At 26.5% G+C, this 237,770-nt stretch overlaps 5 protein-coding genes, 1 long non-coding RNA gene and 1 other non-coding gene across 43 annotated transcripts; 4 read left to right on the top strand and 3 right to left on the bottom strand.

Annotated features, from left to right (window-relative positions):
• Positions 1–5,417: 5,417 nt before the first annotated feature.
• LOC136080473 (N-lysine methyltransferase KMT5A-like) lies at positions 5,418–25,315 on the bottom strand. Of its 20 annotated transcripts, XM_065797165.1 has the most exons (16): positions 25,212–25,301; positions 19,115–19,177; positions 14,147–14,311; positions 12,806–13,144; positions 12,606–12,662; positions 12,401–12,436; positions 10,200–10,240; positions 10,020–10,073; positions 9,876–9,926; positions 9,535–9,592; positions 9,347–9,416; positions 9,192–9,261; positions 8,932–8,982; positions 8,635–8,680; positions 8,477–8,527; positions 5,418–5,713 (listed from the first exon to the last, which is right to left on the bottom strand). In XM_065797165.1, the coding sequence occupies exons 4-7, from the start codon at positions 12,974–12,976 to the stop codon at positions 10,223–10,225; spliced, it is 282 nt and encodes a 93-aa protein (XP_065653237.1). In that variant the 5' UTR covers positions 12,977–13,144; positions 14,147–14,311; positions 19,115–19,177; positions 25,212–25,301; the 3' UTR covers positions 5,418–5,713; positions 8,477–8,527; positions 8,635–8,680; positions 8,932–8,982; positions 9,192–9,261; positions 9,347–9,416; positions 9,535–9,592; positions 9,876–9,926; positions 10,020–10,073; positions 10,200–10,222. The 20 variants fall into 20 exon arrangements, with proteins under 20 accessions (XP_065653237.1, XP_065653241.1, XP_065653240.1 ...); XM_065797169.1 differs by adding an exon at positions 7,496–7,642 and having other exon boundaries at positions 9,347–9,926; XM_065797168.1 differs by having other exon boundaries at positions 9,347–10,073; positions 12,806–13,001; positions 13,083–13,144; positions 25,212–25,315.
• Positions 17,475–19,099, bottom strand: LOC136080121 (uncharacterized). Its single transcript, XM_065796731.1, has 2 exons — positions 19,075–19,099; positions 17,475–18,052 (listed from the first exon to the last, which is right to left on the bottom strand). The coding sequence occupies exons 1-2, from the start codon at positions 19,097–19,099 to the stop codon at positions 17,475–17,477; spliced, it is 603 nt and encodes a 200-aa protein (XP_065652803.1).
• An 18,134-nt stretch (positions 25,316–43,449) lies between the features above and the next one.
• Positions 43,450–43,531, bottom strand: trnas-gcu (transfer RNA serine (anticodon GCU)). The gene has a single exon. It is a non-coding gene; the product is annotated as a tRNA-Ser (tRNA).
• A 14,062-nt stretch (positions 43,532–57,593) lies between these two features.
• Positions 57,594–120,874, top strand: LOC136080471 (RUN and FYVE domain-containing protein 2-like). 13 transcript variants are annotated; one of them, XR_010638476.1, is made up of 21 exons: positions 57,635–57,884; positions 69,855–69,907; positions 72,732–72,793; positions 75,075–75,144; positions 80,450–80,540; positions 81,326–81,406; positions 82,365–82,421; positions 82,794–82,864; positions 85,679–85,711; positions 86,316–86,347; positions 93,491–93,539; positions 93,620–93,728; positions 96,659–96,706; positions 97,436–97,549; positions 98,238–98,347; positions 100,644–100,739; positions 101,550–101,627; positions 101,720–101,773; positions 111,342–111,475; positions 112,767–112,837; positions 120,334–120,494. XR_010638476.1 is itself a non-coding variant. In XM_065797144.1 (21 exons), the coding sequence occupies exons 1-21, from the start codon at positions 57,869–57,871 to the stop codon at positions 120,446–120,448; spliced, it is 1,509 nt and encodes a 502-aa protein (XP_065653216.1). In that variant the 5' UTR covers positions 57,635–57,868; the 3' UTR covers positions 120,449–120,622. The 13 variants fall into 13 exon arrangements, 9 of the variants coding, with proteins under 9 accessions (XP_065653217.1, XP_065653220.1, XP_065653216.1 ...); XM_065797144.1 differs by having other exon boundaries at positions 98,238–98,308; positions 111,338–111,475; positions 120,334–120,622; XM_065797143.1 differs by having other exon boundaries at positions 111,338–111,475; positions 120,334–120,622.
• A 2,658-nt stretch (positions 120,875–123,532) lies between these two features.
• On the top strand, positions 123,533–131,121 carry LOC136071804 (splicing factor 3B subunit 4-like). The gene is made up of 9 exons (XM_065797142.1): positions 123,533–123,611; positions 125,096–125,179; positions 126,883–127,028; positions 127,180–127,308; positions 127,599–127,779; positions 128,380–128,562; positions 128,655–128,836; positions 130,683–130,854; positions 130,993–131,121. The coding sequence occupies exons 1-9, from the start codon at positions 123,584–123,586 to the stop codon at positions 131,055–131,057; spliced, it is 1,170 nt and encodes a 389-aa protein (XP_065653214.1). The 5' UTR covers positions 123,533–123,583; the 3' UTR covers positions 131,058–131,121.
• A 15,113-nt stretch (positions 131,122–146,234) lies between these two features.
• Positions 146,235–225,006, top strand: LOC136071803 (utrophin-like). 6 transcript variants are annotated; one of them, XM_065797136.1, is made up of 65 exons: positions 146,235–146,366; positions 146,525–146,586; positions 146,672–146,767; positions 148,399–148,473; positions 148,630–148,722; positions 150,761–150,843; positions 151,434–151,514; positions 154,325–154,437; positions 155,220–155,329; positions 165,227–165,406; positions 169,529–169,710; positions 172,029–172,340; positions 172,434–172,596; positions 174,807–174,989; positions 175,062–175,184; positions 175,945–176,268; positions 177,066–177,386; positions 177,625–177,957; positions 178,337–178,663; positions 181,225–181,388; positions 181,944–182,103; positions 182,357–182,518; positions 182,887–183,033; positions 186,030–186,353; positions 186,511–186,672; positions 187,293–187,442; positions 187,537–187,860; positions 188,084–188,347; positions 188,661–188,823; positions 191,759–191,871; positions 192,010–192,282; positions 192,389–192,566; positions 193,427–193,813; positions 195,700–195,914; positions 196,963–197,259; positions 197,357–197,532; positions 198,249–198,399; positions 198,628–198,936; positions 199,152–199,419; positions 199,555–199,682; positions 199,775–199,970; positions 200,066–200,199; positions 200,577–200,731; positions 201,663–201,849; positions 201,950–202,128; positions 202,208–202,358; positions 202,491–202,709; positions 210,923–211,057; positions 211,147–211,369; positions 211,494–211,554; positions 211,678–211,739; positions 216,930–217,004; positions 217,214–217,421; positions 219,835–219,920; positions 220,004–220,083; positions 220,750–220,827; positions 221,004–221,210; positions 221,455–221,526; positions 221,678–221,817; positions 221,892–221,936; positions 222,621–222,674; positions 222,754–222,823; positions 224,254–224,357; positions 224,462–224,666; positions 224,743–225,006. In XM_065797136.1, exons 1-65 carry the CDS (start codon positions 146,348–146,350, stop codon positions 224,929–224,931), a joined length of 11,010 nt encoding a protein of 3,669 aa, XP_065653208.1. In that variant the 5' UTR covers positions 146,235–146,347; the 3' UTR covers positions 224,932–225,006. The 6 variants fall into 6 exon arrangements, with proteins under 6 accessions (XP_065653208.1, XP_065653209.1, XP_065653211.1 ...); XM_065797137.1 differs by having other exon boundaries at positions 146,288–146,366; positions 148,643–148,722; XM_065797139.1 differs by lacking the exons at positions 146,235–146,366; positions 146,525–146,586; positions 146,672–146,767; ... (4 more) ...; positions 154,325–154,437; positions 155,220–155,329 and adding an exon at positions 159,167–159,330.
• A 6,535-nt stretch (positions 225,007–231,541) lies between these two features.
• LOC136080470 (uncharacterized) lies at positions 231,542–234,680 on the top strand. Its single transcript, XR_010638475.1, has 2 exons — positions 231,542–231,698; positions 234,111–234,680. It is a non-coding gene; the product is annotated as an uncharacterized LOC136080470 (long non-coding RNA).
• The last annotated feature ends 3,090 nt before the right edge of the window (positions 234,681–237,770 follow it).

Raw genomic sequence — 237,770 nt, 5'->3', positions numbered from 1 at the left:
AAAACATTAAATACATTTAATTCGTATACATTGGGTATTCTCGTTTCCATAAAAAATATTTTAGTATGTGAGAATCGATCCACAAAATTGATTAAACGAATAGCGTGTTTCTCGCAGTGGTAAAGACATTTAACTTACTTTTGCCTGTACTACCCCAGACAATAATTGCATAAATTATATAACTGTGAACAAATTAGTAACAAAGTTGTGTTAAACTTTTTTTATTTAAGTATATTCTAGCCTTCTATAAGATTCCAATACTTTTAGACACTTTAGCGCAAATGAAATTAATACGTCGTTTCCATGTGAAGTTCTCGTCAAGAAAAACACCTAAAACTCTCTTTTTATTTCATACTGATCAATAAAAGGTTGCGGCATATTTGTGGTTAAGGAACGTTTTTTGGAGAGGGGGTGAAAGAGAATCCATTTTGTTTTGTTTATGTTTAGAGTTAATTTGTTACATTTGAACCAATTTGAAACCTTTTCCAATTTATCATTCATAGTCGAAAAGAGTTGAAAAGTTGAAAAAAAGTCGAAAAGAGTTGGTAAATATTATTATTAGAGAGAAAAAATTGGTATCATCTACAAACATGATTCTAGAAAGATTTGAGGTTTTATAAAAGTCATTTATGTAAATTAAAACCACTTGGCGAACTAGGCGGCCGCCTTGGGCGGCATTAAAACTTGCTGCATAAAAAATAAATCTATTGAAAACATTGCCAAAATCTTTTTCAAATCTCTTTTATCTGAATTAAATCTGAATTAAATTTAGGAGATTTAAAAAAGTATTCTTTTAAATCATGTCAAATAAAACTAAAGTCAAATCGCGTCAAATAAAACAAAAGAATCAACTTTGATACTTTTGCTTTATTGCGATTTTATTTTCTTCTTATACTTTTTATGTAGAATGAAATTTTGTAGTAATTAGTACAATGGAAACTTTTCATTACTCATTTATAAATTATATAATTATTTATTATTATCATTTATTATTATATTATTATAACTATTATAAATTTAAAAATTTTAGCACGTTTGCATGGTGTACATTGCCACTAGATTTACTAAATTTTATATTAAAAAATAATCTAACAGATTGTGTCCCTAACACTGTTATAGCTTTAAGAATCCTCTTGACGCTTCCAGTTTCTGTGAGCGAAGCTTCTCAAAACCCTAACTGATAAAACATTTTTGAGAACGTCTATGCAGCAAGAAAGGCTTGCTGGATTAGCTACTCTTACAAGTGAACATGATATTGCTAGAAACATTGAACTGACGGAACTCGTTTCTACATTTGCAACAAAAACAAAAAGCGCGAAAAGTGAAGTTTTGGAATTATTTATTAACATATTATAAAGTTACACAAATATACGTTTATTAAGATTATGCATGTAGATATTCTTTCGAAATGATAAATACAAAATGTAATAACATAACTTAAGCATTCCTTTGTGAAAGTAAGTTGGGGAAGGGGGGTCCAGTGTATCAGATTCGCCTAAGGTGCCAAATACCGTGGCGCCGGCCCTTGGATAAATAGCTTCTAAACCATTGTAAAACTCTGCTATTTATTCCGTAATGTTTAAGTTTACGGAGCAAAATATCGTGATCTACAGTATCAACGCTTTTAGATCAATAAAAATAGATTATTATTATTATTGAAATAAATCAACTATTGTACATATTTTTTTCTACAATTTTTGAAAAGGTAGAAAGGACGAAGATTGGCGGTAATAACTAGTATTAGTTCTGTCACCATCTTTAAAAATTGGAATAATTTTGGGCAAATTTTAATCGATCAGGAAAAACTCATTGATTAATAGATGCTTTAAAAACTTTAAACAACTTTTAACTGTTCATAACACTCTATAATTATGACCAAAAGTTATGACAGTTATGAAAGTTATGATTTTGTTAATTTTAGTTTAATTTCTTTTATAGTATATATATTAATCTTATTAATTAATTAATCTTATATAGCTGAAACTTATAAAAAAAATTTACGCTGAAACCACATACAGCACACAACTGATAGTCTAAGCACAAAATTCATATTTGAATGTACACATTAGTGCTACGTCACTAGTAAAACCGTTATATCAAATGAGCTTTTGCTTAAGCTGCTTAAATGCTTTTTTAAATTCTTGAAAGGATATAATTCCATAGGAGATAAACCATTTAGTTTCCCTTCCTTATATGTGTAAAATAGTTTATATCTTTTTAAACTTTTAAAGGTAATACTTGGAAATACAAGCAGATAACGCATTTTCAACTAAATAATCTTTTTTGTGGGTTCTACAACTCCAAAGACCGCAAATTTGACGATCAATAATTAAAAGCTATATGAAAATGTGCTTCATTGAATAGGAATGACTTTCCGCGAAAAATCTGCACTGAACTCTCTTTGCTGCGCAATATCGTTGGACTTAATGGTGTTAATTGAATTTTGAAAGTATGGAGATACATATCTATGCAATAATATAGGGTTGTCAGCAATTTACAGCACAAATGGCGGCAAGTTCATTTTTTGCCTTTGCTTTCGACAGCCTTTATAAGAATTGTATAGAATTATAAACTGTATTAAATAAGAAAATTATTTTCTAAAATATACTAACTTTAGTGCAATAACACCACCACATAAAACAATATGTAGGCTCTAAAGACCTCTGTTGCTATGAATTACTTATCATTTAATGATTTTATATTTAATTATTTTATTATTTAATGATTTAATCAAATTTTTTAACTGTTTATAATTCCCTCCTATTTTGCAGTTATTTCTATTTTTCTGTGACCCTCTAGAGGGTCACAGAAAAATGGAAATAATTGCAAAATAGGAGGAAATTATAAAGATCGAAGATCTAGTTATACTATATCACCAATACTATATCACATATTATACTATATCACATGTTATACTATATCACATAATACTAGATCTACCTCAAAACCGAATATGATCTAAAAAACTTGTTTGTTTCAAAAGATTGTAGTAGTTCGATTGTCACTACAATGGATTATTCGAAAATATTCTCCGACACTGCCTAACTCTGCCTTTATTTATTCTTTGGTAATGAGCTTTTTAACAGCAACTATGGGTAAAAAGCATAACAGAATCAAAAAGTATTTAAATTACTTACTAACCCAGGCGCCTATTGTTATCAAATATTTTGGTAATAGCAGTTTCACAGTTCCTCGCAGTCTTTAGTTTAAGTGTCCTAAATATATAAATAACAATAAAATCATTTTGAATACTTTGCATCTATGTATATATATATTAGAAAAATGGATAACATCCTATTAAATTGGATAGGCGAGTAAACTGAGCGCCACGTATAGTGCGTACAACATGACATGATGCTCATAACAGTTTAATAGTTCCTCGAAATCTTAAAGTTAATCTTAAAAGCTTAAAGTCTAGCCTAAATATATAAATAGCGATATGTAAATAGTTTGTGTGTGCTTGTGTGTATACATATATGCGGAGCCGGATGTAATATTTATTATCAGCCCTTGGTCCACAATTCCTATCATATATTTATTATCAGCCCTAGGTCCAAAACCTCAAAAAAATCGTAAATGATTTTTTTTATCTGTAGAATACCACATCTTTGTATTTATATCACGTATTGCTCTTTAAGTGTAACCGTAAAACAAAAATGAAAGACAAATTGTAATTTTATAATTGTAATTTTGTAATAAATAATTTAACTTTGAAAGAGTTTGATACTTTGACCTATTATAACTATTATATTACTATTATAAATTTATTATTATTATATTATTATAACTATTATAAATTTAATTTGGTCAAAATTAATTAATTTTATCAAGTAAGCAAAATATTATAAGAAAGAACACAATCAATACAAAAAAAGTTACAAACCTATATCTTTTTAGCAGCAACTGTTGGTACCACTCACTGCCATTAAATTCTGACCGGACCAAACCAATTGAACTTTCACTATTTTTTGTTGTTGTTGTTGTTGTTGTTGTTGTTGTTATTCGCCTCCTCAAGGCCGAGAAGGGCCACTACAGGTGAGGAGGCTACTAAATAGTGGTTATAACCCTCTCTCAACTCTACAACTCCGAAACACGAACCTTGACGAGCAACGCCGCTGCGCGGAGAAACAAGTTGAGCGTGGTACTACCAGGGACTTGGTGGGGATTGAACTCGGAACCTCTCGTTTATGAATTGAGCGCTTTACCACCACACCACTACCACATTGTTTCAACTGCAACAAAAAAAGGTACATCATTTAAGTTTAATTATTGTTGTAATAGCATTGCAACAATATTACAATATTCACTAGCACTATTACCAACTGGTGGCATCTATAGCTTATACTACATAATATGAATAAATACATATATATAACACACTAATTAGATTGAGTTGGCATTTTGAACGCTGTTTTTAATTGACAGAAAAAATGTTACTCTATTGGTTGTCATTAACTGTAAAACTGTAAGACATCGTCTGCAACTGTAACTGTATTGTCATATGTAAATATTGTCATATGTAAATGTGTGTTTAAAAGATGACCAAAATGTAGTTTGAGAGCTCTCCTTCGCATCAAATTTGAGGGCTCTCCTTCGATTTTTAATTTTTTTTATAAAATCTTAAACAATATTAAATTAACAATTATAATCAGTCATAATAAAAAAGGTAAAAATAACAGTGCTATTATATTATAGGTTTAATTTTACAAATACAATTACGAAGGATGAGGTTTATATTGGTTGCATTATGTGGTGTCAAGGCATCATAAAAAAGTCCTTATTCATATTCATAATAATCATTCTTATTCACTTTTATCATGTGTTCTTTTTTTGAGAAAATTTTCTTTTTCGATTGGAATAATTTACGAGAATTTGTCATTAGTTTCAAATTAACAGAGTAATTAACCTTAATCTAAGTTTAAATTGTCTCTATTTATTAATGATGATTTAAAAATACTAAACCCTGCCCATTTTTGTAAAAACTGCCTTTTCAAATTTTATCAAATTGTTAGTGATTGAATGTAAGCAAGATAATACTTAATATATATGAACCAACCCTTGTCTTGGTTATGAAGTTAAACTGTACTTGATTATGGCAGGTAAAGCTCTTTAACTGTGGTAAAGACAACTAGGAGAAAGAAAGCAATGATATAAAACCCCTCGATTTAGTTGTGGGAAAGAGTTGGAGGAACTCGCAAACCTTGGATGGTAATATACTTAGTGGTATTACAATAAAAATACTTAGTCCTGATCTTCATAACAGGTTAATGCCAGGAAAGACATCTGGTTTTAAAAACCGATTCAACTCTTTTCTTCATAGTGGCATATTTAAATAAGGAAATGGCCTTAAACTTGTTCAAGCCACATATGTGTGGAATCAAAAGGGTTATGCTTAATATTGAAAAAAAAACCTAATATAAGAGACAACAAAGCTGGAATGTTTATTTATATACTTAAAAATTAAAAAAATAATAATAATTGTTTATTTATAAGTTGTAGTCAAGAAATGCCAAGTTTAATTTCGCTCATGATTAATTCGTGTTCTCAACTGTGTGATGGTGAAATCTTTTAATAATTTAGAGTTTTTTAGGACACCTCAAATTCGGCTTCGTGATAGAGGTCCTCCCAAAGACAATTCTTTTCCGTAAACTTTTAATTCATTTATTTGTTCAGAAGACCAATTTTTGCGTTCAAACTGCAATCTCTTCTTAACCTAGTATGAAAAAAATTAAATTTAAACAATATATAAGATTATAATTATTTTTTAAAAGTTACGAAGCAATTTTAAGAAGAAAAAAAAAGAAAAAAAGACATAAAACCGAACCAATAAAAATTTAAAAAAACTTTTGATTCTTCTGGTATATCTTCCAGATATTTTCTTTTCATTCTTTTCAGCTTGTCATAAATTTGTCTAGGTGAACTGTTAATTGAAGGAGATTTGGCAAGCATAGATTTCACTTAGTTATATGATATGTTTTGAGAAATATTATCAAGAATAGATAAATTTAAAGAACTTGTTTCTTCCTTACTCCAGATTTTTTTAGGAGTATTCAACAAAGAAAAACTATAATCATTTTTACTTGAGAGGTTCTCTGACCTAAGAAAACCTCTCAAGTAAAAATGATTATAGTTGAAAGTAAGACATTTCTTTCCTAGACCATGATAAATATACTTTATCTGAATGAATGACAGGTAATTTTATTCTAACAAAATTTACAAAAACTTCAATCCATTCAAATTCAATAGAATTTAGAGTAACTCTAGCTGGACCATAAGTTGAAACAGTTTTATGATCCCATACATTATCTCAATTTTAAAAATTCTTCCATAGTCATATTTGCTGTTACACCAGATCTATGGGCACTAGCAAAACGTATAATAAAAAAGACATGGTCCTTATAACAACAATACTCAAACATTGTTAATTCTTTATTTGGATTGTTTTTCAAATCCTCAAGTAATTTTTTTGCAGTTGATGCATTTTTGCTCTGCTCATAATTCTTTACCTGTTCAGTGGTAACAAGCATCAAAAGGACATCTTCAGCTCTTTTATGTTTTCTTATATTGTCTTTAGAACGGTAATTTTTTCTCCAATTTTCTATGTTTAAAATAGTTTGAAATATAGTTTCAAAAGAAAGGTCAAATTCATGATACTTTGATTTTATAAGATATGAACAAAAATCTTTTAGAGAGTTCAAGTATGTTTTAATTGAACCAGCTACTAGCTTTCTGTTTACACAATATACTTAAGGATAGTTTTTTCTTATCACATCTGTGTCATTTTCAAACAATAATTTTATTGAATCTGTTAAACCAACAGCCAAAAAAATTCATTTAATATCATTTTTAACCCTTTCAATAGATCTACTTTTTCTAGCTCTATCAGGTCCTGTAAGATGAAGATAGAAATCATTTAACAAACCTTCAATAGGCGAAGAAAGTTTTTTTAATGTTTCTTCATCACTTTCTTCCTCAGAGGGTATATAATCACCATCATCATGATCATCAAAAGCATCACTTTGAACATCACCAATTTCATTTTTATTATTAAAATTAACAAAATCAACAATTGATGGTTCAGTAGATTCAGCAGATAAATGGCTGCTTAAAACAGACTTTCTTAATTCTTCTTCTTTTTTTGAATCAGACTTTTTTTGATTCAGATCTCTTTCAAATGGATCTCTAGCTATTTGAGTTTGAATATTAAAGTCCGCTTGTAGCTGATCATTTGTAACATTTGATATAAGTTGCAGGAGAAAATGATTTGTATTTTTCTTTAATTTTACTTGGTGACTCAGAAGTTATTTACTATTTATTATTTATTAATATCTTGTAATTTATAACTCTTAGCACTTTTTAGAAATAATATTCTGGACCAGGTTATAAATTATGCATTTTACCTTTTAAGTGTTCTCCAACATTTTTTGTTATTTTGAAACAATTTGATATAAAGCACATTTTTTTTGTATGGTAATATTACATTTTAATTTAGTACCTTTTTTTTTCACACACCTTCCTCAAGTTATATAAACCAACAACACTTTTGCTAATTTCAATCGGACGTTTATGTACACGGTTTACGTGGTCTGTTAATTTTACCTTTGACTCATGACAAAAACGACAAACTTTCTTATTTTCAAATCTAATATAAAATTAAGTCAAATTATTGAAAATTCTGACTCAGAACTGAAAATAGTTTAAAAACTTTTTAATTTCTGTTTAATAACCAATAACATTGAATAAAAATAAAATTAAGCAGTAAACTACACACTACCTATCAACCTACTTTAAAAACAAACTTTCAGCACTATTTTCACAAGTATTTTCTACGAAACCACTACAAAGCTAACAACTTTTAACTAATATGCATAAACATAAAGTTTATCTCAAAGCAAATCCAAATTAACAGAGATAGTAAAAAATAAACAACTTATTATATTTATGATAAACTTTTGGTAAGTGTTTCTCTATTAAATTGTATTTTATTGTTTTGGTCGCTGAAATTTAAAAAAATAATAATGTAAACAGAAAAATTTAATACATATATATACAACGTTTTTTGTTGAAGTCATATTTATGATTAATTATTATTATATTAGAATATTATTATATCAATAAGAAATTTTGTGAATACTTTCACATACTTTAATACTTGATTATTTTGTCCATCGAACTCAGTGCACTGCTCTAAAGCACTACAAATCAAGTAAAAACAAAATTTGATCAGTACACACAACATTTAATCAGTTTAGATAAGTTATTTTTTTTCTTTTGCTTTGTTGCGTTTAATATTTTTTAAACTTACTTTATGTGAAATATATCTGTTAAAATTTCCATTAATTATTTTTGTTGAGTCTTCAAAGCTAAATATCTTACAGAAATTAGTGCATTTCTCATATTAACAATTAAAATTTAACAAAGAAAAACATAATTTTTAATTGTTATGTTCTTTAAAAGAGAAAATCAGCATTCTTACTTTAAATATTGGCTACATGCTCAATCAAACACAGTGCTCTCTTCTAAGTTACTATAAACAAAATATGAAAAAATGTTAAACCACTATCAATTAGGTATAAACTTCTGAAGAATTTTTAAATTGAAAAAACTTGAATTTAAAAGAGCAAAGTTACTTACTTTAACAATATTTGAATTACCAAAATCAGCGCTCTGTTCCAAGCACCTACAAACCAAATATTATTTTATAAACATTAAAATTTTTCAAATATGAATATAGAAAACTTTACAAAAAATTTATTTAAAAAACCAGCATTTTCCATGTTTTATTGCTCATAAAATAAAAATCAGTTTGTCAACAATTATTTTTCAAACTATTTGTCAACAAAATAAAAAGCAAAACATAAAAAATATCATATTTCTGTTGTTTTTGTTTTCTTTATCAAAGAATATTATATAACTAAGCAATAAACTTACGTTATAAGTGGAGTTTCATTAGCAATTGTCAAATTATTGCTTTCAGAATCGCTATAAAGCAACATAAAAAGAATTATCTCAATTTTAAAAAAGATTTATTTATAACACCTAAACAACATCAATCTACTTTTAAATTTGTCACTTTTTTTTTAATGGTATTTGTTTTAAATAATAAAAAGCATCAACTTACAATGAAACAAAAACTGGAAAATGAAACTGTAAACTGGAAAAGTTTTACTAGAATAGAAACATTAACTTACTTTCTTCTTGATATATCTGTCAAAAATTTGGCAGCAGCTACCATTCGGGGTGAAACTTTTTTACTGAAAACTTATGTTTAAAGTTTAAATTTAATAATTTGGAAAAAACAATGAAAAAAATTTAACTTTGCTTTTGTGATCAAAGCAACTCTAACCTGTTAAGTGAATTTGAAAATAAATTTTCAAAGTCATCTTCACGAGCACTTTCTTCTAAACTACTTCAAACTAAAATTTAAAAACATTTAATTAATATGCACAAATCTGGACATAAAGTTTAAGGATGAATCATTTTTTAATTTCAAATCCAAATTAATTGTGTAATAGCAAAAACTAAATAACTTACTATATCTGAGATGAGGTTTTCGAAAATGTTTCATCTGGTATTAAAATAACTGCTGAAACTTAATTAGGACTTAATATAAACAAATATATTAAATAAATACACAAATAATTGTTTTTGTTAAAAAGTTTACAAAAATAATAATAATATGGTACTTTACATACTTTAATGACATAATTATAATATGGTACTTTACATACTTTAATGACATAATTATAATATGGTACTTTACATACTTTAATGACATAATTATAATATGGTACTTTACATACTTTAATGACATAATTATAATATGGTACTTTACATACTTTAATGACATAATTATAATATGGTACTTTACATACTTTAATGCTTCATTATATTGTTCTTCTAACTCAGTGCATTTCTCAAAACAACTACAAACCAAAATTAAAAACACTCAATTGATATGCACTAATCAAGGTAAAAAGTTTAAAAAAACCATAAAACCAAAATATCTGTTAGCTTACAATACTTGTGATAAGCCTCCTGAAATTATACTTTTTTCAGGTAAATCTTCATTGCTAGAATTTATATGGGAATTTTAAATAATTTTGAATATTATTATTCATAAAATAACCTGTCAACTCGACATTTAGATTCATTAAACAGAACATTAGATTTGATATTCATTAGAAATGTTTTCTTACCATTCTTTGAAATTATTGCTTCCTTAAATGCAACTTAAATCCTAAAAACCAAAAAAACTTAATAAAAATTAACAAAATGTAAATTTAACAAAATACTTAGCCAGGCTACTTAAAACAAATTAAATCATACCCAAGTAAATAACTTTTTTATTGAAATACTGGATAAAATAAAAAATAATAAAGTTCAACTAGAAAAATAAAAGCTTTAAAAGATACAAAATGTAAAAATAAACAAAACATGTCAATAATCCATATTGAGTTTGAGTAACTGCTTTTAAGCAACTTTATAGTTATAGATATAACTTTCTTAATAAAACATAAAACTTTAAATAACAAACAAAACTGCATCAGGAATTTTTTCAAGGATAAGAATTAAAATATTTAATTAAACAAATTTTTTTTTACCGAATCGATACAAGACGCCTTCTTTTACTGTATCTGTCCTGATTCATACAGTCTACAACTTTTCAAGTTTTCTGTCAATTATTTCCTTGCTCTTTAACTCTATTCTTTGTTTTTAGTAAAATTAGGAAGTAATGTTAAGTAGATTGTATTGTAACTTTTGAAAGCTTTGTAAAATACATACAAATTTGTTTTATACCTATATAATAAGTGTATCAATTTTAAAAAAACCTTTAAAAATGATATTTGCGCTGCAAAAACCTTGTTGAAGTTCTTGTACCAGCTGAAACTGCTGTTTTTGAAATGAGTAAAAATGATACACATACCATAATAGCTGGAAGAGTTTACAAATTTTTGTTTGAAAAACTGCAACCAATACAAATTGGTATAGCCAAAAAACAATAAATGTTATCAAAAAAAAAGGATGGACAAGAAAATAGAGGCAGGGTATATAAAAAAAAGCAAATGCTTTTAATCAGTGTTTTTGAAGTTACTGTTTATCTTCCCCAGAAAAAAAAAATTTAGCAAATTTGCTCAAATTTTATTCATGTAAAGCTAAGCAATGTACTCCAAAAACGCTCAGTAATTGTTCTGCTTTGCGTGAATAAAAGTGAGAGCAAAATTGCTGAAATTTTTATTCACGTAAAGCTGACCAATTACTAAGTAAAAGCATTTGCTTTTTTTTATTTACCTGGCCTTAGATCTAGTTTGAATGGTTCTGATAATTCATCTACAGAGTGGAAATATACCAAGTTCTAACAATCATTTTAAATATTTCTGAAAAAAACCTAACAAAAAACATAAATAGTAAATAAAATTTCCATAAATTTTTAACCAATAAAGAATAAAAAATAATTTCTTTAAATTTAAATAAACAAAAACCTTTTTTAACTCAGACTTTTCATTATTAAATGATGAAAACAATTAAAAATAAAAAAGTATTTAAAAAACGCATATTTATTTGAAAATCAAATATAATTCTTACTTGTTAATTTAACCATTTTCTATTAACTACAGTAAATTATTTTATAATTTGTATAAATTATCTGATAAACCATTATAGAATAAACTTACCACAAAAATTGAAATAAACAGTGCATCAATAATTTTTTCATAATTTTATCACACTGACTTTTATTTATTCTGATTTGTTTTATATGAAACAAATATATAGAACTTTGATTTAACATTTTTGATAAAGTATTTGCTGGATGAACACTGGATGATTAAATTTACATTAATTTATGATATGAAGATTAAAGCACTATTTTTTCCATTTATGATTTTTGTTAGATGTATTTAATTCATTTTGCAAAATTTGATTAATTTAGGGATAAGCAAGACTAAGTCTAAACAAGTCAATCAAAGTTAAAATAAGCAAAATTAAATTAAAATTAACTGAAGTGTTTTGGGCTTTATCGAAAATTTTTAGGTAAAGATAAACAATGTGATCAAGCTTGATCAAAACTTTTAACTTTGAACAATTATATCACTTAAATAAAATAAAATTATTATATATGAAAAATCTATTTTATTGATGAAAAAAATCTTTAGCTTTATTTATTTTAAAAACAGCTATTAGATCATCTTATAACATATTAAATAGAAAATTTATCATTTTTACTTCATTTTTTAGTTTATCTTTGGCAATTTTTGTTCAAAGGATTTTCAGTATAAGTTTTGTGATAAAAAAACTAGACAATAGGATTAGATCACTGTTAATAGCAAATTTTGTGTTAACTCTCAGTGTAATTTTATAAAACTTGAATCAAAAATTGTATATAAAGAAAAAAACTTGCCATTGATTCTGTTAGGATTTGATTTTTCTGCAAAGGCTTTAATACAAAAATTTAAAAAGAAATATAATGCATATTTTCTAAAAAGTAAACACATAGATCCTTCTATGTAGGATTTTAAAACCTTCTATATCAGGAACAAACTTAAATTTAAAAAGAAAATTTAAATTTAAAAAGATTACAATATTTCTAATTGAATAAAAGTTACCTGTCCTCGTAGATATGCATTGACTTCACTTATGGTAAATGGTTGCTGATACTTTGCCTAGAATTTTTTTTTAATTTAAAATTGCAATAATACTTTACAAAATTATCAATTTTTAAAACATTTAATTTATCATTTTATAAACAAAATTATTTTATATAATAATTTTGAAAAGAAAAAAAAATGCAAGTAAATAAATTTACCGATTTTCTCCATTGTTGATTAGAACTGTCCCCATAGTCATATCTAAGTTCCGAGTCTTTAGCAATATACTTTTTTGCATATAACAAAAGATGGGGTATTCCATTTACAACACATGTATTGGGTTGACAATTGGCAGATTTATCTGGAGAATTGTTAATAAATTTAGCCATACACGTTGAGTGTGTAGCATCAATGCTAAAGAAGGATAGCTCTTAGAATTAGATAATTCTGCAATGCCGACCTAGAAATGTTTGAGATCAGCAAAAAATCACCAACCGTGTTTCTATGTTTTATGGTATAATCTTTGTATCAAACTTATTTGCTGACCTGATGCTGACCTGTAAAAGATCGGCAAATTATTGCAGACCTCATTTTTTCCAATTCCGAGGACAGAAAAGACTATTACAAATTATAAATCTTAACAAAAACAAAACATCAAAATTTCTCTATTTTAAAAATTCTGTTTTATGATCCATGTTGTATAAATCTTGTATGGATAGTGAATATTGAACATATACATTTAAGGCCATAAAAATGAACCTTGAATTTATTGTAAAAATATATAAAATTGTTGTATACTCTAAGAAGTTTTTTTTATAGGAATAACCATATTCTATAGTATTAAACAAGAAGTTATTTAAATATCTAAAGATTTAAAAAAATAGATTTTAAAGAATAGAATAATGATTCTAATTAATAGAGATCCACATGTCTAGTACAGGACAAGAATAATGAAGGCACATTTGGCACAACTCTTGTTGAAAAAAATTCTCAAAAAAGAAAGTGTTTTAATACACTGCAACCATTTACCTAGTTGCCATTTTTTATTTTACCATATTGGCATATTTTACCTAGTCTTGAAACTTTTATAATGATACTTAATAAGTTATACCTTTTAAAAAATTGCTGAAACATTTGATAGAAGTAAAATATTAACTGAATTAGGAAACAAAACAAGTAGTTAAATTATTGAATTGTAAGAAATGAACTGAAATTAATTTTAGATTAAAATTAGAAATTAAATCAATGCTACAAAAACCGAAAGAAAAATTGAAATAGAAATTTCATTTAAAACCTAAAAATAATTAAAAAAAAACGACAAACTCTTAAGTGAATTTTAAAAGAAAATTACAATATTATGGCTATGTGTTCAAGAACGTTGCTTACAACAGAACCAATAAAATAAAATAAATACAATTATTTAAATTGCTCTTAATGTTGAAGTTTGTCTTAAATATATATTTATCATTAAGACTATAAACTATAAAAACTTAAACAGTTTAAATAGTAGCATGTTTTTTTTTCATGTACATTATTAATCATTAAACTATAAAAAATACCTCATGTTTTTATTGTTCCAGTAAACATCAAAAATAAAGCATCCTTTATTTTTAGCAAAATAACTTTTCTTAATTCTTTAGCTTCTTTTATTGTTATAAAGTTTCCTTTATACTCTAACAATTGATCGCCACCCTTAAACTCTCATTTAGTGAAAACTCCACATCCTATATATATATATATATATATATATATATATATATATATATATATATATATATATATATATATATATATATATATATATATATATATATATATATATATATATATATATATATATATATATATATATATATATATATATATATATATATATATATATATATATATATATATATATATATATATATATATATATATATATATATGTATATATATATATATATATATATATATATATATATATATATATATATATATATATATATATATATATATATAATAGGTGTATGCATATGAAACCGCTGTTTTTTCTTTGAATTAGAACGTTTGTTTTGGAGATGTTTTATTTATATTTCTTTGAATGTAATTTCCATTATTTTCTACTACTTTTTGCCAATTTTTTGGTAACTTATGAATTCCATCCCAATAGAATTTCTCAGGTTTAGAAGCTATCCAATCATCGAGCCATTTTTTGACCTCTTCATAATTCGAGAAGTGCTGATCTGCCAAGCCATGTGACATTGATCGGAATAAATAGTAATCTGATGGAGCAAGGTCTGGTGAATACGGCGGGTGGCATAAGACTTCCCATCCGATAGTTTTCAACGCTGTTTGAACAACTTTACAAACATGAGGACAAGCATTGTCATGTTGAAGAATTATTTTATCGTGTCTCTCAGCATATTCGGGTCGTTTTTCTTCTAATGCTTTTCTTAAACGGAATAATTGGAGTCTGTAAAGTGGCCCATCAATTGTTTCTTTAGGTTTTAGCAACTCATAGTATACCACACCAATCTGATCCCACCAAATAGACAGCAAAGCCTTATTTCCATGAATATTCCTCTTTGGTGTTGATTTTACAGGTGCGCCTGGGTCAACATAATGTGTTGTGCGGACTGGATTGTCAAAATAAATCCATTTTTCATCTCCAGTCACTATTCGATGCAAAAAAGACTTTCTTTCAAAACGATTCAATAACATTTCGCATGTCACTAAACGCCTTTCAATATCACGTTCTTTCAATTCATGTGGAACCCATTTTCCTTCCTTTCTTATTTTACCGAGAGCTTGTAAACGTCTTGAAATTGTTGCCTGATCAACATTCAACTCTTCTGCTAATTGTTCTTGGGATTGAGCATCGTCTTCGTCCAATAAACTTTGCAATTCTGAATCTTCAAATTTTTTTGGAGGTTTACCACGTTCCTTGTTGTCAAGATCGAAATCGCCACTTTTAAATCTTCTAAACCAATCTCTGCAAGTTGTTTCAGATAAAGCATGGTCAGAATAAGCTTCTACAAGCAAACGATGACTTTCTGCAGCAGTTTTCTTTAAAATAAAATAGTGAAGTAATACTTCCCGCAAATGCATATTTGAAGGCACAAAGTTGTTCATTTTGAATGATGTATAAAATTATCTAGATATGAATAAAATCAAATTAAAAACTATGATATTTAAAGCAAATTGAACGTAGTTTCACACACATAATCATCCATACATTAATTTTGTCTTAAAAAGAAAATTAACTTGTCTTATTTTAAACAGCGGTTTCATATGCATACACCTATTATATATATGTATATATATATGTGTGTGTATACAGTGCCGGATTAAGGCTTCGTTGGCCTATAGCACATTTTATTAAGTGGCCTGAAAACACAGATAAGAAAGTAAAATTTAAAAAAGAATATTTATTAAAAAAAAAAACTACATAATTTAAAATTCTCGCGCTTTTATAACTGCAAATTTGTCAATTAGTTCTTTGAAGTTGACCTTGTTGAGCAAATCACTTTCAATGCACAGAAGTGAAAGTACAGAAAGATGCCGTTAAGCCATTGTTGATCGTTTTGCATCTTTAATTCTTTTCAATTGAGAAAACGAACGTTCTCCTGAACAATTGGTTGACATCAGACATAAGTAGATCCGGAGTGCTATTTCAGTATTTGGAAATGCTTGATATACACCAGAATTGTGCAGCATTTTAAACATCTTCTGAGCACTTGAATCAACTTGATTCTGTGCACTTGATCCTTCTTCATAGTTTCTCTGTTCTTTATACCAGCACATAAATTGTCGAAATTCTGTTGGAAAATCAGAACAATGCATTTTTCAGCTGATCGATGATGACATAGAAGGTATTGACCTTGAAGTTTTGCTGGCTTGACATCCCTTCCATAGCATCTGCGGCATCATTGATTTGTCTCTTACGCTTTGGTTGTCTTTGACTTTCAGATTTATATGTGCTGTTGCCACACCGATCACCTGCCTTCTGATTATAATCATCAAACTTCTCTCATCCAAAAACATATGCAATCTCTTCAGCAGTCCAATAGCTGGAGTTTTTTAGCTTGTAGAACTTTGCAATTCCAAAGTTCACACAATAGGGCAAATTCAATAGTATCCATGTGTTTGGCCAATGAACCCGCTTCGCTCCTTGTGCTATCATTCTGATTACAATCCTCTGACATCTCCTGAAGAGCACTTTGTAATTGGTGGTACCCCTTGAACACTGCTTTTGCAACATCAGCTCGAGCAGATGACCGGGTATCTGATGGGTATTTTGGAACAAGGCATTCTGGTTGGTTTTTAACATGGGTCATCATGACATCCCAACGATGTGTTGATGCTACAAAGAAAGTATACAGGCGATTCAATATGTTATTAGGATTTGTTGCATGCCAATATATTTACCAGACATATCGCTGGCATTATCATATGTCTGACCACGGCAATTTTTGTAGTCGATGTCTTGATCTGACAAGTACTGAAGCAGTGTGTCAGCAAGATTCTGCCCTGTGTGACTGGATATATTGATAAATATCAAAAAACGCTCCACAGGCTGGTAATCCACCATATTAGTATAACGAAGAATGATGGTCAGCTAGTCACAATGGGTAATATCAGGAGTGGAATCAACTGAAACTGAAAAATACCATGACTTTGAAATCTCATCCTTTATGAAACTCATAACTTGTTCACCCATCATTGCAATTAATTCTTCACAGATTGTTTTTGATAAATATGTGACCGCGTCCGCGATTGCCATGAGTACAGATGTGCTGGGACAAAAATGGATCAAATTGACCAATCAGCTCCAAGATGCCCAAATAATTCCCATTTTCTCTGGAGCCAACAGCTTCATTGCTACCTCGAAGAGGGAGATCTCTCTCACAAAGAAAAGTAATAGTTGCAACACAGCGTGACATTTCTCCAGTAATTGCGCTGCTCCAACATATTGTTGTGCAATTGCTCGTCAACTCTCCCAGCAGCAACACTTCTTTGACATAATGTGAGAACTGATTGTATGTGCTTTGCACTGATTTCAAGGGATTTTAAGTATTGTGTCATATTCATCCAATTCTTAAATCCTGAGCCAGCCAACTGTGACTGGTCAGATGAAAACAGAATGCAGGGAAAGCAGAAGACACATGTCTTGGCTGGAGAATAAACAAGCCAGTCACGATCAACGATATCACCATTTGGCAAAACCCATTTGAAGACACTAGAATTTAGGAAGCAATTCACTCCACTGTATTCCCGCTTTGTTTCTGGATAACTGTCTGCCAAGTTTCGAAAATGGATTGTTCCAAGGCTGATGCACATGTTACGCACATGATCTGTTATGTCACCAAAACTCCCAACATCATTGGGAATGGTTCCTGAACCAGTATCAGCTCTGTCTTCAAATTTTTCAGTATGTCCAAGTTCAAATGCAATTTTTGCAGCCTCTTCCTTGTGATCAATACCTACTTGAGATGTTGATCAGGATGGTGGGGAATTGAGAGTAATATTATCAGTAGCATCAACCTTGTTCATGGCAGTGAAAAATGAATTGATTTTGGGTATATATATATATATATATATATATATATATATATATATATATATATATATATATATATATATATATATATATATATATATATATATATATATATATATATATATATATATATATATATATATATATATAGAACCCTTAGATGTTGTCCGAAAGTTTTTTCGATATTTTGTTGACAAAAAGTAAAAATTAAAATGCAAGACCGGAATTTTTTTTTTTTAATAATGATAGACTGCCTGCCCCAACCAAACCCTCAGTCGATGTAGCAGCACTCCCTTGCGGGTCAGGCTATTTGTCAGTCGATGTAGCAGCACTCCCTTGCGAGTCAGGCTATTTGTCAGTCGATGTAGCAGCACTCCCTTGCGAGTCAGGCTATTTGTCAGTCGATGTAGCAGCACTCCCTTGCGAGTCAGGCTATAAGATAGTCGATGTAGCAACACTCCGCGCATGATTTACAGTAAAAAAAATAAAAATAAAAACATTTTATTAAAAAAAATAAAAATAAAAACATTTTATTAAAAAAAATAAAAATAAAAACATTGTTTATATTGTTAAAAACATTCAAAATGTTATAAAAACATTCAGAATGTTTTTAAAAACATTCTGGTCAATTAAATTTGCGTTTTTGTGGTTTTTTTAAAAAACGATTAATTTGTAATTAAATTAATGGTTTTTACTTTCGTCCAACACGGAAATGTTGGACGAAAGTCAAAAGTAATTAAAAGTGACGTATGTGTTGGCGTAAGAATCACTTTTTTCCTTCCGCTCTTCCTAAAGCCAACAAACTATAGAAATATATATATATATATATATATATATATATATATATATATATATATAAATATAATGTTTAATCATAAAACTATTATCAAAGTTAAAAAAAATGAATAAAAAATATCAAAAAATAAAATAATAGATCTAACTAACCTATTACATTATCAATAAAAACCATTTTAATTTCGTTTACCTGACTACAAGCACGAAAATATTTAAATTCCTCTGTTACTGTGTTGACTTAATGCTTTCTTCTCTAAAAAAGTAACGTTTTTGTTTATAAAATCAATGATTTTGTTTATAGAATAAACAATTTCATTGTACAGTAGAAAAACAGAGTTTATATTTTTAGAAACTTTTGTACCCACTTTCTTCCCTATATCTATAACAACAACAGCATCTGTCAAAATTTTAGTGATTTTTTATAGTCATGTCAAAAATTCAACCCTTTTACTCAATATATATTACTACTATATAACTTCTAAATATATTTCAATGCTAATTTTAAAAACAGATTTTGGAATTAAAATTTCAAAATGTACTTTTCAAAAAAAATTGTTGTCAATTTATTTTACCCCAAAAATGGTTGTTTATGTACTTTGAACTTGAAATTAAAAAAATAGCAAATAAATACCTGTTTGATTGATAAGAACATATACTGACAACAACAATGTTATTATTTAGTTTATATGCTATTATTAGGTATGCATAATTTCAACTTTTACGGACACATTTTTTTTTCTGCCATGCTTTTTAAGTCTGTTTTGCATTAGTGCTATGCTAATGTGTTTAGTGGTCTAAGTTTTTAGAGTTTGATATCAACTTAGATATTATTTAAAAAGAAGAACAGTTGAACTCTTTTTTGGGGTTTTGTTTTTTTATAGTTGCTAAAGTTTTCATCAACTTTAGTGTTGTTAAAAAACTTTGTTGATGATTTAGCCTCAAGGTTTTAGCCAAGATATGTTGGTTCATTTTTTAAAACTGTTTATAACTGTTAAAAAACCTTTTTTCTTGCCACCTACCAAAAATAAAGTGTTTTTTTTTTATAGTTGCTAAAGTTTTTATCAACTTTTTAAAAATGTTGTTGTTGATTAAACCTCAAGGTTTTAGCCAAGGTATGTTGGTTCATTTTTTTTAAATGTGTAGAACTGTTAAAAAACCTTTTTTCTTGTCACCATTTCATTCAAAAATTCGGATGCTCAAGTACACTTCTAGGATGCTCTAGATGGGTATATATGTTGGACAAAACCAACCCTAGTTAACTTGGGGGTGGGGGCACATTTGTTTATGTTGTTACCACAAAAGTTTTTTTATGTTGTTATCACATATAATAAATATGAACATAACATATATCATAAGAAAAATTAAATATTATTCACCAATTAAATTATATCTAGTATGCTATCTAGTAGTAAATAAATTTTTTTTTATTATTATTATTATTTATTTTATTGTCAATAAATCTTTAATAATTGAAAACATAAGAAATATCATTTGAAATATAGTGAAAGTTAAGTATTTATTAAGGCTATCCTTATCTTTCCAAGTGTAATACTTACACATTATTTAAATAAGGTAAATATTAACTAAACTTGTCCATAATCTAATAACTTAAATTAATGATTAATCTAAGTTGATAACTTTGATAATTAATATACTTTTCAATAACTTAGTGACTGATTTATTGACATGTAACTTATTGCTTGAACTTTTAGTAAAACTTATTCTATTGACAGGGCCGGATTTACACCCTTTGGGGCCCGAGGCTAAATTGCTTTTAGGGCCCTATTTCAAAAAGGTGTAGAATTTTCTTATGTCATTTTGTCATTTTACTAGATTTTATACCATGCATCTAAAAAAGCCATGACCAAGTTGTAGCAACTAAATAATATTATTTAGTTGCTACAACTTGGTCATGGCTTTTTTAGATGTTTGAGAACATTTAAGTTTATGTATGTTTCCACTTAACATGTGTCTGCATAATAATTGGTTTTTAAAACACAAGCTAAAATAATTAACATCATAATTTTATTCTTTACTTAGCAAATTTATTTATTTTTAGGCCTAGTCCACCTATAGGCAAATATAGGACTGTCTATTGTTATAGTTGAAACAATTAGTTATTTTTGTTTATATATCTATACTTCCTGTATAGTATAAATATCTGTATTTGTTATAAGTCATATAAATTACTTGTTATTCATTGTCTTAAAAAAGTCAATAATAGACTAATATCTATGATTAAGTTTTTCAATTTTTTTTTGTTTTGTTTTTTATTTTAGTTCCAAGTTGTCATTTTTTGTTGTTGTTGTTGTGTTTTGTGATCTAAGAAGAAATTGTTTTTTTTAATGGTAAAGCTAAAAAATATTTAACTTTTACTTTTGCATTACCTCCACAAATAAATATTGATTGAACAGCGAACAGCACTACAAGTGTTAGGAATAGGTATACACTTTTATATTCACAAACAATGTTGAGTCATTTTGAAAAAATACTTAACATTGAACCTTTGACCTCTGCAGTTTATGGCACAAATGCATTAAATTATCAAAGCTTTTAAGGACAAAAAAAAGAGACCTGAAAAAAAAATCAAATAAGATAATACAATAAGCGTATTTGTAAAAGGCAGTCAAGATAAATGGTAAGCAAATGTCACAGTTTCTTCAACAAATTCATGTCAAAATTTTAGTAAAAAATTTTAAAAACTTTATCTCTCATACCTATATTATGTTTTTTTTTATCCATGATAGCACAACCTTTTTTTTATTAATAATAGCACACAACCTATGATACTATTTAAAATTTTGCTTTAACTTAGCTGAGCTATTTCTTTAGTTTAAAAAATACATCATAATTTAGATCCTTCTCCTAGTGCTTTTGTGTAAATGAGGTATAGAAATAATTAAGGTGTAGAAAAAAGTAAAAAAAACTTTGTTGGAAGTTGTCAAAAAAATGTTGTGTTATGCTTCTTTTTAAGTTATCTAAGTATATATTTATATTTTTAAATTTGTTCTTAAATGGTTTCATCTTTTTTATTACTTTAGATAAAAATATACTGAATGATGTTGCCAAAAAATATGGATAAGCCCTAAATTAAATTGTTATAGGTTTTTATTTTAAAAATTGTTATTTAAATAACAATATTAAATTATTTTAATTTGTTTTTTCAATTTTTGACCTCGATGGTAAACTGTAGAGGTTTATATATCATATATTCTAAAGTAATTGCATTAGATTTTTTTTTAATATATTGCTTTACATTACATAAGGCATTTTGATTTTTTTTTTTAAATAGTTAAATAAATTTGTTTTATAAATAAGAAACCGAGTAAGATTCAACATTATGTTTTTTTTTATAATTAAATAATATCTTTGTTATTAGGATTGCATGCTTTTGTTGATTTTTACTTGAACATTACTATTTATCTCTTGATAGATATGTTTACTGCTTTATAGATATGTTTACAAATTTAGACTATTAATATTTTGATATTTTAATTTCTTTTTTTTTTAAATAATAGTGATTTATCAAAGTTGTTTACTTTATTCTTATGTTCACTTAAAATAGTAGTAAATAATTTTATAGAAAAGATTATAACTCTTGAAATTCTTTTGTGATTATTTGTTACTATAGTAGTAATACCACTGTTAATATGTTTATTGATAATAGTGAAATTTAAATGGATGATATTAGGCTTAAATAAGTTATTAGAAGAAATACTATCAACTTAAAAATAATTGATAATTTAGTGAAATGATTAGGCAAGTTGAAATTGTCATCAAACTGTAAGTAATGCTGTTCGGTAAGACGAAATTAGTTTATACCTAAATTAGAACATCATGGTTAGATGAGTTGAAAGTAACAATCATAAAAATGAAAGAGATTGGCCAAGACGAGATAAATCATTCTCAAAATTTACAAAATGCTGCTAGACAAAAAGAATGTATTATATAGCAAGAAGTGATACTATTCTTGATTATAACTATTTAGGAGAAATGAACCAGATCTGTAAGCATTGCTGTTCTAAAAAATTTCTTGATGAAGCACATTTTTTATGTTGCTATAATAGAAAGGTAGTTTTGCTTCCATTTTCACTATTTCCACAATCTTTACAAGACTTACAAATACTTACATGCAGTATGATGCCTTACATGAAGATGTAAGCAACCTTTGTAACAATCATGTTAGACCAGGGTGCGTTATAGTTTTCTATTTAATTAGGAAATCTTAAAAAAAACTATGAAAATGCTATGGTTACGATTAAAAAGTTAAAGTAATAAAAAGATCTGGTAAATCAAATCTTTTTATTACTTTTGCCTGCAACCGCTATAATGGTGTGTGTGGTAAAAAAAGTACACAAATTTATTTTCAAATTTTAATTAATAGTTTATGATAGGTATATTTTCATGTGTAATAGAGTAAATGTTAATAGTTTATAAAATATAATATGTTCAAAGCTTATATATGTTTATATTCTGTTTTTATTTTATTTTAAAGTTTAAAAAGTCATGTTACTTATCAATGCGTAAAGTAAGATTGTTATCCTTGCCAGTCAAGAGATGTTACTAAGTTGTGTATTACTTGGCACTATATAGTGCTGGGTGGTCTTAATTTCTGCTAATTATTGTTTACTTAAGACACTTTAGAACTAAAACTAAGTATAAATCTTACTACAACCAGTATCAAAATATAAATACACGAATTTGTTAAGCTACATATCGCAACTGATAATTTAAAAATTATTTTGATAACTTTTTTTATGACTGTAAAAAATTAAACTATTATCAGATTTGTTATATACATTTTAGTTCTAATATTAGTCACTGCATTTTTTTATGAATCAAATTTTATTATATTTTCAAATAACTGATTATAATTATTCTAAAATAAAATGATTTTTTTTTTTTTTTTTTGAAGTCTAAACATAATTTTATTTGTTTTTTAGGTGTCATTGCTTTATTAGTTTACTTACTGTTGAAACGTGGTTTTAATTTAGTAAATTCATATGATATGAAATTTACTGTTGATCATTATTCACAGTTAAGAAGAAATTGGAATTCTAAACTATAAAGGTAAAAATAATTTTGTTTAGTGATAACATTTAAAAAGCCTTTTTTTTAATGGGTAATTGTGCTATAGCTTTTTTTTTTTTTTTTTTTTTCTGTTTAATATAGTATAAAAATTTTTACAATGCTCGTTTAAATATATATAAAATAAGTTCAGCTATAAGAGTATACACTAGTATTACAATAAAATAAGGTTACAGCAGATAGGAACTCAAAGAAGATAAGGATAGCATTGTGTTATACTATAACGTAATGCTATCCTTATCTTCTTTGATTTATTATTCTTTTAAAAAGGGACTGTATGAAAAGATTGCTATAACTTATAGCAATCTTTTCACTGTATGAAAAGATTGCTATAACTTATAGCAATCTTTTCATACAGTCCCTTTTTAAAAAAATAATAAATCGTAGATTTATTTAATAAATAAGGAGAGTAATAAATCGTTTTAATAAATCGTAAATATACAGCATTAATACCGAGTATAATATAAATATAAAACTCATAATAAATATACTAAAGAGATCGTATTAAGAAGTATATAAACACGTATAATATAAAGCTCGTATTAAGAAGCAAATAAGTAGCAAAGTTACCGGTAAAATTGTCAAACAAAAAATTAATTCGTTAAAATAAAAATAATTTTTTTCCATGCTTTATATAAGGTGACTTTCTATATATATATGTTTGTGTGCCACAAAATTTGAAATCAATTTTTGAAAGCTTTTTTCTCAACCAATTTTGCTCAAATTTTGCACACTTAATCATTTTCGATGACAATACAAGGAAATGGAAAAATTTGACCAAAAAAAGTTAATTAAGTTAACAAAAATTTAATTTGTATTTCCCCATAAGAACACTGAATTAATAAAAAAAAAATTTAAAAACGTAACAGTAATTTTTCCTTCTACAAAAGATAACAAAAAAAGAATTTCTAGGCCCAATAGAATTCTGCTTGCATAAAGCATGGATTTGAAAAAAGAATTTTTTTTTTGATTTACTAGTTATTCTTGAGATCATTACATTTTAAAACTTTCTTTTTTTGCTTGAAACTTAAATGAACTTAACAGGGGCGGATCTAGGGGGTATCCTGTGTTGCCCAGGATTCACCCATAATATTATAAGAAGTTATAAAAAATTCCGATTCATAATATAAAAAATACTAAACTTAAATTTATAGTATACTAATATGTATATATGAGTTCTTTAAAAAAATAAGTATTGCCTTTATAGAAAAACATACACGGCTTTAACAATGTTTCAAAGACTCTCTCTCTCCTCCGTGATGTTTCAAAACGCCGCTATTAATCAGGATTCTTTTTTTAAAGTAAACGGAACCGAAAGAACCCTTTTAATCAATCGTTATTGCAATGTATTTATTTTGGTTGCCGTAATTAAGGCCAAAAAAATCCCTATTGTTTCAGGATTCATTTGACCCGAATTTCCGGTAGACAACAAAAAAAAGTTGCAGGAACGTTTGATCAAAAGGGTTCTCTCGGTTCCGTTTATATGTAGAAATGAATCCTTAATTATTCCAATAACGCCTTAATTATTCGCATAAACTTTATTCGAATAATTAAAGCTTTAAAATAAAGCTATAAGTATTCGAATAAATTGAAGTTTTATCAAAAATTAGTTTAAAGTAATTTTTAATACAAATTTTATTTTTGTTTGCAATTATGGATTTGTTGCTATCCAATGCCATTAAAGCCAAGCATTTGCCTAATATTACGACTTCCAAAGTAAAGCTTCGTAATAATCTCAAAGATTTAAATTCAAAGTTTCCTGTTGTAAACAAAGATCTTCTTTCTTTAAGAAATTCTGAACTGGAAGCTTTTATTCCCATGCAAAAAGAAAATGAAGACTATATTGTTTTAAAGTATGAGTTTAAACGCGTTTTTTTATGTTTTATTTTGTTTATAAAACAATAATTCTTAACAAATAACCTTTAGTTAAATATGTTTTTTTTAATTATATTTAGTTTATATATGATATGACTTTACAGGTCAATGGAAAATGGTAACTGTCTTTACAACTCTGCTGCTTTATTAATAAATTCATCAGATAAAACACATGAAATTCTTCGACTATTAACTTCTGTTGAGTTGTTTGAGAAAGCAACCTTTTATTCAAGATACCCAATAATCTTAAACCAAGTGGAATCTAAAAGTTTTTCTTCACTCTCTAGTGTTTTCATGGCATGTATTTCATTTGAGTCTTCTGATTCTTTTACAGAATTAAATGATATAAATATTTCTGAACTTATAAAAAAAGAAGCCTATAACAATTGCAGAAACAATAAATTTGCTTCTTTTCTTTGTTTAATTGCATTATCTACAGTGTTAAATAAGCAAATTCGTTCTGTTTATCCTGAATTTGGACTTGAAAAATATAAAAAGTTATTTAATGTGAGTATATACCCACGTGGTGATCATAAAACAAATAAAGAAATTCTGAGTATTTTATGGTGTAACACTGATTGTCGCTCTATTTCCAAGGATAAAGATATGTGGTCACCAAATTATTTTGTCCCTATTGTGAAAAGAGAAGTTTTATGCTTAAAGAAATTTGTCAAAAGTGATTTAAAAAGAGGATCGTGTTCAGTTTTGCCAAGTGTTCTATCGCATTCTTCTGTTACCACTAAGGTTCTTAATTTATCTTGTCAACCTCCTAAAAATCCATTTTCTAATAAAAAATCATTAGTTCAATCTCACATAAAGTTTTGCATAGATAATGAAACTAAAATTGTAGATGTAAATATTGATATTACTCCTAATCCAATCTTAGTTAATTGTATTCCTTGTACATCAGATCAGCCTTCAAGCCTTCCTTTTTATGATGTTTCTACTTACTATGAGCGCGGTAGACATCTATCTGCTGGCAAAGATGATTCAATGTTATTAGATCTAGTTAATAAAATATTTATTCCTAACTTGTCTTTTGTTTTTCCTGTTTCTGGTGAAAAAAAAAAACGATCATTTTTACATAAATGGCTACTTGAATATTCCTGGTTAGCTTACTCACAGATTGAAGATGGAGCATACTGCCTTCCATGTACACTGTTGGGTAGCAGAATTCCAAGCAATACCACAATAATCAACTTTATTCAAAAACCTTTTAAAATATGGGGTAATGCAACTCGTGCTTATATGGATCACAATAATAATTGTCGACTTCATCAAATGTCAATGCATTGTCTGAACATGCTGCAATCTAGATCTAATTCAAAAAAAAATCTGATTGAAGTTGATATTGATAATCTAAGAAAAAAACTTATTATAAGTAATCGAAATAAATTAATTCCAATTATAAAGACAATTATTTTTCTTGGCCGCAACGATATTGCTTTTCGAGGTCATCGTGATGACAGTAAGTATCATCCACAGATTGGAGAAACATGTAAAGACAACATTGGTATAGGTAACTTTGTAGAGCTTTTAAATTTTCGTATTGAAGCAGGTGATAAAGTTCTTGAGCTCCATATTCGTTCTGCTCCTAAAAATGCAACTTATATATCTAAAACCGCACAAAACGAACTTATTGAATGCTGTGGAAAAACAATCGAAGAAGTTCTAATTAAAAAAATTAAAAAGTCAGATTATTTTTCTATCTTGTATGATGGAGCCTCTGATTGTTCTAATGTTGAACAGCTATCTCTAGTTATAAGATACATTGACTGTGATAATGTTATTTGTGAAGACTTTCTACGGTTTATTAAATGTAAATCTGGTACAACTGGTCTTAGTCTTTCGCAAAACATAATTTCTGCAATTGATGATCTTGGTCTTGATATCCAAAAATGTAGAGGTCAAGGATATGATGGTGCTGGGGCAATGTCTGGTAAATTAAAAGGTATTTCATCTAGAATTAAACTTATCAATTCAAAGGCTATTTTTGTTCACTGTGCATGCCATAAACTTAATTTAGTTATTAGTAAATCATGCAATGTTCAGAGTGTTAGAAATGCTCTTGATCAAATCAAAGATATATCATATTTTTTTAACTTATCACCTAAACGTGCTAGCTGTCTCAATAAATTCATTTTTCCTGGTCAAGCAAAATTAATTGATACATGTCGAACTAGATGGTTTCAGAAACTTAAAGGTCTGGATGTTTTTTTTGATAACTACATATCCGTTTTTCATTCAATGGAAGAAATGGCATACAATGAAGGTAAAAGTTATAATATTGATACTTCTTCAAAAGCTTCATGTTTTTTAAATCTTATGACAAATTTTTCTTTTATTGTGAGCTTAGTTTTAACAAAACAAATAATGGACTATTTCTACGCCATCACTGTTGTTCTCCAAACTAAAGCATTTGATATATCACAACAGTGTAATGAAATAAATTGTTTAAAAACTCAAATTTTAGATTTAAAAAAAAATATTGATGTCTATCATAACGAATGGTACTTAATTGCTCTTGACCTAGCTAAGACTCTTGATGTTTCAGAAGTTAAACCAAGGCTCTGTGGCAGACAAGTTTATAGAGATAATTATCCCTCTGACACAGTTTCAGATTATTTCAAATATTCCATCACATCTCCTCTTCTAGATCATTTAATTAATGAATTAGAAGATAGATTTGATGAAGATGAGATGATTGTTTACAAAGGTTTATCTGGTATTCCTGCAACTGTTGTAAAAAAAAATAAAGAAAAATGTTTTTGGAAATCAGATTTTATGGAATTTTTGCATTTTTATATATCGGATATGCCTCATCCTACATCAATTCATGCTGAATTAGATTTGTGGGAAACATTTTGGAACAATCAATCTGTGATCCCATCCACTATTTCAGAGACTTTAAAGTCTATTGATATGAGGGGTTTCCCAAACATTAGGGAAGGTTTTTTAATAATGGGAACAATTCCAATTACTACATGTGAATGCGAGAGGAGCATTTCTGTTATACGCAGACTGAAAACTTATATGCGAAGCCGCATGACAGAGTCAAGATTTAATTCTTTAGCTCTGATGTCTATTCATCAAGAAATAATTCCTGATGTAGAAAGAGTTTTAAATATTTTTTCTGTTTTAGGGGAACGACGCTTAGAGTTGGTTTTTACCTAATATTAATTTATTAATTTCTTTTTTGTTTATTGACTATATTCGTGTATTTTATTTTATATTTAAGTTTACCTTATATTTAGTGAAAATTAGAAAAGCAACATAAAAAATTAAAAATAAAACCCTATTAAAAAAATTTGGCCTAATTGCCTATCAAGAAAAGGAAAGAATCCAGAAATGGAGGACTAACCTAAGGCAACAATATTAATACTTTACATAAACTGCCTATCAAGAAAAGGAAAGAATCCAGAAATGGATGGCTAACCTAAGGCAACTATATTAATACTTTACATTAACTGCCTATCAAGAAAAGGAAAGAATCCAGAAATGGATGGCTAACCTAAGGCAACTATATTAATACTTTACATTAACTGCCTATCAAGAAAAGGTAAGAATCCAGAAATGGAGGGCTAACCTAAGGCAACAATACAAATACTTTACACTAACTGCCTATCAAGAAAAGGAAAGAATCCAGAAATGGAGGGCTAACCTTAGGCCACATGACAGTTTACAGATGGAGTGCAAAGTCCTATGGCTTACCTTCTCGTTGGTGTACTTCGTTAAATAGGTTAGACAAGTAAAAAATGTCTAATTTATGAACAGAATAGCCAAGGCAATATTTTTATTAGTTTTGTTTTATATGGGTAATTGAGAACAATGCCAAGTAAGTAATAATAAAGTACTGATGACGCTTTGATGACGAATTATAGTCGGCGATATTTTTTTGCAACCTTACCCCCCCCCCCTTACAAGCCCGGGGGAGGGGTTTACAAAAAAAAATCGCCTACTATATTTTGGCAATTCGAAAAAAAACAGGCAACACCCACAAAAAATCCTGCATCCGCCCCTGACTTAAGGACTTCACCGTAAACTTAAAAATCTTTTGACATTCATTCCATAATTTAGGTCCTCAATAAAATATACAATATTTTAAGTGTTTGTTACATTTCCGAGGGAATTTATAGTTAATGTTTCTATTTGATCTTAGATTATACTTATCATTTAGCTTTATTTATAACTTATCATTATAATTTACTGGTAAAAGATTGTTGTAGTATCTATACATAAAAATTAGATGCTGGTAGGTATTTATTTCAAATATATCTATCATTTTCATATCTTTTTAAAGAGGTTTTGCATATTCACGTTTATGTTTAGACATGATTCGGCAAGCGTGTTTTTGTGACTTATAAATTTTTTCAAGTTTTGTTTTATGCGTACTTGCCCATGATATATTAGCATAGTTAATGAAACAGTAAATTAGCCCAAAATATATCAATTTGAGACTTAAAATATTCACGTATGGGCGGACTCGATACATTTCGCCAATAGTTCTGGTGATTTTTGATTGAATATAGTTTATCTGGGGGAAGCCGGGATAAACTTTCATCGACAAGAATTTCTTAAAATTTTATACTTGTTTGCTTTTTAATTAATTTATCATTTAAATAAAGTTCAGGTGACTTAAGTGCAATGTTAAATTCTTGTTTTTTTTTTAATGAAATAGAGTATAATTTGTTTTCTCAACATTAAATTACAGTTTGTTTGCCCTAAACCAAATACTAACTTTATTTAATTCCATATTCATATCTGAATAGAGATGTTTAATATTATTATTGGTAAGAAATAGATTTGTATCATCTGAAAACATTATTGAATTTAGTTCTAATGATGTATTACAAAAGTCATTAATATAAATAAGGAATAGGAGCGGACCAAGGATTGATCCCTGCGGAACTCCGCATACGACATTTAATGTTCCGGATTGTTCATTATGAACATATTGCTTTCTATCTGTAAGATAACTTTTTATCCAGGAATATGTTGTATTATTTATACCGTAATGCTTATTTTTTTCTAAAAGAATACAATGGTCAACTGTATCGAATGCTTTAGATAGATCTATAGATACTCCTAAAGTATATTTGTTATTGTTAAAACTATTAGTTATATGGTTGACTATTACAGTAATTGCATGTTCAGTTGAGTGGTTTTTCTGGAACCCTAATTGTTTTGGGTAAAATAAATTGTTTAAAGTGAAACACTCGAATATTCTATTATAAATTACGCGTTAAAACAATTTTGAAAATATAGAAAGTAATAATATAGGTCTATAGTTTGTAATGTCCGAATGATCGTTGCATTTGTAAATTGGGATTATTTTAGCTATTTTAAGAGCATCACGGAAAACACCAAACTTTAACGAAAGTTTCAGTATATGAAACAAAGGTTTGCCTAAGCTAGTTTTGTTAAAAATCACTATATTACTAGAGATTTCATCATTTCCTGGGGATTTTTTTTTTAAAGTAGAGTTCGCTGTTTTAAATTCTTTATAACTTAATTTATTGTCATATAACATTTTGTTATTTGAGGGTTTTTAAATGATTCTGATGTTGCCAATATTTTGTTGGCAAGTTTAGGTCTAACATTTGTGAAATACTTGTTGAACTCTTTGAGATTAGGTTTTGACAAAATATATCGGTGTTGTCAATATTAATTCTCTTAGTCAGTGAAGGAGCAATATTTTTGTCTTTTCCGATGATGTTATTAATTATGGACCATGTTTTTTTACTATTGAATTGGCAATTCGAAATTAGCCTACTGTACTTTTTGCATTTTTGATAAGTGATTGGTAAAAGTATTTATATTTTTTGTAATTTAGTTCATTTTTTGTGTTTTTATTTTTTAGAAACTTGTTATATAGGTTTTGCTTTTTTTTTGAGCATTTTAATAGCGATTTGGTCATCCATGGATTAGAAATAGCTTTTGCCTTAACTTTAATATCCTCATATGGACAGGTTTCATTGTAGTGTTTTAATAATGTACTTAAAAAGTTATTAAAAGCTTCGTTAGTATCATTGCATTTATATAGATTACTCCATGATTCTTGTTTTAACCTACACGTTAGTTTGTTAATATTACAAAATTTAATTTTACGTTTTTTACAAATTAATAACACTTAGTTGACTATCAGACGCAGTTTTTAAATAATTTACTTTTAAAAAGATAGGAAAATGATTACTAATATCTGTTAGAAAAATTCCAGTTTCCAATGTTGATTTTAGGTGATTATTAATGAAGATATAGTCAATCGCAGTTGCTGAGTTTTTTGTAACACGTGTTGGTTTATTAATTATTGATAAGACGTTAAGTTTAAATAGCATTTCAAAAAAGGATTTTATTTTAGGAAACTTTTGATAAGTCAGAGCATCAAGGTTTATGTCCCCAATAATATATAGGTTTTTATTTTCATTAATAACTTTTATGATAGAATTTTTCATAAAATTTTCAAATGGTTTAACTTTACCGTTTGGCAGACGATAAATACATCCTACTAATATATTACTATATTTATTGTTTATAATTTTGATGAAAAGACTTTCGTAGTTAGAATTAGAGAAACATTGTACTTTTTTAATTTTATACATATATTTATCGGAGACATAAACTTCTAATCCTCCGCCTTTTTACCCTCTGGCTCTTGGTTGACTAACTAATTTATAAGATTGCAAACTATAGATAGAATTCAATTCAATAGAACTTTCTGTATCATGCCAAGTCTCTGTAAGAGCTTTGCAAAGATCTGGGTCTATGTTTTATTACTACAAAAGTACACTTTATAGTTTTAATGGTAGTATGTAATGCGAATGATCAATTTACAAATGGTAGACATAGGAGATTCTGAATGAAATAGCGATGGAGAGGTTTATTCAAGCATGCATTATTGGTTTTGCATTCTACGAGAACAAATTAGGCTTTTCCAAATCCTGAGAGATAATGCGGAATAGTAATATTATTATGTATTTGTTGAAGATCTACCTTTTCCTTTAAAAACTAACTTAATGAAGCCCTATTCCAAAGAATAATTGGGGGTGAAAGAACGCATTTTCAACTATAAATTAACTACATGCAGACGAGTTATCAAAAATACGTTCGAAGTTTTAGTCCCAAGGTTTAGAATTCTCCACAGACCATTTATAGCTGCAAAAAAAATAGTAAATATCGCTAAAGTTTCTGATGTTTTACGCAACTACATATTGAATAGCAATTCGACAGCTCTTATCAGTATTGTCCTTCAGAAATAATTGAGTTAAAAAATTTTAGTTCGGATGGGGACCAAATTCTCTTGAAATAGTATCTTTAGAAACACGTTCGTGTTCCAATAACTATTCTGAAGATGCAAATTGAATGATAGAATGCTTCGAAGACTTTTTTTCAGTTAGTCTTGGACAAGTTGCTTGAAAAATAAATCATGTAAAATATATATCTAGATTAAAAATTAAAAATTTATTGATTTGTTTTTTGAACAAACTTTTTTTAAAAGTTAATGGCTAAACTTTATTTATTTTTTTTAAAAACACTTTAATTATTTACTAATTAAAGTGTTTTTAAAATCTGGAAGAATTAAAAAAGTGGTAAAAGCAATAAATAATAAATCTTTTTGAAACCGAAAAATTTTAATTATTTATAACATTTACTTATTTACCAAATAACTCACATGTTTTAAATTTTGCTAATCTTTTTTCATTTGGTCGGAAATCTTTTTATAAAATTTACATGCCATTAATGCTTTATTTCAAACTTATGTTATTCCATGCCTATATGGACTCCTTTTCCTATATGTATATATATATATATATATATATATATATATATATATATATATATATATATATATATATATATATATATATATATCCAAGCTGCCCCCCCCTCCCAAAAAAAATCTAAATTTGGTCATAGACAGCTGTTCAAGTTTTTTGAAGCAGGTTTTGGCTTTAAAACAACGGCTATTAATTTTTTTCTGCAATCTGATCGATTACATATAAGTTAGCACAAGCAATATGAAATTTAATGCTGTGAAATAATAAAGTCTTATGAATGTTTATTTTATCTTTGTTTAGTATTGTTTTAAACTAAATTTGATTATTTTTTATATTATTGATAATTAATATATAATCGAAGTTATTATAATGGAAACTAAACATAATGATTGATATTTACAAATGATATTAGGAACCACTTTTGGTATTAACTATAAGAAAATCAAGGAACACAAACTACCAACAAAAAATCAAGCAATTCTTTGCCTGCTTACAAACCTTAAGGATTTAACCTTTAATGATGCATTATTTCTTACAATTGATAATGTCTTGAAGCATATTATGAAGACAAATATTGATCCAATAAGTAAAAGAAATAACATTGGCAAAATAATCAAGGAAACACATGATGAATTTATGAAGTTAATGAAATACAATAAAAATCGAAGACATTTGGATAACCCATGAATCAAGAAATTTATGTCAGCATTAAATGCTTTTATAAGAAATCTGTTCTCCAAGATATGTAAGCTCAGAAACGACATAATAAAACAAAAGGAAAAGAATCAATCATTCCAGACACAGCTTTTATGCAAACTATGATAACTGACAGAAACGTACCATTATTCAGGAACTGACAAAATATATTCAAAAGTTGTTGAGAAAAGCAGAAAAGAACCTATGATAAAACTTGGAATAAACTGGTTAGGTAGACTGCTGACCCCAGCTCAGCCTTCTCTAAAAGTGAAAGGCGACACAAAAAGCAAATTAAATCTGGTGAACACATTTTGTTCCCCTTGATATTTTCAAGAATCAAATGTTATTGCCTTGAGTGTGAGGAATAAAATTAGTAATATTAAGATGAATTCATTCGTAAATTTGATCATTTTTATCTGCGGAGGAGATGTTTCAAAAATAAATATAAGTTCCAGTTCAGTCTATCAATATTGAGCATCCGTACTACCCCATACCAGTAAACAAATAAAATAATAATGAAATCCGTTTTTTATGGTAAATAATGAAATCCGTTTCAATGGTGGTACATTGGGGCGGAAAACTGATGGCTACCCTGAATTTCAAAGTCACCGATGATTGTCTACGTTTTTTTTAGTATTCGGAGTCAATGGAACTAAACTTCTTGGCGCACCAACTCCAAAAGCTGGTCTTAAACACGGTAGCATTGTCTCTGTTGCAACAAAAAATATACTCATAGATTAGAAATGCGACATAAACATTATAGACATGGTCTGTGACACAACATTCTGAAATGCAGGTAAGACTTGAACAAAGCAATCGTTTATTACACTTTGTGATATATTAATAGTTTATTAAATTTCAAATCAATAAATAACTTTTGCACAAACTCTAGGACTACAAATAATGGAAAAGTTTTAAGTAATCGTAATCGTAAGTAATCGTAATCGTAAGTAATCGAATCGTGAAAGTCAGACTATTATGTATAGTTTTATTAAATTCATTCACTCTTTACATCACAGTATAGCATACTAAAACACTTGTCTGCCCACAGGGAGAGCTACACCGTCCCTTGTTGTCGTTTGAAGAATTATAAAAGATCACAATAATGCTAATTTGCTAAACAAAAAAGAAATCCTAAATGAAAAAGCTAAAGAAATTTGTAATTGTAAACAAAAAAACAATTATCCAATGAGTGGAAGTCGTTTATCAAAAAATGTGATATATAAATGTGTTGTTTTCTTTAAGAATGTACCTGATGAACAGTAAATAGGCATAACAGAGTGATTGGAAAAAACGTTTTGCCTATCTTAAGCAATCTTTCAGTACTCAAAAAACGCCATGCTGTCAAAATATATATGAGAATTAAAAGGTAAAAATATTGATGGTTTTAAACTGAATTGGTCCATTTTTAAAACAGCGCCTGCATATAACAATATTTCCAAAAAATGCATACTATGCCTACAAGAAAAATTTGAAATAATTACTCATGCAAACCAAGAATGCTTGTTAAACAAAAAATCGGAATTAATTTCTAAATGTAAGCACGAAAATAACTTTCTCCTAAAAAAACTATAAAAATACATGAGCTCAAATAACAGTTTCATTAAATCCTCTTTTTAAAAAATATTTTTTTAAAAAAGCATAAGTAATCATTTCTAAAGAATTTTTTTTATAATAGTGTCAGCAAATTCCACAAATGTGTGAAAACTTACAGTAGTTATGACATTTGCGACTTCCTGTAATTTAATTTTTGTATAAATTGAAGTTTTATTAATTTGATCATTCATTTTTGATGAATCTTTATTGATGAAAAACAGTGTTATGTTTATATATATATATATATATATATATATATATATATATATATATATATATATATATATATATATATATATATATATATATATATATATATCCTCCAAATGCATAAATAAAGAAAACTGCCCAATAATAGGAAAATGTAGAGCCTCTAATGTTATTTATATATACTTATAAAAGTATTCCCCCTTGACACTCCAAAAAAGGTATATATTGGCCTAGCAGAAGGTGAATGGAAGAAATAATGGGCTAACCACAAACACTAATTCACAAATAAAAAGCTGAAAAGTTCAACCATCCTTTCAAAGTATATATGGCAGATAAAAGAAAACTTAAAAATAGCACCCATATTACCCTGGTCAATAATTAAACAAGTCCCCGCCTACAGCATACAAAAAAATGCTTGCTTTGCCTTCATGTAAAACTTTGCATAATATCATACAAAGTACGCAAGAATTATTAAGTAAAAAAACGGAAATTATATCTAAGTGCCGTCACGAAAACAGTTCTTGCTTGAATATATCTTTTATATAACATAATATACACTATATATTACACTATGTATTATACTAAAGGGTGTTCTTTTAAGAACTTCAAATTGGATCAACACAAAAAATAAAACTGTTATTAAACTTTTTTATTTATTTGAATAACATGACATTAACACTTAAAAATAATTTTGGGCATATTGGCACCGCGGCTGTTTTTGACAAAACCCATTCTGGATGTTCAATTTTAGCCACTTTCTCAAGAACTTCTGGTCTTATGTCACAAATAACACAAACAATGTTGGCCTCCAAGGCATCAATTGTTGCTGGTTTATCAGCATAAACATGGCCCTACAGGAAATAATCCAGAGGTGTCAAGTCGCACGACCTTGGAGGCCAATTGACTGGTCCATTGTTTTAAATTAACTCAAAATTTTGATAATTTCAATAAATCAATGGTTGCGGTTACTGTATGGCGAGTAGCGCCATCCTTTTGTATCTATGTTATCTATAATATCAAACAAAAAATAATTGATCATGGTGCGGTATCAATCTCCATTGACCGTAACGCGAGCTCCGGCCTCATTTTTGAAGAAATAAGGTCCGATGATGCCACCATCGTGTTAACTGCACAAAACGGTGCGTTTTTCTGGATGTAGTGGAGTCTGTAGGGTCTCTTGTGGATTAGTCTCACTTTATATGCAGCAATTTTGCTTATTAACAGAACCGTTAAGCCAAGAATGAGTTTCATCGCTGAACACAACTTGGAGATAAAACAACGGGTCAGTTACTAACTGCTCTAGAGCCCAATCGGCAAAGGAACAACGTATATTATGGTCTTGCGACTTTAATTTTTGCACCAACTGGATCTTATACGAGTGGAGACCAAAATCTTTGCTTCAAATTTTCCTTGTCATGCACGGGCAGAGTCCCAATTCTTGCGACCGACAATTAATCGATAAATTTGGATCCACTTCCACACTTTTGTTTACAGCAGTGATATTCTCTCAGTAAGCACATTCCTTCAACGAGTTGATGTTATTGAATCCTCTAGGGAAAATGTAGCACGATGTTTCATTCTAAACGTTATGCCTGGATGTTGGTTGAGAAGCATGCCTCAGCTGTGATTTAAAAGCAATGTTAAAAGCTGAGAGGTCTAAGTCTAAGTGTGAATCAGATTAGAAGGTGATTTGAAAGATACTGACATAATGGCAAGTCTTGGAAAAGGTCTATAAATTTAAAAACAGTAGTTAACTGTATTGTATTCTCAGTATATTATTTAAGCACTGTCGTTACTGCAATGCGATTATGTGGTAAATTTTGATAGTGATTTTTAGATCAGGAATCGAGGTTAATTAGTTACAATTGCAAGATTTTATTAGGTGATTGCGATGCTGTTTTTTATATTTTCATTAATCTACTGACAATTTATTGTTAGCCGATTTTTATTGAAAAAATTGCGTGTAATTTATGGAATTTTTTATCGCTTTTTATCAGAAAAAAATTGCCATCGCTTTTATCACTGGTGTTATTATTTATAATATGTAGACTCTTAGATTATTTAGTATTTTGCCAAATTTAGTATAAGTGCTACAACTATGATACTTATTGAGCTTATATCACAAGATGGTATAGGGGACACGGGTAAAATTAGGAAACGCGGAAACTTTTAACCTGTAAAATACGAGATTAATTTGCGTAACATTTCTCCTAACCCTAAACCTATCGCTGTCTGAACCCAAATCTCAGTCGATGTAGCATTACTTCTTTGTATTCTTCCCCCCTAACTTAGTCAAAATAGGTACTAAACCCCCTATTTCTGCAGTTTGTTTTCCCACAATTAACCCATTGAAGATTGGAAGAGAAAAAAAGAAAAAAGGAAAAGAAACAATTATTTAATAAAACGAAAAAAAAAATCAACAAAAAAGAAATAAATATATTTTAATAATAAAGAAGAACAAAAAGCAAAATATCGATGTGGCAGAATAGTGTCGCAAAATTTTTATTGTCGCAATTTTTTATTGTCGCAAATTTAATTGTCGTAAATGTAAAAAAGAAATAGTGTCGCAAATCGTTGCATTATTGATTGTCGAATAACAGAATAAGGAATAATATCGTGAGAGAATCTAATGAATAGTGTCGAAAATAACAAGAAGAATAATTTCGCAAAGGAATTTAATGGATAGTGTCGAAAACAAAAAAAAAGGAATAATGTCGCAAATGAATTTAATGAATAAGTGTCGAAAATAGAAAAAATAGAAAATAAGAAAAAAAATAGAAAATAAAAAAAAATAGAAAATAAAAAAATAAAAAAATAGAAGAAATAGAAAATAGAAAAGTGTCGAAAATAGAAAAAAGAAATAATGTCATAAAGGAGTTTAATGAATAGTAACAAAAATAAAAAAGTAATAACTATAAATGTGTAATTTTAATAACATGTCTGATATCATACTGAAATAGCCTGCTGCCAGGGGCTTCAGTACATACACAAACTATCTTATAGTCTGCTGCCGCAAAGGAGTGCCGCTACATCGACTGAGGGTTTGGGGTTTGGTTGCAATCTTTTCTTTTATTAATCTTTCTTTTTTTCTTTTTTTGTTTTTCTGTAAAAGCCGTATGATATAAAGATAAGCAAAACGAGTGAACAATTGCTGAAATTAACTATTTGCGATACTATTCTGTTTTTATTATTTGCGACACTATTCCTTTTTTTGTTTACGACACTATTCATTAAATTCATTTGCGACACTATTCCTTTTTTGTGTGTCCGATACTATTTATTAAATTCATTTACGACACTTTCCCTTTTTTGTTTTGTTTTCGACACTATTCATTAAATTCCTTTGCGACACTATTCCTTTATTTTGCGACATTATGCCTTTTTAATATAATCGACACTATTCTGAAGTTCATTTTTTGACACTATTCCAGTAACCCACAATATCTGAAAGAAAATAAATAAAAAAGTAATGAAAATAGATGTAAAAAAAAAAGTTAATGAGTGAAATAAATAAGAATGAAAAAGAAAGAAAAAGAAAACTTTTAATATCGGCAAAAGGCATCGGAGATCGGCAAACGAAGATTTTTTTTTTTTTTTCTTAGCATTATTTATTTATGATCTATTTTTAGTTTTCTTTATGTAGTTATGCTGTAATGCGGTCATGTAGTTATATTTTTTTTTACCGTGTTAGTTTTAAAAAGTTTTAACGTAATTTTTTGTTTTGTTTGTAATACTTGTTGTAACTTTCGTTTTGTTTTAAATAAATCAATGTTTTTCTGTTCATATTTTATTTATTTATTTGTTAATAATACTTGCAATATATTTTGGTTATTGTATTATAAAAACTATGATTAATATATTTACTAAATCTTTATAATTTTTCAACAATAACAACGATGACATAAAAATCGTTTTTATGTCATCGTTGCTACGTTTTGTCATCGTTGCTCACGTTTTGTCAGTTTATTACTGTTTGTAACTGTAACTTTATATGTAAAAACGTTTGTTGTATGAAAAGTTATACCAATTTATTTAAATTATTATAATTACTTTATTTTTATTGATACTTTTTTTAAAATAACATGATATTATTATTATTATTATTATTATTATTATTATTATTATTATTATTATTATTATTATTATTGTCAATACCATTATGAGGTCGTCCATAAATTACGTCACGTTATAGGGGAGGGGTTTGTTGTTTTTTGTGACGACTCATGCAAGACTTGCTTGTTATAATTTTGTGACGAAGGGAGGAGAGGGGGCAAGGGAGGTCAAAACGGTTAAAAATTGCTTGACTTAATTTATGGACGACCTCATAATGTAATTAATGATAGTGACAATAATAAAGGTAATATCATGTTATTTTGTGAAAAACAACATGATATTACCAAAATGTAATATTACCAAAATATCATTATTATCTTATGCTTTCAATTTCAAGTCACAGACAAAAAATTTCAATCAATACTAAAGACAAGTTATCAAAAATTCTTTGAAATGTGTTATTTCAAAGTATATGAGAATCAAGAGATTGATATTGGGGGTACCGATCAGCTAATATTATCTACAGTATAATCAGATTATATTGTAAATATAATAATAAATATAATAATAGTATAAGTAAACCATTATTTTATTTAATAACATTTTCATTTGATAATAGTATATTTCCTGATAAATTAAAATTAGCTAAAATTCACCCAGTTTTTAAAAATGGTGATTGTTCTTCTGTTTCCAATTACCGCCCTATATCACTACTCCCTGTCTTTTCAAAAATATTTGAAAGGGTAATTTTTAATAGAATTTATGATTACTTGACATTAAATACGCTTTTATACAAAAATCAATTTGGATTTCAGAGATACTGCTCTACTGAACACGCTATTATTGAACTTTCTAATAAAATATCTATGTGCTTTGATAAAGGGGAACAAGTACTTGGAGTATTTATCGATCTCTCTAAGGCATTCGATACCGTTGATCACGGAATTTTGCTTTCAAAGTTAAAGCATTACGGCATTAAAGGCCTAACATATACGTGGGTTAAAAGTTATCTTTTTAATAGAAAACAGTTTGTTGTCCTGGAGGAGTCAGGAGCTCTTGATATTGATTGCGGTGTCCCACAGGGATCGATCTTGAGACCTTTATTATTTTTAATATATGTTAATGATATGAATAAAGCTTCTCATAAAATATCGTCAATTATGTATGCAGACGATACAAATTTATTCTACAGCAATTCTGATGTAAAAATATTGTTCAAAACAATGAACGCTGAACTGGAAAGCTTTAACCAATGGTTTATAGCTAATAAGGTATCATTAAATTGTAAAAAAACAAGTTTTACTCTCTTCCATAAAATAAGACAATCAACTAATCTTCCGTTAAAATTGCCAAAACTGTCAATTAATAAAAATGAAATAAATCGAGTAAATTATACAAGGTTTTTGGGAGTAATATTTGATGAGAACCTATCATGGAAAAAACATATTAGTCTTATTGAAGCAAAAATATCTTCTGCTATAAGTGTATTATATAAATCTAGGGCCTTTTTTGATTATAAATCACGCAAAATGCTTTACTTCAGTCTTGTTCATTGTCATCTCTCTTACGCTAATATTGTTTGGGCTAACACACACAAAACTAAATTAATAAGATTACAGAGGCTACAAAACCACGCATGTAAAGCGGTTAACTATTTAAAAAGATTAGAAAACCCTTCCCCTGTAATGAAATACATGAATGTGTTAAATATATCAAAACTTAATACGCTTCAAATATTAATATTTATGTATAAATATAAGAATAACTTGCTGCTAAAAGTATTTTCTGATATTTTTACATTGGCGTTTTCACAAAAATACAATCATCGATCAAATAGCAACCATAACTATCAATTGAGCAGAGTAAAATCGCAAGTGTCAAAATTCTCAATTATTAACCAAGGTCCGTCATTATGGAATCAGTTAAAAAATAACAATTCAAAAGATTTGAAAAGCACTTCCTCTTTTAAACGACAAATGAAATTGCATCTCCTTAACTTCTGATATTTATGCGTGTATGTTTATATATGTGTGTGTAAGTATGTTTGCATATGTGTTTGTGTATGTGTATGTGTATATATGAGGATGTATATATGAGTTTTTATTCTTCACCTAGTATTTTTCAGAAAAAATATTTTATTGTAAATTTACTAAAGGCTTGTGGGCTTTAAATGTTATTTAATGTTATTGTAAATTATGTTATTGAGTTTTATTCTTCACGTAGTATTTTTCAGAAAAAATGTTTTATTGTAAATTTACTAAAGCCATGTGGGCTTTAAATGTTATTGTAAAGGGGCTCTATGAAAAGATTGTGGTGACACCAGTCATCCGTATCTTCTTTGAGCTCCTGTCTGTCTTATATATATTCTTTGTGTAACGTAAAAGTTTCATTGTAATTTTATTATTTTATTTTATATAAACAGCGAAAGAAAAAAAAAAAAAAAAAAATATCAACAGGCTTTTCTTTTTCTGTAAAAAAATAAGCTTTATACAAAAAAAAAAAAAAAAAAAAAGAGTTACTTAGTTTGTTAAAAAAAGTGCGTAGATACCCTCGATCAAAAAAAGCTAACATTTTGCATTACATCACTTTTATTCTTACTTTTTGATATTGACCCGATGCCGGGTACCCGGGCTCGGACCCGGTATTTTTTGTCGGATACCGGAGAATCGGCATAAACTGGCTCCGCCACATCTCTAGTAAAAACACTATGTATTCAATCATAATCAACTAGTTTTTGGCATTAACGACGTCAGACGGCAAGCTATTCCAAATATTAACAAACTTGAGGGAGAAAGAACATTTACGAATATCGAGTTTACACATTTGTTGGAGTAGTTTTAATTTGTGACCTCTAGTGTAAATATAGTTGTTTTATTAAAAAGAAACTTGATACGTTTAGGCAAAATTTATTAGCACAAATTAACGAGCGTTACTTAGTAAAAGCAATTCAGCGCTAGGGAGATTTCACAAGCTTTTATTCTGACTTTATTCTTTTGATATGGACCCGGACTCGGTATTTTCTGTGGGGTACCGAAGACTTGGCATAAACTGGTTTCGTCACATCTCTAGTAAAAACAAAAAAATTAACTCTTCGTCTAGTTGGATTTTTTTTTTTTAATTTATTTAATTTTAAATAATAATTTAATTTTAATTAATACTTAAAATGGTACTTTTTTTTTTAATATGCCAAATATTTTTGATAGAGTAAAGTTTTTAAGGATAAAAAGAACTTCGACGAAGATGGGATTCGAACCCACGGGGGCAGAGCCCAATGGATTAGCAGTCCATCGCCTTAACCACTCGGCCACCTCGTCTTGACCTCTCCGGAATGTTATAGTTTAATAATTATACACTATAAAATAAAATTTAGTTTTAAAAGTTTTTGACACGTTTAATTACATAGTACCATTGAATAAATAAGCTTTTCTTTCTGCAAGTGAATAAAATAGATTTGACCTTGCCGTATTTTTATATTCATTTTCTTGTCATAATTATTTTATAACATAAATAAAACTAACAGTAAATTACTGTTATCTCCAAGTAAGAGAATGGAGAATATAAATATTAGAAAACAAATTATTAGAAATAATATTAGAAAATACTACAAAATAAAATATTAGAAAACAAAATATTTAAAAACATTGTTAGATTTTAACAATATTTTTTATTATTTTGTTTGACATTACTGTTAAATAAAAGTCTTAAAATTTCTATTTTTTATAACCAATTACTATCGCTTAGAACAGCTTGTAAAAACGTTTTTGGTCATCCCGCAAGATAGTGGCCCAACCCTGTATACAAACTTTAAATACTAGAAACTCCAAGGTTGATCAATTGATCTAAACACGACTTTAACATCTCGCTGAAGCCAAAAGTTTTATATTTTTTACAAAAAAACGAATAAAACTTATTGTTACTAAACTTATTGCTATTAAAAAACAAAGATGCGATATATTTATTTAGACCTAAAAATAATGAAGTAAAAATATGCATACACAGAGTAACAAGTACACATAGTAACTTTATTTTAGCTTTATGTAGTTATTTGCATTGCTTACATTTATTTGAAAAATATTTTTCACAAACAGGTTTCTTAAAGCATCTCCGCACAGTTGATGTGAGGTTACGTTTGCAGTCTGTTTTGATCTGGCATCTCAAGTGTGTCGATAAATTTAATCTTACTCATTAGGACTAAATTTATCGACAAATTTACCAAAGTTTGACAAACTTACCAGAAATCCACACATGCCGTCAACATTAGGCTAATGTCGGCGGCAAATGTGGATTTCCGTTTCGTTGTATTTTCTTTGCTATTTAAAACACTAGATGTAAAAGGGGGTTTGAAGTCACCCTGGTTTTAAGGTCTGATGAATATTATTCATTATTTAGAATAAATTTCTCAACCTGGATGCATATTTTGAAACCCTATACAGGCTCAGAATAGGCAGAAATATGAGCAATCTGATTCGCTGATTTTGAAAAAGAGGCAAGAGAAAGTGCATTTGTTGAAAACCATAATCGTAATCAAAACACGCAGATTTTTAAAATAAATTTCTAAGTAATGATAAATTTTATCAAAGCAAGTCTTGTGTTACTGTTAACACAGGAAATTTATTTTATTTTATTACTCTTCAGAACATTTAAAAGGTTAAATGCTTTGAAAAATGCTATGAAAAATACTAAAATAAAGGTTTAAAGTTTAAACCTTTATTTAATTTTATTGAGGGGAGTTTAAACTTTATATAATAATAATTTTTGAACGCTGAGAGATAATACCATGAAACCTAAAATTTATCGATGAATATAAATCTAGTTGAGAATAGTTCAAAAACATTTTTATCAACTTGTTACCCCTCACGTTTGGGGTGGAGTGTTGTGGGGGTTGATGAAGTCAAAGGGCTTTTTTGTTCCCAGCCTCCAATCATCGCAAGTTTTTGAAAAATCCTTATTATTTGATATAATTACAAACATACAAATGTTTGGAGTTTGCTCCAGGTCTTGAAGTTAGCTATCTCGTACACCAAAAAATCCTAGATCCATCACTGTATAAAATAAGTTGATAGCATAATAAATATAAAACTAATTATAGTTTGTTGCTTTATTTAATATTTTTTACAGTTTCTATTAGAGGGTAAACATTTTTGACCAATTATAGAATACAATAACCAATATTTTGTTCAGGCTAATAGCTATATATCAACAAGTATGTGTTTTATATTTATTAAATTTTGAAATAGAAATAAACAATAACATGTTGTTTGCAAGCAAACATTTGCTTGCAAACATCATGTTATTTGCAACATAAAAGCAAGAAAAATTGTAAGCATTTGTATGTATGCATTTTGTATGTATCAGTATATTTACAATTTTTCTTGTTGTTATCTTTTTACACGTAGTTTCTTCATAAGGTATGGTAAGTTAAGAGTTATTCCTTTTGGTAATCAATTTACTATACCAAAACACACTGTGGTTATAGATTTTTTCTTAAAGCTTATTATGCTACAATGCTTTGTAATCTTACTATACAATACCAAAGGCAATCCAAATGCTTACAACTGCTTTTAATTTGAGAGTGTTGCAAATTACCTGGTATAGCTATAACAACCAATAAGCAAAATTCTCAAACTGAAATGTCTTAGTAAGTGCAAAGTTCTGAAAAGAAATTTGGTCATTTTTTTAAAAATATTTTTATAGTTAAATTATAGGATTAATGGGAACTTAAATGTGAAAAAAGTCATACCAAGTTATTTATATTCTGTTGATATTACTAAATAAATGATAATACTCTTTTGCAAAACCAATCGTGTCAGAATCACAACGTAGTCAAGTTTCACCATCTGATAATACTCTTTTGCAAAACCAATTGTATGAGAATCACAACGTAGTCAAGTTTCACCATCTGATTTATAGTTTGTAAAGTATAAGCACTATGTTGTACAAAATTTGATAAAAAAAATCAAATTTGTTATTATTATTTGATTTTTTTAAGCAATTACTCAATTTCACTTTAATTATTAAAAACAAAATTCGACTAATTCAGATGCTGGAAATAGAAAAAGATTTGATGAAAATATTCTTAAAAATCTTTTTTCTGAAATAAAAATTAACCCTGACAAAATAAAGAGAATCCATCGCTTCAAAAATACAAATGGAAATAACATAAAAATGGAAACAAGTAATTCGACCTTTGTTGGTCGAATTACCTGATAGTTCAGATAAATTTTCAATATTAAAAGCTGCCAAGCAACTTAAAGATTCTGAAAGTTCTAAAAAAGTGTCTATACATCCAGATCAGAATGAATTAGAAAGAAAATTTACAAAGAGTTTGATCTTAAAAAGAATTAAACTAAATGAAAAGCTAAATTCGAAAAGTTAGTTAAATAATCTCTTTCGATTTGGAATCAGAAATAATGAAGTTAAGAAGATCAGATCAAATTTAGTCAAAAAATAAACCAAAAGGATAAGAAAATAATATTAATAAAAATATTTCTGTTTGCAAACCACATGATTCACTGAACATTAAAACAGTGCTTGTTGATTCAAATATTATTAGTAAAGAAGTGTATCTGAGTAGTAAATTTTTAAGCTATTTTTATACAAACACCACATCACTAAATAACAAATTTGATTAGTTAATTTACGAAACAGCTTGTAATCAGATGTAAATTATTATGCTTTGTGAAACCTGGTAGACTGATAAATCAGATCGTGGACATATTAGAGGTGGAGGAGTTTGTATATACATAAAAAATTAAATCTTAATCCTGCAACTGAAAACTGTTCAGTTGATAATGCCATCGAACAAGTATGGTGTTCAGTTGAGATTAGTCTGGAAAATTTTTTGTATGGATATGTATATAGGGTCCTGGTGATATATCAAGTTGCCAGAAAATAACTATATCTATTCGACATGCTTATAAATCTTAGAAAAATGGTAAATACACGGGAATTCTAATCTGTGGAGGTTTCAATTTTTCAAATATAAAATTGTTCAATGATGGTTCATGTTATTACAACTATTACTACTTTATTATCATTATTAATTTTATTATTATTAATTTACTATTAAGTTTATATACTTTTACAAATTTACGGTTAATATTTGTCGTTCGTCACGTTTTTGTCAGTTACATAACTGTTTGTGACTGATCCTAGCTTTGTATTCATTTTATTTTATAAAGTGAAATAAATGATTGATTGATTGATCAACTTAAAAAATAATTCAGATTTGATTGCTTTAGCATTTATAGAATTTTTAAGATTTTACTTTGAATCACTTACCTCCCCTAGGTGGAACTGAACATGGACACCATATATTGAATTTCAAATATTTTTATAAAAACAACAATATTGATCAAAAACCAAAAATAAAAACAAAATTATTATATATTAAAGGAAATTATGAAGAACTTTCAAAATATTTTACAAGTTTTGATTGGGAAAATGAGTTTAAAGATTTAAATGCTAGTCAAGCTTATAAAAAATGGCTAAATATATATCATACTGGATGTGGTAAATTTATTCCAATTATTAGTTACGATACAAGTAAAAAATATGCTCCATAGATGACTAAAGAACTTTGAAAAATGGTTAAGGAAAAGGTTATGATACAAATGCAGGCATTCAAGATTTAAACAAACTGACATGGTAAATAACTATAAAACATTGAACAAAAATGTAAAAAAAAGAGTCAATAAAGATATAAGAGCTTTTGAATTAAATCTGGCTAAAAACTCAAAGAACGACCCTAAAAGTGTTTATGCATATTTAAATAGTAAAATAATTATAAAAGATTCAATTAAAGCACTCAAATCTTTGATGGTTCAATTACAACAAATGAATTAGATATTGCAAATTGTTCAAATGAGTATTTTGTGTCAGTATTTTTATAAGATGGGGTATTAGACCATGTAACTTTTCCTTCAAAATGTAATTTTTATTGTAGCGATCCAAGTTTTAATGACACTGATGTTGAATACCAGTTAGTAAACCTTAATGTTATTAATACAATCGGTGTTGACAAAGTTCATCCTCGTGTCCTCAAAGAATGTTCAAAATCACTTTCTCATCCTATATCACTGATCTTAAAATGACATTTTATGGTGGTGTTATACCAAACGAATGGTTAACTGCAAACATAACTCCACTATTCAAGAAAAGAGATAAGTTAGATCCTTCAAATTATCGACCAATATTAATAACATCAATAGTATGCAAGGTTATGGAGAAAATTATTCACAATGTTATGATGAACTATTTGGCTTTAAATAAGTTAATAGCAAGTAAACAGCATGGATTTGTTAATGGTAAAAATTGTTGCTCCAATTTATTAGAGACTTTGAATTTTATAACAAGCAAAATTGAAACTGGTAATAATATTGATATAATATTTTTGGACTTTGCAAAAGCCTTTGATTCAGTTTCTTTATCAAAATTATGTAGCAAGCTTTATGGTTATGGTTTTCAATCCTATATCCTACAATGGTGTAAATCATTTCTTATTGATAGAAAACAACGAGTAGTTCTGGGTGAGTTTATTTCAGATTGGCAGGAAGTCACAAGTGGAGTTCCCCAAGGTTCTGTCCTCGATCCACTCCTGTTTATCACATTTACAAATGACTTAAAAGTAAACATACAAAACAAATTAGAATTATTTGCAGATGATACAAAAATAATGTCAGTAGTTAATAATGAAAGTAACAACAATGCTCATCAAGAAGACTTAAAAAAGTTATTAGACTGGTCGAATAAGTGGTCTATTAAATTCAACAGAGAAAAGTCTAAAGCAATGCACATTGGTAATTCGAATCCTCAATTTAATTACAAATTAGGAGATCATATTTTGAAAAAAACAGAAGTTGAAAGTGATTTAGGTGTGATAATATCAAATGACCTCAAATGGGAAAATCATGTTATCAGTGTAGCAAATAAGGCAAATCGAACACTGGGTTTTCTAAAACACGGATTTAAATATCTTGATGTTTCCATATTAAAGTTGTTATACAAGTCAACTATTAGCTTGAATATGCAGCATTTGTATGGAGCCCATTTTGTACTAAAGATATTAGGAGACTCAAAATTGTACAACTTAGATCGACAAGGATTGAATCACTGAAAGGTATCTGTTACGAAGAAAGAAGAAAAATATTAGGTTTACCAACCTTACAAGAAAGGAGAAGAAGAGGCAACTTAATAGAAATGTTTAAAATATTAAATTCAACCGAATATATTAGATTTGAAGTGCCTTTGAGTTTTTATAACAGCATGTCCAGATATCGTCATAATAAAAGACTTCATCGACAATATACTAAGAAATTATGCAGGTATTAACAAACAGAGTGGTCGACGATTGGAATTTACTGTCACAGGATGCTATCGATTCTGCAAACAAAAACACGTTCAAAAATAGAATAGACAAAATTTTGAACTTTTGATACCAAACTCTATTTACGAACTTTTTTTTATTTTATTTACGAAATTTTACATTTAACGGCTGTAACATTCAAAACTTTACGTAGTTTTGACTCACCAAACTTAATATAATGTAATATAAAAATTGCTGTACAAACTATGTACAACAATTTTTATATTACATTATATTACATTATTCAATACGCTTGTTGACATTTGTTTTGATTTTAATATACAAGCAAAAGCCTCTCTTTCAAAATCAGACAATCAGATTGATACCTATTCTGAGCCTGTATAGGGTTTCAAAATTTGCAACCTGGATATAGCCTTTTTTAACGCTTTTTACAGCTAGGGTTAATTTTTCCTAGTTTTTGTTTAAATTGTTCTTTGTTTATGTGTCACCGAGAGTAGTCAAAAAATATTTTTACTACTAATATTGCGCGGGTGCCTGTAAGATAGGGCGTCTATTAAAATAAATTTCACATTTTCCCAAAATAAAACTCTCACCGATAACTTTTCTTGACTGCAAACTAGTAGCGGTAAGCTGAAAAATTATTCAATTGTTTTTATAGAGGAAAAAGTATTACGTGATATATATATATATATATATATATATATATTTCATAACTCACACACATCCTGTTAGAGAGTATACTCTTAGACCTTTTACCATAGACCCTTTGAAAAATCAAGGTTTTGTAAAGTTCAAATATCTCCTTCGAACAAATCTGCTTCTCTAATTAACGAGTAAGTATTGTGATTACCGAGTAAGTGATGCCCAGAAAGTTTCAATTATTCTTTTCGCTTAAAATAGAAAAGACAGCTTTTGGTCTTAGACCAAAAGCTGTCTTGTACATTGTACTTTTTGTTTATTGCGAGAACCAAACAAAAAGTACAATGACATCAAAAAGATGTTTGAACAGACGGCAGCAAAAACTATAAAGCAAACAAAAAAGTTCTTGGCGGTATTTAGTTAACCCAGTTGTGACGCTCTATTCATTGAATTTTTTCAACATGGGGAATTATGCGGGAAGACCTATATTGAAAAGTCCTAACGCCAAAACTGATTGATACAAGTCAATGTTTTTGGATTGAATAAAGGGTTATACTCTATTATATCTCCATAAATATGCAAGAAGGCTTTGCGGTTGACCTCTTGCTTCTAGAAGATGATTCAGAAAAGTCATAATATGTATGAATCAAGGTCCTGGCAAGAATGTGTTATTTAAACCGCAAGAAAAAAACATTAACACACCCTTAGCATCGATTCCTTAATGTCTTTATAAGAACTGATCTCCAAAATGCCCATTTCAAGAATTGCCTCAATATATGAGAAAAACCACTAAGGAAGATGGTGCCTGAATTTGGTAAAAGCATAATAAACTTTACATACCATAACAAGCAAATACGATATACAAAACCTACGCAGACTTTGAATTGTTGAACGTTTTCTGTGGAAGACGAAGGCACCCCAAAGAAAAGCTTCACATACCAAATTTTAAAGCTGCTACCCTACATCTATTTCTTTATGAGGTTTTGAAGCGATAGGCTAGCTGAAGATCCGATCTTCTATTGAGGTGAAAATGCAGTAGAGCACTTTCTAACAAACATTCAAGCAGAATTGATAAGAATAAAAGAGGTTTTTGCTAAGCCAGAAAAAGTTTTATTAGTAAAGATTATCAGGTTTCATTTGAAAATTCAACAGTCTGCGGTTCACCATTAGGTGAGGACAAGGTGCGCGACCACTTAAACATCACGGGTAGATAGGTGCTGCTTACAATCAATACAAACTTAAGCTACGGACAAAACTAAGTTAAAATTTTTCGCAACCTCAGAGATTGTGGAAAACCAAAATTCTGCCACTCTCAAGGAATCAAAAGAACTGCAATTCTTTTCTTTTTTAACAAACTCTAACGGTTCCGATTATTTAAAAAATTTTATTTCTACGTTTTAACTACTTCATTTCTTTATAGCTTCTTTGAACATATTTTAATGATAAAGATACACACTTTTTGCCGCAGTAACTAACAGAAGATATTGTTGTTTCAACGCCTTATCTTACGTTATTATCTTATATTATTATTATATACGTCATATTTACGTTATTGTATATTTTGTATAATTTTTTTTTTCAACATTTTATCAAAGAGCTATAATATAACTGGAGTGTGAATGAAGTCAATAATACGTCCGATAAATGTCTAGATAAGAATTTGTAGTACTTTTCCGCATTTACAAAAAGGTATTCTCTATACTTAAAATATAGCAATCTGTTTCAATGTAGCTAAATTACTACAAGTCAAAATCCTGGAACCGTTCTTTAAGAACGTAATATACCTGGAAGCAAAAGATAATCTTTAATCAAGAATAGAGACTGTCTAAAATTTTGATACTGATACCTAATACCGAGGTATTTAAAAAAAAAAAATTAGGATATACGTGTAGTATATCCTAATTTTTTTTTTTTTTTTTGTGATTTTTGTTAATTACTTCGTGATAGTTCGAACAGATGTTACTTATCCAGTTAACTTTTAAGAGAACAAAACACTTCGATTACAGCTTTCAGAGGTTACAAACTACATTTCAAAGTTTTCCTTTTTTAACGCAAAGCCGCGATTTTGACTTGCCGCTGGAATAATTTATACTACTTAGACAATATCACGATTTTAAACGATTTATGGCTTTGCTCTCCCTCCAGCTAGTCAATTGTACCTCCTTGATTTAATGTTATGACTAAGATCTGAAACCTTGCTTCATTTTGATCAAGCTCTAATTTTATTGTAATAAATGACGCGTAATTCAATAATTTTCTCTTACTTAAATAACTTATTCTAATTAAAGTTATATGAATGCATAAAAATTATTCAATAGTAATAAAAAAATAATTATGTACGTCTGTTATGTTGATATAAATATCTTAGCGTTTAATCCAGTATAACAATAATAATAAAAATAATAGACAAACTATTTTAACAGATGCTTTGGTTTGAAGTCTAGTCTATATGTCCTGACAATAGTTTATTCATACAGTCTTTGCACCGGCCCAACTTATTTATTTCATCAAAAAATTTTGTTATTTTGAAATAACGTTCATTCGAAATTGAAAGATGATCTTTTGTTTTGTTTGATGTTAAGCTCTTAATTCAGACGATTTTTTTCCTTGAATCTCGCAAGAGTCTGAATTTGTTTTATTATCTTCTGACGCCATTATTTCTAAATATAATCAACTTTGCTTCACTAATAAATTATCAGAAATAATAAAACATTTTTTAAAATGAAAAGTGAGGGAGACCGGGGCCAATGCCCCAAGGTTCAATCTTAGGACCATTATTATTTTTATTGTATATAAATGATTTGTACTTAGCATCAAATATTTTAAATGTTATATTGCTTGCAGACGACTGCAATCTTTTTTATTCCGACAAAAACATAAAAGTTCTCTTTAATATATTTAATGAAGAACTATTAAAAATAAACGAGTGGTTTACAAGTTATAGGCTTTCGTTAAATGTAGAAAAAACTAAATTTATCTTATTCTCCAAACCTAGTAAAGGTGATGATGTTCCTCTAAAATTACCTAATCTTATAATCAATAAAACATTTATTAAAAGGGAACCAATCGTTAATTTTTTAGGAGTAATACTAGATGAAAATTTGTCATGGAAACCACATATAAAATACATAGAAAATAAAATCTCAATAAATATTTCCATATTATATAAAACTAAACCATATCTTAACACTGCTTCCTTAAAAAAAATATACTTTTCATTTATTCATAGTTTTATCTCGTACTGTAATATTGTATGGGGTAGTACTAATTATAGTAAATTAAAAAGACTTTATAGTAAGCAAAAACACGCATGGAGGATTGTATTTGGTGCACACAGAACTTTTCATTGCGAACCTCTTTTAAGGAAGCTTGGTGCCCTAAGTATCTATAAACTTAATATACACCAGGTTCTACAATTCATGTTTAAAATAAAACGTGGGCTTTCTCCTATTGTGTTTCAGTCTTACTTTAGTGAAATCTCGCACAAGTATCCTACTAAATATTCAATTAACAACTTCATTGTACCAAAAACTAATTTAAAACTAGGTTCTTACCAAATTCAATATCGTGGACCGTTTCTGTGGAAACATTTTTTAAAATTTATTACAAAAAAAAAAAATATTCAAAACATCTCTTTGGAACAATTCAGGAAAGAATCTAAGAGTCTCTTATTGCAAAATGACCTTGATTTAAAATATCTCTTTTAAAATAAATAATATAAATTATCTAAAAAATAGTTATTGACACTACTTCTCTTTTGTTGCTGTTTTATTTATATTTAACTTTTGTTAATTTTTGATATATTGCATTATATTTCAACACTTATATTTATATTGTAACTAACGTGTAAAATGCTTATTATGTACTTTGCTACTTTTCTTTTTTTATATATAAGCTGACGATTTTTTTTCAATGTAAATGGGGCTCGATGATAAGACAGTTTATGTCTTCTGCTTGCTCCAGCTCTCTTATTTATTAACACGACTTATTTCATTGTAAATTTTAATATACGGCAAATATATATTAAAAAAAAAAAAAAAAAAAAATTCCGTCTGTTTTTATTCTCTGAGCTCTAACCGCAAAACTTTTTGTAAATATTAAAGCGCAGTCTTAAAGAGTATGAACTTAGGTAACATTTTTAACTTGCATTCATTATTAAATATAAATTTTCTTGAGACCTTACTATGGCTTCAAAAAAATAAACAAGTTCGCTAACTTACCCAACCCTATGGTAAGTTGGCACACACTATAAAAATGATTATTAATGTACTATTAAGTGCAAAATCTATTGAAATTTTTTTACTTTTTATTTTAGCAATAATTTTAGGCTTTAGCTTTTAGCTAGTACAAAATGGTCCGTAAAAGCAGTAATAACAAGTAAAAGCAGTAGCCCACTTTCTGTCTGTTAAAAAAACCCTAAAAAGGTTTGTTTTTTTTAATGGATCTTGCCGCTCTGTAGCTGTTTAATGGCAAACTTAAAAAATCTTACGTATTTTACACAAATGAACTACAGTAAAAAACTACTGCTTTCTGCTATCGACCGAAATTCTGTTTCGTTATCAGTTTCGCCAAAATATCAATTTGAACCGATCGCAAAATTTTGCTTTTGGTACATTTTATAAATGCGGTAAAAAGCAAAATTTCGGTTAAGAAACATACCAAAAACCGAAAAATTTGTACAATTTTAATTTCTTATCTAATTTAGAAAAATAGTTTTTTTTTGACATTTTTGACAAAAAAATGTCAAAAAAATTGGCGTTACTAGGTTAGTTCGTACCGCATGTAAAGCATTTCATTCAAGGGGAAGTGAGGAAGCTGGTGTTGCTTCATATTTTAACTTCTATCTTTCCTATCGTAATGAAAAGTTTTTTTTTGTTCCATTTATTGAAAATTGTTTTAGTATTTTCCATTATAATGCTGCTGACAAGGCCGGTGCAAAGGGGGATACCTCCTCCTCTTCATCAATGATTTTTTCGTTCATTAATGCGGCAAATATGACCCTTTTTGACAAGTCAGTCGGCAAATGTAGGCCCTTTAGACAAGTTACTCGGTAAATTTAGACAGCTAGTCAGTAAATGTTGATAAGGCAGTCGTCAAATTTTGAAAAACAAAGCCCCCTTTTTTTTTTAGTCGCCAAAAGTTGTAATAGCGCCTATCCCCCCACCCCCCCCCCCCCCCCCCCACTACGTGACACCTTCTCACGTGGGGGGGGGGGGGGAATACTCTACTAATTTATTTTTAACAACAGGTTACTCTTATTTTAACAGTACCCTACTCTGAAACTTGTCTTAAGGATGAAGACTTTCTTTTTAGTAATTTTTTTGATACAAAAATGAACTATAAAATATTTTTTATTTGTGTAAAAATAAATTTTTTTTTTTTTTTTTTTATACATGTTTTATTTTACAACTACAAAGTAATTACAAGTTACCAATCACTGATTGGCAGTAAAGATATACAAATTTAAATCATAAATAAGAAGTTCAAAATATACGTGGTAAATAAAAATATAGTTGCTTACAACTTCAAGACATGAATAAAATAAATACCAATTACAACAGGATAATAACGTGTAAGTAAAAATAATCCGAGAAATATATCTCTATTTTACTCCAAATAAAATAAAAAATACAATAAATAAAAATAATCTGCTGATTTTTTGATTGTAGATTTTTTGATCGTAGATTGGATGGAATCTGTCACCAAATTTCTTTCCTACAGGTAAAGTTTAATTATATTTATATTTTATAATTATCTTTATAACCTGTTATAACCTATTGGTCTATTAATATACACATATTTATGTGTTTAAACTTCAAGGTCGCTTTAAAAGAACTGAACAACTAACTAACTCAACAGCCGAACAGGATAATAGAAGCAAGTAGCCTTCTCAGGAAAATGGATTAGCTGGGACGGCTGTCATTATTGTCATCTAAAACACAACTATGGAAAAGTTCAACCTAATAAGCAAAATGCTATGAGCCTTTGAAATCTATTTAACAATAATGAATGAACTGTATAACTCTCTGTCTATTTTTGTTCAAGTTTGTTTCGACAATTTTGAAACTAAAGCTATGGTGTTGGAGGGCACCAACAAGTACACAACTCTGCTGACCAGAAACAAAAAAGAGCGCACAAATTCCAACATGACTGATTGACGTTTATTGCGGTATCATATATTTCTTTAAAGAGGAAAAATGATATCATCATGAATTGAATTTTATCTGAGCTTGAAAAGCGAAAGCAAGTTTATGTTATAGTTATCTCTGGTTTTGGATTTCTTTCCGTCTTCCAGATATGGATTCTGTTGCAACTACATCGCACGCCCAAGAAATTTTAAAAATCAACCCAGACGATGCGGATTTTTTTTTTCCAAATTAATGTCTGCAATTCAAGATTTTTGTTACCACTTTGATTGAAATTGGTACCGGTGAAACTAGAAAACCAAATCATTTAGATTTACTTTTGATTATTCGATCAAAGAAACTTGTATCTACATTTCCTAATGTCAATGTTGTTCTAAAGATGTTTCTTTCTACTGCTGTTACAAATTGATACAAAAAACAAACCGGAGAAAGATTTTTTCCGACTTTAAAAAGGGTGAAAAATTGCTATAGGTCTAATTGTGGAAAAAAATGCTTGTCAACTCTAGCCGTTCTTTAAATTGAAAATATTCTTCTAAAAGATATTAACGTGGAAACCGTGATAGATAGTTTCGTTGATTTCAAAAGCTGCCAGGAGATAATAAAATAATTTATCAATTTATGAATGTAAAAATATGACTGAGATAAAAACTATGTAAAGTTTAAAAATGTATTTTTTTTTTTATCCTGCTAAAGTGTTTTAATGTACGTAGGAAACAAAGATCTGATTGTCCGATGCTTCTTTAGATTACCTTATTATAATTACCACATTTACTTGTTGGTTTTTGATCTTATGCAGTCGTATTTATTATGTAAAGAATATAAAAAAAGCGTATCTAAGTATAGATTTTTGTGTGTGAATGGGGGTGGAGGTTAGGTTGGAGAGGCCACAACTGTTATTTTGCTGGGGGGCCAGGGTAACCTAAAGATTGGCCAGCGCCATTGCGTTGAAAAAGAAAAATTTTGAAACTTAATTTTTAACCTTTGAAAGCTATAATCGAAGTGGTCTACTCTCTTAAAAGTTGGCTGGATAAGTTTATAACAACTGTTCGAACTACCGAGAATTAATCACAACAAAAATCACAATCTACGTAAAGTAATGAATTTTGGAATACCTCTATACTAGGTATAAATGGCAAAGATTTAAACAATCTCTACTACTTGTTTGAAACTTATCTTTTGCTTCCCATATTATTACTCTTTGGTTCAGTTAATTTAGTAACTAATTTTAGTTTCGGTCACAAAACAACAAATGTTACGGCCGAAATCCGGCAAAATTGATTTGATTTCATGCCAAAATTTCTGCAAACAGTTCTGCCAAAACAAATTGACGTCTAATAAGACAAAGAACGTCGTTTTGTCAAACAACAAACAACAATTACAGTTTCAACATTTTCGAAATAAGAATGTAATGAAAAATAAACAAACCAACAAACTAACAAAAACAAACGACTCCAAAGCCTGCAAAACTGTGTCCTTATCCGGGCATCCTTTTTCAATGGTTCACGTTTCGTTAAGTATTTAAACTGTGACTGTTTCTGATTATGGAGCTTAAAAATGGTAAAATCATTATTTTTTTAAATATCATTATATTTTTATTTTAAAATTTTTATTTTTTCACATAGTTTAGATAAAGTACAACAAAGAGTTGCATAAGTTGCATCTTTTTGTGTTTTCTATATGACATATAAGTCTTTTATTTAACCATATATGTAGCTGTTTTATCTATATGCATCATGTTTTGTTTCATTGTACTGAAATAATTTTTATGTTTCATTTTACTTTTGCTACTTTCGAATTGTGTATTTTTCTACCAATCCAACCACATGTTCTTGCACTTAAATTTGCTAAATCAAATAATAAGTTAGCTTCTATTTGAGCACACAAAGTATATGTCTCTTTACCTTATAAAATGTTTTTCAAAGTTTCATTTTCAATCAAAATAAAGCAAATCATTTAACATTACCTTTTCCATCTATATATCAGAGTTTGTTTAGTTATAAAACAACCATTTGGTTATACTGCCATAAGGTAGAATTATCAAATGATTAGTAACTGTCATTTTTTAAGTTTAAAATCATGAATCATATATAACAGTTTAACGATAAGAACTTGGTATGTAAAAAAAAGATCTTAAAGATCTCATTTTTGAAAATTTCAATAGCTATGATTTCTTTATCATCATTTGATATTTTCAAAACATTGAACATTCAGAAAACATATTTAGAAAGAAAAAGAAAAAGTTATTTGAGTTTCTGATTCAGAAATTGACTTATTTTTCTTCTCATTATGTACAAGGTTTTCCTTTACGTAAATCAGAACTCCTCCAACTGATTTTTTTGCTCGTCTCTAGGACAAAACTTTTCCAAAATCTGAAAGATGAAGATATAATTAGTTTAAAGCCTATTTAAAGAAATCTAAGTTTGAGTTAAGAAAATTATGCCTAAAATGTTTTCTGTTTATTCTTAATAAGGTAAATACGTAATACATTTTGCTCGTAAAATGATTTAAAAAAGGATTTTTTATGGAGAGTAAAAAGTTTATTAAAAATAACTAAAATATTATAAGAAAACAGCGTTTATCAATTTGTAACAAATTGTTAAACAAATTTGTAACAAATAAATGTTTTGAAAAGATATCTTTGCACCTAAAACAGTGGACATGCCAGTATTTCTAAACTGTAATTGGGACCTGTGTAACTGGACAGTTAAATGTGTGTGTGTGTGTGTGTCAATATGAACAACTAAATAAATAACATTATTAAATGAAATATTTTATTGGCTGTTTACAACTACAACTTTAAAAAATATTGTTTTAAAATGGGTACCCAAGTCCCTAACTGTTTGTTTGGCGGGTACCAGGCAGGCACTTTCATGATTTTTGACAGTTCTACTCCAGAATAGAAAATATACCATGTGAGTTCTAACTAGCATTATTAGGCGAAGTTTTTTTAATGAGTCATTAAAAATTTTTATAATTTTTGTAAAATTGCATTGTTGACAGAATTTAAATAGGATTTTGAACCCATCTCTACACTCAGAATTTTTTTTATAGTTAGCCCTCTGCTTCAAGTTCTATTTTGAGATTACTACAGTTGAAAACCAATAGAAAAACTGCTTTGCTAGCAAAAAGATTTGTTCTCTTTTTTAGAACTTACAAATGTAAAACCTAATTTTTTCTTACTTTTAGCTACCATTCAAGAATATTTCTTTGTATTTAGAATTAATTTTGGTTAGACCATTTATAATCAACAGAAATGATCTCTTTAGACCAAACGAGTCTCTCTGGTTTTTGAAATACAATCTGCCTTCTACAGGAATCTAATTATTAATTGATAACATTTAACACATGAAGTTTACTAAACTTAAATTAAAAAAGTTTTTTTATTTTATTCATGAAAAGATATATATTTAAAAAAATTCATAGAGTTTTACTAATTAACTCAATTTATTATATTTCATACCAATCCAAACTCGAGTTTCTATTTTATAAATTACCAACAATGGTTTAGACATTACTTTTAAAGGTTGTTCCATGAATTCACCTAGTTTTTTGAAGTGCCCCAGGGTACCACCACAGATTTGCTTTAAATTTTGACCACCCACAGTTTTTATGGAGAAGAAAAAAACACAATCCTGAAAATATCAGCTTGATTGACTGTTTCAAAAGTTATGATTGATTCAATATTGAACAAAATCCAAGTAAATTGGAAATTTGAGTATCTGGAACATAGAGATTTTACAGTAGATTTTTTTGATTTTTGACAGACCGTAACTTGGTAAATAAAAATAGTAATAGTATTTCACCCAAATAATTTATTTTTGATGTTGTTTTTGAATGACTTTAAAAATAAACAATTTTTGAGTTATTGTTCTTCAAAAATGCTCCATATGCACCATATCAAGCTTATTTGAGAGTCCATGATTTAATCATAACATTTTAACCGTGAGCACGCAATTAGCTGAGCTGATTACAAGTAACAAAAAATCATACTAAAAAATAATACTTCTTGCAATGAAAAAGTTCATTTATTTTTTAGCAAGTTAGTGCTTTAAAGGGCACTAATAACAATTTATATCAATTTAAACTAAATCTATTTAAAAAGTGCAGCTTTTACCACATAAAAATTATACACATTTCTTGTTTAAAATAGCACAATTTACAATACTTCATCAAAAAAAAAAGTTCTTTTTTTTTAATAAAAATATAATTTTTTTAATAAAAAAAAAACAAAAACATAAGTCAATATGAGGAAAAATTTTTGGAAACTTTATTTTGCTACAGTTTAATACTTCCTGGCAGGCAGTACCAATTTTTTGTTACTTTTGTATACTTAGAATAACAATTTGTGATAAATATCAAGTTATATGTTAAAAGTTAGTTTAACACTTGCTGCAGCTTGTTAAAATATTACTTTTTTTTGAAAAAGGTAATAAATTACATTCACTTTGCATGCATAGATAAAACTTTGTCAAATGAACAAAAACTGACTTAATTAAAATACCAATTTAAAATTTGATCTTTTTATTTAAAAATTTGTGCCTGGCTATTTTAAGGAGTGAAGAATCCAATAAAATGATCAGAAATATAAATATTTATTATTAAGTACTTGTATTTATCACTTTAAACAAGTTAAGGCAATTTTTCATATACCTGTTTTAAATGCCCAAGAAACCCATGTGGCCATGATGATATCAAAGAAGAATTTTACACATTCTCTATTCATTGATCTTTCAGAAAGCACAAGGATTTTGATCTGCAAATATATGGATTTCTATATATGGGGATTATAGCACGGTTCCCACTTTTTTTAGTGGAATATTGCAATTAATTTTTCACTATTTTCCAGACTAGCTCTGAAACTTTTGGCATTTTTTTTAGTGCTGATTAACATGCATAATAATATTGATTCCATGTTAGAACTGCGTATCATATTTTACATTCAAGAAAATCTTTTTTTGAGTGTAAAATATATATTTTTTTGTCTGTTTAACAAGTTGTAATTAATTTTTTAATGTTAAAATGTTAATGCTGAATTTAATAGGTAATAAACTTTTTCTATACTAGTGTGATGACAAGATGTTTTTTTGTAACTGTTAATAGTTCTTATTTTATAAGACAATTTGATGTTAACATTTTAGAAATATCATATATCAATTAAAATAATGATTTTAAAAGGCAATAATTTTCTTTTTTATTGATGTAATGTTATAGCAGGATGTTTTTTTTTTTTTTTTTTTTTTTTAAATGTTAGACTTTAGTTAATTAAACAACTTGCTGTTAACATTATAGCATTAAAAAATATCAACTTTTTTCAACGCAAAAAGTTTAAAATTATACAATGTTAAGTTCTGTTAAAATCATTATTCAGCCCAAGAAATAACTTAAACATGTTCATAACGACTACGCAAATGCTGAAATTTTCTGAACTCCAGTTTGTCTGGAAAGTAGTTAAAAATCTACCGCAAGTTTCCACTACAAAAAAAGTGGGGCACATAAACCAGCCTCTCTTAGTGTCTTGAGCCCTTAACATGCACATTCATTGGCACTACAAAAATGCCAAAAGTTTTCAGAGCTCCAGCTAATCTAGAAGATAATGAATAATCAATTGCAATATTTGGCAACAAAAAAGTGGGGATGATGCCCCGTTATTCATATATGGAAATATATATATATGCAGATCAAAATTCTTATGTTTTCTGAAAAATCAATAAATATAGAATGATGTGTAAAAAAAATTTTTTTTTATATATTATCAGGGCCGTATGGGTTTCTTGAACATCAAAATCAGTGATGTAAAAAATTGCCTAAATTTATTAAAATTGATAAATACAGGTACTTTAAAATATTTTTTTTATTTCTGATCATATCTTCACCCCTGAAATATAGCCAGGTATATATTTTTAAGTAAAAAAATCAAATATTTTAAAAGTTATGTAACTTAAAATCTTCTTGGAACTAGAGGCTAAAATTTTCTAGGAATTCTTATTTTACTAATTATTCTCAACTGTATAAAAATCAGCAAAATCTGAGATATAAGGAGACATTTTTATAAATTTCTGGGTCATTTGCCACGGAATTACCCATTATTTACTGTTATTATTAAATGAGGGGGGAATTGTTTAATGAATTTCTAAACGGTCGAAAAAAAAAATTTTTTAACAATATTTGTTAACATTTTGACTTTCTTCGCCAACGACTCATAAACTAGTTAATCATTTCTAATTGACGTTCATTCCGTGGTCAATTTAAAGAATTAATGATAATTAAAAAAATTTTTGTAAAAAGAAATTTCAGATCTAAAAAATATAATCTTTTCATAAATTTGTTATATAAAGTTTAATAAAAAAGTTCTCTAAAATAATTTTGCCTAGAGGCTCAATTATGGTTTATTTGGCAATGCATTTATATATAGTTATAAATGCATGAAGCACTTTTGTATATTAGCATTTTTGTGATAAAAAATTTATTCAATTGAAACTATAAGTAAATGAATGAAATAGTTGAATGTAAAACGAACATTTAAAAGTAACTTAAACTAAATTTGATAAAAAGGAATTTTTTTTCTTTAACATAAATTTGGAGATTTTAAAAGTAAAAAAAAATTGTAAAACAGAACATTTTAAATTTAAAAAAAAATTTAAATTAAATATAATAAAATCAAATTAAATTTATTATTATTAATATTTCTGCTTAATGTTTTCTGCATTAACTGTTTCAAAAGACTGTTTAAATATTCCAATTGAAAAATAGTTTGGTGTAACCATGGCCTACTGTTATTATACAGTCTGATTTGTTGCATTTTCCGTAAAAAATTAAGAGACCAGTTTTTTACGGCTTATTTTTAAATTTTAAATTATGTATGAATGGTTTTATTAACAACAATAACAATATTTACCAGTGAATATTATACAAAGTTGTTGAATAAAGTATTGAATTATAATATTGTAACAATTACTATATAAATATTTGCTTGCATGCATTGGTTTATGCTTTTATAGTCATTTAGTATGTAATATATTCTGAACTGATTAATATGTGAATGTATTCTGACTGATTGCCTGTTTCATTATATTCCATTAGAGAGTGGAATAATGAAATAGACACACAGACAGTCTATTATTATTACTGTATTTAATCAAACTGTTTTTTTATGCGATGTTATTTAAGTGAAGATAGTTCCAATAATAAATGTAAGTGAACTTTATATTTAAAAATAACTGTGTTACATTTTTTTGATTCGTTTTAGTAATAAAATTGTTAATAAATGTGTTGTTACAAACTGTAAAACTGGTTACTTTAATGGTCTAAAAAAGTCAACATTTCGTTTTCCTAAACAATTTGATTTGCGAGAACGATGGATATACTTTGTTAATAGAAAAGATTAGGCTCCATCAAAATATGCAGCTATTTGTGTGAATCATTTTGATGACAAATTTATTAATTACAGAAAAAGATCTTTGAAATGGAATCTTCTTCCAGTTCCAACTATTCAAACTAATGAAATAAGTGGATTGTCGACTCTAAGGATTCAAAAGTTGCCTTGAAAAGAACCAACTTTGAGATATTTAGGAAAAAATGAGTTTGAAGATTTTCAAAGTGTTGATAAAATAATTAATCTTGATTCTTTGACAGAACAACATTCTCCGCCAGGCTTTACATTTAAAAAAATTCATGATAGTGTTGTTTATTATAAACTATGTTTTGATGAAAAATCAGACATACCAACTGTTTTTGAGTCAATAACTGTAAATAAAGATCTTTATGTTTCATTGCCATATAAAGGCTATCATATTTCTTTACCTGAATGGTTTCGTAGTGGTCGTAATTGAAAATTAACAAACTGTAGTATGTTAGAAAGTTTTCCTGTCTATATTAGAAATAAAGCCAATGATATGAATTCGATTTTGACAGAGTTAAATGAAATTAGATACTATTCCCCTCAAGGCAGACCTCCATATTCTGCATCTATTATACGTTATGCACTAATTTTACGTCACACCTCAGCACAGTCTTCTAAGTTATTGTTAGAACAACTACCTTTACCATCTTTTAGTTTACTTAGAAAAATCCAAAATGGTGATATAAATGCGTATAAAGCTATAACAGTTTTGTTACAAAAACATTGTGTATCAAGTGATTGTGTGCTTCTTGTGGATGAAATGTATCTGCAGAAAGCAGCCCAATATCAAAGTGGGAAATATATTGGTGAAGATTCAGAAAGTAATCTTTATAAATGTGTTGTTGTTTTTAAGATTGCATGCTTCAAAAAGCTATTCCTTATGTTGTGAGATCATCACCTGAAGTTTGCACAACAGGATCATGGTTGAAAAAAGAAATTAATGAGTGCATTATCTCATTGCACCAATCAGGTTTTAAACTAAGTGCTATTGTTACAGATAATCATTCTACCAATATTAATGCATTTTCAGAGTTACATAAATCCTATACTGGAGATGGAAAACTATTTATTTATCATCCAGCTTATAATGGAGTTTTAAAAACGTATCTATTATATGATATAACCCATTTAATAAAAAATGTTAGAAATAACTTGTTGAATGGAAAAAAATTTGTTTTTCCTTTTTTTTTCATTTGATTTCTTCAGAGACAAAGTTGAAGTTCCAGCTGGCTTTATTACTTGGGATTTATTTCATAAAGTTTATGAAAAAGACCAATTATTAAATGAAAACTTGAAAAAAGCGAAGAAAATTAATTATCAGGTCACTCATCCTGGAAATAATAAACAAGATGTTAACCTTGCATTAGCGATTCTTGATGAAACAACTACAGCTGCAATACTAAGTTATTTTCCTGAATGAAATGATGCAGCACAATTTTTATCATTGTTTCATAAGTTATTTATCACACTTAATTCAAAGCAAATGTTTAATACATCCAATCAGCTCGGCAATGCTGCTGTAAAAGGAGATAAAAAACCCACATTTTATAGAGAAACTGCAAATTGGATTGAAATTTGATCAACATGTGAATATTTTACTTTAACCAAACTTCTCATGCTCTTATCACAACATTACGTGCAACTGCATCTCTTATTGATGATTTGCTTGAAGAAAGCTATACATATGTTCTTACTTCCAGGTTACAAAGTGATCCTTTGGAGCTACGCTTTAATAAGTATAGACAAATGAGCGGTGGTCGATTTCTTGTAAGTCTTTTAGAAGTTTGCAACAGTGAAAACATTTTGGCAGTAAGAAGTCTCCTAAAGGAAGATATTAATTCTGGGATGAAAATATTTATAAAACATTTGAATACTCTACTTTAGAAAACATTATGTAAGATATTGTCAGCTTTCTGAAGATAGCATGGAAGTTGCTGTTACTATAGCAGGCTACATTGCTAAAAAATTGAAAAAAAGATTTAAATGTCTATCTTGCGGTCAAAAAGTGGTTTCTTAATTCGTTATTAAGACCAAGATGTTCTTAATAACGAATGTCTGAAAATATTATCCAGAGGTGGACTTATATGTCCAAGTCAATCCTTGTCTGATTTTATTTGCCATCTTTTTAGTATTCTAGATATTATTCCTCCTATTCTAATCAAACATTGCGGTTATTCTTTATGAATTAAAAGTTTTGCAGATCCAATTTTTAAGATTTATTATAGCAGTGTTGATTTTACATGCGAGAACCACCAAGAAGGGGGAATTAAATATGGATCTCAAATTGTCATTAATATTTTTTATAATAATTTACAAAAAGAAACTGTAGATTCTGTAGGAAAAGATCAGGTAAAATTAAAAAAAAAAGATATAAAACTGACAGCTAGTGCTAATAAAAGATTTTTTCTCAAATCCTTAATACATATAAAATTACAAACCTTTGTTTTTATTTCCTCCTAAAATGTTGTAAATAGTCTTTGCAATATGTAAGTTTGTTTTAGTAGCATTTTGATGCATAGCTATTTGAGAGTCTATTTCAGTATTTCATATGTTATTGGAATATACTGAAACAGGGAATCAGTTCGTGAAAAGTATTGTATAGCATAATGTAATTACATGATGATAATCTTAAGTATTCCTCAACCATTTTAATAAAATAAACAATTAATGTAAAAAAACTGGCCTCTTAATTTTTTACGGAAAATGCAACAAATCAGGCCGTATAATAACAGTAGGCCATGGTGTAATGTAAATGGCTTAACATGTTGTTTCGTCGGTAAAATGAACAGCATAATGCTTCTTATCAAGGCCTGTTTTAGGAGTCCATCTTTTTTTATTAAGATAAGAAATCTATGAGATGTAATCTACTCGGCAACCCATGATAACAGAACAGAAAATTTGAAAAATAATTACAAAGTATAACAACAAAAATCCATAATGGCAGACTTGTTCATAAAAAGGGTGTTTTACGCTGAATTTTAAAATGTCATAGTTTTTAAACCATTAAAATTTGAGAGCTTAAACTTTACATTTTTCCATGTTACGCCATTAAATACCACTGGTTAAAATTTAAAAAATAATATGAAGGGTGACTGGAGTGACAATCCTTCTTTCACATAGAATTTTCTTTACGCAAATAGAAAAATTTTGATTGAGTTCACTTCTAGTGGTTCACTTCTCGTGGATCACTTCTAGTGGTTCACTTCTCGTGGATCACTTCTAGTGGTTCACTTCTAGTGGATCACTCCTAGTGGTTCACTTCTAGCGGATCACTTCTAGTGGATCGCTTCTAGTGGGCTTTTTTACTTATTATTTTACTAATGTTTAGCATCTACAAACTAAGTATCTTCAATTTTATTTATGCTTTATCAGCATTTGTTTTCAAATTCTGATAAAATGAGAATTTCATTTGAGAGTTCCATTCAAGTTCCAACAAATATACATATATTAAAAGTTATTTAAAAAAAGATTTAATGAGAGTTTCAAACTCTAAATATTCAAAACATAACAAAAATAAACTTAAACTACGTTAGACAAGTTTCGAATGTAACAAGTCAAAAGGAAATTGACACCAATTTTATTACCATCTTGCATCTAACTCAACAAATTTTTTATTCTACTGAGTTTTTGCATCCATCTAAAATTTTTAAACATTGTTTGTGGCTGAAACATTAATTAATTGAAAGCGCGGTAGGTAACATTTGTATTTTCTTTTTCTTTTGTTGAATTGACAGAGTAAATAGTAGAACTGCTTTTTTTGCGCAAAAACCTCTTTAGCTCCTGGATTTAGCACTAGCCTATTAAGATGCTGTAAATTTTGACTTTCCATAAAAACATCATTAATTTTCTCAAAAAAATCCTAAATTTGGTCTGTAGAAACATTGATTGCGGTTCTACTCAATGATTCTAGTTATCTTAATGGTATGTTTGTTTTTTGATTTGAAATGTATTAGGATTTGTTTTTGAATATAGGCAATAAATTTTCACTTCTTGGCATCATATTTCATGCACAGTTTTCATTAACTTTTTCTGTCTTATTTAATGATCAAGTTTTGTGCAACTTATAAGCCAATCAACTTTTGATTTCTCTATGTCCTTAGTCATTATCTAATTCCTCATTTTTTCTTACTTTTAAATGCCTGTTTTTTAAATAGTTTTTATCACAATTACTTTTATCGTTTTTTTCAAAGTTACTTTTATCAAAATATTGATTCTAATAACTTTTTTGAACTTTATTAGTTTGCATGATTTCCATTATTACAACACTTTTTTTTTACCATCTTCACTTCCGACAAGTAACTTCACTGCAAACAACCGCTATTATAGTTGGAAGTTACTGGAAGAGAGAAGTTTATAGAGCAAGATAACAATTGACAGACAACTTAAAAAATTGCAATTAATTATATGAATCAGGAAAACAAAATAAAGGAAGCGAATTCCAAAAAACTGATATTTGAGGAAAAAAACTAGACAAATAAGAATTTTTAGACCATATAGGAACAGTTACAGTAAAAGGATGAGACTTAATTGAATTACAAGTAACATGAAAATGAATTTTAGTAGATGGCATTAGAAACGCTAGCTCTTTAGAGCAGTGCCCATTATAGTATTTGTAGAAAAGAGAAAGAGAAGCAACATTACAACGATGTGATAATGGTTGGATGTTACCTGCAAGAGTAGGTCCAACTATGTTTACAATGCATTTTTGCACCTTGTCTGAAAGAGAAAGGGCATCATTGGAAGATCCACCCCAGATATGGCAACAGTATTTGAGATTTATAGAGTTAAAGAATAGAATCCTGTGTAAGAAAGTGGCGAGCACGATAAAGAGTTGCAACCTTAGCAGATGCTAATTTTGCAATGGATTTGATATATAGTTTCTAATAAAGATCGGAAATAAGAGTTAACCCTTGAAGATGAAGGGTAGATGACTTATTGAGTACATTACCGTTCATAAATAAGGAAGATCTAGATTATTGCGATAACAATTACCTGAAAAAAATTGAGTTTTATCTGAGTTCACTAGCCACTGTGAGCCCTATGCTGTAGCAGAAGTGAGATCCTTTTGAACCTCAAATGCTCCCTCCAAGCAACAGGGATTATCTTTTTCTGGATATATCCGAAATTTTAGATATTTTTTCAATTTTTAATTTTTCTGGATTTCCAACAAGTCTTCCATAAATGCAAGTTTAAATGAATATTTTTGCAATAAATATGTTTTTAGACTTTTTTAGTCATTACCTATAAAAAAAAGCAAAAAAGTTTCAAAAAAATTGGGATAGCCATCATTTTAAAGTTAAATTAAGACAAATGATAGGGAAATAAACTTCAGATTTTTCCTTTTTTTTTTTTTTGAAAAATGTTTTCCAGAATTTCAAATATGACCTAGATGATCTCTATAGCAATCCTCTGAGTGTTGTTGTCTTGTTGCCATTGTAAATGTGAGAATATCTGGTAGATTGTTAATGTAAATTAAAAAGATTATAGGGCCAAAGATAGAACCTTGAGGAACCCCTAAAGTTTCAGGATATAAAGAAGAGTGCTCTCCCTTGAGATAACTTTTATACTACAATTGGTAAAGAAGGGTTTAATAATCTTAAAGGCATTACCTGATACATCATAAGAAGAAAGCTTATGGAGAAGACCAGCATGCCAAACTCTATCAAAAGCTTTAGAAATAATGAGAGTGATAGCCTTAACCTCTCCATATCTTGGTTACCAAACTTCAAAAGGGTAAAGTATTTAATATATAGAAAATAAATTTCATTTTTTCTTTTATCTAAAGAAATTAAAAATTATGTGCAACCTTAAAAAATATAAACACATTTTAAAATGGACTTAGATCCATTTGAAAATGTGTTTATGTAAAAAAAGTTATATAAATGAAAAAGGGGAGAATAAATTAACTTGGTCTTTTAAGTTTTATCTGAAAAGAATACATTAAATTTTATTTAAAATTTTCAAATTTAGTATAACACCACATTTATTTCTTTTCTCAGTTGCTTTTACTTTAGCTCAGCACATCACAGATTAAATTAATGGATTTAAACGCCCAAACCCACAACCCTATGAACAACCTTGTCATTATTTTATTTCCATTTTATTTTTGTTGGTATTTTTTATTTTAGCTGTGAAAAACTGTAATGAATGCAGGCATTCATTCAAGGCATGTGAGTGTAAGGTAAAATTTCATATTTTTTTGTTTCCTCATCATTACTGACTTTATTAACATGATAATTGTAAAAATAACTTCAATAACTTCAATAGTTCTCAGCATATAAAGTTGTTAATATAATCGAGTCTAGTTTTTCTAAAGTGAAGACTAGACTTTCTTACTTTTATACTTTTCTCAAAATATTTAAATTATTAATATTTTATTTGACAATCAAATAGAATGTTAGAGATTGTTCTAAAAGTTAAATATTAGTATTCCATATTCTTGCTATAATCTTATAAGGGTTTTTTTATAATCTTATAAGGGTAAGAGAGATTTATATATCAGATATAATATCTCCTAATGAGGGAAGATTTATATATCAGATATAATATCTCCTAATGAGGGAAGATTTATATATCAGATATAATATCTCCTATTGAGGGAAGATTTATATATCAGATATAATATCTCCTAATGAGGGAAGATTTATATATCAGATATAATATCTCCTAATGAGGGAAGATTTATATATCAGATATAATATCTCCTAATGAGGGAGATATAATATCTCCTAATGAGGGAGATATAATATCTCATAATGAGGGGGCAGCTCTAAAAGTCCGTTTTATTATTCTGAGGTTGGCTAATAGGAAATCCCACTACTCTGAACTCTGTGGTAGCTCTTGATGGAATCAGAGAGACTAATTCCATCAACAGCTGTAAAATATCATAGTATTAACAGTGCCATGTTACACCCAAACAAGGCTTCCCTTTTAGTGCTTCTGATGTGTATAATATATATTGCTTATTTTGTATAATATTATGCATAGTAGTTTGTGTATAGCTTATTTTGTATAATATTTATTGCTTATTTTGTATAATATATATTGCTTATTTTGTATAATATTATCTATAATAGTTTGTGTATAGCTTATTTTGTATAATATTTTGTGCTTATTTTGTATAATAGTTTGTGTATAGCTTAATCCTTAGTTTGTCATACACTATCTACAATTGATTCAGTTTACCAGGCCTTCTTGATCTTTGTGAGACTAATTTTAGTTTGACTGTTACATCTTTGGATTTAAGTGTAAACGATTTAAGTGTAAATTATCTTTTGATTCGCAACAACTCATATAGTTACCTGCTTGACCTTTGCATATACTTATGCATCAATTTATTTACTTGTTGTAAAATCAGCTTTGAATCCTCCAAAATTTCTATTAATTGCTTTCTCTCATATTTACTCAATCTTCCTAATTTTTGTTCTTTACTTCTTTTTTTTCTGCAAAACTGTCTTCGGTTTCTTATCAGTTTAGATGAGCTCTTTCTATTTTACCTGTCAGTCAAAATTATTGTAATTCCTGACTTCAATACTCATCAAACTGAATGACTCAGCTCTAGTACAACTGACCTTGCTAGCTCTTTTTCTAGACAACCTTAATCTTTTTCCATAACATCCTAATCACTTATCTTCACTCCTTCATTTGTCAAATTCACATGTCTTTAATTTTTCTGCTGAAAATTACACTAAGTAACTTTTTGTATTTAGACTAGCATGCTAATATTCATAAGAGTTATTATTATTCATAAGAATAATTATGCATAAGAATTTTTAATATCTTTAATATTTTCATTAATAAAAACAAGTCTTGTCTCTTTTATATTTTTTTCTTTCTAACTACTTTTCATTCACTTCTATAAATCGCTTTTTCTACTTCAGTATAGAATGTTGCATAGTTATCATATTTGGGCTGGTTTTTTTAATAAGACCCTTTTTTTGAAAGCAAGGTCTATAAAATACATTGCAAATGTTAATGGACCTCACTTTACGTCATGATTTTCTTCTTCTTACACACAAACTTCTAGTATTGTAATGGTAGATTTTAGAGATCTATGGAAAATAAACTTTGTCATAAATTATTATTATGATCTTTGTTTTTTTAATCGACCTAGAATATTTTATCTTTTTTTACTTATGGGTTTATAAAAACTTAAAAAAGAAAAAACACGAATAAGTAAAATTTAGTTATGTTTTTTCCAATAAAAATCTAGATAAAATGCAACACAAGATTATATATATCTTCATGATTCTTTTTGTTATTAATTCATTCAAACCTTGGGAATTCTATAAAACCATTTCTTGCAGTTTCCAGAATGATTACTGCAGCAAAAATAAATATTGATAAATAATTAACAAAAAATCTTAAGATAATATATTTCCTTAACAATTTTAGCTATGCATGCACACAATTGTATGAAAATGTCAATATTAACAAGCTAATGTGCCAATATTGGCATTCTAATATTGAACAAACAATATTGGAGCAATATCGCCAATACTTGCCAATATTGACATGTCAATATTGGCACAATTTATTGACATGTCATTATTGGCACAATACCGCATATTTTTACTGATATTGGCCAAGATACCCAATGTAGCATCATTATTACGCCAATAATTCTTGCTACTGCGGTTCTTTTTCAATATAGTTTACATTTTTAAAAGTTTATTTTACTAAGAACTGTCATCTCCATTCATTTCTTTAATAATTGTCAAAAGTAGTATTTCTATGAAATAAATGAACAACCACTATTAGTTTTCAGTTAACATCAGTTTTCATAAGTTTCATCATAGTTTAGTAAGTATTTTGCTATTAAAAATGGTTTTATCATCTTTACCACTTAAATATTGTTTTCATTATTACATTCATTCTCATTTATTTTATTATTAATTCTTTATATGAAGGTTGCTTGCAGCCTTGTAGAGTGTAAATTTTTTTAAAGTTATTGCTTGTTTTAAGTTTTAGAAAACTAAAAAAACTTTGTTTATTAAAATTACTAGTTCTGTTCAAAATGTGGTACACCTTTTATGAAGTATTTTGGTACTAGCATTGTCAAGGGAAGGTACTCTTTATTCAATTTAAAATTTTTAAACAAAAATTGTTAGTTATTTATATTTTTCTAAAATTTGATTATGTATATTAATTTTTTACTTGATTAATTTAAGTTTAAAAATAAGACATAAAAAGTTTGTTCAATTGAATAATTAACTTGTTTACTCAAACTAATTCTTAAATATTTGTTAAGAATTAGTTTGAGTAAACAAGATTTTGAGCAAACTAATGGAATTTATTTAAGTAATATTAAATAAATATATTTAAACAATTAATTTAGATTATTTGTTTGTATCAAACAAGTAACCTAATAATAAAAATCCCTTTTTTTTAATATTTTTTTTTTAGATAAGTTGTAAAAACTAATTGTTTCATATTAGGTGTTTTACCAGCTACATGTAACAAATCGTTGTATTTAGAGATCATTCATAAGTTACACAATGCTAATATTATATAATAAACAAAACAGAAAAGATCACAAGTTTAGCTTGCAGAGTCTTTAATTACCAAAAATTAAAAGTTTAAGTTCAGTAAAAACTGCAGCAAAAAAAAAAAAAAATGAATAAATTGATTTAAATACTAGAAGTAGGAGATCATATGATCTCCTACTTCTATTATTTAAATAAATTTAACATTGTGTAATTTATGAGCAATCTTGTTTAAAAAAATTAATTAATTTGTCACTTAAATTTTAAAAAATGCATATCAAAGAATCTTATTGGTTAAAATACATGCTAAAATGTGATACAATCGTGAATAAAAAGTCAAATGAGTTGATGTAATGAATAAAATATCGAAAATGGAATGTAAGAATATGTTAAACCTTATCATAATGTTAGTAAATTTGTGCATAGCTTTTTCAGAGTTTATATGTTCAGGGAAAATCAGGGACAAAAGTGTCTTTTTCAACTGTGAAAAGAAAATCATGAGAAAGTCAGGGAATGCCAGGGTAAGTCAGGGAGTTATTTTAGTGGTCAAGGGAAACAGTTGTTTTTTTCTTGGTGAGTCACTGAATAATAAAACATTTCAACTTCTAAATTTCTTTTATACATAGGATTGTATTAAATTGTAAATTTTTCTTGGATTTTGAATTTCGAATGTTAAATTAAATCATTTTAAATATAAATTATTTTATTAACTGTTTATTATTTTTATTTTTGAAGTTTTCAAATTTAATAATCTACTATCTAATGTTCATCAAAATTTTAAATATAAAAATTATGTTTTTTTTAATAGTTTAAATGAATTTTAAACCTTTTTCCTAAATAATTTTAAATCTTTTTTTAAATTTTAAGGAATTAAATTCTTAATAATTACCTTATATTATATTTATGATATTTTTAATATTTTATATTTTACACCTTATATTTTTAATAATTATCTCAATTTTTAAAGTTTTCTGTTTTAAAATTTTTGTGTATTTTTCAAAATTTAATTTTAACATATTTTTTTTAATGTTACTTTCTTGTAGCTATTTTTTTTTCTTTACAAAATAATTGATTTTCAAAAAGTCATAAATATTTTCTCACATTTTGTTTATTTGATCTTTACAATATAGGAAAAGTATGTTCATATATGAAACTTTAATAATATACATAGTCATAAAAAGGACCTTTTTTTTTTAATTAGTTGTTGTGTTGTGTAAGTAATAAAAGCCTTAAATTAAAAAGCATATTTGATCAGTCATATATGCTCTTTTATTATATATATGAGTGTCAATGCATTTTATTGTGAGAATTTTTTCTATGTGTGACTGCCAATGTAAGGCAAAGTGAGTTTTTTCTGCAAACTATAATTATTGCTATATAAAGTTAGCGAGTCAGGCATAAAAGGGGTTGTTTTTTTTTTGAAAAAGTCAGGGGGAAAAGATTGGCTGGAAATCTTTCATTTAGAACTCTTTCATTTATTGTATAAACCTGTTAATAAAGCTACGCAAGAAAGAAAGCAATGATGTTTAAACAGCAATAATACTATTTCATGTAGAATATTAAAAATACTATATGAAAAAATTGGTTTTCTAATTTTGAGAGAATTTAAACAATTAAAAAAAAAATCTCTTCTTGTAAAAAATTTTTTAATCAAAAAATAGTTATGTTAATACAAATAAAAATCTGGCATAAATATCAATTATAAGTTATAAATTGCTATTCAAACTGTGCATGTATATTGTTGCAGCATATGTATTATATCTCAACTGTGCACATAGTATATTGAAATATATTGAAGATATAATACATAGCAACCTACGTATTATTCACCATTAGTTAATACATAATATAATATCTTTTTAGGTCACACTGCAGGTCATGTTTATCAGCAGCATGTATAGCATGCATAATGATTCTTGATGACCATGAAAAGGTAAACAAAAGAATATTTTCCTTTTTTTCAAGGTACACTAATTATTTGCTGCTTGGACAACATATGTTTTTTTATGGCAATATGTTTTTTGTAGTTAAAAAGTTAATACTTTTTTAGATTAAAACAATAAGCTAAAATTTATTCACTTAGTTAATAGCTGAAATTATTAGTGCAAAACTCTCAACAGCAATTTAAACAAGTTAAATTAAATATATTTCAAAATAATATTAACAATGATGAAGATAGTACTAATTATTGCTGTCAATAATAGTAATTAAAATATTATTCATACAATAATTATAATAATTATTATCATTTGATAATAATTATGATCATAATTATTATAATGATAGTAGTAAAAGTAAAAATAAAGTAATTATATAATTGAATATCAAAGCTATGTATACACATCTCTTGCTATGTATACATATATCTCTTGCTATGTATACATATATCTCTTGCTATGTATACATATATCTCTTGCTATGTATACATATATCTCTTCCACTATAATGTAGGGATCAGTCTAATGTTAGGGGGAGTAGCCACAACAGTAAAAATTTGTTTTTAGAGATTAGGGTTTTGTAATTGTTGGGGTCTTAAATCTTAAAAGTTTTGACGGAGAATTTTTGAATTAGGAGTTGTTGTTTTTTTTTTGTTATTTTTTTTTAAATTTTTGAAAATTGAATGAGGAGATAGAGGTTGTGATTTTTTGTTTTGGAATTATTAAAAGGTAATTGCTAAAGGTAATTTTGTATTTTTTGAAAACAATAATTTACGCTTTTGCAAAGTGCATGAAAATTAAAGATAATTAACATGCAATGACCTATTAATTGTTATTCTTTATTCGTTGATGCAAAATAGAAAGAATTTTTCACAATTTCGTTTGTTAAATTTTATTTACTAATAAAAAAACGTATAAACTTAAAGAAATTAAAAGAAAAAGAAAATATTTTGACATTTCTTTTTTGAAACTTTTAAAAATAATAATATTATTAATTAATGAACAATAAGTTAATAAAATTTAAATAATTAAATAAGAAAATAAAAATATCATATTGGTTTTGTTAAACACATAAAAAATGAAAACTATAATAAATATAATAATTCTTTATATTCTATTTGATTATATATATTTGAGCAAAACAAAAAAAATTCTTTTCAAAACTTTTAAAAGTGTTTTTAGTATGCAAAAAAACATTACTTCACTTTAATGAAAATAAGAAAGTTTTAAAAAAAAGCACAGTATAGAAAAAAAAACAATCATGTTTAAGCATGATTTTTTTTTAAATAATTGCAAATGCATTTATTTTAAGTAACATTTGGCATGTTTTTATCCTATGAAAAACCATGCTAAAACATAATTACTTTCTTCAATAGCATACTTAGTTTACTTAAACATAATATTATTGAAGAAAATAATCATGTTTTAGCATGGTTTCTTTTAAAGTCTTTAAAATACGTTTTAAATTTTAGTAACTAATTGGTTTTTATTATAAATAGTTAATATTATATTATTATTGTGTTTTTTATAATAAGTAAAAAGTCAATCGCATAATTATTTTGGAAAAAATATTGCTGAAGTAATGTGTTTGTTTTGAAAAATTTTAAGCAAACGTTTTAAGACAATATTCTTTACTTTGAAAATGAGTTAAAAATAATATAATGTGGTTTTAAATTAAATTTAATTACAATGCGGTACTTTAAAAGATACAAATGATGTAATTTAACTGACATAATTTAAAATACACAACTGACATAATTTAACTGACGTAATTTTTAATGAAAATGAATTAAAAATAATTTTAATTTTTTAAATTAAATTTAATTAATAAAAAGTCAATCGTCAATATTTTTTATTGAGTAAATTTACATTAACTTTACTCAATAAAAATATATATGTATATATATATATATATATATATATATATATATATATATATATATATATATATATATATATATATATATATATATATATATATATATATTAACCTGCTACTGGTAACATGTAACCCAGTACAACCTGCTTCATGTCCTGCTGCCTTGCAGGATACGCTTTTTAAAGCAAAGGCTAGAAGAAGCCAACTTAAAACACCCCCTGCCTTGGTGCTCTTGGTTGTGTAATAGCTAGAGATAATGTCTCGATAAAAATACTCATCTTGGGCAGATGTTAAATGCATCTCGCTACTGTCTTGTAGAAGGCCTCCTAAGCAAAGACTTAAGGGGTAAACAAATTATATCTGTTGACCAGCCTCGCACCCTTTCTTCATCTATTAGGCTGGCACAGATGTGTTTTTAATACATTGTTTCCAGTTTAGGATGTTAAACTGATATTCATGGTCTTCGAAGTAACTTTTTTCTTCTGTTAAGTCTTATCTCTTGCAAAGTTCACCAGACCTACTTGCTTTTTGTTAGACTAATTTCAGTTCAGCTGTCTCATCTTGTGATCTTAGTGTTGATGGTTATCTTCCTTTAATTCGGAAAGACTCCAATAATCACATGCTTGGCCTGGGCATTTAAATTCGTAAGAATTCACCCATTTGTTGCAAAACTAGGTTTGAACCCACAGACTATTTTTTTATGTGCTTTTGTTTAGCACCACTTCACTCTATCACCTTTCTCTTTGTTCTATATCGCTCTCCTTCATCTCAAGACTGCACTCTTTTTGATGTTTTTTTTGATCAACCTGACCAAGCCTTCTCTTTTTATCCATCAGCCAATATTGTTGTTGTTGGTGACTTTAATGCCCATCACATGGCTTGGCTCTTGCGTCAGTGACTCTGCTGGCGATAAAGCTCTCAACTTTTGCCTTTCTCAAGCTCTTACTCAAATAGTCAACTTTCCAACTCACTTTCTAGACAACCTGAATCACTTACCTTCTCTACTCCACTTATGTCTTGTTTCTGATCCTAGTCAGTGCTCAGTTTCTCCACATTCACCCTTAGGTGCTTCTGATCATGGTTTGATCGCTCTAAAACTATTCTCTCATTCTTCTTCATCATCAGAATCCCCCTATCATCGAACCTTTTACAACTACCTTAATGCTGGCTGGGACTCTTTCCGTGATTTTCTTCATGATGGCCTTAGTGTAGAAATCTTTCGTCTTCCTGCTGAAAAATATGCTTCTTACATAACTTTGTGGATTCAGGCTGGCATGGAATCTTTTATTCCCTCTTGAAGATTCCAGGTCAAGCCTCACTCTTCTCTAAGGTTTTCCTCACATTGTGCTGCTGCAATTTCCAATCGAAACCGTTACTTCCATATCTATCAGCAAAACAATTCTCCCAAAAACAGACGCCTGTTTATTACTGCTAGAAACCATTGTATGAAAACTCGTATTTCATCATAAAAATTAGGCTCTCGTGACTTCTGGAGAATCTTTAACAGTATCAATAATAAGGGCAAATCTGTTATTCCACCTCTCTTGTATGGTTCAAACTTTGTCACCTTTGTCACCAAGACAAAGCTGGATTATTTGCTAAGAACCTTTCATCAATATCATCTCTTGATTCCACTAGTTGTGTTCTACCTGATTTAGCTGTCAAACAGGTTGATCCATTGCTTGACATTTGTATCACTCCAGCTTCTGTATCAAAAGTGGTTTCCTGCTTAGATTCTTCTACAGCCTTACAAACCTTTTTTACAGACAACATACCTTTTGTAGTCTTGCAGAAGTGTTCTCTGGAGCTGTCGTCTATATTTTCAAAACTATTTAACACTGCTTAACTGAGTCTTGTTTTTCAGCCTGCTGGACAGCCTGTTGTTATCCCTATTTTCAAAAATTCTGGAGAGTGATCTGATTTGTCTAACTAACATTCTATTAGTCTTCTTCCTATCATAAGCAATGTTTTTTGAATTTTTAATTTACAAACACATAATCTCTCATCTTGAATCTAATAGCTTACTTTCTGATCACCAATATGGATTTCAATCTACTTGTTCTACAACTGATTTGCTAGCAGTAATAACCGATAGGTTTTGTTATGCATTAGATGGAGGTGGAGAGGTTAAGGCTATCGCTCTTGACTTTTAACAAAGCTTTTGATAAAGTTTGGCATGCTGGTCTTCTCCATAAGCTTTCTTCTTACGGTGTATCTGGTAATATCTTTAAGATTGTTGAATCCTTTCTTTCCAATCGTAGTACAAAAGTTGTCCTCAATGGACAGCACTCTTTTTCATATCCTGTAACTTCAGGAGTTCCTCAAGTTTCAATCCATGGTCCTATACTCTTTTTAATTTACATTAACGACCTTCCAGATATTCTCACATCTTAGGTGGCATTGTTCGCTGATGACACTACCATTTATTCTTGTCATTATAAGAAGCCAACATTCTCTGATTGCTTGGAGGGGGCATCTGAGCTTGAAAAGGATTTCACTTCTGCTACAGCATGGGGCTCACAGTGGTTGGTAAACTTTAATTCAGATAAAACTCAATTTTTTTCAGCCAATTGTTATTGCAATAATTTAGACCTTCCTATATTTATGAATGGTAATGTACTAGTTGAGTCATCTATCCTTAATCTTCTAGGATTAATTCTTACTTCTGATCTTTCTTGGAAACCATATATCAAATCCATTGCAAAATTAGCATCTGCTAAGGTTGCATCTCTTTATCGAGCTCAACACTTTCTTACTCCGGATCCTATTCTATATCTTTATCTAAATCTCAAATCCGTCCTTGTATGGAATACTGTTGCCATATCTAGGGCGGATCTTCTAAAGATGCCCTTTCTCTCTTAGACAAGATGCAAAAATGCATTTTAAACATAGTTGGACCTGCTCTTGCAGCCAACCTCCAACTATTATCATATGTTGCTTCTCTTTCTCTTTTCTACAAATACTATAATGGGCACTGCTCTAAAGAGCAAGCTTTCCTTGTGCTATCTAACAAAATTCATTCTTGTGTTACTTGCCATTTAATTAAGTGTCATCCTTTTTCTGTGACTGTTCCTAAGTGCTCCAAAAACTCTTATTTCTCTAATTTTTTTCCTTGAACATCAGTTCTTTGGAATTCACTTCCTTCATCTTGCTTTCCTGATTTATGTAATTTGCAATTTTTAAAGTCGTCTGTCAATCTACAATCTTGCTCTACAATCTTTATCTTTTCTCTTTCAGTAAGTAGTAGTTGTTGCTTGCAGCCTTGTTGGAAGCGAAGATGTTTAAAAAAATTTATATATATAAATGCAAGTTTTTATTAATATGAAGTTAATTAATTTACATATTAAGTTTAACTATATTGAGATTTAGATTTGATATTTATTTACTATTACTACGTTGTTTTTTTTCTAAACATTTTAAAGGTTTGTACAAGATGCCACATAAAACAATGTGAGACAGAAATTAAAACTGAAAAAGCTTTGTTAGCTATATGTGAAGAAAAGTTTGGTGAAGGTAATTCTTAAAAATTTTCTTTATACAAAATTTTAATAATACATTAATTATTTGTTATAAAAATTGTAAATACATTAAGTATTAGTTCAAAAAAAAAATTTTCAAAATCTTAAATCGCTACATGATGTTAAATGATTAAAAGACTAACTCTTAAAAGTTTTTATATCCTATTTTCTCTTTTAAAGTATCATTTTAGATGGTGACTGATGAAAACTTCAAAAAAATGAAAACAGAAAAATTTTTCAAAAGTAATCTTGTTTATATTAACTCAAAAGATTGTGAAACTTAATATGAATCCTCCATGATCGCTGAGGGCAACTTTACTATAAGCTTCACATCCAATCACAATTTAAATTTGTAAACAAGCCTATTTGAGTTCTTTCCACTTTTTTGCTTTTTCTTAGAAATTGGAAAAGTTTTATTTTAGTTTTCATTAATGTAAGTTATAATGCTGTTTTTCTCTATAAATAAAGTTAAAATTAGTAAATAAGCTAAAAAAAATTTAAATTAAAGTGTACATACTCATGCAACCTCACAGTTCATTTTTTATCCAAACTTGAAATATAATAGTCTATAATCAAATAATATAACATTTATTGAATATTCAATATTTAGTGACTTTTAAATTAACTTTTCTGCCTTTGACAACTAAAATTGAGAAAACAACTTATTTGCTGCAGAGTGTTTGTTTTACTTGTGTTTACAATTGTTTGATTTAATATAAGAATTCAGAACTTGAAGAGTATTTACAAAAACAAGTTATATTTTCATGTACATGATTTTAGTTCAAAGTAACTTATCAGTTATTAATGGCTTGAAAACATATAAGCAGAAAGTCGATGCTATATTTGATGCTGTAAAAAGAGGTAATTTAAATTTTATATATTTTTAGAATTGAAAAATTTCTTCGTAATTTCTGAAATTTAATTTTGTAAATTGTCTTTTAAAACTCCTTATTTTATGTTTCGAATTTTTATTTAAAAACAAAAAAAATACTTTAAAGTAAAAAAAATAATAAAAACTAAGAAATTAGTAAACTGAAAAAAAAAAAATTTGTTTAAATAAAACTCACTTAGTGCCAACGATACTGCCAGGTTTTATGTTGTGTCACTTAAATGACTGCCAGGTTTTATGTTGTATCACTTGGATGACTGCCAAGTTTTATGTTGTGTCACTTAAATGACTGCCAGGTTTTATGTTGTGTCACTTAAATGACTGCCAGGTTTTATGGTGTGTCACTTAAATAACTGCCAGGTTTTATGTTGTGTCACTTGAATGAAATCTTTTTTATTCAAGAGTAAGACTAAATAAGACTTGTAAACAATAAAAAATTTTAAAATTCAAACAAAGTGCTATGAATAGTAATAAGGAAAAAGGCTAAAATTAAGTGAGTCTCAGGTGTCAAAAAAAAACTAAGTGGGTCTCAGGTCTCAAAAAAATAATCTAAATTAAATTTCAAATAATTTATATAAAGTTTAAAACAAAAATATTTAAAATATTATTGGTACACAATTCAAAAAAAATCAAATAATTTTTATTGTTGCTCTAGAGCAGTATGTAAAAGTTAATACTTATTTAGTATTTAAAAATGCAAAAGTTAAAGTATTTAGTATTTAAACCTACATGAAGTAGGTTTAAATACTAAATACTTAACAACTATATACGCTGCAGTCTCTTTGGCACACAGTGAACTATTATTATTAATTTATACACAAACATCAAATTTTATAAATGTCTATCTTTATTATTTATTTTATCTTTATTATTATTTTTTTATTTTATTTATGTTTATGTGTGTAAAATAAGAATAAATTATTATTTAAGGACAAGATTGTTTGGTAATAACATTGATCAACCTGGGTTGTGATGTTAATACTGTTGGTAATTTTTTGTTTGTTTGTTTTGAAGATGATGATGATGATGATGATGATGATGATGATTATGATGATGATTAGTGGTGATAATGATGACAATGATGATGATGATGATGATGATGATGATGATGATGATGATGATGATGATGATGATGATGATGATGATGATGATGATGATGATGATGATGATGATGATGATGATGAGGATTAGTGGTGATAATGATGACAATGATGATGATGATGATGATGATGATGATGATGATGATGATGATGATGATGATGATGATGATGATGATGATGATGATGATGATGATGATGATGATGATGATGATGATGATGATGATGATGATGATGAATATTGTTTTAATAATTTATTCAGATTCCAATAAAAATACTTTATTGCATTATGCTTGTGAAGGTGGATACTTGGCTTGCGCAGCTTTGTTACTAGTAAGGTTGCCATTTTTGTGATCAGCAAAAAAAATTATTTATATACTATTTTATTCTGCTGCTGTTACAACTCTATTCATTTTAAACATTAATTTATAAATTTCTAATATAAAGAAACAAAGTTGCTGAAACTTTTTTTGCAAATAAACTTTTTTGAATTAAAACTTTTAAAAATAATTAAGGTAATAGTATAACAATAATATAATAAAAAACTGAGTTTAATTATTAAAATGAGTTTAAATATTAAAATTAATTTCAAAATAGCCATAAATAAAAAAAATTAAACTAAAAAAAAAAACACAAGATAAAAATTAAATGGGTCTAGTCTTTAGTCTATTAAAAATTGAGTTGGTCTAGTCATTAGTCTACAACTTAATTTTTTTTGCACCTTACAACATCAAGATTTTTATTATCTTTCTGCCCTCTTTTAGTTTGTATATGTGTATATATTTGTGTTGTGAATAATCTTTTATTTGTATATTTATTTATGGGTATATATATATATATATATATATATATATATATATATATATATATATATATATATATATATATGTATATATATATATATATATTTATATATATATATATATATATATATATATATATATATATATATATATATATATATATATATATATATATATATATATATATATATATATATATATATAAAACGGGTGATGCGGAAGTTATCGGACAAATCCTAATTTCATTATTTGAGCATAATAATTAGTTTTTGTGGTTTTATGCGTAGGCATAAACGTTCTATAAAATATAAACTTTATTATTTGAAACACAATTATTTAAAATGAGGTTAAATGCAGTTGAACGAGAATCTTTTCGAAAGCGACTAAAAGTGTTTTTTGTATATAAACCTAACATTAAAAAAAAAAAATCGTAAATCATTTTGAAAAGGAAAGATTTGCTCGAATTACAATATATGATAACCTAAAAAGACTTGAAACTGTTCAATCATTTTCTGATAGAAAGCACCCTGGTTGTCCGACATCCTGGACTAGAGAAAAGAAAGCCGAATTAACGAGACTTGTCAACAATCGAAAAGGGGTCAGTCAGAGAAAAATAGGTATTAAATTCGGTGTAAATCAATTAACAATTGGTCGTCAGTTAAAAAAAAATGAATATTAAATATAGAAAACGTGAAAAGACTCCAAAATACACTATAGAACAACAAATAAAGGCAAAGAAAAGAAGCAGGAAACTAGTTAATCAACTCTATAACACAAAATCGCTTCAAGTCATCGATGATGAAAAATACTTTTGTTTTGCAGGAGACAACATGCCTGAAAATTCTGGATACTACACAAACAACAAAATGACATGCCCAGAAAGTGTTCGTTTTATAGGAAAAAAGAAATTTCCAAAAAAATTATGAATGTGGATAGCCATATCTGACCGTGGTATGTCCGAGCCATTATTTCGCACTTCCAAGGCTGTAGCAATTAATTCATCAATCTATATTAATGAATGTTTAGAAAAACGATTTCTTCCATTTATTCACAAGTATCATGGAGACTTTAACTATTTATTTTGGCCAGATTTAGCAAGTTCTCATTACTCTAAAGATTCTCTAAATTGTATGGACCAATATGTCTATTACGTTGATAAAGAATCCAATCCCCCAAATGTGCCTCAAGCACGACCAATTGAAATTTTTTGGAGACATTTGGCACAGAAGGTTTACGAGGGAGATTGGCAAGCTTCAACAGAGCAAGTTTTGATTGATCGCATTAAACTAAAACTACGAGAAATTGATTTAAACTTTTTACAGTCGCATATGAAAGGCGTCAGAGCAAAATTGAGATCATTTGCAGATGGTGGTGTTTTTTCATATAAAAAATAATATATTTTAATTAAAAGATAAATGTTTTATTTAAAAAAAATATAGTAGTTTGTTTTTTTATTTATAAATAAGTTATTGACGTTTTTATTTTGTCCGATAACTTCCGCATCACCCGTTATATATATATATATATATATATATATATATATATATATATATATATATATATATATATATATATATATATATATATATATATATATATATATATATATATATATATACTTTGCATGTGTGGTGGGTGTCCCCATGTCCCTATTAGTACCACCCTCAACTTGGAGAACCATGCAGCGGCCTTTTTCTGCAATTTTTATGTTTGGCAGTGAGCCTCTAGGTTATGGGATGGTGTGTAATGACATTACTTTTGTAAGGTTCTCTGGGCCTTGGAAAGATGAATAACATAAAAAATATATATTTATATACAATTGTGTGCGTTATATTTTCCTTTAATGTACCTGGGTTTTTTTTGTGTGTAACAAATTTGTCTGGTGGATTAATGCTACAATCTTTATTACATTATATTAACATTATATTAAACATGTGTTATATTAACATTATATTAAACATTATATTACACACCATTATAAAATATATCTATCCAGTCAAGGATAGATATATTTAGGATCATAAATACCTATGCTTTAAAAGATTTTTAATATTTCAATATAATATTTAAAATATTTAAAAATCAAGAATAATAAATAAAATAATAATAAATGGAAAAAACTGTAATAAATTTAGTAATTTAAATTTTTTTTATCATTAAAAAAAAAAGATGTTCAAGATCACATCAAAAGATGCTATTAAAGAAGTCTGGATTTACATTTTAAAATAAACAATTTTCAATAAACATTTTTTAACAAACAAATGTTCAAATGTTTAATAAATAATAACTAATTAAAGTTTAATATAACAGAATAATAATTAGAAAATTAATAATTTTTTTTAAGGAAAAAGGTGTTGATGTAAATGCAGTTAATGATGTAAGTTTTTTTGTTTGTTTTTTTGTTGTTATAGTTGTTTTTTTTTACTCTGTCAAAAAAATAATGGAATATCAATTTGAAATAGTTTTATTACATTTTTATATTTTTTAAATCTACTAATTCAATAAAATATTTTAATGTTTGGTTGATTGTTAATTTTTATATTGTTTATGTTTTTTGTTTTTAATTTTCATTTCAGAGTTCATGTCTTGATCTAGTACTCTTTGAACTAGTATGCATCACTAATATGCATTCTTTGCACTTGAATAGTTTTTTTGCAGCATTAAGTAATAAAAATTCAATAAAAAACTTTAACAAAAATTAATTAACTTATTTTTTCTCTACTATCAATTATCAAAAATAAAAGCATAAAGATAACAAAACAAAAAGACTGTAAACAGCTTGTTTGAAATGTTTAATTTAGTTAGTTTAGCTTCTTTTAGTTATTTTTTTTTTTAAGAGTTAAAAAGAAAATTGTAATAACAAAATAATGGATGAATAAATAATAATGCTATAACAATTAAATTACATATGTTTTTTTTAATGTCCTGGTAACTAATTGGGCATACAGAGTAAAGTTGATTTTTTTATATTTTTCTTTTAGAAGGGTTGGTCTGCTCTTCATTCAGCTGTTTCGTATGATTGATATTATTTATTTTTTTTACTTTGTTTTGTTTAATTTACAAGTTTTTTTTATGTTTTTTAGGATTAGTTTTTTTTAACATGGCTACGTTTCCATATATATATATATATATATATATATATATATATATATATATATATATATATATATATGTATATATATATATATATATATATATACAACCCTCGAAATTAGGGTTGGCATTCCGACCTGAAAGTGTTTGAGGTCGGTAAAAAATTGCCGACCTCCTTTCTATGTTTTATGGTCACACCTTTGTATCAAATAATTATTGCCGACCTCAAAAAGATTGAGGTCGGCAAATTATTGCCGACCTCATTTTTCCTAATTCCGGGGGTTGTATATATATATACATATATATATATATATATATACATATATATATATATATATATATATATATATATATATATATATATATATATATATATATATATATATATATATATATATATATATATATAAATGTTTAGCCAAAAAAATTTTAACAAATATGAGTAAATGTTCCAGGTAACAAAAGAAAAACTATTCAATCTAAGATGAGTAAAATATATTTATTATTTAAATTTTGACAAATATTTAAAAAAAATTTTCTCTAACACAGAAGGCCTTTCATGTAAAATCTTCTGCTGTGTATGAGATTTACAAAACTATAAAAAACTCTTTATATTGAACTTCCTATAAAAAGTTTAAAAAGCAAGTAATTAAGGTTTATATAAAAAACTATAATTAACAAAAACATAGCATAACTTGATACTTGTTGGTAAGGAAATTTTAAAAGTTATGTGATAATAATTACTTCCTGTTTATATGTTCATTGTATCATGTTCCTGTTTATGTAGGTGAGCTTCATAAATAAGAAGTAAATTCTCATTTGAGAGTTTTAACATTGGAAATAATTTAAAAAAAGGTTCGTTTTTATGGCAATTGAAAACATGCTGATCAAATTTATCTGAACCAATACCTGTTCTGCATGTGTAGATGTGTAGATTAGTTCTTAACCTTAGGTTATTAGTTTTACCAATGTATGTTGTTTTTCCATCACATCCATTACATGATAGAAAATAAATAATATTTTTTTGAATTACATGATGTTACATGTTTTAATGTACCATACTTTACCAGATGATGTGGTAAAATGGTTAACAAACTGAAGATACATAGTACATAACTTACAACGTTTGATACGCATTTTAAAATTTGCATTCATCGTTAATAAAAACTGATTTCTTATTAAAACCTAATGTACTTATGAGTCTTAAAATATTTTTTGGTTGGCGTTGTAAAAATCATTAATAATGGAATATTTAAAGCTCGTCTACAGGGACCAGCACTTCAAAAAAGAGAAAAGAACAAAATTATACCTTTTGTAACTACAAATTTTGAAAATATTATTTTGAAAATTCGTTAACTACTCTACATCGTATTTTGAAACTATCTGTTTTAGACAATAAATTAAAATCAGTTTTTGAAAATAATTCTACTGTACTATCATAACGCAAATAAAATATTATTTATTTTCTATCATGTAATGGATGTGATGGAAAAACAACATACATTAGTAAAACTAATAACCTTAGGTTAAGAACTAATCTACACATCAATGTGTACATTGAGAACAGGTATTGGTTCAGATAAATTTGATCAGTATGTTTTCAATTGCCATAAAAATGAACCTTTTTTTAAATTATTTTTAATGTTAAAATTCTCAAATGAGAATTTACTTCTTATTTATGAAGCTCACCTACATAAACAGGGACATTATACAATGAACATATAAACAGGAAGTAATTATTATCACATTACTTTTAAAATTTTCTTACCAACAAGTATCGAGTTATGCTATATTTTTGTTAATTATAGTTTTTTATATAAACCTTAATTACTTGCTTTTAAAATTTTTATAGGAAGTTCAATATAAAGAGTTTTTTATAGTTTTGTAAATCTCATACACAGCTGAAGATTTTATATGAACCAAGTAACTTCTAATTGTATTTTCTAATTGCATAAAATACTTGTAGTCATTTCTTGGAAACATTATTGAGGCAATTTTGAAAAAATCTTTATGATTTACAAGTCTAAATTTTTATAAAGAACTTTATTATTAAAACTTAGAGTCAAACACATTAATCTTAATTTATTAGGACAATCAACCAAAGATCATTAAACATTTAAACCAAGCTGCTTTTTTAAAAAGTAGTCAGGAATGAGTCAAATCTATTCAGATTATCATAATTTATCTTCTTTTCAAGAATCGATATCCAGTTACATTTCAGCCTTTCGAATAACTCAGTTTTTGATCCACTTGTGTTACCTCAAGTAAAAACACTTGAAAAGTGCTGAAAGATTTATTTCAAATTACATATTGAAATTTTAATAATAAGGTGAATTATTCAACTCATTGAGAATTATTTACAATTAAATATATAAATAAATACAAAAATATTTTATGATACTTTGTTCATGTATAGCTTTTTTCAATATTTACCTTTATTTGTAATTCATAGACTTGACAACAAGCCATCCAAATCAAAGCTTTTCCTCTCCACTGCTCCATTAGAGTACAGAATCCTTTTAGCCAACCAGTATTTGTAACTGGTATCAAAAGACAGTACCCAAAATTTTAGCCAACCAGTATTTGTAACTGGTATCAAAAGACAATACCCAAAATTTTAGATTCTTAAAGATCTGGTGAAAAGAGAAGCACATCTACTCTTTCAACTTTTTCTCTACCAAGTTCTTTCATTTTTACTATGGTTATTAAGTCAAAATGCACTGAAAGACCTTTACCCTTAGCGAATACAATAAAGTTGTCTTTAATATTACATGCTGTTATATTTATACTTGACTTTTTCTGCCTCTTAAATACTTTCAAAAATACTCTGTTTAGTAATGAAATAATCATGTCTTTCCAGAGCTGTTATTTATAAGTAATTCAAGTGTTGTCTCTTTTTAAACTAAATTTTTACTTAAACAATTTCTGTGTTTGTTTAAATCTTTTCTCTTCTTTTCTATGTCAACAATCTTGTCTCTAATAATAAAAACAAAAGTAGAAGAGTTCATTAAAGGTATCATTTATAATATATACGAATTAAAATATAAAATATATGAATTCATTATAAATATAAAAATTTCTATGACCTAATAATTGTTGTCTTAATTGTTATCTGCAAGTTACTGGAAGAGAAAAGATGAAGTTTTGTAAAGCAAGATTGTAGATTGACAGGCGCCTTTGAAAATTGCAAGCTACATAAATCAGGAAAGCAAGATGAAGGAAGCGAATTCCAAAGAACTGATGTTTGAGGGGAAAAAATTGGAGAAATAAGAGTTTTTGGAGCACTTAGGGATAGTCACAGAAAAAGGATGAGACTTTGAATGACAAGTAACACGAGAATGATTTTAGTAGGTGGCACAAGGAACGCTTGCTCTTTAGAGCAGTGCCCATTATAGTATTTGTAGAAAAGAGAAAGAGAAGCAACATTATGATAATATGATAATAGTTGGAGGTTGGCTGCAAGAGCAGGTCCAACTATGAACCCCTGAAGTTACAGGATATGAAGAAGAGTGCTGTCCATTGAGGACAACTTTTGTACTACAATTGGATACAGAAGCTGGAGTGATACAAATGTCAAGCAATGGATCAACCTGTTTGACGGCTAAATCAGGTAGAACACAACTAGTGGAATCAAAAGATGATATTGATGAAAGGTTCTTAGCAAACAATCTAGCTTTGTCTTGGTGACAAAGGTGACAAAGTTTGAACCATACAAGAGAGGTGGAATAACAGATTTGCCCTTATTATTGATACTGTTAAAGATTCTCCAGAAGTCACGAGAGCCTAATTTTTATGATGAAATACGAGTTTTCATGACCTGAGAATAGCAGGCTTTGGCGTTAGACAAAACCTTTTTACAATGGTTTCTAGCAGTAATAAACAGATGTCTGTTTTTGGGAGAATTGTTTTGATGATAGATATGGAAGTAACGGTTTCGATTGGAAATTGCAGCAGCACAATGTGAGGAAAACCATAGAGAAGAGTGAGGCTTGACCTGGAATCTTCGAGAGGGAATAAAAGATTCCATGCCAGCCTGAATCCACGAAGTTATGTAAGAAGCACATTTTTCAGCAGGAAGACAAAAGATTTCTACTCAAAGACCATCACGAAGAAAATCAGGAAAGAGTCCCAGTCAGCTTTAAGGTAGTTGTAAAAGGTACGATGATAGGGGGATTCTGATGAAGAAGAAGAATGAGATAATAGTTTTAGAGCGATCAAACCATGATCATTATTTTTTTCCCATTATTCCCATTATTTTTAAAAGTTCAAATTATTTATTTACATAAAGTTACAAGTTCATACTATGCTACAATTTCAAAGAGTGTTTTTTTTATTAAAAATTAAAAACAACTACTGTAGAAGAGAAGTAAATTCTTATTTCTGTACAGGTTAGAGCAACCGGATGTAAACTGTAAACTCATTTTTTTAAACCGTTAACAAAATCTTCGTCTTCAGCAAAATGACAAAATGACAATTTTCTATAATCCAATAAAAAATTATGAATTAAATATAAAAATGTAATAAACAAACTAAAACTAAAAAATTAATTAATTTTAATTAACTAATTGATTAATTTTACTTACATAAATTTTAATTGCAACATTCATTAAAATATAAAGCATAAAGCATGAGCTATAAAGCTTTTGTTTAATCATTATCCATTTTGTAACAGAAAACAAAAAATCCATATAAGTTTTTTGCCAACCTGATATTGGCTCAGTATGGCACTCTTATGCCGACCTGAAATCCTTTGAATTTTGCAGGCTGTGCATATATATATATATATATATATATATATATATATATATATATATATATATATATATATATATATATATATATATTATATATATATATATATAGATATATATATATATATATATATTATATATATATATATTATATATATATATATTATATATATATGTGTATATATATATATATATATATATATATATATATTATATATATATATATAGTAGGCTATAAGATAGTTAATGTATGTGTACTAATATATATTATATATATATTAGTACACATACATTAACTATCTTATAGCCTACTGCCACGAAGCAGTGCCACTACATTGGGGGTTTGGTATGGGGCAGCAATCTTTTCTTATATTTATATTATATATATATATATATATATATATATATATATATATATATATATATATATATATATATATATAAATATCAGTGTGAAATTGTGTAGTAATATAAAATGAAAAATTTTATATGAAATGGAGTGATACAAACAGTGTCCATTTGTGGAAGAAATTTGTTTCAGATCTATTAAGATATTAGTTTTTAGTGTTTTGTTACTAAGATTTCTAATTTTAAAAGTAAAAATTTAAAACTTCAAATAAAGTAATTGAACAAGCATTTATAGTTAATAAATCAGTAAAGCAAGATAAGGGAAGCGAATTTCAAAGCACGGATGTTTGAGGAAAAAAATTAGATGAATAAGAATTTTTGAAACATTTAGGAACAATTACAGTAAAAGGATGAAATTTAATTGAATGACAAGTAACACAAGAACGAATTTTAGTAGATGGCACAAAAGACGCTAGCTCTTTAGAGCAGTGCCCATTATAGTATTTGTAGAAAAGAAAAAGAGAAGCAACATTACGACAATTTGATAATGGTTGGAAGTTGGCTGCAAGTGCAGGTCCAACTATGTTTACAATGCGTTTTTGCACCTTGTCTAAACGAGAAAGGTCATCATTGGAAGATTAGCCCTATATATGGTAACAGTACTCCATACTAGGGCAGATTTGAGATTTATAGAGATAAAGAATAGAATCCCGAGTAAGAAGATGGCGAACTGGATAAAGAAATGCTAATTTTGTAATGGATTTGATATATGGTTTCCAAGAAAGATCAGAAGTAAGAGTTAGTTCTAAAAGATGAAGGGTAGATGACTCCTCAAGTACATTACCATTTATAAATATAGGAAGATCTAGATTATTGCGATAATGATTAGCTGAAAAAAATTGAGTTTTGTTTGAGTTAAAGTTCACCTGCCACTGATATATATATATATATATATATATATATATATATATATATATATATATATATATATATATATATATATATATATATATATATATATATATATATATATATATATATATATGTATATATATATATATATATATATATATATATATATTGCAAAAACATTTTATTATATATATATATATATATATATATATATATATATATATATATATATATATATAATAGTTTGTTTTTGCAAGTTTAAAGTACTACAAGAATAAAAGCCCTGAATAGTATTTTATGAAAGGTTTTTATTTTAATTTTTTTTATGTATACATTAAACAACAAAAGTTTTTTAAAATCTAAAGTTTTGAAAAATTTAAAAATAAAACATTTTCCCTTAAAAGTGATAATTAAACTTATAACTTTATAAATTTTATAAGTTTATTTAACTTTATATAAGTTATATAACTTTATAACTTTGTATAAGTTTATATAAGTTATAAAACTTATTAAGTTACATAACTTTTATAAGTTATGTTAGGTTATATAGGTTTTTTCATTTTGTTTCTAAATTTAAATTTTATGTTAATGTAGCAAATGTATGGAGAATATTATACATAACAAATACTTTTATCAAAACATCTTATTTTAGCATTTCTTTTTTATTTAAATTTAAAAAGTTAAAGAAAATCTTAATGAAATTTAAACTTCATTTTTTTTAATTTTATCTGAATTTATTTCATTTGTATATTTTATGTAATAGTTATTCAAACTTTTATAACAAATAGTGTGGGATTTTTGAAACATTGATTACTTTATTCACGAAACCACTTTAAAATATCATTTGAATAATTTAAATATTACCAATCATAAATGTTTTTAGCATAATGTAAACAGCATAGCTTTATCACAACTCCTTATATAATTTTGTGATATTTATTTTTATTTGATTATTGCTAATTTACAATTTTATTTTTAAAATATTTTTTATATTTAAATATTTGTCTAAAATAAAATTCTGTGACTTAAAATATAACTTTTTTTTACTTTAGCAAAGCTGAAACAGATAAACATGTTGAATCTATTGAATTTTTATTAGAAGTTTGTTTTTATTTCATTTTTATTTTTGTTCTTTATTTTTTTCAGTGATTTTTCAGTGTTTTGTTAATTACTTTTTTTAGATGGGCGCTGATGTGTTGTTGGAAAACCATGAAAATGAAACAGCATCTGACCTAGCTAAACGTTGTGCTGTAAATAAGAAGGTCATTCAAATTTTGGTAGCTGCAGAAAGTAATATTTTTTAGCATTTATATAAATATATATATATATATATATATATATATATTAGTTTTTTTTTTTTCTTTTTTTCTTTCATCAGAAATGGATGATCAAATTAATAAAACTTCAATTTATACCAAAATTAAATTACAGGAAGTTGCAAATGTCTTAACTACTGTAAATTTTCACACATTTGTGGAATTTGCTGACACTATTATAAAAAGAATTCTTTAGAAATGATTACTTATGCTATTTTTTTAAAAAGGTTTTTTTAAAAAGGGTAGTTAATGTAAATATTATTTGAACTCATTTATTTTTATAGTTTTTTAGGAGAAACTTATTTTCGTGCCTACATTTAGAAATTAATTCCGATCTTTTGTTTAATAAGCATTCTTGATTTGCATGTGTAATTATTTCAAATTTTTCTTGTAGGCATAGTATGCATTTTTTGGAAATATTGTTATATGCAGGCGCTGTTTTAAGGATAGACCAATTCAGTATAAAATCATCAATATTTTTTTCTTTTAATTCCCATATATATTTTGACAGCATGGTGTCTTTTGAATACTTTTTATTCTTGAAAGATTGCTTATGATTGGCAAAACGTTTTTTCCATTCACCCTCTGTTATGCCAATATATTGTTTATCAGGTACATTCTTAGAGGAAACAACACATTTATATACCACATTTTTTGATAAACAACTTCCACTCATTGGACAATTGATTTTTTGTTTACAATTACAATTTTCTGTAGTTTTTTCATTTAGGATTTCTTTTTTGTTTAACAAAGCCTTATTGTGACCTTTTATAATTCTTTCCATATTTTTTGTGCAACTGTAGCTAACTTTAATTGTATTTCGATTAAAAATTTTATGTAGTTTATTAGATCACGGGAAATGCTTATCAACCAATTTTAAAAACACTTTTCCTATGTTAGTAGAAACATTTTTGCTATATGGGGGGTTGAACCAAATTACATTTCTAGTTCTATTTCGTTTTTTTGTATTCTTTTTTTCAGGGTCAAATTTTAATTCAAAATTTTCAAAACCACTTTTTTTTAGGGCATCTTCAAATATTCGTTTAGAGGAATTGAATACATTTTCATTTGAGGAATTTTGGTTTAGTCTGTTATTAATTGAAATCGGGATTTGTTTTAGAACTTGGGGTGGATGGTTAGAGTTAATGTTAATATATAATAGTTCATCGTTTGGTTTTTTGAAAGGCTTATATGAATTTTCAGAGAGGTTAAATGTGACATCAAGAAAATTCACAATTTTTAAATTTATGTTTATTTCGATTTGAAAGCCAATATTTTTAAAAATTTTTATAATATCTTTTCTAATTTTGTCGAGCTGTGGACCAGATTTTCTACGCATTACTATTAAACCATCGTCGCGATAAAGGCCTAAATCTTTTATATTGATTATTTTACTTAACAAATCTAAAATATATAGTCCAACAAATTCACAAATTTCTGCTCCATCATAACTGCCCATTGTTACATCAAAGCAGTCATGTATGTTTTTCTTTTTCCAAGTTTCCTTATTAAAATAAAGTAAGGTTTTTCTACAATGTTTTATTATACGGATTGTGTCATCAGGAATAGCTGTGTGGCTTTTTGCAAATTCAATAGTCTTATCTAAAATATCTGCGGTTATTGAGGGGTAAAAATCATTAATGTCAAATTGAATAAATGTGCAGTCATTTTTATTTTCGATTATGGAGAACCAATTTATAACATCAGTGGTATTTTTCCACTGTTGCAAATTTAATTTATTTCTAAGAATATTATTAATTTTGTCCAATTTAATTTTGCTTATATGTCCAATCTCACTTTTTGAGGGAACCAATAACCTACAAGGAAGTTTGTTTTGAAAATTTGGTTTATGGTCTTTTAGTGTTACGAAGGCTTGGGCAGGGGCAGTTGATTCGATTCTATTATCAAGGTTTATTTTTTTAGCAATACTTTGCGCTTCTAAATTAATTGCCTTTTCCAAATTTTTAGGGGCTTTTTCATAAGAACTAGTAATACTGTCGCGTAAAATTTTTTCATAGTTTTCTGTTGTGAGTTGGTAAATATTATTTGTTTTATCAGCAAAAACCAAAATATTAGGGTTTGATTTAATTTTTTTAACATCTAACTTTAATTCTGTTTGAAATTCGTTTTTTATAGGGCGAAACTTGATTGTTTTAATTAAATGTAATAGGTCATTTTCAAAATTTTCCAAATCAGATATAAAAGGTGGGGAATTTTTTGTTTTAAATCCATAATTATCATTATTATTAAATGTATCATCTGTTTTTGTATTTGGTTTTAAGAAAAAATGGGCTTTCCAACGAATTCTTTTAATAAAATGCTCAACTTTATCAATCAAAGAAATAGTATAACTTTTTTCATCTAGTATAGGTATATTTTTCAACGAGTAAGTGAAGTTATTAGTTTCCATAATTACACGGAATATTAAAATACAATTAAGAGTGCTCAACAAATGTTAATAAGGAGCCTAATATATATTTAAACAACTTTAAAAAGTATTCTACACAATAGAGTGCTCAATGTTCTTAACAGAACAGAGCAATTATATTAGAACAGAGCAATTATATTATTATTACTAATATAATTGCTCTGTTCTGTTAAGAACATTGAGCACTCTATTGTGTAGAATACTTTTTAAAGTTGTTTAAATATATATATATATATATATATATATATATATATATATATATATATATATATATATATATATATATATATATATATATATATATATATATTATATATATATATATATATATATATAGATAGATATATATATGTATATATATATATATATATATATATATATACATATATATATATATATATATGTATATATATAGGTTTATATATTAATTAAATAATAATATATTAAATAATAGTATAAATATATTTTATTTTTAGTTGAAGCTGCTGCTCTGGAATTGGACTCGAAGATCAAATTTATTGAACGTATTAAAATTAAAATATAGCATTACTAATAACTTAAATATTGCTTTATACACTAAAGTACTTTATAGATATAATATATATATATATATATATATATATATATATATATATATATATATATATATATATATATATATATATATATATATATATATATATATATATATATATATAGATAGATAGATAGATAGATAAATTAGCCAATTAAAAAACAGCAAAATAAAATAAGTAACATTAAATAATAAAAACAGCACAAAGCAAAAGAATAAAAACAAAAATATTTTTAGATTAAAAAAAAACAAATGATTCAATAAAGTTCCAATTTTGTGTTTTTTTATATATGTGTTTATATTCCTATAGTAAAGGTCTTCATTTAAATGACCGTAATTAAAAAACTTAAAATTACCGTTTGTGGTAAAATTGACTCTTAACTACTCTATGGTATAAATTTTGACATGTCAAAACTATTAAATTATAGGAAACTAGTTACATTTTTTTTAAAACCACAAAAACGCAAGAATGATTTTTTAGACTGTTTTTATTTTTATTTTTTTTACTTTTGACATGCATCAACTAAAAAATAGGTAGAACATGCGAGGAGTGCTCCTATATCAATCTAGGGTTTGGTTTGGGCAGACAGTGTATCAAATAATAAAAAAAAGTTTATAAAGCTTTTGTGTGTGTGTAAATGAATTGTTGAATTGTTTTAAGTATTATTTTTTTTTAAAGGCAATAACCCATCTCCAAAGGAAAAGCGTTTGTTTCGTCTCATAACAACAATAGTTAACTACTTGAAAGATCAACATAGCAATAAAATTGAAGTCAAACATAAGATGAGTCGCTGTATGTTATATTCAAGTTTATTTTAATGGTTTTTCTAAAATTGTTTCTATCATATATTTCTCTTATTTCTTCAAAAATATTGTTGCTTTACAAACTTGAGTTGGTATTTGGCTACAAGTAGCCATGTCTGGTTTACTGGTATTTGGCTACAAGTAGCTATTTACTGGTTCAGAACAGGTGAAAACACAAGGTTAAGCATAAATGTTACTAAATTATTTATATTTAAAAGTTTTCTTTTCTTTTCTTACACTTTATGCTGTTTTAAGTTTGTTTTATTTATTATGTATTTTTTATAAATTTTTTGCTGACAAATAGTGCTTGTTTTATATTTTTTGTTTATTTGTTGAAAATTTTAGTGCATTATTTTATGTTGTTTGTCTACTTTGTACACACACATAACATAGAATAATGCACTTAAATCTCCAATCTTTAAATTAATGTACTTAAATCATCAAGTTTTTTGTGTTTTTCTTTTTCTTTGGGCATACACAGCTTGTGTGTGATCATTTTTATTGCTTGTGTGTAAACATTTAGAAATTTGAGTACGAAAGGGTTATAAATAAGTTATATTATTTTAATATATTACACTAATTATATAATTTATTGACACAAGTAATAGAATTATGTCTTAATTTTATTACCTTTTTTTTTTAACTTATTTCATTCTTTATTTTATCTTGTCTTTTAGGTGAAGTAAGAAAAAGTGTTTCTGAAACTAATCTCCAGTCATGTGTTAGTCCTGAAGCAACAAATGAACTAGTTAGAAATAATACATTTTCAAGTTCTAAACTTATTACGGTTATTTTAATTATTTAATGAATTATATAAGTTTGTCATTGCAATAAGTAATTATATTTTATTATTATTGTTTAAAAAAAGTAGCTCTAAGGATACTAGTCTCCAATGATACTAGTCTACAGGGCACCATGGATTCTGGTAATATTTAAATATTTTTATTTATACATTATTATTAAACTGAATAAACTTAAAAGTTAAAACTAAATAAACAACTTGACAGTTAAATTATCCAAAGTTATGAATGAATTTAATTTTAATAAACTGGTTATTTAAAAGGTTGAAATAATGATGAGAAAAAACTTCTATTTTTAAATAACATCTTAAGTTAATGAGTTATATATAATATTGTAATTTCTAATTAACAAACGTCTTCAAATGTAATGATCATGATTTTATAATGATTGAATTTGATTATGATACATACATACATACATACATACATACATACATACATACATACATACATACATACATACATACATACATACATACATATGTGTGTGTGTGTGTGTGTGTGTGTGTGTGTGTGTGTGTGTGTGTGTGTGTGTGTGTGTATTAGTAAGAAAACATCAATTAATACAAATTATCTTAATACAATTAATAATTTGTTATTAGAAATTTTTTCTGGATTTTGGTTACCAGCATCATCAGCTCATAAAAATTTATGCAAAAAAAATTTTTTTGTAACGTTAGAAACAGTTTAAAATTAACTGATGTCAGCAGTTGAATGGCTTCTTTCTTGCCTACGTAAAAATATAAAAAACAGACTCCAAAATTTGGTTTTCACAAACTGCCCGTTATCTAAATTAATTCTGCCATGTAAAGGTGAATATTGGAATTTTATTTAAAATTGTTTATTTGAAAATTTATTGGAGGGGGGGTCATATGCCCCTGCTACCCACCCCCTCCAGCCCCTGCTACAGGCCTGATATATACATACATATATTTATATACATATATATTCGTATGTATATATATATATATATATATATATATATATATATATATATATAATATATATATATATATATATATATATATGTATAAATTTATACATACACACACTTACTTAGTAAAAAACTTTAATTTTTTCACAATCTTTTACCTAAATTAAAAAATGATAATATGGAAATCCATGATTCATAGTATATTATGTCCAGTAGAAAAGTATTGAACCGTGGTTGTTAAACCACCAAATCATGGATGTTAAATCTTAATAAATATAAAAGAAGGTCTAAATCTTAATGAGATCAGAAAAACAAAATCTGAAAATTTTTTTTAAAGGCTACATATTTTTAATATTTTAAATATAGGGTTTAAATTATTTTATGGGTCTTTTAAAACCTTGTTTAAGAACATTTTTATTCAAACCAGAAATTTCTATGAAGTAGAAATTTCTAGTTAGAATGAAAATGTTCTTAATAATTACTCTTGACAACTAGTCTATTTATAAATAAAGTTCTTGATAACTAGTCTGTTTATAAATGTGCAACTAGGTGTACTTGCTTTAGAATTAAAAGATTTATTTTATGAAAACTTTATTAATAACTGGACATTACACTACAAAATATATTTATACTTAACAAAGACATGTCACATAGATAACCTTTTACATGTCACATAGATAACCTTTTGCATGTCACATAGATAACCTTTTGCATGTCACATAGATAACCTTTTGCATGTCACATAGATAACTTTTTGCATGTCACATAGATAACCTTTTGCATGTCACATAGATAACCTTTTATTAACAAAGACATGTCACATAGATAACCTTTTATTAATAAAGATATGTCACATAGATAACCTTTTATATGCGGAAAATAGTGAAAGTCTCATAATCCATATGAAGACCACATTGGTCTAGAAACAATAGTAAAACAGGAAATCCAAAGATGAGTTCTTGATTATGTTAAATTGAAAAACTAGAAAGTATAATATAATATAAGAAATACTTTAATATAAACACTAAACTTATTTAAAATGTTTAAATTTTGCAATGTTAAATTTAATGTATAATAATGTAAAATTTCATGCATAATCAAGAACCCATCTTTGGATTTCCTATGATGAAAAAAAATAATTTGCTTTTAAACTTTCATAAATATTATGATGTGTATTCTGTATCAATGTTTGAATAAAACGTTTTTATTAAAAATTATAGAAAAGTAATATATTAAAGAATAAAAGATTTAAATTTATTTCATTATTATTTTAATAATTCCTTATTTTTCGTTTTTTTGTTTTTTTTTTGTTTTGTTTACTTGAATATATATTTTTATTTTTTTCTTAGCAAAGATCAAAATCATTCCTGCAGATATTAAATGAAAAAAGTGAGTGGGAGACACGAACACGAAATCTAATGCAAACAATAGCTTTTTCAAATACTGTAAGTCAAATTTTTTTCTTTATAAAATAGGTTTTTTTGGCTGTTCAGTATGGCGTTTTCAGAAAAAAAAAGAAAAAAATAAATAATAATGAAAGAAAAAGATTGCTATCCCATGCCAAACCCTCAGTTGATGTAGGGGCACTCCCTTGCGCAAGCAGACTATAAGGTAGTCGATGTATGTACTGAAGCCCCTGGCAGTGGGCTACTTCAGTGTGACGTCAAAGGGCTTATTTAAACACACATTCATATAATATATATATATATATATATATATATATATATATATATATATATATATATATATATATATATATCAGTCTTCTCTGTTTAAAATTTAATGCCAGCATAGGAAAAAGTGCTGACCAAATGGCCACTTTTAGTTTTTGATGAACGCAATTTTAACGTAAAAAGATGAAATTTTTTTAAAAAAGTTCATCTTTTTATGTTAAAATTGCGTTCATCAAAAACTAAAAATGAAGAGAAATGAAAAGAGCAATAAAAAAAACTATTTTATGCTCTTGCTAAATTTTTTGCGGCCGTGTGAGTGAGCGCGAAAATGCTTGAGTGCTAAAGCGCTGGCTAAACAAAGAAGATTAATATATATTTTTTTTTTTATTTGCATGCATTTCTCACATATGGGGGATCATAAATGAGTCATCATAAATGGGTCATCATAGGCGCTGATAAAATAATAATGATTGAATCATTACTTAAATAAAAATATATTATTTAACTTGTTTTCGATATTTAAAAATATAAATTTTAGTGAAAAATTTTTTTTTTTTTCTGAACATACAACCATTTTTTTAGGAACATCAAAAAGAAATTGCTTTATTAAAAAATGAAATTCACATCATTAATGAAGAAAATGCAAAGAATTCAGCTAAAGTATTTATAGTGTTTATACTTTAATGTATAAAATAAAATTGAATTGTGGGTTAAAAATATTTACATTATAAAGTTTAAAAAAAACATTATAGGTTGAATTACTTTTTGCAGAAAAAATGTCCAAACTTAAACAAGACAAATTGATGGTTAAAAATTAGATTTTTTTCTTTATTGCTTTTTATTATCTTTTTTTTCTGATTGTTTTTAGTTCTTCGTTTTCTTCTGATTTCATGTATTCATTGATTGCTTTATATGTTTCAAATATATATTGCAAAGCTTATGAAAATCATTTGGATTACCCATTAAAAATTTTTTTTTTCTTTTAAATTAAGATTGTGTATCAAATAGATTTAAAGAAAAAGATAAAAAAAAAAAATCCCAAAATGTTCATCAAAGGACCGAGCTCAAGTGAAATAAGGTAAAAATAGGAAGATAAGAAAAAAAATTTAGAATATTGAACAGATGCTGAACATCTGTTCAATATAACTTTTTAAATATATATTTAAAAATAACAGAATAAGACACAGTAAAACAAATTTAAAAAAATTAATAATAGAATATAAGCACCGCACATGCAATAGAAATAATAAACACTTTTAAGGAAAAACCATGACCCGTGCATAAATTCTAAAAGAAACTGAATAAAAAATACAAAAAAGTGTTATATGCTTATACAGGCAATTCAGATATCTCAAAACAAATTAGGGAAATAGGGTTAAATTTAAAAAAAAATTAGTAAGAAATCAGAGAAAGTGACTCTTCATCAAACTTACATAACTTGACATAAGTAAGTTGTATATGGTATAATAATAATTTTTTTTTTTAACATCTTTGCTTCCAACAAGGCTACAATCAACCATTATTAGAGTTGGAAGTTACTGAAAGAGAAAAGATGAAACCAAATAGTTTTATGAAATTATCCTGTTATGTTTAATTTGGGTTGTATTATTGTTTATATTTTTGCAATTGAATAGTATTTTTTTGAAAGATGTCTAATTTTTATGAAGTTGAGTTTGGACAACTTTAAATCAAATCAGGGAAATTCACCATAAAATATTGGCAGACACCCTGTTATTGAGGGAGTTGAATAATTAACTAACAGTTCACCAAGTCAACGTTCTACGCAAATTTATGAAAAACATTTTTGGATTACCCATTAAAATATAATTTCTTTTTTTTTCTTTCGAGTTAAGATTGTGTGTCAAATATAATGTATATTTTGTATTAATCATTTATAAAAATAGTTGATAAAAAATAACAACTGTATAATTTCACAATAGACTTTATTTATTAATAAATGTTTGCAAAATCTAAAATGAATTCTTAATAATGTTAGGCTCGTTCTAACTGCTAAGGAACTTTTTCATCGTAGGGTTGTATCTCTTTTCTAACATGATTGTTACTCAAGCAAACTATCATTATGTTCCATTAAATAAAACTCAATCTTGTATTCAGTTAAGTTGTCAATGAAAAAGAAGTTTAAAAATGTTAAATAAATTGTGTACTGTTACTTGTAACTTGTACTGTTACTTGTAACTGTTCTTTGTAACTTGTTTTAAAAAAAGTTTTTTTTCCTGCGAACATTAATGCATTGACATCCTATGTTTTCCTGACACAAAAAGTTACACTTTTTTAAGTCTTCTGAACAGTGTTGATAAACGGTGTAAATCTTTTTGCCTCCACTTTTCTTCAGCAGCAGTTGGTCGCTGCCTTCTAATAATTTTTTAAGGGCAAAATAATCTTTCTTCCGCCTCCAGTGGCTTCCATCTTTTTATTGGCAGCCACAGCCATAGTTTTTTTTGGAGGCAAAATGTTTTGGAGGCTGACATTAATAGGGAGGCCATTGGTGGCTGTCTCCAAATGAAAGTTTTGGAGGCAAAATGATTTGGAGGCTACTTCTAGTAGCCTCTGCCTCCCACTTATTTGTTGAAAATTTTTGAATAAATAAGTAGTTTCATATTTAAAACAAAATATCAAAAGTTGAAAAACTCATTTCTATGCCTTAGGCAAAAAAGTCATTTTGAAAAAAAAGTTTATAATAACATATTACAACTAAAAATCCAGACAAATTTTGAAAATTAGTATCTCTTTAAATTTTTTAAATTTAAAAAGCATATTAACAAAAAATTTATATTTTACAAAGTAAAAAAAAATTCTTCGTTTATCAGTCCATTCTACTGAACACAGTCAACTCTTGCAAAGATACTCGCCCCAAGCCTATGCACACGATTTTGCTCGATTTTTTTCATACAATGAACTATTCGATTTCTTAGTTGATGGAGATTTTTCGCTTGCAAATTGTCTACATACACCAATCTTTTGATTTTAGTCCAAAAATTCTCAATCGGACGCAATTCGGGCACATTAGCAGGGTTTATGTCTCTCGACACATATTCGAGATAAAAAATATTTTATAGATAAGATAAGAAATATTTTTGCTTTTTAAGTAATCTTTTACTTTGTTTAAGTAGTGTGCAGAGGCTAGATCAGGCCAGAACACAATTTTGTCGTTTTTATGAACCTCATTGATGAACTTCTTTATTTTAATCAGGCATTGGAAATGTACACATCTTTGTTAACTGCTGGGCCTGAAGGAGCCTTGTAATGCTTTGAGACCTCTTTCTATAACAAGGCTATCCAAACTAATAATTTTGGCTCGTATTTGCTTTTTATTTTGAGCTTGACCTCGTTAGAAGTTGCGTCGGGATCTGAAGTGTAAAATCCTGTGTTGCCAGAAAGCTCTGTTTTGCACAAAGGAAAATACCATTTGTTGTCAATTATCACAAATTTTTTACAGAAAGTGCAACAAATTTTTTGTACTTAGGATGCCCAACAGTTTTATATCGTGAAAAAAACAATTTTAGTTTTTTTCACGATATCAAGTGCTCGTCTTTTCGTTGATAATTTTGGATATATACTGCTGGGAAATGTTGAATCTTTTCACAACTATGGTGTGAAACTCCATCCTCCTTATCAATTGACTTTTTTAGGCGTTATATCTGTTTCTTTTTTTTTTTCTGCAGTCCGATAACTTGTTGCAGTATATCGAACATGGTAGATTTTAGGACATTTTCCATGCGAAAATGATTAATAATAAACATTTTGTTCTCTATTGGATGCAAATCCAAAAAAGCGTACACTTGTTTACGGAGTGCCTCTTGATTATTTGATCTTTTAGACATGTTTACATAGGTTCTGAAAAAAAACGATTATGGTATATTGTAGAGAATTTACAATATAATAGGTAGAATTATAAAACATTGTTAGACATAAATTGTTTTTGCAAAAAAGTGAAAATAATAAGTTTTTGTGTAACATTTGAAATAAAAAATCTTAATAACCCATCAATAATTGATTTATTAAATTTGTGTGCTATATCAAACGATAAAGATTTTAAAATACTAAATAGTGGTATAAATAACTCCATACTGCTAAAAATGGACTTGGTACATTTCTCTTGTATACTGGCGATATATAAGTTTTATTAATTACTTGCTTCCATCTTTGTAACCCACTCAATTCTCCTTATTCTTGTCAATCACTGCTGTCAGCATGAATTTTCTAACAGATACACACCTTCTTAATCTTGTGAGTCAATCACTGCTTTCAACGTGTAGTTTTTTTTAATTTAAAAAAACCAATGTTTTTCTTAAGTAAATGTCTCTAACTGTTTGAAGAAAGACATTTCTGGTTTTTGTTGAAAATGTTGGTAGGTTCATGATAACTTAATTTTTGGCAAAATGACAAAATATAAGTTTTGGTCTGTATTTTTTTAACTTTTCAGATCCTGCATGATGTCTGATGCTGCCTATTGTTTGAAATGTTTTATGATGCAATTCTCTGTTGTTTTTTAAGTTTCTTGTTCTTACTTCATTACTGATCATGAAGTCATCATGCACTAGTCAAATGTAGTAGGTTTAGGTTAGGAAAAATTTGAAGCAAATCAGACAATATTTAGGGGTCAATAAAAATTTTGACTTTTTATGTATACGGTCTATATGGTCAAAAGAGTAAAAATTTCATTTGATATTTTAATTTCTAAAATTTTAAATGAAAAATTGTTATAATACTGATTTCAAAAGTATGTATAAGTAATGCCCCATCAAATGTTATCTACCGCGATCATGGCTGCCTTAGAGGAGAATGGGTTAATCTAGCGTCGCTGGACAAAACGAAGCAGAAACTATTTTTGGTCCTCGTCTTTGGTGAGGGTTTCATTATATTTCTGGATAAGAGCAATGCCACGCTCTGCGCTATCATTGACAACCTTCATCTTGTCGACTCGATCCTTCAAATTTTGGTAGCAAGCATTCGATTCCCATGCTTCTGGATCTTTCAACGGGAAACTCTTGGCCTCCTTCTTTCCGGTGATACTAAGTATTTTGAAAAGACAAAATGTTCTTTGAGTCACAAACTTTTCAAGATGATTGAAGTCTGCGCCACACATGTTTATTCTCTTCAGAGCTGACTGAGTCTTTAGAAGCTGGAGGTTGGCTATCATGGCTTTTTTAACATCTAGAGGGACTCAGTTGTCAAAAAAAAATTAAACCCACGAGGTGTTCTGAGAAGAACCACATATGTCGAGTAAATGCACTGTAAGCCGCATCAGCAATAATACGGTTTGGATATTTCTTGAGAAGCCCTATCATCATTGCATCATTCAGGGGAGTGTATGAAGCCAGCGGAGCCTTGTCCCAGAAACATCCATAAATGAGAGAAATGAAGAGTGCCAGCTCCTTCAAACTGCACTTTTCTTTAGCATTTTCTCTATGTTTATAAGGCATGTCACTTATATTAATTCCAACTGGCCTTCAAGTAGCACCATTTTTAGAGAATAGATGGCCTTCGACATCCATTTAGCATGATGAATTGCTCCTGGAGCTTGGAACTGGAACTCCATCTTAAAACTGCTTCCACCGAGGACGATAAGACATAGCCGAAGGAGCTCGAGGTAATTCTCCCGAGGCTGCTGATGTCCTGTGGCTTTGGTGTAGTAGACCATCTCCGTTCAAAGAGTTTTGGTATCCTCATTGAAGATTTTGTTGCTAGCTGGCAAATACTCTGTTTGCTTGATGTATGGCCATTTCTTCTGAAACCTCTTAAAAAGACCAACTTCTGGTCCACCCATCCCACTAAAAACAGCTGTGAAGACACTGCTCAGAACAACTTCCAGGATATGATGGCGGCATCTGATGTTTACAAGTTCATGGCCAAATGCTTCTTCAATAAGAATGCATGCCCTCGATGGAGGCCTGTGTTGGAGGAAGTTATATCAAATACCAGACCTTGAACTTTTTCTTGTAGATTCCAGTCATCTAGTACTTCTAAGCATGCAGCAGCCTGTTTTTCCCCAGTTCCTCCTACAATTTTTGGGACTGCCAATAACTTCTTGATACCATTCCCAGTGACAATCACAGTAATTCGATCAACCGTTTTTTTTGCACCAGCTATGTCCGGAAGCAGTTTCCCATCCCAATGGAGAAGAGAAATTTCAGTTGAAAAAGAACTCTTCTCTGCTTCAGCTACTTTTTTTCAGTTAACCATCCATGACCTTCTGATGGTGCTCCTAGACAATGTCAGGTCGTCAAGGGGATGGCCTAAAGCCAATGATGATGGAACTCTGAAGTCTTCATCATCGACGTCGTCCTCGTCTTCAGACTTAGAAGAAGAACTGATATCCAAAGCAGAACAGAGTGTTTCTATTTGCTGCAACTTTTCTGTCTCGATTTTCATTAGCTTCTATACGAGCTCTCTTCTTTGTCTCTTTCTTTGCATGATTGTGATCCACTCCAGCCATGCTTGAACTGTTGACATTCTCTCTGTTCATGTTCATTTTATTTTAAAAACAACAACATTTGTTTTAAGGCCTTAATATGTGACTGATAAATTGATAATATTACACTAATCCATTTAATAAACAATAGATTATTAACTATTCATGGTAACTAATTAATTGTAATTATGTATAATAAGTTATGTATAAATATATGCATAAAGCAGCTGATGCAAATTACTAACCTTTTAAGCTTTTCTTCTATAGTCAGAAAAAAATTTCAAAAATATTATTTATTTGAAAAAATTTCAATTTTTAAAAATTATTTGCTGATGGCAAGATGTCTGCTAATTACAAATTGCACAAAGAACTAGAACAATTACTTTGTATGGTGTCCCAGAAGTGCTGTTCAGAAAAACAAAACTAAAAATTAGGTATAAACACTAAGCAATGTGATTTCTGCTACAAACATGCTGTAAAATTAAGTGCTTGCCTAAAATGTTGAAATCCTATTGACCCCTAAAATTGCTCAAATTGGTCCTATTTTTTGCATGGTTATTCCTTATATATAGTAGAACAATGTTAGCCTTGTGGAGAGTGGTTAGGAACACTTTTAATTTTTACTATGTAATTCTGGACCACCCTAGTGTGTGTGTGTGTGTGTGTATAAATTACCTATAGAAAATGATTTTAACAGTTCAACAACTGGATGATAAAAAGGATAATGGTCAAAAATATCTTGTTCCAAATCAGGCAGAAACATCTGAATTTCGTTAGCATTTCTACCATCCAACCCACCTCCATTATATCCAGGCCAAATTATCCCATGCTTACTTAGCCATACAGCAATTTCAGGTTCTTTACATAAAACATTAGAAATCTCTATAACAATTTTCATCAGCAAATGAAGTTCTGGTGGAGGAACTACATCAAGTACATTTGTATCTCCAGCTACATTAAGCAGACATGGATCTATAACATTTTTGTAGATCTGCATAGAACATTTCTTAGATCCATTTTCAGCAAAGCTTCCATACAGCAACTTTAACTTATTGATAGTTCTCCCAGATTTGACATCATTACAATATGAACAAGAGTATTTTCCTCCATGTCCTGATAAGCCTAAAGTTATATTTAGCAGTTTAAGATCTGCTGCTAAGTAGAACTTAAGTCTGAGCATTATTTTCTCCATAATTATCTGAAGGTTCGTATGATTTTAGTAACATTTTTGACAAATGCCAATACCAGAACTTTATTAACACCAGTATTTTTGTTTTCTCGACAGTCAATGTCTGTTTCTATAATAAAAATATTCATAACAAATTTTAAGGATCCTTGACCACGAATAATAACTTTATCTATTTTTAGTCCCTTAACAGTGCAAATATATTCAACAAGTGATTTGGAATCTTTCACATACACTAAATCTTTAATTACAGTATGTAGGATTTTTTTATTTTCAACTTTTTTCTTAGCTGTAAACTACACTTTTTCTACTGCGGTAATAAATCTTTGATAACGATTGAAGCAAATTTTTATAATAACTTCATTTGATATCTCAGGTTCATTTAAATAAACACTTAAAACATCCTAAGAAATAATATTTTATACATAAGTTATTGTTAATGGTAGTTCAATCAATTTTCAAATCGATTAAGTAAATTACAACTTATAAATATTTTATACAAATTGATTTTCAAATGTTTACGTTACTAAGTTTACATTAAAAGTTATACATTACCTTAAGGTTTACCTCTTAGAATTTATCTCTGGACATAACACATAGTGGACAATCACAGGTTGACTCTGCATCACCTATCAATATATATAAATATATATATATATATATATATATATATATATATATATATATATATATATATATATATATATATATATATATATATATATATCAGAGAAATATGGAATACATATTTACCTTTAAATCTTGGAAGTAATCTAATTCTCTCAGATGGGAGCAACCGATTTTCTATAGTTACAATAGATAATTACTCTCCTTTTTTGGCAGAGTATAGTTTAACCTTGCAGCTTGAGCATAAACCTGTTGGGCTAGAAAGTAGATCTGAATTGTAGTTGCTGTTTGCATACATTTGAACCAGATTTAGGAACTGAGTTCCAGGTTCCAGCATAGAACATTTAAATTTTTTTTTGCCACAACAAGCACAAATAATCTTGCGAGACAATAAATGATCTCTATGTTTATGATGCATGTCACTTATATTAATTATGCTAGTGATATGCATAATTAATATAAATTAATATAAAATTTTTAGATCTTATCAAAATATGCAAGTGAATATATATATATATATATATATATATATATATATATATATATATATATATATATATATATATATATATATATATATACAGTATTGGACAAAACATTTGCAACCAACATCGAACAATGCTAAAAAGTGTTCCTAATTTTACATGTCTTAAAAACGAAACGAACTTCCACAGCAAACAGTTCAGGAGTCTGGAATCATAGCATGCCATGACATGAGCAATCAGCTGACAGGTGACAGCACACAGGCAGAATTTCGTTGACAAGTGCCATTTTGCAGCGAACAAAACAAGTGCAACTTTTTTGGTTTGTTTCATTTTCTTAAGTCTGGTCCGTGTCAACATCACGGAAGTTTTTTAATAATTAAAGGAAGTATCCAGAAGTTTCCAGAAGCATGCAGAAGCTTCCAGAAGTTTCCAGAAGAAGCATCTGGAAGCATCCAGTAGAATCCAGAAATATCCAGAAACATTCAGAAGCATCCAGACGCATCCAGGAATATACATATATATATACATATGTTTATGTATATATATATGAATATATATATATATATATATATATATATATATATATATATATATATATATATATATATATATATATATATATATATTTATATATATATATATATATATATACATATATATATATATATATATATATATATATATATATATATATATATATATATATATATATATATATATATAATATTAATACAAAATATTTTGAAGTTAGAAATAAAAATATTATAAATTATCAATAATTATTTAAACTTTATCAAAAACAATTTCATGTCACAATTTTTCTTTGGGAGGGGGAAATTTGCCCCAATTCCCTAAAAGTTGATTTTCTAATCAGGATGTACACCAAACAATTTGTTTTCTTCATAGATCAGTTAGTTTACTATCATGGAGCCATTATAGATCATGAAGCCATTATAGATCATGAAGCTATCTTTCATACCTATTATTTTGTTACTTTACTTTCTGCTTTTTAATCTAATTTTTAGATCTTATCAAAATATTGAAAAAGGTTTTAAAATAAAACTAAATCATGAGGAGTTTTATACAACCTATTATAGAAAATTGTCAAACTAATAAACTAATAAATTAATTTAAAAATTATGAATAAAAATAAGTTTGAAAAAAGAGTAAAGTATATGATATGTTATCATTAATTATATAAATATGTTTTTTTTGGTGCGAAGCTTTTTAGGTTCAAAGTATAATATTAAAAAAATTGATATTTATATCTTTATTTTAGTTTATCTTTCAGGTTAAATGTTTTGATTTCTGTCTATACAAATTTTGTTTGCCAAAAAACCATTTCTTTATTATTACTATTTTAAAAATTTTTTCTTTGGTTTTTAGATAAATAATTAACAACAAGGTGTTATTATATTATTATTAATCTATTTTTATTTTTTATATTTGATTAATCTATTATGTAATATTTTATTAATTTATGATTGTTATCATTATTATTTATTAATCTAGCTATTATTGTTATTATTATTATCATTATTACTATTGTTATTGTTGGTATTATTAACAAAATTTGTTATACTTGGCTTTGTCTCTTTCTTTTTTTGTTTGTTTGATTTTGAGAAAGCTTTTATTTCAGCTAGAAAGCCAATTGGCCAACAGTTATGAAGCTTATAAAGATCTTTGTCACTTGCAAAAAAGTTTGAAATTAACCTGGATTCCAGATAATATTGTCAAATTTTGTCAGAATGCTAAATGCAAGTTGCCATTCTCTAAGGTTGTTTTTTTTTTATGTAATGATCTTATTTATTCTCACATATATGTTTTGTAATTAATATTATTTTTAAATTTTATTTTACTTTAAATTTTAGTAATTATTAATGGTGATACTTGTGTTATAATGCAATCTGTTAAATACAACTTAAGTATTTTTATGTTCTGTGATAAATTTTAGAATTTAATATAAGTATTAGTAACTTTGTCAATGTGGCCAATTTACAAATGTGACCAAAGTTGCAATTTCTCTTTTAGAGGTTTTTCCAAAAAAAAACTGATAGTTTTGGTAAAAACTAGGTACATATTCATGATCAGCATATCAAAGCACTCAAATCAGTCAATAAGGCTGTCTAATGTTTTTATTTGTTTGTGGTTATAATAGTTATGTATCCCATTTAAAATTTTAAAAATATTCACACATTCAAAAATTATTTTTTATGATTTCTATGTTTAAATGCCTTTTTTATGAAATTTGTTGTAATTTACATTTATTTAAATGTAGTATTATAATTATTAAATATAATTTAATTTTAGTTTTATATAGTTAGTGACATAAACTTAAATCAACATTTAATTGTTATATAAACATATAAAAAAGTTGACAAAGCAAAATCCAAAGGTTGACAGTTAAACCCTTTGTAACTTATTAACTTATTAATAAAAGAAAATTAAACATGACAAAAATTGTAATCTTTGTGCAATTTTTTATGCAGAGTTCCCTTTGGATATCTTGATCCTTTGAATATCTTGATCCTTTGAATATCTTGATCCTTTGAATATTTTGTTCCTTCGAATATCTTGATCTTTTGAATATCTTGATCCCTGATTGTGAAGATCTGAAATATAAAATATAGAAGCAATGGCAGAAATTTTTTCTTAATATTGTCTTAAAAAGGTTTCCGTAAACATATCTGAAAAAAAAGTTGTTATAATTAGATATTATTGGCACAATCAGTTTATAGTTACTAATTTTGTTAAAATAAATTGAAAAAATGACTAAAAAGGATTAACTTTATAAAAAATGAATTGTATAAAAGACTACTTTAAAATAAAAATAACTGTTCTCACAAAGACATAAAAAAGTTTTCAAAGTTTGCTCAAATGAAGTGTCAGACTTAAATGAAAATTAATTTCTGTTAATTAGAAATTAAAAATATTTATTTTTAACCATTTACCTTGAATCAAAACTAAAGTGATTGTGACAATTAAAAAGTCATAAGTACAGTTTGACATAAGAACAGTTTAAAATTTTTTTTTAAGTTTTACAGTTAACAAGTTGAAAATCTCTTTAGGCACTTCGCAAGCACCATTGTAGATGTTGTGGACGTGTTTTTTGTGCAGAATGTACTAAAAACAAAATGAGGTATTGTTATTTTAAAAATCAATCTCCCTTATGCCCAGGGGAGAACCCATTAATTGAGGAAACTACTCATTATGTTTGTATATTATGTAATATAGCTGGTTTTTTATGGTTTTTTAAAGTTGTTTATTCTTTGTTTGCTGAGTTTGTGAAATATTAACTTATGTGGAATTTGTGGAATGTTAACTTATGTGGAATTGTCATAGTGTTGCCATTTATCAATATAGAAAAATCAACAATGCTGCAATAATTATTAGCAGTAAACAGCTGGATTTTTTTTTTTTTTTTTTGGAGAGGGGGAAGGGGTTGCCAGTCATAGTGAGCCTAAGCTGTCACAAAAGGAAGTTCAAGCTTTTTGTCACTTTTTGATCAGCAGATAGTTACTTTAGAGATTATCAGGAATAAGAAGCAATCGAACCAGAATCTTGTGGTGCCCTAGAATTTGCTGGAAATGAAGGAGAAAGTTGTCCATTAAAGACAACTTTAATACTGCTGTTCGAAAGGTATATATCATATCAGAGCTTATGAAGAAAACCAGCTTTTTTTAAAGCCAGACTTTATGGAAAGTCATTGAAAAGTCAAAAGCAATAGTTTTTGCCTCACTGCTTTTATCTGATACATGATATATCCTTTCTGTTACAGCTGTTAAAAAGTCTGCAATAGATTAAGAAGATTAAAATGCTTGAAAAGATTTTCAAAGTAAAAGTTCTTTATAAAATGAAGTATTAGAGATTTGTTAACTAAAGTGTTAATTAATAATAGTAAGAAGACTGGGCAATAGAGGGGTTAAAAGCAGTCTTGGTAGTTTTCTAAAAATCATAAAAAAAGGTGCTGTTTTTAAGCAGGAAATTAATGTTTAGTCCAGCACTTGTTTAGAAAGTTTAATGAAAAGAGTTTTTAGCATTTTTAAAACCATAAAAGGAATGTTATCTGAGATGAAAGGAAGAACACGGTCATTAGAATCAAGTGATAAGAGGAGTTGTACTCTTCAAATAGTTCTGTCTTAACCTTAAAAATAGTTATAAAATCAAAGCCATGTATGAGAGACTTGCCTTTTCTAATGATAAAGATTACCTCTAGAATGAAATGGAATAAAAATTTTCATGCTTGTCTGAATCTAGAAGATTACTTCAATGAATTTTACATTGAATTTGTTAAAACTTCCATTACTTAAATAATGCAATTTTTAACAGAGAAACATTGAGTTAATTAGGACTAATTAGGGTTAAGCAGAAAATAAGGTAAGTAATTAGGGTTGTTCAGAAATTAAGAAATTCAAAAAAATTGAGTTTTAGTGCCAGCAGGATCATTGATACTAGAGCCAAGTCATTCAGTATAATGAGCATTTAAGTTACCAATAACAACCAATAGTGTTAGGAGTAAGAAGAAAGGGCTTGGTTAACTTGATCAGACATAACATCAAAAAGAGTAAGGAAGTTTTTTGTTGTTCTCTTTCTCAAGAGTATTGAGAAGGTGAACAATGAAAAACAAAGAAAAGTATTGAAGATGTGCTAAAGGAAAGCACTTAAAAGAATGGTTAGAGGATTTAAACCTGATTTTACAATTAATAGGTAGTTTGGTATGTAAGTATTTTTTTTTTTTTTTGTTAATTCACCTCCCCAAGGCCCAGAAGGCCACTACAGACAAGGAGGCTACTTAATTGTGGTTATAACCCTCTCTTAACTCTATAACTCTGAAACATGAAACTTGACGAACAAGGCCGCTGCGCAGAGAAACAAGTTGAGCGCAGTACTACCAGGGACGTGATGGGGATCAAATCGAAGTATATGCCAAGGTCGAACATTTGACTATCGGAGTTTTCAAAATCAAAAGATTTTGAAAACTCCTATTAACCCTTGGCTAGAAGATTTTACTGAGAGAAATTTTGCTAACAAAATACTGCAACATTTTAATGGAACAATTGTGACGTTACTGAGACAAAGTCCTTAAAAACTATTAATTAGGAATCGCCAAACTTAAATTCTGTTTTTTACAGAAGTTTATTAAGGCAATAGACAACCAAGAGGAAACTGTGATTTTTTATTTTAAAAAACAAGACATAACAACTTTAAACAACTTCAATTTTGACCATTATAGATACCATTATATACTTAAAGGTAAATGTAATTTTTATATATATATATATATATATATATATATATATATATATATATATATATATATATATATATATATATATATATATATACATATACATATACATATATATATATACAGTATCGGACAAAACGAGTGCAACCAAATAATGCTAATTTAGTTTCTTTATATAAAAGTGCTGCATTTTTTCAATTTAGAGAATTAACTATGTAACTGTTTAGAGACAAAGTTCTTCAAGTTTTATTCATCACAAAGTTCATTATTTGTACACGAAAATTAATAAATTAATCAAAAGTATTAAAAAAAGTTGATTTCCTTCTGGACAAAACAAGTGCAACTCGACAAAATGTTGACCAAGCTGTATTTCGCTATCAATATTTTGTGGCGAATCCTTTGTTGTCGATCACAGCCTTGCATCTTCGAGGCATAGATTCGATCAGGTGATCAATGAAACTTTGTGGAATCGCTGCCCAGGCCTTTTGGATTTGTTCAAACAGTTGATCCTTATTACGAACACCTTCAAGATTAATTCTGCGGTTGACGATCTCCCACAGGTTCTCGATAGGGTTGAGATCCAGAGATTGAGGCGGCCTATCCATCACCGATAGGTGGTTGTCTTGAAACCACTGCTTGACTACTTTTGCAGTGTGTTTCGGATCGTTGTCTTGCTGAAAAACCCATTTTATTGGCATATTCCATTCAGCATGAGGTAACATAACATCTTTCAGGATATTTTTATACATGAAACGGTCCATTATTCCATCGTTTCGATGTATTGGACCTAGACCGTTAGCAGAAAAACACCCCCAGACCATTACATTGCCTCCACCATGCTCTAATTGCTTTTGTATCTCGACTGATGATATCCAGGGATCCTTCTTGACGGATCTGACGATCATAGAATCCTCTCTAGAAGTGGTGGAACGCGGTCTTCCACCTTTGTTATCTGCTGCCAACTTCCCCATAGAATGATATTTGGAACATAGACTTGATGCGGTCCATTTTTTCACGCGATATTTATCACAAATACTTTTTTGTGACATTCCACTTATGTAATCGCCAATAATTTTCTTTTTTAGTTCCAATCCAAGACTGTCAGGAGCCATTTTTGCACTTGAAGTCATGAAAATAATAAAAATAAATAATCACGCTTCTCAAGGCTTACCGTGTTACATTTACCTTGTGATGATACAATAATGCTCTGTGGAACACAACCTCTTGGTTGGATGTGGACTGTATTGATGTAATGAAACACTTGTTGTATTTCACTTCTTGTATTGATGTTCTTCGATAAAACACTTTGATAAAACTCACTTCAATAAACTGTCTTGATAATACTGACTGATTGACTTCCATATACTGACTGAATTACATGTCGGTTTACATGTCTTTTAAATAGTAAAATGAACCTGTGTGAACCTGTTCTGGAAGATTCTAGATGCTTCTTTTCGATGCTTCTGGAAGCTTCTGGATGCGTCTGGATGCTTCTGAATGTTTCTGGATATTTCTGGATTCTACTGGATGCTTCCAGATGCTTCTTCTGGAAACTTCTGGAAGCTTCTGCATGCTTCTGGAAACTTCTGGATACTTCCTTTAATTATTAAAAAACTTCCGTGATGTTGACACGGACCAGACTTAAGAAAATGAAACAAACCAAAAAAGTTGCACTTGTTTTGTCCGCTGCAAAATGGCACTTGTCAACGAAATTCTGCCTGTGTGCTGTCACCTGTCAGCTGATTGCTCATGTCATGGCATGCTATGATTCCAGACTCCTGAACTGTTTGCTGTGGAAGTTCGTTTCGTTTTTAAGACATGTAAAATGAGGAACACTTTTTAGCATTGTTCGATGTTGGTTGCAAATGTTTTGTCCAATACTGTATATATATATATTGGGTGTTTCATAAGTTGTATGCATGCTTTTCATTTAAAATTGCTACCAAATATTATAATTTATTTATTTAAAATTTATGCATATAAGGGATTATTAGTTTAAATTTTATGGCTCAAGAACTATTGTTATTTAACATAAAAATAAAAAAATTATTTATTTTGAAATTTTTATGTAATTTTGGTTTTTTTGAGACCCCAAAATGACATTTTTGATAAGACTAGTCGTTTTTTTAAAATATTATTAGGAACCTGTCTGTTGTTTCAGGGTTTTTTGCTACCTTAAAATTATTTCTTATTCAAAAAATTTTTCAATCCAATGTTATTTTATTATATAGAACACATATAGGAATTTTAAATTATAGCATTTTTTTAAATTGTTATTTTTTGAACTACCCAAAGGTTTAATTAATAACTTAGATATTAAAAAAGCCTGACTTCACAACTTTTCATCAAAGGGGGAATTCAATTTTATTTTATTTTTATTTGCTTAGATACAGCACAATTATACAAATGCAAAATCATTTTACGGCTCCACCTCCTCATGAGAAAATTATTTGAAATTTGTTTTACAAGTTTAAAAAGAGAGACAATATTCGCAATTAAGAAAGACCTGGCCTTTCTTGTTCTATTGTTAAAATTGTTAGAGAAAAAGTAAAAAAGCCTACAGTTTCTTAATTCGAATGTGCGCTATCAAAATGAGGAATAATGATGACAAGTTATTTTGGTATTCTTCGAAACACAGGCTTTCGATCATTGAGACCAAGTACAGTACAAGAACTAAGTAAAGATGATTTCGACAAAAGAATTCAGCTCTGAACTTGGTCAGATGAGAATCAATTCAACCATAACCGTATTATAAATCGTCATAATTGTTGTTATGGGACCAACTCTAATTTGGTCTCATACCAACAATGGCCTGCTTGTACTTCTGTTTTTTTCTCATTCAGACTTTTCCCTTTAGGGCTACTTAAAGAATATTATATACCCTCTTTAATTAATGAACTTCGTAAGTAGGTTGAACAAACAAATGCAGAGATAGACATATGTAGAAGAGCCTGTAAAAATGTTCATTTGAAATGCTACCGAGAGTTAGATGGTAAACAAGTTGAATAGCCAGATATTTCAATTTTTATTTTGATAAATATATTATAGCAAATTTATAACAAGCATTCTTTTATTATTTTTTGTATAATTATTTTAAATCAAAAACATTTACACAACTTATGAAACATTCTGTATGTAACATAAAATATCTATTTTTAAGGTTTAAAAATCTACTTTTAAAGTTGGAAAATCTATTTATAGAGTTTGAATATATTTTCAGTATTGAAATTGACAAGAATAAAATGGGTTTTTTCTATTATAGTTATAAAAAAATATAAATAGAATAAAAATTTTTTTTTCACTGACAGTAAAAAATAATGCAGGGCTTTTAAAGATCTTTTTACATCGGCGGATGTGTAGAAGTTAAACACATACTTGTGTATTGTATAAATCTGATAAATCTATATCTTCAATGATATAAAAATCAGCATATTTTTACAATTTAAGTATGTAAAAAATGCGTACAAAACTATTGTTTTTAGAATTACTCATAACTGCAACCCATAATATTGTATGACTGAACAACCCATAATATTGTATGATTGAACAACCCATAATATTGTATGATTGAACAACCCATAATATTGTATGATTGAACAACCCATAATATTGTATGATTGAACAACCCATAATATTGCATGATTGAACAACCCATAATATTGTATGATTGAACAACCCATAATATTGCATGATTGAACAACCCATAATATTGTATGATTGAACAACCCATAATATTGTATGATTGAACAACCCATAATATTGCATGATTGAACAACCCATAATATTGTATGATTGAACAACCCATAATACTGTATGATTGAACAACCCATAATATTGTATGATTGAACAACCCATAATATTGTATGATTGAACAACCCATAATACTGTATGATTGAACAACCCATAATACTGTATGATTGAACAACCCATAATATTGTATGATTGAACAACCCATAATACTGTATGATTGAACAACCCATAATACTGTATGGTTGAACAACCCATAATACTGTATGATTGAACAACCCATAATACTGTATGATTGAACAACCCATAATACTGTATGATTGAACAACCCATAATATTGTATGATTGAACAACCCATAATATTGTATGATTGAACAAGCTAGTTGACTAGCTGAGCTAGCGAACCAGCTAAATATAGTGAGCTAAATATAGTGAGGAAATATAGTGAGAAAATATAGTGAGGAAATATAGTGAGCTAAGCTCACTATATTTCCTTAAAAGTTTTTTAAAAGATCCAGATTATAGGCACTAAAGTATTTCAAGAATGCTAATTCTGCATTATTTATGGTAGCTTTATAGTCATTAGTAAACTTCTTGCAATTAAATTCTTTAGTGACAGTCAAGGAAAAATCTTTTAAATGATCACCATATAATTGGTACACCTAACAATAATCTTAGACCAGAACGGTTGAACTAACTAGATAAGATACTGGAACACTTGATGCAGCAACTATGATTCATGTGGCATTTTTACAGTCAAAATAAAATGGGACGATATTTTAACACGTTGTGTAATACTTCTACGATTTTTATTTTAAATTAATTCACCGCAAATGTAGCAAAAAGAGTCTATTCATGCGGCATATTTTATATACTATGAGTTTTTAATTTAACTTTTTTAATTAAAGAATAAATTAAACTCTTTAACTAGTTCCTTTAATTTAATTGAAACATTTAATTATAATTAATTAAAACAATTATATTGAAGCTTTGCTTTAAAACGTCTGTAAAATGACCAAAAAAAAAAATGACAAAAAAAAAAGTTGAATAGTTAGTTACAATTGCTTTTGGAATTTTTATGCATTATCAACATATATTATGACTGGTACCATTATAATGTCAACAACATGTTCTAAAACCAAATATTTAGCTTATAAGACAAAATTTTCTGGCTTGGCCATTGAGAAAAAATCAGTTGAAATTGAAGTTCTATTATCACTGAATTATAAATATGTCCTAATTTGTGATCACCTGTATATAAAATCCGCGCGTGACTGAAACTAACCACTAAAAAATATGTATTAGAAAAAATGTGTATTAGATATGCATACAAATAATACTTATCTCACAGTGTATTTTGTGTTGTTATTTTAAAGTCAAAAACCTAAAAACTTTGCCTTTTTTTTAAAAAAATTTATTTTATTATCACGATTTTTTATATATTTTTTAATTGTACTATTTTTAGTATTTCTATTATAAAAGTATAATTTATTTTTTTAGTATATTCATTATATAAGTTATAACAGTTTTTTAGTTTGATAATATTATTAAAACTTGTTTAAAAACGTTATTAAATATATATATATATATATATATATATATATATATATATATATATATATATATATATTTCTTTTTAGTCTTAAATCTTTGGGGTACCCGAATTTAGTACGAGTTTGCATTTCATGTTTTGAATTAGTGGATGGTATTACTGGTCAGGTGGATGAAATATTTGGACGTATTGATCTAAATTAGATTGAAAACTTTTTTGACAATTTAAATTCAAGAAATTAAGTTAAAATAATTTATTATAGTCATATTTTTTGTTAAATAAATGACGTCACTTAAAAGTTACGTTTATTAGCGATTGTTTCGTTTTGGTTATTAAACATGTAAATAACATTTTATATAAAATAGTTCAAAACATGGCATGTTGCGTCGTCATTAACGGAATTGTTTTTTAACTTTTAGTATTTTTAAACATCATTATTATTAATATTATTTAAAATAATTCGCTGTGATATTACGATCCATGTTATGTAAAGAATAGCATAACGAATAATTAAACGATGTGATGTTAGGTTTTTTTTTGTGAAAACGAAACTTTAAAATGTGAATTTGTATTGATTTTTGTAGTTCTTTTAAAAACTTTTGAGACAACACGAGTTAATTGAATTTGAATATATATTTTTTTTATTCGGCGTCTTTCAATTTTAAAATGAATGTTAAATAAAAAAAGTAGAAGGGGAAAACGGGGCAACATGGCGAATAAGGCAACATGGCTTTTCATATAACAACTCAAAAAACTTAAAAATGGGTAAAAACGAAATTGTATTTACATCTTGTGTTTTAAAACGCCAATTGGTTTTTTTAAAAATTATTAACGCAATTTTATACGCATAAATTTACTTTTTCTGCTTAAAAAAAATACCTTAATTTCGGTTACGCATAATGAATGGTGTTCTTTGGGTGTAATTTTTTGAGGAATATTTTTTTGCGACGTTTATTTTGTGTTTCTTTTTAGTTAGAGTAGTTGGTAGTTATTAAATTTTAACAAAATTGGAATCAGAAATCGGTAATTCATCTTGCCCCGATCACGTTACTTGATGGCATTTATGAATTTTTTAATTTTTATTTCAAATTCTTCTACTTGCAAACTGAAAATTCATGCAAGCAATGAGTTATTATGATAACATAAATATACTGACAAGGTATTACTGCTTTATAACTGATAGTTTTGCAATAACTCAGGGCTTTCAAAACATTCTTGTCCCGCTTTCCCCTATACTTTACAACTAACATAAGAAATTTGAGGAATTTTTTTGGAAAAAGTTATTAATAATGAATGATATAATTTAATGTTTAAAAATCAATCGTGAACTATCAGTGGCAGATTGAGGTTTAGCGTCGGGGGAGCACATTAACCTCTAAAAAATTTTAGTGGTTAATGTGCTCCCCCGGTCCCCGGCAGGGGATTGAGTAGGAGGCAACAAGGGTTGGGGGTGGCACATTAACGCCTAAAAAATTTTCTTTTTTTGGGAGTCCCACTTGTGATAAAAATATTTTATCGATGCTTTTAAGTGCCTTTCATCATAACTATTAAGTTTAAAACACTAAACAATCTAAAGTTTGAGTTTACTAAGTTTACTTTGGTTAAAAATTATCGTTAAAAAAAAGGAAATATTTAATATTATTGCAACGGTTTGATTATTTATAATTATATTTACATTATACCTGTTACTGAAAGCAACCATTAAGAAAGAAATTTACTTTCCTGCAAGTTAATACAAATTTTTTCCTGCGAGATTTAATTTCCAGAGGGTACAAATCGTTCGTTGGATGTCTTATGAATATCATATGGACTTGTGATGTCTGTAAAATGTTGTATAGACGTCGATACCTGCTGGGTTGAAGCAAAATGATTTAATAGTTTAAAGTCAAAGCTCTTAGCAAGCTCACATTCGATTAAAATTAATATCAATCCAAAAAGACACTGTCTTGTTATTGTTGATCACAGATAATTTTTGATAATCTTTAGTCTACTGAAACTTCTTCATCTTAACAGATGTAAAAAAAAGAGTCAAGTCGATTTCGTAGAATATAGATATTTTAGGAAAGCATGATGTCATCTATTTCTCTATTAAGAATAGTTGTTTATCTTTAAACGTATGGCCGGCGCGAGTAGGTTCCAAATGGGGAGGGGTGCAAAACGGCTTTTCGTTGAAAACATTTTTAACACATAAAAACAAATCTAAATTGCTCGACAATGTTGAAATCAGTCAATTTATAATTTTATGTTTTTCTCCTTTAAATAAAATAATCGTTTACCATTTGCAAAGTTATTGTGGTTTTATGAACACCTGTCACTGTGCAATCACAGTAAGTTTTGATACGCTGAACTATGTTAAAAATATAGTGGCTGTATACATTATGATTATAAAAGATATTTTCTTGAAACAAAATGTCTCTGTTTTGTTTTCTGTCATGAATGCGGGCAAATTTGTGAAGCAGCTATGTAAACAATGATTTGTTGTTATCTAGTTTTCTATTTCCGTTTAAAATAAACGTAGAACTTTGTAATAAGAAATTTACGTTTTAGGGGGCGCCAGTTTATTAACTTAGGTTGCGCGAGGGGCAGCCTCCCTTCCTCCACGCTGTATGCTGAATCCGCAGCTTTGCACCATCCATTTCTGAATGAGAAGTAAAATGCACTTTTTTTTAAAAAATGTAATGTTGTTTTTCCTAATTATTAACAAAAAAAGTTTAAAAAGTTTAAAGATCTTTTTGTTTGTATTGGCACAAAACTATTGATGTTGATAAAAAAATTTTGCAACTTGGTTATATTTATTTAACAATTTATTTATAAAACGATTAGGCTTAGTCTTACCTCGGATGTAAAGTTATCACGCATGCGTAAAAAAAATCACTTGTAATTAAAGTATCCTCTAATAAGCGTCTGGTGTAGAGAAAAAAGAAGAGTTGAAAGAAAAAAATGTATTAACCTTGATGAAGGCAAGTACGTCAATACCTAGTTTTCGAAATCAGTGCGTTTTTTACCTTACCTACTTACCGACACCGTTTATTATTAGGTGTTTTCTTTGCAGGGTATGATATGCAGTGGCAATTTAAGGTCTCGCAAAAACCCAAACAAACACTAATAAACACTAGAAACAAAAAGTTTATTATAACAGTTTTTAATTTCAAAGCAATAAATTTTTTTCTCTTGCAAAACAAGTATAAATTACTAAATAAAGAAATCTGATGAATAAGACCTAAGTTTCTTTTTTTTTTTCTATTTTTACGTCTCGTAAATATAATTGTCTTTCAAATGACTGTCTAAAAAATAAATGGATAGTCCTACTCAGTCCGGCGCTGTATGCAAAGTCTGGAATGGCGGTAGTTTTAGAGCGAAATCAGGGTAAATCATACATATTAATTTAATCATATTACATGAATAAGATATTTAATATAAATGTATAAGCTATTTTTTTTTAAATAAAAGGAAATTATTTACTAAATTTCATTTTTTTCTTAAAAAATGTTTGGTTTCAAAGATAACCACGTGCTTAAAGTCAAACCTATTAACGTAAATTTATGGTCAAAGCAGTTGTGCTTATTTTCGGCTCAGATTTTTAGTACTTCTTTTCTTAACAATCTGCTTTTTAAAATTTCAGTAGCAAGGAAAATGAATTCTAATCTCCTTTAACATATTTACCTCATTGTTTTATGTCGAGTTAACATGCGTTATTCTTAACTTAACATGAACTAGTTTTTGAAAAGATTATGTTTGAATTTGAAAATTGAGAAATTTTATATTTATGGTAAGCAATAAATAAATAAATAAATAAAAAAAGAGCGAAATTACAACTAAAGTTTAAAAATAAATTAAAAATAAAAAAGAAATTGATCGATCATCAATGATAGTGACTAAATTTAGAAAATTAAAATAATTATATTAGTAACAAAAACAAAATTGATCAGATTTATGTGAGAAAAATAGAATTGATCAGATTGCTGTGACTGAAAAGCATTTTTAAATAAAATTGGTTTGTGTTTAATCAGACACATTTTTTTGGATAGGATTAGTAGTTAGGTGTTTTTAATCAAACTATTAATAGCTTTACCATTATTAGAATTTTATTTTAAAAGCATTGCGGTTTGATCTTGATTCTTTTCATTTTTTGGGATTTTTTTCTTCATCGTTAAATAGTTTTAATAAATAAACTTGCCAAGTGGTCACAAAAGAAGAACACAATTAAATAATGTTTAGAGAGTTCAATGAGGTTTTTATTATGGTTTGTATCATTGTTAGTAAGGTACTATCTAAACATTTTAGTTATTTTTTTATTATATAACTGACTTTATAAAAGATATACTTTATAAAAATACTTTATATAATCATTTTCAAAAACAAGACATTTCAATCTGTCTTTTCTAGTAAAGTAGCCTGAAAAGTTAATTTCAGGAAAATTTGCTATTTATTGTGTAAGTTGGTTTTAAAATAAGGTATTTGCTGAAAAAGTCACATGGTTCTTAGATATAGTATTTAATCATCTGGTTATATATATATATATATATATATATATATATATATATATATATATATATATATATATATATATATATATATATATGAGCTCTTAAAACTAGGGTCGGCATTCAGCAATGCCAACATAAAAGTGTTTGAGGTCAGCAAAAAATCGCCAACTTTATTTCTATGTTTTATGGTAACCCTTTTTTTTTGCTGACCTGGTGTCGATCTCTAACAGATTGAGGTCAGAAATTTATTGCCAACCTCATTTTTTCTAAATCTGAGGGTTGATATATACACACACAGAGAAACACACATGCTTATGTTTTTATGAATTTTAATGTAAAAAATTTTTTTTATTGTTATTTTAGATGCAACTGTATACTGTGGTAATGTAGATGACAAGGTTTTGGAACCTCTCCTTTGGGAACTTTTTCTTCAGGCAGGACCAGTAGGTAAGTTGCAAAAAGAAGTTTATATGCAGGATAAATTAATTCTTTAAAATGATCATTTTGTAGTTTGAGTTAAACAAGTTGAAAAATGATTTTTGAATGTTAGTATCAAAAAAAAGTTATCTTTTTATTATTAAATTATAAATATATTTTTTTACTTTTAAATATACTTTTGTTACATAGTTCTATACTTTAGTTAAATACTTCTAAATATACTTTTAAAGCAGAACAAATTTTTATTTCAAGGTTCCCACCATATTTAAGCATAATAATATTAAGCATATTTTTTTTATAACTCTAATAGTTCTATCTAATAATGATATCTAATAATATAATATGATAGTTCTGAAACATAAAGGATAAAGACTTGGCTGCTTTAAAGAGAAATAAGTTAGTCAGGGTACTGTGTGTATGGAAATTGTGATGGAAATTAAACTTGGTACTTCCTTCTGAACGGGGGCTCTACCACTAAAACCCTATTACATTGCCGACAAAAAAATGTTTTTATAATAGTGTCAAGGTTGGCCAATAGTTTCTGCTGGTTGGCCAATAGTTTCTGCTGGTTGGCCAATGAGATTCTGCAGAGCAACAAATAAACTATTAATGTCAAGTTGGATAGTAAAAAAAAGTTTTGCTTTTTTAGATGCATTTTATTTTCAACATAGCTACAGGCTTATATATTATTTATATGGTACTAAAAGTTATTTGAGTTAGTTAAAATACAAATTGCAGAAAAAACTACAAACCACAGATGTTCATAAAAATAATTTAACAGATTATGTCTTGTTGTTTTGATTTTTGAAAATTTTTTTTTTTTCCTTTTTTTATAACTTAATTAACTTTTCTGAATATTGAAGGAGTTTCATATTTGATAAGTTTTCAATGGTTTAATCACAGTTGTTGTCTGAGAATTTAGTGTTGCTTTTGAAAAGGTCTCATTACCAACTTTACATAATTATTTCATGTCATGTTTTTGAAGTATCATTTTGATCTTTTTTCCTATAAATGTATCAAAAGTGCATGTTTGTTAAACATTTTTAACAAGTGCATGCTTGTTAATTATTTTTAACAAGTGCATGCTTGTTAAACATTTTTAACAAGTGCATGCTTGTTAAAAACTGTTAGTTTAACTAAAATTTCAATTACGCTAGATAATACCTTTTTACTTGAATTTCTTGTAATGATAAAAGGGTGTTTGTTCTTAAGAGAGTTGTTTTGGTGAAAATCATGAAAAAGTTATACAATTTGAAAATAGAAGCTCAAGAAACAGTACATAAGAACTAGAAAGAGAAAACTATGGAGTTTAGTAAGGTAAAAGCTATTGCTTCAAACTTGATAAACTCAGTTAATTCTATTCTTTTACTTGATACTTTTAACGCTCTTGTGTTTTTTGGATTTTCTTGCAGCTTTATTCGGTATGTCTTTCACAATATGTTAATGTCGTCTCTTTATATTTATGTCATCAACTTTTCAATTATTTTTAAGTTTAATAACTTTAAATATATATATATATATATATATATATATATAATTTTTATAATTTATAAAATATATAATTTAGAAAAATATAAAATATTTTTGTAATTTATAAAACATATTTGTTTTTTAATTTTCACAGCTCGTTATATATTTTCACAGTTTTTTTATATATTCTTATTTTCGATTCTATTTTATCTATATTACAGAGGCGTGTTAATTTTTTTAAGTTAATGTTCATATGCCAAAAGATCGAATTACTCAAAATCATCAAGGGTATGGTTTTATTGAGTTTATGTCAGAAGAAGATGCAGATTATGCAATCAAAATATTGAACATGATAAAGGTTTATGGTAAGCCTATCAGAGTGAACAAGGTAATCAAAGTCTTTGTTAAATGCTTATGCATATAGTATAAATGTTTGAGTAAAGTTTAAATTTTATATTTTATTATTTTTTTAGTCTTTTTATTAGCTTTTTATTTTTTAAAGACTAATTTTTTTTTTTATATATGCTTTTTTTTTATAGGCATCTGCACACAATAAAAATCTTGATGTTGGTGCAAATATATTTATTGGAAATTTAGATCCGGATATTGATGAAAAACTTCTATATGATACTTTCAGTGCTTTTGGTGTTATTCTTACTACACCTAAGGTAAGTTCTGTTTTTAATTCTCATTACATATAAAGTTTACATATAAGGCTTTTGTTTTAAATAATTAAAGTGCTAAAACTGCTAATTTAAATTAGAGCAAACAGATGAGTAAACAACACTATATGTAACCAATAGTAACACTGTTATATGTAACCAGTGATAAAAAAAATATATATATAATAAAATTTACAGTTTCTATTCTTACTATGCTAGTTTTGATTAATACTATGCTAGTTTTGCTGCATTTTTAAAAATTTATGGTAAAAATTGCATTAAAACTTGATTTGTAGATCATGCGAGACCCTGAGACTGGTAATTCAAAAGGCTTTGCTTTCATTAATTTTGCAAGTTTTGAAGCTTCTGATGCTGCTATTGATGCTATGAATGGTCAATATTTGTCTAATAGACCTATCAGTGTTTCTTACTCATTTAAAAAAGATACGAAAGGTGAACGTCATGGATCTGCTGCTGGTAAGAATTTCAATAGTATAAGTTTTTATGTTAACATTGTATATATAAATATAGATATGTAGTAATTATATATATATCCCTGTTTATATTGTAAATATGTTTCACTTTATCATTTCTAATAAAAGATATTTAGTTGCTTTAAATAATAAATAGTTTTTTTTTTTTTTTTTTCATTACTATTTATTTTTCTTTGTTTTTGTTTCTATCGTTTTTATCTTTTTTATTTTATAAAATCATTTAAATTAGTTTTCTTACTAATTAGGCAAAACTTTAAAAAAAATACCTTTAGTTAAAATTACCTAATAGTTTTTTTATAAAAGAACTTTATTTTTTGAATATCTTTCTCTTCTAATAACGCCTTATTAATATTTTACATATATATATATATATATATATATATATATATATATATATATATATATATATATATATATATATATATATATATACATATATATATATATATATATATATATATATATATATATATATATATATATATATATATATATATATGTATATATATATATATACACACATATGGTTACTAATGTAATTTAAATATTTTTCTGTTAGATTGATTTGATTATTTCTTTCTAGAGCGACTTCTGGCTGCAAGTAATCCTTTGACACAGAGTGATCGCCCTCATCAGTTGTTTGCTGATGCCCCACCAATGCTTCCACCTATTCTTCCTGATATGATGAGTTCTCGCTCTATTATGCCTCCCACTATCATACCCCCTCCAATGGGTGGTCCAATGGGAATGCCACCATCTATGATGGGTATATATTTTACACAATTAATAATTTTATAATTAAAATTAGTTTTGTATTATAAATTTAACCTCATATGAACATATATTTTCTTTCTAAAGGCGGAGACAGTATGGGAATGTCGTTTTTACCTGCATTTATGCAAGGTCCACCTCCTATGCAAGGTATGCCTCCAAATATGGCTGCAATGGGTTTTCCAAATATGCCTCCACCAGGTTTTATGCATATGGCACCTCCAAATGCTCAGACTCTTTCTACTTCTTCAGCAAATTCTACAAGTCAGGTAAAATTTTATTTATATATATATATATATATATATATATATATGTATATATACATATACATATTTTTTTTTGTTATTCACCTCCTCAAGGCCGAGAAGGCCACTACAGATGAGGAGACTACTTATTAGTGGTTATAACCCTCTCTCAACTCTATAGCTCCGAAACACGAACCTTGACGAACAAGGCCACTGCGCGGAGAAACAAATTGAGCGCGGTACTACCAGGGATGTGATGGGAATCAAACTCGGAACCTCTCGCTTATGAAGCGAGCTCTTTACCACTACACCACTACCGCATATACATATATATATATATATATATATATATATATATATATATATATATATATATATATATATATATATATATATATATATATATATATATATATATATAATAAGCACTCACAAAAAAAAAACACCAAATCTAACGTTGTTTCAACCCAGAACAGTTAGTTTTTTATGTTTTTTTTCTTAAAACCATTTCTATTATCAGTTGATGCATGGACTTTTAATAAAGTTTCAATGCAAGGGGTTTAGTATGTAGCATTATTTAAACACTATTAGATTAACTTATAAGCAAACTGTGTTGTGTTTTTTTTTTCTAGGTTTTATAAATAATACTTTTATTGTTTCCAAAGATTTTTTTTTTTATCATATAGTATCACAAGATAATTTGCATCTTGGGTAATTAATAAGTTTTACTAGATGTTTTTAAATTATTAGGATTTTTTAAGTATGCTGTTTAAATGATTCAACTTGATGATTTTACTCTGCACTCATATTGCATATTATTAGACAACAAAGAACACATTTCTTTAAGCATTTAGAGATTACCTCAAAATAGTTTTTATAATCATAAAAATCATATTTTTAAAATTTTAATTATTTATTTTTTCTGATACCACATACCATTCATAGTTTCAGATACCACATACCACTCATAGTTATTATAAAAATTCTAATAACATATTTTATTTCTTTTTTTTATCATTGTTTTAATATCAATTAACTAATATTTAGTTTTAATAATTAAAATTTTTAAATAAATAATTCTGCAATTAGTTTCCTCCTAACCAAAATTGGATTTTAAATTTTCGTACAATGCAAATAGCTTTAGTATAATTTTTAATTGATTTTAAGACTTTTCACCTGAAAATAAAATTTAAATTTTTATGGTAATAAAGTTTTAATTTTATGGAAATTAAAAAAACCATTATTAGAACTTTTTTACATTTCACTTTTACATTACTATTGCAACACTTCTAAATTGTATAATTGAATTAACTTCTTTTTAATCCGAGCCTACTCAGTTTATTCATTAGCAACTATCGATTAGATACAGACTCAAACATAAAATGAAAGTGAAATTTTTTGGACGAAATTTTAAATTTGTCTTAAAAATTTTGTTCTAGTTTAAGTACAAAAAAAATTTTTATGTGGAAGGTTTCACTTTGTTTTCAGGCTATTTTTACATCTACTTAGTTTCATGTTTTTTGGTAATTTTTTGGAAATATGAGGTGTAATAAAGTAATTTCTAATCATTTAATTGTAGAAATCTTTGCAGAACTTCTAGTGCAAGTTTGTAGTAAATGAAAGTATGAACACTTTAACTCTTGTAATTTGAATTTCTATAACTTGAAAGATCATTTAAATTGAACAAGTTCTTCAGTCTCTTCAGGGTTTAATATCAGTGTTGAACTCCTATTATTCAAATTCAATCTTTTACCTTAACAGATAATTAATGGTTTTTAATTATATTGTGCTTAACAATTTATCTTTGCGCAAGTTTTCTGTCAAGTTTTTTTATAACTGTACTATAGTGTTGTTTATTTTATAAGTTTAGGTTTTCCCTCCTATGCCACAATCTATGAATACGGTTAGTAGTATGTCCACCAGTATGAGAATGCCACCTAGACCTCCAGTAATGTTCGGTTTACCAAATGAACGGCCACCTTGGATGATGGGTCCACCTCGAAATATGATAGGGATGCCTGGTGTTAGACCTCAAGTTATGGGTTAGTATAAATCATTTTTTCATTGGTAATTTACCGTAATTCCTTACCGTTTATGAATGGATACTTTAACTTTTATCTCGATTGTTTCTGATATTTATAAATTAATAATATATTTGATTTGAACTTTTTGTTGTTTAGGGTTTGATCCTCGTATTTTGACACCTCGTCCACCTATGCCTCCACGTGTTCCGACTCCAAGATAAAACTTACTTTATGTATTTTTTAAAATAGTTGAATTTTTATGAAAAATGAAATTTTTATTTATAAGTTACGGGCTATTTATGTTAACGGGATATCGCCAGTGATTTGTTATTTATGTATATTTAAAATTGTCACTAATTTCTTTTTTCAGTTTTAAATTCAACAAAAACCTTTTAAATACCATTGCCTTTTTAACATCATTCTTCGGGGTAGACAAGTCTTAAGGTTTTATGTAGATTTTATAACGCGAGGCGAGCGAGTTAAATATATAAACTGTTGAGTAATGTAAACATTTCAGGGAAAATTTATATTTAAATAAAAATTACAGAATATTTACATTTCATCAGAAATTATAGTTTTTGAAGAATCATGTTTTCTCTCAGTATCATGTTTTTTCTTCTGTATTGAAACTTAGGTTATAAGTAGTAAAATAGCCGAGTCAACAAATTGAAAATTAAATTTGTTTCTAGTAATTTTATACTTGTTAAGTTGTAAGCTACTTAATTGCAAAAATAATTTTTTTAAATTTAGAAAATAATTTATTGAAAAATCATTTTGCTCTGCTAAATTATTATGCTGCATAATTATTTTGAAAATAAAATAATTATTAAAAGTAAACTGTAAAAAATTGTTTTAAAAAAAAATTAATTTTTATTCCTTCAAAAAAAAAGTTTAAACATTTATAGTTAATGTATTATGATTATTGACTGAGTTATAATCTCATTAATACTTTTTAGTAATAATTTGCACTTTTAACTTTTATGTTTGTCTTTAAGAATACACACTAAAAAAAAAAGGTAGAAATTTCTACCTTAGGGTAGGATATGTGATATACCCTTAGTAAGGTATTTCTACCTTTTAGGGTAGAAAATTATATTAAAAACAATTATTTCTCATACAATTTTCTAACTTAAAGGTATAATTTTCTACCTTATAAGGTAGAAAATTATACCTTACTAAGGGTATATCACATATCCTACCTTAACTAAAAATTTCTACCTTTAATTTTTAGTGTGTATCTGAAGTACCGTTATCGGGGGTGAAAATGAACACCAGTACTGGTTTTACTAAATGGTAAAGCAGCACATAAAATATAGCCAAAAATTGAGATTTTTTTACTCGCTTGCCTTAAATATGTGTTAAAGATAATTTTCGGCTGCCCTCAAAATTATCTTTTCCCGCCTTTTCTCCATCTCATATAAACATTGCAAATTACGTAGTTAGGGCAATTTACTTACTTATCAAGGAATATGTTAAGAACCCCGCATCTAAACGTCATTAAAGTTGGCTCGCATCACGATCAGGTACATAATGTTTTAATAAAATAATAATTTAAGGTATTGCTTGCCTGTATCCGATTAAAAGCTCATTTTAAAATTATATTTTTTTAATACGAAATTAGGCTTTTCTTTGTTAATTTTAGGAACTATGCTTCGAAATTACAAAAAAAAAGACATTGAAACAGCTGTAATTAAAGTAAAAAACCATAGATTTACCATTAGAAAGGCTTCAAAAATGTACAATATTCCATTAGGAACATTACATAAAAAAGTAAAGCTTGGGGATCAAGTTCCGAAAAAGCATGGCGGATAGACCAGACTTGATAGTAAAATCGAAAATTTATTTGTCCAAATAATTATTCATATGACTGACTGGAGAGTACCATTTAATTCGCTGGACATAAGGCTTTAGTTAAATCTTATTGTGATAAAGTAAAGATAAATGACGTTCGATTCAAAAATAATATGCTTGGGGTAGATTGGGTTCAGTCTTTCATAAAGAGACATTGTTTAACAAAGGGTTGCAGACAATGTGAAACATAATAGAGCCGTGGTAAATGAAGAAACCCTTAACAAATATTTTGATGACTTGTACCTGGAGTTAAAGGATATACCTCCAGAAAATATTTACAACTATGATGAGACCAATATAACAAACAACCCAGGGTCCAAATCCGTTATTGTTCGTCGTGGCCATGGGAACCGTGTTGAAAAAAAACAAGAATATTCAAAGCAGTCGACCAGTTTAATGTTTTCTAGCAATGCTGTCGAGTTTTTGCCGCCCATGGTTGTTTATAAAGCAAAGAATCTTTACCAGGGTTGAACTAAAGGTGGACCACCTGGGACTGTTTATGACATCACTCCTAATGGGTGGTTTGATAGTAGAACATTTACTAGAGGGTTTATGGAAATATACTTACCTGTTGCTATTTCAAAAGCCGGAACAACATTGTTAATTGGGGATAATCTTGGTTCATTTTTTTCCTAAAGTTATTGAAGCCACGATTCAACATAACATCAAGTTTATAACAATGGCCTAAATGCAACTCATCTCTGTCAACCACTAGATTTTGCTGTATTTAGAGGATTAAAGCTGTCGTGGAGAAGTATTCTTTTGAAGTGGAGAGTAAAAAGTCGTATCAAAGGAGCAATCCCAAAGGAACACCTACCTGCGCTTTTAAATAAATTGAATAACACTTTGCAGCCAGAAGCTTTGATTAGCGGATTTCGAGCAACGGGGATCTACCCTATGGACAAGACAGAGGTTATAAAACGCTTTCCAGGAAAATATAAAGATCCTGGTGGTAAAGACACCGTAATGATTCTTAACGAATCCGTTTTAGATATTTTTAAAAATAATCTAGAATTAAGCGCAAATCCACTTGCAAAACGCAAACCACGTAGTCCAAAAGTGGAACGAGGTAAAAGAATTCATTGTTTAGAAAAGTCAATACCATCAAGTTCAACAGAGTTTAACAACAACACAGATAGTAATTGGTACTGTGCTTTATGTAACAAAAAGTGGGTAGAGTTAGGCAATGATGTATGGACTCAATGCGACAATTGCAGTAAACCATATCACCTACAGTGTTGTGGCCTCATTTATGATAAAGATTATTATTATGAGCTCAATATTGAAAATATCAACTTTGTATGCAGCATGTGTGAATCATGTGAAAAATTGAAGGGTAGTGACAGTTGATGTCCTATTTTATGTAGGATAGCTTTGTAAATATTGTGATACATGTAGATAAAAAAACTAGGTTTTAAAAGTAGTATGTTAATTTTTTAACATGAACTGAATTTAAAAAAAAAATAGTTCTATATAAAACAAACTTTCTGTTATCTGTTTGATCTTTAACAGTATTTTCCCCTTTTCATTATTGTAAAATAACTTTAATTTAGGATATGAAAACGATATGTAGTGATCTAAGTCACCCCAAATCGGCTGTTCATTTTCACCTTGTTTCGGAAATACATATATACTCGTGTAAAACTAAGGTATTTACATCATTTAGAAAACTAAGGTATTTACATCATAGTGTTGATCAGGCTTACAACTTTTACAGAAAGCTGAAAAGTATGATGTTCTGTTGCAAAAAAAAAAAGGTAGTAATTAGGCAAACAGTTTTCTTCCATGATACAAAAATGTTCAAAAAGTGTTCATAGCCACCCCCATTCACGGTATAATCTATATTTCGGCAAAAAAAAAAATATCAGTAAGAAAATTTTATTAAGATATTTCATAACATAGAAAAAATCAATAAGAAACTAAAAGAATCAAAAGTTTTGAATAAATAAAAAACCTACAATCACTATTAAATGCATTTGGTCATTAGAATAGTTCTTTTTAGAGTAAACCTATATAAACTATATTATATATAACCGACTTTATAAACATTTAATTGAAAACATAATCTTTTCAGTTAAATGTTTATAAAGTCGGTTATACATAATGCATTCAATTAGTCTTGAGTAGAAAGTCTATAGTTTGAAATATTATCTCATTGCCAAATTTGAAAAATGGTGTAGTTTTAGCGATTTTTAATTTATCCAAAATACAACCTGATTTAAGAAATATTAAAAATATAAAATAATAGATATGATAATATTAAAGACAGATTTAATTACATCAATACTAATTTAGTCTATACCTGATTATATTTTCAGACTATCAAAAGCATTATATAGTTCACGTTGGCTTAAGTTAGGTTTGCCTATATCAGTCGTTGTAAGATGAGTCGAAATTTTTTTTACTCAAAGGAAACTTTGCTGCAATTTTTTTTTATTTTCACGTACAATAACTTGTTAAGTTTGGACCAACATCAAGAAAAAAGTTTCTCAATAATAATATCTATATTATAAATGAGCTTTCCATTTATAAAATTTTGGGGGGCAAGTTGTTTTCAATAGTTTTTCCAAATTAGTTCCCAGTTAGTGGTATTTCATGTTTTTTGAGCGTTTCCGCTTTTTTTTTCTTTTTTTTTTTTTGCAAGTTGGTAAGGGTTGCTTTTTTTATCAATTTTTATTTTTTTCAAATAAATATTTTATAGTTTTGTAATTAATTTCGTTCTAATAGTTTCTGTTTTTAAATATTTTTAACAAAATTTTTGTTTTTTCTTGATGATTTAATTAGGCCTCCTGTTAACCATATGTCATAGACATAGAGGTGACTATAATTTATACTTCTTTTTTCAATATGAAATGCTTTACTATGCATTTTATTAAATTGGTTTTAAAAAAAAAAGCACTTCCTCTTTTAAACGACAAATGAAATTGCATCTTCTAAACTTCTGATATATATGCGAGTATGTTTATATATGTGTGTGTAAGTATGTTTGTATATGTGTATATGTGTGTAAGTATGTTTGTGTATGTGTATGTGTACATATGAGGATGTATATATGAGTTTTTATTCTTCACCTTGTATTTTTCAGAAAAAATATTTTATTGCAAATTTACTAAAGTCATGTCGGCTTTAAATGTTATTAAATGTTATTGTAAATTATGTTATTGAGTTTTATTCTTCACGTAGTATTTTTCAGAATAAATATTTTATTGTAAATTTACTAAAGCCATGTGGGCTTTAAATGTTATTGTAAAGGGGCTCTATGAAAAGATTGTGGTGACACCAGTCATCCGCATCTTCTTTGAGCCCCTGTCTGTTTTATATATATTCTTTGTGTAACGTAAAAGTTTCATTGTAATTTTATTATTTTATTTTTATATAAACAGCAAAAAAAAAAAAAAATCATAAGCATTAATCACCTCGCGGTTGTACTATAAGATTCAAATCAACGTAATGATTTTAAAAAATTTAAAATTGGAGTTTTCAATTGTCTTATGAGGGAACAACTATTTTGAGTTACGCTATCAGTACTTAGAAATATCAGAAAGTGATCTGTTAAATTGCAAAAAAATTAAAAAAGATTTTTTGTTGATATCTCAATAAACAATATGATTCGGTGAGTTTAATTTTTCTCTTATTTTCTAAAGTTTATTTAAGATATGAACACAACTTGCCTCGGCTCTTTGGGATCCCTTGAAGGATTGAAAGTGCCGACGTTTGCTCCTGCCCATTTGTTGAACGTGAATTTTAAAATCTATATTTCAATTTTAAATTTAGTTAAATGATTACGTTGATTGGATATATATAAGATATTACAATCACACAAAGTAAATAATACTTATGATTTAATCTTTAGGTTTTGATTACACCTGATTTAAAACAGCTATTATAAAAATGTTTAGTTTTATATAACCAAATAATGTTGATCAGTTTTGCGTTTACTTGTTGCTTTGTTAATCGTTGGGATAAGGTTATATTTGAGAAAATATGGTTGTATTTGAGTCTCAGTAAAAAGAGTATCAAAATTCAGCTGAAAAAAGAAGTTTTATTTTAGCTATAGTACAAATAATTGCGCATATTGTCTGAAAAAACGCGTTAGTAGGAAACGATGATCGATTTGAAAACTGAAAAGCCAAGAGTTCTTATCACTCGTTAAATTTACTTTTACTTTCTGTTTTCACAAGAATTCTATTTCTTAGTTAGATTCTTATGAAAAAAAAGTTAAGCTTTAAGTAAAAGATTTTTGATTCTTTTACAATAACAATCTAATTTTACAATTATTAAACAAGCTAGCTAATAGAAAGTTATGTTTGAATAATGTCTTGATTAGACATTTGAAGTGTGGATGATAATTGTTAAGTGATCCTATTGTTGATTACAGTGTTCTTGTTGTCACAGGCAATAATATAATAAAAACATCTACAGTATTATTGTTTTCAACAAATTATCTCGCATTTAAGCTTTTTAAACTTTTATCCATCTATCTCATAGATCGATATTTAAAAATATTGTTTTGGCGCTTTGTTAAAAAGTTAAGTTTTTGTTCAAACAGCATCCAAGTAATTTCCTAGAATTTGAAACTTGCCAGTTTGTTTTTCTTTTAGGTGTGTGCAAGTAACGAACTCGTTCGGCAGGCCTATTTAATGTGTTTCGTAAATAAACGGCAGTCAATACTAATTAATCGTTGCTAAACCAACACTCGCGTTTAAATTAAAATAATTATCAATCAAATTTAGTCTGAGCATACTCCTAATTCTCAGACAGAATACGTCAGTAAATAGCTTATTTTTGAATAAAAAGATTTTTAAACACTACAAATACGGTTCTTTCGACAAAACTTTTTAGTCCTTTGATTGATTGTCTATCACGGTGTCTAATCTCCCCGATTTTTAATTCGTTTTTACAAATTCAATTATAAGAAAATAATCAATAAAAACGTACCGATATTTCTTTATTCAATTAATTATCAGTTATTGAACTATGTTATTGGTCAATAACATGGGTCAATAACTGATCCTTTATAGCACCATTTTTTTATAAACGGTATGCGGATGACATAATTGCTATTTTTAATTCTGAATACTAAGCTCAAGAATTTTTAAACACCTCAATAAACAACATAAAAATCTGAAATTTACTAAGGAAAAAGAACACGATAACCAGATTCCTTTTTTAGGTGTACTTATTAAAAAATCCATTTCGTTTTTGACTTCAGTTTATCACAAAAAAACGTATACAGGTCTTTTACAAAAAATTTTTAGTTTTATTCCCTCTTGCTACAAATTTGGACTTGTTTGATTGATCGTACATTTAAAATTAATAATTCTTGGGTTGGTTTTGATGAAGATATTAAGAATCTATCATTAGTTTTACATTATAATAAATTTCCACAAAAAATTATTGACTATGAAATTAAATCCTATATTGATAAGAAAATGAACGCGTGTGTGTCTAACATTGTCAATAGCTTAAATATAAGATACTTTAAGCTTCCTAAACTGCTTAAGGTGGTACACCACCAAATATTCTAAATTCTTTAGAACTTGAAAAAAAATAATCAATTTGATATAAATACAAAAGATATAAATTGAGAATGCTTTTTTATACTTAACTTTATTTTGTCTCGCTTATTTTGCCTTGTTTATATTAAAAAAACCGTCAAACCGTTCAAAACACAATATCTTGAAATATATTAATGATGAAGTTTTTTGGACATGTTCTAGACATGTAAACTGACAATAATGTCAATGTCAATAAATTAAATTTTTTAGGCCTAAAAACTAATAAATAAAGAGATGGGAGAATAATTTTTGAATTTTGAAATGTCATTCCTTACAACATAGTATAATAAACATTTCCTAAAAATTTGAAGTAATTTGCTTTACTACTTCACAAGATATCATGTTTTCAATAACACCATGTTTCACAAAAATCAAAAACAGAGAAAAACGCAAAAAAAGATTTGATGACAAATAAAGTAAACTATAAAGTATGAAAAACTAATAAAATCCAGCAGAATAAGCTTGGCATGGTTCTAATTGAGCTTCCTTATCATTAAACCCTTTTTTTTGGTGGCGCAACTTCTGTCGTTGGGATTTTGCAGTAAGTGAAGACTTGATTGTACATTTTTTAATTCTGCATTTATCACGGTTAATCAATCCGATATGAGTAAAACGTCCAATACGTATTCCCAAAATTTTTAAAACATCAATAATTCCATGGGTACCTTCATTAAAATTAATAATTGCTGAATTTACTGACATTTCAATAATATTTCTATTTACAAAAATATGTTTGGGGCATCGTTTCCAGATTATAGCATTTAATGCTTCATTATTATTTTGTGTACAACCGAGTATGCACTTTTTAAGTAGTTCTTCATTGCTTAAGTCTTTGAATACAAGGACAAGAATACTTTTTATTGCTAATGGCAAGCTTAGCTTGGGTTTATATGTTTTATGTCCACTTATATGGTCACGTTGCTATTGACACCAGCTGGCAATAGTTTGTGGGCAAAATTGATGACATATACTCATGTCTTTAATATCAGAGTTGTGAAAAAGTACTGCCCATACAGCCTTTTTCATTTGACATAAATTACCTAAATTTTGTCTAATAGCCATTCCAAAATAATTTTGTAAAAGGTTAAGTGCTTTATCGGTTAACCTCCCTTTTCCTGCTACTGGTTTTCCATCACACAACTTTTTTCCACGTAGACGTTGACGCAGTGCGCGACCACAACTTCCTATCTTTTTTTGGATGTGCCCAATACATTTTGCTTTTTTGATCTCTATATCTTTGTATGGACATGAAGCTAATACTGCAGAATACGATAAGATATCACTATCACCCAAATAACTAGTATATTGTAACTTATATTTTTCGACAGACCGATGGAAAGTAGTATTTGCACCTGCACCTTCCATAGCACCAGATGATCTTTGATGATTTGCAAGACATTTATGGTATGCTTTCCAATCCTCATATTCTGGAGTTCCTTTTTTGCTTTTCCAAAAAATACATCCTTTGCAATGTTTTGACAACACAACAGCATCTATACATTTGCCTATTAAAGTAGATATGGCTGTGACAACACCATTAAATGATGAGTGACCTCTTTTTTGTCACGTTCCATCAACTGAAACCTGACATTAAATTGTATCATCATGTGAAGCATTATTATTAATCAAGTTTCTAGTTTCTAATGCTGCTTTGTTAGTAACCTGTTGAGCAACAGTTTCATAAGCATTGTATAATCCAATCACAGGAAGTACAGCAAAGTTCCAAAGTCAAACAAAGTCCCAATCTTTTATTAGGACGATTTTGTATAAAAATTGAAGAAAAGCAACTCGGACATTTCATAACTTCGAGAATCATTAAATGAAGTAACTCAAAGTTCATTATAAAGTTGAAATCATTATAAACAAGTTCTGGATTTTTCCTTGCAATAATTTTTTTTGCACTGGCTATTGTTGTAAAAGAATTTGGCTCTTGTGGTATAACTGTGCTCTGGCATTGAATTTTTTGTGCTTTGTCGTAACGATTTATGCCTTGGTAATGTCTTTTTTTCCTTCTAGCATAGGATCTGACCATTTTAAGGCTAATAAGTTAACAGAACCTAAGTCTTTTATTCAGAACAAATATTTTTTTAATCAGTCAGAATATTAACTATTCAACAAATTAAGCAGCATTTAGCGATTTTATTTACAATTTATTTTGAGAAAGAAATAATGTAAAACCACTATAAAAACTTATTTAAGCTTATGACTTATTAATTACAGAACAAACTAGAAATTATCCAGTTGTGTTTATGGATGTTTTGCGTTGCTAAGGCCGTTGCTATGGAACTTTTTTTTAAAGTTACTTTTTCTCAATATCAAAAAAAAAATTTGCCAACTAACTTTATATATTATTAATCTACAATTAATTGTCTATCAAATGAGCTAAATATAAAAAATTTCATTTTTTTAAAGATTTTGAGAAAATATTTGGTGTTGTACCATCTTAAATCTCATGTTGTCTATAAATTTTCTTGCACTGGCTGTAATGCCAGTTATATTGGAGAAACCTCCAGACACTTACCGACTAGAATAAATGAGCACCTTAAAAGTGATAAACAATCTCATTTATTTAAACACTTAAATTTATCTCTTAATTGCAAAAATTTGGCTAACTGTGATTCTTTTGAAATTTTGGATAATGCCCCAACCAAACACAAATTAAAGATAAAAGAAGCCCTCCACATTAAATGGGAAAGTCCCTCACTTAATAAACAAACTTTACATTATACTATAAACTTTTTAAATCTATTTAATTTTACTGTCAGTTTATTTATATACATATATATATATACATATATATATATATATATATATATATATATATATATATATATATATATATATATATATATATATATATATATATATATATATATATATATATATATGTATATATATATATATATATTTTGACAGTTGGTTATTTTGATTGATTATTTACCGAGTTATTTTGTAATAAATATATTGGTTTATTATGTATAATTTTTTGTCCGTTAATATTTCTCTGTAAAGATTTCTATTTTTTAATATTTATTTCAGAGTTTTTTATAATTGTAAACTAATCTTTTGAAAATGTAAATAAATTTTACGAAACATGTCAAGAATAAAAAACATCGTGTTATTTTTATATATATATTTATATATATATATATATTTATATATATATATATATATATATATATATATATATATATATATATATATGTATATATATATATATATATATATATATATATATATATATATATATATATATATACATATATATGTATATATATATATATATATATGTATCTATACACACACACACACAAACACATACACGTGTATAGATACATATATATATGATACACACACACACAATTACACACACCCATACACACACATAGAAACAATGTGTGTATGTGTGACTAACTGCTTATACACATGATATTTTAATCACAATAACATTTTATAAAATACATTTATGCGCTACTGCAGTTTCTCCCCCCCCCCCCTTTTTTTTTTTTGAAACATTATTCGAAGTTAACCCCGCGTGCAAAAAAATGTATACAATAAAGTATGTTACGCTATAGCAATAGAACATAACTTTAGTAGGCTAACAAACTTCTTTAGATTTTATATGCTTAATAAATTTATAAACAAAAATTATGCAACTTAGACAACAAGCTGCTACACTAGCTGAGGCAGTGTACAAAGTATTCTGACTAATATTTTTTGAAAAAATATCCGAAATACTTCATTCATTTTTTAAGAAATAATAACAACCAATAAATAAAGTAAAATTTTAAATAGTCAAAATATAAACTATTTTTAATAAATGTTTGAGGTTTTAAATGTTTGAGGTTTGAACAGTTTCATATAAATTCTTGTCATAACAACAACTTGAAAAAAAAAAAGATTTGTATTCAGTTACCTCGCTATTCAAAGTAAAATCGCTTTGTTTTTGTATTTAAAAAATCTATCTATTTGTCTTTAATATTATACTACAAATTTCAAATTATCGATATAAATAAAAGATCATCTGTAATAAACTTAATGTTTGTTTTAAACATTGTTTATAGATTTTAACAAAGTTCGCATACAATTAAAAAAAAAAAAAAATAGCCGAACTAGTGAGCCTTTTTTGATTAATTAGTAACTACTTTGATTTTGCCACAGTTAACGAAAGTGTAAAAAAAGATTTAAGGCAATGGGAGAAATGAAAATATTTAAAATATCGATGATATACACTTTTTATTCTAAAAAATAACTTAGAGATTTGCGCTAAATGCGTTCTCATGAAAAAATAAATATAAAAACATTTTAAATGTTAAAATGTACATTTTAAAAGTTGTTTTGTGTTGTTGTTGTACGGTTTTAAATTAAAAATCAAAAAAATGTATCCAATAATAAATTTATGGTAAAAATAACCATTAATCTCTATGTTATCACGTCTTCACGTACTTTTTACTACTATTTTTAGGGAACATTTTTATTCATTTAAGCTGTTTATTTTGTAATTACAATAATCGTTTGGGAGTAATAATTTTTAATATTCATTTAAATACGAGTTCAAGGAATCCCCAATTTATGCAAAATAGTTCAAGTTAATTATCGTAAATCGAAAAAAATTTAAGCATGCGTATATATATATATATATATATATATATATATATATATATATATATATATATATATATATATATATTAGTAGAAAATCACTTAACAAAATTTTTTTTCATATTACACTGTGTTTCATCAACAAAGTTTCATCAACAAAGATTTCTGATGAATCATTGTTGATGAAACACAGTGTAAAATGAAAAAGTGATTTTCTACTAATATATAATTGCTCTGTTCTTTTAAGAACAATGAGCACTATTGTGTAGAATACATTTTAAAGTTGTTTAAATATATATATATATATATATATATATATATATATATATATATATATATATATATATATATATATATATATATACATTTGGGGAAGGGGTGTGTGACCCACACCTATCTTATTCTATATTTTATTTTCAACTTACAGTCAGTTTTTTAAGGATATAGTCAACTAATTGACATTTGACACATTTCAGTCGATAGATTTTTAGTTTTGAAGAACTTTTTTTTAGTATTAGAAAGCAGTCGGCAGTTTTTCAAGAATTTAAAAATCAAATTCTATTAAAACTAAAAAGTTAACACTTACATAATGACTTCAAAAAGTTGTTCACTTCTGCATTTAACTGATACATATTTGCAAATTGCTTTATTATAGAAAATGTATCTTGATATGATATTAAATTGACAGAATTGAGAGGTTATTTAACCTTTCATCCGTCATTATTGATCTATAACTATTTTTAAATAAAGTCATTTTTGAAAAAGATTGTTCTGCCTCGCAGTTCGTTATAGGTATTTTTAGGTAAGTTTTAAGAATTGTATAAAGATTTGGAAATATATCAGGTTTTTTTCAAAAATTAATGTCAACATTTTGAAAGCAGTGATATAACCATTTTGTTTAAAGCATACCACATCTAAATAATGCTGAAATTGACTACATTCACTAAATAGTTATCATTTATCAATGATAAATTATAAAAATGTTTCACTCCGATATCATTTTCATACAATGACGTAACGGAATCCATTGATTTAATTTCAACAACAGAACCTCTTTTGCCCAGGTTCATCAAAAATTTGAATTTATTTTCAATATTCTTATATACAGCACTTCTTTTTTCAATTTCAGCCTTCGATTTATCTAACAAAACATTAAGTACCTCTATACAAAACTTATCCCTTCCAGTAAAAATATCTCTTCTTTTTTCTCCATCCGAATATATTTTTGGTTCTTACTCTTTAAGGCGTATCATTATAATTTTCTTCGACTTATGGACTCATTTTGGCTGCTTTGTTCTCAAAGTTATTTAATTTCGGCTCGGAATCTTCACAGAGTTAAGATTTCATATAAAACTCCAGTGAATGGAGTTAAGTGTATTCTTCATATATATCTAAACCAGGAATTTGTCGTATTTTGTTAACTTTATTAAATCGCTCTGCCTCTACATCAACCAAATTTAAAGAATGCGCAGCACAAGGGGCAAAATCCGCTAATGATTTTTTTCTTTTTATTCGTGCTTATAAGCCTGAATATTTTCTACACATATTTAAAAACTGAAATACTTTTGTAAGTACTGTCTCGTTGGTGCAATTTTTGATCTGTAGAAAGGTTGTAAATCGTTCAAATATTTTTCCGTTATAACAGTATCTTGATATTATTGCCAGCTGATCTGTATAAGCAATGTCTGGCGTGAATCTTCAATAAGGGTATAATGTTTTGTATTGACATCGTTTATCTGCTCAATAATTTGTTTTAAAATATTTTTTCCCATGAGCTGGGCTATCTCTTCATATACAGTTTTGGATAAGTAAGTAATAGATTTCATTGCCCCAGTCCGACACTTTGTTAGATGTTCTTTTAAGAAAGGATCGAATTCTGAAATTAATTTTATGAGGCCCATAAAAATTTTATTGCTGCTACTACCCGTTTTAAAATATGGTAGTAATATTTTGCAGTTTTTGTAGTCTGTTCTTTTAACTCCATATCTATTGTTAATAACAAAGTAATATTTTAACCTTTTGTTCTTTTATTTTTTGTCTTTGACTACCACTAAATATTTCCTTCCGGACATTTTTTACTATAGTTATAAACCCCAAACCTTTAAAATAATTTTCAAAGAAATACAAGAAAAAATTTGTTTACAAAATTATGGGTATACTTAAATCGCTTGAAAGTGAATTTAAGCGTTAAAAAGTATTTTGCATTGCATAATATATATTTCCGAATAATAATACAAAATCAACTAAACTCTTACTGTCTTATTAATTTTTCCGCCTCGTTTTTTTTTCGCTACTCTTTATTGAGTGTTGGGGCTCTTTCTCATAGGGGGCCCTTTTTCTCTCAAGGGCCCTAGGCTTCAGCCTACTCAGCCTAATGGGAGATCCTCTACAGGGATCGTGCCGTGGCTAGTGGGTCGGAGACCCCCTTCCAAAACGTCTTATTAGTGCCGCAATTTCTTAAAAAATTTTCCACGGGACATTTTAAAAACAAAAATAAAAGCTTCTTAAATTTCCAAAAGAGCCCCTAAATTTGCAACAACCTCAATAAATTTGCATGCCCTCCCCCTCCTCCTAATTGAGGAGTTTGGGGATTTTTCTTCTCCCCACTCCCTTTATAACTTACGTCCCTGATACCAACGACAAAAACCCTTTGTTTATTAAATCAGGGCCGTAGGAACAAAAATTATATGGGGGAGGCCAGTACTACGCCGAAATAGATTTAAGGACCTTTTTTTTTTTAGTGATTTTTTCAGTCAATTTCTTCAAAAAAATTATTTATTTAAAAATTATTGGGGGAAGGGGGAGGACAAATGCCCCTGCTGCTCACCCAGTTGCTACGGGCCAGTAAATAAACAAATGAGTTTTGTCAAAGGACACGAGGACGTAAATTAAATAAACCTTATTTAATTTAAAAACTAACTAGTTGTTTATTGTTTATTGAATTTTTTTAATGCAGTATAAAAAAATGTTTAACGCTCTCAAATTTAACACATAAAATTCGTATCAATTGGTTTTTGCTCACAAATGTTGTGAAATGAACAATTTAATAATAACCTTTCACAAAAATTAGCAAATTTTAGAAAATAAACAAAAAGAAAACAAATCAAAATTGAAGATAAAAGTTTTTTTTGTTAAAGTACTTTCTTTTTTTCTTTTGATCTTTTTAAACAAAACTTTTCAAAACTTTGTTGTTAAATGTAAGAAGTATTTTTTGGCGAAATTTTATAATTAAATTTTAAAAACATTTTTAGTAAAGTTTCAAACATAATTTTGATTGAATGCTTAAAGTTTTAATTAAATAATTTCTTCCACAAAAATAATTAAAACAAAACAATATTTTATAAATCTTATATTACTGCTAAAACAAGTTTAATTTTTTAAAAGGTCATTCCCTTTTGAAAAAAATTTAAATTTTAGCACCTTTTAATTCACCTCGTTTTTTAATAAACTTTTGCATTGTAAATGTAACTAGGATAAAAAAGATATTTTGATGCCCCTTAATGGATATAAGAATGACTGGTGTGTGTTATAAAATTATAATATAAAATTATTTTACCAGTTTGCAATATTTTCTTACCCTCGTAGATAGATAAACACAGTTAATATTTATATTTCCATAAAAGTTATATTAGTGTATTTTATTTATGTTTATGTTTGTATATTTTATTGTGCATTAGGTGAAAATGTTGCAACTCAAAGAAAAGTCCTCGTAAAATGGGTTAACTATATCATCAGCAATGTAGGGTTTCATGTTTATATTTTGTTTCATAGTTTTAAATTTGTCTAGTAAGAGTAGGTAATTTTTAATTGTTTCTTTCTATCAGAATAATAAAAGTATGCAAATACATGATGCATTAGTAGATTTTCAAGATGGTCTAGTTTTTTTAAAATTGGTGGGAACAGTAACAGAAGAATTACTTGTAAGTTTTAAAACATTTAGTATTACTATTATATAAAATAACAAAGATGTATAAAGATCTGTAAAGTATGTGACTATTTGTTGTAGAATAAAAATTGTAATAATTTGTCTGTAAAAGCTTTTGCTGATTATAAGACACAAACTTGTAATTACACAAATGAGCAAGTTTAAATAATTTTTTTCCATAATTGAAACACAAGTTTTAATTACAAAATCAAAGTTTAAAGATTCTTATTTGCAAAAATTAAACTTAGTTAATTTTCACAAGATTGACAAAATTAATAAAAAGTATAACATAAAAAGTAACTAGAAATGCTATAAATAAATCTAATAAAGAAGATTAAAAAACATAAGTAAAAAATAATTGCAGAAATTTAATAAAAAAAAAAAAATGTCAGCAATGCTAAAAAAAAACAAATAAATTTTTTTCAAAACATTATTTTATCACAATCCTTTCATCCAATCACAATCAAGTTTTGTGTTGCCAATTTATCATTGGTCTGCATAATGATTTGCACTATTTCTTTAATAATTACAATCAATTTTCTTTTCTAATATCATCCGTTCAGACACTTTCCGAGTTTTCTTAATGTTATGTCTCCCTTTAGTTTTTCTCAAACTAGTGTCTTGACATGCTAATAGCCAATATTTGTTTCATCACTTTTGCCAGTTTACATACTGCAAATTAGCTTACACTACTAGAAACAGTTTCATTGTTTTAATGAACTTTGCTGAAAATTTATTTTAAAAATAAAGATTTATCACAAGCAAACACATTTGATCTTTGAACTTTTTAAACTAGGTGATATTTAGTTGTCTCTAAAGAATAAGAAGTAAATTTTAGACTAAGTATAAATACAAAATACTAACAAAAATTGTGCATCTTTTATTTTAATCTTAAATCTGCATATAAAACTATATTTATATATATATATATATATATATATATATATATATATATATATATATATATATATATATATATATATATATATATATATATATATACTCACACATATATAAATACATATATGTATATATATATATATATATATATATATATATATATATATATATATATATGTATATATATATATATATATATATATATATATATATATATATATATATATGTGTGTGTGTGTGTGTGTGTGTGTGTGTGTGTGTGTGTGTGTGTGTGTGTGTGTGTGTGTGTGTGTGTGTGTGTGTGTGTGTACACAGGGGCAGATGTAGTATTTTATGATGTTGACTTAACTTCCAGACGCAACTCCAAACATTTATATGTTTATACTTATGTCAAATAAGGCTTAGATAAAAAAAAAAGCTTTAAAATTTTTGCAACAAACATGCAAGCAATAAGCTCCCAATCAAAAATTGCTGAATATGCTTCTGTATATACACATACAGTATTTCAATGTTATTGATAATGTAATATGTAAAATTTTAATAAATGAAATAGCTATCTGCAGGGGCTTTACATACATAACGTAGGTTCTAGATATAAAGAACTTCCTTTCTAGATATGAAGAATTTTTTTTTTTAGTTTTATTTGTTCTTATTCCTATCATTTTTTTTAATTAAATATTATATTTTGAATTAACTATGTTAGTTATAAATGTTATTAAATTTCAGACTCAAGAAAAAGGATCAACAAGAATTCACAAGATTTTTAATGTAAATAAAGCCATAGAAGGTTTAAGAAGACATGTATGTTTTATTTAATTTTAATTTATGTAGTTTTTTAATTATAATTTATGCAGTTTTTTTTAAATAAGTTGTTTTTGAATTTGTAATAATTTTTTAAAGTATTTTATTTAGCGCCCTTTGTAATTACAAGTATATTTACAATTATGGTTTAATTAGGTAAAACATTTAGATATTACACCAACAGATATTGTTAATGGAAAAATTGAATCAACTATTGGATTTCTATGGATGATAGTGGAATACTACAGAGTGAGTAAAACTCATTAAAAAAATGTTGTTGTTTTTTTATCAAAAATGATTAAAGTGTTACATTAATAAATTATTTTTCATTTAACAATCAAGACTTTTTTAGATTTTAAATAATTAACAATTTAGGAATCTCTCCAAGCAACAGTATCTAGTAGGTATTAGAAGTCAATATTTGGTTTTAAGTCAATATCTGGTAATAATTAATAATATCTACATTTAACAGTAAACAAAAAATTAATGCTATTAAAATTTACAAGAACAAAAAAAAAGCTACAATCAACTTTTATAAGAAACATAATAAAAACAATGAGCTATTGCAATAACACAAAAATCAACTTTCATTAGGACAAAAAAAAAGTATTCAAGTGAGAGTTTTTATTAAGACTAAAAATTGTGGGTTTGCCATTCTTTTAAAAATTGAGAATAAATTTTTAAAAGAGTAGAATAAAAAAATTCAGCTAACAATGAAATAATTATATATTAACTAATAATGAAATAATTATATATTTAAATTAATAAATTAACTAACAATGAAATACTATAAAAAAAAGAACAACAACAAAAAAAAAAAATCAGTGAGCTTTGATATAAATAAAAGTTCTTACACAATCTGTGTTATGTATATGCTAGCAAATGTAATATGATAATATGTGTTTTTTAAATACTGTCATTACTTATAATAAACATGACATAAATATATAAAATAATTATAAAATTCCTCACAATAATTTTTTATCTGTTATTTTAGAGTTTTAAAAATATATTTTTTTAAATAAATTTCCAACATACACAGGTTTTGATGAAATATTAACCTACGTAAATAATAACACTTCATATCTTGCCACAATGTTTATTTATAAGTGGGATGATTAGATAATAATTATATAAAGCTTGTGTACTTTACAGAACAATACAATTTCTGAGTTTCTATTGGTGAGTGTAGACATTAGAATGTTGTTTGATTTTATTTTTAAATATCAATTTATTGTGTGTTTTCTTGTAATACTTTTTATTAATGAATTGTTCTTACAATAAACATTAAAAAAAATCATCAAACGTAATCTTTATTGTGTTTGAAATTTTGGGTTTTGAAGGGTTTATTTCATTCTAAAATGTTTTGGATTTTTTTTTGCCTTGTGTTTTTTAATTGGGTTTTTAAAAAAAAGTTGAAATAATGTAAAGACAGTGGTAAACTAAATCTTCTTTATTAGTATTATCGAGGAAACATTATTTATTTTGTGTTAGTTACTTAATAAGCAGATACTTATATATAATTTTTTTTTTTGCTAGAGGTTTTATGGCGCTTAATCTTGTAATTGTTATTGTTTGATTCTATTCATTGTTTATACCTCTGAATGTCATTTTAAGGAAATCTATGCAATGCCTTCAAACATGAGCAGATTAAAATGTTGCAAATGTGATAAAAAAGATTAAAAACTAAATGCTGGCAATAATAAAGTTTTTTAAGTATGTCAAGTGCCCAATTAACTTTTTCTTCATGATATCTTAATTTTTTTTAAACTGAGCTTTTTTTATATAGTTTTATTTTTAAGTCAAATGAATTTTATTTAGAAAATCATTTTAGTGTTTTATTAGATTGATAAAAGTTGTGTTTTTTTAAGCAATATTTAGCTTATGATAAGTCTAATGGAATTTTATTGATACAATGGACAAAAAATTAATTGTAACATGATCTTGATGTATTAAGTAAAATCATTTATAAAAAGTTTCTTTAAGTTTTATGCACTTTTTTCCTTTAAAAATAAATTTCCTATTAAACTAAAATATTTTTTTTTGGTTACAGTTTTTTTATGTTAAGATTTTTGTTTGATAAACATATTGATAGTCTAATTTTATTCATTTATATTTACAATAATATATTTTTTATAAAAACTCTCTCTGAGCTGCAGTTGATGTGGTTTTTTTTTTTTTTTTTAATTTTTATTTCATAAGAATTAAAAGTAAGCACAGCATTACCACATATTTAATTAAGATATTAATTTATAATATTTAATATTCTGTTTTTATTTTAACTTAGAGGAAAAAATATATGCATCAAGGGAAAGAATCTAATGAAAATGAAAGAGTACTTCTTTTATGGTGTCGACAATGTACACAAAGGTAATGTTGTATTATTAAAGTAAGGTGAAAATAATATTACTGTTTTTCACATGTTACCTGTTACCTGGTGACCTTTCACCTGTTAATATTAACAGTTGTTGCCTAATGACATTTCACATGTTACCTGTTGCCTGGTGACCTTTCACCTGTTAATATTAACAGTTGTTGCCTAATGACATTTACATGTTGATTGTTACCTGGTGACCTTTCACCTGTTAATTGTCACCTAGTTACCTTTCATCTATTAATAGTATTGTCACCTAGTGAGTTTTAAAACTATAGTTGTCACCTGGTGACCTTTCACCTGTCAACTGTCACCATGATGAACAATGATAATTTGAAAAAAGTCTTATAGCTAAGCTCTCATAAAGTAAATTTGTTATTTTTAAAAGGTTCTAAATTTAATTGATGATATTAAATATTCATTTTATGCCATTTTATTTTATGTTATGTTAATACTTTTTTGTTTGTTTGTTAATTTGTTAATATTTGTTGTTGTTAATATGTGTTTTTTTTTTGCTTTAGTTTAAAATTTAATTTAATTGTGAGGATGATACTTTGGTTAAAATTTATTTTCTCTATTTTAATAGGTACAAGGAAGTAAATATCCAAAATTTTACGACTTCATGGAAAGATGGCTTGGCATTTAATGCATTGTTGAACTTTCACAGGTAACTCTTTTTTATGTTTTCAAAAAAAAACTAAAAAGCTAACGAAAAAATATCATTTACTGATATATAAATAACTAGGAGGAAGTGTACATAGATTATTTGATGGGCAGACAGTACAGTACAGTATCTACAAAGGAAAGATATTTATTATGATAAAGGAAAATATTTTTTTATTACCTTACATTCTTTTGAATTTAAAATTTATTTGAATTTTGTTTTATTTAAGTTTATTACTATGGTTTCTAACCATATATCATATTATACTGAAAACATCTGTTTTCCTGTTTTTCATCTGTGTAATTTTTATCTTTTAATCCTAAATTTACCTTAATATTTACTTTTAATATGATTATATTGACTCCTGTATATATATATATATATATATATTTTTTTTTTTTATATATGAAAATGACTTTATAAAAAGCTGTGTACAATTCATTCACCAAATTGTAAATATTTTTGTTCGTTTTTTATTTTATTTTTTTTACTTTTATTCATTCATAAAACTTTATTTTTTTTTTCAATCATACCTCAAATCTTTTTTAATGTTAAATTTTTTTTGATTAAAAACTTACTTAACTACCTACTACTACTATTACCACCTTTGGAAGGTTTTTACTTGACTATCTGACTGCCACTGATCTCAACATTTTGGATTAGAAACACATTTTAGCCCAAGATTAAGTTATTTTTTGTTGTAGTGTTAATTCTGTATTTTGCTAAATCAAGTGTTTTAATTTTAGTTTGTTTTTGTCTTTATTTAATTTTTTGTTCTTTAAATCAGTCCTTCTATTTTTTTTTTCAGAATTTAAAAATAATTGTTCGTATAATTTATGAATTTTGTGAAGTAAAAGTAGTTTGTTCTTTTTTCACAAAAAATGTGTTATCTCTGTGTTATCTCTGTGTTATCTAGGTTCTCCTATCTAATCAGATTTATAATAGCAAAATCTATTGCATATTTTGCATTGCACCTAATTATACCTAATGTTTAAAATCTTTTGACTACACTATGTCTAAATAAACATTAACATGTCTAAATACTCAATACTTTACTCAAAAGTATTTTTGCCTTTTATTGTATAACTAAATTTTTTCTTTAAGAATCTGATTTTTATTTTTGGAATAACTTTTAAACTATTCTTAAAATTTATATAATGAAATTGAATAATTTCAATTTTCTTATATAAAAAATTAATGACATTCTTTTCATATTATATGGATTGATCGAAGGTCTTAATGAATTAAATTTGTTTTATTTTTTATTTTTTCTGAAAAAATAGTATTTTACCTAGTTTCATAAAAGTAATAAAATTTCCATACTATTGGTTTTGCAATCAAGTATAAATAATTTGTTTATTTGAAATGTTTTAAAAATTTATCTTATAATTTCTTTATGAGTTTTTTTTATATAGTAGTTATTACATTAATAGTTTTATTGCTCAAACGTTAAATAGTTTAATTAGAAGTTAATTAGAAGTTTTTTTTTATTTTTTATTGTTTTTAATTATTATTATTTATAGTAAGATGACCAATATTCTTTATTATAGTAAGATGTTACTACATTAATAGTTTTATTGCTCAAACGTTAAATAGTTTAATTAGAAGTTAATTAGAAGTTTTTTTTTATTTTTTATTGTTTTTAATTATTATTATTTATAGTAAGATGACCAATGTTCTTTTTTTAAATAGAAGAATACAGTAACATTACAGTTTAAATATTACTACTCCCTCCTTCATAATACAAATAATATTTATCAAAATACTCTTTTAATTTATAATTTAACTTTATAATTTAAAACAGTTAATAAAGTTTAAACAGAGCTGTATTTACATATTTTTATAAATAAAACTACATATTTTTTACAACTATAAGTGTTATGCTAAATGCAATCATCAGGTAAAAAATATGATTTTTTCTTGTTGAATAATAGACGTTAGAAAAACCTAATCTTTTGGTTTGTGGTAATAAGCATAATGTGGTTGTGTTTGGTTGGTATTCAGTATAAGTTTAGATTGCACAGAATCATTTTTCAATAAGAAAAAATATTTTGCCTGATGATTGCATTTAGCATGAAATTATAGTTGTAAAAAATATGTAGTTTTATTTATAAAATTTATATGTACTTTAATATTCATTCACCTCCCCAAGGCCATGAAGGCCACTACAGTCAAGGAGGCTACTTTAATTGTGGTTAAAACACTTTCTCAACTTTATAACTCTGAAACACAAACCTTAAGAAACACGGCCACTGCACAGAGAAACAAGTTGAACACAGTACTACCAGGGATGTTGTAGAAAATGCAAAAAAGCATGCAAATTTCGGCCTTGTTTGTAGAGGTTCTTGTCTCAGAATTATAGAGTTGAAAGAGGGTTGTAACCATAAAATTAGCCTCCTTGACTGTAGCGACCTTCTCTGCCTTAGGGAGGTTAATAATTAATATATATATATATATATATATATATATATATATATATATATATATATATATATATATATATATATATATATATATATATATATATATATATATGTATGTATATATATATATATATATATGTATATATATATATATATATGTATATATATATATATATATATATATATATATATGTATATATATATATATATATATATATATATATATATATATATATATATATATATATATATATATATATATATATATATATATATATATATATATATATATATATATATATATATATATATAGCTTTTTAGTATTTAAAAAGATAATCTTTAATGTTACAGTTTAAAAAAGTAATTTATTTTTCTTTTTTTTTTTGCAGACCAGATTTATTTGATTATCAAAAATTAGTGGGGCAATCTCCTAAAGAAAATCTTCAGCATGCTTTTCAAAAAGCACAAGAACTTGGTGTTCCTCAACTTCTAGATGTTGACGGTTAATATCTATTGTATTTATATGTAAGAATGTAATATCAACCATATTAACAAAAAACAAAATAAATCTCGCTTAAATGTTCTCCCTAAATCAGTCAATGTATGTGCTGAAGCCGCTGCAGTTTACTATTTCAGTATGATGTCACCAGTGTGTCTTCAATGCTACATTCATATATGTAGATATGTATATATATATATATATATATATATATATATATATATATATATATGTGTGTGTGTGTATATATTTATACACACATATCCAGCCCTCTGAATTAGAAAAAAATGATGTCAGGAATAAATTGTCAACCTTAAACTGTTAGAGGTTGGCATTAGGTTGGCAAAAAATTCTGACATAAAGGGGTTATCATAAAACATAGAATTGAGGTTAATTATAATTTGCAGACCTCTTTATAAACACTTTATGGTGAGCAGTTAGGCAGGCATTGCTGAATCCTAACCCTAATTCCGAGGACTACATATGTATATATATTATATATAAATATCCAATACACAAATATATATATATGTTCTATCTATATGTTACTGTGTGCATAAATAATCATAGTATTTTTTACATTTTTAGTTTTTAGAACCAAAATTTAAGAATAGACTTTTTTCTTCAATGATGTTCTTTTTCTTTTGTATTTGCAATGTGTTTTTTTAGATTTTCTTTAAAAGAGAAAGAGCATCATTAAAAAATCTTGCCTAGTATGACAACATTATTCTATACAAGAAAGGATATAATATTTACAAATAAAAAATGATATTTTTATTTTTCAGATGTACTTTCCGAAATAGTAGACAAAAAATGTGTACTGATGTATATAACAAGTTTGTATGAGGTTTTGATTAAACAAAAATATGAAAATGATGAAGCAGATGGTCAACATGTAAGTCACCTTTTTTATTTTATATATATATATATATATATATATATATATATATATATATATATATATATATATATATATATATATATATATATATATATATATATATATATATATACACATACACACACAATTTCAACTTGCTTTGAGCAGAATCCAAAATAGCAAAACAATCAGGCTTTTCTTTGATACTCAATGTTGTTTATTAAATGATAAAAAATGGAAGATTTTTTTTCTTCCCTGAAATGTTCATCAATGCATTGTGAAAAGTTTCAGAGGATGCACTGTCAGGAAAATAATAATTGTATTTATTAAAAACATCTCAAAAAAAGTTATTTTAAAAAATCATGTAAAAGTTAATCTGGAACTATAAACTGTATAACAATAATTATTTTTATACAATTTTACTTTTTTTAAGACCCAACATGACATACTTTTGAAGAGTTTCTTTGATAATATTAGGTACCTTGGTCTTGAGTATTATTTTATTTTATATCGAACTAAACACAGTATTTTTTTATTATATGTTATATATTATTTTTGGAACACCTTATATATATATATATATATATATATATATATATATATATATATATATATATATATATATATATATATATATATATATATATATATATATATATATATATATATATATATATATATATATATATATACACATATATACATACATACATATATATATACTATATATATATATATATATATATATATATATATATATATATATATATATATATATATATATATATATATATATATACATATATATACACACATGCATGTATATAAAGTTTCTAAAAATAATTAAATGAAAGGAAAAAAATTTTGAAGTTGTCTTATTTATTACAGCATTAACATACTTTGTGCTAAAAAGTAAAGTATGTATGTATGTATGTATGTATGTATGTATGTATGTATGTATGTATGTATGTATGTATGTATGTATGTATGTATGTATGTATGTATGTATGTACGTATGTATGTATGTATGTATGTATGTATGTATGTATGTATGTATGTATGTATGTATGTATGTATGTATGTATGTATGTATGTATGTATGTATGTATGTATGTATGTATGTATGTATGTATGTATGTATGTATGTATGTATGTATGTATGTGTGTATGTATGTATGTATATATGTATGTATGTATGTATAAAATATCACTGCGTAGTTAGCCTTGTGTATGTTTAAATACGTATGACAGTAGTAATGTCATACTTATTATATAAATATGATAGTAGTAATGTCATACTTATTATATAAATTTCTTTTGATATTTATATACTTAATGTTATTAATTAACATTATTTATATACTAGTTTTGCAAATTTTTTAATTTTATAGATTTTGTCATGATTTTGTAATTCAAATGTTTTCTAAATGAATCTTAAACTAGTCAACAAATTTAAACCCATAATCTAATGGTGTTATAAATCAGCCATATTTTTCTATGGTTATTTATTGGGCATGTGCAAATTTAATTAGAAACTTTTAAAAATTCTTTCCTACTTAACATATTACACCTAAGTGCATATATATTTATATATTTCAAGTTTTTATTTAATTCTTTTGAATATTTTAATTTTTTAACCTTTTAAAAGAATAAGAGAAGTTTGAGAAGCCAGTCAAAACATTAGTGCAATAGTTTAGTGATGCAATAGCTTAGGTTTTTGTGTTGCATGCTACAGGTAAAAATTAATTAAAATATTTTTATAATAGCTACAAAGAAGATGAATGGAAAATGAACCCAGATCTGGACATCCTCTCGTGTAGTATCTTGGCAAATTAAGAGAGCTAGTTCAGAGCAATTTATGGTAAACATGCTTGGTGAGCACTCTCGGTTGTTACAGTACCACTATTTCATGTCATCTGAATCACCTTGGTTCTTGCTTAAAACTATGTTTTGAGCTCCTCATGATTTGACTCTGAATCAGTAATTAATCTTTTTATATGTGAACTTTTTTGCTATCCAAAGAGTGTACTTGACAATATTATTACAGGTGATGAGAAGTGGATACTCTTTTTTAATCACACTAAAAAGCACAAATTAGGCTGAGACCTGACTCACTGTATTCACTAGAATTAGCCTTAACTAATTACTAGTTTAATTTACTGAACAATCTATGAGAGTTTTCTAAAACAAGACCTCAAAGATTATATCAGCAACACTTTTCGTTCCAAAGCTAAAGAGTTCTATTTATAAGGCATCCGTTCTTTGTGTGTACATTGTCAAATAGTAATAGTAATACAAACTGCTTTAACAGCTATTGTTGCGGAGCATAAAGAAATTTATAAACATAAAAAAATTTAAAAGTTTAAAATTTATACTTTAACAGCTGTTAATAAATGTTTATCTAGTCTAGATTTAAAAGAATTTATTGTCTTTGCAGATAAATTTTAGGTATTTTGTCTTAGGTACCACTTTTTCAGGTAAATCATTCCAATGAGGTATCACCCTGTTTGTAAAAAAATTATGTCTAAGGGTCGTTTTTGCAAACTCCTTTTCAAATTTCATTGAATGACCTCTTAGACTTTGGGAAGAACTTTTATGAAGCTCTTTACACCACAACATCTTATCGATCCCAGTTGTTATTTTAAAAAGCTCTATTTTGTCCATCTTTCGGTATAAATTATATGTTTTAGTTCACGTGCTGATTTTGTTGCTTGTCTTTCTGATTAAGCATAAGATTCTTTCTGATTAAGCATAAGATTCTTTCATTGTGTAGTTCTAGTTGATATTTTTTCTTCTGATATGCATAACACTGCACCTTCTTAAGTTATATTCCGTTAACCATACATTTGACCATTCAGTTAACAAATCAATGTCATTTTGCATGTTAATTAACAGATATTATTTTAGTATCATCTGTATATAGTTTTGCAATTGAAGAGATATAACAGAAAGAGAAGAGAACCTAATACAGAACTCTGTGGTACACCACTACAAATCTCACACTCATCTAATATAACTTAACGCATAACCACTCTTTTTCTGTTTTTAAAAAAAGTCTTAATCCAATTTAAAGCATTGTCTTTTATTTAATAGTTTGAAATCTTATATATAAATCGATGGTGGGGCACCTTATCAAATGTCTTAGCAAAATCTAGGAACAATATATCAATTGGATAACCATTTTCAATTTCAGTTGTAATAATATTGAAAGCTTCTAATAAGTTTGTTAGGCAACCTTTATTTTGTACAAATCCATGTTGTTGGTTTGTTAATATGCAATTATAAATATACACAGTTTTAATTATGTTTTTTAATAAAAATAATTTAATATAAAGATTTTTTTGTGTTTTGTTGTTTGCTTTTGATGCTACTTGTAAGTCAGTAAAACAAAAATTTTTTTCAACTCAATTAGTGTGATTTATAGCATGAAAGAAATTTTATATAAATAATAGTGGTCATACAACTCATGTTGTAAATTAATAAAAATGACAATTTTAATATCTTTCCAGCAGAACACCATTTTTAATGCTCAAGCCTTTAAGGAGCAAAAGAGTTTTAAGTATTAGTTTCCAGTAAAATTAGTAATTAGTAATTTATAACCAATAAAGTTCTATTGCTTTTGTTTAATAAATAAATTTTAGTTTATTTTTTAATTTAATAATAGTAATTATGTTGTAATCATTTTACATATTTTGTTGTGTATTACTATTGTGGTTTAGAAAAATTCTGAATTTCAATGAGTTGAATCAAATATGCGTCAAATTTATAACTGTTGAAATATGATCCACAAAATTAATTTAAGTTGAAGAAGGGTTCATATTACAAAGTTAAAATTTTATTTTCTTTTCCCTTAAGAGAAATGAATAAGTAAATAAATATTGTAAACAAAATTTTTATCTGCAACTTAATAAGTGTTTTTAAATCATAAGAAACAGGAGTTAAATGCGATGCAAACATGAGTTTTTTTTATTGAATGATGCGATGCAAACATGAGTTTGGTTTTTTTTTATTGAATGGTTAGTTTGGTGTTTGTTGATGTTTTTTATTGTGATATTATTAATGTTCTTTTTCATTATAGTGAATCATTTATCATATATTTCATGTTTTTTGTAATTATCCATATTTTTTAAATGAATAATAATTTAAATTGAATTCAATTCTTGATATATATATATATATATATATATATATATATATATATATATATATATATATATATATATACATATATATATCTACATATATATATATATACATATATATATATGTATGTGTATATATATAAATATATATATATATATATATAAATATATATATATATATATAAATATATATATATATATATATATATATATATATATATATATATATATATATATATATATATATATATATATATATATATATATATATATATATATATATATATATATATATATATATATATATATATATATATATATATATATATATATATATATTATAGTGGTCCTTAAAACGGTTTTTTTCTTATCCACTAAAAGTGTTCTATATAATAAAATAACACTAGATTTAAAAATTTTTTGACTAAAAAAGTATTTTTAGAGGTACCACAAGGCTTCTAAATATCAAACAGATTCCTTATATTATTTGAAAAAAAGTTTTTCAAAAGTACATCATGTTGGGTCTCAAATGAAGCAAAGTTAAGTAAAAATTTATTAATCATTTTACAAAATATATATATAATATTATTAATTATTGATTTTATAAATAAATTATTATTCTAGATTTTTTATTATAAAATATGAAACTTTTCAACTAAAATTAATAAAAGATCCAACATGACATACTTTTGAAAAATTTTTTTTTCATTATATTAATGACCTGTTTGATGTTTATGGGTCTTGTGGCACGCCTAAAAATATTTTTTTAGTTTTTTTTATGTATGTAGGGACAGATGCATCATTTTTTGGTGTTTGAGATTGCTATCTTTCAGACATGAAGCAAACTCCAAACATTTATATGTTTATAATTATATCAAATAAGGATGCTTTGCTAAAAATTGTGATGATTGGAGCCTGGGAACAAAAAAAGCCCTAAAATTTTGTCACAGCTGCCTCAAACATAAAATATTTTGAAATATTTTATGTTTATGTTTTTATATAAAATATTTTTTTTATTACTCTTAACTAAATTTGTATTCATCAATAAAGTAATCTCTTAGCACCCAAAAATTATAGCTATATAAAATTTGTAACCTTCTCAAATTGAGGGGTTCAAATATTATATTATATTATAATTTTTAAATGCTAAGAGATTATTGCATGAATTTTAAAATTTATTGATAAATATAAATTTAGTTGAGAATAGTAAAAAAATTTTTTTATTAACTTGTTGCTCTCACATTTGCGGCAAGTATTTTTTTCCAGGCTCCAATCATTGCAATTTTTTACAAAGCATTATTTGACATTAGTATAAGCATATGTTTTTGATTTTGATGCATGTCTGGAAGTTAGTTTCTCATGTATGCTCTCAACCCCTAAACATATTCTATATAAAAAAATTTAAAAATTTTTTATTTAAAAAATATTTTTTAGGGGTTGCTCAAGATCATTAAACATCAAACAGATACCTAAAGTTATCAAAAAAATAAATATGATCTATTAATAAACTATGAAAACTGAAATAAAAATTTTGTTTTCAAATAAACAGCTGAATTTGTAAAATGATTTTGTTTTTAAAAAAATATTCTTTTAGAATGTAGTGTAAAACCTAACTAAAAGTTAACATGAGCTATTTTTTTTTTAAAAGTTAACATGAGCTTTTTTTTTTTTTAAAAGTTAACATGAGCTATTTTACTTGAAATTAAAGAAAATTGCACTCTGCTCTTAATACCTCTTTTCTCTCTCTTTTTTAAATTTAAAAATTGAACTTATCCAAATGAAATTCAAATGACTTATCATTTCACATGATAAGTCACATCAATTTAAGCAAACTCTGCATTTTGGCAGTGTTTTTTTTGACAAAATTTTTTATTTATTTTTTTAACAGGGATGATAAAGACAATTGTAAAGACTTTGTTTTTAAGTTTTCTGTTTTTAAGTTTTTCGAAAAGTAAAATGTGACAGCTTGTTGAAAATTTGCTTTTTGTTTTGTTTTTATTGGTGGTTTTAAAAATCTCTCCTTTTTTAATTGCAAGTTTTGTTATTATTTATACAAGTTTGTTCCAGATTTTTTTCATGTAGAAGCATTTGGGTTAATGTTTAGGAAGTTTAGTAACAAATATGAACATAAATGCTCTAAAGAATATGTTTCTGTAGATTAAATAATATATATTTTCCTATATTTAAAGAATATGTTAGTAAAACTCTTGCATTGAACATTTTAGTCTTGTCTGGTAAATTCTGGAAAATTTTAGATTTGCAGTTTTTTTATATTATAATTTATACTATCAGTTTTACCAAAATAAGAACTTAATTAACCAAATTTAATTATAAGCAGGATAATTTTCCAATGTAGGGAAGTTTGACATTTTTTATTAATAGTTGATCTTTTCATTTAGCTTGATTAGTATTAGAGATTTTTTCCATATAAAAGTTGTGAACTTTACTTATTCGCCAAAATGGATACATATTTCTATTAACATATTTCTCTTTAGAATTTTGAAAAATTTGTTTATATCAGATTGAAGGCTTAGTGTTATTAATTTTAGATGTTCTGTCAATTAAGCATCTAATAAGACTTTCTATACTAGAGTAATAAAACTATAAAATGAAGTGTGAAGTTCAGAACCATCTCTCTGTTTAACTATATTTAGTATTGTATATATATACATACATATATATATATATATATATATATATATATATATATATATATATATATATATATATATATATATATATATATATATATATATATATATGTATGTATATATATATATATATATATATATATATATATATATATATATATATATATATATATTTATATTTGTATGTATGTATGTATGTATAGTCTTTTATTGCTTTCTTTTTATTATATCTGCTTTGCCGGATCTTGTTAAATTTGTTAATGGTTTTATAATTGTATTTTACATTCTTTTTATTGTCTTTTATTACACTTTATTTTGTACCTATATAACTTTTTCTATAATAAATTTTAAATAAAATTTCAAATGATGACTTAAAGTCAAATCATGTATTGATTTTATTAAATATGGTTTTAAAGAAAAATTTAAAAAATTTGTCTTATTTATAAAGATTTTATTTATATATATATATATATATATATATATATATATATATATATATATATATATATATATATATATATATATATATATATATATATATATATATATATATATACACACACACTCACACACATGCACTAAAATGCTTTTTTTTTAATCTTTAATTTATTGAATATTTTTGTTCATAGTTTTTCATTAATGTGATAATTAGTATTTGTACATTGACTTTTTTTTAATTCCATCTCATCAATAGTTTTAAATAGAGTTTTTAATCTTATTTGCAAATAAAAGATTATTTATCAATGATCAACATCAAAGGATAATATTCCATTACCATGGTTAATATTTTCAGCATGTTTTATTTGAAGTTTTACTGATTATTCCTTTTGTTTAAACAATACAAAAATATTTTTGGTATTGCTAATATGTTCTAATACGAATATTTTTTATTGTTCTTGCTCTCTTGTGTTTGCATAGAGCTTTAGTATGATATTAAATGACAATATATTAGGATTATATTCTATAAAATTACTTGAACGATGAAGTCATTTTATTAGATTTATATGTTAATTAATGTTTTAAAGAACTGAAGATAGAATAAGGTAAAATTGGGAAAATATAAGTTGAATTATAATATGTAGCAGGTTATTATTTGTGGAGTTTTGAAGAATTAATCAAAAGTTATGGTGGGTAACTGTTTTATATAAGTTTTTATAAAAGCTTTTTAAAATAAAAATTGGGAGAAGCATTTTTTTTTTTTCCTTGAAATTCTGTTTAAAGCAGATGAATATAAACAGAAAAGTTTAAAGCAGATGAATATGTTCGGTATTGAAATAATAATCTCTATATTAATTATACATGATGTATGCATATATATGCATGTGTGTATATATATATATATATATATATATAAATATATATATATATATATATATATATATATATATATATATATATATATATATATATATATATTCATATGCATATCATAATAAATTATATTATATTTATTATAATTATTATAATCTGTAAATCAGGCTAAAATTCAACGCAATATTTAAAATAATTATTATTACTATTTATAGATATTCATGTTTATAATTATTGTTGTTATTACTATTAATGTTGTTTGTTTTTATTTTTATTATTATTATCTTTTTGTAGTTTAACTAACTGTCCACTTCTACAACAAAATTTCAAGTGGTGAATAAGAAAATAGAAATAAACAAAATGTGAAAGAGGCTTATCACAGTTATTATAACTTTGTCATAACATTTAAACATTTAAAAATAATTGATACTTATTAGTATTATTACCACCCCTCTAATATCATCTTTTATTGTTATCAACACCTCATTATTAAAACTTATTTTTCCTTATATATACTTTATATATTTTATGTCTATAATACCTATTTTTACATTCTATTAATGTTTGCCTGTCAATATTGTCAATTGTATTTAAATATAAACTATTACCTTTTTAATTTATTTATCCATTGTTACTATAAATATATTTCTTTTAATAATCTGTTTACCAGACATTCAAAGTTAAGTTAACAAATAAAGTATTTGCATGCATTATTTCAATATATTTACAAATGGTTTGCAAAAAAGTTTGAGATATTTTTAAAGTTTTTTGTTGTTTTTTAACATAAATAAATCTAATGTTTTTTTACATGATGTAAATCTTTACTAATATTTAAACTTTAATATTAACTTCCTTTTATGGTTATTAATAATGTTAATGAGCGCATATATATGTGTATATATATGTGTGTGTGTGTATATATTATACATGTGTGTGTATATATATTATATATGTGTGTGTATATATATTATATATGTGTGTATATATATTATATGTGTGTGTATATGTATATATATATATATGTATATATATATATATATATATATATATATATATATATATATATATATATATATATATATATATATATATATATATATATATATATATACATATACACTGATGAATCTGATGAATCTTTGTTGATGAAACACAGTGTCAAATGGAAAAAATTTTTGTTAAGTGATTTTCTACTAATATATATATATATATATATATATATATATATATATATATATATATATATATATATATATATATATATATATATATATATATATATATATATATATATAGATATATGTATATTTATATATATATTTATATATATATATATATATATATATATATACTTTTTGTAAATACATGACAAAAAGTTGCTTTTTCTTGGTTTAAAAAAAATGGCTTGATCTACAGAAGTATTAGTATCATTTACTTAAATCTGCAAAAGTAAATACCTATAATTATCATAATTTAGTGGTTAGCTAATAAATTTTTGATTGTGCAATGTGCAATTATTCAAAGTTTGATATTGTTTTTAAACATTTGAACATGTTACAAATTTCTTTAAAAGATTTTCTTTTTGTTATAATAATTATTAAGTGTTTATATTATTATTATTTATACAGTATTTATTATGGTTTATAATCAAACGATTGTAATTAAATAATTAAACTGAAAATTAACAAAAATACCTAAATATAATAAAAGTATCAAAGTAAGTAAAAGTATCAAATAATTAAAGTAAAAAATAAAATAGCTATAAAGCTTAATACTTTTAAAATACTTTTAAATAGTTTTAACTTTAGACCACTCGCTCAGATAGTCCAACCCCATCATCAGTATCAACAATGTCAGAATGGGATGATTTTAATGAGACATTGCAACAAGTGCTTACATGGCTGCAGCAGGCTGAAACACAGCTAAAAAATCAAGAGAATGTTTCAGGCAATGTAGACAAAGTTAAAGAGCAGTTTCGAGAACATGAGGTATTTTTTTATTTTGAGAGGTTTTTGTTGTGTTTTTAAAAGTTTTTGCACTATGGTTGTTTTCACCCCTTGTACTAATTATTTTTGTCTTTAGTGTAAGAGGTCATGATATTAAATCTACTTTACACCATATCATAGTGTACAAAATATCATGGTGTATAGTAGATAAACCATGTTTAAAAACTATATCAATAATCTATTTATAATACTTAACTTTCTATGCAATACTATAATAGTAATATAACTACAGTGGCTTGCCATATTATTAGACTTTGTGAAAAAAAACAGACAAACCACCACTAAAAACCTTTGCTCCTTGCATAATTTTTTTCTCTTTCATTATATTTTTCTTTGGCAATGTTGCCAAAGATGCTATTTCATAAATGGCTATATTGCTCATTTCTTTTATTGTTATTCTTACCATATTGTCAGTTTCAAATATTGTCAGTTTGAACAGGATGTTGCATAGAAATGGTTGTGTGAAGTGTTTCTTTCTACAAACAAAATTATTGGAATACCTCGTTATGAAGATTATTTTGTGACTAACATTGTATATATTATTAATCACAAAGGTGTGTATATTTTAATACTCACATTTTTTAAACAAAAATGAATAATTTTTTTTTTTTTCATGGATAAGTATACAATCTTATTGAATTTTTTTTTAGTATACAATTCTTTTTTTTTTAAGTATACAATCTTATTGAATTTTTTTTATTTTTTTATTTTTTATTAGCAATCGGTAGGGCATATGAAAACTAGGTGAAATTTGTGGATTATTAAAAAATTCAAGCATGTCACAATAGCGGAGATAATTCTCAATATTTCTCAAAGCATGGTAAAGTTAGTGAAGCAAAAACTTGATTTGACATCTTTGTCAAACCTGCTAGCGGTGCTTGTGGCAGGTTGTTAGGTTATTATACAAATATCCCTTAATTTTTCTGACAGGCTGGGTGTTGACCCTGGACTGACAGAAAAATTAAGGATATTTTTTTACAACAAAGAAAACACCCCGTCAACTTATTGACCAAGATTGTCAATGAACAGGGAATCGATATTTCCTAACATACAGTCCAGAGATGTCTTAAAGAATCTGTTTTCGGCCAGCACGTAAACAAAAGTAAACACCCATTATGGTGAAGAAACGTCTAATCTGGGAAAAAAAGTTTAAACTTCACAGAGAATGACTGGAAAAAAGTAATGCTGAATAAAAATCCTAAATCGTAAATTTTTTTGATTTTAAACCTTATTTGCGTGTGTTTTAGTTTTGTTTTTTAGATGGGAGTATTTTCAAGCCATGAGTAACGAATATAGCTTTGTTAGGAGAATAGTAGGTGAAATTTCGCTCAGATTATAGTAAAAGGGATAATGAGACTAGACAAATCTTAATGATAGACTAATGTCACAGTTGGCACAATGGTTCTTAAATGAAAAAAATTTTTTATGCATGATAGGGCACTATGTCACAAGACTAAAAGTTTTTAAAAGAAAAAAACATTGATGTCTTAGATTGGCCCAGAAATTCTCCAGATTAAAATCCGATTGAAAATGTATGGGAGCTGCTCAAGCGGGAAATGGCCAAGCTGATTGAAATACTAATATATGTGTGGAACCACAGTGAAGAGCTGTATACAACGATTAAAAAAGGTATTTTGAGTATGCCACGACGCATACAAAGCGTAATTACAGTAAAAGAAGATCATACAAAATATTAGTAATTTAACTCTTTTATGATTTTTTTAATTTTTTTCCAGTATTATCTGTTAAATATATGTATTTGTTTTTGAAAAAAACATTGATTTTTATTTATCCATAATAAAATGTCCTTGAATGATAAAAAATTGTCCACAAAATTTATGCTTACAATGTAGTTTTGTTTTTTGCCTAATAAGTCTAATAATATGGCAAGCCACTGTAGTTGTCTGGACTCGTCAAATAGGGGTCTATTTTCATGATATCTATACCAACCATTACAATACTTCTTTTTTATTTTATTATTTTGTAGAAAGCAGTAGAAAAACTATACGTATTGTCTTCCTTTTAAAGTTATGCATAAAAAAATATTTTATAACCTAATTAATTTAAAAAAATGCTTTGGTATTCATTGCAAGCGTCGCTTCTGTATTCATTGCAACAACTGTTATTTATCAGCCGTTTTGACATAAGTACCCGAAGTGGTTTAAGTTTAAAAAGCATTTGGAATTAGACTTAAAAATATGTGGAATAATGAACTTACCATGACTCATATGATATGGGTCATGGTAAGTCTATTCCATACCAATTCTATACTTATTCTTTATATAGTCGTTTTATTCAATAAAGTGGGGTCAGAGCTTCTGACCCATGTTCATATTTGAAAAAAATAAATATTTAAGACAAGTACTTAAAAAAATGAACACACAGCTATATATTGTAAATAAAATAGTAAACAATAAAGTAAATAAAATAGTAAACAACAAATAAAATAGAAAACAATAAAAAACACCTCTAAATCTTTTTAAATAGTTTGGAATAAACATTTTTATAGGATTCTATAGTATACATGTTTTTTTCAATCATTATATGAAACTTTTGAGATAAGATCAAGTATAGTTATGCAAAAGGTAAGTGTAGAAAATCAAAATCTAAGTATCTCTGTCGTGACATATGTGCGAAAATTTTTTACTGTTGTTTTGATGTTTATTAAAATCTTTTGTTTGTTATAGTATATAATATCTTTATATATGTTATGTATGTAACATCAATATAACTTTAAAAATATATTTATTTTTAGTATTCTTAAAAAAATTGTAAAAGATTTAAAAAAAAAAAAATTAATGTAAAAGCAACAGGGTTCATGTTGTACTTCGGAAGCGCAGTGAACTTCAGCCACTAAGGCACACTAATCTGCCAATTTTTAAAATTATTTAATAATTTAATAAGATTAACTTTATAAAACTGAAAATAAATGCTATAAATCAAAATTAAGGAGATTTTGCTGCAATTTAATTTTTAAATAAAACTAAAGTTTTCATCCACAGCATTTCACTTCAGAACACTGTGAGTTAACCACTTCAGCCACTCAGGCATATTGTTCAAAGAGTGTTTAAAAACTGTTTAATAATTAAAAGACTTTATATAACGGTAAATAAATGCTATAAATCAAAACTAAAGAGTTGTTCACATTTTATTATAAAAAAAGTGCTGCAACTCTTTCTTGCCATTACCTAAGGTGTAAAGGCTGCCATGAGTTCTGTGCAAACACACATGAATGAGAAATGGCAGCATCAGGAGCAGCAGTGTTAAATTCTATATTAAAATATTATAGGATTATGTTATATTATACTTGTGTACAATAATATAATTATGTTATAGTACTATATAATTAATATTATAGTACTCTAGGATTAATAACTAAAACATTTAAGCTTTTAAAGATATGAAGATATTTTTAAAGATATGAAGATATTTTTAAAGATATGAAGACTTTGAATGTTTACAAGCATTTTTTACTGTTTTATGTTCAAGTGTGATGTTATTGAGTATTTCAATATTTACATTGCTACAAACCATGTAAATAAATATAGTTTACGCATTGATCTCAATACTTCTTTTTTAGGCTGAACTAAAGATGAAAATCTTTCTATTTTTGCACACACTTCTTTGGAACAAAATAGTTTTTCTTAATTTTGAACTTTCTACTAAATTAGATGCATTTTTTAAAGATGTTAAAGGAATTATTTATTTAAAAGAAAACACCTTAACATTAAGGTTAAGGTGTTTTGATTACTGGATAATTTGTAGTAAACTTTGTAAATAGTTTTTGAGACATTTTTGAAGTTCTAAAAGAGTTCTTTTTCTTGAATCTTTATAATCTTCTGTCACTAAATTTGTATATTATGATTTTTTTTTAAACCAGTATTGTTATTTAATGAAATAAAAATAATTTTTTTTTTTTTATAATTTATCCAAAAATTATTTTGTTAATAAAAAAAGCACTTTTTTTGTTTGTAAGAAGTTAATTGTTATCTTTTGTTTCTTTTTTTTTTTTAAATATTTTTAAAGTTTCATTTTAATTGATATTCTTTTGTGATTTAAGATTTTATAATGATATTACCTGCACCTTTTTTTTACATGATTTAGGATTTTATGATGATATTAACTTCACATCAGGCAAGTGTTGGAAGTGTTTTAGAGTTTGGAAGTCAACTTATTAATGAAAATATAGTTGTTGGAAAAGAAGAAAAAGATATTAGAGAACAAATGACTATTCTAAGTGAACGATGGGAAAATTTACGTGTATCAGCAATGCAAAGACAAGCTGAGTAAGTCAAGTATATCTAAGTAATGAAATGAGCAAATTTAGATTTTAAGAGTAAATGGTTTGTAAACTTTTAAATTGTTTATTTTCTAAATTGTGTAATGTTGTGTACAGCCAAATCCTGCAATCTGAATTGATCATCATCATCACCATCATCATCATCATCATCATCATCATCATCATCATCATCATCATCATCATCATCATCATCATCATCATCATCATCATCATCATCATCATCATCATTATCATCATTATCACTATTCTAGCAACTCGACTCCTGTGCCTGCACGCAGAATTAAGGGCACAACAACAACTGCTTGGTTGAATAGTTTTCTAATCCTATAGTCTATAATAGCAAGCAAAAACAATACAAACCTCAATAATTCGAATGGCAAAAAACTGAAGGATAAACAAAAAACAAAACTGCAACCAAAAAGAATATTTCTACAATAAAAAGAATGATGAATAGCAATGAATCAAATCAATCTATCCCAAATGCAACAGGTCTTTCAATCAGGACAATTCAAAACAAGGAGAGCATCTCAGGTAATAGCAACAAGATTAACATTTTGCACTGATGTGGTTTACATTGTTGACGTTTTGCATTGATGTGGTTTATATTGAAAATGGTTTTAATTTGCACAATTCACAATATTATGGATATGAATTATTGGGAAGTACTCTGTACATTACAATCCCCATACAGACAGGAAGGAATGTTAGCTTATATGTGCCATTTCAGTTACAGGAAAAATTGGTTTTAGACTAAAGGTTGGAGCCTTTCATGCTGCTAGCATGAACGAGTGAATTGAACAAGATTTAACACCAGTTTTGGGTGATCAAAGATATGTCGTAAAAATAGAAAACGTGCGATTCCACCATTCATCAATTGTAGAATCAGCATTTGAGAAAGTAATTGTACTATCCAGTTTTTACCACCTTACAGCCCTTAACTTAATCCTATTAATTGTGTTTTTTGGTGTGGTTAAAAATCTATTCTGTGGGATTCAACCATGATCTAATAATCCACAAGAAATGGTTAGCATTATTATTAAGATTTTAGCAGGTTTTACCGCAATTTATTATTCTCACATGCGTGAGTGACTGTTAAAAGGAATTCAGCATAATGAGTTTATGTGATTGAATTATGCTTGGATTTTTTCTCTCAATTTACTGAAAAACATTTAAAAAGTGAAGTATTTTTATTGTGAAAATAGTTATGGACATGACAAAAATAATTGTGTATACAACAAAAATAATTATGGGCTCTACAAAAATAATTGTGGACAATACTGTAATATTTAAAAATTTTATTCTCCTATATTTTTTTTGCTCTTTAAGTTTTTTTTAGCTTTAGTTTTTTTTTATTCTTCTGGAACTGCTGACTTCCTACATACTTGCAAAATATTCACTACTATCTGCATTTTTATGAACTACATGCCTAAATTACCCTAATTTTTTTTGATGCACCCTATCAGATACACCCACTGTTTTTGATTTCTATTTAAAATTATAACTTCCCTACATATTATTTAGAGTCACATTACATCATCATTACATCATCATTACATCATTACATATCCTTCTGATTACATATCCTTCTGATTACATATCCTTCTGATTACATATCCTTCTGATTACATATCCTTCTGATTACATATCCTTCTGATTACATATCCTTCTGATTACATATCCTTCTGATTACATATCCTTCTGATTACATATCCTTCTGATTACATATCCTTCTGATAATCATCTTTATTGTTCTTTCCAATTATCTTTTGTTGTTTTGGGCATATAATGTTTTTTCCTAGTTTATAAAAATATAGTTTATATTTTTGCTTTCATTTTTGATGTTGCGTCTTTTGCTGTTGAAAACTGAACAAAAAAACTCTATCTTCTCTGCTCCACCAGCTAAGCTGGTGGTATCTCTGTGAAACAGAGATACCACCAGCTTTTGGTTCAAAAATTATCATTTTATCAATACTACACTATCTTTTCTCAACTATTTATTTTCCATTTTTGACATTTTCACTGTATTCACCAAAAAATTCATTTTCTATTCACCAATTCATTTTCTTGAACCGGCCTTAAAATAAATATTGCATTAAAAAAAAAAAAATTTTTTAAGTTTTCAAAAACTTTTAAAAATTTTGTATTTTGAAAAAAAAAATTTTTTTTTATATTCTTTGTATAGTGTACATGTTTGTTTTTAACATTGTTAAAAAGTTTGTATAGTGTATTAGTATAGGTAATAACAATTTGTAGATTATACAACAATATTTAATTTCTGAAATTTAAAGTTTTCAAATATTTTAGTCTTCATCAACATTTAATGAAGCTTCAACAGTTACAATTAAAAGAACTTGGAGATTGGTTAACAAAAGCTGAAGCTAAAATGAAAAGTGCAGATCGAATTGGATCTGATATTGATGTGGTTAAGCGACAAGTTGAGGAACACAAATTAATGCAAGAAGATCTTGAAAATCAACAACAGCAAGTGAATTCTCTCAGCCATATGGTTGTTGTAGTGGATGAAGCTGAGTCTGAAGATGCAACTGCAGATTTAGAGGAACAACTTGGAATTCTAGGGGAACGATGGTCTCTTGTATGTAAATGGACTGAGTCACGGTTTGTTATAAAACAATTGTTAAAGTTTAAAATTTTATATTGTTCAACTAGTTTTTTTAACTTTTTGATAAATTAAATACAAATTTACAAAAGGTGGAACAGTCTCCAGGAAGTTCTTAAGAGTTGGCAGGAATATAGAAATGAAGAACAAAGATTAAATGAATGGTTATCAGAAAAAGAAAAGGCTCTTAAAGAAATCTCAGATGTTGATATGGGTGACAAAAAAGAAGTGCAGTTGCAAATCCAAAAATTAAAGGTTTTATTTTTACTTGTTCAGCAAAAAAGTTAATAAAGTATTTGCTGGTTCTATTTTTTTTTTAAAGTTTTTTAAAATCAATTAAGTATAAAAACAATTTTGAAAAAAATTACAATAATGTTTATGAATTCAAGCGAATTTTTAAATGTGAAAATTAAATCCTATCTTTCAGGCTGTCTTGGATAATTACAAAAATGTCTTGGATAATTTATGTAATAATTTCAGACTGTTTTGGATAATAATAAAATGGGATTTAATACCATTTGACTTTGAGGAACCAAATATACTTTTTTTGGGAACAAGATTGATTTATGGTACTTTACCGTTAAGTTAGTGAAAAAAATAGTTTCAAAAAAAATTAAAAAAAAAAAAGTTGGCCAAAATTTTAGGGCTTTTTTGTTCCACGACTTCATTCATGGGAAGTTTTTGCAAAGCATACTTATTTAATATAAGTATAAACATAAATCTCAAACACCAAAAAATGCTGGATCAGTCTCTGTATAGTAATGTATATTGTAGTTATATAGCCATTGCAAATTCTACCAATGACACTTATGGTGAAAAATTTCTCTCTCTTTTCATATAAAATGTAAAAGCATTCTAAATGTTTTATAAAATAAAATTTAAAACACTTTTGTGATAATTATTAATAAATTGTCTTTACTACATAAATATAAATATGATATGGCTTTCTAAAGATCATTCAATTTACCATATTTGTTCTACAGCATTCTTATTTCCTAACTCTTTTAGAGTAGGTATTAACTGTTTTTTTTTAATGTCAATTCACCTCCCCACACAATAGCCACACACTCCCCACAATAGCCACACACAATTAAAATAGCCACTAGGCTATTTTAATTGTGGTTACAACCCTCTCCCAACTCTATAACTCCAAAATATGAGCCTTGATGAACAAAAACCCTGCGTGGAGTAACAAGTTGAGCGCGGTACTATCAGGAATGTGGATTGAACTTGGAACTTATAAGGGGAGCGCTCTATGCATTACCGGTTTTTTTAATAGTTCCAATATAATTTATAGTTTCTTTATAACCTGTAAGATTATTTATTTTGATCATTTTTGGTTTATCTTGTTAGCAGGGCAAAAGTTATAATTAACAGGTTTCTGTTAATTATAACTGTTGTTATAACACATATGCCAGTTTGCACTTATGCCAAAACTGGCATAAGTGTTATAACGAACTGCAACTGCAACAAAACTGGCATAAGTGTTATAACGAACTGCAACTGCAACAAAACTGGCATAAGTGTTATAACGAACTGCAACAAAACTGGCAACAAAAGTGCAAACTGACACTTTGCTGTCAGTAAATTAATAGTAGTAAAATAAATTTTCTAAAACTCTCTAAAAACTTTCCTAAAAAGTGTGCAAAAAAAAATTGAAAACATTGGCATAGGATTCGCACTTATGCCAGTTTTTTGCAACAGCTTCGCATTTATGCTAGTTCACACTTATGAAATTTGCTCTTATTCAGCCTCCCGATAAAAAAGACAACTGTATAACTGACATTGGCATTAAAGTTAAACCTTTAAGTTTATTGTATTGAAAGCATAATTTCATAAGTTAAACCATGCTTTAAGTTTATTGTAATGAAAGCATAATTTTTAATAAGTTTGGATTTCTTTGTGCAATATCTATCTATACCAACTTTTACCTCTGAAATTACATCAGAAATGCATATCCTGCATTTCTGATGTAATTTCAGAGGTAAAAGTTGGTATAGATAGATATTGCGCAAAGAAATCCAAACTTATTAAAAATTATGTTTTCATTACAATAAAATACTTCAAATACTTCAAAAATAGCCTGAGCTGGTTATTTTTGAATAGTACGACTTTTATACATAACTATTGATAAGCAGTTTGATGTATAATAACTAAGGCCAAATATTTGGTGCTTAGGCCAAGCGCCTAGCTTAATATTTGGTATTTGGCAAAATCACTATTCGTGGCATCTCTAATTTATTTATTTTTTATTAAATTTGCAATGAATTTCTATAGATAATTAAAAATGTATTTTGAAATAAATTTTTTGACTGAATATTTTAGTCATTTGACTATATCATCTCAACACTGTTTTTTTATTTTATTTTATCTTTTTACATATAAATATTTTTTTTTTTTTTTTTTTTTTTTTGTATACATTTTTTTTTCTGATTATTATTGAAATTATTATTTTATAACTTCAGAGCCTTGAAATCGAATTAACACGCCAACAAGCTTCTTTCGGAAATTTCAATAATGCTGCACAAACTGTGGCGCAAACATTAGAGGAAGATTCTCCTACTATTATTAAAATTCAAGATACTATGGAAGATTTTAATAACAGATGGAACAAAATTGCAAGCATGTTAAATACAAAGATGAAGCATGTAAGATGCTTCTCAAAATAAACATATTTTTTACTTTTTCTAATTTATCAATTTATTTTTTATTTTATTTAGTTACGAACTATGGAAAATAAGCTGCAATCATTTTTGAAAGAATTGGAAGAGAACTTACATTGGATCACTGATGCTCAAATGTTGTTAAAACCTCAAAATAATCCACAAAAAGAATTAGTCGAGGTTAAAAAAAAAATTTTAGTTTTTATTTTAAACCTTCTGATTGAACAAACTATTTTAATATTGTAAGCAATATAGCTTTTCATCTTGCAAGCAATAACTATATAGGAAATATAGCTAATAGAAAGACTAATTCTAAAAAATCTTAATATCATCTTGCATCAATTGCATCAGATACAATGTCAATCCATTGACCGTTCTCCTCTCAAACATCAAATAAAACCACTGTAGAAATCTTTTCAATAATCTACATCATTACTTTTTGAAAATAAAACTGTTTCATTTAAATCATTATTTTTAATGACAGCTTTTCAGTGAGGTGAAGAACAACATGGTGAAATTGTTTAAAGTCACTCTTTTCATTAGAGGAGACTTTAATATATATTCTTATTCATATACTTCATACATAATATATAATATACACTTAATATAATATACATATAATATATACACATATACACTTAATATAATATACACTTAACATAATATACATAATATACACTTTAATATATATTTTTATACATATACTTCATACATAATTTTTTAAAATTTCAGTTACTGACTAAGTGGATTTTTTATGATACAAAAATCTACAAATTATAAAAAAATAACAATATGAAAATTTAAATTTAAGTTATTTATAAAATAAACTTAAGTTAAACAACATCCAATTATATTAAATTATATAAACTATATATACAATATATATATATATATATTGTATTACATATATTTATAATGTATATTTTATTAATTATTTTAGTCTCTTCACCAAGCTATAGCAAAACGTCGAGTCAGCATAACACAACTTGCAAACACAGGGAAAGAACTTATGAGTCAAACATTAACTGCTGGGCAATCTGGTATGGGCATACAACAATCTTTATTAAATTTTACAAACCATTGGCAATCTTTGCAGAAAGTGGTGAATGAGCTTAGACAAGAAGGGGAAGTATCAGTCATCAAGAAAAAAGTTTTAGTTGAAATTCAAAAAGTTCTCACAATAATAACAGAGATCACAACTTATGTTGAGAAAGTTTCTGTACAATTAGCAAAAGATCCCAAAGAATTGTTTAAAGTGCTAGAGGTATAATTTTGACATTTTTTTATATTTTGTTGAACTTTTTGAATGATAAAATTTTGGCACTTTACCTTTTTATTTTTTAGTTTTGTCTTTTTTTACTCATAATCTAAAGTTTTATTTCTTATTTCTAAAATAAGTTTTTTTAATAAATTGTATAAAACTTTTCAATAAATTTATTTATTATAAATATTTATAAATATTATTTTGGTATTTGTAACTAATTTATAGTTAAATAATTTATTTTAAACTTATTTTTAATAATAATTTATCTATAAAAATCTTTAACTTAATATATTTTTTATATATCTATAATTTAATATATTATCGATAATTGAGTCTTAAAAAATAAACTCAATGAAAATGTTTGTCATAAATAATTTTACAAATATTTATTTTTAAAAAGTTTTATTCAAGATATGCTCTTCACTTATACCAGATTATTTCTGATTTGATTCCTTTTTATTGTATTGAACCTTTCACTCTAAATTAAACAAAGTAGTTTTATAAAATAATATATCCCACAATGTTCACTTTTTTTAGATATAGTTGTAGAAATTGATAAATGATGTTAGGTTAAGGAATTGATAACAGTAAGATGGTAAATAGGACTGAAAATAAAAGTAAAAAAAAATTTATCGTTAAATCAATTTCTGCTTTTTTTAACTACTTTTTTTTTTGTGTTAAATATGGCTTAATTTTTCAAAATAAATCTTTTTTAAAAAATTTCAGAAATATTTTAGGATCTTTATTTATAAGTAAATATTTATTTTTAAAGTTTTTGTAAACTCTTAATTTTGCAGACAAAGCTTAAAGAATTGACTACATGCTCTGAATTATTGGAAAAAGTCTCAAAAGAGTGCCAAAGTATAGCTGATCCTGCATTAAAATCTGCTCTCAATATTGAGATTGAAGACGCAATGCAGAAGTTTAAAACAACAAAAGTTTTTTTGGAGGAAAAAAAAAAATCAGTAATGGTGACAATGCAAAGTATACCACCACAAGAATTTACAGATGGTATATCATCAATAAAAACAGTACTTGACGAAGTTTTCCCATTTGTTAGTAAAGAATTCAAGTATTCTGAAGCACCTGAGTTGAAAATGTTGGCTGGAAACTCAGAAGTAAATTTTTATTCTTTTATTTTTGTGACTAATATTAAAATCTATTGACATTTTTTCAAATTAATTTTTAAGCTTTTGCATTTAAAAGTTATTTTTTATATAATAACCATTTATCTATTATATTTTATATACTATATAAACTTTTTTCTATATTGAATTAACTAAGATTTGTTTTATAGTTTTATTTTTCGTTTTTTATAATGTAGTAAATGTTTCTATATACATTTATTAATTTTAGGAAAAATTAAAAAAACTTAAACAACAAGAATCTGGCTTGAAATTTTTATTTGACCACCAAAATGAACTTTTGCGAAGTTTAAATGTTGAAATTGCTCAAAAGTTTCGTAAAGAGATAGGAGATTTAAATAGGCAATGGACAGATTGTGTAAAAATAACGGAAGCAAGGCTGCAACGTGTAAATGAGGCATTATTGCAAACCAAAGAGTTAGATGTAGCAATGACTGAGACCTTTAATTGGATGGATGATGTTGATAAATTTATTGAGGAAATAAAAAGCACTATTGCCGAAGGTGATGCTGAGACGATCAACTCTCAAGTCCAAGAAGTTGAGGTAAAGAACTTTTTGAGAATACAACATTTTTTTAAATAAAAAGTTTTAAAGTAAAGTAAGCATTTTTATTTCAAAATTTTTTTTTTAATTTGCTTCAAAAAAACAACAGAAAATGATATTTAATTTTCTCTCAAGTTTTGTTTCGTTTCTCTTAATTTTTTTAATAATTTGTCAATGAAAGATTTACTGAAATATTGTGTATTGGATTACTGTTAATGCTTTGCAATGTTGAGATTAAAACTGTTTTGTTTTTTTGCTTTGTTAAAAGGCAATTTAAAAAAAAAAATTCTAATTTCAATTTTTTATTTTTTCAATATTTCCTTCAGTATTTTAGCGCTTGTTGTAACTTATGTAACTAGTGGCTTGTTGTATTTTTCAGGCACTGCAACAAGATATTTTAACAGTGCAAAAAAAAGTAGATTCTTTGATTGAAACTTGCATTGTAATAATGAATAGAGGGGAGGAAGCATATGCTGCTATGTTACAGTCAAAGTTAAAGACTCTCAGAGAAAGATGGGAAAGAATTACAGTTAATACTGAAAATCAAAAAGAAAGTTTACGAAATGCAGGCCTAAAGTTTCAAGAAGTAAAAGCAGGAATCAAAGCGCTTTTACAATATTTAAACACAGTTGAAAATAATTTACTCAATGAAAGGTTGAACACTTGTGATAAAAATGGGTTGAGGTTAAAAATTGATGCCTACGAGGTTAATTTTGTTTAATATTCTTGTTTTTACTTATCAAATTGTTTTATCTTAAGTAATGAGTTTGTTTTTAAGTTCAAACTGATGTATATATATATATATATATGTATATGTATGTATATATATATATATATATATATATATATATATATATATATATATATATATATATATATATATATATATATATATATATATATATATATATATATATATATATATATATATATATATACAGTATTGGCCAAAAAAAAATTAATTAGCTTTTTTTGAAGAAAAACTTACTTTTAATGGGTTTTAAAAGAGTTTAAACAAAAGTTTAAACCCACTTTTTGAATATTTATATTTCATTTTAGTTTCTTTTATTCTCTTGTTTACATTAAAAATGAGTTCCATACTGAAACTAAGTTTATTTTTATTTTCTCAACAATTTCATATTTAGACTTATATCATTTAGACTTATGTCACTATAATGGTCAAATAGCTCTAAAAGTATTTAATCAAGTTTTACTAAAATAAATAATTTTTTTTTCAATAAATTGTTTATAAACAGAGTTAACCTACTTTTTACCATGTTTATATATAAAGTCTGGTATGTATTAATTAATGATGCAGTATGCTAATTTATTACTTTTTAGATTAGATATATAAATTTATAATATATAAATAAAAATGATCCTGAATGATGTCAATAAAGAAAGAACTATTGAAATGTTATCATTTTGAATGACTCATAGAGATATTGCAAACAAGATTGAATATAAAAATTCACCATTTTCTGAAGAAATATAAGGACACAGGAGAAACAAATTGTCGATCTTGATCAGAAAGAGTCCCTGGCTGAATGATGAGTTTTTTTTTTAATAATAAGATCTAGCTTTTATTTTAAATAGATAGGAAGTTGTTGAGAGAAGAAGAATAAAATAAACTTAGATTCAATATAAAACTCATTTTTAATGTAAACAATAGAATAAAAGAAACTAAAATGAACTATAAATATTCAAAATGGGAACATACAGGTTTATAAAAATAAATCAAGTGAAATTCTTTCAAAACCTATGAAAAGTTAACTTTTCTTCAAAAATGGCTTGGCCAGTTTTTTTGGCCCATGCTATATATATATATATATATATATATATATATATATATATATATATATATATATACAAATATATATATATATACAAATATATATATATATTTATATATATATATATATATGTATATATATATATGTATATATATATATATATATATATATATATATATATATATATATATATATATATATATATATATATATATATATATATATATATATATATATATATATATATATATATGGTTTAAACCAATCGAAAAAAGTTGAAAAGAGATCAGGCAAAAATAAGTGACACTGTTGAAATTTTTATTGAGCTGTTAAACATGTTATCATTTTTATCAGCTGAGAAAAATGTATATTGGAAACTAGATATCTTCAGACTGTCAGTGATGCTCATTTCCTTGCAAACAAGCTAGGTCCTAGATATTTTGGATCTAATCTTTCTGAATATAAAAATGTAGTTGCAATGACCTTTAGAGATAAAGAGTTTAAGAACTTGTTACCAATAATATTCAAGTTGAAAGCCAAATCTACTCCAAATGAAAATGTATCACTCATGGAATGGTGGAAATCTCTAAAATCTTTGGACTGCAACATTATCATGGATATTGAAGGTTTGTTAAAAGGACCAGCTTCTAGTGCTGGAATTGAAAGAATTTTTTTGACTTTTGGACTTGTTCATATCAAGTTAAGAACCAAAATGGGAGTAGAAAAAGCGGCAAAGCTTGTTTTTATATACAGAACATTAAATAATGATGTATTGGTTGATGAATTACAGTAGTAATGTTAATAGAAATTATAACTTACTCAAGTAAAATTTATCCATTTATTTTTGGTATTTAACCATAAAATTGAAATAATTACAAGGTGATTTATAATTTCACAAAATTAGGTTCGGTGTCACTCATATAGTTAAAAACTGGTCATTGGAGTGACACCTTAATAAAACAAACAAATAAAAGCGAAAAAATATAGCAAGCAAAATAAAAGTAAACAAAAGAAAAAAATTTTAAAAATTTTTTAAAAATTTAAAACAGCAATAAACACAAAAAGGGCAAAAGTAAATAAACTGGCATGATACGTATATTATATATATATATATATATATATATATATATATATATATATATATATATATATATATATATATATATGTATATATATATTTATATATATATATATATAATATATATGTATATATATATATATATATATATATATATATATATATATATATATATATATATATATGTATGTATGTATGTATGTATGTATGTATGTATGTATGTATATATATATATGTATATATATATATATATGTATGTATATATATATATATATATATATGTATATATATATATATATATATATATATATGTATATATATATATATATATATATATGTATATATATATATATACGTATGTAAGATGTTAATAATTTTCATTTTTTAATAATATAGGACATTAAACAGCAATTGGGATTTAAAAGTGGAATAATCAAAGAATATTTGGAACTAGTAAATAAGTTAATTTCAACTGCTCCATCTGGAAATGAAACCCCTGCAGGTGTTAAAGAACTAGTACAAGGAAGTCAAATGTTTGCAAAAGTTACTGCTAAAGTGGAGTGAGTTTTTCATTGGATTATTTCTTTGTTTATATATATATATATATATATATATATATATATATATATATATATATATATATATATATATATATATATATATATGTATATATATATATATATATATATATATATATATATATATATATATATATATATATATATATATATATTATATGCATATATTATATACATATATTTTATATATATATATATTTATATTTATTCTTTAAGCTTATATTTTATTAACTATATTTTCTTTAAAATTATATTTTATACTATATACTCTTTAATATTGTATTTTTATTGTTATAAAATTAATTTTTTGTTTAAGGTAATTTAAATTTGTAAAGTTCGTAAACAATGTAAAATAAATTTTGAGTATGTAAGCGAAATAAAGAAAAAAACTGCAAAAAAAAAAAGTCTCGAAAGCCATCAAAAAATTACGATGCAAATATTTTTAATTTTTATAAAAAAAAAATAATATTGTTATTTTATTACATACAATAAAAAAGTTAAAAAAAAAGTGAAAAGTGTTATGATCAAATTTCATAGGGATTTCCTTCTCAATGTGAAAGATACTTTTTCTAAAGTTGAAAAACTGGAAAATCTAATTTCAGTTGTCTACAAAAGCATGGATGTTACTGATGTTGCTATTGATTCAGCCAAGTTGAAATTAAATGAAGACAACGAAAAACTAGAAAAATGCTTGTTGGTTAGCTATATTTTTAAAGTTTAAATTGTTTTGTTAAAATGTTATTTCTTTAAATTATAAGTTACTAGTTTATCAAAGTTTAAACTAATTTTTTATAAGATTTTTATAAATACATATAGAATATACTTTTATTAATATATTTAGAATATGTTTTCAAAATTTAGTTCTTGTTTACAAAGTAGTTATTTTCTGAACTTATAGTTTTTTAATTTATTTATTCCATCTCAAAAATTTACCTTTTGTTTTCATTCAGGATCTTGACAACCAGTACTCTTATTTGTCATCGGACTGTTTTAAAGATATTGACATTGTAGCCAAAGACATAATTAACCATGGAACTTGCTCATCATTCGTAACTGGTATGATCAGTGATTATGAAAGTCGCTTAGAAGACACAAGAGAAAGATCTAAAAAGGCAAAAAACACTTTTTCTATCTTGAATTTTTTATTATTTGAAATAAAATTTTTTATATTAATAATGTTATTTCTATTATTATTATTACTATTATTATTATTATTATTATTATTATTATTATTATTATTATTATTATTATTATTATTATTATCATCATTATCATTATTATTATTATTTATATTAGACATTGGTATAATTAAGTTTTTTTGGCAATAATCATAAAATTATTTTTAATGAGTGCTGTATGTATTTTAATGAGTGCTGTATGCATGGTGTATGCAGAATAATAAAGATTCATGGTTTTATAAGCTTTTTTTTAAGAAATGTATTAAAAATTCTGTATAAGTTTTAAAAGATTTTTTTTTTAGTTTCGCTATATAGTGGAAGGTGAACTTTTAAAAAGGCGACAGTTAAGTGATGATATAGTACAAATTGACAACTGGCTTCAAAATACAGAGATGTTAGTCAATGAGAGAATTAGTGGTGCTGTTCTTCTTGAAGAAAAGTTTATTGAAGTATGTAAAGCCTTCTTTTTTAGGGTTGCCTCTTGAAAATTAAACTAAAATATCTAACCCAAAAACAAAAAACCTTTTGTTTTTTGTACAAACATGTTTAGCTTTAAACTTTTGACAGTTTTTTATAATTTTAACTGTTTTATAACTTTTATATGTTAAAATGTTTTAGAAAATTTTAGAAATGTTTTAGGATAGTCTTTACTTTTAAATTGTTAAAATAAAGACCCATTAAAATAAAAAATAATAACACACATTAAGAGTTTTTAATTGTTGACACAATCTCATAGTGATATCCATTTAAAAATTAATCCTATTGTGATATTAATTTAAAACAATCGTTTAAATGTTTTAATAAAAAAAAAAGTTTATGTTTTACTTTTAGCTAATAACACCGTTTAGACACTAAAAGTAGTAAAGTAATGATATTAAAACCAGTGTTAAATTTATTTAATTATACTTTATATATTTTATGGTTTATATATTATTATAGTTTATATATTATATATTATAAAAGCTTATTTTAGTTGTACAAAAAAATATGGATAAGTTTAAATATGTTAGCACGATCAGAGGTATAATCAAATGGAAGATCAGAGGCATGGGGATATTTTGAATTTTCCATAAAACTTCATAAAATTATTTTTATAATGCCTGGCTCAACAACAACAACAAGAGGCTGCATAAAAAACCAAAATACTGCTGCAAATTGAATTTTTTTTACAAGATGACTTTTTTTTTTACAACATGACTTTAAGTCTGAAATTTTGAGTTGACTTTTTTGATGGAATCTTTCATAAAATTGCTAAAAGTGAAACTTTATGATTTTGTGCTCAAACATGCACGAGTCATTCAAAGTTTTCTTGTTTATCTCATCTTTAAATACTTTAGGTCAAGGAACAAGTTATAGGTTCTTTGAAAAAAATCAATACAAATATAAATTTAGTTAATTGATGAGTATACCTCAGTAAAATATAGAAGAATATAAGTCTACATTGCAATAAAGGATTTTAATTTCTTGGACTGTTAAGAATCCAAGGTAAAATTTCAGTAACAAAAGCCATTGAATTGACCATTGAACATGATTTTGGTGAGCTAAATTCATTTGATTTAAACTTAAACAAAGACATAGTAGCTTCTGTTTTGCTTGGACTTTTTTTGGAGGTGCATCCAGAAGTAAAAATAGCTTCAATTGGTATGGGTATTGATTTTTTTCTAAATAAAAACATGAAACCAAAGATTCTATACACTGACCAACTATCTTTGGAAATAAGCAATTTATCTTTTTTATTTTCATAGTGATTAGGCTTTACAAATTCTGTACATTCTGTAAATTCCATTGAAAAAAAAGAGTTTAGCACTAAAAAAAAATCATGTAACTTGCTGTTCTTAAAGATCTTCTTGATTAGCTGACATTCATGTTTTACAAGAATCATCGATATTGTTTATTCATAATCATACTTTTAGCATAATAAACACAAAAAATAAACACAAAAATGTTTGAAATTTGTATAATTTGTGTATTCAACCACATGTAGAATATTTATAATTTGTGTATTCGACCACATGTAGAATATTTAAATTTGTGTATTCGACCACATGTAGAATATTTATAATTTGTGTATTCGACCACATGTAGAGTATTTAAATTTGTGTATTTGACCACATGTAGAATATTTATAATTTGTGTATTCGACCACATGTAGAATATTTAAATGGTGTCTTTATCTAAAGGGAGGTTGAATAGTATAGAGAGACTAGAAAAAGTTCATCAAGTCTAAATAGAAGGCTGGAAAAAAATCATTATTGTCAATCAATATTGACGTCATTTTGACAAAAGAACAAGAATGAAGCAACAAGTATTTACTAAAACATTAAATTTCTATAAAAAGGACATATTTGTTTATACAAATGACAATACAGAGGCGAAATGCTCAAAACTATGGGCATGTGTAAGTCAAAGCACATCTGATGCTGTGGAAAATATTACTAAAGATAAAGCCTTAATTGCTTTGCTCTGATAAAATGTCAGATAAACATTCTAGATAATTGTTGGTGAAAGCTAACTAACATATATATTAGATTTGTTTGGCATTTAAGATTTAAAACAGTACAAAAAGAGTACTTCAAAAGTATTTAGAATACTCAAGTATTCTAAATACTTTTGTTTGAAATTATTTTGTATTTTAAATAAGTATTTGTTTTTGTATTTTAGATATGTTTAAAATAAAAAATTATATTTACTATTTTGGAATACCACATAAATAATGATAAATAAATACACTCCATATACATTAAATAATATAGTATTACAAACACATGCATGATATTATATCTAATATGTATATGTTAAAATTTTTTTTATTATTTTATAAAATAAATAAACCAGTAATTAGTAATTATTCAATAAAACCCTAAAAAAATCGCTAGACTAAAACTGTATTTGTGAAAAACTGTATGTAAACAATTTATTGAGGGTTTGTTGAAATATTGAAATGTCTATTAAAGATTTATTAAAAAATATATTTAAGTAAATAAAACTGTATTCTTTGTTACAAAAAAAAGTTAATGAAAAAGTTTTGTAACTTGCATACAGTTTCTGTTACAAAAAAACATTTTATTAAAGAAAATTTTATTGAAATAAATAAAAATGTATTCTTTATCACAAAAAAACATTTTATTGAAGTTTGTTGAAATAATCATAATTGTATACTTAGTTACAAAAAAATTTTATTTAAAAAAAGCTTTTTAAATTGAGAAAAGAATTTATAAGTAAAGAAATCTTGTTAACACTTATTGTCTCTGAATTAAAAATTTTTGAAATATTCTTGATTTTCCAAATTTTTTTTTAGTAGAAGTAAACTAGAAATTATTACTACTACTATTTCTTTTATGAACACACACAAAAAGAAAATAAATGAAAAATATATTCTACATTTTTCATATTATATCAAGTTTACCAGAAAGTATAGTTACAAATCTTTTAATTTATTTCTTAGAATCTTCAAGAACAAGTTTCTTTGAATGTAGCTTTAGTTTCATCTGCTGAGGGTACGATCAAAGAGTTAGTCCTGGCTGGTGGTCATCAAAATCATATTGCTCTTGAAAATAAATTTAATGCCATTAAGTTGCGATGGTCTAAACTGATGGAATCTATAAAGGTTTTGGAGCAACAACCAAACATCAATGAAATGGAAAAAAGATTTATAGTATTGGAAGGAAGTACTTTGTCAGATATTGATAATCTCAAGCGAAAAATTAAAAAAGTCAAACTAGCTTCACCCGAAGTTCCTGATATACAATTGGCAGTGGAAGCACTTGAGGTAAGTTAAAAAAGTTTAGGTGTAAAAGTAAAAGAAATTTGAGTTTGCGCCAGACATTAGTTATTTGAGGTTGCGCTAGAAGGCAAACAAGCTTTTTGCTACACTTCTTTAGATATGTTTATAAAAATTCAATTTAATCCATATTTTTATTTTACAGCAATTATCACCAATGTGCACAGTCATAGAAGACAACATATCAGCACTACAGAATATTGCTGCAGATATTTCAACAAAAGCTAACAAAAATGTAGATCCTCAAGTTGATCAAGTTAGAAAAGAATATGAAAATGTCAAAAATTTACTGAAAGTCCAAGAAATTGTACGATATTTTTTAGGTTTTAGAAATTTATATTTCTTATATATATATATATATATATATATATATATATATATATATATATATATATATATATATATATATATATATGTATATATATGTATATATATGTGTATATATATATATATATATATATATAATATATATATATATATATATATATATATATATATATATATATATATATATATATATATATATATATGATTGGTTGAAATTGAATTTTTTCTGTTTATTACAATTCTTGCAAAAAAAAATTTTAATGATGCTTCCATGTTGTTGTTTTTTACATCAGATTAGTTTTTGCAATATTGAGTAAAGTATCTCAAAATTGAAAAAAAAAAAAATTGAAATTTTACTCAGAAAATCCATTGTACTCATATCGAATAATTTAAAAGTATTGAAAGTTCCAAATGTTGGAACTTTTCATTTTTTGTATGTACATAAGGACAAAAAAAATTTTGTGAAGCATAAGGACAAAAATATATAATGAGAAAAATGGAAAATCATGGTTCATTGATAAAAAGAAGGCAAAATAGTTTTTGAGAAAATTTTAATTTAAAATCATACAAATTTCAATTGATCATGGTTATATATATTAGATATTTGGTGATGCACTTCCTCTTTCTGAAATTATTTACGCAAATTTTGAATCTATCAATGATTGGCTGAGATCTTTGCAAGATAATTTAAATGTTCTATCTAAAGAACATTTACCTGAGTTTCCAGATGACTTAATACAAAGCATACAGGTTTTCTGTTGTTGTTGTTTTTTTATTTAAGTTTTTCATATAGTTTTTAACTTGTTAAAATTATAATTATTTTTTGAATTAAATTAAAATTAAGGCAATGATTACGGAGCTCAATGATAAAGCGCAAGATGTCCAACAATTAAACAATAATACCGTACAACTTGGTAAAATGTCTGAAGCTGAATCATTTCGTTTGTTAGAAGCTCGAGTTCATGAAGTTTACAATAACTACATGAGTGCCAAACAAGAAACAAAAGGTATGTATGATCTTTTAATAAAACAGCGTGATCAAGTGAATGAATACAAGGAAGTAGCAAAAGAACTAAATGATTGGATTGACAGCAGGAGGAGTACATTGCAAGCAATTGGCGGTGTTTCAAACAAATTTGATATTGAAATGGAGTTGATGAAACTTAAGGTTTTATTCTTTTATTGTTTTTCAAAATAATATTATTCTATGAAAGTTTTTTTATTATTACATATTATAAAAATTTATATTATTATTTTTATTATACTATAATTACATATTTATTATTTATCTTTATTTATTACTTTCTTAAGTTAATATTGTTGTTTTTTATATTCTATTCGCCTATTTTTATTTAATATTTTATTTAATTGTGGGTATTTCATTTGTTTAGGGAATTAAATCTATTGTTGATGCTAAAGAATCAGAGTTGGATTCCTTTAAAATGAGAGGGGATGATATTGCTACAATCTGTAATTCAAAACTAGTTAGTGCATGTGAAAATGAAATTTTTAAAAGGTGGAATGAACTTGAAGATAAAATAAAGTATATACAAAGCACGCTTGAGATGAAATTAAAAGAAATTGATAGGGTTGATAGAATAGAGAAATTAGAAGAAGCTCCGCCAGCAAAGCATAGAGTAATTGAGACAAAACAGGTTTTAAGTTTATTTTGTGATTTTTGCAGTGAATTTTTTTTTTTAGTTTTTTTTCTGTAAGTAAAACACTACTAAGTTTAAACCAAGAAAAAGAAGAAAAAAAAAGGAAAGTGAAAAGTTTTTATGACTTATTTGTGAACCCATAAAAGTTTTTATGACTTATTTGTGAACCCATAAAAGTTTTTATGACTTATTTGTGAACCCATAAAAGTTTTTATGACTTATTTGTGAACCCATAAAAGTTTTTATGACTTATATGTGTGAACAAATAAAAAACATTTATTTGTAAAACATTTTATTTTGCTTTTAAAAGATTGTTGTCTATGAACCAATGAAAACTGTCCAAGTTCAAAGTTGCGAATTTGATTTGTTAAAAGATGGAAGGGACATGGATGAAAACATTTCAGAACATAAACTTGATAAAATGGATATGTGTAGGATTGTATCTGTTAAGCAACCATCATTTGATAGAAAAGGTTCTAAAATAATTTATTTAGTTATTATTTAAATTATATAAAGGTGGTTTATGAATGCACAGAAAAAATATTTTTGTCAATGCAGGGCTTGTGATGAAGAAAATCGTCAAGTGTGTTATATCGCGCTCGTAAAATTGGAATATGTTTTCAACGGGCGTGATTATGTGCGCTCGAGATAACGTTGGCGAGCGCGATCATGAAAATTGTTAAAGGCGATACTCATAAAAAGCTTTTTCTTTTTTATATCTTTTTTTATTTATTACATAATTCTTTCGTCAAAAAATGTTTGAATTAGTATCACACTTATGAAACTACTTCAACGAAAGAGATTTTTATACTTCCAAACTTCTTGTATATTGTCAGATCGCGATTTTATTTTTAACTATTTATGTTATAAAAAAATAATATCAAACAAAAATGCAACTTCTTATTGATTTAGTATTGAAGTATAATTTAGTGACTTAGTTTTGCTTCGTTGTTTTGATATATGCATTTTAAAATGTTACTCTGTAAACTTAATTAACGGTTAATGGTTTTTGTATTTCTTGATATTTTTTATTCAAATTAATTATTTAATTTTTTTCTAAAATTTCTTTTTTAAATTACGTTTTTTTATCTTAAAAATATAACACAAGAATAATTTGAAATAATAATAAATAAGAATAATAACTTTTCATTTAATAAATATTGACATCATTATTTAGTTTTCTTTTCGAATGTCCTTAATTGCGAACATTCTAGACTACAGAATCGTTTTAAATTTGAGTTAAAATAAATATTAGTTAATAAAAAATCTATACTATGAACAAAAACTAATTTTAAAAATTACTCTATTATTAATGTTTATTTTTATTATAAATGATGTGTGGAATATTACAAACAATAAATCAAATAAATTTTACTTGATATTTTCACAAGATTAAAAATACTCCGCGGTTTTAATTTTCTTATAATGGTTTTCTAATTTTCTATTCTTATCTTATTTGCGCATTTTTGTATTCACATTGTGTTTCCACGTGCACATTATTGAAATTAGTGACGATTAACGACTTGAAACTGCTCATTCATTACGTTAGTGCAAAAGAGAACGACGTTGTGCTTTTTATATTTTATATCAGTTGTTTGATAACAGAATATCTTTAATAAAAAATCTTTTTTAAATGTTTTATGAAATTAAAAAAATAATCTTGAACTATTGGACGAGCGTTATTTTATACGCTCGTTATAAGCTGAACAAGCGTTGTTTATCGCGCCTAGAACGTTTGAAAATACCGTTTATGGGCGCGTTTTACAAGCGGAGCGCGATCGCGCTCGCTTCATCACAAGCCCTGCAATGTTACAGATGCAAAGTTATTTTTTAGTCACAAATAGCATCATAATGAACTGTGCAAAAATTTAAAATTGGATAATATTTAGGGGTTGCTTAAGACCCTAGGGGCCACTCATATAGCTAAAAACTAGTCAATGGAGTGACATCTACATTTAGTAAAACTAAGAAAGTATATATATATATATGTATATATATATATATTAGCAGCCGCGGCGCAGAAGTTAGAGTGCTTGCTTTAGAAGCAGGAGATCCAGGTTCGAAACAAACTCTTGACATATTTTCGCGTCATGGTAAGGAAGGAGGCGTGAACTTTCTAGTTAAATGCACTTCGGCGTTGCTCTGTGACAAGACCGTTAGGTCTTCTTAAGGCACCTATATAACAAAATTTAAAAAAAAATACATATATTAAAAAAAAAATGATACAAAAATAAACAAAGAAAACTAATACAAAAACAAAAAAGAATGAATTAAGAAATCGATAAATATAATTAAATAATTATAATACATAATTAAAAAAGAATATTAAAAATATAATAAAAAGATTTGTTTTTTTGTATACATTTTTTTAAAAGAAAATTTTATGAAATATGATCCCTATTTTTCAAACTTTAATAAAGTTTGGCTTCTTTTGAGTGTTAGGTGACTTTTGAATAAAATTTTATAGATATTATTAGGGACTCATTAAATACTTAAGGGTCAGTTGGGACCCCTAAAAATATTTTTTATTCAAAAATTTTTATACAATCTTTTCCAGAAAATTAAGGAGCATCTTTTTTAGCATGTTTGATTTGCACTTTTTTAGTTGTTTGATAATGTATATATTTTATATATATATATACATTTTATATATATATACATATATATATATATATATATATATATATATATATATATATATATATATATATATATATATATATATATATATATACTATATATATATATATATATATATATATATATATATATATATATATACTATATATATATATATATATATATATATATATATATATATATATATATATATATATATATATATATATATATATATATATATATATATATATATATATACATATATACATATATATATACATTTTATATATATATATATAATATATATTTATATATATATATATACATATATATATGTATATATATACATTTTATATATATAATATATATTTATATATATATATATATATATATATATATATATATATATATATATATAATATATATATAATATATATAATATATATATATATAAAAGTTATGAAAGTAAGTAAAAGTAGTCATAAATGTCATTATTCAATGTTAATAATTCATTATTAATTGTTCACATAATAATTTTTATTTATTTTTCACCTAATGATTTTTATAGTTTTTTTTTCAGAAAAAGGATAAATTTTTTTGGGTAATTAAGGAAAAGAAATTTCATATATAAGTTTATAAAATACTTTAAAATTTCTTTATTAAGAGAAATGTAAGTATAAAGAGAGATATTTGTGATAATAAATATGATAATATAATTTATGATTTATGGTTGAATTATAAATTGACTCAGGTTTTATATGTTTTACATATTTTTATACTTTTTAGTAAACTTAAATAAATCAATTGAAAGCTTGGTTGCAGACCTAGATGCAATAGAAGAATCTCTTTTTAACATGAAAAGTGATGAAAATATTAATCATATCCAAGAAAATGTTGAAGTAATTATTTTTCATTTCAGTTTTTTTTAAATAGTCATTCAACTAACTTTTGTTTTTAACATAAGTTATTTTGTTATTGTTTAGAAGTTATATGATCTTATGTTATTAACAAAAGTTATTTTGTTGTTGTTTGTTTAGAAGTTAGATGGTCAACTTTTTGATCTTCAACCAGATTTTGAGATCTTATTAGAGGAAGCTAACAACAAAGTTGGTGAACTTGAAAATAATACATCAATTTTGAAGTTGACACGCAAGCTCAGCAAGATTCATGTCAAACTTGAAATGAGGCGACAGAGCTTAAGAGAGTCTGATTACAAGTTAAATTGCATAAATAGAGATGTAGAAATTTTACAACAATGGCTTGTTCAAACAGACCAGCTACTCAGAGACCCACAATCTGATAAACTTAAGGTCATATATTATTTTATGCTTTTTTTACTTCTTTTGCAACTAATATTTAATAATAAAGTATATAATATAATATTAAATAATATATGTATGTGTATGTATATTTTAGGGGCTTGAGCTTTTTGAGCAAAGAGCAGCTGAATTAGATGCTGTAAACATTCGTGTAGAACAGCTATCTACTGTGTGCTCTGACAACTTAATACCAAAATCAGACATTGCTGGGCTTAACAAAAAGTTCAAAATGTTGTCACGTCATTTTGAACAATATCAGCGACCTGAAGAGAAAGGTATAATTACAATATTTAATGAAAAACTAAAACATTTGTATAAATATTTTTTCAACTTTATCGTTTTTAAAGTTTTAGTATGTTTTTTATAATTTCCACCAACTTTTTTTATAATTTAACTTTTGTTTGTTATAACACTTCTCTTTATTCTTTCTACAAAATCTTTATACATTCAATTATATATAATTATTATATTTTACACAGTAAAATTTTTACACAGTAAAATAATAATAAACATAATCAGTAAAATTTTTACACAGTAAAATAATAGTAAACATCAGTTTCATTTTTATATTTATTCGATAAATGCTGCTTTTGGTTTTCAAGTTTAATAAAAAATTTTGTTAAGTAGTTAATTTTAAGCTGTCCTGTCGGTAGTTTCTTGTTTTTCTTAAACCTGAGATTATATTTCATGATAATTACAATTCTGAGTTTTTGAAATCTTCTTCTTTAGTAGCTGATAATAAAGTCTTAAAAATTATTTTTGCATCATAATTTCAAAGCCTTAAAATTAATTTAATGTTAATTCACCTCCCTAAGGCTAAGAAGGCCACTACAGTTGAGGAGGCTACTTTTAATTGTGGTGACAACCTTCTCTCAACTCTGTAACTCGAAAACACAAACCTTGACAAACAATACCATTGTGCAGAGAAACAAGTTGTGTGCGGTATTACCAGGGACATGATGGGGATAAATCTCTGAACTTCTCACTTAGGAAGTGAGCACTCTACCACTACACCACTGCCACATATATATATATATATATATATATATATATATATATATATATATATATATATATCAGTGCAAGTAATATTTTATATACTTTTTATTGTTTAACAAAAATGTTTTTTTTTCAGTGACTACGTACAAAATAAGTGTTGAAACAGGAAACTTTCCAGATGCTGATACAAGGGCTAATGTATCAATTAAACTGTTTGGAGAATATGGAAACAGTGATCAGCTTCAACTTCAAAAATCAGAAACAAAGCGTAAAAAGTTTCAAATAAATCAAGTTGATTTGTTTACTTTTCGTAATCAACCATGGCTTGGCAAGTTGTCTAAGTTACGAGTTTGGCATGACAATGAAGGTGTTTTGCCTGCTTGGTACTTGCAAAGTATTTACATTTTAGATGAACTTTCTGGTCGTTTATTCTGCTTTGTCATTAGTTCTTGGCTAAGCAAAGACAAAGGTGCTGTGTTGAAAGAAGCACCTGTCAATTTTGTAGCTCTGTACAAAGAATCAGGTTTCTCTTCTTTATTTAGTTAATTAATAAATTTTATAAATGTATATAAATATTAAGGTATATATATTTTATTAATATATATTTCAAGGTTGATAAGGTGCAGATTGACATCAGCATCTTAGACAGTTTTGAGTTACAACTTTTTTTTAATACAGATTAAAAACAAGAGCACATGTTACAAATCTATATGCCGCCTGTAGTATAGCCCTTGTTTATGGCTGTTTCAATATGATGTCATCTGTTTTATTGACAATATGATTATGAAATTAAGTAGGGTGTCTGCCAGATCAGGGAAATTAAATTAATTTCCTTTAAATTAAATTAAAACAGTGAAAAGTCAGGGAACTCTGCAATGTCTGCAATCGGTTGTCTTCTAATGTCTGCAATCGGTTGTCTGGGATGTCTGCAAAAAAATTAGGGAATAATCAGGAAAATTAATTTGAGTTTTGAAAAAATCAGGGTGAAATCAGGGAAAATGGCTCTTCATCAAACTTGCATGACTTATGTCAGTTATATATATATATATATATATATATATATATATATATATATATATATATATATATACATATATATATATATATATATATATATATATATATATATATATATATATATATATAAATATATATATATATTTATATATATATATATATATATATATATATATATATATATATATATATATATATATATATATATATATATATATATATATATATATATATATATATATATATATACACACGCAGTTAAAAAATATAAAATAAGCAATATAAAATAATTATTTAACAGATAGTTTTATGAACTTTACTTGATACTTTGAGTTTGTATTGTATTAATGTTTTTATATATGCAATTGAAGAGCATTTTTCTAAAATTGAAATCAAAAATTGATGAGTGATGATAGTTAGTATGTAAAAGCACAATTCTGGACACAATTTTCCAATAATTTATGTAATCAAATCAAAGTCATTTAAAATTTCTTTTAATTCAAGGTAAAGGCAGTGGTATCTAAAGTCAAGCATAAATTTCTAATATAATAATGTTTAGAAAAAGATAATTGTTTTTAAATTTATTTAAATCATACAAATTGTCATCATTTAAAAAGAGATATCTTTTACTGCGACTCAGGTCTGCAGGAAATGTTGCTGATGACATTATACTGTAAAAGTCATTGGGCAGGCATTGAGTACTTTTATTGAGGGTTTGGGCAACATTGCAATGTAGGCAGAAACTGTTTTTAAGATGGACTAATTTAATTTAAAAGTTTTTTTTTATTATTATTTCAAATATATTTTGTCAGCATAGTCTCTTTAGCAAATTTTTTTTATGCTGAAAAGATTCTTTGTTGTTAGCATAATGTTTCCTTGGTTAATGTAAAAAACAATTTCTAAAAATTAATAAAACAAAAAATATTTGTAAATTACATTTACTAATAATTTTTTTCTGGGTGAATTTCTTTGTCTATTGTAATTCTTTCTAAATTTTTTATGTAATTTAAATTTTTAAATTTTAAATAGGTGCTAGATAGAAAACATATAGATCAAATTAATATGTTTCTACTCAATGTAATGTATACAAGTTGTATACAAGTATTGCTTTACATCTTTTTAAGTAATCTGCATTGTAATCTACATTGTATACAATGTTGTTTATAGTTGTGTACAATACATTGTATACAATTGTTTACAAAAAGACACTGACATATGTACAAGTTTGTGTAAATGTGAAATTATAGCAGAACTTGCCTGCCATCTGTAATGTGTTAATATGAAACTCTGCAGAACTTGCCTAATGGTTCATTAGGCAAGTTACATTAAAACTTTTGCAATTATACCATAAGTTTTTTTTTTTTATATAATTGTAAAAAATTTAAATTTTAGTACCTGATGTTTTAACAAAAAAACATAGACAAACAGATGTTCATTGGTTATTTGAGTGTGTGACTAATACCAAACCAATAAAACCATATCAAGAGTTTGTATCAGATATAAAGAGTATAATTGCAAATCTAGAAGAGCTTCATGGTAAAATGAGACAAGACTGTTTCTCTGGAAAACCATTTGATGAGTATATGAAAAAAGAAGAAATTATAAATGTAAGTTTTATATAGCAATTTTTTTAATAACAACATTTTTTTTTGAATAAGTTAAATTTAAAAAATATTTTTCAAAATATTTAAAAAACATTTTGTTAAAACTATTTCAGTCGGTTGTAAAGTGAGAGTTGCACAAAAAAATTTTCAAAAAAAAATTTCAATCAAGTTTAAGTTTTTTTTTTTTAAGTCAACAAAAAGTTTGTTCTAGTTACAGTGGTTTGCAGGGGATGAGTAGCTGAACTTTGTTTTCCTGGTGTAGCAGACAATTTTGTATTTTGAATTGTTAAATGGAGCATATTATAGCATACTTGGGGTATGGAGTATATAGAAATGATAGGATCAGGGGTGCAGAATCCTGAAAGGGACTCAAGGTTTGAAAGTCACAAAATAATTGGTTTTTTCCTGGTTTTTAGTATCCAGGAGCTCTAAAAATGAGACTTATGAACTACTTTTGGAAAAAAATGAAGACTTTTAGGTAAAAGGAATTTTACTCCGAGTTCTTATGTATAATGTTGGCAAAGACTCTGGGCTAAAAAGCTATAGGTTTCAAGTCATTAAATCTTATGAATTTTTTTTATAGTGCAGCTCATAAATCACTCAATAATTTTAGAGTTCCTTAATACCAGAGTCCAGGGAAAAATGGACATTTAAATTCAGGGATATTAAGTTCTTTTGTGACTCCACATCCCTGGATTGGAAACATACTTTTTCATATGAAATTTTGACCGACTTATGTAATTTCTATATTTCTATATTATCTATTTTTGTTTTAGATTTATTTACTTTCAAATTGTTTAAAGAAATTTACAGCAACATTTTTTGCTGCTCATATTATATTAAGTCTTATGTGCAATTTTTTTAGTGCAAGTTTAGGTTGTAGTTATTAAGATAAGTAACTTATATAAATAAACAACTTATATACAGAGAGGAAGTTTTTTCTTCTTGTTCTTTTTTTTTTCAATTTAATGATTTGCTTACAAATTTCTTTTTCATATTTAGTTTTTCTTTTTCTATTTAACTATGTTGTTTGTATTTATGTATGTTTTAGGAGGTTACAATGGCTGTAAATGAACTTTATCCAGTTATTGCCAGCATTATGGCGAGTTCTGAGCAATATTTAACAGAGGGTTCTGAAACGAATATGCAAGAGATTGACATCAGCTTAACATTAATGAGATCGAAATGGAATTTTTTAAATAAAGACTTAAAAGAAAAACAATGCATATTTTATGATCTCCAAAAAAAATGGAAAAACCTTCAAAGTGATTTAACAGAGTTCCTAAAGTTTATTGGAGAGTTAGAAAATGAATTTATAACTTGTGAAAGAACAGAGAAAACTTATAATGTAATTGAATTTTTCTTATTAACATTGTCTCCATCACCATCATCATCATTGTCAATATACTTATCATGTTTTTATTATAGAAAACTTTTTTTTCTAGACTTTTGAGAAAGCTGTTCAAGAAAAAAATGTTTTATTCAATTCAATAATGCAGGCTATTGAGTATGTTGTTGCTAATTCTTCTGAAACCAATGGAAAAGAGTTTCTTGAAAAGCGAGCCAATTTAAGTATGAGATGGAATCAAATAAAAAAACAATTGAGTAACATGAAATTAAGGTTTGCATTTTAGTACATAAATTAACAGGCTTTCTTTGTTTTATTAAATAAATTAAGTTCTGAATAATTTTAGAAATTTCTTTTTGTGCTTGAGGTTTTGAAGAAACTTCAAAATATTAAACTCTGTTAACACAAAATATTAAACTCTGCCAACACTAAAATGTATTTGCTTCTATGTGATCTTGTCTCTAGATGTTAGCGTTTTAGAATTATAGTTTGATGAAGGGATACAAATAATTATTTTCCTTTATTCTTTTGATTTGCCCCGGATTTGCTGGGTTACGTGACATCAAAAACAACATTATACTCTTATGCTCTCTAAAAATTAGAAAAAATCTAAAAAATCTAAGAAATATTTTATTTTAATTAATAATAATTTAATAATTATAGTATAATAGTAATAATTTTTAATCTTATTTATAACATTTATAAATGTTTATATCATTTATAAATGTTTGAAGGGAGTGGGAAATTTTTCATAAAGGTGGTTAATAAATTATAAGGGGAATGGTAACATAAACAATAAGGTAGGGGATTTTTTAAAAACCAAAGTCTCAATATAAAATATGAGTTAAAATTGGTTTCTTTAATTGTTTTTTTTTTTAATTTCTTCCTTTTTAAAAGATATAATTCAACAAGAAAATCTTTTTTTAATGAACTTGAAAACAATTGAGTATATAAAGTTAAAATCTTTTATTATTTATTTTTTGTTTTAGTTTGTTTAGTGGTGATGAGCACATGAAATCAGTGATTAAAACATTAGGTGTTTTAGAGAGATTACTTGCACAATCTAAGCATATTTTGTTGAACAATAAACCTCATCCTTTAAATGAGGAGGATTTAGAGATTCATTTAAAGACCGTTCAGGTGATGATGTTTTTATTTAGATATTTTATTTGTTGTTGTTTGTAATCTATACAGTAGACAAAAACTTTTAGATGTTTAGGAATTTTCAGAGGTAGCAAATATATTTATAAAGATAAAAAAGTAAAAGTTTATATACTGTTTAAATTAGTTTTTCTGTTTACCGTTTAAGTTAATAATACCAATTACATTAAATAATTATATAGATTAAATTTCTTTGAAATTCTGTAGAATATTAAGTCAACTCTTGATCAACGAGATCATGTAGATTTTATAACCACCCTCAGATTGGATGCAGATAAACTTTTTTCCAAAGATATTTCCCCAATATTGCTAGAGGAAATCACTGCTCATTCTAACCACTTACTGCAAGAGTGGAGTGAAGTAACTACTTTGTTACCAAATCACATAACAATGGTACAAGAACAGCTTTCAAAAGCCACATTTTTCCTGGAAAATCTAGAGGAGCTCTATGATTGGGTTTGTTCAACAAGAAATTTGCTTGAAAAATCTAAACAAGGAAATCTCACTAATCATCAGGTTAATTTTGCTCAGTAGCTTTTTTGTTTTGCTCCGTAGCTTGTTTGGTTTTGCTCCGTAGCTTTTTTGTTTTGCTCCGTAGCTTGTTTTTTTTTCTTTTGCCTGTCGTAGCTTGTTTGTTTTCTTTTTAGTTTTTTATAAAAAATTGTAAAAGTATTTTGATGAATTAAATCAACAAATTTAATTAAATTACATACTTATGTGTTTTGTTGCAGTTACTTAAGTCGATTAGAGATCGACAAGTGAATGTTGACACTATTAATTGCTCAGTTGAAGAATACAAAACTTATCAATCTACGAGTCGTTTTCCACAAGATGTTATTGATAAAATGAAAAGGTTGAACGAAGACTGGAAAGTAATTTCTACATTAGCTACCCATTCTACTGATCAAACAGTAAATGAAGAAGTTTTAATTGAGGAGTTACTAAAAGAAAATGAAGCTGTTATAACGTTTGACAGCGAAGTTCTTCAGGAAGACAAAAGTATTGATATTTTAAAATATTTTGTTTAAATAATATTAAATTTGTTTTTTTGTTATCTTCTTTATTTTTATCTTTATTACTTTGTTTATTGCCTCTTTTTACGTTCTTACATAACAATAATAACTTTTATTTTAGCCAATAAATTTGACAAAAACGTTGCTGAGTTACACGATGTATTAAAACTTATTGAGCAAAAGTTAAAAGGATTTACATTAAATGTCGGAGATCCTGATGACATTGAGTTAGCAGTTCAAAAGCATAACGTGAGAACAATCTGTCAATATATTTTTAAATAACTGCATTACATACTTTAAATAATTTATTGCTTTCAATATTTCACGAATAATTTTGTTAGGCAATTCAACAAGAGGTAAACAACAGACGAGGTGATCTAGAAGACGTTATAGAAATGGGGGCAGCGTTGACTATGTATTCAAAAAATGAGTCGTTTAACTATGCTACAGACGATAAAATTACAAAACTTAAGGAACGTTGGGATATTGTTTCTAAAAAGATTGAATCTCAAAAGGCAATGTTTGAACAGTTAAATCGTACGTTCATTTTATGATATTTTTTTGTTTTATTTGCATTATTATTTATTATTTGTTATAAACTTTTTGAATGTAATATAAACAAATAACTTTAGGCGATTTGCGAAGATGTAACTTAATAATAACTCAGGTGGACAATTGGATTCACAAAGCGGGAAGTCAGTTAAATGAACGATTAAAAGTTGGTAGCACGGTAACAGAACTTGAAAACCAACTTAGCAAACATAAGGCATGATCTTGTTTTTAATTTTAAAATATTTTTTTTTTTTAGTATTAGACTATAGCTTATCTTAATATTAAATTTTAAAAAAGAAGTATTAAGTTATAACTAGTAATATATTTGTTAAGTATATGCAATATAACTTTTTAAATAACTTTGATGTTAAACAAGATGTAACAAAACGTTATAAAAAAGTTGTAAATTTAAGTTTAAATTTTAAAGAAAAAATCAAAATTTTTTTGTTGACATTTATTTGGTTACATCAAGTATTTAAACATTTATAAAGGTTTTTTAAGCTGATATTTTGATTGTATATAATATATTGACTGACTGATTATAATATTTTGGTCAGAGTTATGATAAACATCGATTATTGTTATTTTAAGGTTTTCCAAGAAGAATTGATAGCATTTTCTGAACAATTTAATAACGTTAGAAAGCAGACTGATGATATTCTACAAACATATTCTAGTCTTGATTTAACTAGCTTTAAAGGAAAGTGCAAGGAAATGATGCAAGCTTGGAGTGATTTAGATACAAAGTAATTAATTTTATTGTTACTATTATTGTTATATTTTTATTAATTATTCTTTGTCAAAAAATGTAACATTTAAATCTGCAAAAAATAACAAAATGGTAGTAAAAGTAAAAAAACGTTTTACCAAACATCAAAATCGTCACTTTTTGTACAAAAACAGTTACGTCACTAATCGTCCAAAGAAACAATGTCATAAAAACATTTTTTTTTTAATTATGAAATTATGACGTATTATGAGTGTGTGTTTTCTTTACTTTATTTTTTGAAGTGTATGTTTACAAAATTAACGTGAGATTATATCAAACTTTAATAATAAATAATGTTTGTTGATACAAAATACACAATGAAATTTTTTTTTTTATTATGAAAATATTCCTTGTTGTGAAATCTCAGCACTTATGCTTGGAGGACGTATGAGTAATGACATAGACTCGTTTGAAGGAGAATAATTTTTATGTGGTGCAAAAAGTTTTTACATTGCGAAGAAAATTTAAATATTACTGGTACAAAATGGGTGGCTACGTACAATCTTACTAAAATAAAAGGAACAGCGACACGCATCTTATTAGTAAAAAAAAGAGTAGCCTCGTGCAATTTTATAACTAATAGAAGGTTTAAATTGTTAAATAGAGTTTTTTATTTATAAGAAAATTTGTTATAAGGTTTAAGAGTTTAAGTTCAAAGAATAATTTTTCTAAGAAACATTTTTGCTTAATAAAAGTGGTCGTTAACATTGTACTTATTTCTAAAATAACCCGTAAAAACATTCTTTTTGATATATAAATGAGTTTTGATGAAACATGAAGTTTCATAGCTTAACTTATCTTTTATTTTTATCAAATGATATGATTAATTTTAATAAATAATAATTGTCGTACTAAAATATCTTGAATGTTTAAATATCTTAACTTCTTTGTTATTTCATTATTATTAGGTCAAATATTCGACAACAATCTTTACAAGAGGCTCTAGATAATATTCTCGTATTTCATAAAAACATGATTGGGGCTTTAACGTGGCTTTCGTCAGCTGAATCAAAAGTTGCAGAGCTCGATTCACTGTATGAAGCAAGTCAGACCGAAGACAATACTGATTTGGAAGAGCTACAGCAAGAAATGTTGGTGTGTAGATAATTTATAGTATTATTATTTCATCGATCAGTTTAATTAGTTTAAAGTTTTTGAGCGATATTGTTATTTACAGTTACTTAAACATTTCTAGGCTTTAGAAGAAGATATTGCATTGCATCAAGCTATGTTTCAAAGCCTTAATGATACTGGTAACCAGATCATGATGGATCTTGAGCAAGGCGAAGTTAGAACAGCATTGCAATCTAAATTAGATGATATGAACGATAGATGGAACAGCTTAGGCTTAAGGGTTGTTGATATAAGAGATAGGTGATTGGTTTAAAATTTCAAATGTTTGTTATTTAAATATATTAGTTGAAAATACAACAAAATGCTTACCTTTTATTAGAATGGCTGATGGTACTGGAGAATGGCGTCAGTTGCTATTCGACATGCAGGAGATAGTGGATTGGTTGTTAAGAGCCGGACAAGAACTCAACTCGCAACAACCAGTCGGATCAGATATCTCAACTATAAAACACCAGCATGAAAATCATCAGGTTTTTTCAAATTAGTAATATACATTTTTATGTGGTTTAATTGTGTGTCTGTGTCAACTATGTGTATATATTTTTTATTTTACAATATGTGTTGTTGTTAAGTAAGTTGTCTTGAATGGATCTGGCTTTTAGGCATTCAAGGGGAAACTTCTGGTTCGTCAAGTAGTTATAAAGCAAGTTTTGGATCAAGGTCGTAATTTTTTAATGAAACACCAAATGCACGAACTTGCTTCTCGTGAAGACAATATTGTTTCCAGTGTTCAAGAGCAGATTGAACATATTGAAACACAATGGCAATTGTTAATGAGCAATTCAGAAAAGTGGCAAGTTACAATAGATACAGTTTTAGAGGTAAGTTACATTACAGTGTTAGAGGTAAGGAAAGTTAGTATTTGATAAATTAAGATTATATAGTTATATTTTAAACCGCTATTACCGCTATTATATGTGTATATAACTGTTGTCTTCATTTTATCTGCTGTTTATTGTTTTTTTCATACATTATACTTTTACTTTTTTATTTGGATTTTTTTTTTTATTTTTTACATTTTTGTACTTTTGAGTCATTAATACACGGGGAGTGGGGGGGGGGGGGGAATTAAAGGATGGAATGAAAGGATGGGGGTGGGAATTTTAGCTCAAATCTAATAAACGGGGGAGGGGGGGGCATTTTTTCATGTTACAATATAATTATTTTTTATAAAAAATTTCAGTTTTTAAATCGAAACTAATATTTTTTACGAAACAGGTACAAAACTACTTATTTCTAGCGTGGCTTGTGGTCAAATGCGCGTTTTCTAACAGCTGTTTTATCATAATTTCAATAGGATTTATTATGCTGATATAAGTTTTATACTTTGGTGAAGAAATAAACCATAAGCTTATTTTCGACAAATCGAGATTTACGTGGTCAACGATTTTTAAAGCCTGTTTACACTGAAAGCTTTTGCTTTATCAGTGACTGAAATAATTATTTTCTAATTTTTAAAGCCGATTTTCAATAAATTTTTTTTTAGTTTTAAGATATAGGGTTTTCTTGATAATAAGTAAAAGTTAATAAACTGGGCGATGGGGGAGTCTAAATAAGCTTAGGGTGGGTGGGAAATTTTCAAAAATTTTATAAACGTCCCCTCCCCCTCCTTTTATTAAGGACTCGGGAGTATGTTTGCATTAAGTGTAGCTTTTTACTTCAATTTTTGTGTTCAAACTTTTTTTGCAAATCAAGCAAAATTTATTAATTATTGAAGAGTAATGGACGGATCATCAAAAGTTCTTGCTCTCACCTTTGTTTTTTCCCCTTTTCTTTTGCAAAATATAAATTTTATGTTCTAATTTAAATCTATCGTGTTTCTGCCAGTTTAGGCATTTTCCCGCCAGCTTTAGCATTGTTCGCGTAGTAGATTCAACGATGTGTTGCAAGCCATTTATTATACATGTATTGAGTAGGTGAATGGCTTGTAATGGGGATAAGTGATCCATTATTGTAATGATGTATGTATGACCCATTGTTATCAACCACTGTTACTATGTGTTGAAATTTTATTTCCTCCAAAATAATAACAATAAATAAGTAGTAATAGAAATAAACAAACTTTGTTTATTTATCTTTTTACAAAACAATTCCCTCAAAATTATATTGTAGCAACAAAAATTTTTAAAAAGTTAAAATTATATAAAAATATTTCCACAATTCGACATAATGAGGATTGGAAAGTACCCCTGAGCTAACTCCCTGTTGCTACGCAATTTCGCAAAAATACCTGAAGCTATTTATACCTTTTATCATTCGAAACTTATAGTGGTTTATAAATGTATATATTTGGTATATTTGTCGTCTTTTGAGTGAATGGATTAAAAGTAACTACCAACAAAGTCTGCCAACTATTATTTAGCAGTAAAAAAAACGTAATCTTTGAGAGATATCAGAAAAACTGTTCAATATAAAAACTGTTCAATATAAGTGTATACTATACGCTATGTAATATACGCTATTTTAGTTAAAAAAGAAACAACAACTTAGAATTACATCGAGAAAATTCTCAGTGGATCAATTCATGTTGACTTTATCTTTATAATAAATTTTAAAAATTGTTTTAAAAAATACAACTTTTGCTTTTTTCTCTACGTGCGTTGACATCTGCCCGGCTTTGTGTTTAATTAAAAATTTTTAACGTTAAGTTTAAATAGCAGAACATCAACAGCTTTCCGGCACAAGATTTTAACGAGCTATAATGCTAATTATAAACACCCACTTATGAAAAAAGTTTAGTTATACGTTATAGTCAAATAGGACAACTTGAGAATACCAAGCTGGTAGGACGATTTTAGCATCTTATGAAGAGATTAATCTCTACTTTATGCAGTATGCATTTTTATTGCTGTATATTTTATAAAGTTCGATTGGTTGATTATTAAGTATTAAGATTTTATTTTTGTTTAAAACGATTTTTTTTTCATTTGGTCTCGTTTCTGAAAATTTGCGCGGTGATCTTATATTTTCTACGTCTTATGTGGTAATATGCTTTAAAGTAATAGTTAATATATACACACACACACATACGTGTGTGTGTGTGTGTGTGTAAAATATATATACATGTTATTACATTTTTGAAAATATTTAAACAGGATAAGTTTATCAGTTAATAATATACACTTTACAAGCGTCTTATTAAAAGTACAAATAATAAATAACTAAATTAGCAAAATAAGAAAAGATAAAAAAATAATAGCTGAAATGATAACGTAAAAATATTAATTTTATTCGGAAGTATCAAAGTACGGTAATTATTAAAAATATTAAAAATCTTGAGAAAAAAAATCTAATTTTTTTTTTGTTTTTTTTTTAATTAAATTATTTATAGGCTCTACATTTTAGACAAATTATTACAAGTTTTTGCTTTCATGTAGCAAAAAATTTTATGCATATTTCAATCTGACTTTTTAAATTTGGCGTTGATTGTTTTACGTAGATTTTTTTTGTGTGTGACCTAAGGTTAACTCGGTTAAAATAATTTTGAAAGTTAATGCACATGTTCCCAGTTAAAAATTCATGAGTTTGATTGAAAACCCTTTTTTAGCATCATAAAATAGATAAGACTTGGTTTCATTTCCATTAAATTTGTATTGATTAATGATGACTTTCGTTTTTTGTTTATCGTATATAGTTCATTTTTCAATCAACACATAAATAGATTTAGTAACTGATAAAATAAAATTGCTTGTTATATATATTTGATAAAATTGTTAAATCGTGATTAACTACAATGTAATTAACGTGCTCGTAACGTTTAGGAAATTCTTAATTCCGGGGTATTATGGGATTAAATATAACATAATAACAAGTCATCTCGTATTACATACACACGAACAATTGTTCAATGAACACTTTAAAACAGAAGCAAATATTTACTTTTATATAACGAAATAAAAATATTATTTCTGTTAAAGTTAGAGATTTTCTTAAAACTCTGTGTGTAATGAAGTTTTTTCATAAATGATATGTGTTGATAGTTTTAATTGTTTTAAGAAATATTTAAGAATTTTTTTCATTGTTATATCGATGTGGTAACTTTAGTATGCTGGAGACAAGAGGGAAAAAATATGATATTAGTAAAGACGATAGATTTTTGTTTAATATAAATGATGCCCGAATCAGATCTTTTACTGTGCCAACAGATTTATGTCGCTACGATGAAAATCTGAATGGTATTAGTTCTTTGGATGAAGTTTCAAATGAATTTTTTGTTGAACAGACATTGCAAAATAGTGTTTTGTTTTTAAACTTTGATAAAGAAGTTGATTTAAGCAAGTATATCACGTTTGCGAATGATCAACACGTTTACGTTAATATTGAGTTCAAATCCAAAAAAAACGAATCTGTTTTTGAGTTATCTGATCCCCCTGACTTATCTAAAAACTCTCTTAGTAATTTTGAATTGTCAGAAACTGCTAAAGTAAACAAAGACACTATTACTAGGTGGCTTAATGACTATGGGGTTGCAACTCGTTTACGTAGTTTTAGTACAAATAACTTTTACATTTCAGAGTTGAATGATCGAAGCAAAATAGATTATTTAGCCAATAAAATAACACAAACAGCTCCTGTATGTAAAAAAAGAAGCAGGGATAAGTTGTTCACAAAACTGATGCATTCTAAAATTAATAAAGTGGTCAAAATTACAGTCCCAAAATTGCCAGGATTTTCTTTAAAGGAAACCGAAAAGGGACCATATATTAATCGCAGTAATAAACCTTACTTCATCAAAAAGTTCATACCAGAGGTAATCAAAGAAGAAGAAATAAGCGAAGAGGGGGAAAACGAACAGGGGTTTACTGACGAGGTAAATATTTATTAAAAATGATTACCTAAAATATAGAAAATTAGGTATTTTAGCTTCCTTTCAGAAATAAACTATATTGGGTTATTTTGTTTTAACTATATTATGATATTTCATGGTCTTTTGAATCTAAAAATATCACATCTACCATCACCAACAATAATTTGCGAAACAAATAACTTAAAATAATTATATTCAAAAAATTACCTAAAATCATTAAATTAAATAATATTAATAAAATAATATAAACAGTATTAATAATAAGACTTTAATGTGTTTAATGAAATTAATAATTTAATTTAATTCAATAAAAATTTCAATTAAAATTTCAAATTAAAAATTCTGTCCAAAAGTGGTTTTTGAAAAATAGAATACTAGGAGGCTTGGAAATAATTGTTTTTATGTTTAAAAATGTAAAAAAAAGTAAAGAAGTTTAAGTAAAGCTTTTTAATAGGAAGAATTTAGTTTTTTTACCAGTTTTAATATACGCCCGGGAGTTTGTAATCTGAAAAAACGTCATCAGTAAAACAGCTTCTTAAAATGACCATTTTGAAATATATATCTGGTGTTAAAATGATCATTTTGAAATATATATCTGGTGTTAAATTAAATATTGAATAATGAGGATTAGTTCAAGAATTTTATAAAAAACTTTCATTTTATTAGTTGTTGACAAAAAATTAAACTGATATAAAAAAATGAGATTTTATATGCATGCTTTTGGTGGAAAAGTTAATGTATGGCGTCAACAAATATTATAGGAACTTTTTATATATATATTAAAAGTGTTAAATTATATATATATATATATATATATATATATATATATATATATATATATATATATATATATATATATATATATATTAGTATTTGTATATATATTAGTATTTATATATAATATATTAGTATTTATATATAATATATGTATTTATATATAATATTATATAACAAAACACTTTTCTTTTTTATTATTTTGTGTTTATGAATGTAGACAGCGCGCATTATAAGATCATTTGGATCAAAAGAAATTTATAATTACGAGATCATTTTGGTCGCAGCATGTTGTCAACAAAAATTGTATTATCGATAAAGGTTTTGCAGTAAAATGACGTTAGATATAATTAGATATTTGTAAGATATAATTAGATACTATGTGTGCGGTTAATAATTTTGAAAAGTTATTTACTTCGTGACAAAAAACATACAAAATTATACTTATATCAAAAGCCATTTAAGCCTCAGTCTCACGTTTCTATAAATTTTTAGAATTTTAACTTATCTCTTTCTAATTTAGTAAAAAAATAAAAATATTTGTTCTCTATTCTTCATGTAACATTTCATTAATTTACAATATATAAAAATTCATAAAAGATTACGAACACGTTAGGTTTTAAAACAGCAAAACGTCACTATTTACCATTGCAACATGTCACAATTTATTATGATAACAATTTGCATTCCATTACCAAATACGTCACAATTTATTACGTGTTACAAAATATTACATGCAGAAATATTTCGCAAACACCGGTAAAATATTTTAATGTAGTTGCCACAGGAACATTTTATGAGCAGTGTCTTTATAATATATGTAACTTATATCAGGACAATGGGAATTACTCATATTGTTATGGATTTACTCATATAGTTCTCTACACAAATATTGTATGTGATTTGATCGGGTTTAAAAAGAGAAAGAAGCTTATAATGTTCTTGCGTTTCTGCTTTGTACTTTGAAAATATCAAAACGGAATGGTGTTCTCGACAAATTTTATCGTACTGTCGTTTATCAAGACCAGAAAGTGTACAAAAAATTTATATGAAATTAAATCAAGTTGGATTAATTGGCAAAGGGGGCATATATGTGGAGAAATAAAGATTAAAAGATACAAACAGTCTGTGAAATTTTTTTTTCAAATGACAAATATGAAGATATATGCAAATAGTTTTAAGGATTTTTTTTTTAAGCCATTTTTTCGTCAATTTTTTTAAAATTATTTATTTAAAAAATAATTGGCGGGGGGCAAACGTCCCTTCTGCATCTCCCCCTCCTCCTTCCCCGGTTTCTACGGGCCTGAATCAGTATCTATAGTAAATAAATTAAAATGTTGATTTATAAAATAAATAAGAAAAAAATAATAATAACGGTAGTTTAAAAAGCAACCGTATCAATTCAGAAAACGTATTTCAAAGACATTCATCAAAAAAACATAGTAACGTTACCTCGTTACCATCGTTACTTCTTCCTTTGAAAAAAAAACCATAACAACGTCACAAGCTAAAACATTTTTAAAAAACTCATTAGTTTTTTCAAGTCTCCAAAAAACCGCAAAAAGCCAAGAAGTAATTTTATTTTACACCGCTTCATGAGAGGATTATTATTTGACCATTTCATATATTTTTAAGCTTTCTACGTTCTCATTCATGATGGATTAAAAAATAGTATTAGCAGTAGCGGCAAAAGTTTTTTTTTTTTTATTTTAAAAAAAATACTTTTGTTTTTTTTAAAAAAAAAAAAAAATACTTTTGCCGCTACTGCTAATACTTTTGCCGCTACTGCTTTTTTTTTTTTTTTTTACAATGCATTATTTTCTTTATATAGTTCCTATGTTAAACTAGTTTCCCTACATGGGATTAATTTTTCCCTTAAATTATTTTTTATTAAACTTAGACCTCTAAAATCAAGCGCTGTGTTGATTGAATGTTTTGTTCGTATTTGGTAATAAAAGGCAGTGTTATAATAAATTAATAATTTGATATCTGCAATAAATTGTGAGAGAGGTTTATAACAACCCTCCCGCCTGGCTGAATCGGTTAATTTTGGATAAATGCGCATAAAATAGCAAAGAAATTGGTTTTGGGGTTCAGGGTCATTAAAGCATAAAAGTTACTGGTTTTTATCAGCATTTTCATAACTCATTGAAAAAAAAGAAGATAATAAAAACAAATTTAATATATATTTTAATATACTTAAAGTGGTAAAATTAATAATATAAATTTGCTGATAAAATATTATTTGAAATTATTAATAAAAAGTTAATTTAATGCAACGTTTTAAAAACAACCAGGCTGTTTTATAAAAAAAAAAAAAAGTTCGCTTTACAACCTTTTTGCTTTAACGACCCGCTACCGGTTTCGGAACCTTTGCGGATGAAACGTAATTGGTAACATGATACGATAATGTATTTAAGTTTTGCACTCGTTACTAAATTTGCAATCTTAACTGAACTCTTTCTTAGCAAAATAAATTTAAATGTGACAATAAATTTTTTAAATAATTTTTTTTTCCTTTATTGTCGAGTTTTAAAATATAGGTTTCAAAAACAATTAATAATATTATTTTACCCTATTAATAATATAGTGAAAATAAAATCTTACATATGAACATTAGGGATGTAACTTTTTGGTAACTCCAGGTTCCAATATAAAAAACAGATGAAATTTGGTTTGAAACTAACTGAAAAGTCATTGGTTTATGATTATGAATTTTGAAATTACTATAAAACTCTGGTTCTTTTGAGAACCGGGTTGATATACTTTTAAAAAAGAAAAAAAATTCACTGATATATAGGAAGCCATGTATGCCAAGTATGTAATCAAGGGTCATGGTGGGTGACCTTTTTTAAAAATTAAATAAAATCAATGAATTTTTAGTTACTTTCAAACCAAAGTTCATCTGTTTTTTATATTGAAAACTGGAGATACCAAAAATTTACCAAAAAGTCACATCTCTAATGAACATTTTATATTACAATAATATAAAATATATATTACTATATATATTACTATATATATATATATATATATATATATATATATATATATATATATATATATATATATATATATATATATATATATATATATATATATATATATATATATATATATATATATATATATATATATTTATTGCAGAAAATTGTATCAACAAAAAACAAACTTTCCTTAAGAAAATTCATAGTTTTCAATAATATCAATTTCCAAACATTGAAATTGATATTTGTTATGGAGTGTCAAAAATAATGTTATCTATTAATTGGTATAATTAATTATCATAGTTAATTTTTTAATTTGTCTCAGATTTTAGTTTAATAAATTTAATAATTACAATAAACTTTTATTATAAGTGTAAAATATATAATCTTATTGTATGTAAAAAGATATTTAATGAAATTAATTATATAAAAGTTAAAATGTAATTGGATAAATAATTTTTTTAAGCTTGTGAATAAGCTTGTTAAAGAAATAGATGATCTTAACAACCGTCTCAAAGATGCAGAAAATCGTAAAAATCTTTGGAATCCAACTTCAGATTTTAATTGCGAGAATGTAAACAAAGCTTTGGAAGAAACTAAAGTAATATTTTGATAAAAAATATTTGAAAATTAAAAAAAATAGATTTGATTTATATATTCTATGTGTCATCAAATTAAAATTTATTTTAGGTTTTCAATGACAATGTCACTTCACTTGAGCCATACATTGATAGTATTAATGGTAAGGTTAAAGCTTTAAAGGTTAGTTATGGAGTGGATTTAGGACAAAAACAAAAGCAAGTTGATGAATTTCTAAAAAGATGGAGTAAATTACAATCAGAATGTGAAGAAAGACACAATACATTGAATAATATTTTAAATAATGACCAAGACAAACAGTCACAGCTTCAAGGTTTAGTTTATATTAAACATTGTTTCATTTGTAATTATTTTTAGTATTATTTTTATTTAATTATTTTTTTGTTTGATTGGTTTTTCTTATACTTATATACTTGATAATAAATTTTTTTAATTAGGAAGTGTCTCACCACCATGGGAACGAAGTTGCTCTTTAAACAAAGTGCCATATTATATTAAGTATGATCTAAATGCTTATTATATTTAACTAAATTAGTACATATAATATTTTATTCAATTTTTTTTAATATATGTTACATGTATATATATATAAAATATAAAATATACATACTTCACTTCTAGTCATACCACAAAGGTAACTCAATGGGATCATCCTAAAATGACAGAGTTGTACAACACCTTAGGTATAGTTTTTATGCGAATAAGATTTTTTTTGAATTTTTTTATTTTTTCAGATTTTTTCGTTTTACTGTAATTGTTATATGGTATTACCTTGTAATACCAATTGACATGAGAGTTGGTCTGTAATATAATTCTGTATTTATAAATTTGTGATTGATACTCATTTACAAATGTGTGATTAATACACATTTACAAATGTGAGATTGTTACATGTTTATAAATGTATGGTTGATACAGATTTATAAGAAAATTCAGATAGTACTGAATCCCATTTCAATGATTTAAAAGAAAACTACCATGTTTTATTCCAGGTGTTGGTATCACGCTAACCTTTTTTAATTGTAGCAGAATTTTTTGATTTTTGATGAACAATAACATAAATTAATACAATGATCATTTGTAATTTTGTATAGAAATACTTTTTTACTCAAATAGTTTGACTGATTTTGAACATTTTCTAAGTTATTTTACCTCAAAATTAGGAAAGTTTTTTCAATCTTAGATGTACCTACTGACAAGTAGTGCCAATATTTTGTTATTTTTGTGTACTTACGGTAAACACTTAGGGTAAAAATTAAAATATGGCATTAAATTTTAATTAAACAAGTACAGTTGTTTGTTAGAAAATCACTTTTTTTTAAAAAAACAACTTTAGGAGTATAGAATTAAACGTAAGCAGTTGAAATAAATTATTAAACTTTGAACCATGGGGATTCTATATATAGAAAATCAACATAAAAAGAAGAAGTCCTATACTCTATCTTATGACTTAATTGTAACCCTTTAGGTGTGATGCTTTTGTTGTTTAAAATTAGTATAAAAAGAGCGCTTAGTTATATTTTATTACAAGTAAGTGAAAATAAAAAGTAAAAAAAAATCAGCAGAAATAACAGGTGTTTCTACACCTGAAACACAAGTGCACTATACTGTTATCTCTGATTTACATAATTTATAATAGTGTTTTCCACATTATAAGCAAAACTGTAGTTACAAACGTTTCTACCCTAAATGTATGGAACACTTACTAGAAATATTACTTTGTCAAACGGAACTTAACACTGACTCAGCTATGCATTTGATTTTGACCATAAGGAGTTACTTTGTGAGAAAATAAGCTGCTGCTTAGTTATGATTAAAATGATCAAAAATTATACAATAACAGTTACATTTTAGTTGATATTTTCCATCCTTATAATAAACAAACAGGTGCGAAATTGCTCAACTCATTTGCACAAGAAAACTATAGTTTTTTTTCAAAATTTATAAGAATTAGTGTGTTGATCTTATGTTTGCTTTGCCTCTGATATGTAGGAGAATATATGGAGGAGGAGGAGGATTGTGTTTTTTTAATAAATTAGTAGTGACAAACATCATACAAATTTAGAGTTTCAATAAATTCATTAATACTAATTGAACTGTGACAAATGCAGTTCAGATCATATCCATTGGCGATTATTTTTAATTGATCTTACTTCAGTGGCATAATTACAAAAATAGAGACAAACTTAAAGCGGTAAACTATTGTCCTGTGTCACTGACCTCTGTCGTGTGCAAAGTAATGGAGAGTACAATAAGAGAATGTTAAGTCAAATGAGGCATTGTTTTAGATACATAGATAAAAAATTAATGAGACTGCTCTATTGTTCATTAGTTTGTCCCCATTAGGAATATGCTTCACTTATTTGGAATCCTTATTATGAAAAAAAAAGACAAAGTTAAAAAGTGCAACAAGATTTATGTCATTAAAAGGTATGTGCTATGAACAGTGACTAAAAGAGTTCAGGTTTACAACTTTGGTTTACAACAAGAAAAACTTTTACAACAAGAAAAACATTTACAACAAGAAAAACAAAGAGAAATATAATAGAATACTATAAAATAACTATTATTATAAGAGAATTAGTGTTGTTATCAACTTTGACTTTGAATTGAGTGAAAGTGGAAACTAGTCAACTTTAAAAAATCTAGTAGTTGATTTCATTGACTATGGGTTTCCTACTAAACGACTAAGTCAAGTATTATATTTAGTTGAGTATATAATTTAGTTGAGTAAAAATCTTAAAATCTTTATATATTTTTGATTTAACTTTTTAATTGATTTAACTTTCAATCTTTAATCTTTCTAAGAAATATGTCAAGATTAAAAAATATGTTTTTCTTTAAAATATGTTTGTGTGTGTATATAAATATATATATATATATATATATATATATATATATATATATATATATATATATATATATATATATATATATATATATATATATATATATATATATATATATATATATATGTTCATATATATATATATATATATATATATATATATATATATATGTTCATATATATATATATATATATATATATATATATATATATATATATATATATATACTGTTATGACTATTACCAAGTTTTTTGTTAACTCTCTTAAAGTTTTGTCTAATTCATTGCATTATATTCATTAGCATTATTTATGCCTAATTAAACGTTTGGTTATGTCAGTAATTTTTTTTTTTTGTTTACTCTATACTTTTGATTTTCATTTCATACAGGATCATTTCAAGCTGGCTCGGGCCTCTAGAGTTAAATTAAATTGTGAAACTCCAAAATCTAAATGTCTACAATACAATCACATTTTAAATATGATTGTATAGACTTTTTAATATTTAGCAAATATTTAAGGCGGTCTCTAAATCAATTGCATCTAGGAATAAATTGTTCCGTTGTCAGAGCAGCCCTTTTCTCATATTGTTTTGTTCCATTATTATTTAAATGATATGATATTAAAAAAAAGAAAGCGAATTTAAATTATTTTATTATTTTTATTACAATTTATTTCAAAAAAAAACTATTCCCATATTTTAACTCGACTTTTAGTCTACTTAGTTGATTTCAAAAATATATTTTAGTCAACTAAATATATTAGTCAATTTTAGTCAACTAAATATATTAGTCAATTTTAGTCAACTAAATATATTAGTCAATTTTAGTCAACTAAATATATTAGTCAATTTTAGTCAACTAAATATATTAGTCAATTTTAGTCAACTAAATATATTAGTCAATTTTAGTCAACTAAATATATTAGTCAATTTTAGTCAACTAAATATATTAGTCAATTTTAGTCAACTAAATATATTAGTCAATTTTAGTCAACTAAATATATTAGTCAATTTAGTCGATAGTTGAATTATTTAAAAGTTATAACAAATAGAATACTATAAATAAAAAAAAGATATTCATAAAGTAAATTGGAGATTTAATAAACAATTACACAAATAAACAATTTATATACAAAAAAAGAGGTCATAATAAACAGTTGCGCAAACAAAATATTTGTATATCAGAAGCAAGAAGGCATTTCTTTACAAATAGGATAGTGAATAAATGAAAGAGCCCAACAAATGAAATTGTTAATGCTGTTAATATCAATATTTTCAAAAATAATGGCTTGATCAAGAAATGCTTCTAAACTTAAATATGAGAAAAACTCTAAAAAATCAAAAACTAACAATCGTATCATTTATCATTGTTATTATTATTCTATAACAAATTTTATTTGTATTTTACTCTGCTCTTAAAGTCATGGAACTACAGTTCCGCAACTCTCATTTTGTTAAATGTACAGTAACAACATTAATCTACATACAAACCCATTTTGTCATAAAAGTTATTTTTTGCAAACACATTTTTCAAGTCTTCAAATTTACTTTACCAGGGCAGTGAGAATATAGATGGAACATGCAGCTTTGACTATATTACTAACACATACTTTCATTAAATCTTTGTAATATTTCAAATCACCCTTAGATAGAGCAGCACACATATGACATTCTGATAGTAAGAACATACTCTAACAAAATGGCTTTCACTATTTTTAACTATGATTAACAACTTTGGCCTAAGTTCACTTGACTTTCTAAATTCAACTTTGTGTTCTATGTATAAATTCTTATGCTTCAGAAAAATTTACTTTAAACTAATATTAAGTGTTTTTATTTTCGTACTTTTACATTTTGTTTCTGTGCACATTCATACATTCATAAATTTTGATAACAACAAAAGTTGTTCTTTTTTAGCTCCAAGTTTAATAAGTATGCCTTATTCATTCAGCTCCAAGTTTAGTAAGTATGCCTTTTTCATTTTTCGGGCTCTCTTAAAGATGTTTACAAAATGTTTTAAAACTAAAAAAGCCTTGCAAAAATTTTTTATTGACCAATTTTCAGGAGTTTTTGTTAGTAATGTTAGTGAAACTTTCCTTCCTTCACATTTGTTTTCATTTTTTTCCATACTAGATCTAAAAGCTTGTCTATCATTACAGTTTATGCACTTAGGTTTGGTTTCTGATATCTTTTATCTTTATCCAATACTGATGCTGCTTATGTTTTTCATACTTGTTTTTAGTTTTTTAACTCTGGAAAACATTCCATAAATTTTAATTTTCATGTTTACCAACATTAAAAAACATTACTCTATATATTAAGCACTCTTGTTTAAAATTGTCTTATCAAGGTCTGAACAACTTTTTTCTTTAGCAACTTTTTCTGTAGTTAGTTTAATTATGAATTTATTCATTAAGTTAGTAAAAGTTTTTGACTAGGTTTGATCTTAAGTTTTTTAAGTTGCCAAATTTCAGGTGATTTTTATTTACAGAGTTGTGATCAAAAGTCAAAAAAATCTAATCTAATTTCCAGATACTTAATGTAGATACTTAATTTTTGTCAAATTTGATTCGCTCATGACTTTAAATGAATTAGTCAATTAAGCTGAAATTTTTCAGGTTTGGATTTTGTATGTAAAATCTGTGGTTGGTCAAAATTTAAAGGAAATTTTGAAAAGTTGGTATCCATAGGCAATTCTAAGAAGCACAATGATTTTATATGAAACAGTCCTCGGAATTTTGAAGGTTGATGAAATGACTCTAATCTTTCTTGATAATCTTAATTTCAGGCTCTAAACTCAAAATGATGTAAATCTACTTAACACAAATTCATTTTCATCAATAACTTAATATACACATCAATATAACATTATAATAACACATAATATAAACATCAATATACACAAACTTACATTTGACAAAATTGAGTTGGGTGTCAAGGAGATGTTAAAGGTTTAATCCTCTAGAAGGTTGTGTTGTGAGTTTTTTAAATTCTTCTACTGTTTTAAAAAAGTACTTTATTTTTAGCTGAGTTAAATGATGTAAAATTTGCTGCATATCGAACTTCTATGAAGCTGAGATGTATACAAAAAGCTTGTTGTCGTAAGTTTGTGTTTTCTTGTCCTAAATTATTGAACTGTTGTCATAACTTCTTGTACTGTTGTTGTAAGCTCTTGTACTGTTGTCATAAACTCTTGTACTATTGTCATAAGTTCTTGTACTGTCAATAACTTTTTGTTTATAAGTTGTAATTGTAAATGAAATTTTTATTTATAAAAATGCATTATAATAATGATTTCAAACATTTCAAGTTGATCTTGTGGATATGGACAATGTTGCAATTAAAGCCTTTCAGCGTCATGACATTACAGCAAATAATGACAGTTTAATTGATGTTGGAGAAATGGTTGCAGTTCTGTTGACAATGTTTGGTAATATTGATCCAACAAGAAAAGAAGCTATTGTTGTTCCACAATGTGTTGATTTGACTTTAAATTGGTTACTTAATGTTTTCGATAGGTATGTCTTCCTTTTATGTTTTTTAAACTATAAATAGTAGTTTTTATTTGTTTTATTATTCATACTTTATTTAACTCTTGTTTTCTTTTAGCCAAAAAAATTTCAATCAAATGTTATTCTGTTTTATTTTATTTTATTTTTTAATATTAATGAAATCTTTTATTATTACTTTTGCCTTTTTTTTGTTTGCAGCATACAACTTTTCTAACTAAAAAATAAACATTGAAAGTTGCTAAAAAAAAGTCTAATTTTTATTTAAAAAAGTATTGTAAAGTAGTCAATTAGTGATTCACAATCAATTAGGAGTTAGGTAGTTATGTGTCAAATGTGACAAGTTGTAAATATGTCATATGTAAAGAGTTATGCGTTATATTTATATAATGCATTTACAAGTTATAAATGTGTTAATAATTTGTTGCTCTCTCCAAACAAGAGAGTAACGTATCATATTAAAACACTTTTGTAATTAAACCTTGAATGAGTCTGATACATTTAGAGGGTTAAGTTGTATTTTTTTTTTTTAATTAAATTATTTTTAACAAAAAAGTGAGAGAATTTTTCTACCCATATACACTGACTTACACAAAAGTAGGATTTAACAGGTGAGAACAGGCAGAAGTTACCATTGCTGCCAAACCCTTTGTGTGTTTATGACTATGAATGCATGTTTAGATAAGCACTCTGACATCACATTGAAATAGACTGCTGCCAGGGGTTTCAGTACATACATTGCCTATCTTATAGCCTGCTGCCGCAAGGGAGTGCTGCTACATTAACTGAGAGTTTGGCATGGAGGAGCAATCTTTTCTTTCATTATTTTAAGTTTTTTTTTTTCTTATTTAGACTAATTATTAACACTAAATTATTATATCAAAAATAGGATAACAATTTGTTACATAAATACGCTATTTTATACGCAAAATTTGGAACTTCTCGTTCAAACAAAGGTTACAAACTCTTGATGTTGGGTTGTATGGTTTGCATTTTTTAACAATCCTCCATCTGACAAAAGGTGTAAAGTTATTTTCTTTTAATTTCCATACTTCTTTTGATAGCTCTGTATCATTCTTGTACCTAACTGCATTAAAAGATTTTAAGTGGTTTGCATACTGAACTTTAAAAGGTGTTTCGCTAATTCCAAAATACACTTTTTCTTTATATTCCGGATTATTTGAATAGATGGTGGCCTGATAAACAATGTTGTTGGAAAGGCAATGGTTGTTCATGGGACATTTGGTTTTTTCAATGCAGTTGCATTTCATTTTATTAGTTTTTGCCTCCTTATGTAAAATGCTTTTGTTGTGAGAGTTAATAATGGATTTTATGTTTGGCATGCATAAATAACTTATTTTGATTGTGTTTCTATTAAATATTTTACAAAGTCTGTGGTTAACTGGAAAGTGGAGGTCGATGAGGTTCGTTTGAACCTCATCAACCTCCACTTTCCCACTTTCCAGTTAACCACAGACTTAAAAAATGCAGACCATACAACCCAACACCAAGAGTTTGTAACCTTTGCTTGAATGAGAAGTTCCAAATTTTGATGTATAAAGGAGAAAACCTACTAAATACAAGAAGCGATATAATCTCGAAGTGCAGGCACAAAAATAAGTTCCTTATCTCCTCTTTTGATACCGAAGATTGATTCTGGTTGGTTTATGTCACGTTTACGTTTAATTACAAATTTTCTGTCTCATTTGTCCATGAAAATATTTTTAGACATATTTTAGAAAATATTTAGACAACTTGGTCATGGCTATTTACAAGTTTTATAAACCTTCTAATACTTGGCGGCAAAAACAAAGAAAGCAAAACTTACAAAATAAGAAAACAAAAATAACAAAACTAACAAAATAGGAAAATAAATTTAAATAGAAAAAAGTTAACAATTTAAATAATTTGTGTACTGTTTTTATTTTCAGCAACAAAATTGGATAAAGCAAAGCAAAAAAAAAAAAAACTGTTTTAAATCAACATTAAAAAGACGAAAGCGAAAATATAAATTGCTATCTGTTTGTAAAATATATTTGCATAATTTTAATGTAACAAGTGTAAATTGTCCCTATATGAATACATCTATGTAATGCATGCGTATATATTTATACACACTCAAGTTCATTTATGCTTACACACATATCTTCAAATTAGGCTTTACTTTCTACATCAATTTTTTAATTATATAATTACATTAATTTGTTCATCAGTTGTTCGTCACACACATTTAACTTATTTGGATAAGGCATTTACTTCAGACACGGAATGACCGTGGTTCGAATCCCACAACTATCCTATTTTTCATTGTTTTTCTTTTAAATCCAGTTGAACCTACTGTAGGAGAAACAGTTAAATAAGCCAGAATTTAATTAAATTTGTTTAATTATTTAATAAATTTGTTTTATGACATTTTTATTAGTGGTCGTATTGGAAAGCTTCGTGTTTTATCATTCAAGATTGCCATTGTCTTGTTATGTCGAGCTAAACTAGAAAACAAATGGAAATGTAAGATTTTTTTTGTCTTAAATTCTTCTTATTTGTTAACATTTTTTAATTTTATTTTTGACTAAAATTAATTTTTTATCTAGATTTATTTGAACAAATAGCTGATTCTTCAGGCCATGCAGATTCTAAGAAGTTAGGACTTCTGTTACATGACTGTGTTCAGGTTTCAATTTTTTGAATATTTAATTTGATTTTCATTAGTTTTTAATCTTAAAGTAACCACTACAACATTGGCTTGATCCTTTTATAATTTTTTTTCTCCCTTTTTTACTGCTTTTTAGTATAAATTATGCAATATCTTTTAATAGTATCTTTTTAGTATAAACTATGCAATATCTTTTAATAGTATCTTTTTAGTATAAATTATGCAATATCTTTAATAGTATCTTTTTAGTATAAATTATGCAATATCTTTTAATAGTATCTTTTTAGTATAAATTATGCAATATCTTTTAATAGTATCTTTTTAGTATAAATTGTGCAACATCATATAGTAAAAAATACAATAAAAAAATACGAAGCTATATAACCTTTATGAATTTTGCATCAAATTAAACAAACCAAAACACAAAAATAAAAAAATGTCTAAATCAGATAATTTTTGTTTTAATTTAAAGTAGAATAAGAGTATGGTAGACAAAATAACTTGCTTAATAATAGATTCTGTAATGTATTGTCAAATGGTGTGCCTAAACTTAGGTCGATAATTCACACTATTTACTTTTAGGTTGCCAATGATTTTTCAAAAAATGATTTTAAAAACTTCTAATAACGTTTAATTTTTTTTTTTTTCTTGTAAAACAAAACAAGACAGAATTTTGTATTTTAGATTCCACGACAACTTGGTGAAATTGCTGCTTTTGGTGGAAGCAATATAGAGCCAAGTGCAAGAAGTTGTTTTGAAAAGGTAACTAGACATTTTATCAATTTCATTAAGTTTATCCATAATGCATTTTTTTTAAGTTTAGTATTATCAAGTGTTTCAATAATTTAAAAAAATTTTAAAATGACAACTCTTACAATAACTTAAGTTATAGAAGAAGAAAAAAAATATTCTTCTGTTGTTAAATCTTACTTTTTTAGGCTAAAAATCCAACTGTCATTGAAGTTAATAACTTCTTAGAATGGACTTCAGCAGAACCTCAGTCACTAGTGTGGATGACAGTTTTACATAGACTTGCAGCAGCAGAAACTGCCAAACACGATGCAAAATGTGGTATTTGCAAAGACTTTCCTATTGTTGGGTTTAGATATCGTTGTTTAAAGTGTTTTAACTATGATCTTTGTCAGGTATATTACTAAAATTTTTATAAAAAGTATTAGTAAATTTTTCATTTTAATAAATAATTTAAATTGTTACTGTTTATTAAATTGATTTAAAGTGGTATTTCTAAAAACTAATAAAAGTATTAGAAAATCTATACACAAAATTAGAAATGCCATCCGTTAAATAAATCCATGATAAAAAAATCATTGAAAAAAAGTTCATGCAAAATTCTGCTTAGTTTTTTTATAATTTTGTTTTCAAATTAAGAATTGCTTTTGGTCTGGGCGTGTTTCAAAAAGTCATCGGCTCACTCACCCTATGCATCAGTACAGTTTAGCGGTAGGTGGTGATACTTTTTTTATTATTATTATCTTGTTTTTTCTCTTTTGTTGCTTTATTAGTTAGTTAGGTCAATTTTATTGATTTTAATTTTAAATTGCAATTTTAATAGTTTAATTGGTTTGTGCAATTATAGTTTTATTTTTAATAGACAACAGCTGGTGAAGATATGAGTGATTTCGTTAAACTGATGAAAAACAAGTTTAAATCCCGAAGATATAGAAGTCGACCTCCTAAAAAACTTGGTTATTTACCTGTTCAAACTATTATGGAGGGCAGCAGTATTGAAACGTATGTACTGCTCTTTTTAATAATACTTTTTTTTAAAATTTATCAAAAGGTTTAACAAATGTTTTGTTTTATAGACCATCAGTACCTTCAAGTCCCAATATCAAGTTTTCATATTTAAGGTACTTTCAGTTTTATAACTAAATAGTAGTTTATTTTACAAAAGTTTTTTTTTCAACTTTAAAATTAATTTTTACATTATTTTAAAGCCATTATTTTGTTTACAAATTGACATATAAACATGACTCAACAAAGTTAAAAACATCTGTTAAGATATTGGTTTAAAAATAGCATGATGGTTATGCTCTTTTGTTGACAAATTTTGGCTAGATAATAAAAAGTGCATTTAGAAAAACCTGTTTTGATCTGTGATAAGGGCATTAGTTTAAAAATGGAAAATATTTCTTGACTCGGTTTACTTGTGTTGTGATCTCTAGAGAAACTTTATTGGAATTTGTGGCACTAAAGGGTTTAATAATTTCTTTTTTTGATTTATAAAACTAGCTAAAATTAACAAAGTTGACACATTAAACTAGTTGACTAGTTCACTGCCTTGAAGTCTGTGTGTGTGAGTTTTAAACCAAAAATCTTAGTTCAGTTTTTAAAAGGTCTTAGATAATTGTTTTGAGTTTATTAGAAGAGATTACTTCAATGTTTTTATTACATTTTTTTATCTACATTGTTATAAAGTAAATATTTTTAATAAGTTAATCAGATTTCAAAGTTTGATGCACTTTAAGGGTGTTAGGGTGTGTATTTATCAAATTTAGGGTTTTCATTTGATAATTATATTTTATTTTCTGTAGCAATGACAGATCAAGTTCACCAGAATCAGAGAACTATAGAATGGTTGATGACATGTAAGCATTTAGATATTTTACTGTAAATCTATTGGTTAACAATATTTTAATCTTTAAATTTTATGTTTTGTTAATTTAGTAATGAAGAACATCGTTTAATCCAACATATGTGTCGAAGTCTGAGTAGTGAAGATTCCAGACTTCTTCCTGTAAGTTTTTCATTTAAAGAGTTTTCTTTATTTCAGTTATCTGTTTTTATTTTTATTTTTGCAGTTTTCCACACAATAGTTAAATAAGGTCAAAACAATTTATTTTTTGCTTATTAAATTTACAGAATAAATTTAAACATCTGAAAATTTCTTTTTTTATTAAAACATTTTATAAAAAACAGTTAGTTCCTTAATTTAAAACCTTAAACTCCTCCTTTGCTGCAATTTTAAACTCCACCCCTGCTGCCACCCTCTCATGTTTTATGATATTTCAAAGAGTTTAATATAATTGTTTTATTGTTTCATGTCAACTGACAAGAAACAAACTTAGTAAAGCTGTTAAGATCTATTTAATATTACAGAATTTCAGGTGTGGCTCATTAAGTTATTTTTTACTACTGCTATGGGAATAATCTTTATGAGGAACTTCACTTGTCAAGTTCTGATCGTAGTTTTATTTCAAACCTTTTTGATACAGTAACAGATAGGCTTGATGGTGCACGACAGTGCATCCGACTTTGATGGTGCAAGGCGGTGCGTCCTACCTTGATGGTGCACCCTATTACATTGTTATTTGATTTAAAATCTTAAGAAATCAACCCCAAAGGGTAAAAGAAATTGTTTCTCTATATATCCAGCTTAGTATAAAAGGGAATCATAAAAGTTTTATAATCTCTCTGTTATCCAGCAATAATGCAGATAATTGCAGTTTTGCAGTATGTTCTATTTTTCTGTATACCATATGCAATTCAGGCCATAAAGAAGCTAACTCCAAGATGATAATTTAAAAATACAAGTATTTTCACTAATTGACTAAGCAAGCAAGTCAAATTTGTGAAAATACATGTATTTTCACAAATTGATAGCAAAAGTTATTAAAATAGTTTTATATGTGTAAATGCTGTGTATTTTCATTCCTTTTCACACCTTTTTTAAAAACCATTCACACCTTTTTAAAAAGTCTTTAAATTGTATATGGCACCCCGTATGCATTATTTTATTTAAAATGTGGTGCAAATGCATTAAGGGGGAGGGGGCGGAGTATTATTGGCTGAGCTAAGGTTTTAAAAACAAGTTATAATTAAAAAATAAAATGTTAAAATTCATTGAATTTTTATTACAATTTTTAACTGGATTAATAGATTTTTAACCAGATTAAAAAAATAAATATTGGTTGTCTAAAACAAGAAGATTAACATAAGTTCGAAATAATTTTAGAAATTCAAAATTATCACTTATTACTTTTTACTTGCACCCGTTTCTTTCGTTTTACGTTTTCACCCGTTTTCGTTTTACGTTTCTTTCCAGGTCAATTAAAAGTTAATTTGTTTAAATTTATTTTCTATTTGAATATAAGCCTATAGTAACCGATTATCTCTAAGTACGTTTAAAAATACTAATTTTTTTTATTAATATTTTTTTATTTACAGTTAAAAAGTCCGTCGGCTATCTTAGCATCGTTAGATATCGAAGAAAAGATTGACATTACACAGAGTGTAAATGACATTATTTCGGATCTTGAAGAAGAACATAGGTAAAATAATTAATTTCCCTACATTTTTAATTTAAGTTGTGATTTTATTTTCAACAATGATGACACGGACATTTACGAAAGTAAAATCTTTTTTTATTTTTTAGAGCACTGGAGTCTGAATATAATCGTTTGAAAAATATGCGTGCAAATGGATCCAATCCTCGAAGTTCGAGCGATTCAGAATTAATTGCAGAAGCCCAACTTCTTCGTCAGCATAAAGTTCGGCTTGAAGCTCGCATGCAAATACTGGAACATCATAACAAACAACTCGAAGCACAATTACAGCGGCTTAGGCAACTGTTGGAGCAGGTACTTTTTAAAAATGGTTACTACTTAAATTAGTGTGATTTTGAATATTTCTATATCAATATTTAAATATTTTTAGCCTCAATCAGATCGAAGCGTTCAATCTTCTGCTGGAGTAACTCCGACGCTTACTCCGTCTTCTTCGTATCATGGATCACCCGAACTTGGACGTCGTGATTATAGCTTTACAAATGGTTACTCTTTAACTAATGCTATGGACATCCAACAAGTCACAAATCAAATCGAGAATGCGTTTCCTATGGACTAGTCTTAGTTTCTAAATTTTTCTATTGTATATTCTTGTATTGTTAGTTAGTTTTGTAGATAATTACTGTACATAAAATTTGTTTTTCTGCAGTTAACGCACCTCTTTTTTGTACATAAACATTTTACATCATTTTTGATATCATTTAATATTTAATGATTTGCTTTTTGTTTGTTTTTTTATGTTCTTTTTGATCTGATAACATATTTTGACAGTCATTTCATTTAATGTTCAGATGATTCAAACTTGATTTGACGACAAATAGGTGAATTGATGCGTAAGTAAATGCCCAAGGCCAAGTCTTCGCGGAAAAAAAGAAAGTTGCCATCAATACTGAGAGCCAAAAATGAAACAGCTAAATTTAAATTAGTCTCTCAAAGCGCAAGTTATATTTTTGACATACGTGAGTGGATGGGTAGCTATACGCCCAAACCAAGCTTGTGACTATTAAAGCCTTTGCCAGTCAAATCATAGTAACCATCTATATTGAGTTCTGAGAAGAAACTGGCAAATTTAAATTAGTCTCACTTAGAGTCAGCAAGTCTGTTTAATTTTGCAATAGGTGAGATTCAATTGATGAAAAGTTACTTCGAAGACCACGAGTGTTATTTGCGTTAAATATTTTTAGGTACTTTAGTCATGTTTTACGATATTAGAGAATTTGAATCAATCAATAATATTGCATGACGCCCTAAGGAATGAGCTTACCTTAGCCTCGCTAATTAACTCAAAAGTCGTATTAAAGAGCTACCTATGTGGTCTCGACAATGCAAAATCTTACTATTAGCCGGCCTCAAAACCACTAAAATTGCGTTTTAAAGCTGTAACCTTTATAGGATATAACAGAAAGAGTTGCAGTTAACATCTTCCCAAGATAAGTACTTTTATTAGAGATGTACCGGAATTCCGGCCAAATTTTGTTATTTCGTGTAAATCCATTCGGAATGTCATAACTTACTTTTTAGGTTAAATTCTTACCTGTGTAAATTAAATCATAAATGTTAACAAGACTCTTTTAATGCTTTAATATTTGTTTTGTTCGTATTTAAAGACGTTTCTACTAATGTTTATTATAATAAATGTTTAAATAATTTATTATTTATCGGAACTCTCAATTCAACTTGAAAAAAAATGATTTTTTATTTAAATTAACTATTTAGGTGCTCCAAAAAGTCCTAAAGTTTATAAATAGTATTTAACTAGGAAGTTCACGCCTCTTTTCTTACCATTTTTTTTTAAGTGCCCCAAGAAGTCCTTACGGTCTTATCACAGAGCACCGCGGAAGAGCATTTAATGGAAAGTTCACGCCTCCTTCCTAACCGATGTTACAAAACTTGCTCAGAGGTGGGGTTTGAACCATGGATCTTTTTTAGTTTCTGGAGCAAATGCGCTACCACTGCACCACGGCTGCAATTTATGGCCAGAACCGACTTTGAACCACGTACATCATGTTTTGTGGCCAGAACTCTAACCAAGGCTGCACAATCTCTAGGCCAGAACTCTAACCACTACACCGCGGCTGTTCCAAATGACACCCGAAGGTATTTTTCCAGAGTGACAAAAGTTTCATGACTTTTTTATTTTATTGATAATACATACCTGGATCTGCCTCTGGCTAGCTTGGCCAGAGGCAGATCGAGGCTCAATTTGCAAAGTAAGCTACAAAATTAAAAATACAAAGAACTTTGTTCTAACTACGAGAAGCTAATCTATTTTTGGTGTTAGAAATAGCTAACTTATAGATATGGAAACATTTATATGTTCATGCTTATGTCAAATAAGGGTGCTTTGCAAAAAATTGTAAAAATTGGGAACTATACCACACTAAAAATTGAAACTTTGACACCCCATTTCCTCCAGCCTTTAACGTGGGAAAACGGTTTTACAAAACATTTTTAACACTATTTCATCTAATTTTACATTCACCAACAATTTTCAAATTTAATGCAATAATCTCTTAGTTATAGGTTTTTATTACCCTGCAAAGTGTTCAACCCCCTCAAATTTAGGGGTTAAAAAACTTTATGTGATCATATGAGAAATTTCGAACTTTTCAATGAATATGATTCTAGTGAAAAGTAATAAAGACAAGTTGTAGTTAAGAAACTGTAAGTGAAAACATAAAAATTGTAAATAAGAATGATTAATAATGTAGGTATTTAAAACCAAGGGCTGGCGCCTAAGAGTCTATATTATAAATCTTTCTTATTCACAATTTTAATGCTCTCAATTACATCTTATGTTTCTTAATTACAACTTTCGTGTCCTAATTACATCTGGAAAAGGTGTAAAACTATGTGCGTTATAAGTATATATATATATATATATATATATATATATATATATATATATATATATATATATATATATATATATATATATATATATATATATATATATATATATATCGTTTTATATTGTGTTGTATCAAAATTATACAAAACTCTAGTTCGTTAAAAAGTACTCAGTATTTAGGAAATTTACTCAATTAAAAGTTATCTCAATAACATCAGAGAAAGAATTTATTTTACAACTACTAGCAAAGACCGAAACGCTTTTTAAAAGAATGAGGTAAAAAGCGCTTTTTTTCATTAACAAACAATCGGATGAAAAAGATTCTCCCGATTACGTAAACTACAGTATTAACTCTTCTAAATGTCCTCCGCAAATTAAGGAAATGTGTTCTTTTGAAAATAATTTAATAAATCTTGTTAAAACCATCAAACTTCGGAAAATCAACAATGCTTTTCAATAAAAAAAAAAAGCAAACGATATAAAATTTATACGAACCTCGAAAAAACTTTAACTCTGGCCAACGAAACATCAAACATGTACAAACTATCCAAAGATCAATACAGCCATCTCCTTAATAATGCAATTACATCCACGTATAAAAATGCTGACCCTAAACTCAAAGATCAAATAAATAAACTAGTTAAAAAAATCTTAATTAACCATGATGTATACAATAAAATTGAAATTAACGGTACTGCAGATTGTTTCATAACTCTAAAAAACCATAAAAAGAGCTTCCTAGATAAACCAACTGTTAGACTTTTTAATCCTGCTAAAAATGAAATTGGAAGAACTTCAAAATCTATTTTATCCAACATTAATTCCGAGCTGAGAAAGAAATCATTTTTGAACCAATGGCAAAACACTGAAAATGATTTATATTGGTTTCAAACCATAAAAGAAAAGCAATTCTGTAAGTTTTTAGTCTTTGATATTATTGATTTTTATCCATCGATTAATGAAAACCTACTAAAAAATGCAATAACGTTTGCAGAACAACATCCAACAATTAATAGTGAACAAAAGAGTTTCTACACCATGCAAGAAAATCATTATTATTTAGCAGTGTAACTGCTTGGATTAAGAAAAAAAAGGATTATTCGATGTCACTATGGGGGCCTTTGATGGCGCGGAGATTTGCGAATTAGTTGGAATTTTTATTTTGCATCAAATCTCACAGTTTTATGATAAAAGCAGTTTCGGTATATATTGAGATGGATTAGCTAAAATTTAGAAACAAAAGTGGTCAGGAAATGGAAAGGATAAGAAAATATTTTGTTCAAATTTTTATAAATAACAATCTTCTAATCTCTATTAAATGTAATTTGAAAATAGTCAACTATCTCGATTTAATTTTAAATCTTAACGATGGTTCTTTTCAGTCATACCGCAAACCAGATAATATACTGAATTATACACATACTAGCTCAAATCACCCCCCGAGTGTAATAAAAAGTATTCCTAGGACTATTGAATTAAGATTATCAGCAGCATTGTCAAGTGAAGCAATTTTTAAGGAAAGTATTCTTCCTTATCAAGAAGTCTTGAAAAAAATGGGTACAATTGCGAACTTGCATACCATCCAAGTATAAAACCAACAAACGGCAATCATAAATGCAAGATAATTTGGTACATTCCTCCTTTCAGTGCAAATGTTTTAACAAAAATAAGTAAACCTTTTTTGAATCTCATCGACCTCCACTTTCCAGTTAACCACAGACTCCGTAAAATATTTAATAGAAACACAATTAAAATAAGTTATTCCTGCATGCCAAACATAAAATCTATTATCAACTCTCACAATAAAAACATTTTACATAAAGAGGAAAAAATTAATGAACTTGCAACTGCATTGACAAATCCAAATGTCCAATGAACAACCATTGCCTTTCTAACAACATTGTTTATCAGGCCGCCATTTATTCAAACAATCCGGAATACAAAGACTATTGCTATTGGTAGTAAAGTAGTTAAAAAAGGGTTTTTTTTTTGCTTCTTTGAATAAGTGTTACAAGTAAATTTCTATAGGTTTTTTCAAAAATTAGTTTGTCATGAAGATTTTTTGTTTTAAGGAACTTCTTAAATACATTGTTTCGTTTTTTTATAGCGGTTAAAATTGCTGAAGTAATCCATGGTTTAAGGCTTCGAGTTAAGCCACGATTACTTAGTTTTTTTAGCGACGCGTGTTTGTCTAGAAGAGAGTTAAAGGTAGTGAAGACACCATCATATGATTTATTTGTATTACTATTGAAAACTTTGATTACTTTATCCAAGTTGATTTCCAAGTAATCATTCCTGAATTCTTCACTACTTTATTTTTTGAAGTTTTGAAGAATAATATTGCTTTTTCGAGAATTATTAATTCTTTTTTTAAAAGATGAATAAATTAGAAACTGTGGCAAATGATCCGATATTCTAATAGTTAGATTGCCGGAAAAAATATCTTTAGAAGTTGAATTAGAAAATATATTATCAATAAAGTACTTGAGTGATTGGTAATTCTTGTTGGTAAAGATATAAAAGGAAGAAAGTTATTTGAAGCAATGGTGTTCAAATACTCCGAGATTGAATTATCTGAGTTTGCTTTTATAAGATCGATATTAAAATCACCCATTATAAAGATGGTTTTATTTTTTTCAACAGCAATTTTTTTAAATAGAATAGCTAGATATGAAACAATAAATTCATTAATATCCATGTTAGAATGGCGATAAACACAGCCTACTATGATATTAGACATTTTAGGGAAAATGATTTCAACAAAAACAGACTCTAAGAATTGGGGTCTATACATAAATAAATCATTTCTAGATTTATAAACTAGTTTATTAGAAACGTAAAGTAAAGCACCTCCAAATAAAGTTTTTGTTGGAGTATGTTCATAAACATATCCACTAAGATTAATTGGAGTTTTTGGGAGTAAATCAGATTTCAGCTTAGTTTCTGTTATTCCGATTATACTAAATTCATAATTTATTAGAGATAAAAGTGAAGTTAATTCGTCAAAATGTTTAACTAATGAAGCGATATTTAAATGAAATAGAGAAAAGCAATTAATATTGATGTTTGAAGAGTTAAATTTTTCAATATCAATGTATTTACAATTGATTGGATTTTCAACTATGTTCGTATCATCATCGTCGTTGTTATTTAGCTGATAAGTAAAGTTATTATTAAGTTGATTAAAAGTATCAAATTCTTGGGAGCAGGGAGAGAGGGAAAGGTTATAAGGCAGATCATTGAGATGTAATATATTGTCAATTGAAGTTTGAAAACGTAGTTCATTATCCGATATAGAACTAAAAGGAAAAATACTGTTGCAACATGTAATACAGAGCCAATAATTCTTGGAAGAGTTTTTTAATAAACTAAAATCATTAATATTCAAAAAACTATATTTCTTGTGAATTGAACTTAGGCAGAGGTTGTATTGAAGTGAATGATGATTAGCACGAATAATTTATCACAAATTTTGCAGAGTTTAGACATAATAAGTAGAAATTTATTTAGAAATAAAGATATTGTTATTAATAAGATTATTACAACAAAAACAATATAACAATAGTAGTAACTATACGATAATATAACAATGATGAAGTTTATGATAAAAATATTAACAATATAATAATAATAACGAATAATAATAACAACAACAATAATAACAACGATCACAAAAATAGCAATAATAAAAAAAATAGTGACAGTAATAACAAAAGTAGTAGTAGTAATGTATAATAAAAATATAAATACCATAAATATGACTAACGCTTAATAATAAAATATACAATTTTATAGCTAATAATAATGTAATCAACAATATGATAAAATAGATATGTAAAAAAGAAAATAAATTGAATGAGCTAAAAAAAAACAAATAAATAGCAGTAAAAAAAAAAGTTATTACAACTTCAAATATAACCGTAAATTTTTAAACTTCTTTAATTATTATTCATCTTACTTGACTCGCTGATGGATGGCAAATAATTAAAAATTCTTCTAAATTCGAGTTTCTTTGTTGTTTTTTCTTTTCTTTTTCTTTTTTCTTTTTTATCTGTAAGCAGGTATAATCCGCCGCATTCAATATAAACACTTTATTTAATTGGTTACTTATTAATTGAATAATTTATAACTTAAGTAATTTTTTTTAAACAAACGATTAACTTTTTGACTTTTATATATAATTTGCAAATGCTTTTATCTTCTTGATAAGTTTTATTCTTTTTATACAAATAATTTCTTTCTTCTTTTTTTTTTTTTTCTTCTTCTCCAATCAACCGTTAGATAGACACATTTGCGAACACCTTGCATCGATATCATTATAAGAAAATCAATTTATAAGGAAATCAATTTCTTGTGAGAGATATTTTTGAGAGCAGATTTGTTTTGCTCTACATAAAAAACATTTAAAGACGCCAGTGGTTATAAACCAATTGGACCTGAATTAGGTAATTGGACAGGAATTGCTTCATCGATTGGTACGGATGGATATAAATTAACTATATCGAATGAAACCTGAATTTCCTTAGGGCCTACCTTCCATTATTTAGCATCGTTGAAAAAATTTCTTAAATTAATTAGTCGAGTTATATTTTTGTTTAATGTTGGTTGGATAATTTTAACCAGATACTCAGATGTTCCATACAGAGGTGTGTTAATAGTGGAAACAACAGGACGTATTGCGTACTTTTTTTCCGGTTTGTGAGCTTTAACCATTCCTTAGATTCTAGGTAGAACGCAATCTGATGGATACATTTTAAAATAAGTAGTATTGTCTAACATTCATTTTCGTATAATAAAGCAAAACCTGTTCCTTTGTCAAACGGATATATCTTTAGCTGTGAATGTTTTTTTAGGTTTTGTAAAGAAAAGCGTTGCTGTTTTGTTAAATTATCTTTTATTTTTAATTTTAAAGAACTGGTTAGAATTTTTGAACAGTTTTGTCGAAGAATCTATGTCTGTGTTTGTTTATTTTATTGTTCGAGTTCTAAGGCACAAGTTTCAATATTAGTGATTATGTCCATATAAGGAATGTTCTTTTGTGATGCGACAAATCTTGGACCAAGATTAAGTAGTTCAATAGTTGCTCCGGAAAAATATTTGTTAAATTTAGTATAGTTGGTTTTAAAATTTGGTTAGGACGATTTTTTTCAAAATTGATTTTTTAACTGATGTCATTTTGCAATTTATAGAATTCTTCTTTCATTTCAGTTTTTATTAAAAAATAATGGTAATCCTTAGATTTGTTCTATATAGTTAGTGTTTATAATTTCTATAATCAATTTTTGTTATCTTTAGTATTTTTTTTTTTAATTTCTATTATATATTTTGTTGTCATTACTATTGCTTATTGTTATTTCTATAAATATTTACATTACTATTATTAACTACTTTTAACTATTACTACTAATATTAATATTGTTATTAATATTATTATTATTATTTTTGTTATTATTACTATTATTATTATTGTTATATTATTGTTGTTATTATTATTAGTGGTATTATTAACACCGTTATTTTTATGTTATAAAGTTATTATTAACATCGTTATTTTTATGTTATAAAGTTTATTATTTTTATTATATATTATGAAAATTAGCATTATATTTATTTGAATTACATATTATTAACATTAGCAGGTGTTTATTTTATATTAGTAAATTTACTATTTGTAAACATCCTTGAGTGTAAAATCTTATTTCAGAAATAAATTATTGATTGATTGATTGTTCGTTATATTACTAATTATCTCATAACCATTAGCTCTTATTTGAGATTAAAGATATAAATTTAATTCATCAATTAACTTCTTACTTGAATATAATCTTTCTTTCGCTTCATTTCGAGCATGAACTAATAATTTTTTTCTGTATTCTTTCATTATATTTTCAGCTTTTTTGGTACTTACTGGACTTTTTATTTTAAACGATTTAGGAATTATATTGTTTGATATGCATTTTTGAAGAAAAACGAGTTGATTTTTTGCGATTGCATTTCGTATCTTCAAAGTTTGTAATTTTTTCGTTTCATTGTAAATCTCTGTTATAAAATCTTTAAAAGTCATATTCTTGTTATACGATATGTTTTTAATATGTAAGTTGATTTCAATAATAAGACGGCATGTAACTAATTTTAAATATATTTTGATATAATAATGCATTAATGATATTTCGCTGACTTATTGTGGTCAGCGTCATCAAGAAATAATAAAACGTTACAAGAATTACTTTTTAATGTCTTTTTTTTAAACAAAACGTTTAAAAAGAAGACATTAAAAAGCGTCAAATATAAAAACCAACTAAATAATACAATTAAAATTTTAAAATCAGTTAAATTTTTTATATTTGACTCTTTTTAATGCCTTCTTTATTTTATGGTTTTTTTATGGCCTTTTTATTGAAATCAACTTACATACTATATATATATATATATATATATATATATATATATATATATATATATATATATATATATATATATATATATATATATATATATATATATATATATATATATATATATATATATATTTGTTATTATTTTGTTATTGTTTTATTCTTATGTTCTTTCATTCATTCTTATTAGGTGTTTACGCATCATTAGTAATTATACTATTTGTAAACATCCTTGAATTGTAAAATCATGTAATTCAGAATATATATATATATATATATATATATATATATATATATATATATATATATATATATATATATGCATGTATGTATGCATGTATGCATGTATGCACGTATGCACGTATGCATGTATGCATGTATGCATGTATGCATATATGCATGTATGTATGCATGTATGTATGTATGTATAAACAACTAACGGGTGGCTCTGTCTTGATGGCTTTGTTTTATGGTTTTTAATTTTATTTGTAGATAATGAAATCTAAAGATTTGCAAAAGCTTGTACTTTCTAAATACCAAAATGGTGATGGTCCATCAAAAATGTTTGCTGATATTAAGGGTGTCATTGGGTTTCGTACAATAAATCGGTTGTGTCAAATGATCAGAGAGACAGGCTTTATCGAGTTGAAATGTCCATCAGGTGGTCCAAGATCAGTTCGAACAAATGCAAACATTCAAAAAATCAAAAGTTGTCTGAAACGTAAAAAGAGGATTTCATCTCAAAAATTAGCTAATAAACTCAATATCTCCAGAACCAGTGTTCAAAGAACACAAAGTTGAACACAAATTCCCCCGATCTCAATCCTTTAGATACGGGATGAACTCGTTTACCAAATGAAATGGAATAAAATTAAATCAAAATTAACATTAATTCAAGAACTTAAACGAGCTGTAAAAAACATTAGAGTAAATGAAGCTTTAAAAAGTTGTACTAGTTGGACCAATCGCTTATATCGTATGTCAAAAAATAATGGAGACTATTTATATTAAATAAATCATGTCATTTTGTAGAGAATTTAGTAATAAATCTTTTTAAAAATATTCACTTTTCTAACTTAAAAAATAACAAAGTTATAACAAAAATACTACCTATGTCATTTATCTTGGGCCACCCGTTAGTTTTATAAATACTTGTTCCCAATTATTGAGGTTAAGAGTAAAAATGACTCCGACATCAGTAGAAGTCATTTTGAAGTAGCTAATTAGCAGATATACTTAGACATACTTAGATTTGAACCTTAATTATTTTGCAAAAAGTAACAGTAAATAAAATTGGTTTGGCCCTAATAGATAATACAGCATTTTGAAATATTCATATACTATTTGTTAACAGTCCTGTTGATTAACGAGTTTAGTCTTCAATAAAATTTTATAAAAGTGTTTAGTATCATCGACAAATATCTCCAAAGTTTAAGTTAGGAAAGATCTTTTGTGTAGAGAAAGAAGAAAAGCGGACATAAGACAGAACCTTAAGGAACACTACTGTGAACATCGACTCAATCATTGCAGATATTGTTAAATGAAACGCGTTATTTTCTGCCATCAAAAAAAGACTTAATCCATTTAGCAGTTTGCCATTTATTTCAAGTGATTTTAATTTTAGAGTTGTGAGGCTGTTATCAAATGCTTTGGCAAAATCGAGATCAGCAACTTTTTTAAGGTACATTTAAAAAATAGGGTTTTTAGCGCACGCAAAAAAACAAAGCAATTTCTGCTAAATAGAGGCAAAGGAATTTAATTGTTTACATTAAATAACAGTATTTAGGCACCGCACCTAATTAGAAATTTCAGGCTGTCCCACTTCTCCCGCGTCCCACTTCTCCCCACACTCCCCTAAATAACTCATTTATAAAAGAAGTATTACCAGACTTTTTCAAAATTGCAATGGTTATTCCAATTCCACAAGAATGGCTCTTGAACTTGTTAACTACAGGCCTGTTTCATTATTGTATAATTTAGAAAAATATTTGAGAAAATGAAGCACGTAAGACTATCCAAGTATTTGGATACTTTTTATTGCATTTATAAATTATAATATGGATTTAGACATGAACATTCAACTATCTATTTACTTATTGACTTTACAGAGATTATTTGAAAAACATATATGAAAATAAATTTGGCAAGCAAATTTATTTTCATATATGTTTTTCGAATAATTTCTGTAAAGTCAATAAACACACTACAAGCAAATTTATTTTCATATATGTTTTTCAAAACATATATGAAAATAAATTTGCTTGTAGTGTGTTTATTGACTTTACAGAGATTATTTGAAAAACATATATGAAAATAAATTTGCTTGTAGTGTGTTTATTGACTTTACAGAGATTATTCGAAAAACATATATGAAAATAAATTTGCTTGTAGTGTGTTTATTGACTTTACAGAGATTATTCGTAAAACATATATGAAAATAAATTTGCTTGTAGTGTGTTTATTGACTTTACAGAGATTATTCGAAAAACATATATGAAAATAAATTTGCTTGCAGTGTGTTTATTGACTTACAGAAAGCTTTCCACACACTAAACCATCGTATCTTTCTCACCAAGTCAGCCACCAAGTCAGCATATTATGGAGTTCGTGGAGTTCCTCTGAACTTTTTCAAATCTTACTTAAACCATAGACTTCAATTTGTAACTATAAATAAAATTATCACATCAACCCAATCTGTCAATTCAGGATTCCCTCTTCTATTCTTAGTGTACATCAATAAATTAAACACATGCCTCAATAATGTATTTAGATACCATTTTGCTGATGACACTAATTTGCTTATAATTGAAGACTCTATTGACAAAGTTTAAAATAAAACCAATGAGATTATTATATACATATTAATATTTGACCACATCATCAGTTCTGGCTGGGATCAAATAAAATCTCACTCAATGCTAAAAAAATTCAAATAGTAGTCTTTAAAACCAAAAAATTAATAAGCAATTAAATTTTTATTTTAATGAAGATATATTAATTTCTTCAAAATCAGTAAGGTATTCTGGAATAATGCTGGATGAAAATCTTTCTTTTAAATACCACCACTCTTATTTACAGTCAAAATTAAGTCAATCAATTGGTATGTTCGCCAAAGTAAGGCACTTTGTCAACTTAGAAACTGTAGCCAGTATTTATCACTCCATACTTGGATCTCAAATACAATATGCTTGCCATATCTGGGCACAAATTAAAAATCAATCCTTAAAAATTATTTCCACTCTACAAAATAAAGCCATTAAAATCATCCACTTTCAGAATGACTGTTTCAACAATGTTTCTTTGTTATACAAATTACAGTTTTTAAAACTTTATGACAACATCAAACTTATGAATTGTACCTTTGTATGGGATTACTTGCATGGTAAACTCCCAACTGCTTTCACTTCTTTGTACTCCTAAACTAGTTCCAAACACTCCTTTCTCCTTAGACCCTTATTATCCAAAAATATATTTGTTGAAGAAAATCAAACAACAATATATGGCAAAAACTTTATCGCATCAATGCACTAATGAGTGGAACAATCTCCCCCACTCCATAAAAACTGAAGACCCAAATTCAAGATCTGCTTTTAAAGTAAAATTAAACAGGTCTTGACAGCTATGCATTAAATAAAAGAGTATTATTACCATAGTTACCATACTCAATGTTTATTCTAGAGTTGATTAATATTTCTATATTTAGCATTTATTATATTTATGTTTATTGGTATAAATATCAACTAGATTAAATAGATAAATATTTAGTTAGTATTAGTATCATCCTATCAACTTTAATTCAATAATTTTTCTTTTTTACTCAATAATACTTCTTTGTCTTCTACTATTATTCATAATATTAACGTTTATTATTTATTATTTCATTATTTTAATCAGTTATTATTATTATTTTTAGTACCATTATTGTTATTATTACTATTGTTATTATTGTTATTATTATTTATTATTATCTATTGTCAGTATTATTACGGTACTTATTTTTATTAGTATTATTATTATTATTATTATTATTATTATTATATATAAATGAGTTTAATTTTTGTTCTTTCGGTTATTGTATTTGTCTGTTGTATCATTATTATTATTATTATTATTATTATTATTATTATTATTATTATTATTATTAGTAGTAGT

This window comes from Hydra vulgaris, chromosome 05 (assembly GCF_038396675.1).
Source record: "Hydra vulgaris chromosome 05, alternate assembly HydraT2T_AEP".
NCBI lineage: Eukaryota > Metazoa > Cnidaria > Hydrozoa > Anthoathecata > Hydridae > Hydra > Hydra vulgaris.
This window is presented reverse-complemented; position numbering and strand designations above follow the sequence as displayed.

What these genes read in the sequence shown, in the direction of transcription:
- LOC136080473 (XM_065797153.1), bottom strand. An exon ending in ATCAACAATGGAGAAAATCG is followed by an intron (nt 12,663 to 12,805) that starts GTAAATTTATTT and finishes AAAAAATTCTAG; the next exon opens with GCAAAGTATCAGCAACCATT. An exon ending in ATGCATATCTACGAGGACAG is followed by an intron (nt 12,437 to 12,605) that starts GTAACTTTTATT and finishes TTTGTATTAAAG; the next exon opens with CCTTTGCAGAAAAATCAAAT.
- LOC136080121 (XM_065796731.1), bottom strand. Translation starts at nt 19,099, where the DNA reads ATGGTTTTTATTGATAATGTAATAG. An exon ending in TTTTATTGATAATGTAATAG is followed by an intron (nt 18,053 to 19,074) that starts GTTAGTTAGATC and finishes CATCTCAAGTAG; the next exon opens with GTATTGATCACAAGGAAGAG.
- LOC136080471 (XM_065797143.1), top strand. An exon ending in ATGTAAATGCAGTTAATGAT is followed by an intron (nt 85,712 to 86,315) that starts GTAAGTTTTTTT and finishes TTTTTCTTTTAG; the next exon opens with AAGGGTTGGTCTGCTCTTCA. An exon ending in GCAAGTTGCCATTCTCTAAG is followed by an intron (nt 111,476 to 112,766) that starts GTTGTTTTTTTT and finishes AAATCTCTTTAG; the next exon opens with GCACTTCGCAAGCACCATTG.
- LOC136071804 (XM_065797142.1), top strand. Translation starts at nt 123,584, where the DNA reads ATGGCGGTAGTTTTAGAGCGAAATCAGG. An exon ending in AGCCTATCAGAGTGAACAAG is followed by an intron (nt 127,029 to 127,179) that starts GTAATCAAAGTC and finishes TTTTTTTTATAG; the next exon opens with GCATCTGCACACAATAAAAA. An exon ending in ACGTCATGGATCTGCTGCTG is followed by an intron (nt 127,780 to 128,379) that starts GTAAGAATTTCA and finishes ATTTCTTTCTAG; the next exon opens with AGCGACTTCTGGCTGCAAGT.
- LOC136071803 (XM_065797136.1), top strand. An exon ending in ACCATCATTTGATAGAAAAG is followed by an intron (nt 188,824 to 191,758) that starts GTTCTAAAATAA and finishes TATACTTTTTAG; the next exon opens with TAAACTTAAATAAATCAATT. An exon ending in TGTTACATGACTGTGTTCAG is followed by an intron (nt 220,084 to 220,749) that starts GTTTCAATTTTT and finishes TTTGTATTTTAG; the next exon opens with ATTCCACGACAACTTGGTGA.